General features: G+C 40.9%; 1 protein-coding gene across 5 annotated transcripts in view; it reads right to left on the bottom strand.

Annotated features, from left to right (window-relative positions):
• LOC126470195 (synaptoporin-like) overlaps nt 1–12,215 on the bottom strand; it is a 106,961-nt gene extending 94,746 nt beyond the window's left edge. For 2 of the 5 annotated variants that reach the window (XM_050097855.1, XM_050097856.1), the window contains exon 1: nt 12,079–12,108. In XM_050097855.1, coding sequence (XP_049953812.1) covers nt 12,079–12,093 — 15 coding nt within the window. In that variant the 5' untranslated portion in view covers nt 12,094–12,108. Of the gene's footprint in view, nt 1–12,078 lie in introns of all 5 variants that reach the window. The other 3 variants (XM_050097859.1, XM_050097857.1, XM_050097858.1) reach the window with 3 other exon arrangements.
• Between the last annotated feature and the right edge of the window lie 276,143 nt (nt 12,216–288,358).

The raw sequence follows: 288,358 nt of genomic DNA, 5'->3' as shown, positions 1-288,358 counted from the left end.
CAGGAGCTGTTTCAGGGCAATGTGCAAAGGCACTGAGGAACTCCCATTCTGTAAATGGGGCATTATAAGATTCACTGTGGTGTGTAGTGAATGAGAGGACTTTCCCTGCCAGCTGCCATTTGAGAGTGCAAAAGTCTGGGGGGGGGGGGGGGGGGGTAATTCTCCGATACAGAGGCTCGAGCAAAGTGCTCGGCAATTGCATTTGCATCAGTAGATAACACGTCATTTGTAGTAACACCTGTTGAGGTCTGGTACCCGAAAAGACGTTTGATCTTTGCCCAGAATTGGGAAGGTGATGTATAGCACCCAATGGTCGAGACTTATCTCTCCCAACATTCCTGCTTCCGTTGTTTGGTAAATTGGCGAACACGGGCACAGAGCCATTTAACGCCTACGAGGTGCTCCAGTAAAGGGTGACTCTTATGCCCCTGTAGAGCTCACTGACGCTCCTTAATTGCTTCAGCAACTTCCATTGACCACCAAGGGACTGCCTTAAGCTGGGGCCACCCTAAAGAGCAGGTGATTGTGTTTTCTGCCGCAGAAACAATTGTTGTTGTCATCTGCTCAACCATCATACTGATGTTACCATGTGGAGGAGATTCAATGGTAAAAGCAGAGATGAAAGTTTCCCAGTCCACCTTGTTTAAAGCCCGTCTGGGCAGGCGATTGTGGGCCTGACACCGGGGCAGTGACAGGAAGATGGGGAAGTGGTCACTACCACACAGGTCGTCATGTGCACTACAGCAGATAGATGGGAGAAGTCCTGGGCTGCAAATTGATAAATCAATGGCCAATTAACCACCGTGAGCCACACTGAAATGTGTGGCGGCCCCAGTATTTAAGAGGCAGAGGTCGAATTGAGACAGTAAAGTTTCGACATCTCTGCCTCGGCCAGTAAGCACGGTGCCACCCCACAAGGGGTTATGGGTGTTAAAATATCCCAAAAGTAAGAAAGTTTTAAGGAGTTGATCAATCAGTGCAGTTAATACATTCAGGGGTACTGCACCACCTGGAGGAAAATACACATTGCAGACAGTTATTTCCTGTGTCGTCATTATGACAGCCACAGCTTCAAGAGGGGTTTGAAGGGGCACAGTTTCACTACAGACCAAGTTTAGGACAAACACAAACTTCACCTCACACTCAATTATAATGACTACGGGTCCTGTAATATCCCTTATAGCCATGGACGCAGGGGTCCGCATTGCGAGGAACCAAGTTTCCTGGAGGGCAATGCAGATAGCAGGTGTAAAGCTTAACAGTTGCTGTAGCTCAGCCAGATTGTGGAAAAAACTGCCGCAATCCACTGGAGGATGACATCATCGTGACACTCTGAAGGCATGGAACATGCAATGAGGCAGTTTATGCCTCAGGGTCACCTGCTGCCACCTGAGGGTCTGGTGAGATCTAGGTCCTCAGCAGACGCCAGAATCTTCACCCCATCCTCAAACACAGAGCTTGTAGGTAGTGGTGGTGGTGTGGGTGCCACTGCAATTTCCTTGGTCTTAGGGGTCTTCCTTTTGGATTTCTCTCGCCACTCCTTGGGTCTCCCTGCCTGGAAGGACTTTAATGGCTCAGTCTCCAGGACTGAGGATGAGCGTGAAGCCCTATGACCAGCCACTTTTGAGTTCTTCAGCCACTGGCGGGTGTCATCTTTCCCACCAGCAGAAACCTAGGAAGGGAGTGACCCAAGGGACCCCTTCCTAGCGAGAGAAGACTTACACTTCTCTGGCTTAGAAGTGAGGACGGACGTCCACAATGGTTGCGGCAGGGGGGGGGGGGGGGGAGTTGCTCCTGATGTAGGGAAATGACCCCCACCCTCAAGGGGGCAGGTATAGTGTTCCGGCTCAGAGGTGACAGGGGCTGGCGGAGCTGATGGTGTCAGAACTGTTGTAGCGGCAGCATAAGGCAATGTCATACGTACAGGATGCAGACATTCAAATTTTCTCTTAGCCTCAGTGTAGGTCAGTCAGTCCACGGTCTTGTACTCCATGATTTTTCTTTCTTTCTAGAGAATCCTGCAGTCTGGCGAGCAAGGCAAATGGTGCTCTCCACAGTTGACACATATGGGAGGTGGGGCACATGGAGTATTGGGATGTGGTGGGCATCCGCAATCTCAACGTGTAACGCTGGAAGTACAGCAGGAAGACATATGGCCAAACTTCCAGCACTTAAATCACCGCATCAGGGGAGGGACGTAGGACTTTACATCACAGCGGTAGACCATCATCTTTACCTTCTTGGGCAATGTACCACCTTCTAAGGCCAAGATGAAGGCACCGGTGGAAACCTGATTATTCCTCAGACACTGGTGTACACGCCGGACGAAATGTACATCTCATCATTCTAAATTGGCACACAGCTCATCGTCAGACTGCAAAAGAAGGTCTCTGTGAAATATGATACCCTGGCCCTTATTTAAGCTCTTATGTGGTGTGATGGCTACAGAAACATCCTCCAGCTTGTCTGGACAATCCCTCCAACTCCTCAAACTTTTCCTCTAAATGCTGAACAAAAAAACTGAGGCTTCATCATCATGAAAGATTCCCTATAAGCTCTTTAACATACAAGGTACCGGGGCGAACAAGATCCGCTGCCATCCTTAACCTGACGTTCCTCCCATGGTGTGGCCACGGAGGGGAATGATTTGAGGTCGTCCTTCAGTTTGTTGAATTGAGCTCGTGAACACTTTGAGACTGCTCGTGTTTCACCACCAGCAAGAGATGATGGACTATGCTTCATCGCGTATCATCTGCCCTAATGCCACCCACTCCAACCAGGGGCCCTCCCCAGAGGCACCACCCAGTAGCAGCAGCAACAGCAGCAGCAGCAGCAGCAGCAAAGGCCACCTGGCAGGATGGCCATTGACGGGAGTCCTGATACCCCAGGGGGATGGGCATCTATTGACATATGTGAGGAGTAAACAGTGCAAGAATCAGCAGAGTGAGCCCCGTGTGGTCAGGGGGCTATTACCAACAGGGTACATGGCAGCCCCACTGTAACGGACTGGCTACCGTGCTGGATATCAGGTGCAAAGAAGTCCATGGTCATCATCGACACAGAAAGCGATACTGCATAGTGCATGGTGGAAAATGCACCCAGGAAGGTGTCCACACCCAAGAGATGGAGAATGAGAGGGACTGAAATGTGATGACAAGAAAGTGGGCTACAGATCTCAATTCACAATGGACACAATGCACCCTTCCCGAATTGGCTTGCCCTTTGGAAAAATTGCTAAATATGGAGGTCAAACCCTACAGGGGACCATCACATAAAGGCCGAAATGTGAGACTCCTTTTTGTCACCTCTTACGACAGGCAGGAATACCTCTGGCCTATTCTTACCCCCAGACCCGCAGAGGGAGATTATCCAGTTTCGCCATATTCTATCCACAGTTGCGCTGTGCTCTCATAAGCATCACGCCATTTCCCAAACCCTCACAGAAATTTCCTTCCTCCGGAACAGCAATGTGCAGTGACATGTAGGTTGCAAGATGTCTCATGAAGGAAGTGGTTATACTTTAAGCAAGTACAGGCACGTATCTCAGGTTTAATCATGTAATATTATTAACTACTACAGGATGAATTTATACACTTGCAGGCATTACTGCACTCGTCTGCCTGTGCACACAGTGATTGCTCCCTCCTATACACCATAATGTTTAACATATTATTTTACAAGGAAATCACTCCAGAATTACATTCCCAGTTCAGATGATGTGATGCAAGATCATTGTTCGCAAAATCCATATAGATTCGTATTTTGAGATTTTCATTTTCCAGAAGCATTATTTTAAATGAGTACAAAATGTTTTCAACAGATTCATCTCGGCTATATATACTTACAATTATGCACATCTGTCCAACAACCACACTTGGGGGGGGGGGGGGGGGTGAGAAGCGGAGGGAGGGAGAATGTGTGTGTGTGTGTGTGGGGGGGGGGGGGGGAGGGGGGTGGCGGCAGGCGGGCGCGTGCGCACGGGGAAGTGTCCAGTCACCTCTCCTCAGTTTAGCAAGTTTAAAGGAATTTTCTGTTTTGCAGCCACTTCCTATTCTTTGTCATTTCAACATTCATGCAACGACAAGGTCAGAACCATAGCATGATTTTTTTACTCCAGTGAAAATTTTTGGAGGTCTAACTGATTATTTCAGCCTAACCTACATCATCATTTCAGTGACAGAATCATTAATGAATGATTTTATGAAAACTTTTCCACCTACACTGTTTTTGAATTTATTTATTCACAGTTGCGTTTCAAAATTAGTATGTTTAATAACATTCTAGGTGAATAGTTCAGTGCATCAACACAGATTTATTGTACACTAAATGTGCTCCTGATTTATGATTGAATGGAGGTGTTCGTTTGTAACGAGAAGCTTGATAGTGGTTATGGGTTGTTGCATCTGATTACAATGTCACAATACACTGAAGATGGTCTGTTTATGACAAGGTGGTTGTATAATAAATTTATTGATACAGTTCTGTGCAACCACTGATTTTTTAACAGTGGAAGTATGTTGTCATTTCTGAACTCTTGTGAGACTATGTACCCCAAGTATGTGGAAGAATGATTAGTTTACAGAGCCCACCTAAAACCAAAACATCTTAGAATTTTTCCTTAGATCAGTAGGCCCAAAATTTACATCATAATTTACCAAATACTTCTCACATTCTTCTAGTTAGGCTTATTTTGACTTCATTTAGGATTTGCTTGTAAGTCAGGAAGATAAGAAATGCAATGATCTTCCACCTTTTACAAAGGATCTATCTTATCTTTTTCCTCATACAACTGAGAGAAACTACAGAAAACCTTATCTGGATGGTTGGACAGGCATTTTAATACTGTCTAGCAGCTGCAACACCGCATCTCCTTGCATCATACATATTTATCAACTAGGCTTTGACTGAATCAAAAATCTGTGTGACTTACCTTACATCAAAATTGCAAAAATTTTGAACACTGCAGTTTAATCCCGATTGTGTATCCTCATCCCACATAACTTTGCACAGCATATTTCTGTCTGAACTGTGCTGCACATATTTTCTCTAATTTCATGGGTCAGTTGAACTCACCAATACCAGATGTCTGCTTTAGGTCTTTATGTAATATATGTGTGGAGTAATACATGGGCAAATGAAGAACACTAAAGTTTAGTATGTAGAAGAGGGACAGCAATGTCATACTCAAGGCTCCAATTGACCCAATTCACTGCTAGCTCCATCTACACATCAATCATCTTATCAACAATATATAACAATTTACTACATGTAGTGCGGAATATACAAGGCAGATTATGCACTATGTTTCAGCAGAATGTAAATTCCTTTCCATTCTTATAGAATAAAAGTAAATTATTACTGCCAGTTATGGATAAACTGAGTCTGAACACAAGACATTTCATTTCATAATAATGATTAATGAAATTAAGATACCAGCTTTGAACCAATCAGACTAGCAAATTCACTGTTTTTTTTTCAAATGTAAATGCAATGTTCCTGCTCACCTTATTAAAGGAGTATCTTACTCATATACAAAAAGTGATCCATAAACACTTTTGTTCATTCAGCAATCAAGACTAGTGGCCCGAGTTCAAACAAGGAAAAAAGCACTATCACCTTCAGCACAGCACTCCATTGCCGTAACAGCATATAAACTAAAGTATTTGTCACATTACATTAACTGAAGCCTTCGGTACCACTTCAACTCTCACCTAGATTGTCACCTTTCAATTTAACCTACCCCTCTAACTGCATTACAGGACAGTGAGTCACCCAAACAAAGAGTGTCCATCTGTTACTTTAACTGCCTTCTCAAAAAGCATATATTAAAAAATTGTACATATTCTTCACTAATTACCTAAGTAGGGAAGTGGGACTGTCACGGGTACACACTCTAAAAAATTTCAAAAATTCACATAAGGAAATGACATTTTTATAAAATTTATGGCTTTAAGCAGATAAAACACACACACACACACACACACACACACACACACACACACACACACATTCAAACTTAATGTTAACACATAAACATTCCAAATGTCACGGAAATACGGAAGCATCCGATCCCACCCGTCTGCTTTGACCCATGACGTCACAAATATGGCGGAAACAAAAACGAACACACACACTTTCCACAAGAAGCCTAATGACACTAACGGGACAAGCGCGGGAAATGTGGTGTTTTGGGTGGGGGGGCAAACTAAATATAAACAAATTTAGACGCCTTGCGTAGCTACAACGTGTAAGTGAAGACAGCCATGCATGAATACCCACCCACCTCCCCAGGGGTCGTAACCCCTGCAACCCATAGAAGATAAAGATGCTTCAGTAACTGATTAGTGTTTTTTGTCTTTTTTAAAAAAAATCTCACGGGATAGAACGAACAGATCAGAAAGATAAATATAATAAACTAAAACAGAAATTCGAGAAAACAGATAATTAAAATAAGTAATAAGTGTTTTTAAATTAAAAAAAAAATAAGAATGAACAGGTCAGAAAAGTAAATAAAATAAGATAAAACAGAACTGGAGACAGCCACACTCAAACCAAACTCCGCGCCGTCATGACGTCACACACGACAACACCCTTACGTCACGGGTCAAAGCCGACGCGTTGGATCGGACGCTTCTGTCGACCCAATGTCACTAGGAAAACCTGATTTAAACAGTGTTTTAAGACTGAACTTCTAGTTAAATGCATCTTTTGTTTTTATAGTTTCATTCCAGTAATCTGATATATTCTTCCTGTTGGTGTTTACCTTGCAAAGAATATCATTAATAGAAAACTACATATCATCTGATTTTATAGGATACGTACAAGGTAGTGATGGGCCAGCTGGGTAAAGGAAAGTAACTTTAACTTCATCAAGATCTTTATCTTGTGTTAAAATATAAGCTAACCACCATTTCTTGTCACACACAGCAGTAACATATCCACGAACGTCTTTCGAAGTCAGTCTTTCCGGACATTTTGTAACTGTTTCATCAGTATATTGTTTTGTGTCTGATAAAGTCTTTGCCAATATTTTTTACGTACTTGACGCAGTTGGTATAAAAGCATGCGGCATGTATGTACCTTTTTTTGGGAAACAAGTGACTGAAGTGCTCTTCCAGGAATCTCTCAATTTCAATGCACTCTATGTTGAAAATAATTTCGCTTTTAATCACTGAATTAGCTTTTTTCGAAAACAGTAGATTCCTATGGTATTGTGCTCTAGACAGTTACAAATTATGACATAACCCATGTGCTCTGTTCTGTTCTGTTCTCTCCTTTGTAATACTCTACAAAGGCGTGCACTGTTGCATGATCACTAGTCAGTTTTTCAGAAAATAATTCAATTAAAACCAATGAGGTCTTCTACATCATTTCTAAGTTGCACCTGTCTACTGAAACCCACTACCAAAAAGTGATATTTTCAACCACATTATCATCAAATGCACTTTGTAGTGTTCTTTTTATTGAGTCACTTCCTGGACAAGAACTACAGTTTCCCATAATGCATTGGAATGATGCTGGGATGCGCAGAGGCCTATTCTCCATTGGTCACGATACCAAGCTTAGTTTGACATTTTTGTTTGTTTCATTTTAGGGTGCAAAAACACCTGGGGTTATAGGTACCCAAGTCAAAACTATTGAATAGTAACAGAGGAGTTATGAAATGGCAACATGTCAGTCCCAATTACCTTAAGAGAAGACAATTATAAACAGGGATGTGGGCTAAAGTCTGAAATACACCACAGAGGATTGGATGCCCAGGATTAAAAATTAATTGGTATTCGCCATATTGCTATGATAGATAAAAAGTAAAATGTGGTCGACAACCCACGCGTCGCTCACTAAAACTGCCGATAACTCAGACGACAAACACAAGCAGGAACATAGCAAGCAAGCACTCTGTCATCAGGCCACAAGTGGCCCATCGGGACCATCAGACCACCGTGTCATCTTCAGCTGAAGATGCGGATAGGAGGGGCGTGTGGCCAGCACATCGCTCCAGTTGTTAGATGGATTTCTTTGACTAGAGCTGCTACTATTCAGTCGAGTAGCTCCTCAATTGGCATCAAGAGGCTGAGTGCACCCCGAAAAATGGCAACATCGGATGGCGGCCCAGATGGTCACCCATTCAAGTTCCGGCCACACCCAACAGTGCTTTACTCTGGTGATCTGATGGGAACTGGTGTATCCATTATGGCAAGGCCGTTGCAAGTGGGAACATAAACAGTTTAAAAAATGGGGATTCCGTCAGGCAATGGTGGACAGTTAAACCTTGGACACAATGTGCGCAAAATGGTGAGGGAGCGCCACTTACAAATGATGACGGCTAAACAGGCAGTACCCTGTATGAAACCTAGTTAAAATGACCTCCTCCCAGCAGGAGAGCTGACAAGAGGTTGTCCTAGCTGCTGGGAGAGGCTTAATAAATCTGGAGCTTATTCCCATGAAGGGAGGACCAATGACGATGCCAAAGTGACACTACCTCCTGACAGACAACACATATCACTGGAAGGAATATAGGAACTAGTGGGCTGAGGTACGAGGACTGCAGCCTTGGCAGCAGCTTCAGCAGCCTCGTTTGCTAGCAGACCAATATGGCCAGGATACCCACATATACAGCACTGTGGATCCATCAAGATTAAGTGATAGTTTTCCTGGACCCATTGCATTAAGGGACGGGCAGTGTACAGCACACAGAAACTTTGAAAGGTGCTGAGAGAGTCTCAGCAGAGGACACAATTGAAAAGCCTGTGTCACCAGATGTACTCCGTGGCCTGATACAAGGTGACGAGCTCGGCTGTAAGTTTGACATTTTGATGTGTGGTGCAATCAAATATTGACTGCATTCCACTATGACCAGCTAAAATGCAGTTTTGGACACAGTTCTGCAAATTTAGAAAACCCGATCTTCACAGCTGGAAATTTAGCTTTCAAACTTTTATACGCTTCTTTTAAATTACGCAAAACATGTCTTTTGGACATTACTGTTATGTCTCAGTCTTCCCCATTGACAGTTACGCAGTCTTTCTTTCCTTGTATTACTCTGCTTATTTCATAATCCTCATAAAATAATTATGCACTGTTTGCACAACTTCTTGTGACAAATTCTTTCCCAGCTTTTGATCAGGACTTTGACATACCTCTTCTCTTCAAAAGCTTTTTTTTCCCCAGCGTACCATGTAGTTGGGAGCACTGGATTCATGCATTATCTTCCTAATATCCCAAGACTCAGGCAAATGAGTTAGTAGCATTAGTTTCTTTTACCTACTACTTGAACAAAAACTAGCTTTCAGGTTATCTATTACAGAATGTTCCATTGATTCACATTCTCTTTCTGAGGGATCCTCTGCATTAGCAAAATACTGTCTCAAATGCTAACTCAATGGTTTTCAATTTTTTGGTGGAATAATGCTTCACCTAAAGTTTTATACTACATGCAGGAGACACTCCTAAATCCTGAAGAGATGTATTTTCTGTCTCCAGAACTTGTTGCATTATCATCATATAAAGATTTACTACAATCATCATGTTCTTGAATATTTTTCAACGAACCAATCTGCTTCCTATAATTATCACAAATTTTTGATATCTTTGGGATGAGATCAGGAAACAAATCACATCTATTCACGCACATTTCATAGTGCCTTTATGCTTTTCACTGAATGATTCTTTTTTATTTTTATTTTTTAATGATTGCAACATTGTAGTGTCCAATATCTGTCTTCCTGAGTCATTGTCTAATACCACCTACAAGTAAAATTTGTATGTGTTTCTGTACAGAAGCTAAGAAAAAATACTGAAGCAAAGAGTAATGACTTAGATAATTTTGTTCGCTAACCAACACATTACAAAACGGTAACAAAGCTTTTGTCACCACATTAATCACCAAAAATAGTCACATCCACGGTCATTAAATCAGCATGAAGATGACAGGTTTAACGCAACTGAATCATAAAAGCTCCAGACTCCACAGTTACAGGTGACTTTACTCTAAGCTGGCATAGCAGAGCTTAGGCAGCTACAATAATAGCAGTTAGCTATTTATGACTGTTGGAGTTAACAACTGGAATTCTACCACAGTTTGTTCTTTTTACATACAGTAATGCAAGTCTTAATCACAGTTACAAATTACAATTGTATTAAAAAACCCAGTTTTAGTACTTCTGATAAAATAATCACTCATCACAGTCACTAGTGGCATTTTAAACATATTACAAATAATTTTATGAAAAAGTGTAAATTTATTTACTGGTAGGCTAAATTATGTAAATGTCCACTTGAACCTACAAATTTTACAAAAACGTTATTTAAAGAAATGCGCATTTTTAAAATTTTATGAAAGTGTGAAGCAATGACAGTCCCATTTTCATACTTAGAGACTTGGTTAACAATAATGTGAAGCATTACATACAATATTCTGAAAATATTTGAAGATGCAAGTTTTGAGAAAATAAAAATCCATCTCAAACCCATACTGTATTTATCACAGGAGAGCTCATCCCACCATTTCAGTTTAAATAGAGTTCCTGCAGCAATTTCACGTTATTGGGGTTTCTTCTTTTAACAACTTTACAGAGACTTATTTTCAAAAATGGGTCAACAGATTTTAATAAACTTAAGTATTTCTCTTAATCTATATGTAGGCTTGCTTTGGGTCAAGTTTCAACAAAACCTGAGACGGCAAATTAAAATTCATGTTAAAAGTGTGTGTATTTGAAATGGAATGACCCTATGACACTAATTGGCATAAGGCTAACTATAACATTTTGCATGTTAATTTAATTTTCATAATCAAATATAACTGAGTTCTTTAAAGAAACCAGAATGGTCTTTCTAGCCAGATTAAAGTACAACAACCCTGTCCCTACTGTATGTGCAATGTTGTGCTGATCATACACAAACTCCATCAAATATCTTGTTTCAGAATTCAGTGGCCCTTGTTAATTAATTTCTTATAGTTAACAGTAGAATGATTGATGCACAGAATGCAACACTGAAGTCATATGAAGCTATATATGCAACTGCATTCACAGTGATCATTGTACATTAGTTGCTCAATTTATATTTGTACACAACGTCAAAATCAATGAAGGCGCCGAACAATCCAATTTTTGTCATTGCACCACAAAAACCATGGTCACATTTGTCACCTTAATAGACTTTTACTGGCTAATTCGAGCCTACACGTCACTCCTCATACAGTACCTAACTCAACAAAAGCTTAATAAAAGGCAAGTACCTGCGATTTTCAAAATAATGCAACTAACGGGCGAAAAATCAATTTTTTCCGCCAGTAAAACGTGACTTGTTATGGAACACAGATTGTTATATTGAATGTATATCCGAAGGCGGGCTTTTCCAGAACTATAGAGAGTATACTTTGTTGATAAAAGTATCAGAATAATATCTTGGAAGCAAACTATTATGGTGCAGTAAGTTTTTCCTTACTATACCATTGAATTCGTATATAAAACCATCATTTTACAACAATTGTAAGCACTTTTTCCCGACGTTTACTCTTTGATTTCTCCTAAGAGTGTGTTCAAATAAATAAGTCAACGAGCACAACAATCAAAACAGTGGTGAATTCAGATTTAATGGCGAATAGAAAGCCAATTACATGCCAATTTCAAGTGCGCAAAAAGGTAACAAACAATCGGATCAAAGCATTATTGAAATACATGTTAATATTTCTGATTTTACCAATAACTCTATTCACTTTTTCAACTGTTGTTCAACAAGCACCACGTTGGATTTAATTACATGTTTACGGTTGCAAACAGGCCATTATACATCGCATACACAGACATATACAATGCAAATAGATAGAGGAGTCCATGACATAGAACAACAATGCACCATTAACATAATTCAAGTCTTGGTAACTTACTATTTAACATACTGCGTATTGGACGAAATCCCGTTCACGGCCTACCACGCCCCCCTTTGCCGAAAATCATTACGGACCACAATCAGAATAAGCATCAGAACACAGAAGTACTGACAGACTTAAACACCCATGCCATCGACTACACAACAACGATATCAGGAACTGCACGTACTCCTATCAATAATTACCTGAGCAGAATCCATTTCGCTATCTTCTGTTACGTTCAACTACTCCAACAACCAACAGCCTCCAATACTCTACCAGTCTACCTAACGATTTTGGTACTGGCATATAGACACCAAAGATCAGCTTCGACAGATGTAACACTCAACCACAATGCTTGACATTCTCAGACGAGTGGTCTCCATACTCTATGGTGGTCTCCAACGATTACTTGCAAAATTATAGGCCGTTCCAGTGATCAATAATATTCCAATTAAATTTATTCATGCATAATTCGCACTACTGGACTATTAACATACCACAAGTACTTACAGAATCAAATCAAATCCTCTTATTTGTCTGAAGACAACATTGCTTTTGCATGAGACATCGTCTTGTATAAGTTATGTATATACAGATTATAATGTTACAACATAATATATTGTTACATACTGAATTTATATAAATGTCAATTTATACTTGTGTTTAAAAAGCTTATATCGCAGACTATTTCGTTCACATTAGAATTAAATTATTAAATCATTTACACTAATACACATGAGTTTCTCAACATTGTAGAAGGCCCTTCTTTTATCCATGATTCCATCACCATTTTAAATTTATTGTGTGGCAGTCCCTTAACACTTTTTGGTATCTTTTGCAGAAACACCACACAAATGTGTGCTAACTTATTTTTAGAATTGGATAGTCTAGTGAGGGGAATTCATCATGTTTCTGTTCATGGTTGGTTAGTTGATTTGGGCGGGAGGGGACCAAACAGCGAGGTCATCGGTCCCATAGGATTAGGAAAAAGATGGGGCTGGAAGTTGTCCATGCCCTTTTAAAGGAACCATCCCAGCATTTACCTGAAGCGATTTAGGGAAATCACAGAGAACCTAAATCAGGATGGCTGGACACGGGTTTGAACTGTCGTCCTCCTGAATGCGAGTCCAGTGTGCTAACGACTGCGTCACCTCGCTCGGTGCATTCTCTTGGACGTAGTCAAGAATTTGGAGTAGTATAATCCGGGAACAGTAAGTATTTTTATTTCGTGAAACATTATTTTGAAGAGGTTGTGTTTTGCAGACCAAAACTGCATGTGATTACTTTCATCTGCTGGAGGAAGGCATTCTTAGTGCCAACAGAGTTTCCCCAGAGTATTAGCCCAAAATTCAATAGTGCATGGAAAAATGCAAAATAGGCCATCAGGAGGCAGTCTTGATTGACACAGCTTTTTCATTTTCTTAGCGTGTACACTACTTTAGATAGTTTATTGCAAATCATTTCTGTCTGTATATTCTACATAACTTATTGTCTAGATGGATGCCTGAACTGACTCATCCATGAGATTATGCAAATCAGTATCAAGAATCCTGAGAGAGAAAAGTAAGTGTTCTGTTTGGTCATAACTTAGTATTCATCTATTATCCTTGAACCACCGACCTGCCTCTTTCATCAGGAGGTTATTCATTTGTATTTTGACCTTTTCATCTGTTTGAGATGTGGGGGTAGCGCTGTCATCTGCATACATCACTGCTTTACATGTCACAAGACTTGGCAGGCCATTAACTTCAGTGGTTGCTATGTGGTAGAATAAGGTTAGGCTTCTCTTTGTTTGACTTAGTATATGTTGGAGTTTTCTGGGGAATTCCGTTTGTGCCTTTTGGAATCCTACTAGGAATTATGTCAGAGGCAACAGTGTGGATCTCAGGCGTCTGTGCATTGCATGATAAACTGCTTCTGCCAGTGTTGCTGCTTCTATCCTTGCATCATTCAGGCTACCCCCTAGTGCATACAACAGGTTAACTATGGTCATTCTCCCATCCAATGCACTTCACCAAGGTTGAATTCTTCCCAAGTTGTTATTCATCGTCTCCACGTTGCCTTTTGTATACTGCACCAATTCTCATGCTATTAAGCACTTTCTGCATCACGTATTTCAACTGTTTAGTATGTCATCCAGATGCAGTGCTAGTGGTATCCTCTATTTTCCGTGTTTGTTCTACTGTTTTATCAAAGTTTTGTAAATATTCACTGTCTGCAGTGCCACATATGGTTTTCAGCAACTTCTGCATGCAGCTATCCTCTTTTCTTCCTGATTGACACTTGTGGTATTGTTTTGGTCAACTGGTTTAGTTGTGGTATCGATTCGATTTCTTATACGAAAGTCTTAGCTCGTGATACTCGATTTATATTTCATCAGAAACATTCACTTTCCACACTTCCTCGTGTAATTCCGTGAATACCTCCAGTAACCTGTACACCTCATTTCGCATTTGACACATGTCAAAGGTTAACCTTAATGTCCACTGATAACACATATGGTTTTCTGGTGAACAATAACCCAGAACCGAGTGGCTGCTTCTGAACTGTATTTGGTACTCCTTCCTTGATGAAATGAAGCATTACGAGGACTGCAATTCCTGTATGGTATTTGTGTGACTCTACACATCATAATTTTTCATTTAAACAGCACACCTTTACTCTAGCAACCAACATATGAACACATGGTGAACTTTACGGTCAAATGATACCTTAATGAACACAAAGACCAACTCACTAAGATATCTGAAAATTATGCTTCATAAATTACCACATGGATTATTGGAGAATGGAACTGCACAATCAGCTAATGCACTGTTTACACTTTAACATTCTGTGGGAAAACTACTACAGAACAAAAGCTAATTCAGAACAAAAATGGAAAATAAAAATGAGTCCATGAAATGTCTCCTAAACTCTTGATTGAATGAGAAAGATCGATCATCCTCTAAAATAAAACTTAAGTAACACCAATACTTTTGTCCATCTACTGGTGGATTGCATCAATCCACTAGTTATAATTGTGTAAAAACAGTTTCGAAATAATTCGATATTAAAAATTTAGATGAATATACAAGATTACATAATATACCTGACACTTTAATTTTAGCAGATATTTTCGAAAATTTTAGAAATACATGTATTAGATCTTGTAAACTCCATCCATATTGCTATTTTACAGATCCTAGTTTATTGTTAGGAGTCTATGTTAAAAATGACAACATTTGAATTACATGTACTAGACAATTATTATATGACTTTATTTCTTAAAAATATAATTTGACTGGAATTTCTCAAAACATTAAAAGATTTGCTAAACCAAATAATAAATATAGGTAAAATTTTGAGCCAGAAGAACAGTCAAAATATATTTCATATTTAGAGGCAACTAATTTATATGTTTGGCAAATGCCTCAATTTTTACTATTTAAAGATTTTAGTTGGTTAGAAACAAAATGCTTTAATTCTGGAAAAGTTCTTAAAATAGCAGACGAAAATAAATATGGCTACATATTAGAAGGTGATTTAGAATATCCACAAATTACATGATTTACATAAAGAATTACCTTTAGCACCAGAAGGAAGAATTAACTATTAACAATATTAAATAATAAAGAAAAATATTTTGTATGTTATAGAAATCCGAATCAATGTTTAAATAATGGTATAAATTAATGAAAATTCATAGAACCTTATCATTTGTTTGGCTGAAAAGATATATTCGTTTTAATACAGAAATAAGAAAAAATGCAGCTAGCAAAATTGAAAAAGATTTCTGTAAAGTTAATGAATAATTCAGAATTTGGAAAAACGATGGAAAATATAGGAATAGAGTATTAAAACCATAACAGATCGAAATAATATAAAAAATATCATTCAATACCGAATTATGAATATACTACTGTAATTGTAGAAAATCTTTTTGCAGTTTCTGTGAAAAAACAATTGTAAAATTCAATAAACTAATTGTTATTAGAATGAGTATTCTAGATACTTTGTAAATAAAAATGTATCATTTCCATTACAATGTTAAGAAACGAAAATATGATGAAATAATTGAATTATATTAAATGGATACAGGTTCGTTTAATTATGATACAAGAACTGTAGATTTTTATAAAAAATATGAAATCGATGATAAACGAATTTGATACAAGTGCTTATTAAAAAGGTAATATTTCTGGAGTTGAACAATTAAACAAGAAAGGTTTAGCAGAAATGAAAGATAAGAACTGTGGAAAAATGATGCTACAGCACAATACTTCAAGGTCGAAAATATATGCTTATAAAGTTGGTGCTAGAGTAGAGAAAAGTGAAATTAGTTTTGATCATTACAAAAACTGAACAGATAACAAAACAATATAGAAAAATGAATTTAATTAAATAATTTCAACCTGAATAGTGTACAGTTGAATGTAATAAAATTGTTTGAAGTTCTGATGATGCTAAACGTATTATATTACAAGATGGAGTTAATACATTACCATATGGTTATTATAAATTAAACTCAAATAAAGTAACATATGATAACTATGATTCGTAATGTGAATTAAACATTCCCATAGAAAATTAATGAAAACACTTAATGAAAAACACAATTTTTCAGTTTTTAATATTTTTCATTATATAGTAAACTTTGTTGCTTTTTCAGATATACTTTACAAACCAATTTCCCACAAAACATAAAACTTTTTGGTAATTCTTTTCTTTTTGTCATTGATTGTAGATACAGCTAGGGATATATTGAGAAAAAGATTTAATTCATTTTTTACAGCTTTTACAAGAAAATGTTTTTTTATTCCACTTCTTAATAATTCTTTTATATGTTCATTTCCATTTTCGCTATATTCCTTTTGTTTCTTTTTTATAAAATCAAAACATCCCATTTTTATATGTGTATACTTGTTTGTGATTTTTATATCCTTATGAATTTCTTTTCCTTGTTTGCACAGTGGACAAATCATTTTATTTTCACTTTGATTTATAGAGAAAAAAATTCTTAGAATTTTTTAAATAAATTTTATTAAACATGAATCCAGTAGGTTTCGGATCTAACAAATAACAAATTTATATATAACAATATAAAAGATTAAATAATATTTGGTGAAAAAATAATCCTTGGTTTTATGCAAATCAAGGTGCTGAGGTTTTAGGATATAAACATCCTCGAGATGATGTAAAACAACACGTTAAAGAAAAATATTACAAAATATTCAAAAATTTAAGTTCCAGTTTTCCTACACTATCTGAAAATATTCAACACGATACGAAATTTGTTAATCTATCAGGTTTAGATACGAACTCACAAATTACATTTGCAGAAAATTATCAAGATTTGGCTCATGAAAAAGTTTTACCATCTATTCAAAAACATAGTGAATATTAAACAACGAAAGATATAGTAGATTCCTATAAAAACAAAATGAATCATTTAAAATATTTACATAATATTAAGGAAAATTATGTAAACAACAAGATGAAACATATTCTAGAACTCTCGAAATTGTAGGTGAAAGAAGTCAACATATAACCAGTTTATTACCACATGTTGTTCTTTAATTAACTGCTGAAAATTTAAGACCTACTTATGTTATTTTAATTTGTTACAATAATAAATTTATTTACGATTATTAAGTTATTCAAACACAATTTACAATGTTGAAAACAAATAAATATGATCAGAAATAAACATCCAAACTGTGTACAATTTTTAGGAATAATAACAAATTCATTTAAATTTATATTAATCAAGGATATTAACTTTAAAAATTCTTTGTTGTCAGAATTACGTCAATATCTTGATTTACTGTTCACGAATTCAATTGTATGATCATATATATTCTTAGAACTTAAAATTGTATTTCCAACCATCACTAATAAACAAAATTCATTAAAACAAACAAGTTGATTCCATTAATTCAAATTATAAATTTTCAAATAATTCCTACATGAAATCGTTTGGGTTGATCTTTATTTGAATATCGAAATAGTCCTTATCTTCTTTAATAAACAATAAGCCGAATATATAGTATATTCAATAACAGACATGTTTAAATTTTTACTTACAAACTAAATGTAGATAGGTATGTTTGTATACCTATCTATATCTGTATCAATGTCTTTATACATATAAATATTTTTAAACATTATTTTATTTCTATAAGACATTTTATCTGTTAACCTAATTTGTCCTAAAATTCGCTCATAAAATCTTGCGACAATTATTGATAATTATAACCTTTTAACCAATCAACTTTATCTTGAAACTCACGAATAAAACCTTCAGACAATTCTTGACTGTATTCTACAATATTCCAATCTAATTTATGTTGTAATTATCTCATAAATTCTTCAGCTAATTTATGATACATTGAAATAGAATTCCAATTAACTTTTTTAAATGTCTTATAAAACCTTTAGATATTTTTTGACAGTTTGATAAAATATTCCAATCTATTTTACCTATCTATTGTATTAAAAAATCTTCAGGTAAGTCCTGATCACTGAAATTTCACTCCAGTTAACTTTATTTTGACATTCTCTAACAAAACGTTCAGCAATTTTTTACGAGGTAATATAACTACCAATTCCAATTTTTCCTGAAGTTCTCTCATAAAAACTTAATGCAATTCTTCATATATTGAAGCATCTTCCCAATCATTTCTGATAATTGTTGTTCACTTGAAATTTGTTTCCAATTAACTTTATCTTTAAATTGTGTAATAAAATCTTAAGATATTTCATAATAACATTATATTTCATCCTGCAGAAATCCATTAATGAATTGTTCTCTTTAAAAACGTCAACAATTCTATTTCTATATGTTCCAGTGTTGTTGGACACAAGACCTGTAATTCCTTAAAATGTAAAGCATAACTAATCATTGCAATAAGGTTTTTCATATTATGTTAGAAGAATCTTTTATTTAAGATAGTTTTGCTCTAGCATTTAGACTCTGAATTTCTTAAATAAAATATTTTCTAAAAGGATTCTATTTTACCTACCCAGCTACTATTTGAGAGATCAACATTTGGAAAATTCATTTTAATAGTTGTTGTTCACACAAATTTCCTTTTATTTCTTTGGCGTTCAAAATTTCCAAATTATATGTGATTGAATTAGGATTAGTAACTTCTTCAATTTCAAAAATTCTTTGTATCATTTTGCTAATTATCCTTTTTCTAAAATTCTTTTTAATTGACTTATTCTTACTTTATCAGCAAATTTATGTTTCACATTAGTACCTAACAAAGTTAACATAAACAATTTTTATTGTTTACACCTTTTAGTTAAATTTTTTATTGTCGAACATTTTGTGTTATTATATTCAATAACAAGCATTTATACTTTCCTTCAAAAGAAATTATTTTCAAAATTTTTCTTTTAAACTTCTATTAAATCGTTCAACAGATTCTTTTAATACATAAAAATGAATAACGATTAATATTACATTCCTTCACTAATTATTGATATTTTGTATTATAACATTCTTTATCATTATCTGTTTGCCAATTTTTTTGATTTTCTCAACTCTAATATTTTTTTAAGAGGTTCAACTCAATTTTCAAGCTGTTTTATCTTTAACAGGATTTGGACAAACAAATTTGGAAAAAAACCTGATAACAAATAATAAAAAATTATATGCTTTATTTATTTCTGATATTTTTTTTAAATGTACAGAATTAATTGTGAATAAATCATGTAGTTATAAAACACCTATTCTAAAAGAAAAAATTTTCTAAATTGGTTATGTAATTCATTATTACTTTCTTCACGAGAATTTGATGCATTACCTACAATTTTTTAAACAAATTTGCTGTTATAGTTTTACAAATTGAACACATACCTTCAATTCCGTGTTTTCCATTTTTAGTTGTTTCTCAATGAGCACTATGTGCTGCAGAAAGGTTTTTACTCTTCTAACAGTAGGTGTGATTATGAATCTCGGTTTATATAGAAAAAAATTAAGTTACTTCTTCAAAACTAATTAACCTTACTTTAAATGGAACAGTCTTAGCAGAATCTTTGATCATGACTGTCCATTTCCATAAAATAAATAATATTTAAATTATTTCACCAATTATGATTAACTTTAGATCAACTGGAACACTTTTTACGGACTCTTTTAATCTTATAGGTAGAAAATTTGATTTGTGTACTATTTTTGTTGATTGGATGTGACGAGTTGTTTTGTAAAGTTCTTCAAAAACACTCATAGAAAGATCAAAATCACCGATTGTTAAATCTCTTATTATATTTTTGATAAACACAACTATTGTTTCAGAATGAAATCATATTCAATGAAATTGTGGATTTTTGCTTGGCTCCAATTACAAAACTAAATTCTGTTATTTTGTTATCATATACTTTACTTTTAAGACTGGTTATTGCTTTTAAATATGGAGTTAAATTTACTTTTCATAAATAATATGAAGAAGTTTATCAGTTACCTTCTTTGTACACGCCGAATTCGATTAATTTTATTAAGTTGTTTGAAATCTATTTGACTGACATTTGTTCAACTGTATTATAATACTTGCATATTCAGCTTCAGTAACAAGATTCTTTAATTAATTGACTAACTATAAGTTGTTCACCTCATCTCTTTCATCAATTTGATCATTTAAATTTGCAATTCTTCTACCTTTAAAACTAATACAACCTCCAACTACTTTAAAATTCACTTTCAATTCTTTCTGATTGTTCAGTTTCATTATATATTTTTCAGTCTACTGGTGATTGGATATGGTTACTATTTGATTCTAACAATTGTAATTAGGGTTTTAGCTTTTTAAATTTGGTCGCTAAATCTTCTTGAATTTTTGGAGCTATTGTTGAGTGAATATTTTTATTTTTGATAGTAAACCTTTCATTTTGGTTGGAATCTTCAAATGTTGAAATTAATTCAGGAATAATTTTTGGTTCTAATGATTGTAAATCTTTTATTTTTACTAAATCGTTACTGAGTTTAGCATCTAAGTAATTTTTCAAAATGTCTGTTTATCAAATTTAAATATCACTAAAATTTTAACACCTGCATTCAATTTTAAAACAAATAAATGTAAAATATTGCAAATACATTCCTTAAAATATTGTATTATTTCGATGGTATAATAAAAATTATTTTCACCTACACCTATATATTAGCTGTTTTGGTATATTTTGTCGAAATCAATCAAAAACAAATTTAATAGTTTTATTGTTATAATTACAAATCCAATGAGTACCAACTTATTATTCCACATTCAAAATTTTTTTGTTTATCAAATAATTTTTAGTTGATTAACTAACGATTGTATGTTTAAATTATGTAATCAATTATTGTATTTTTATTATTTCATTGATTTCTCTTTACTTTCCATTGCTTGATAAGTCTTTCTCGTTTTTCTAATTCCTTTTCAACTTTCTTCTTGTGTTATAATGGTATTCGACTATATGCAGCTATTGAATTTGTACCAAAAGAAATTGGTCAGAATAATAATGGTAAAAAATCTACCGTTTCTTATTGTTTTATTTTTGTCATTAAAGTTTCAATAATATTTTTACAACAGCAAAACAAAATGTAATAAGAAAATTTTCACTAATTTATTCATCTTTTGTTCTTTTTTGTGCATCAGTTAAAATGGTTCAATACTATTACACCATGTATTATTTAATATAACTATAAATGACTTTGTTTTTGTTTTTACCATTCGGAAGTGTAGTGTAATCGATACAGGAATTATTCATTAGTGTAGATTAAAAATTAAACAAGAATTTTTGTAGAATCCCCATTTTGATCGACATTTAATCCAGGTCCTGTATTCGTTTTCCATACATTATTCCTCTACCTGCAGTTGCAATTAATTTTTCACCAAGTGAAGCATGTGAAGCGTACAGTCTCTTTTTTTGCAATGAATTGTAGTTTTTTTTTACCCTTATCTTTTTTTAAATTTGGTATTACCTCTGTAAGAAATATGTTCTTTGCAAGCTTAATCTAATGAATTAGTTCCTTCATTACCTCTACCTAATCTTTATTCTAATTTTGTTCCAGGGGCACAATAATTATAATAAGAATTTTGTAATCCATACGTCTATTTATACATTAATCTATTTACAAATTTTTTAACATATTGTTCACTTTTCCGAAATGTGGTGGTAAATTATTAAAAACTCAAATTAAATGACTTAATTTTGGATTGATAACAATAAATCGCTAAACTGATTTGTTACCATCTGTGTAATTCCAACTTTTCCATTTTTACAATTTTTATTTCCAGCTAATACTTCTCCATGGACTACTGTTAATCAGTCGATTAAATAATTCAATCAATCAATCATTCAGATACATTTGAGTGGCTTCTCTATATTATTTGTAATTAATGTTTATCTGTTTTTCATGTACATTTGAATTTAAATGTGATTGTAATTTTTTGGAAACATACAGTTTAACAATTTCTTTTATCAGATATTTATTTTTATTACCTTTACGTGATTTTATTTTATTTGAATAATTGTAAGAGTATAATGCTCTTGAATCAATCAGTATACTGCATAAGTTGCAAAACCAGAACTTATAAATATTAATTCATATCTGCCATAGTTATTTTTTTAGTTAATGTATTCATTAATCCATCTGTACTTTCATATGTTCTATCATCAATAGTTAATTTACCCCGTCGAATTCTACTGGGAATTTACCAACAAATTTATGTGTACCAATTGGTCTTAATCCAAAAAGTCTGTCTTCACTACTATTAATATATTATAACATCATTAAACATATTTATTATTTCTAACATTTGACGATATTTCTTTTGGAGGTATTCTTTTCCTCTCTTCTCCATAATTTGCTGAATGTATAATTTCTTTTATCACTATCATACAGTTTAATTGATGGATTAAAGTTAAATCCTTCTAAATTATGTTGATTAAAAGGAAGCATTTGTCTTGCAACTTCTGTGTGTTCTTCAGTTATTTTTAACACATTATAATCTAATCATTAATTCCTTGTTTAACTTGTTCAATAGCATTGATAACAGGTATATCGTCTTTTAAAAATTTTCATATTCTGTTGTTTTTTTCCATTTTTATATTATTCTTTTAATTCTTGTTTTATCTGTCTATGTCACCTAGCTCTTTTAACAACCTCTTAGTCGTTCTTTTACATTATACGAGGGCCGTTCATAAAGTAACGTCCGGTTGATTTAAAAAAATACACCAAGTTAAATAAAAATATTTTAATATATACATCTTACAACTATATCTTTGCACTATTTTTCTACATAGTCTCCATAGCGATTGAGGCACTTATCGTATCTCTTCACAAGCTTTGAAATTCCTTCTGCATAAAAATCACGCGCTTGTGCCTGGAGCCAGCCTGTGACCGCATCTTTGAGCTCTTCGTCATCATCAAACCGCTGTGACCCGAGCCATTTCTTCAAATGCATGAAGAGGTGATAATCACTTGGCGCCAGGTCTGAGCTGTAAGGTGGATGGTTGATAACGTCCCACTTGAAGGACTCAAGAAGGGCCGTTGTTCTTCGAGCAGAGTGAGGACGGGCGTTATCGTGCAAAAAAACGATACCGGAAGTCAGCATACCACGGCGTTTGTTCTGTATAGCCCGTCGTAACTTTTTTATTGTTTCACAGTACACGTCTTGATTAATGGTCGTACCACGTTCCATGAATTCAACCAACAACACCCCTTTGGCATCCCAAAACACCGTTGCCATCAGTTTTCTGGCAGAAAAATCTTGCGAGGCTTTTCTTGGTTTGGTAGGCGAATTTGAATGTGCCCACATCTTTGATTGTTCTTTTGTCTCAGGGTTCACGTACTTAATCCAGGTTTCGTCACCGGTCACGATTCTGTTTAACAATGGTTCTCCTTCGTCCTCATAACGTGACAGAAAGTCTAATGCAGAGGCCATTCTTTGAGGCCCCCTGCGGGTTCGGGGGTTAGAATAGGCCCGCGGTATTCCTGCCTGTCGTAAGAGGCGACTAAAAGGAGTCTCACATGTTTCGGCCTTATGTGATGGTCCCCTCTCGGGTTTGACCTCCATCTTTCTAAATTATTCCGAAGAGCGAGCCAATTGGGGAAGAGCGCCTTACATGGTGCACTGTATCCGTCGTGCAATTAGACCTTTAGCCGTCTTTCTCGTCGTTGCAATGGTGTCCCGCTCGTTTTCGATCTCTTGGGCGATTACCACGCTGCACTCTGCAGTGTTTCTTTTAACTGCGACGCCGACCTTGGCCGTTTTTGCACCTAAGATCCAGCACGGTAGCCAGTCCGTTGTGGTGGGGCCGCCATGTACCCTCTTGATTGTAGCCCCCTGACAACACAGGGATCGCTCTACTGATACCTGCGCCGTTAACTCCCCACGTATGCCAAGGAGTAGATGCCCATCGCCCTGGGGCATCGGGACTCCCGGCAATGGCCATCCTGCCAGGTGGCCTTTGCTGTGGCTGGGTGGCGCCCGTGGGGAGGGCCCTTGGTCGGAGTAGGTGGCATCAGGGCGGATGACCCGCAATGCAGCGTGGTACATCATCTCTCGCTGGCGGCCAGCCGTCAGCAGTCTCTAAGCGTTCCAAGGCTCACTTCAAGGCTAATGTGTATGACCCCAAATCGTTCCCCTCCATGGCCACACCATGGGAGGAACGGAGGGCTCTGACTGAGAGCGAAAGATACTCGCCCCGGTATCTCGTCTGTACCAGAGCTGACGGGGAATCTTTTCTATCCGTGAAGCCTCAGTTCTTTGTAGAGCATTTAGAGGACAAGTTTGGGGAGGTGGAGGGCTTGTCCAAGATGCGGTCCGGATCGGTGTTGATCAAAACGGCATCCTCCGCCCAGTCGCGGGCCTTGCTCGCTTGTACTAAGCTGGGGGATGTCTCTGTCACTATCACGCCCCATAAGAGTCTGAACATGGTCCAGGGCATTATCTTTCACAGGGATCTCCTTTTACAGTCCGACGACGAGCTGCGCGCCAACTTGGAGCGCCGAGGTGTCCATTTCGTCCGGCGCGTCCACCGGGGTCCGAGGGATCGTCAAGTTGCCACCGGTGCCTTCATCTTGGCCTTCGAGGGTGACACGTTACCTGAGAAGGTCAAGGTGATGGTGTACCGTTGTGATGTCAAGCCGTATATCCCTCCCCCGATGCGGTGCTTCAAGTGTTGGAAGTTCGGCCACATGTCTTCACGCTGTGCGTCTGACCTCGTCTGTCGCGATTGCGGTCGACCTTCCCATCCTGATCATCCCTGTGCGCCGCCTCCAATCTGTGTGAACTGTGGTGCGCACCATCCGCCTTGCTCGCCAGACTGTCCGATTCTGCAGAAGGAGCGGAAGATCATGGAAATAAAGACTCTCGACCGCCTGACGTACACTGAGGCGAAGCGGAAATATGATCGGCTTCATCCGGTGCGCATGACAGCTTCTTATGCCGCAACTGTCACTCCTTCTACAATTCCATCCGCTCCAGTCAGCTCTCAGAGTCGAAGTCCCACACCTACCCCCTTGATGGTGGGGGGCACTAAACCTCCTGTTGCTCCTGCTCCATCTACTTCAGGAGCAACACCCCCCCAACCATCGGGGACATCAGTCCCCCCTTCCCAGCCGGAGAAGCGTAAGGCTTCTTCGGCTCCTCTTGTAAGGAAGGGGTCCCTTGGGGACCTTCCTTCGCATGCTCCGACCGGTTCCAAAGCCGACGGCCGCAAGTGGCTCAAACAACCGCCAGTCCCTGGTCGTCGGGACACACGGTCATCGTCTGTCCCTGAGATTGACCCGGTGACGCCCTCCCAGCCTGAACCACCCAAGGCGCAGCGCGAGAAGCGGAAGAAGAAGAAACTCCCCAAGGCTACCGACGTTGCGGTGGCACCCATTCCACCGCTTCCTACAAGCTCTGCGTCTGAGGATGAGGTGGAGATTCTGGCGTCCGCTGAGGACATGGATCTCGCCAGTCCCTCGGCTGCAATAGATAGCTGTTTTCCAGGTGATGACTCAGTAGCAGCAGGGGCCCCGGAGGCGTAATCTGCCTCCCCAGTCCCTTCACGCCTTTCCCATCCATGGCTAATAACATCCTCCAGTGGAACTGCAGCGGTTTCTTCCACCATCTAGATGAGCTCCGCCACCTTATCAGCCGTCATCCTTTCCTTTGCATTGCTCTGCAGGAAACTTGGTTTCCAGCAATGCGAACCCCCGCCCTCCGTGGCTATCGGGGTTATTTTAAGAACCGGGCAGCTTATGCAAGGGTGTCTGGTGGCGTCTGCATATATGTCCTGAACTCTCTTCACAGCGAGTTTGTACCTCTACAAACAGCTTTAGAGGCTGTCGCTGTTCGGGTGTGGACGCCCCAGGCCATTACCGTCTGCAGTATTTACCTTCCACCTGATGGTGCTGTCACGCAGCCTGTCCTGGCTGCCCTGATAGCCCAACTGCCGCCACCTTTTTTGCTGCTGGGCGATTTCAATGCCCACAACCCTCTATGGGGTGGGATTGTTTCTGATGACCGCGGTCGGGCCGTGGAGCATGTGTTGGCTCAGCTCGACCTTAGCCTCTTGAACACCGGTGCTCCCACGCATTTCAGTGTGGCCCATGGCTCGTTCTCGGCCATCGATCTCTCTATTTGCAGCCCTGGACTTGTCCCATCCCTCCACTGGAGGGTGCATCCTGACCTGTGTGGTAGTGACCATTTTCCCATCTATTTGTCACTGCCCCAGTGTCATTCTTCTGGGCGCCTGCCCTGCTTGGCTCTCCACAGGGCTGACTGGCCAGCTTTTACTTCCGCTGCAACCATTGAGTCTCCCCCACAGGGTGACATTGACGAGGTGGTCCGTGCTTTAACCACGTCCATCATTTCAGCGACCGAGGCTTCCATCCCCCGTTCTTCTGGCCTCCCTCGGAGGAAGGCTGTCCCCTGGTGGTCGCCGGAGATTGCTGAGGCTATTCGCGACCGTAGGCGGGCTCTCCAGCGTCATAGGCGGCACCCGTCTCTGGAGACCCTCATCGCCTTTAAGAGGCTCCGTGCCTTCACCCGTCGTCTTATTGCACGGCGTAAGCAGGAGTGCTGGGAGAGGTACGTCTCATCCCTGGGCTCCCGTGTCTCCCCCTCTCTCGTGTGGTCCCGGATCCGGTGGATTTATGGATCCCAGACCCCTACGGGTGTCCCTGGGATCTCCCTGGCTGGCGCTGTCTGCATGGACGCTGCCGCCATTGCTGAACACCTCGCTGCGCACTTCGCTAAGAGCTCTGCGACTGCAACTTATCCCCCCGCCTTTCGCTCTTTCAAGGAGCGAGCCGAGCGGACGCCGTTCTCATTCCACACGCGTCGTTCTGAAACATACAATGCTCCTTTCAGCGAGAGGGAATTCCTCGCCGCCCTCGCCGATTGCCCTGATACGGCACCAGGCCCAGACTGCATCCATGCGCAGATGCTGAAGCATCTCTCCAGGGACTGCCAGACACACATTCTCGCGATATTTAATCGCATTTGGAGCGAAGGCGTGTTCCCGTCGCAATGGCGGGAGGGTGTTATTGTCCCCATCTTGAAACCCAGTGCGGACCCACTGGCGGTGGACAGCTATCGTCCCATTACCCTCACAAACGTTTTGTGCAAATTGCTCGAACATATGGTGGGGCGGCGTTTGTGTTGGGTCCTTGAGTCGCGCGGTCTCCTCGCTCCATCCCAGGGTGGCTTCCGTCGGGGCCGGTCTGCAGTGGACAATCTGGTGCGGCTGGAATCTGCTGTCTGTACGGCCTTTGCCCGACGTCAGCATCTCGTTGCTGTATTTTTCGATCTGCGGAAGGCGTATGACACCACATGGAGGCATCACATCCTCGCCACGTTGCATGAGTGGGGTCTTCGTGGTCGGCTCCCGGATTTTCTTCAAAGCTTTCTATTGCGCCGCTCTTTCCGGGTGCAAGTCGGTGCCACCTCAAGTTCCTCTTATATACAGGAAAATGGGGTCCCGCAGGGCTCGGTGTTGGGCGTCTCGTTATTTCTAGTGGCCATTAATGGTCTGGCTGCAGCAGTGGGGTCGTCGGTGTCTCCTTCTTTGTATGCCGACGACTTCTGCATCTCATTTAGCTCCACGACTATGGGAGTCGCCGAACGCAGGCTGCAAGTCGCCATTCGCAAGGCAGCATCATGGGCTCTGGCTCATGGTTTTCAGTTCTCTGCTGCCAAGACTCGGGTTATGCACTTCTGCAGGCGTCTGACGGTCCACCCTCATCCTGCACTTTACCTCGATGGCCACCTGCTTGAAGTGGTGGACACTTGCCGCTTCTTGGGACTCGTGTTTGATGCCCGGCTCACATGGGTTCCTCATGTTACTCAGCTGAAGCAAAAATGCTGGCGGCACCTCAACGCCCTCCGCTGCCTTAGCCACACGTCTTGGGGTGCAGATCGCTGCACGCTGCTGCGGTTGTACAGAGCCCTTGTGCAGTCCCGGCTTGATTATGGGAGCCTGGCCTATGGGTCTGCGTCCCCCTCAGTGTTGAAGTTGTTAGACCCCATACACCACTGTGGGGTTAGGCTTGCCACTGGCGCTTTTCGCACCAGCCCCGTGGATAGTCTACTGGTGGAGGCCGGGGTTCCCCCGCTGCGGATTCGCCGCCATCGTCTGCTCGCCGACTATGCTGTCCACGTTCATTGCTCGCCAGATCATCCCAATCGTCGCCTGCTTTTCCCTGCTATGGTCCTCCATCTGCCCGAACGGCGACCTAGGTCTGGACTTTCCGTAGCTGTCCGTGTCCAGTCCCTGCTGTCAGAACTGGGGTCATTCCCTCGTCTGCCTCCCTTCCGGGTCCGTACACCTACGCCTCCCTGGTGTTTGTGCCGGCCGTCCGTCCGTCTGGATTTGGCACAGGGACCTAAGGACTCGGTTCCGCCTGTGGCCCTCCGTCGCCGTTTTCTTGCGCTCCTCGAATCATTTCCGGGCTGTGAGCCTGTCTACACGGATGGTTCCCTGGTTGATGGTCGCACTGCCTACGCTTTTGCTCACGCTGCCCATGTTGAGCAACGCTCCTTGCCGGCTAGCTGCAGTATTTTTACTGCAGAGCTGGTGGCCATCTTGCGCGCTCTTGAGCATATGCGTTTCTGCTCAGGTAGGTCCATCGTCATCTGCAGTGACTCCCTGAGCAGCCTTCAGGCCATCGACCGCTGCTATCCCTCCTCTCCTTTGGTGTCCTCTATTCAGGAGTCTGTTTCCGCCATTGCCCGTTCTGGTCGTTCGGTGGTCTTGGTTTGGACGCCAGGTCACGTTGGCATCCCGGGGAACGAACGTGCAGACAGGCTGGCCAAAGGGGCGATCGACGCCCCGGCTTTGGAGATCGGCCTTACGGCTCGCGACCAGCAGCTGGTGTTGCGCCGTAAGCTGATTGGGATGTGGGCTGCTGAGTGGCGTGGCATGACAGCCCCGAATAAACTGCGGGCTGTCAAGGGGACGACCGATGTGTGGCGTTCCTCCCTGCAGGCTTCTCGCAGGGACTCAGTAGTCCTGTGTCGGCTGCGCATCGGCCATACATACCTGACGCACAGCCATCTGTTGCGTCAGGAGGATCCCCCCTTGTGTCGGTGTGGGTCCCGGCTGACGGTCGGCCAGATTTTGCTGGAGTGTCCTCGACTGCGCACACTCCGGCAATCTTTTAATCTCCCGGGCACTTTGGCTTTGGTTTTATCCGACGATGCCTCCATGGCTGACAATGTTTTACATTTTCTCCGTGCTAGTCCTTTTTATGGTTCGATTTAGGGAGGTCCTGCGCCTTTCCCTTTCTGTGTCTTTTGTCCTTGTGTCTGTTGCTGTTCTGGTGTGCCGTCAGATGGTTGACTCTTTCCCTTTTTTTCTCGTGGTCAGTCGACCAGTCTCCGGCCATCCTCCTTTCTTCTGTTTCTTTCTGTCTGGTGTTCCTCTGTCCTGTTCTTGTCTGTAGTGTTTGTTGCTGCATTTGTGTTCTTTTAGGGCCTGGGGGGACGTCTCCTCCCCCTTTGGTTTTTATCTGCTCCGTAGATTTTCGGCTCGCGTGATTTTGGAATGGGGGACTGATGACCTCCGCTGTTTAGTCCCCCTTAAACATCCCAACAACCACCACCATTCTTTGAGTTTTGTGGTGGTCGGTAAGAATTTTGGGCACCCATCGAGCACAGAACTTACGGTAACCCAATCTTGCTGTCACTATCTCGTACAAGAGAGTCTTAGAAATCTGTGGAAAACCAGTAGACAACTCCGACATTGAGAAACGTCGATTTTCACGAACTTTTGCATCAACTGTCTGAACGAGTTCGGCAGTCACCAATGATGGTCTACCACTCCTATCTTCATCATGAACGTTTTCTCTTCCATTTATTGTGGAAGATTGTGTAACTGATTGATTGATTTTAACACTGAAGCTAAAACAGCTTAGGTCTGACTTGCCACTACCTGCACTGAAACTAGGTTTATTGTGCTGTATCGCTCCCTGTATATCTAGTAAAGCCAACCAGTTCCCTTAAATAGTGCAAGGAGTCCCTCTACCAGTTTTTTGTTAGACACAATTTCTTCAGGTCTAGTTGTCCCGAAGATTCTGTATCTTTTACCCTCCAATGCCATACATTCGAAGATTAGGTGTGATGCAGTTTCTTCACCCTCATCACAGATCCTACATTTAGGGTCCTCTTCTGTTATACCCATTGTGTGTAGGTGTTTTTTGAAATTCCCATGGCCGGGCATGAGTCCAGTCATGAGTTCGATCTCTTTTCCTGTTCAATCCCAGGATTACAGAATTTCTTTTAAAACATGGCTTGGACATCATTACCTTACCATGTTTATGTTAATGGAGCTTATCCTCCTACATGCTGTTTCCTAAGCCAGTTCTGTAGTTCTAATTTCATCATAGCCTTGGTGATTCTCAGGACAGGTTCTGGTCCAATAAATAGAGTTGTTGGCCCCATCCTAGCCAATATATCGGCTTGTTCATTGCCACAGATCCCTGAGTGGTCAGGGACCCACACTAGGTTTACCCTATTCCTTCCTCCTTGTTCCACCAGAGCCCTGTGGCAACCTGCAACAATCTTAGATCTTTTTAAAGGAGATGCCAATGATTTCAGGGCCACCTGGCTGTCTGAATAGATGTAGATGCTACGGTCATTGTAGCACCTACGTATATTCTCCTCCACACATGCCCTGATTGCAGTAATTTCAGCTTGGAATACAGAGGCCAGTTTTCCTAGAGGGATGATGCTCTCCAGTCTTGGCTGAACCCTGTACACCCCTGCTCCAATGCCTTGGTCTGTTTTCGACCCATCGGTGAAGTAAACGATGTCCCCTGCACAGTGTCGAACTGTTTTTTTCCCACTGCTCCCTACTTCCAATTATTATGTTGTAAGGCTTGTCGAAGCAGTTGTGAGTTATTATATAGTCGGCAGGCATGTCCCCAGCGATTCCTCTATTTACCTAACTCACTATGTTAGTGTGTGATTCTGGATATCCGAATGAGACTCAGTTTTTGCCAGTTTTAAGTCTGTGTGCCCCAGCTACTGCCTCCATCTTGAACCAAAGGTGAAGTGGAGGCATATCCATCATGGCTTCCTTTCCAGCGGTTGGTGTACCGCTAATTCCGCCCGTCATGGCTAAGCACGCCAATCTCTGAACCTTAGCAAGCTCCTTAGCAGAAACCTTCTGTACTACGTCCTTCCACCACATTACGGCCCCATAGGAAATCCTAGGTCTAACCACTGTAGTGTATATCCCGTGCATACCCCTGGGGCTTAGGCCCCAGTTTTTGGCAAAAGCCCTCCTAGTACTCACTAGGGTACTTTTTGCCTTGGAGTAGATGCTCTTAATGTGAGAGGTCCAAGTTAGCGTCTCATCTAAGGTTACCCCCAGGATATTTCACTATCCCCTTCACAGGTAGAGTTTCATTGAAGAGCTTTAGAGTCCAACTTGAGTGTTGAAAATATCTGTTTGTAAATGGCACCACAACAGTCTTCTTAGGATTAACTCTCAGATCCTGTTTAATGCAACATTTTTGCACAATGTCCAATCCTCCTTGTGCCATATTCCTAACTGTGTCAGTGAATTTGCCAAGTATTACTATGACAAGGTCATCTGTGTATCCTTGGCAGAAGTATTGCCTAAAATTTAGTTCCTCAATGAGTTCGTTCACCCTAGATTCCACAATAGAGGAGACAAAACTCCTCCTTGTGGGCAGCCTCTGGTGGAGTTAATTACCATCTTTCCGTTCATCATGGTAGCCTCTGCCTTCCTTCCACTAAGCATGGCCCTGGTCCACCTACATATAGTGGTCCCCAGATCATGCACCTCTGTTGCTCTTACCATGGAATCAAAGGTCGTGTTACTCAAGGCCCCCTCGATATCCAGGAAGATGTAAAGGGCTATTTCTTGGAAGTGAAGTGCTTTTCCCACCTTCCCAAAGAGTTGGTAGAGATTTGTCTCACATAATTTACCTGGTCGGTATGCATGTTGGTTCGAGTGTAGAGGGACCCTACTTAGCCTTCTCTCCTCAGCATATACATTAAACAGTTTTTCCAATGTTTTGAGAATGAAGGAGGACAGACTGATTGGTCTCATATCCTTGGCCTTGGTATGATCAATTTTCCCTTGCTTTGGAATGAAGACGACCTTCACTGCCTTCCAAGTATTGGGAATGATTCCTACTGCTAGGCTAACCCTGAACAGCCTGCATAGGACTCTTATGAGCTTTCCTCCTGCCAGTTGCAGGAGAGCTGGAAAAATTCCATCTGGGCCAGGTGACTTGAACGGTTGTAATGTTCCCACCGCCCACTGGAGTTTATTAAAGTTCACACACTCCTGGGCCGATTCCCAGTCCTCTCTTTGAGTGCCTGTGAACCGTTGTCTCTCTGGGGTCACATATTGGTCTGTGTTGTCTGGTTGAGCATATTGAGGAAAGTGAGTTTTGAGGAGCAGTTCCAGCATCTCATGTGCTGTCGACCAGAAACACTTCTCATGTCCCGTGCTGCTCAGAGGAAAGTACCTTACACATCTTCCCAAGCTCTTTTATGGTCCTTTTGGATCGACTGGAAGCTGGTTGGTACCACGAAGCATGTACCATTGTTACCTTTCATCTTACTAGCGCTAGTATCCAAGCAGTTGTGGCTCACAGCAGAATGAAGGTTATGAACTCTCATGCTAATTCCAAAGCCACAAAATACATTGAAAACCCTTCATCATTCAGGGAAGAGGACCATACAGGTAGCATTTGCCATAACAAATGAAAGACATTTCTTGCATATAGGATGAAGTTTGATCCGCCAATAGCTGGAACTTTGACTTAATGAAACTTTTATATAGTTCGTCCAGCAAATAGGGCGGCCAATCTCCATGCCTACAAAATTGTTAACTTGTCTGCAGTCTAATACCAATCCGATCAACCCATCCTTTTTCGAAATTCAGAGGAGCTAGTTCCTGTATGTACAGTCTTAGACAATAAAACTGACCGCCGGCCGGCCGCCACAGAGACTAAGTCCGAGTCATTCACTTAAGGTGGCCAATAAAACTGACCGCCCCTAACAACTCTTAAGTCCGGCCATATGCGCAATCTGGCAACACTGTAAGATGCGGAAGTGTTAGGAGGAAGTGTTGCATACTTCCGAGACGTTGTCGGAGTATGTGAGCCCGTGGTCTAGTGGCAAGTGTCTTGTGTTCTAAACTTATAGTCGCCTGTTCGCGTCCAAATGAATTTTTTTTTTTTTACCACAGTCGGTCTAAAGTTATGAGTCTGACTGAACATCGAAGATAATTCGCTTAACATTCTACCCACCAGTAATACCCAGTATTCCAGAAAAAATTCCGCAGGACAGTTCATGGTTGCGCCGCGATCATAACAGCTTACGCTCGAGCGTTTCCTCGCGCTGCAGCGGCTACCGACCACCGGCCAGACGCCACCCGCCGCCTGAAGTCCAGCGCCGCCCAGGTGAACGCGGCGCCACGCTGTCAGTGTATGTATCAACTGTCATTTTCGAATTTGAAGCTCTAGTTATCATCTTGCAGTTAAGCATTGGATTTAGCATACTAGAAAATCATGAACTACAGTTAAGCATTGCAAAATTGAGTCGCAAGTGGAAATAGGTGTCACATCTGCAACACAACGTTTACTTTTGGTATAACAGAGGGGTGAATGCAGAGGAGGCAGCTAGAAAGATTTGAATTGTGTGTGGAGCGAGTGCTTTTGGGAAAAATACGCCAGAAAAAGATATTCTTGTTTCAACAAAGATCGTTCTGGCATGAATGATTTTCCACATTATGGAAGTCTCGACTACTGATATATGTGATAGATTACCATTTTACCATCATACGACATTTGCATTCAACAGGCAAAGTTCAGAAGTCTGGTGTAGGAGTACTGCATGTTCTAATTCGAAACAACAAAAATCAACGGAGTGACTATTATTGAACGTCATCAGGTCGCTCATTGAGCATTCGTATGCAGTACTGTTACTGGTGACGTGTTATGGTGCCTTTATCGTTAACTTCCTAAGAAGAAATGAAAGGCTGAGCCCCTCCAAAAGACATAACCTCGAGCAAAGAGTAGTGTGAACATAATATTTTACATCTGATAGCTCCAAAAGTGTGCTACGAATTCTGCCCCAAGGGCTGTGTGCAACACAGCTGGAATTTGTTGCCAACAACTGAGACACCTTTCGGTCTCAGCGTAAGAAAATCGACCAACACAACTACGAAAGCAGCTTGCACCTGGTAGCCAAACATGTTTCTTGGGAACAGGCTACTTCCTAAAGTGGGAAGACATTCTTTTGTGGTTGAATTGTTGGCAAATGTCAGTCAGACGTGTGCCGTTGGTCTAAGCGTTTCGCTGTGTTGAATTAGTACCAATGATTTTTCTACAGGTTTTTGCTGTCCCAAATAGAGAGTTGAAGTCTCCCATTAGTATTTTCACGTCATCTTGGTGAATTTTGCTCATAGTATTTTCGAGTGTGTTCCACAATTTTTCGACATTTTCGGTGTTTTCCTTATTTTCGATGTTGGTGGGTGCATGTGCATTTATGAGTGTATATTTTTTATAGGGGCTCTGAATGAGCATAGTCATAACTCGATTGTTGATGGGTGTGATTTCTTCGACGTGGTTGTTGACAGATCTTCTGTGTTCGACAAATGCAATGCCGAAGATTGGTGCGCCTTTCGCTACCTTTTGTTGTACTTTGCTCTTGAAGATGCCATGGTTTCCGTAATGCAAGTTTTAATTGTCAATTAATCGTGGTTCTTGATGAGCAAGGATGAGAATTTTTTGGCGGACGATTTCTTTTGTGAGATTATTTAGGTTTCTTGTTTGGATCAATGTATCGATGTTTAGTTTTCAAATGAATGTTTTCTGCTTGTAGGGAAATTTACCAGAGATCTTCGAAATTCTCTGCCGTGCTAACCTGGACTCCCCAGAGTGCGAAAATCCTACTGCCGCCTATCGGTGGCCAGGTTGTGTACCACCTGGGGCAAAGTTACCTTTGCTTGCATAGTTCATGTTTTCTTGTGTTTCATTGGTTTGGCCTGGGTGATACCGGGACCAGACAGGACCAGAGGGTGTTGAAGCCTTTGGAAGCAAATATTTTCAGCCAAGCTCATTGAGATAACAGACGGTGACCAGAGTAGCGGTGATTTTCACTCAGATGTGTCTGGATTTTGGGTTCAACGGATTGAGTAGCCGTTCAGGATTGTGTTAGTATTTGGTTCACCCCAAGTATTTGATTTCCTCGGTACCACCCATATAGGGGAGGGTTTCCCCTATCGGCCACACGGGATTTTTGTTATTATTATTGTCATTATGTCATCAGCAAATCTGATATGGAGTATCTTCCCACCACTGAAATAGATGTGTATTGTTCGATTCAATATTTCCATCAGATAAATATGGGTTATAATTACGTTACATTGCTGCTAGTCGACATATTTCTCACTTTTTCTTAGACAGTTGCTAGCTGTTACTCCATCATAGGAATTAATGTGCGCAGCATTGTTGCAATACAGACGTTCAAATTATCCGATTTCTGTAATTTCATTTCGATACAAGATCGTCCTAATCGGATTCAGCCAGTCAGTCTTAATTTGGATATCCGACTACGACTCTCATCATATGATAGACTGGGTGAACCACATTCTTAATCGGACTGTTGAATCCAGATCACTTATCTATGACAGGCAATGAACTCTTAAACACTGTGGAAAATAATAATCCAATGTGCTTATTACAAATACGTTATTTAAATAAAAATATATGAACTAACGAGATAACAGATTATTTACAGGAGCAGAGACCCATCCATCATAGCAGAGCAGTGCGAGATTGGTTTCAGGGCCAAGAGAGGATAAAGCTGTTGCCGTTTGTTCCACGATCACCGAACATCAACCAGATAGAGAATATGTGGGCAGAGGTAACAAGGTCATTGCCATGTGTCCCTACAAATGCGAGCGACCTTTGGACGAATATAGAATACGTATGGTGGGAAGTAAACCATCACGCTACACTGTCGACGACTTCATGAAATCAATTCCCCTACGCCCTCGAGAAATCTTACATAATGATCGTGGGTCGGTTGGTTACTAAAAGTATACTCGTCCACAAAACCCATGTGGACAATTATATGATAATCGGTCAAGCTTTGCTTTGTCGCAGGTCTTTAGCATACAGCAAGTCCATTTACTTTCAGTCCCCTCCTTACAATTCTTGCAATGCAAGGTGATTGAAAAATCTCATCCACTCGACGCCAACTGAGGAACTGACTGGTGCATGTTTTGTTCAACACACAGTAGTTGTCACCCTCACTCGAATCAATGACTGTTTGTGTGTGTGTGTGTGTGTGCTTTCGTGTTCACGCACAATCTGAATCAATACTATTAACATTAGAGAGACAACCAACAATAAATATTGCATCAAATATGACTGTAAAGTATTTTAATGCCATGGGAAGTTACAAACTGAATTTTTACCCATCCCACGTCCTGCATATTACGTTAAGTAAGATGTATTAACTCCATAGTATCGCTAGCAGAGACAGTGCGCTCTTGTTGTCGAGGCTCGCGACAAGTGCAGCGATTAGCAGTGCCCAACGCCGCCGCGATTTGTTTATGTTGGCTGAGCGTGGACCCTGCAGCAGAGGAAAAAAATGGTTCAAATGGCTCTGAGCACTATGGGACTTAACATCTGTGGTCATCAGTCCCCTAGAACTTAGAACTACTTAAACCTGACTAACCTAAGGACGTCACACACATCCATGCCCGAGGCAGGATTCGAACCTGCGACCGTAGCAGTCGCGCGGTTCTAGACTGAGCGCCTAGAACCGCTAGACCACCGCGGCCGGCCTGCAGCAGACGCTTTGCCATAAACAGAAGGAAATCACCTTGGCTCTGACTGCAGTGAGCGGATATCACTGCCTGCGTGTTCTTATAGTAACCAACGTGAGACTCTACTCACAGGTGCCATGGAGCAATTGCAACGGGTATCATGTCATTAGTCATCGGAATATTAACCAGTGATGAAATGTCCACTTTATCTGAATCCCAAGAAAATAGGAACCTTCTCACAAAGGAATGTGAGATGATATCAAAATTTATCCAACATATAAAAATTAATTGCAAGGCTTTCATGTATGCAGTAATAGCACACAAAGAAATATTATGTCTTGGAAGTGTATATTTCATTTCCAATTCTCATATTAACGGCCTTGTTTTAATATGAAGTGAGAAAATAAACACGAAAAACTAAAGTTCCTGAGAGGCATATAAGTCATTTCGTCTTCTCATATCACAACTTTTGTTTTAGTATGAAGTAAAAAAATAAACAGTTTAGAGTTCTGAAGCATAATATGACACCAGATTCTTATCGTAGGCGCTATCGGAAACGCCAAAAGCAGGGAGCTGTCCATTCTTTTGTCCAACAGTCTGTTTCCTTTCATGTATTACTCCCGTTAGGAGATTCTTATTTAAGGACTTGTGGGCATCAAGTTCTTCAGCAGAACAAGCCTTATGTTATTGTGCTAATTACGGTATGGAAAAAATGCAACAAAGACGAGTTCCGCTAGAGCAGTGAGGATATTTGCACATGTGTGTATTCAGCAATGACTGCCAGCTGCCACAACGCTTCACAGAATCCTTGCGGCAGGCAACACAACTGTGCGTGCACATCAGACTTCATTCAGTGAGACGTCAGGAGATGGATGAAAACGTCAAATTAACGTCGCTTTCCGAGTCGTATTCAATCCAGAATGAGGTGTTATTAAGGTAGTTGAGCGTTCTAGCAATTACACTTTTATGATTCCCATATGAGTATTTCGATAGCCAAAAGAATCCGTTAGTGTGAAACTATCGGGAACTGCATTATATCAAACTGCAAGAACTTGAGACAATACGTGGACTCTTCTCTTCGCAGGGTAACCTATTACTGTTATTTAGCATTCTCTCCGTCCTAGTCGTAATGCAAATGGAACTTCAGAGGCGCTTTCCGCTATTCTTGACAAACATCAGCAACCTGTAATCACTGAGAGTCACAACCGCGTGATGATAATGGTTCAGGTTGTCAGTAGTTGTGGTCATGTTATGCTGTCAAACTGCTTGCAGTAACGTTAATGGTGGCGCACATAATTTAGCGCTGACTACCTACTTAAGTAAAGATAGTGTTGTGGCGTCGTCGCTTGTCTTTATTTGGCCTCAGCTTGAGTAATCCGATTTAACGAACATAGTACTCCAATCGCGGGCTCCTGATACAGTATGACTGCAGAGATTATCGTGTGGATATTACATTAATTCTGCAATGAAATGCTTAACAAATCTTACCCTCAGCTATGCAGCTGGAATGACTCATTACACAGGTACTCCATGTAGCACTTGGTTAAGTGATCAGTTCGCTGCAATCCTGCTTGTACTGTTCGTAAATACTCGTATACTTCAGAAATGTTTCAAATGGCTCTGAGCGCTATGGGACTTAACTTCTGAGGTTATCAGTCCGCTAGAACTTAGAACTACTTAAACCTAACTAGCCTAAGGACCTCAGACACATCAATGTCCGAGACAGGATTCGAACCTGCGACCGTAGCGGTCCCGCGGTTCCAGACTGTAGCGCCTGGAACCGCTCCGCCACCCCGGGCGGCATACTTGTATACTGACCATTCGTTATTTGAGTAAATATGAACTACAATCTGATTCGCATATATATGACATTGGCTAGCGTTGGCACAAAGTAATCACTAAGGATTGGATGCCGTTGAAGTCCTGTTACATTGATGGCAAGACAAATGTTCGCAAATCACCTCTATTGCCTCAAAAAACAATTGCATCTTAAATATCGAAGGACCGACGACCACACTGTCACAGCGCGTTGAAATACAGCAACGACGGCAGATGAAAATTTGTGACCGACTGGGCTTCGAACCCAGACCTCCTGCTTACTAGATAGACGTTCTGATCAGTGGACTATTTTTTTTTTTTTTTTTTAATGTTTGATAAGACTTTCTGCACCAGGTAGGCGGAGGAAAAGAGGGCAGGGGTCGAAGATCCGAGGCCTGGCCACAATGCCTCTCCCATACCTGGCACTGAGCAGCTGCATTATTCCCATGTATTCCATGTTTGCACCCGTATATTCTTTTAAATTGTAGAACAAAATTGTAGTAGTAATTTAGGTAAAATAAATTACAGATTGCCGCCTCCAATGGCGTGCGTTCCTTGTAGAACATAACTTATAACAATGGAAAGGGTGACGGAAAAATACATAACAAACATTCATTCAGAAATATATTCACATTTTAATTTATTATGCGCTGGATGCATATGAGGTCTGTAAGGAAGCCATATATTTTTCAACAAATAAGAGAAATTTCGGAGCCGGTGGGGTTTTTCCAAATTAGAACAGTTCTGATTTTAGATCCAACGTAAAAGAATATTCCAGGAATAAAAAAAGTGAAAGAATAGTATTCCTCTTCTAATGAATAAAACTGCCCACCTCTTTGTAGCTCACATAAAGCAATAGATAAAAAATTTAAAACCATTCCTTATATTTGTTATTCTTCTTCAGCTTAAAATGTTCTACTGTAACATAGAACATGTACTCTACTAAGTTCTAATTTTGTTTGTTATGACGTAAAACACAAACTGTCCCAGAAGCCACGAATAACTGTTACTCTTTGCGGACGGGTAACATTTCCAATCGGGTTGTAAAGCTTCAGTTATCGGTATTTGACTTTCTGCGGTTCTATTGACAGTGCTAATTTCTTCCTAGCCCAGTTCCAAATTCTGATTCTATTTTCACATGAGAAGATGTGCGCTACAGTTTCTACAAGCCGTCATTCGTCGCCGTATGTAGATGGTCTCGATTTGATTTTCCATAATCGTTCCGCTGTGGGTATGGTTTCGTTTACAAAGTCGCACCATACGGCACTTACTCTAGTTGGTATAATTTTATTGTTGATATTTTTTCAGACGCTCCTCCAGTTTTTTGTAGGTTAAGTTACCGGAATTGGTTTGTGAAGACGATGTCTGGTAATATAATCATAAACGGTTCTAGCCGGCCGAAGTGGCCGTGCGGTTAAAGGCGCTGCAGTCTGGAACCGCAAGACCGCTACGGTCGAATCCTGCCTCGGGCATGGATGTTTGTGATGTCCTTAGGTTAGTTAGGTTTAACTAGTTCTAAGTTCTAGGTGACTAATGACCTCAGCAGTTGAGTCCCATAGTGCTCAGAGCCATTTGAACCATTTGAACCATAAACGGTTCTAGTGTTGGTTTGTGCTCGTGGAAGTCTTATACAGCTCCAATCGCCATAGTACTTTCGGACGTAATCTAGGCTGGCGAGTTACGTTAACAGGTGCGTTCCTATCCCCAGGATCTAACGAGAGGAACAGAAGTTTCGTGATGCTTGTCTTAGTGGCGTGTGTTAGTTTAAAAGCACGTCTTTAATTCCAAGTCCTCCGTTTTGCCTCTGCAAAGTCGCCGTGTCGAAGGATACTTTGATGATATTTTGTTTCCACACATACCAAGAGGCTACAGCTTATATTTTTATGTGCAGTGACCTGCTGTATCGGTAAGACTGCTCCGATGTAATATATTTTTCTAAGTATGTATGTGTTTATAATCTGAACTTTGTGCAGTCGGTCTAACGATCGCATGTCATGGTCCTTCAACAAGGTTCTGATGACATTAAGTTTCCGCTCCCAATTGTTCGTGGCCATGCGCTTGGGATTCGCCCTTAACTACAATCCGAGTTGGAGTCTTTCTTCAGTTACATCTAACCAGTGCGCACCTATTGCACTATTGTAAGAACCGAGATGCAGTATTTTGGTATTAAAATTTTGTAAATCCGGGTTCGAATCTGGTCAGGCACAAATTTTCATCTGACGCTGTTGTTCTATTTTAATGCCCATGAGAGCCTGGACATCTGTCCTTCAATCTTTAATTGATTAAGAAATCTGTCTATTTCGATTCGTAGTGTCTGTTCTTTCGGAAATGTCCTAAGAACAGACAGACACACACACACACACACACACACACACACAAACACACACACACACACACACACACATTTATATCATAAGTGCTATTCGGAAAACGTTTGGCAACTCAGTGATAGTGCCAGACTGGAGCTGCATCAATCTACTCATTTCACTAGATATTGTTGTAATTTTCTGAACAATTCCTGTTTAATAAGTGACAGCGACAGTGTCTCTCATCGTTTACTTTGTCGGAAACCTGCTTCTTTCTGCCCTAGGCTATACTATAGCAATGAGTGATTGCTCACATTCTTGATACCTCACTGGACGTGCTACTGCAACTGTAGCCAAAGATTCAAATCCACTGGAAAAGTATGTTTCAAGTCAGATGGTTTTGCTCCTCCCCTACTATCATTGAAAACGATCACAGCGAAATTAAGTATAGGTATTCTATGAAACCCTTGAGTTCATACTGCGGTGCTGTGAAGGTGAAAAATTAGCTTTCACAGTTATCAGATGACATATGGAATTTGTCAGATTCCACTAATTATGATTGCATCATTAACTGTTGGTTTACAGGCGCTTTTCTGCCGCTTATTGTAACTGTTATTTGTATGTTAGAGCTGGAAGAATAGAAACATCAAATTTTGGCCATATGGAATGTTCGAATTCACCTTAAGTCTTCACGTTTCGAGCAAAGGCAGAATATCCGTCAGGAAAGCTGACAACAATAAGCCAGGCCATGCCTGTCTTCTGGTGGATGTACCAATGACAGTGATCTCAATAATAATATTGTACAGCAAAGAGGCATTGCCAACTCAACCACTGGAGAAGCTCCAAAATTGTGAATCGCGTCTGGTGAATACGCTTTCAAGGTTTCGATCCGATTAAGACAGTAAAACACAAATAATTGTCGCAGTTATTAATATATGACATTTAGTTTGCATTCAGTGCATCGATTTATTACAAGTAATTGCACTGTAACCTCTAAACCTAGTTACAGAAATGCAAATAAGACTCATGGGCATATAATGAGGATCTTGCGGCCCTTGCCACCCGCAACTTTGAGATGAAGCTATAGTCACTTCCGAGGTCACTCACAGAACACATCAGCTGGTATCCTTCCTGGCACTATAACTGAAACTTGGCAACAGCGCAGAATATGTTTGGCAACTCTGTGACCGACGAGTTACTTCCTTGATGGCGCAGAACTATCCTGCTAAATTCACTTGATATTATGGTGTCATTTCAATTGAATACTGTAAGTGATTTTCTCTTGAGACGTGACATAAGGATATCAGTTAATGCTTTTGAGTCAACGAAAGTGGTTCCACACGGGAAATACAACTACTCTCGTCTCTTATGTTGCGATTTATTTGCCATAGCTGCTACTGAGCCAGTAAGTACGTCAAAGACCCCACACCTGTTCGCTAGCTCCTAGGTATCCCAGTCTGCTTTCGGCCGGTGAGCGGCGAGGACGTCTTGTTTACGTCCCGTCCGCAGAGTCGCGAGCGCGCGAAGTTTGTTTACTTCCTCGCCGCAGCTAATACTCGCGTCCGTTAACACTGAGTCGCCATGGCTCATTCCTACAGAAAAGCTACCATCAAGATCAGCTTCCAGCCCGACTACGGACGACCACGAGCCTTTGAAGTCGAACGATTCATCCGTGACGAAGTTCAAATACCAACACAGCACATCATCGGTATCCACCTATCCATCACAAGTAGCGTCGTTTACGTCAGGATGGTCGATGACGAGTTATGTCACGCAGTTGTGAACAGATGCGCGAACACTCTCAAGTTCAAACACTCCGATGGTCACATCGGAGAGGTTACTGTTGACCATGCTGGACTAGGATTACGCACACTAAGAGTCTTCGAACTCCCTTTCGAAGTAGCACCGGACGTCGTTACCTCAGATTTCCGCCCTTATGGGACGGTAATTAGCCACGTGGCCGAAAAATGGAACACCTTCGAAACGTACCAGGTCCTCAACGGCGTCTGACAAGTGAAAATTGAATTAAAGAAACATGTGCCGTCCTACTTAGTCATAGGTGGCTGTCGAGCAATAGTAATGTACGACGGACAACCTCGTACTTGTTCTGGTTGCGGCCAGGAGGGTCATGTGCGCTCGGCGTGTATTCAACGTCGGGTTACACAACTTCCATTGCATGACACGACACCACCTCCTACGCTCACGGCCATCCCCCTCAATTACGCAGAGGTGACACGATCGACCGTCATGACAGACGACAACCCCCCCGGAAGACAGGAACCGTTAGAATGCGCACCGTCGCCGGTCCTGGATTGACCAACACCATTACGGTGTCTGCAGAGGTTGAAGAACGCCGCCCATTGACTCCACATGAAGATTCGGACGAGAGAATAGAACTCGACGCTAGGGTTGTACCGACCTCTGCCTTTCTACCTGAGGGGGATGCTATATGGGAACCACAAACTCTTTCGGACACAGAAACCCTCGTCCGCAAACAAAGGTCACCGAGAAAACATAAAAAGCGACGTCGCACACCCTCAGACGATTGCTTCCAGCGGACGTCTTCTCCAGTTGACGACCGGACGGGCGACGAAACGACGAGGAAAATGGATGACACGAGATCGCCCTCACCTGTCACTTTGTCTGATTTTGACAAACCCGATTCCACTCTCTCGGACAAATGGATGGCCAGCACAGCGCCCGCCGTTGGTACACAACCGGAAACAACTGCGGATTCACCCTTAGTCACTCAGCCCACAAGTGTTCTACCGCAGCCACCGTTAACTTAGAGACCTTGGGCGGATGACATTGAAGACGATTCTACGCCTGCTGTGGTGGATGAGGAGAGAGTTCTCTCCTCCCACACCTCGGCCCCTCCCGAGTAGCAACAGATGACGGCGCAGACGCGGCCAGCAGATCACAGGCCCCACCTTTTACGGCGACACTGACGGTGGCCCCCACCGCAGGAGGCGATGTACAGACCTATCGCTTAACGACCATCAACATTAACACCATTCGGACATGTACGAAGTTGTCGCTGCTCCAAGACATGCTCAATGCAGCAGACGTTGACATTGTCTTTCTCCAAGAAGTCTTCGTCGCCGATTTCCCGGGTATGTATGGTTATACGGCTCATGTGTCCCACGCCTCGCCAACTAACAGTGGAGTCGCAATTCTCCTCAGAGAGGGCCTCGAGGCGGACGAAGTCCGATATCTCACCGACGCTAGAGGAATGGCCGTAACGGTGCAAGGCGTCCAGTTTATCAATGTGTACGCCCCTTCGGGAACGAATCGCCGTCGTGACCGATCGCTCTTCTTCTCAGAAGGAATAGCACCGCTTTTTCAGGGCAGGCACGATGACTTGATATTAGGGAGCGATTTCAATTGCACCCAAGCACCTAAAGATCAGCTGCCACACCATTCACCGTGCCCCGAACTTGGGACACTCATCGGGGATCTCCAGCTGGTAGATACATGGGAACATGTCCGAGGAAATAGACCGGGATACATTCATTTCACGAGTCACTCGTCTAGTCACATCGATAGGATTTACGTTTCTCATTCTCTAGCGGCAATGGTGAGTGACGCGGAGGTGTGGCCAGTAGCCTTTTCTGATCACGAGGCCTATATATGTGCCATCACCCTTCGTCGCCAACGGGTGTGGCGCAGCCGACATCCCTGGAAATTAAACTTTACTCATCTCGCTTCTCCGGATTGTCGACGCGCCATCGAAGACACGTGGAGTTTGTGCATCCGCCGCCTCCCAACGTATCCTACATCGATTAGTTGGTGGTTAACCTGCGTCAAGCCGGCCCTACGGCGAACCTTTATTACGTATGGTCGTGAGACTGCTGCTTGGAAGCGGCAGACCCTTGATTTTTATTTCACCGTCCTTCGCGAATGCGCCTCCTTGCCACCCACACCGGAACGACAGTTGACAGTTCAGCGTGCGAAAGCACAGATCGTAGCCCATATGCGCCGACACCTCGAAGGGACGATCGTCTGAGTGCGAACACAAGACAGACTCGCAACGGAACGACCCACCATGTACCACGTCATCCGAGAACGTACACGGCGAAGACGGACGCTGATACATGCCATCACCACTGAGGACGGCCGTCATCACACCACACAACGCGATATTGCTGCAGCCTTCTTCGACCATTACGCACGACTTTATTCTGCTCAATGTTCCGACCTGACGACGGTGATAGCAGTCTCACAAATGGTTTACGGCATTGTCCCACAGGATTTACAAACTGAATTATTGAACGACATTACGGAAGACCAAGTTATCGACGCCATCGGTAAAGGAGCGGCGAATAAGTCTCCTGGCCCCGACGGGCTCCCTGTGGAGTTTTATAGAACTTTCCAGTATTTACTGGCTCCCAAGTTAACAGACATCTGTCGGGAACCTATGTCCCCCGCGGTGCCGCTCCCTGCGACCTTCGTAGAAGGAATAATTATACCGGTTCACAAACCTAAAGGTGGGGCTCGAATACAAGATTACCGCCTGCTAACACTCGTCAACTGCGACATGAAGATATTCACCAGACTATTAGCAAACCATCTACGACCGGCCCTACCTTACGTCATCTCGCCAGATCAGACTTCACTAGGGGGTTATCAACAACATCCACACAGCACTGTGTCGATACCGTGACTTAATAGCCCTAGCCAGGGCACGCCGCATCCCGGGAGTGCTGGCATCACTAGATTTTAGCCAAGCTTTTGATCGAGTGGATCACGCGTGCCTGACGTCCGTTCTCCAGCACATGCAGTACGCACAGCAATTCACAAACGTCGTGATGCGCCTCCTCCGAGGGGTGACTTCCAAAGTGCTCGTTAACGGGCGTCTCTCGCAGTCCCTCCCGATTTTCCGCTCCGTGCGTCAAGGCTGCCCCTTGTCGACGTTACTATATGCTCTGGCACTGGAACCGCTCCTCTGTGGCCCCCGTCAACGCCTCACCGGTCTTACCCTACGTGACGTCACATTTCGCTGTACAGCATATGCAAACGACCTGGTTCTCGTGTTCCGCAATCGCGACAATGTCAACAGAGCACTAGAATGGATTACCACGTACGGTGTGGCTTCCAGCAGCTGTCTCAACGTCGCCAAATCGGTCGCCATGGCCATAGGAGACGGGTTGACCCCAGTGTGTGTCGAACCCCTACAGCTTTGTGGCACTATCAAATATCTCGGAATAGAGTTTTACGACGACATACGGCACACTGCGGCTCTTAACTACCGCCGCTTATCACAACAAATTCGGGTCCAGATCTTCAACCTTCGTCTGCGGACCCTCGACATTCTGCAAAGTACACACTTCGTCAATGTTTACCTCGTATCGCGCCTTCCACACATAGCGCGTGTTCTTCCAATACCGTTACTGATAGCTCGACGTCTATTAGCGGCATTCGGAGCCTACGTCAGTACAGACATGCTCTTCAAAGTCAGTTATGAGTCACTGACCCTTCCCCCAGAAAGGGGAGGTCTTGGTCTAGTCCATGTCCACGACAGAGCTGTGGCCCTGTATGTCAGCTCACACATCAAGCTGTGGCGCCACCACCCGGAAAGTTTGACAGGTTTGCTGTTGGAGTCCTTAGCTCCGCCCTCCCTTATGCCCCCACTGACGACGCAAGACATACCCCCACCCTTCTACTACTTCGGGAACTTTTACATTGAACACAGCTATGTCCGTATCGCAGTACCACCGACGAAACAGGCGTCGGCGCGGGATATATATCATGTCCTACAGCAGAGGCGCCCACCAAACATCGTGGAGACCAAAAGCCCTCAGGTTAATTGGAAGGTGGTGTGGAAGACGATTCACGCTGTTCCACTGGACACAGCCGTCCAATCAACATGGTACATCACAGTCAATGGTAAACAGATCACCCGATCACGCCTCCACAAGATAAACATGGCGGAATCGCCTCTCTGCGTAGACTGTGGGATACCAGACATGGACGAACACCGTCTCACATGTGGCGTGGCAGAAGACGTATGGTGCTTGGTGCGGCAAATTTTGTCGTATTTTCTACGAGTGACTCCGGAACACATTACACCTCGGTTTCTACTATTTCCGGATCAACAGTATTTTCCGCGCGCCAAGACCAACGCTGTCACGTGGATCTGTGCGCATGCGGTACACTACTTATTTCACGATGGACCTAAAAATGTATTCGACTTTTGGAACAACCTACAAGAACGTCATTGCAAGATCGTGCGGAACCCAAAATACAGACAGTATTTTTCTAATTACTTAGGGAGTGCTCTACGCGACCCTCCACGCAGCTGGATCATCAACAGGTAGGAGAAGACACCCATTGAGTGAGCTGACAAGACTAAGTTCGATTCTCGGTGGAATAACATGATATACGTGAAGACGTACCTGGATGATGAAGCGTAAGGAGAGTAGCGACACACCCTTCTGCATCCTGTATGAAGCACTTTTTTTTTTCTTTCTCCCCATATACATTACCTCGGTGTAGGAATGTGCCGAGATACTGTTTTCTTTTTCTCAGAGCACGATGCGGTGCTAGATACATTTATTTTTGTTGTGGTATAAAGTAAAACCACATTAAAAGTGTATTAAAAACAATAAATAAAAAAAACCGTGGTAGGGGCAGCGCGTACAAGCTTTTTTTGTGTATTATTTCATGGAGCTGCGAATTCCCAGAAAAAATTTTTAAAAAAATTTAAAAAAAGTAAAAAAATAAAAAAGGTAACGTGCTTGACTGTCAGATGCACGCTGCCTTTGTTCGCCTTTCGAGACTCGCTGAATGCAAGATTTTTAATTCTTTTGTAGCAGAACTACAAGCAGGCAGCTACAAATTCAATGAGGGAATGGTAAGACAACGCTCTAGCAAAATTCATCTTGCTACTTTTAGTAACCCTTAGTGTCAAAGCGAAAAACCTTACGGTACTGCCAAATTCATAATGCCACTTTTATTTTCTGCCGACATACTTTTTTGTTGTTGTGAATACGTAATTTTATCTATGAACTGCCACATTTTCATAATACTTACGAAGCAAATCATGTGAGGTAACACTTCACTAACTTTTCGGGAAGGTGGAAAAAGCACTACCCTTTCTGGATGCTCTCTGTATCTTCCTGGATGTCGAGGGGGTTCTAGTAATACGACCTTCGAGTAAATGGTTAGAGATGAAGAACCTAGTGGTGAATGAACTCATAGATGAGCTGAATGCAAGAGACTACTCTTGAAAAGAATAAGTAGACGATTTATTCACAGTAAGACTTGGAAAATTTGATAGTATTGTTAAACCTATGTGCACTGAACATTGTGAAAAAGTATTTAAAGACAAGCCGCACAAAAATTGGTGTTGTATTATTTATGGGGAAGAATTTCCAGCGCATATACTGAAAAATTATGTTTCTCGATGAAACTTTAGAGAGGATTGTAGTGTATCTACAGGTAGCCCTGGATGGAAAACTACACTCCTGGAAATGGAAAAAAGAACACATTGACACCGGTGTGTCAGACCCACCATACTTGCTCCGGACACTGCGAGAGGGCTGTACAAGCAATGATCACACGCACGGCACAGCGGACACACCAGGAACCGCGGTGTTGGCCGTCGAATGGCGCTAGCTGCGCAGCATTTGTGCACCGCCGCCGTCAGTGTCAGCCAGTTTGCCGTGGCATACGGAGCTCCATCGCAGTCTTTAACACTGGTAGCATGCCGCGACAGCGTGGACGTGAACCGTATGTGCAGTTGACGGACTTTGAGCGAGGGCGTATAGTGGGCATGCGGGAGGCCGGGTGGACGTACCGCCGAATTGCTCAACACGTGGGGCGTGAGGTCTCCACAGTACATCGATGTTGTCGCCAGTGGTCGGCGGAAGGTGCACGTGCCCGTCGACCTGGGACCGGACCGCAGCGACGCACGGATGCACGCCAAGATCGTAGGATCCTACGCAGTGCCGTAGGGGACCGCACCGCCACTTCCCAGCAAATTAGGGACACTGTTGATCCTGGGGTATCGGCGAGGACCATTCGCAACCGTCTCCATGAAGCTGGGCTACGGTCCCGCACACCGTTAGGCCGTCTTCCGCTCACGCCCCAACATCGTGCAGCCCGCCTCCAGTGGTGTCGCGACAGGCGTGAATGGAGGGACGAATGGAGACGTGTCGTCTTCAGCGATGAGAGTCGCTTCTGCCTTGGTGCCAATGATGGTCGTATGCGTGTTTGGCGCCGTGCAGGTGAGCGCCACAATCAGGACTGCATACGACCGAGGCACACAGGGCCAACACTCGGCATCATGGTGTGGGGAGCGATCTCCTACACTGGCCGTACACCACTGGTGATCGTCGAGGGGACATTGAATAGTGCACGGTACATCCAAACCGTCATCGAACCCATCGTTCTATCATTCCTAGACCGACAAGGGAACTTGCTGTTCCAACAGGACAATGCACGTCCGCATGTATCCCGTGCCACCCAACGTGCTCTAGAAGGTGTAAGTCAACTACCCTGGCCAGCAAGATCTCCGGATCTGTCCCCCATTGAGCATGTTTGGGACTGGATGAAGCGTCGTCTCACGCGGTCTGCACGTCCAGCACGAACGCTGGTCCAACTGAGGCGCCAGGTGGAAATGGCATGGCAAGCCGTTCCACAGGACTACATCCAGCATCTCTACGATCGTCTCCATGGGAGAATAGCAGCCTGCATTGCTGCGAAAGGTGGCTATACACTGTACTAGTGCCGACATTGTGCATGCTCTGTTGCCTGTGTCTATGTGCCTGTGGTTCTGTCAGTGTGATCATGTGATGTATCTGACCCCAGGAATGTGTCAATAAAGTTTCCCCTTCCTGGGACAATGAATTCACGGTGTTCTTATTTCAATTTCCAGGAGTGTATTATGAACACCTCACACAAAGAATATATTCTGAAACGTCCCCTTAGAAAAATTATACATGACTGTGTTTAAATTGACACACAATATTTTTAGCGCAACGCAATCTGACTTTCAAAAATCCCTACAAAAGAATGGCCCTGACTAACATTAACATATACCTTTCACAAATCACTTACCTCACCAAAAATCTTCGTTATTCGAACTACTGCAATACAGCGAGCGCCACTACTGCCAGCTAAATAAAAGATTCAAACTACTGAAGGCACTAACTACTAACAGGCATAGGTAGCAAATGAAAGATTTTGATAGAGAACAAACAATGTATTTACCTCAATAGTGTTCAAAAGTCATAATGTATATAGCAGTTCATGACATCCAGTCTTACAAATTTCAAAACTCCGCCATCTCTCTCCCCACATCCACCACTGCTGGCGGCTCACCTCCAACTGCGCAACGCTACGCGCTGTTAACAGCCAACTGCCCAACACTACAATAGCAGACAACAATGCAAACTAGCCACAGATTGCACACAGCACAGCCAGTGATTTTCATACAGAGCGTTACGTGGCGTTACCAATAAGAAAACCTAAACAGCCTAGTTACATAGCCCCCATGCTCCCCACAAAAAAATTTACAAATTGTTTTGGGCAGTGGCCAATAATGATTTGATAAAATTTTTCATAATTACAATAACAAAGATATCAAATGCACACACTTATTGATACAATGTTGGTCAAAAGCTAAAATTTTCTCACAGTCCATAAAGACAGTCCTGATCATTCATCACAGTAAAATTGCAGTGTTTTTCTCAAAGTCTGAGCAGTGAAAGAAAATGCACACGGAAATAATGGATTTCCATGCAGTCTTGAAGAAGTAGTGTTGTCCTTCCAACGGAAAGACAGTGCTGACTCTCCACATGCAGACAGGTAATGGGCCACAACAGAGCAAACCCACAGCAGAGTCATTCGAAGTTTTGAAGAATATTGGTAGGTAGGTCGTCACTCAGTAGACCCACTGTAGTCCTGGTAGAGATTGTGGTATTGGTGGGCCACCAGAGGTGCAGACCCACTGTAGTCCTGGTAGAGATTGTGGTATTGGTGGGCCACCAGAGGTGCAGACCCACTGCAGTCCTTGTAGAAATAATGGTACTGTCGAGTCAGCAAAGGTGTAGACCCACTGTATTCCTTGTGGAAATAATGGTATTGGTGGGTCATCAAAGATGCAGACCCACTGTAGTCCTTGTAGAGATGGCCAGCAGCCATCTGTTGTGACTGTGCAGGTGCAAAATCACCATTGAAGAGTCTTGCGGATAGTATAGCAAGTCCCTAACCACCACTTGTGCACTCAGAAAGTTTTTGGAATTGTCCTTAGAACCAGCAGTGCTGTTATCCAGTCCCTTGCTGAATTATTAACACACGTGCAAACGCTAACAGTCCCTACTTCTCACATATTGTCCATATACTATGACCAACAGAGACTGTGTACGGTGAAATGGAACTTCCAAGTTAATAATATGATGAACTGGTGTCAATTACAATTTTATAACATAAGAATACAATTACAAAGGTACAAAATACGTCATTAAAGAACATAACAATATAGATAACATTTGTAGTACAGGCTTTACAAAAGAATCGAAATAACATATGCATCGGTATTACAGGAATTATGACATGAGTACATACATAAAAGATCAAAATAACTTTCGAAACATCAACTTCACACATGAGCATTAAAACAGAACAGAATAAATAGTGTCTAAACATCTTTACAAAGAAAATAACATATCAGAAAAATTCTACAACATAACTCTTATTAGCTAAACACATTAAGACAGGAAAAACACAAATTCACATAGTGTAATAACACAAAAATACGGGACAGGGTTTGTTTTCAGTGTGACATTTGGTACTGCAGTCCACCCCAGAACTTCATTCCATATATCTTTCCTCTTATTTCAACATTTGTTTCCACCAAAAAAATTCTATCCAAGCATGCTTTCTGTATTTATAAGTTCACACATTTCTTACCTCATTATTTATTTTCCATTATCTTACCTCATCATTTATTTCCAAGAAAATCCTACCTAAACCTGTTGTCCCTAAACCCTACTTTTTTGGTTCATATCCTCTTTCAAAATACTTTTTTTGGCCAAACCGTTTTCTTATAGCTTCTCAATGCATTTCTTCCAATTCATCACAACTTGTTCTCTTATATGGCCTACCCCATCTTAAGCTAACTTAAATCTACTGAGTTCAGATGCTAAACTAAGGGACAAGGCAATGCAGCAGCACAAAACAATTAACAAAAACAGCAATGACAAAAAAATGGAAATTGGCAAAGCAAGCAGCAGCAAATGCAACAACTTATATCTAAACATGACAAAGCTCAAACAGAAAAAATATTACAGTAAAAATGGCCATGTTTAATACCTATGTCACATCTTAACACTAGGGTGATACATCACAATTTATTCTACAAAAGAAATTACCAAGTACTTGAAAAGAAAATTCTGTATGCAATTCCTGTGAAGGGAAATGCCTTTCTGTGCTCCTTCGTTTTTTTGAAGTACATCATAAAGTTATTCTTTACTGGGTCTGTAGGCATAAAATATTTATATTAGTACATCTATAAAATTTTGTATTAACCAATGCTGCAGGGCAGCTAGAAACTAGATATTAAACAAATTGAGCAATCTCTCAACTAGAAAGACAATAGATGTAAAAATGTTTCTCATCATTTCATTAGGCATTTTAGTAAATATCATAAATTAAGAGCTCCACAGTGTAATCATATGTTTTCAAGTTTGAGCGTATCGTATTTGTGATGCTTTCGACAAAGAAATGTCAATAGCCAGGATAATGGCTTCTTCTTTTTTTTCTACATGTGCCTCTGAAAAGGCACACACTAATGGCTTTTTTTCCAGGCATCTGACATAGCTGGCCGCTCAAGACGCATTACGTCAAGGTCACTTGGCTTTCTTACCGAAATATTTACGACACCAGTTTGCACTACAGTGACAGTCTCATATAAAAAATTTCACAGGTCGAGAATTTGCGTTGAAAATGTGTAGAAACAAAACCCTGTGAATATAACAGTGTGCATAAAGTTTTCGTCGGCATTGTGATACATTCACGCATTTCCACACATTTCATAACTCTTAAAGTACGACTCTTGCTTTCCAACATCCTTTTCGACAAATCAGAGTCCCTAACCACTACTCATTACTCCTTACCTTATTACACATATACATAAAAAAAAATTCGTCGACACTTCTTCAATATTTCATCTTAATAAATACGGAGCATAATCAAATTCCTCATATAACATCAGCTTATTGATCATAAACATATGTCAACAGCATAATACACATCGTCGTCGTAAAAATAACATCATAACACCTCAGTCAAATCTCAAAAACGTCGTAGCTTTCTGCAATAATGTCAAAATCTAAAAAGAATTCTCTGCTCATTTCAATAGTGGCATCTACCTCAAATGTACTTTAAAATCATGCTCCCTTACCAAATACACCATTCAAAGCTCTCATAGTATCACAATGGTTCTGAAAAAATATGAACAGTTCACAAAGTACAGACAAAATACAATTTCATAAGTGTGAAGTTATCCAGCTGTGTAATTGCGTAAACATCTGTCACTGATGTAGTAAAAAAAAATTTGTTTCTCTGTTAAATAATCAGATAGCTGTCTAATTCTGTGTTAGAGAAACATGGTACCGATGTGTAAAGTTGTATAAGCAAATACCATATTAGCTAGGGCTCCTTGTGCTTGCCAAACACATGGTACACAATGTAGGCGTGAACCCCCTTGAGGATTAATGTAATTATACCCTCAGGTGTTACAGATTACAGCAATGAAATGAAATGTATCACGGAAAACCTTTGTATCATTGTACTTCAAATATCTTTAAAAATAAATGTTTTAAGTACAAAATTAATCACTCAAATAAGTGTACTGTAGCGCTAAACTGTGAGTCTTGTTGTAAGATAATCTCTGTGGAAGTGTCGTAGTTATCGTCCTCCGAAAGCTAAGTTCTGCAGAAGTCAATGTACTTACCTCATGATACACAAAAGTGAAATGCTTTGCGTATAGATATCTTAGTTATTACGCTTATTGCCGTGATGAAGAAAGTACTGTGCTGTAACGTATTGTTGTCATACGAAAAAGGCTGTCTCCTTGTAGCTATACGACAAAAGTTACTACTAAAACATGTTTTACTTTACAGAAGAATTCAGAAAAACTATGCAGATATAAAATAGATACACCGCAAAAGCAACATTGTAAATTGTCATTCATTAGTAGCGTCGTGATAAAATCGTGTAGCTGTCACATAAACTAACCACTGTGTCTTCTGGTATCTCACAGAAAGTACTCTAAATCCAGAATGTATTTTCAAGTAAACCAAAATGTTGCATTAAAATCTCATTAGCAGTACCAGTACATGTTCTAAGTATGTCAGCCTTATAGTCGTTACGTAATCGTGCAACTAACAAGCAAGAATGTACACACACAATAACCCTGTGCCGTCTGTTCACTACAACAATGCACTCGTAAATACTGTCTAAATATGTTCCCTAGGTTCTAGACTGGATAGTGAACTTCAAAACAGTGTTGCATGTTAACAGTTTCTAAGTCTGACAAGACATACTAATAACGTGAAGTGAAAAACTTTATGGCAAAGACTAAGTTATAAAGCAGATTATCTTTCAATAAACGGTTTTACATGTGAAATGTGGTGTAAACCTTTACTCTTCCTAGTACACAGAGTTTCAACTTGAACACAATTATCATACGGTATACGTCGGTAAAGAATACTGGAATTTTTCTCAATGTTAGCGTCTATGTTATTTTTCTCTGAGCCAGCCGGCGCACATGGCTGCCTGCGGTGCGAGTCATTGTCTGCTATCTCTTTGTTGGCGTGCGTCGTTATTGGGATTAAGAGACCTAACTTCTACAAATTCACCTTGACGAGAAGACCCTGCCCTGTTTGAAGCTCGCCAGTTCTGATGCAATTCAGGTCTGTCGTTACGATTATATCGTCTGTCATCATGTCGGTAGATTCCATAGTTTCTTTCTTGCCGGTCACGTGGTGGGGAATTTCTTCCTGAATTGTAACTGCGTGCTGAACTGTTGCGTCTGAAGTTATTCTGTCTCCCTTGATAATAATTGTTTTTGTTCCCATATTGTCTGTTTCTATGGTAATCTCTGTCATATTCCTTACTACGGAAATGCGATCTTTCTCTGTAACTATTATTACTCTGCCAGTGGTTGTCATATGGGTGGTGTCTGTTTTGGTCACGATTAGCGTTGTAAGAATAGACTTGTCGTGTTCAGTTATTGTTTCTTTCATCGCGGAATCGCGACGGATGTGTCCTGTAATTGTTGTGTTCCTGTTTTCGCGTTCCGCGATTGTCAGTGTCAATTTCTAATTCTTGTAAGAGTCCCTGAAAAGCTTCAATGTCGTCTTTGCAACGTCCTGCCAAAATAATATGTCGCAAATGTTCAGGTAATTTGATTAAGCAAATGTGGATGAGTTCTGAGGGGCTGTATGGGTTTGACAGGTACTGATTCTTGTGCAACATGTCTTCAAAAATATTTCACAAGACTGGGAAATTCAGATTGTTCGAAATGTTTCATCATTATGATGCTATGTTTTACTTGGTCTTGTGTAGCTTGAGACCATTACGCTGAGAGGAAGGCATGATAAAATTCTCCTTCACTGTGACAATCGTGAATGACCGGTCACATTCTTACAGCTGGTTCATTCTCTAAGTAGCCACACATAAATTCTAATCTGTGCTGCAATGACCAGTTGGGAAGAAAACAATGAGAGAATTGATGAAGCCATGCTTGTGGATGAATGTCGTTGTCAGAATTCTTAAATGTTTTGAGTTTAATTGTAGTAATGAACAGCTTATAGTCAAAATCATCAAGTCGGCGAGTCGCACATCGCTCATTGTTACTTCGTTTCGGCGGTTCCATCTCAAAATCCAATGCGCCTTGCCAGTTTCTTTCATAATTTCCGAAGTGTCCTGTGTTATTATTTTGTGGTTGTTCCGTATTTCTATGTCCCTCTTCCCGTACTGGAGCGCGAGTGTCCTCTGAAATATGTAATTCTTGTATTACTTGTGCCAACTGATCTTGTACTTCCCGGATTTCTCTTTTGTACTGTGTATTGATTTGATTTTGATTTTGTTTGAATTTTCTAATTTGTTCATACTCTTCAGTGTCCGTGAAGGCTACAGGTCTTGTGTCATTCAGATCATCATCTACCTTTGTAGATAAGTTAGTGAACTGATCTGAAAGTTCTGCTACTTTATCCGATAGTGAAATTATTTCCTCAGTGTGTTTTCCTGAACCAAGTTTCAGAGTGTCCATTTGTGTTGAAATCGTATCTACTGTGTCATTTAAGTTTTCCTGAGTTTTTGCAAGTTGCGTAACCGAATCGGTAGATGCAACTGAGTCAATTTTAGCTTGCAAGGTTTCGTGATTTTCATGAACAATAGTTTGCAGTTCTTTTATGGCTGCTTCGTGATTCTGTAATGCATTTTCATGACGCGAAAAAATAGGTTGGAAATGCTCACAAATTTGTGTTTTTACGTCATTACAGAATTTTAGACATTTCGATTCAATGTTATGTAACTCAGTAGTTAAATCTTCACGTGTTTGTTCAAGTGTGGTGTCTAACTTCTGAATATTTTGTTCCATTGTGTCTAACTTTTGAAGATTTTGTTCCATTGTGTCTAACTGTTCCTGTGTTTGTCTCTGGAGTTGTTCCATTGTGTCTAACTTTTGAAGATTTTGTCCCATTTGTTTCTGATTTTGTTCAAGCGTTGTGTCTAACTTTTGTAGCCTTTGTCCCATTTGTTGCATTAACTGTAATAACAGTACACTGGTGTCTGAAACATGTTCCTCAGTGCTATTCGGCAGTGCATTTGAACCGGCAATATTCGCATTTTGAAAAGCAGAAAATGTGTCTTGATTTATTTGAGAAAACGGTGAGGACGCAAAACCTGAATCTATAGTATTTGCAAGATTGTGTCCTGTCATTTCAGAATCCTGAGGCGAGCTGTTGCCGACCGATCGATCGATAATGCTTCCCTGTTCACTAATTGATTCACTGCCTACACCATTATTTGCAGCCCGCTCCATTTCCCTATGCACAATTACCAAATTACTACTTTGAACATTAGTTAATTCATTACATGGTGGTGCTAACACACTGCTTTCGTCCTCACTGTCATTTATCAGTTTACTTTGGCGCCTAGTATTACGTTTTTCACACGCCATTATTGTCACAATATTTCACACGACAACACAGAAAAACACAATTTGAAGAGCAAAAATAAGAGAACACATTAACACAGCACTGAAAATAATATCTAGTTAATTGCAAGCGCAGCTGCGAAATACTTGGTGCAAATTTACATGCGTGCCACACCTGTTTGACTCTACAACAACGAAAGACCGCAACTACAAAGGAGATTCTCTCTACAATTACGCGCTAGCAATAAACAAAATCTATACTAATTACACAAACTACAAGAAAAAATCAGAAGATTCCAGTGAGGTATCCTCGGCTAAGGGTCAACATATGAAACGTCCCCTTAGAAAAATTATACATGACTGTGTTTAAACTGACACACAATATTTTTAACGCAACGCAATCTGACTTTCAAAAATCCCTACAAAAGAATAGCCCTGACTAACATTAACCTATACCTTTCACAAATCACTTACCTCACCAAAAATCTTCGTTACTCGAACTACTACAATACAGCGAGCGCCACTACTGCCAGCTAAATGAAAGATTCAAACTACTGAAGGCACTAACTACTAATAGGCATTGGTAGCAAATGAAAGATTTTGATAGAGAACAAACAATGTATTTACCTCAATAGTGTTCAAAAGTCATTATGTATATAGCAGTTCATGTCACCCAGTCTTGCAAATTTCAAAACTCCACCATCTCTCTCCCCACATCCACCACTGCTGGCGGCTCACCTCCAACTGCGCAACGCTATGCGCTATGGCAGACAACAATGCGAACTAGCCACAGACTGCACACAGCACAGCCAGTGATTTTCATACAGAGCGCATACAGAGCAATAAGAAAACCTAAACAGCCTACTTACAATTCCACTGCGAAAGATAATCTTATAAGCACTAGAAGCTCCTGTAGGGTAAACTGGGGTCTAAACCCAGTACCAATGACAATTTATTGTCATATAATAAGAACAAAGTCGAATAGAAGGTGGCTGCTAGGGAGTCTGGCAAAGTGCAGAGACTGGCCTGCTTTCACAAACAGACAGAATTAGCAGGACATCCACTCTTGGGATGGATATTAGGCTAGACATGCCCGCCTTACACCTGTGGCTTAAAATGGAGGCCGCAGTAAGGACATAAAGGCTAAAAATTGTAAATAACTGGATATAGTTAGAATATACGGAATCCCAAATCAGTATGGCGATGGCTGGGGAAATGCCGACTAACTATACAATAACTTCTGGCTGTTTCAATAAACCTTGCCATGTAACAGTTGGAAGCAGGGAGCAGTGGAAGAACGAACCACTGCACCGTTCAGGAGACATAATATAGTGGTTTACTGACAGGTCGAAAACAGATGAAAGTACCGAGTCTGGTGTACTGCCTAGAATCTCCTTAGGGAAGATGGCCACAGTATTACACGGTATCTTCTATCAGCATGTGCACGGAGGAGAATTAGAGTAGACCCTACGAAAATCGTAGCATCTACTTTTATTCAGACAGCCAAGCAGCTCTGAAATCTCTATCAGCCCCTGCGACCGAAGGTCGTTGCAGAATGCCATGAAGCATTTTCTTTCGGACATGTCCAAAAGAACAGACACCACACATGTATCCATATACAGAGCGTTTCAGGAGGAATATTAGATATTTTAGCAGGTGGTAGTACAGACGAATTGCATAAAAAAATTCCATATAAATGCGTCCACTTTTTACTGTGTACAGAGATACAGCTGTTAGTACGTAACCCTAACAAACTCAAAGCAAAGGCAACGAGGACATTCAAAGTTGATTTTCAAAAATTCCCCCACCAACTTCAATGCACATTTGACTTCTCTTGATAACACCACGTGTAGGTCGTCTTTGCGTTCTTTTACGAGGGCTGCACTATTCAAAATCCGAACGATCAAATCGGCTCTTGGGTTTACTTTTTTTTTGTATACTTCGCCTTTAACCATCCCCGCAGGCAAAAATCGAAAGAGATAAGGTCGGGGGACCTTGAAGGCCAAGAAAAGTGCCCATATCTAATGATCCATCTTCCAGGAAATTTTAGGTTTGGACAATGTGTCACCTGACGACTAGAATGTGCAGGAGCCCCGTCATGCTGGAGGAACATATTCATTCTTGTAGCCAAATAAGCCTCTTCCAATGACGCTGGAAGCTAATTTTCAAGGAAGTGTAGACAACTTGGTCCTGTAAGGACCAACATACGAAACGAAAATGCATTGAACCCAGCTATCTGTATGTTCAATAAAAATTGGACGCATGTTATATGTCATTATTTCAACAATTTGTCTATACTACCATCTCCTAGAATATTTACTATTCCTCCTGAAACATTCTGTATAATTATTTGGGTCTCCACGGGTCATCGAAAGTTTTCAGTGCTAGACGCACGACATCGTCCGACCCTCGCGGGAACACAGTGTGAACGCAAGCTAGTGGAACAATGGCGGAAGGTACCGCGCATGTGGTATGCGGCAAAAATCGGAATTCGCGTCTGACGAGGAGCGTGTGTAGATAGGCGCTGCAGAGAGGTTGACTGCTGTGTCATCATAGCGTCCACCATCGAAGGTTCGAATACTCCCTCCGGCATGGGTGTGTGTGTTGTCCATAGCGTAAGTTAGTTTAAGTTAGATTAAGTAATGTGTAAGCTTAGGGACCGACGACCTAAGCAGCTTGGTCTCATAAGTTCTTACCACAAATTTACAAAATTTTAATACCAAAATACTGCATCTCCGTTCTTACAATAGTGCAATAGATGCGCACTTGTTAGATGTAACTGAAGAGAGTCTCCAACTCCGACTGTGGTTGAGGGCGATTACCAGGCGCATGGCCACTAACAACTGGGAGCGGAATGTCATCCGAACCTTGTTGAAGGACCATGACAGGACCGGATCTTCGACCCCTGCCCTCTTTGCCTCCGCCTACCTGGTGCTGAAAGTCTTATCAAACATTAAAAAAAAAAAAAAAAATAGTCCACTGATCAGAACGTCTATCTAGTAAGCAGGAGGTCTGGGTTCGAAGCCCAGTCGGTCACAAATTTCCATCTGCCGTCGTTGCTGTATTTCAACGCGCTGTGACAGTGTGGTCGTCGGTCCTTCGATATTTAAGATGCAATTGTTTTTTGAGGCAATAGAGGTGATTTGCGAACATTTGTCTTGCCATCAATGTAACAGGACTTCAACGGCATCCAACCCTTAGTGATTACTTTGTGCCAACGCTAGCCAATGTCATATATATGCGAATCAGATTGTAGTTCATATTTACTCAAATAACGAATGGTCAGTATACAAGTATGCCGCCCGGGGTGGCGGAGCGGTTCCAGGCGCTACAGTCTGGAACCGCGCGACCGCTACGGTCGCAGGTTCGAATCCTGTCTCGGACACGGATGTGTCTGAGGTCCTTAGGCTAGTTAGGTTTAAGTAGTTCTAAGTTCTAGCGGACTGATAACCTCAGAAGTTAAGTCCCATAGCGCTCAGAGCCATTTGAAACATTTCTGAAGTATACGAGTATTTACGAACAGTACAAGCAGGATTGCAGCGAACTGATCACTTAACCAAGTGCAACATGGAGTACCTGTGTAATGAGTCATTCCAGCTGCATAGCTGAGGGTAAGATTTGTTAAGCATTTCATTGCAGAATTAATGTAATATCCACACGATAATCTCTGCAGTCACACTGTATTAGGAGCCCGCGATTGGAGTACTATGTTCGTTAAATCGGATTACTCAAGCTGAGGCCAAATAAAGACAAGCGACGACGCCACAACACTATCTTTACTTAAGTAGGTAGTCAGCGCTAAATTATGTGCGCCACCATAAACGTTACTGCAAGCAGTTTGACAGCATAACACGACCACAACTACTGACAACCTGAACTATTATCATCACGCAGTTGTGACTCTCAGTGATGACAGGTTGCTGATGTTTGTCAAGAATAGCGGAAAGCGCCTCTGAAGTTCCATTTGCATTACGACTAGGACGGAGAGAATGCTAAATAACAGTAATAGGTTACCCTGCGAAGAGAAGAGTCCACGTATTGTCTCAAGTTCTTGCAGTTTGATATAATGCAGTTCCCGATAGTTTCACACTAACGGATTCTTTTGGCTATCGAAATACTCATATGGGAATCATAAAAGTGTAATTGCTAGAACGCTCAACTACCTTAATAACACCTCATTCTGGATTGAATACGACTCGGAAAGCGACGTTAATTTGACGTTTTCATCCATCTCCTGACGTCTCACTGAATGAAGTCTGATGTGCACGCACAGTTGTGTTGCCTGCCGCAAGGATTCTATGAAGCGTTGTGGCAGCTGGCAGTCATTGCTGAATACACACATGTGCAAATATCCTCACTGCTCTAGCGGAACTCGTCTTTGTTGCATTTTTTCCATACCGTAATTAGCACAATAACATAAGGCTTGTTATGCTGAAGAACTTGATGCCCACAAGTCCTTAAATAAGAATCTCCTAGCGGTAGTAATACATGAAAGGAAACAGACTGTTGGACAAAAGAATGGACAGCTCCCTGCTTTTGGCGTTTCCGATAGCGCCTACGATAAGAATCTGGTGTCATATTATGCTTCAGAACTCTAAACTGTTTATTTTTTTACTTCATACTAAAACAAAAGTTGTGATATGAGAAGACGAAATGACTTATATGCCTCTCAGGAACTTTAGTTTTTCGTGTTTATTTTCTCACTTCATATTAAAACAAGGCCGTTAATATGAGAAAAGGAAATGAAATATACGCTTCCAAGACATAATATTTCTTTGTGTGCTATTACTGCATACATGAAAGCCTTGCAATTAATTTTTATATGTTGGATAAATTTTGATATCACCTCACATTCCTTTGTGAGAAGGTTCCTATTTTCTTGGGATTCAAATAAAGTGGACATTTCATCACTGGTTAATATTCCGATGACTAATAACATGATACCCGTTGCAATTGCTCCATGGCACCTGTGAGTAGAGTCTCACGTTGGTTACTATAAGAACACGCAGGCAGTGATATCCGCTCACTGCAGTCAGAGCCAAGGTGATTTCCTTCTGTTTATGGCACAGCGTCTGCTGCAGGCCGGCCGCGGTGGTCTAGCGGTTCTAGGCGCTCAGTCTGGAACCGCGCGACTGCTACGGTCGCAGGTTCGAATCCTGCCTCGGGCGTGGATGTGTGTGATGTCCTTAGGTTAGTCAGGTTTAAGTAGTTCTAAGTTCTAGGGGACTGATGACCACAGATGTTAAGTCCCATAGTGCTCAGAGCCATTTGAACCATTTTTTTCGTCTGCTGCAGGGTCCACGCTCAGCCAACATAAACAAATCGCGGTGGCGTTGGGCACTGCTAATCGCTGCACTTGTCGCGAGCCTCGACAACAAGAGCGCACTGTCTCTGCTTACGATACTATGGAGTTAATACATCTTACTTAACGTAATACGCAGGACGTGGGATGGGTAAAAATTCAGTTTGTAACTTCCCATTGCATTAAAATACTTTACAGTCATATTTGATGCAATATTTATTGTTGGTTGTCTCTCTAATGTTAATAGTATTGATTCAGATTGTGCGTGAACACGAAAGCACACACACACACACACACACACACACACACACAAACAGTCATTGATTCGAGTGAGGGTGACAACTACTGTGTGTTGAACAAAACATGCACCAGTCAGTTCCTCAGTTGGCGTCGAGTGGATGAGATTTTTCAATCACCTTGCATTGCAAGAATTGTAAGGAGGGGACTGAAAGTAAATGGACTTGCTGTATGCTAAAGACCTGCGACAAAGCAAAGCTTGACCGATTATCATATAATTGTCCACATGGGTTTTGTGGACGAGTATACTTTTAGTAACCAACCGACCCACGATCATTATGTAAGATTTCTCGAGGGCGTAGGGGAATTGATTTCATGAAGTCGTCGACAGTGTAGCGTGATGGTTTACTTCCCACCATACGTTTTCTATATTCGTCCAAAGGTCGCTCGCATTTGTAGGGACACATGGCAATGACCTTGTTACCTCTGCCCACATATTCTCTATCTGGTTGATGTTCGGTGATCGTGGAACAAACGGCAACAGCTTTATCCTCTCTTGGCCCTGAAACCAATCTCGCACTGCTCTGCTATGATGGATGGGTCTCTGCTCCTGTAAATAATCTGTTATCTCGTTAGTTCATATATTTTTATTTAAATAACGTATTTGTAATAAGCACATTGGATTATTATTTTCCACAGTGTTTAAGAGTTCATTGCCTGTCATAGATAAGTGATCTGGATTCAACAGTCCGATTAAGAATGTGGTTCACCCAGTCTATCATATGATGAGAGTCGTAGTCGGATATCCAAATTAAGACTGACTGGCTGAATCCGATTAGGACGATCTTGTATCGAAATGAAATTACAGAAATCGGATAATTTGAACGTCTGTATTGCAACAATGCTGCGCACATTAATTCCTATGATGGAGTAACAGCTAGCAACTGTCTAAGAAAAAGTGAGAAATATGTCGACTAGCAGCAATGTAACGTAATTATAACCCATATTTATCTGATGGAAATATTGAATCGAACAATACACATCTATTTCAGTGGTGGGAAGATACTCCATATCAGATTTGCTGATGACATAATGACAATAATAATAACAAAAATCCCGTGTGGCCGATAGGGGAAACCCTCCCCTATATGGGTGGTACCGAGGAAATCAAATACTTGGGGTGAACCAAATACTAACACAATCCTGAACGGCTACTCAATCCGTTGAACCCAAAATCCAGACACATCTGAGTGAAAATCACCGCTACTCTGGTCACCGTCTGTTATCTCAATGAGCTTGGCTGAAAATATTTGCTTCCAAAGGCTTCAACACCCTCTGGTCCTGTCTGGTCCCGGTATCACCCAGGCCAAACCAATGAAACACAAGAAAACATGAACTATGCAAGCAAAGGTAACTTTGCCCCAGGTGGTACACAACCTGGCCACCGATAGGCGGCAGTAGGATTTTCGCACTCTGGGGAGTCCAGGTTAGCACGGCAGAGAATATCGAAGATCTCTGGTAAATTTCCCTACAAGCAGAAAACATTCATTTGAAAACTAAACATCGATACATTGATCCAAACAAGAAACCTAAATAATCTCACAAAAGAAATCGTCCGCCAAAAAATTCTCATCCTTGCTCATCAAGAACCACGATTAATTGACAATTAAAACTTGCATTACGGAAACCATGGCATCTTCAGGAGCAAAGTACAACAAAAGGTAGCGAAAGGCGCACCAATCTTCGGCATTGCATTTGTCGAACACAGAAGATCTATCAACAACCACGTCGAAGAAATCACACCCATCAACAATCGAGTTATGACTATGCTCATTCAGAGCCCCTATAAAAAATATACACTCATAAATGCACATGCACCCACCAACATCGAAAATAAGGAAAACACCGAAAATGTCGAAAAATTGTGGAACACACTCGAAAATACTATGAGCAAAATTCACCAAGATGACGTGAAAATACTAATGGGAGACTTCAACTCTCTATTTGGGACAGCAAAAACCTGTAGAAAAATCATTGGTACTAATTCAACACACCGAAACGCTTAGACCAACGGCACACGTCTGACTGACATTTGCCAACAATTCAACCACAAAAGAATGTCTTCCCACTTTAGGAAGTAGCCTGTTCCCAAGAAACATGTTTGGCTACCAGGTGCAAGCTGCTTTCGTAGTTGTGTTGGTCGATTTTCTTACGCTGAGACCGAAAGGTGTCTCAGTTGTTGGCAACAAATTCCAGCTGTGTTGCACACAGCCCTTGGGGCAGAATTCGTAGCACACTTTTGGAGCTATCAGATGTAAAATATTATGTTCACACTACTCTTTGCTCGAGGTTATGTCTTTTGGAGGGGCTCAGCCTTTCATTTCTTCTTAGGAAGTTAACGATAAAGGCACCATAACACGTCACCAGTAACAGTACTGCATACGAATGCTCAATGAGCGACCTGATGACGTTCAATAATAGTCACTCCGTTGATTTTTGTTGTTTCGAATTAGAACATGCAGTACTCCTACACCAGACTTCTGAACTTTGCCTGTTGAATGCAAATGTCGTATGATGGTAAAATGGTAATCTATCACATATATCAGTAGTCGAGACTTCCATAATGTGGAAAATCATTCATGCCAGAACGATCTTTGTTGAAACAAGAATATCTTTTTCTGGCGTATTTTTCCCAAAAGCACTCGCTCCACACACAATTCAAATCTTTCTAGCTGCCTCCTCTGCATTCACCCCTCTGTTATACCAAAAGTAAACGTTGTGTTGCAGATGTGACACCTATTTCCACTTGCGACTCAATTTTGCAATGCTTAACTGTAGTTCATGATTTTCTAGTATGCTAAATCCAATGCTTAACTGCAAGATGATAACTAGAACTTCAAATTCGGAAATGACAGTTGATACATACACTGACAGCGTGGCGCCGCGTTCACCTGGGCGGCGCCGGACTTCAGGCGGCGGGTGGCGTCTGGCCGGTGGTCGGTAGCCGCTGCAGCGCGAGGAAACGCTCGAGCGTAAGCTGTTATGATCGCGGCGCAACCATGAACTGTCCTGCGGAATTTTTTCTGGAATACTGGGTATTACTGGTGGGTAGAATGTTAAGCGAATTATCTTCGATGTTCAGTCAGACTCATAACTTTAGACCGACTGTGGTAAAAAAAAAAAAAATTCATTTGGACGCGAACAGGCGACTATAAGTTTAGATCGCACGACACTTGCCACTTTTTTTTTTTTAGATCTCATTTTGTTCGCTTTTGTTCGTTGTGTCTGCTCGGGGCGGACGCCGTAAGATATCTTTTTTTTTTTTTTAATCTCATTTTGTTCGTTTTTTCGTTCGTTGTATCTGCTCTGTGCGGACGTCGAAAGACACCCGTTTCAGTTCGTTGTTGATCCATTGACTCAGTTTTTTTTTATTACAGAGGGCAGCTAGCCCTCTGACCGAACACGCTGAGCTACCGTGCCGGCTGCCACTAGACTACGGGCTCACATACTCCGATAACGTCTCGGAAGTAGACAACACTTCCTCCTAACACTTCCCCATCTTACAGTGTTGCCAGATTGCGCATATGGCCGGACTTAAGAGTTGTCAGGGGCGGTCAGTTTTATTGGCCACCTTAAGTGAATGACTCGGACTTAGTCTCTGTGGCGGCCGGCCGGCTGTCAGTTATATTGTCTAAGACTGTACTAACCACTGCTTCAATTATGCCTTGGCTCAACGTGTCCTGTACCTCAAAATGCTTGGTATTTTGATGAGACCCCCGTATGTGATTCTAGTATCACATTCAGATCATTCCTTTCACCTATTTCCTCTATGTGACACAATTTTTCGTTGATGATCTCCCACAGATCTTTTCTATTCACTCCTTTAATATGCTAAACAAATCCAGTTGCACATTCATTTAAGCAATCTTCTCTTTTTGATTACCCATCAGAAGGAATTAATAGACAAAGCAATTCACGTTCATGAAACTTCCTGGCAGATTAAAACTGTGTTCCGGACTGAGACTCGAACTCGGGACCTTTGACTTTCGCGGGCAAGTACTTTACCAACTGAGCTACCCAAGCACGACTCACACCCCGTCCTCACAGCTTTAGTTCTGCCAGTATCTCGTCTCCTACCTTCCAAACTTTACAGAAGCTCTCCTGCGAACCTTGCAGAACTAGCACTCCTGAAAGAAAGTATATTGCGGAGACATGGCTTAGTCACAGCCTGGAGGATGTTTCTAGAATGAGATTTTCACTCTGCAGCGGAGTGTGCGCTGATATGAAACTTCCTGGCAGATTAAAACTGTGTGCCGGACCGGGACTCGAACTCGCGACCTTTGCCTTTCGCAGGCAAGTGCTCTACCCACTGAGCTACCCTAGCACGGCTCATGCCCTGTCCTCACAGCTTTACTTCTGACAGTACCTCGTCGCACACTCCGCTGCAGAGTGAAAATCTCATTCTGGAATTCATGTTCATGTTTGTTACTGCTTATGCAGTCACTAAATTATAATTTTATATTCTGATTTCACAGATAGCAAGACAAACTTTACTTGCAGATCAATGTGTGTGAAATCTTGTGGGACTTAACTGCTAAGATCATCAGTCCTATGCAGATCAATGATTCCCTCATACTGACTCAGGGTGAGTGCTGGTACAACGAGAAAATTTGGATCCTTTATATTCAACTGGCACATGATTTCCATCCGTGACTGTTTTCTGACATCGATGCCGTTGGCTGATATCATCCTGATTATTTTGGCTGAGGCTGCCGACCTCAGACATCGCATTTCTAATCCGTTAGCGCATGCTTCAACTTTATTCCTCTGTACCAGCAATACTGACCAATCCCTTTTCTCCTGAGAGTGAAGGAAAACATTCTCTCTGATTACTGAGGCCTGACACCTGCTATCTAATATACATTGCACCACTATCTCTCTAGTATTTACATTTTCGATAAGGTATCGAACGACAGCTACCTATTCATACTTCTCTAATAAAATCTCTCTAATTTCTTCAAAATTTATGTATAGTCTCACTGTGTCATCTTGGCACTGTCCTTCGGTCTCACTGTTTCCACCGAGCGAGGTGGCGCAGTGGTTAGACACTGGACTCGCATTCGGGAGGACGACGGTTCAATCCCGCGTCCGGCCATCCTGATTTAGGTTTTCCGTGATTTCCCTAAATCGCTCCAGGCAAATGCCGGGATGGTTCCTTTCGAAGGGCACTGCCGACTTCCTTCCCCATCCTTCCCCAATCCGATGAGACCGATGACCTCGCAGTTTGGTCTCCTTCTCCAAAACCAACCAACCATCACTGTTTCTCCAGCCAGTCACTCTCTTTGACTACCATTTTCCCTGGATTGCGTTCATCGTTACGTAGGCCAGGTGAGTAGACCTCAATCAAACCATTTGGGGGACCACGATTTTCCATCAAAATGCCTACCATTGTTGTAATTTTGCCACCAGTTCTCAGCACCACATTCACAGGTTTTTTATAATCTATGGTCACATCAGTTACACAGGTAGAAAGGCTGTCAGTCTCCCCTTTCATAATTATGATCATTTCATGGTGCATCTGTTCTAACCTGTCCTTCATGGACACAGTCATGCACATTCCTACCATACCCTAGTTCCTGCAGTATACCGTGGTATGATTTTATATCCTGTATGTGACACCCTGTAATAATGATTTCAAAACGCAACCTGTTGTGCAGTTTTGTTAGACATGAGTTCTGGAGGGTCGTATGAAGCATCTAGATACTGGTTTATCTTCATTTATTCAAAAAACATGATGCAATCTTTGCAGTCAGTATTGTTATAACTAGTCATCATTACGTTGCTAAGTTTAGCGCAGTCCTGCATACCTTTTGGCCAAGATTAAGTGAGAAATATGCGATAAAATTCTTCATATAATGACACTAGTATATCATGAGCCTCCTCTGCACAGCAACCTCTTCGCATGAATGGCTATAGACAAATTCCATTTTTAGCAGTAGTCCCCAAAAGAGCGATAATACGTTTTCAATATTCTCAGTCCACTTAGATGGATATTGCTGATTAGTAAGGTCAGGAAAAATTGGATATTTTTTAAATGAAACCAAGTGTCACCTGCTATCGGCATTGCTTAACTCTTCATAACTTTCCTGGCGTCGGGCACTGTATTGGATGAAGGACCACCTACACTGCATAGCCTCTCTTTGAGGTTACACAGATCCTCATTTTTCTCACAGTAGGGATTATAACGTCTAAAGAGCAAAAACCAATCAATACCAGAACACAAGCCAGAGCATCAGCTGCACACATAATCAAGAGATCAACAACAAGAGGTTCTCCTAAACACACAAATGTCTAAGACCGTATATTTGCACGTGAAGCTGCTAAGCTATCACACATAACTGACTTGAGTCAGCAGCTGTCTTAACTTAGTGCCTCAGAAACCAGAGGATCTCTTCAGTACACACAGTGCAGGCACCCCCTGTTGATGGCCATCATATCCAAATTGTTCGATGCCAAGATCATTGGTCCTCCATCCTCCATTTCCATGACATTACCGGCAGATGTAGATGCCAAATCCCTCCCCCATTTAATGCCCACATGTAACTTAAACGTCTCGGCAGGGGAAAGGGAGAAACTGGAAGCACAGCCAGCTATTCCAAATACGACAACGGTTCTTCGCCATGTTCAACGGGCTATGGAGGCATCATTGGAGGGAGCGATTCAACCTCCATTAATCGCCCCCATCACAGTGTGGAAGAGGATTTCTGCTGTGATTTTAAGTCATTATCAGGGTGCAGGGGTGGTGAGCCCTGTTGCCCCATGTGCGGGGGGGGGGGGGGGACTGACAATATCTGTACAGGATAACGACCCAGATATGGCTCATGAGGTGGCAGCTATGGTCCTGGCGCGATTGTAATTGGTTTCTGTGTCTCGTGCACCTAACATCTCCAACTGCGACCTTGGAATGTTGCCGACCCCTGTTCTGGACTATTATCCCTTCTGTTCTTCCCAGTCAGTGCCTAAATGTGCAAACCCAAACCATCGTACCCTTCTAGAAATGCGAAATGGAGTGTACAAACAGGACTGCTGGGGGCGGGGGGAAGGACACAAGAAGTTCAACAATGTAAATATTGGGTCGTCGTCCACGCAGAAGCTCGGCCGGTGTACGCCCATTTACGTGATGGTGCAGACATTTTCATGCTAGACATCCGCCCCAGCAGCTGAAGGATACATGGACAGAGTGAGGGAGGAACTACCATGCGACACATCATCCTCCATTTTAAGCAACAACATTCCCTGGCGTACATTATGCCGCTCTTTCATACTGAAAGGGGTGTGAGTCCTTAGGAACCGGCCGGAGTGCCCGTGCGGTTCTAGGCGCTACAGTCTGGAGCCGAGCGAACGCTACGGTCTCAGGTTCGAATCCTGCCTCGGGCATGGATGTATGTGATGTCCTTAGGTTAGTTAGGTTTAATTAATTCTAAGTTCTAGGCGACTGATGACCTCAGAAGTTAAGTCGCATAGTGCTCAGAGCCATTTGAGTCAGTCCTTAGGAAGGTGCATGTCATCACTTCTATACTGCGATGCAACAGCAGCCAGTACCAGACTTTTTTTGGGATCAGAGGCAGAAAGGCAAGGAGCAGTGATTAAACAATGTTTTAACCGCAAAAACCTCACTGCCAAGCATCAGGCCACATACATTTCACACCTTTCTTATGAAGCTGATTGAGAGGTTGCGAGACCTCCGATGCCGATGCATTTGGTATGAATTTGTTATAGTAGTTTCCCCTGCCAAGGAACAAATGCAGATCCTTCAAATTCCAAGGGGTGGGTACGTTATCAATCGCCGTGACGTGGTCGTCGAGTGATTTAATGCCCTCCCTACTTCACATGTCCTAAATACTTGACACTGGGCGCAAAAATTTACCCTTTTCCAACTTACATTGCAGACCACTATCTTCCAATACCTGAGACACTGCCCGTAAGCTTTGTAGATGTTTTCCCCAGGTTGCAGCTGTGACAATTACATCACTCAGACAAGTTGCACACTTTTGGATATGGCGATGTTCTACATCTACATCGACATTTATGCTCCGCAAGCCACCCAACGGTGTGTGGCGGATGGCACTTTACGACAGGGGATCTCAAGTTGATTCCGTATTTCTAGATTTCCGGAAAGCTTTTGACACCGTTCCTCACAAGCGACTTCTAATCAAGCTGCGGGTCTATGGGGTATCGTCTCAGTTGTGCGACTGGATTCGTGATTTCCTGTCAGGAAGGTCGCAGTTCGTAGTAATAGACGGCAAATCATCGAGTAAAACTGAAGTGATATCAGGTATTCCCCAGGGAAGCGTCCTGGGACCTCTGCTGTTTCTGATCTATATAAATGACCTGCGTGACAATCTGAGCAGTTCTCTTAGGTTGTTCGCAGATGATGCTGTAATTTACCGTCTAGTAAGGTCATCCGAAGACCATTATCAGTTGCAAAGCGATTTAGAAAAGATTGCTGTATGGTGTGGCAGGTGGCAGTTGACGCTAAATAACGAAAAGTGTGAGGTGATCCACATGAGTTCCAAAAGAAGTCCGTTGGAATTCGATTACTCGATAAACAGTACCATTCTCAAGGCTGTAAATTCAACTAAGTACATGGGTGTTAAAATTACGAACAACTTCAGTTGGAAAGACCACATAGATAATATTATGGGGAAAGCGAGCCAAAGGTTGCGTTTCATTGGCAGGACACTTAGGTAGGAATGATCATCAAAATAAAATAAGAGAAATCAGAGCTCGAACAGAAAGGTTTAGGTGTTCGTTTTTCCCGCGCGCTGTTCGGGAGTGGAATGGTAGGGAGATAGTATGATTGTGGTACGATGAACCCTCTGCCAAGCACTTAAATGTGAATTGCGGAGTAATCATGTAGATGTAGATGATGTAGATGCCACTGTCATTACCCCCTTTCCTGTTCCAGTCGCGTATGGTTCGCGGGAAGAACGACTGCCGGAAAGCCTCCGTGAGCGCTCGAATCTCTCTAATTTTACATTCGTGATCTCCTCGGGTGGTATAAGTAGGGGGAAGCAATATATTCGATACCTCATCCAGAAACGCACCCTCTAGAAACCTGGACAGCAAGCTACACCGCGATGCAGAGCGCCTCTCTTGCAGAGTGTGCCGCTTGAGTTTGCTAAACACCTCCGTAACGCTGTCACGCTTTCCAAATAACCCTGTGATGAAACGCGCCGCTCTTCTCAGGATCTTCTCTATCTCCCATGTCAATCCGATCTGGTGCGGATCCCACACTGATGAGCAATACTCAAGTATAGGTCGAACGAGTGTTTTGTAAGCCACCTCCTTTGTTGATGGACTACATATTCTAAGGACTCTCCCAATGATTCTCAACCTGGCACCCGCCTTACCAACAATTAATTTTAGATGATCATTCCACTTCAAATTGTTCCGCACGCATACTCCCAGATATTTTACAGAAGTAAGTGCTACCAGTGTTTGTTCCGCTATCATATAATCATACAATAAAGGATCCTTCTTTCTATGCATTCGCAATACACTACATTTGCCTATGTTAAGAGTCAGTTGCCACTCCCTGCATCAAGTGCCTATACGCTATAGATCTTCCTGCATTTCGCTGCAGTTTTCTAATGCTGCAACTTCTCTGTATACTACAGCATCATCTGCGAAAGCCGCATGGAACTTCCGACACTATCTACTAGGTCATTTATATATATTGTGAAAAGCAATGGTCCCATAACACTCCCCTGTGGCACGCCAGAGGTTACTTTAACGTCTGTAGACGTTTCTCCATTGAGAACAACATGCTGTGTTCTGTTTACTAAAAACTCTTCAATCCAGCCACACAGCTGGTCTGATATTCCGTAGGCTCTTACTTTGCCTATCAGGTGACAGTGCGGAACTGTATCGAACGCCTTCCGGAAGTCAAGGAAAATGGCATCTACCTAGGAGCCTGTATCTAATATTTTCTGGGTCTCATGAACAAATAAAATGAGTTTCCGGAATACATGTTGATTCCTACAGAGTAGATTCTGGGTTTCCAGAAATGACATGATACTCGAGCAAAAAACATGTTAAAAAATTCTACAACAGATCGATGTCAGAGATATAGGTCTATAGTTTTGCTCATCTGTTCGACGACCCTTCCTGAAGACTGGGACTACCTGTGCTCTTTTCCAATCATTTGGAACCTTCCGTTCCTCTAGAGACTTGCGGTACACGGCTGTTAGAAGGGGGGCAAGTTCTTTCGCGTACTCTGTGTAGAATCGAACTGGTATCCCGTCAGGTCCAGTGGACTTTCCTCTGTTGAGTGATTTCAGTTGCTTTTCTATTCCTTGGACACTTATTTCGATGTCAGCCATTTTTCCGTTTGTGCGAGGATTTAGAGAAGGAACTGCAGTGCGGTCTTCCTCTGTGAAACAGCTCTGGGAAAAAGTGTTTAGTATTTCAGCTTTACGCTGGTCATCCTCTGTTTCAATGCCATCATCATCCCAGAGTGTCTGGATAGGGCTGTTTCGAGCCACTTACTGATGTAACGTAAGACCATAACTTCCTAGGATTTTCTGTCAAGTCGGTACATAGAATTTTACTTTCGAATTCAATGAACGCTTCACGCATAGCCCTCCTTACGCTAACATTGACTTCGTTTAGCTTCTGTTTGTCTGAGAGTTTTTGGCTGCGTTTAAACTTGCAGTGAAGCTGTCTTTTCTTTCGCAGTAGTTTCCTAACCTTGTTGTTGAAACACGGTGGGTTTTTCCCGTCCCTCACAGTTTTACTCGGCACGTACCTGTCTAAAACGCATTTTACGATTGCCTTGAACTTTTTCCATAAACACTCAATATTGTCAGTGTCAGAACAGAAATTTTCGTTTTGATCTGTTAGGTAGTCTGAAATCTGCCTTACTACTCTATTACTCTTGCTAAACAGATACACCTTCCTCCCATTTTTTTATATTCCTATTTATTCCATATTCAGGGATGCTGCAACGGCCTTATGATGACTGACTCCCTGTTCTGCGCTTACAGAGTCGAAAAGTTCGGGTCTGTTTGTTATCAGTAAGTCCAAGATGTTATCTCCACGAGTCGGTTCTCTGTTTAATTGCTCGAGGTAATTTTCGGATAGTGCACTCAGTATAATGTCACTCGATGCTCTGTCCCTACCATCTGTCCTAAACATCTGAGTGTCCCAGTCTATACCTGGTAAATTGAAATCTCCACCTAAGACTATAACATGCTGAGAAAATTTATGTGAAATGTATTCCAGATTTTCTCTCAGTTGTTCTGCCACTAATGCTGCTGAGTCGGGAGGTCGATAAAAGGAGACAATTATTAACCTAGCTCGGTTGTTGAGTGTAACCTCCACCCATAATAATTCACAGGAACTATCCACTTCTACTTCACTACAGGATAAACTACTACTAACAGCGACAAACACGCCACCACCGGTTGCATGCAATCTATCATTTCTAAACACCGTCTGTGCTTTTGTAAAAATTTCGGCAGAATTTATCTCTGGCTTCAGCCAGCTTTCTGTACCTATAACGATTTCAGCTTCGGTGCTTTCTGTCACCGCTTGAAGTTCCGCAGCTTCTACAGTTTACAATTACAACACCGATTGCTGCTTGGTCCCCGCCTGACTTTGCCCCACACCCTTTGAGGCTGTTGCCCTTTCTGTACTTGCCCGAGGCCATCTAACCTGAAAAACCGCCCATTCCACGCCACACAACCCCTGCTACCCGTGTAGCCGCCTGCTGTGTGTAGTGGACTCCTGACCCATCCAGCGGAACCCGAAACCCCACCACCCTATGGCGCAAGTCGAGGAATCTGCAGCCCACACGGTCGCAGAACCGTCTCAGCCTCTGATTCAGACCCTCCACTCGGCTCTGTACCAAAGGTCCGCAGTCAGTCCTGTCGACGATGCTGCAGATGGTGAGCTCTGCTTTCATCCCACTAGCGAGACTGGCAGTCTGCAACAAATCAGATAGCCGCCAAAAGCCAGAGAGGATTTCCTCCGATCCATAGCGACACACATCATTGGTGCCGACATGAGCGACCACCTGCAGATGGGTGCACCCTGTACCCTTCATGGCATCCTGAAGGACTTTTTCCACATCTTGAATGACTCCTCCCGGTATGCACACGGAATGCACATTGGTTTTCTTCCCCTCTCTTGCTGCCATATCCCTAAGTGGCCCCATTACGCGCCTGACGTTGGAGCTCCCAACCACCCGTAAGCCCACCCTCTGTGACTGCCCAGATCTTGCAGACTGAGGGGCAACCTCTGGAACAGGACAAGCAGCCATGTCCGGCCGAAGATCAGTATCAGCCGGAGACAGAGCCTGAAACCGGTTCCTCAGACAAACTGGAGAGGCCTTCTGTTCAGCCCTCCAGAATGTCTTTGGCCCCCTGCCACACCTTGAGATGACCTCCAACTCTACCACGGGTGAGAGGTCAGCCTCAATGTGGGCAGTATCCTGGGCAGCCACAGCTGTAGTCCGATTGAGGAATGCCTGGGACGAACTGGCCGTCCCCGACAAACCCCCATCCAGACCCCCACAGTGATGCCCATTGGCAACAGCCTCAAGCTGTGTGACCGAAGCCAACACTGCCTGAAGCTGTGAGCGAAGGGATGCCAACTCAGCCTGCATCCGAACACAGCAGTCGCAGTCCCCATCCATGCTAAATACTGTTGTGCACAGAATGTCTGAACTAATCTACAGAGAGCACAAATAATTCGACACAAAATTTAAACGGTTATTAAAATACAAGAATGCCTAGTAAATTCAGCAATGCTGCTACTTGGGCCTTGCTGACACACTACTCGGCGGCAGAAGGAGACTACGCGATTTTACACTATTCTGGTACTAAAACGGGATATTACAACTCTCAAATACTATAATACGCCGGAAATTTATGAATTAAACGATGCAAGTACCCAAAAACACACAAAGAAATTAAGAATTAAACTATGTAACAAATTAACAAATAAGTGAGCTAAGAGTATACGACTTGCTGCTGGCAGCTGCTTATCCATCGGCGGCAGGGAGCACCCTGGCTATGACCAACTAACACTGGCCGTTCAAAACAAAAACAGAAGACAGACAACTCCGCGAATTCTGTTCAATAAAACGCTGAAAAATTCACGGGGCTGACGGAACACCTGGTAAACTTGTAGAGACCAGGCAGCGTATTAACTGACTGATCATCAAGTGGTAATTGGAGACAAGCGTTCCACAAATAGTGTCCCCTAACCAATCTCACCAAAAACGCCTCAGTGCGAAGGACTGGATAAGCTTCCCCTTCACTCTGGGCATTAGTTACGGATTTAAAATCGCTAGAAAGTCGAATTACCCCAGGGGTTTTTCTAACCACAATTAGCAGCGTTGTTCACTGACTCACTTCTACAGGCGAAAAACCCCTAAGTCCTGGATTCTGTCTAAATTCGCTTTAACGACATATCTTATGGCAAATGGCAAAGATCGAACACGGCGAAACGACAGGGACACTGGTGGTTTAAACTTAATGTGAGCAAAAACATCTCTTGCTTTACCCAACGTTGGCTCAAACTACTGTTTATGGAACTGCAAAAGCCAATCAAGGTACTGAAAAGGAATGACTGGAGACAGTAAATTAATGTGATCAACAACTTGGAAACAAATGCTGTAAAAGCGTCCAGCCCAATAGTATTCTACGAGGTAGACTCGACCGCTAATAATGTTACATGTCACTCCACACTTTTGTGTTTTACTGCCGCAACCAGTTGATTCGTCAACAAAATTCGTTGACGACTATAGGAAACCACTGTTTTGGTAACCGTTTGCAGCAGGGGCCACCCAGTTCCAGATACATAGCCACACTGATCACCGAGACCACAGCCACATTATCCAGTTGCAAGTCACTTAAGTATCCCAAAATAAACTGCAAGACAAGCTTATGGGCCGTCTGGCAGATGTGTGATCCTGGTGCAGAAGGTGCGTTAATAGTGAGGTCAACATTGCGTAGCACTGGCAGCAGCTTATCTGACCCCAGCAGTTGCACTTGAAACTTTCGCCTTCATTTAAATGTGAAGATTTCCGTCACTTGTGCCAAGTGTGTCAACTGGAGCAAACCCTAGAACCTAAGGAACCAATCAACGCCGAGAGAGAACTGCCGTTACTGTCTGTCACAGTGGACCAAGAATTGTGACGACCACTGCACCGTTTGCGAGAAAGTCGGCCCGGCGGCGGGGAAAATTGATTTCTAGCATCCGACGTATTAAGATACTTAATAGACCGATTGTTAAGAACAAAAGGTGATCCAGGCACGCCAGACCCCAGGGAACGAGACCCTACTGTGTCATCTGACGACGTACTATGCGAAGAATTACAGTTCACTTCTGCTTCGTGGCACTCATCAACAAAAGCTTCCTGAGCCCCCGCAGACCACCCATATGACCGTACCACTGTACCACATCAGCTAGAGAAGGGATAGACGAGTCTAAGGCCTTCTCTTGAAATGAATCGAATAATTACATAACGGGTAACGAAATCTGCGTAAGAGATGACATACTGACCGCAATCAAACTGGCAACTTCGAGACAAACCTTGTAACTCGGCTATCAATTCTGCGTACAACTCATTAACCTGCTTTCATCGCTGATATAACTTACGTTGTGCTGCCACAACATGCGATTTACGCTCAAAATGTGCAGTCAGCGCTGTACACAACTCATCAAATTTCAGCGAAGTGGGGTCCATGTGCGGATAAACCAAATTATAAAAAAAGGAACTTGAAGAGAGGAGGAGTGCACTCATATCTACAGGGTCAACCAATTTTTTTACCTTGCAGTAGATGAAGAAACGTCTTATGCAGTTGTTCCACCTTTGTGTACCTATGTCAAAAGGTCCAAAAGCTGGAGGGACGCCAGAGTTGTGACTCTTGTTGCTGCGGTTGTTCTCGAGATGGCAACAGCTGCAGAAGCTCGGCATGTTGTGGCTGTGGTTGCTGCTGCTGTTGCAACTGCAGCTGCTGCTGCTACACATCGAAAAAGCAGTTTTCCACGACGATGCAACCTGATCAATATACATGTGAGTCAGCCACTTTTCAATCCTTGCCGCACCAAGTCGTCAACACTGAGAATTATGATGTCCAAAGACCAATAACCAATCGAGACCATAACAAAAGTCAAAACGTCAACCACACGTGTAATCAAGAGATCAACAGGAAGAGATTCTCCTAAAGATGCCAACCTCAGTAGTAGGGCAAAGCTGGTGCCACCCCATTTTGCACTGTTGCGAAATTTATTCAAGATGTCAGATCCAAGATTGTGGCCACAGATGAGGCAACGTTGCATTGATGTCATGGTGGGAACTTCAAATTGTGGCGGGAAAGTAGGTCAATCTGGCTACCTCCACTAACCTAACACCATCCCCTCCCCCCCCCCCCATCTGATCCCCTCCCCAACACAGAGAAATTGTAAATATAAGGTTTATATTACATATCACTTTATAAATTCGATTTTCTTGTGATGATCATCTCGCCCTGTGTAGGCTCTGTTAAAAGATCACGTCAAAACGAAAAAACACCTGATTAACGCCTTCTCACTTTCGAACTGTCTCTTACAGTAAACAAACGTCTCATCACAAATGAGGTCTCTCAAGGTAAAATCACAGAGAAGTTGTAAACATCACTGATAGGTTAATTTGATCAGGAGAGCCCCTTTGCATGCCGAGTAATTTTTTTCCTGCAGTGAGATTACACTCGCCAGGTAACTGTTCCAGACACTTCCCTTACGTCTCTGGAAGCTTCCAACAGGCTAGGTAAACACCCCCTCTGATACCAAAATGGGTGATAACCATTGTCTAGTAGCTTAAGAAGAATGGATCAGCGGAACAAGTTGGTATTTTCTGAACCCCACATGCAAAAGCGCGCAAAATCCTTGGCCATCAGACCAGCATCAACGTGATCTGCATGCTCAGACCAGCATTCATCGGTAGATTGGGTGGAATGCTGCACTTGTATTGCCTGCTTGGGTAAAATGGCACGTTGAGGGCATAGAGGTCAAATAAACCATTGTCATGATGCAGTTGCTCTCATTCTGCCTTCGTCAGTTCCCCTTGTGTTGTTGGTAGTGGGTTTTTGTGCCCTTTTTGTTGGGAAAAAATGAAGTGTACAATTTCCAGCGACAGTATCAGCAGCAGTAGCAGCACCTAATGGTTTCTCCAGGATAGCCACGCATGTAAGATAAATGTTCTAATCATCCATTGAACCTCTGTGCCCAGTAATTTTAGTTCCTTCACAGCATTTGTTTAGGTCATAGTTGGTAGAGGCATACTCCGTACTACTGAGCTTTTGAGTGGTTCGCAGCTGTAATTTTAGTTTATGATGAATTTTTATTACATAGCTGGTATTACAGTCCTTCATTTTTTCTTGTTGTTGTAGCCTTCATCCCTGAGGTGTTGGCGGTCTAGATCGACAGCTTGAGGCTGAGAGACTATTGCAGCAGCAGCCTCGAGCAATAATAATCAGGTCGGCGCAGCAAGTACGTAAGTGCGTTTATATTTCATTAGATTTTTTTTTAACACGTGACTGTTGGAGAAAATATTTTTTTGTTCATTTAATGTACTGTGGTTCTAATGGTGAGGGCTGGGGAATGTATATACTGTACATTTATTTTTCGTAACAGGGTGCATAAAGTTGTCTGAAACATATTGTTTGCTTTTATAGGTGTTTCAGTGGACTAGGAAGGAGACGTAAGAGTATGTGTCGAGTCTGAGAGACAGGAGCGATCTATTTAGTCTTGTAAGTGGCAGAGTGCAGTTTTCAAATGCAGTGTTTCATATATAAATATTTTCAGTGAACTCGAGAATACGATTGATTACCAGTACGATTTTTTGTACATGTGTCTAATATTTTCAAGAAAGAATTACGTTCAGTATCTTATTGTTGTAGATAGACCTGCCAGGTTAGCCAAGAGAGCTAATGCACTGCCTCCTGGACTTGGGTTGGCTTGCAGGCCCTGGATCAAATCCGCCCAGCGGATTGACGACGAGGGCCAGTGTGCCAGACAGCCTGGATGTAGTTTTTAGGCGGTTTTCCACGTCCCACTAGGTGAATACTGGGCTGGTCCCCAAGCCCCACCTCAGTTACACCACTAGCAGACATTTGAAAACGTTCGCACTATTTTATGGCTTAAACTAGACGCCGACAGCTGGGATATACTAAATCCATCCCAGGGGCTCCAGGGTGGCGGCAGGAAGGGAATCCAGTCACTGTCTGACTCTAACATCACCAAATCCATAGTAACAAGGCCAACCCCACGTTGAAGTGAGACAAAAGCCAAAAGAAAATAGTGATCTTATTCTTAAAGATAGCATCAGAGAGGAAGATAAATGGCCCAAGGCGAGGGTGAAATGCCAGAGTGGGTGCATGAGATGGCGGCTGCTGCTGAGGCAGCTGAAAGGAAACACCATCTCGCCCTTTGGTAGGGGGTGGGTGGGAGATCTTCTGGACACCCTGACCGAACTACTCAGTCCTTGGATCCAGACTGGAAAAGGTGATTATAATGCAACCATTGTTGTTACAGAATATAATAATTATTATTCTGAAATGTAATTTGTTTACAGCATACATTTTTGAAAAAATCTTGAGCTTAGTTTTAGTTTAGTTACTCGTATGTTACAGAGACACTACAATTGCGACCAGCACCACAGCAGCTAGCTGTGGCACAAGTGCCTAGAGCAGTGGTTGTGTGGGAAGGAATGAAACATGTCTAAGCACTGCCGTGCAAAGCACCACTCATGGCTGTGCAAGAGGGTGTGGCATCAGCTGCGGCCACTGCTGCAGAGGTCCTCGCACCATCACATATGACCTGGCGTCCCTGGGTGGTTCAGTTGGAGGAAGAAGAAGAAGAAGAAGAAGAAGGAGGAGGAGGAGAAGGAGAAGAAAAAGAACAATAACGATCTCCCAACCCCCACGACTGGCGGCACTGAAGGCTCCATCATGCTGCAGCAGCATCGTTGGACACCACCACTGCAACAAGGGTGTTCCCACTGGGCCACACTGTCTCCACCTCATCCTACTCCGGCTTCGACTGTATGCCCTCATCAGCCCTGTTGGGCCTCTAAGGGTGTACCTCCGTGTCATGTAAATGGAACTCCTCAAAGTTGGCAATGACACATGGTATCCCACCATTAAATACAGTGTGGTGCTCTGCGTCGAATTATCGCTTCCTTCCCAAAGTTGAACTATAGCACCCCCGCCCCCCCCACCCGAAGTTGCCTCTCACAATGAAGAGACAAATCTTCAATATCTCTGTGGGTATAATGGCGTGATGTCGCAGAGCACATCAATCACTGAGTGGTTTCATAAATCCACCTTGAGTGCTATACTGGCCACGTTTTTTGAAATGGAAGTGACTTGTTCAGCTAAATTACTCAGCAGAATAAAACACCTGTATATAAAAAATTTAAGCCAAAAATGTTCAAAAAAGTTACAAACAGATAATGGAAAAGATTTAATGATAAAGACTTTCAGGAAATTATAAAAAAATATAAAATTAATCATCATTAAAAATTTCCTGAATTAAAAGTCTCTATTATGTACAGATTTAGTAGAACATCAGAAGAAAATGTGGAAAAAATTTAACTTACTAGGAAACTACAAATGGACAGTTTAACTTTCTAAATTAATTAACAAATATAATAATACATAACATTCTCGATAAAAATGAAGCCAAAAGATATAAACAAATTAAATTAAAAATATTATTGCAAACAGTTAAAACATCACATTTTTAGGGTACTAAGCCTAAATGTAAATTATGTGGTAAAAAGAACAAGTAAATTAAAAACAGTTTTTCAAAATGGATATGCAGCTAATTGGTTAACTGAAATTATCATAATTGTAAAAGGTATTTATTCCAATATAATCACTTACAAATAAAGAGATTTTAATTGAGAAGCTGTTAAAGAAATTTTTATGAGTAAGTAATACAAAAAACAAAAAATCCTTATGTATAACTTGTCAAAAATTTATAAAAAAGCATGCTAATAAAGTCTTTTTAAATAGCTTACTTCTGACAATTCTCATAAAAGCTTGGTACCTAAAAATAATGAAATCACATAATTTTCTAATAAATTTTAATCCATATAAATAAACAAAATGGAGAACTACAAGTTTTATTCTTTTCCAGTAAATGGGAAAATTAAACATGTTTTAAATATTCACAGTAAGGATGTAGATTTTAATATAAATTTTCTCAATGGCTGCATACATCCTAATCATGGTCAATAACACATGAATTTTGGAAATTGTTTGAACTCATGGATCAGATTACTCTACATATGATAGAAAATCTTATAAAAATCAGTTGATAATTATGTTGCACAATTATTTGGTTTTCTAAGTATAAAGAAAGGAAATTATATTTTATTGCTGATAGAACATCGTTTTATTATTTCGTCAGTTTTATTATACAAAACGTCTCTCTCTGATAAAATTTACATTGAGGGACATATGCTTAATAATGGTAACATAAAATGCAAGGAAAATGAAGTACTTGATCCATTAGAAATATTTGGTATTTTTTATAGATAAAAAAATATGTTGAAGGAAATTCAACTGCCAGTTTTTCTTCGAGTTCTAGTGCTGTAGATGTTATTCTTAGATATGGTAATGAAAATAAACCTGGAAATGGAAGAAAAGATACATTACCAAATAAAGGAAAGACCATTATTGGAAATTTTGAAATTAATGAACATATTGTTAAATATATCCTTATAATGAACTTGAATTGGGACAAGAAAGAATAAAAGATCTTAAAATACCAATATCTTTTCTTTGAATTAGAAACTATATAAATCACAAGATTAAGTAATAAAGTAATTTCAAAGTAGATATAACAAATCATCTTAATTCGTCAGCAGTTAGTACGCTTTGTATTATTTTTGTTGATTTTCTAACAAAAAGAAAAATAATAAATTAGTTGTGTCATTATTATTTGATAATGTTAAATTACAGAACATTTTTTATTAAAAACTGGAAAAAATGAAAATTCTCGTCAAGAAATATGGAATTTATATCCACCAAATAATTTTTAAACGTATATATTTCATTCCATGAAACTGAAACTAGTAACACAATTAAAACTAGATTTAATGTAAATCGAAACAGTTTCATTATAAATGTGACTGAAAGATAAAAATAATAACACCAAGAACGACTATGAAATTATGTGCTACTTTTAATGGTAAAATTCCTGAGGGTACTTAACCTATATAATTTTTTATGGCAAAAAATTTTAACTTACAACATTGAAACAGAATATTTATTGAGAAGTTTTCGCCGGCCGCAGTGGTCTAGTGGTTCTAGGCGCGCAGTCCGGAACCGCGGGACTGATAGGGTCGCAGGTTCGAATCCTGCCTCGGGCATGGATGTGTGTGATGTCATTAGGTTAGTTAGGTTTAAATAGTTCTAAGTTCTAGGGGACTGATGACCACAGAAGTTAAGTCCCGTAGTGCTCAGAGCCATTTGAACCATTTTTGAGAAATTTTCATTGATATTTCTTTGTAAATTATAAAATTTAAAATTCTCCACCATATCTCTTGCTATCATAGAAAAAATATTCCGATTCAGATTCTTCCCTTACTGAATGGGAAACTTTTCAAAATAATGTGTAAGCAAATATAATATTTTTTTATGTTTTGGTAACTTGTAAAATTCGTAATTCTTTTCTATATCTGTTCGCTCATAATAATAATAATAATAATAATAATAATAATAATAATAATAATAATAATAGTAATAAACCCTGTGGAGGCCCGAGAAAAGAATAGGCCTCCAGTATGTTCTGCTAGTCGTAAAAGGCGACGAAAAGAACAAACCACTAATAGGGCTAACACCCTTTTTAGTGTGATTAGTTAGTTGTTCAGGACAGAACTAATGAAGCCTCAGACAAGTGCTGTCATGGTCGGGGACGACGCTTGACCCCTATGCCCGTCGACTATGGTAACGACACTGCTAGCCACACGGAAAATGATTTAAATCCAAGTAGAGGTGTTTTGCAGGATATGCTTCCTGCAACTGCTCTAGAAGGAAATCAAAGAGAGAGGATGAGATGGTCAGATGAAGTTAACAGACACCTCATGTTCTGTTATTACCAAGCAACAAACTTAGGAACCAACACAACTGGATACAGATCACAAGTATACACAACATTTATTACTAGATACCCAGAATTAAAATTTTTAACAGAACAATGACTAGCTGATCAGATCTGTGTAATAATGGAAAATAACAGTATACCGCAGTCAGTATTAGAAAACATCAAACAACAAGTACAACAAATACTGGAACAAAATAATGTGCAATCAGAAGAAGAAGAAAATACAGTAATGGACTCAAACATCCCAGAGCAAACAAACAAAGAACACCACGCATCAATAAAATAATCAGAGGAAAACGAAATCTTAAGACAGTCTCCAGAACAAGCACAAATAGAACATGAAGTGACACACATGTTAGATATAGAAGAAAAATTTCAGCTTACATATATAAAATACAAAGACACAAATACAGACACTAGACCATTCTTGCATAGACCACCAAATAACCCACAAGTCGAAACAACAATAACGACTATCAACACAATCATACACAACAAAATGAATGAAAACACAACTATGGAAGAGTTACAACTACTGGTTTATATAGGAGCACTCACTACACTAAATATACACACTAGGCAGAGATCAGAACAAACCAACACAGAGAAGAAACCCACAAAACCAGCATGAAAAAACATGCTACAGATCGGAATAGAAAAACTGAGAAGAGACATCGGACACCTAACACAATTTATAAGAAATGAAATATCAGACAAAAAACCAAAAAGGTTAGGTAAAATCTCACCAGAAGAAGCGATAGAGCAATTAGATAAAAAGAAGCAGTAATGACTTAGAAGATATAAAAAAAGTGAAAATAGAAGGAAACGAAACCAAACATTCAACACAAACCAAATGAAATTTTATCAGACAATAGATAACACACACATTAAAATAGACAACCCACCAAACATAACAGACATTGAACACTTCTGGAGCAACATATGGTCAAACCCAGTACAACATAACAGGCATGCACGGTGGATACAAGCAGAAACAGACACATACAAGAAGATACCACAAATGGCAGAAGTGATAATTTTGCAACATGAAGTCACCTGAGCAATTAATTCTATGCACAATTGGAAAGCCCCTGGAAAAGATAATATAGCAAATTTCTGTCTAAAGAAGTTCACCTCAACACATTCACATGTAACTAAAGTATTTAACAGTTACATTGCAGACCTGTACACATTCCCTGATACACTTACACATGGAATAACTTATCTGAAACCTAAAGATCAAGCAGACACAGCAAACCCAGCTAAATATCGCCCCATAACATGCCTACCAACAATATACAAAATATTAACTTCAGTCATTACACAGAAATTAATGACACATACAACACAGAAAAAAATTATAAATGAAGAACAAAAAGGCTGTTGCAAAGGAGCATGAGGATGTAAAGAGCAACTGATAATAGATGCAGAGGTGACATATCAAGCTAAAACCAAACAAAGGTCGCTACACTATGCATACATTGATTACCGAAAAGCTCTTGATAGTGTACGCCACTCATGGTTACTACAAATATTGGAAATATACAAAGTAGATCCTAAATTGATACAGTTCCTAAACATAGTAATGAAAAATTGTAAAACCACACTTAATATCCAAATAAATTCAAATAATATTACATCACAACCAATACATATTGAGCTTGGAATATACCAAGGAGACTCATTAAGTCCTTTCTGGTTCTGCCTTGCTCTGAACCCACTATCCAACATGCTAAATAGTACAAATAATGGATACAATATTACTGGAACATACCAACACAAAATCACACATTTGCTGTACATGGGTGATCTAAAACTACTGGCAGCAACAAATCAACAACTCAACCAATTACTAAAGATAACAGAAATATTCAGCAATGATATAAATATGGCTTTTGGAACAGACAAATGTAAGAAAAATAGCATAGTCGAGGAAAAAAACACTAAACAAGAAGATTACATAGTGGATAACCACAGCGACTGCATAGAAGCAATGGAAAAAACAGATGAATATAAATATCTAGGACACAGACAAAAAATAGGAATAGATAATACAAATATTAAAGAAGAACTAAAAGAAAAATATACACAAAGACTAACAAAAATACTGAAAACAGAATTGGCAGCAAGAAACAAGACAAAGGTTTTAAATACCTATGCTATACCAATATTGACCTACTCTTTGAAGTAGTGAAATGGAGTAACACAGACCTAGAAGCACTCAATACACTTACATGATCACAATGCCACAAATATAGAATACATCACATACATTCAGCAACAGAAAGATTCACATTAAGCAGAAAGGGAGGAGGAAGGGGATTTATCGACACAAAAAACCTACATTATGGACAGGTAGAAAATTTAAGAAAATTCTTTATAGAATGAGCAGAAACTAGCAAAATACACAAAGCAATCACTCATATTAATACATCGGTTACACCATTGCAATCTCATAACCACTTCTACAACACTTTAGATCACATAACATCAACAGATACAAAGAAAGTAAATTGGAAAAAGAAAACACTACATGGCAAGCACCCGTATCACCTAACACAGCCACACATCGGTCAAGATGCATCCAACACATCGCTAACAAAAGGCAATATATACAGTGAGATGGAAGGATTCATGATTGCAATACTGGATCAAACAATAAATGCCAGATATTGCAGCAAGCGTATTATTAAAGATCCCAATACCACAACAGATAAATGCAGACTTTGCAAACCACAAATAGAAACAGTAGATCACATCACAAGTGGATGTACAATAATAGCAAATACAGAATATCCCAGAAGACAAGACAATGTAGCAAAAATAATACATCAACAACTTGCCATACAACATAAACTAATAAAACAACACGTTCCCACATACAAGTAAGCACCACAAAATGTACTGGAGAGTGATGAATACAAATTATACCGGAACAGAACCATTATAACAGATAAAACAACATGACATAACAAACCTGACATCATACTCACCAATAAAAAGAAGAAATTAACACAACTAATCGAAATATCCATACCCAATACAACAAATATACGGAAGAAAACACATCCAACTGGCTGAGGAAGTCAAAAACATGTGGCATCAGGATAGAGTTGACATCATACCAATTATACTATCAACTACAGGAGTCATACCACACAATATCCACCAGTACATTAACGCAATACAGCTACATCCAAACATATGTATACAACTACTGAAATCTGTAATTATTGATACATGTTCAATTACCCGAAAGTTCCTAAATGCAATGTAACGTGTACCATACAGTTAAAAGGAAGTCACTCTTGATCAAGTTCTGTGTCACTTTTCATTTTTTACCAGACATGACATCTGAGACAGGAAAGAGAAATAATAATAATAATAATAATAATCTGCGATATTTCTTGCACAGAGAGTTTGGTTTATTCATTTCTCTCAAAATATCTGCCTTTCTTTTCTTATAATAATTACATTTGTGTTAAAGAGACAATTTCTTTTTTTTGTTCTCAAACATCTGTATCTGTTTTCCCATTATTGTAAAATACCCATAAATAATGTTCTTAACAATAAACTCATATAAAATTATCAGTTTCATCATTATGTTTTTCACTTCTCATTATTCTATATATAAAGATGGATTAAAACAATATTTGCAAATATCACATTTAACTTGTTTCCCTCTTGGTTTTCTGTTTCTTCAACAAAAATATTTTCGTCAAATTTAGGTTCACTCCACATATTAGTCACACTTTATGTGTCATAATTTATTAGATATTAAGAAATGGAAAAGCGAGTAAATACAAGATTCCTTATTAAAATTTAAAAGGTATAATTTTTATTAGATTTTTGAAAATGTAACAGATAAAAATTGCTAGATTTTAAAAAGTGAAAAATGAAAAGAGGATTTTTAAAAATAAAAATTTCAGATATTTAAAAAAAGGTTTCATATAAAACTTTATTTTTTGTGTGAGAAATTTTGTTATATTTTTATCGGTTAAAAATGTGTAAGTATCTAATTTTTTGTTATGTTTGTTCATTAAATTTGGTTAATTGCTATTTCTTGGTTTGAAGATGGTTGTACGGAATAAATTTTTAGCTGTAGTAGGTGGAAATTGAGGGCTCACCCCTATTGGGCTGTTGGCCCCAGTTTCCATCTACTACCTAGCAACTGAATTATTTCTTACACTCCCTGACTTACACTACTAGACAGGAACTGAAAAGTTATGAGTGAGCCAGAGTGCAATGCCACTCGGCACTTGTAGATGAAAACTGGGTCACTGCCACAACCCTAGGACAGGCTCACTATTTTCAGGTACTATTGGCGATTTATTCGGCCTTTTAGTTCACTTAAAAAAATAAATTTAACCGAATTTCGTGAACAAAACTAAATAAGAATGATGTAATTATAAATGTCATAAAAATATGAAAATGATTTTTAAATGAGTAAGTTTACAATATTTAATAATAAAAATGAAAAGATAGAAAATCAGTTGATAATAAATTTTTAATTGCGCAAAAAATTTAAAAACGTACACACATAAATCTTATGATTTTCGAGAGTAAATTATTATATTATTATTATAATTATAATTATTAACTATTATACATAAACTTATCAAATATTTCTGCTCTATGAGCAAAGGGGATCGATGCCCCATTTGTTGTTCTGTAGGCCTACTGTGTTTTAGTCATTTTCGCCTGTTACCACCTTAAAAATACAATAAATTCTTTATCTAACAAATTAGTGTCCACAAATCTAGTACTTAAATATTTTCAACCTATATAAATTCGTCTTTTCCCTTTCAAAAAATCTAATAAGTTGTTTTCATCATAAACAACTCCTAAGTTAAATAAGTCTTTCTGAGCTCAGACTTCAAAGATATAGCAAAAGAAAAAATTTAAGAGGATATTACAAATTAAGAAAAACTAAACTAATTGATTTTATAATTTAACACATTTCATTTGTAGAAGAATTAAAATGCAAAACTGGAAACAACTACCTTATTCTAATACTGAAAATAGGGATGAATTTTTAAAAATGATGAAGCTGAACTTTTAACATAAATATTTCATTTTTCGACTCATACACAACTGCACACTCAAGAAATAGAGAAACAGTTAATCAATATTAAGTTGGTAATGCATTTGAAGATTATGCACTATAAATATCTAAAATAATATAAACTCATTTGAACTTTCTTAAATCAAATGGATCCAAAAAATAAGAAACTCATTAAAGTAGTTAAAGAAAATCTAAAATCAAATAATTGATTGAAAGTAATATTTATATTTGATTGTGAGTATTGAAAGCAGAAAAACGTTACAGAATTTGAGCATCATGGTCAAAATTACTGGTGAATAACATACATATAAAAATTAAGAATGGGGAACAAAATACTTTAACAAAAATGTCCAATTTTCAAGTTTGTAGCAATGGTAGGACATTAAATAGAATTATTGGGATACATTTGGCAATTAATAAATAGCAGTTTCCAGTAAGAGGATAATTTTGTATTATACCAGACGAAAAATGAAAAAAAAAACAAGCTTAAATTAATGTTCAAAATATTGATCAAAGATATTTTATATGGTCTATATTTTAAGCACTAAATCCTTAAGACAGAAATCAACGAAAAAATCTCAGTAGAACTTGTAATTATAAAAATTTGTTATATAGCTTGAAGAAAAACTACCTAATATTTCAAAAACTGAGACTAAAATTAATGTACTTATTATTGTTTATTGATATCAATTATACCTACTGAAAATAATGAAATCTAAAGAATCTTATTAATTTATTTATTTCAAACAAGAAATTAATTCACACTATAGTTGGATAGTGATTTATCTAGACTTGTTTCAACTCAGATATCAAATCATAAAGAATTAAAATGTGTGTGTGATTTATCTTTATTATATTTTAATAATAATTAAAAATTAGAAAGACACTCAAAAATTATTTAATTAGTAATCTATTAAAAGAAGAACTACCAGAAAAATATGAAAACATAAAATATAAAATTGTAAGAGTACACTAAAATTTTCTTTTTTTCTTTATGTAGTTTGAAAGTTTGATAATAGAATTAGTTAAGAAATATCCAGATCTAACAGCTGATGCTATTTCTAATAGATATTAATTAGAAGATGTTTATGTAATCTCAGCAACAAATTAATAAATCAAAGTTAATTAAAAAATAAACTTTCTCATTTCGTGCATATCTATATTCACCCAGTCTTTGTAAACAATTCGACTTTCTTTGTTTTCCCACATGCACACATTTATCTTGAGGGGTACGCTGAAGAACAACATAAAACACAATTTTTCATTATCACAGTTCCAGTTGAATAACTTTGAGATCTCTGGTCTTCTTTCAAACATCCCTTTTGCTCCACCTACTAGAAATTATGTCATTAGGAGCTGTAGCTGTTATTTCAATCCCATTCTGGGAAAAAATAAGTCACACTAAACAGAATTTACACTAAACTGCTCTTCTTCATCTTCGTAATGAAATTCTTCAAAATAAAGCTCCAAACTCCCTTTTGGAGAAAATTTTCGATATTGAATTTATGAAGAAGTTTTACCATCAACTTCTGAAAATGGAAAATATGAGATCAGAAAAGTAGTAGTATGGTGATATAAAGGTCACATAGAACTTATAGAAAAAATGAAAATCATGTAAAAGAACTGAATAGAATTAACGATAATTATATACATGAATCTGATGACAAGTTTGATAGAGGTATAGAGATATTAACACACAAAAACAATGTAATCAAAGAAATATCTCCATGTGTTGTAGAACAATCCAATAATGAAGATTCAAGGCCTATACTTGTCGTGTTAAGACTATATGATGATAATTTTACAAAATACAAAATACAAAATCAAATAGGGGTAATGCAGGAGTAGGTTTAATAATGAATAGGAAAATAGTAATGCGGGTAAGCTACTATAAACAGCATAGTGAACGCATTATTGTGGCCAAGATAGACACAAAGCCCATGCCTACTACAGTAGTACAAGTTTATATGCCAACTAGCTCTGCAGATGACGAAGAAATTGATGAAATGTATGACGAGATAAAAGAAATTATTCAGGCAGTGAAGGGAGACGAAAATTTAATAGTCATGGGTGACTGGAATTCGTCAGTAGGAAAAGGGAGAGAAGGAAACATAGTAGGTGAATATGGATTGGGGGGAAGAAATGAAAGAGGAAGCCGCCTTGTAGAATTTTGCACAGAGCATAATTTAATCATAGCTAACACTTGGTTCAAGAATCATAAAAGAAGGTTGTATACCTGGAAGAATCCTGGAGATACTAAAAGGTATCAGATAGATTATATAATGGTAAGACAGAGATTTAGGAACCAAGTTTTAAATTGTAAGACATTTCCAGGGGCAGATGTGGACTCTGACCACAATCTATTGGTTATGAACTGTAAATTAAAACTGAAGAAACTGCAAAAAGGTGGGAATTTAAGGAGATGGGACCTGGATAAACTGAAAGAACCAGAGGTTGTAGAGAGTTTCAGGGAGAGCATAAGGGAACAATTGACAGGAATGGGGGAAAGAAATACAGTAGAAGAAGAATGGGTAGCTCTGAGGGATGAAGTAGTGAAGGCAGCAGACGATCAAGTAGGTAAAAAGACGAAGGCTAATAGAAACCCTTGGGTAACAGAAGAAATATTGAATTTAATTGATGAAAGGGGAAATATAAAAATGCAGTAAATGAAGCAGGCAAAAAGGAATACAAACGTCTCAAAAATGAGATCGACAGGAAGTGCAAAATGGCTAAGCAGGGATGGCTAGAGGACAAATGTAAGGATGTAGAGGCTTGTCTCACTAGGGGTAAGATAGATACTGCCTACAGGAAAATTAAAGAGACCTTCGGAGAGAAGAGAACCACTTGTATGAATATCAAGAGCTCAGATGGCAACCCAGTTCTAAGCAAAGAAGGGAAGGCAGAAAGGTGGAAGGAGTATATAGAGGGTTTATACAAGGGCGATGTACTTGAGGACAATATTATGGAAATGGAAGAGGATGTAGATCAAGATGCAATGGGAGATACGATACTGCGTGAAGAGTTTGACAGAGCACTGAAAGACCTGAGTCGAAACAAGGCCCCGGGAGTAGACAACATTCCATTAGAACTACTGACTGCCTTGGGAGAGCCAGTCATGACAAAACTCTACCATCTGGTGAGCAAGATGTATGAGACAGGCGAAATACCCTCAGACTTCAAGAAGAATATAATAATTCCAATCCCAAAGAAAGCAGGTGTTGACAGATGTGAAAATTACCGAACTATCAGTTTAATAAGTCACAGCTGCAAAGTACTAACGCGAATTCTTTACAGACGAATGGAAAAACTGGTAGAAGCGGATCTCGGGGAAGATCAGTTTGGATTCCGTAGAAATGTTGTAACACGTGAGGCAATACTAACCTTACGACTTATCTTAGAAGAAAGATTAAGAAAAGGCAAACCTACGTTTTTAGCATTTGTAGACTTAGAGAAAGCTTTTGACAACGTTAATTGGAATACTCTCTTTCAAATTCTGAAGGTAGCAGGGGTAAAATACAAGGAGCGAAAGGCTATTTACAATTTGTACAGAAACCAGATGGCAGTTATAAGAGTCGAGGGCCATGAAAGGGAAGCAGTGGTTGGGAAAGGAGTGAGACAGGGTTGTAGCGCCTCCCCGATGTTATTCAATCTGTATATTGAGCAAGCAGTAAAGGAAACAAAAGAAAAATTCGGAGTAGGTATTAAAATTCATGGAGAAGAAGTAAAAACTTTGAGGTTCGCCGATGACATTGTAATTCTGTCAGAGACAGCAAATGATTTGGAAGAGCAGTTGAACGGAATGGACAGTGTCTTGAAAGGAGGATATAAGATGAACATCAACAAAAGCAAAACGAGGATAATGGAATGTAGTCAAATTAAATTGGGTGATGCTGAGGGGATTAGATTAGGAAATGAGACACTTAAAGTAGTAAAGGAGTTTTGCTATTTAGGGAGTAAAATAACTGATGATGGTCGAAGTGGAGAAGATATAAAATGTAGACTGGCAATGGCAAGGAAAGCGTTTCTGAAGAAGAGAAATTTGTTAACATCGAGTATAGATTTAAGTGTCAGGAAGTCGTTTCTGAAAGTATTTGTATGGAGTGTAGCCATGTATGGAGGTGAAACATGGACGATAACCAGTTTGGACAAGATGAGAATAGAAGCTTTCGAAATGTGGTGCTACAGAAGAATGCTGAAGATAAGGTGGGTAGATCACATAACTAATGAGGAGGTATTGAATAGGATTGGGGAGAAGAGAAGTTTGTGGCACAACTTGACTAGTAGAAGGGATCGGTTGGTAGGACATGTTTTCAGGCCTCAAGGGATCACAAATTTAGCATTGGAGGGCAGTGTGGAGGGTAAAAATCGTAGAGGGAGACCAAGAGATCAATACACTAAGCAGATTCAGAAGGATGTAGGTTGCAGTAGGTACTGGGAGACGAAGAAGCTTGCGCAGGATAGAGTAGCATGGAGAGCTGCATCAAACCAGTCTCAGGACTGAAGACCACAACAACAACAACAACAACATACATGAATCTGATGACAAGTTTGATAGAGGTATAGAGATATTAACACAGAAAAACAATGTAATCAAAGAAATATCTCCATGTGTTGTAAAACAACCCAATAATGAAGATTCAAGGCCTATACTTCTCGTGTTAAGATTATATGATGATAATTTTACATATACAAAGAAAAAGACTAGTAAAACAATTCAACGAAATTAGAAATAGACATCCAATTAAGAAGATATGTTTACACATGTTTATTATCAAAATTCAAAGAACTGATATCACAGAATTAAAGAAAATCCAAGAACTTTATGTCATCACAGTTATATTAATATAACATAATTTATTTTAATAGGTTAGAGACATCAGAGCAGTTTTTCCATAATACAGTAAATCGAGATCTACATGATATTCACTTTCAATTTTAATATTAGTCTCTTTTTAAAAAAATTAATTTTAATATCAAACAATGGAAAATCCAGAATGGAATGTTACAATATTATGAGAAGGAAAGTTGCTGCTCACCATATAGTGGAGATGCTGAGTTGCTGACAGACACAACGAAAAGCCTCTCAAATTTATATCTTTCAGCCATTAAGGTCTTCCACGACAGTAGACAGACATACGTTGGCGCGCGCATAGACACACACACACACACACACACACACACACACACACACACACACACACACACACACACATACACATGCACAAGCAAAAGCAACTCACACACATGGCTTTGTCTGAGGCAACTAAATCCACACTGCTTTAATGGCTGAAACTATATTTGTGAGAATCATTTTACTATCAGTCATAGAAGAAAGTCTGATTTACTTGACAGCTGTCAGCTTTCAAAAACTTAATTTTATAAAAATTTTTATATTTATTTCTAAATTTGCTGTTACAGCAGCACCATTAAAATCTATTAAACTATTATTTTCATGAGTAATATATATATATATATATATATATATATATATATATATATATATAGCATATATATATATATATATATGTCTAAATCTTAATTCTTATATGATGAATTGGTAGAAATAAAGAATATTTTGGTTCACAAATTATAGAAACACGAAATTGTAAATTAGGTAAAAAAATCAATAACATTAGTTTCTTGATGAAACTATTTATCTTTTTCTGCAAAGATCACACACCAGAAAAGTTAAAATTTATATTTATTAATTCAGAGGTATAATTTTTTGCAAACTGTGAGTAATAGTTTTTTTCTTAGCTTCAATATTATAATTATTAAGGACTGAAACATCTATTATACTATCTTTTATATCCACATATATTCTATCATTGTCCTCAATAATAACTTTATTTACAATTTTATCTTCCTTAATGTATATATATCTAATGTTCTTGTGAAAAGAGCAAATTTTTAGAACTTTTTAAACTATATCAACCAATGGGAATATTATAGTTTCTCCATCACATTACAATGTTTTACTTTTTGAAGTAATAGTTGAATATAAAGCTGAATGAAAAAAATACAGCATAATTTTTATAACTTTCTGTCATAGAAACAGTATTCTTTCTTTTTCACAACTGGTGAATTACTTTTTATCCATAATAAGCAGCTAATTTAATATTAGTAAGTATTATTTATTTAAATTAAAAGTTATTGGAAATCAAAACTTAGAATTCCAGAAAAGAAATCAAAAAATAATCATGGGAAGCTCATACCTAATTCTACTTGATGTTCTATAACAGGACGAAGTGGATGTGGTAAAAGAAAACTAAAGATTGATAATGAGATTTTAGCTACATGATGGCTAAACTGGGTTAACATTAATGAGTTATATATTTATTCAAATGTTTAGAGCAAACAAAATATCAAAAGATTTGTTAAAATATGTCAGTTAAAAACACAGACAGTATCTAAAGCTAGTTACTTTTATTGATAATAATGATGAATTTGAAGATAATTCAGTTGTTATACTTCATGATTTCGTTCTTGAAGATAAGGACATAATTAAAGAACATTTTAATAAAGGAAAACATGAAGGAATAGATGGTTCTTATTTAGATTTTCAAACATACCAAAATGATTAATTAGAGACAATCTAAATTTATAAAATATGTTTAGACAAGTTGATACAAATATAAATAATATATACAATGAGCTTGTTCGTGGCAGTTTAAAATGTGCTGACTTTAAAGAAATGTCTAATAAATGTTGTAATAATGAAAAATCTGGATTTATTACAGTAGATATGTCGAGAAAAATTAATGAAGGAAAGTATCAAGAAGGAATCAATAATTTTTTTACAACATGAAACATAAAATTATAAGATTATATATTAAGTGAATCAGAAACACATAATGTATTAAAGTATTACGGCAAAGAGCATAAATATAGAAATGAAAGCTAAAAGATGAAAAATGTAATATTAAAAGAATGAACATAAGTGAAAGAATAACAGAATACGTTAACTGTTGTAAAGATGAAGATTTTGGATAAAGATCTGCTGGGTGATTTGCATTTTTTGTAAATTACCAGTAAAATCTGATGGAGATAAATTAACAGTTGGAGAAAGGACATATGCCAGTATAGATGGACTAATGACTCTCTTAACTAAAAAACAAGTTGATATGGAGGACATGGGTAAGAATTTTGATGTTGATTTATCAAATCATGCAGATGTATTATTTCATTCAAAACACTATGTCCTGAACATAAAATGCAGATAAAATAGATTGAAGTAGATTCATTAAATTTAATTCCATAAGATAAATTGTCAAAGTGCATTTATCATAATTGCCAGTGGATTTAGTCACATGTGTAGATGAGAAAATAGGTGAATGCTTATTAAAAATATACTTTAAAACCAGCTGAATGTATTGACATGAATATTGTTCTGTATTTAATTGAAAGATTAGCAGTAATCTATACAGAAAAATTAGGTGCATATGAGAATTGTTGTAATGAAAAGTTGGAAGAACAGAAATGTTAACAAATAAATTTAATGATTTTCTTGTTAACAATTTAAAAGGAATGCCTTACTTAGTTAAATTTTTGAAAATTTCTGTCATAGTTTTTGGATAGCATAAAAATGCGGTATAGGATAGAAAAATACTTTAATTAATAAGTTATCATTATAAATGCATCTTCCTGATTATAAGTACTATGGCCTAGGAAAAAAATTAGAAGAAAAATTAGTTACAGGTGATTAAGGAACAAATAAATTAGATGAAGCTTGCAAAAACCATGATATTTTCTATCGAGAAAATAAAGAATTCAAAAAGAGACATAAAGTACAAAGTATTACAGTTAGCTGTAATAGAAAGAATGCATATTGAAGACGCTTCATTAGGAGAAAAATTTGCAGAAACTGGTGTAAGAGGAATAATATTTGTTAAAAGAAAATTGGGTGTGGACCTCGATGAAAATAGTTTGGAATTATAAAGTATTTTAAATAAGATAATTTCATAAATTTTTAAATAAGCTAATCTTATAAATTTATAAATTTAGTTTAATTTTTTTCTTTATAAAATTTTAATGTATATAAATAAATAAGTTCAGCATTGATTACAAATTGCTACCTAGTGGCAAAACTAAAGCTAAAGGAATTTAAATACAACTAAATTATGAATAGTTACAAAGTATTCATAACTTTTTAAATGATGCTTAAAAGAAAAGACAAGATAAAAGACTGGCCGCAATTTACTCACAACAGTAGCCACTTCTTTTGTGAGAAAAATAATTGATCAACTCATAAAAAAACAACCGAATCTTGATTGACGAAACACAAAGGGGAATTTCTTCATTTAGTATAGGTTGCACTACATTATTCAGCTGCAGGTATTGTATTTACCAGAGGGGTAAGCACTATGGTTAAAGCAACAACAGATAAGGGAAAAGGTGATAAGGAATTAGAAGACCATAAAATCAATTAAACAACAGATATGCAGGGAACTGAAATGAAAAAACAACAAGAAAGTTTCCAAGAAATAATAATAATTTATTATAAACCATTGTGAAATTTTGACATAGAAAGGATATAAATATCTGTTAACTGTTATTGGTATGAGCTAAAAAATGTTTTTGCCATTAAAGATAAAACAGGTGCAAATGTAGCGCATGGTTTTGAAAAAAAATTGAGAGCTAAGATATTCAGGAAATTTACAAATAGTTAACAGTAAAGAGTTTTATAAAAAAGATTTTATAGAACTTATTGAAAATATAAATTTAATCACTACTCAAATATATACAACTAAAGGATTCTGTTGTTGAAAAATTTTGTAGAACACTGAAAGAAAAAATGAGGGTTGACTTAGTGATAAAGCTAGTTGATGATATAATAATTTAATACATTCAACAATAAAAATGAAGCTAAAAAAAGTTAATGAAAAAATTATAAAAAGTTTTCATTGCATAAAATAATAAACCAAAATTTAAAGCAAGAGGCAAAGTTCAAATCAGTAAACTGAAGTGAATTTTTGAAATAGACTACACAGCTAATTGGGCTACAGAAGTTTTTGTGGACATATTGTATCCCTTAGAGACCTGAATTTTTTCTGGAGGAAGGAAAATTTTTCTTTATGTGGTGACACTCATAGGTGACCTTCTTAGTGATTTTAGATGTGTGATTTATAGAAAAATGTGTACCCACTTTCAAAACATACTTAGTACACTTCATTTTATGTTCTAAAATAACTAATTACGAAATATTGTCTATTGTAATAAATTTTAAAATGATCATTCAATAATTGCAATACAAAATAATAATAATAATGTTCAATTGTGTGGTGGAATATAGCAAACCAGCCACATCTGTCTATTTTGTTGATCACGACCTGCTGCACAGTGCTACATTGTCTTGCTGACTTTTCAATAGTGATAACCAATAGTTGGCAACAGTTGTATGTGATGAGAATGTTGAACATTAAGAAATGTGTACCTCAGGTTTTTGTTATGAAAAAAATACTTTTGTTGCAAGACACAGTAAAAGTTAATGTACACAATTGTAGGCAGAGGATGTGGAACGGATATATTCAGATCCAATTACATGTAAATTACAAGACATAAGAGGAAATTTTTATGAACAAGCACTACAAAAAACAAAATTACCAGGTATATACATCTTGTAGAAAGTGGTATAAAAAAGAAAGATGTTGGAAGTTTCTGTTAAATGACTTGGTTTTAATAATTTTTGTAATAGTTAGGTGGCAAAAAATAATGTTACAATAATATAATTTTTTAGAAAAAAATAAGTTAAAAAGTTAATGCTTATATATTTTAATCTTTGTAAATTGACAAGAATGATAGCTATCTCTTTTAATCATTTCCAGTGCATGAGAAAAGTAAAAATTATTTAAATAATCCTAATAAAGATATTGAAATGAATGTAAATATTAGCGATGGCTACATCCTAATCATGTTCAGTTATATGTGAGTATTAAAATTTTTCAAGCTTATGGTTCACATAACCCTATATATTGTGGAAAATCGAATAAAAAAGCAGTTGATATCTATGTTGCAAAATTAGTTGAATTTGTAATTGTAAAAAGAAGGAAGTAATATTTTATGAAGAACAGACTATCCTTTTATTTCTTCATCAGTTTTACTAAATTTTAACCCATCTCTCTTTCTGATAAAAGTTACATGGAAGGACATACGTAATAATGGTAAAAAAAATACAAATATAATTCTTAATGTGGGAAGGATATTTAACTATATTTTTAGATGGTCTGTAAGTGCTGCAGACTGTGTACTGTCATAGGCTTATTATAATGAAGCTGGTATTGAAATAAAACATACTCTTTCAAAAGAAGGTAAAACTGATTTAGAAAACATGGAAATTAGAGTGCCTATTGTTAAATACAAACCTCAATGTTAACTTGAATTAGAGCAAGAATGATTAAAAACCCTGAAATACCAATATCTTTCTGTGAATTACAAACTATAGTAATCGCTGGACTGGGTATCAGAAATAAATTTGAGCTGGATATATCAAAAAATTATAATTTAGCAGTGTTTGATATAGCTTATTTTATTTTTGTTGTTTCTCAATTACTAAATATTTATTTAAAAATGAGTAAGAATGAAATTTTTCATCAAGAGATTTGGAATTAACACCCACAACAAAATAACTTTTTAGAGGGTAATGTTTTATTTCGTAATTTTATGTAACACAATTAAAAGAAGCTACTGATACAAAGCCATATGAATCTATTAGAAGTTTTCCTAATTATGTAATAAATATTACTCAACGGAAAGATATTGTAGCAACACAAAAAACTACTATGAAATTATGTGTTACTTTTAGTGACAAAATTCATAAAGATAATTTAGCTTATATGACTTTTTTTAAAAAAAGGAACTAAACTTACGATGCTCAGGATAGAATATTATCTGACAATTGTTAAAATATTCATATTTTATGATTATTGAGTAACAAACTAATAAAATACTATGAAAACATTAATGGATACTTTGCTTATTTCTGGTGAGTTATAATCATAAAGATGACATACTAACTGATCATGATTTAAGTGATAATACACCAATTTCTTTACACTTATAAAAAGGAGAGAATTTGACTTTTCTATTTCTTGTCAAAAATCTATAATTTCTTCATTGTCAAATTCCGATGTATAATCAGTACCAAAATTGTTTTTTTTTTATTTCTGAGATACTCAATTGTTAAAGATGGTTTAAGAGAAATATATTACATGTAACTTGTTTCCCTCTTGGTTTAATATTTGCTTAACAAAAATATTTTTGTCAAATTTAAATACACTCCATTCATTAGCAAATTTTATTTGTTTTAATTTTTGAGATAAATAGTTTATCAGGTTTTCTAAAACGAAAAAAGTGTTTCTATTTCTTAGGTTTATATTCTTACAAAAATGTTATGGAGTTTTTTTTAATGTTAATCTTAAAAATCTTAAAAAATTTTCATATGCAAGGTTTTAATTTTTTTGATTGAAATAAAAAAGATTTCAATGATTTTCGTATTCAGTTGAAATTTATAAGTTTTTCTGATTTTCGGATCATTTTCATATTTGTTTAACTTTGTATTTTAAGCAATTATTTATTTAGTTTTGTGCACGAAATTCGGTTAAATTTTTTATTTCAGTAAGAAGTGTGGAGGTATGGGGAAAAAGGATCACTAGTACTAGATGAAAATTCTGGTCACGTCCCAGGAATCAGGCTGAGGCCCTAATTTTCATCTACTCACAACACTGGACTGGGATCCATAGGTAGCAATGAAAATGGCCAGGAATAATATGCCCCAGGTTCCTATACCAACCTACACAACAGTTACTGGCCACGAATGCATCTTTGATCCAGCATAACTCTACCTAAAGTCTACACTAATGTTGGCTAAACAGCCAGTACCATCCAAAGTACCATTGCCTTTGAATCAAAGCATTTTGAAGCATCACATCCAGTCACACACACACTCTAGCAGATCAGAAAAGGGATGGGAAAAGGGACATATAAATATAGCATGGATACATAATAAACATAGTTAAAGGAGTATATAGACACATATAGGTGCATGAAACTTAAAACCCGAGTTGAAAAATTACAAAATCTGATTACTGAAATGCCCCTGTGACTGTCAAATGATATACTGTGCTATTAATCTTTCTCCCGAGTTTAAACCACAGACATGAGCAAGGACTGATCTTACAGTGGCAGGATATTTTCATTATTTTAGAAGAAAACATCAAAGAAACATTAAAATAACGTTTTAACAGAAAACAAAACCTGCACCAAGTATTCCATAGCCAAATTTTACCGTAGATTAACATATTATATTTATATGCTTTATTTAACTATCGTTTTGGATGAAATAGTGAACATAAGCCTCTTATGGACCAGCAAAGTATATTTATGCTCACTGTGTCAGAGATAGTAACATAATTTGATGGATGCTATGCTGATGGGGTTCATCATATGCTGAATTCAAGACAAAGTTAGAGCACAACACAGTCCAAGACTGTGCCCAACAAAAAAACCACAGAAAATACATCACATTAGAATGACACTGGATAAAGAAAATATAGCAAATCACATGATAAAATAATACAGAAAAGATGTCCATAAAGAAAATAAAACATTTTCATTACCTATTACGCAAGTTAAACACAAGAATACATGGATATTTTTAATTACAGCATGCAAGTGATGAATATCAAAGAATTCTTCTATTCATGGCACTAAATCATTTAGAAAATGCATTTAATGAAGTCATGTATCAGAAGTAGCCAAGAATACTCAAAATAATTCTGCCAGACATTTGAGAACAAATGCAATAAAAAATAGACAGACAAAACACCAATAGTCAGGTTAACATCACACACAGACAAAAACATTAATAAAAACAATCACAGATAATGAATTATCAGTCCTGCTGTAAGAAAAACACAGACTTTTTTCCATATTTGGTGCACTTTGTGCTACATGTGTCACACACACAAACACTGATGGCATTGGGACATGTTGGTGGACCTTCGTGGAGGTCCCATTGTGTGTGAAGGGATGACTCAATGTTGCAGCTGTCAGTGACCAAAGACTCTTCATCCGGGACACAAGCGATCTTTCTGGCTTTGACATTTCCCTGAAGAACCTTGACGTGGCTCAAGTTGACCACCCATAGCTTTGTAACCTCAGCTGCACTGCAGGACACGATGACACATACACATATATTATGCGGGACATGGCATCAGGTACTGGATGCTACCATATCAGAAATAGCACATTCATAAATATGGCACACTAATTCTCCAGTGCACCCAGTTGGAGTGCAGTGGGCATCTTCATCATCTTTTGTGACACCAAGCCAAATGTTACATTGCAACAATCAATTGGGTTGATGTGAGGACATTGCCTTGCCCCACTGACATCGCACTGTGGTGTGGCAGCCTCAGTGAGTTGTACACTGACAGGCATTGTAGGTGGCACTGTGAATGACACACCTTTGGGGTGAATCAGCCTTCCTATTCTTCCATTGACTCCATCTTTGACAGTGTCACTGTGCATGACTCACTGGCTGGAAGCCATGAACTCCTCTTGATACTGTTGTGTCAGGCACATGTCATGCCTGTTGCTTGTTGTGGTGTCATCATTGTGTGGAACAATGACAGCTACTGTGGATGTCATGCCCTCCAAGGTGCACCCCAGTCTTTATCTTCTTTCATTCACTCTGTCTTTGACAGCATCATGATACACAACTCACTGGATGGGAGTGGTACACGCCTCTTAACAGTGCTGCAGTAGATAGGTTGTGCATACGCACTGCCTATTATGTTTGGCAACTGCTGATGGTGGACGGTTACAAAACATATTTTGCTAGGAGAACAAAGTGAGTGACATCACTTCTTGCTAAGTTTTCTCTTCTTCCACAGGATGACCACAGCATTTACGAAAAGACTATGTAACATCAGAATAACCTTATTGTAAAGTGGTTTTTGTAATGCCACTTAGCCAGAAGATGAGGTATTCCCTCGAAACACGTTGCTAAATAAATAAGTAACACAATAGTTGACAAAGTTTGTGGCTGGTAGCGGTAATTTAAAAATACCTTTACATATAATGTTTTCACCTTAGATGTTCTACTCAATGGTCAAGATGAAAGAGAGCTTAGTACTCATTTACACACAGTAAGTGTCAGTCATTTAATTTATAGGCTAGTGAATAATTAATCAACTAAAATTAAAATGAACTGTGGGAAAAATCCCTCTCTGATTAACATTTAATCAAAATCGGTATATAGAGATTCTTGTATCAACCACATAAAAATAGAATAATGACAAATCAAATAGCAGTTGAGGGGGCTGAGAAGCAGATGGTGTTGAAGAATTGCAGACTGGAAAGCTGGGTGGATTGCATGAAATAACACCAGGATCGCAATTCATAAATATCTGAACATTTATTTTCTGGTTAAATTACACAAAAGATATCAACTGAAAATCGTAATCACAAGCAAATGCTGGTACCTGATGCTGATTACACAATACAACACGCACTTCATGAATTACACCTCAACACATGGGGCCTATGTAGGATAGGTAAAAGTAAGGATTTATAAAAGTGCATGCTCACAAACGTTTATAATAACATCCCATAGGGAAGAATAGAATCGATAAGGATATCTCTATACACCAAACTGATGTGCATTTGGAGGCGCAAGTAACTAGTCACAGACAAAAAATTCGCAACACCAAGAAAAAATTAATGTAGAGTAATGAAATTTCGAGATTACATTTTTCAAGGTAATACATTTAAGTGATTAGCACTACAAGATCACAGGTTAATGTAAGCACGTGATAAGCCATTGCAAATGTGAAATACTGGCACATTTATAACCTATGTAACCATCAGAATGTTGCATGTGTATGCATTGTGTTGTATAGGTGCCGGATGTCAGTTTGTGGGATGGAGTTCCAGGTGAATTTTGTTGTACAGGTGCTACAACGTCAGATTTTAGGATGGAGTTCCATGCCTGGTACACTTTTTTGGACAATACAGGGACGAGCAACGCTATTTGAGCATGACACTGGAGTTGTCGTCTGATGATGTCCCATATGTGCTTGATCGGAGACACATCTAGTATTTGTGCAGGCCAAGGCAACCTGTTGACACTCTTTAGAGCATGTCAGGCTGCAACAGCGGTATGTGAGCGGGAATTATCCTGTTGGAAAGCACCCCGTGGAATGTTGCTCATGAATGGCAGCTCAACAGTTTGAATCACTAGGCTCAACAGGTTGAATCACTATACTGATTCACAAATTTGCAGTCGGGATGCATGTGATAACCATGAGAGTACTCCTGCTGTCTTATGATATTGTAACCCAGACCAGCTGCACCTTTTTTAGACTGAAGTCAGCTGATAGGTATAAGCCGGCCAGAGTGACCGAGCAGTTAAAGGCGCTACAGTCTGGAACCGCATGACTGCTACGGTCGCAGGTTCGAATCCTGCCTCGGGCATGGATGTGTGTGATGTCCTTAGGTTAGTTAGGTTTAAGTAGTTCTAAGTTCTAGGGGACTTATGACCACAGTAGTTGAGTCCCATAGTGCTCAGAGCCAATTGAACCATTTGATAGGTATACCTGCTTAAAGGAAGTGCCTCTAACTAAGGGCTCACCTCCAGAGGAAGTAATGTTTCCAAGTAGAGAAGGAATTAGCATATTTCATCAAAATATAAGAGGTATTAGAGATAAAGTTAGTGAACTACTAATACATGTGAACTCTGGAATTATTAGTATATCAGAGCACCACTTAAATAATTTGATAATTCAGAGGCTTCCTTTACCAGGCTACAGATTAGCTGGCTGTTTCCCAAGGAGTTCCTTGTGGGCTGGGGGAGTGGCTCTGTACGTAAAAAACAGTATTTCATTTGAGTCCATAGACATATCATGACACTGCACAGATATTTGAAAGTTGTGCAGCATTAGTTGAATTTAGTGAAACTAAACTTATAATTGCTGTTGCTTATAGGTCGCCTAACTCCGACTTCAGAGCATTTTTGCTTAAGCTAGAGAGGGTTCTTGATTCACTTTGTAGGAAGTACCAGAAAGTAGTTATAAAAAATGGTTCAAATGGCTCTGAGCACTATGGGACTTAACATCCATTGTCATCAGCCCCTACAACTTAGTACTACTTAAATCTAACTAACCTAAGAACATCACCCAACACCCAGTCATCACGAGGCAGAGAAAATCCCTGACCCTGCCGGGAATCGAACCCGGGAATCCGGGCGTGGGAAGCGAGAACGCTACCGCACGACCATGAGCTGCAGACGAAAGTTGTTATATGTGGTGACTTCAATATTAATTTTGCATATGACTGTGCAAGAAAAAGTATGTTGATAGATCTGATGCAAACTGTGTTTTTTCCAACTAGGGTGCAGGGGAACAGTAGCACAGTCATAGACAATATTTTTATTCATTCTGTTAGTAAAAGGGTGAATGGTCTTTCAGACCATGGTGCACAAATTTTAACACTAAAAGATTTTTGTACTCAAACCAATGTCATATTTAATTACAAACTATGTAGGAAAGTTAATCCAACAGCAATAGAGAGTTTTTTAAAACTTGTCAAGGAACAAGAGAGGCAAGATGTTTATAGTGCCAATAATATAGATGATAAATACAATGCTTTCCATAACACATTTCACATGCTCTTTGAGAGTTGGTTTCCATTAGAATATTCTAAATGGGGTACTAACATTAATGGACAGCCTGGTTGGCTGACTAGTGGGATAAGGATATCGTGTAGAACAAAGTGGGAATTATATCAAAATGTTAGAAGTAGTCACAATCAAGCTACAGTAGCCCATTACAAACAGTATTGTAAGGTGCTTAAAAATGTTATTAGCAAGGCAAAAAGTACATTGTATGCAAATAGAACAGCTAATACACAGGATAAAATTAAAGCCATATGGTCAGTTGTGAAGGAAGTGTCTGGTCAGCAGCACAAGGTCGATGATATAAAGTTAGTTTGCAGTAATAATATTTCTCTTACTGATAAATCAGATATATTTACAGTATTTAACAATCATTTTCTGAGCATTGCTGGTGGATTAAATAAAAATTTAGTTTCTACAGGAAGTCATATAAATTTCTTAGCAAATGCCTCTCCGAGATTGGCGTCTGAAATACTCCTCTGTGATACAGACAAGAGGGAGATTGAGTCAATAATTATATCTGTGAAGACTATGGACTTTCATAATTATGATGGAGTGTCTAGCAGAAAGTACTGTGCTGCACATGTTAGCCCTGTATTTAGCCATATTTCTAATTTTTCCTTTAGAAATGGTCAGTTTCCTGAGTGATTAAAGCACTCAGTAGTAAAGCCGTTTTATAAAAAGGGATAATGTACATAATTTTAGACCTATTTATATGCCATTAGTGTTTGCAAAAGTTATCGAAAAGGCTGTATATGTAAGGATAATTGATCATTTCATATCGCATGATTTGTTATCAAATATACAGTTCGGCTATAGAAGTCGTTTGACAACTGAAAATGCTATATTCTCTTTTCTCTGTGAGGTACTGGATGGGCTAAACAAAAAGTTTCGAACGCTGAGCGTATTTTTTTATTTAGCAAAGGCATTTGACTGTGTTAATCTCACAATATTGCTCCAGAAGTTAGACCATTACGGAATAAGGGGAGTAGCTCACAATTGGTTCACCTCTTACTTTAGCAACAGGCAGCAAAAGGTCATTATTCACAATGTTGATAACGGCTGTGATGTGGGATCTGAGTGGGGTACTGTCAAGTGGGGGGTGCCCCAGGGATCAGTGTTGGGGCCACTCCTGTTCCTTATTTATATAAATGATATGCCCTCTAGTATTATGGGTAACTCTAAAATATATCTGTTTGCTGATGACAGTAGCTTGGTAGTAAAGGATGTTATGTGTAACATTGACTCAGTGTCAAGTAGTGCAGTACATGACCTCAGTTCATGGCTTGTAGAAAATAAACTAACGTTAAATCACAGTAAGACTCAGTTTTTACAGTTTCTAACACACAATTCAACAAAGCCTGGCGTTTTAATCTCACAGAATGGGCATATGATTAGTGAAACTGAACAGTTCAAGTTTCTAGGTGTTCAGATAGATAGTGAGCTGTCATGGAAAGCCCACATTCAGGATCATGTTCAAAGACTTAATACTGCCATTTTCACTATTCAAATGGTATCAGAAGTGAGTGATACTTCGACACGTAAATTAGTCTACTTCGCTTATTTTCATTCACTTATGTCATATGGTATTATGTTTTGGGGTGACTCTTCCCATTCTAGAAGGATATTTTTTGCTCAGAAACGGGTGGTTCAGACAATAAGTGGTGTGAGTTCATGAACCTCTTGTCGACCTCCGTTCATGAGTCTGGGTATTTTGACATTGGCCTCTCAATATGTATATTCCTTATTGTCATTTCTTGTTACCAATATTAGTTTATTTCGAAGAATAAGCAGCTTTAACTCGGTTAATACTCGAGAGAAATCAAACCTCCATTTGGATCGGACTTCCTTAACTCTTGTGCAAAAAGGTGTGCAGTATACTGCTGCATCCATTTTCAATAAGCTGCCACTTGAATTCAAAAATCTTAGCAGTAATCCACGCGCTTTCAAATCGAAACTGAAGAGTTTCCTCATGGGTCACTCCTTCTATTCTGTCAAGGAGTTCCTTGAAAAATTAAGCTGATTCTTATTGTACTGCTGATAGCGTTTACTTAAACTTATGGACTGACTTTTTTCAGGTTCATAAACATTTATTTTTATCTGTTATTACTTTTATGTTGTAAGTTCATGTACTGACACGTTCCATGACCTTGGAGATTTGCTCCTCAATTTGGTCCTATGGAACTTGACGTGTAAATAAAATAAATAAACCATAAGCCCACGTGTAGGTCCATTGTGTCTAACATGCAGACACGTTCGTTGCAGGTCCTCGACTAGCCTCCTTCTAACGAATGCATGCCCATCACCGGCACTGAGGCAGAACCAGCTTTCATCAGAAAACACAACAGACGTCAACCCCTGGCCTCCAATGCGTTCTCTGTTGACACCAATGGCAGTGGTTTGGGGCCAGTGGAATGCACGCTACAGGGCGCCTGGCTAGGCGCTGTCCTTGAAGTGAAGGATTTTTAACGGTTTGTTGTGTCACTTTGATGCGAGCTCTGTTCAGATTGCTGCTGCAGATGCGCTATGATGCGCCAGAGCAACATGCTGCACACAATGGTCTTTGCTCACGGTAGTGTCATGTGGCTGTCCACAGCCCCCTCTTCTTACGACCGTGCGTTCTCGTAACCACTGTTACCAGTAGTAATGTTCAATGGCTACATTCCAGCCAAGTCCTTCGGCAGTATCGCAGAAGCAACATCCAGCTTCTCGTAGCACTATTACATGACCCCATTTAAACTCAGTGAGGTGTTGACATTGGTGTCTTTGTAGCCTTAAAGGTATTCTTGACTAATACAACTCACCACATTGAGTCTCAAAGGTAATTAAGGCTAATGATTGCCAGAGCTTGTATTTAAAGCAAACCTGATTTGCATCATCATAGTGGCGTTACTAGCGCCACTCTTAGGCGGCTGCCGCGAAATTTGAATAGACATCAGATGCAGGACCACGTCAACCAACTTTCGTTTATGTCGCACAACTCCGTCTTAGTGCTGCGATTTTTTCCATCAGTGTAGTTTTACTGGTCGACTGCATGGTCACCAACGTACATGGAAACTCCCAACTTCAGAAATACAAAAAATATGGAAACATTCGGAACTAAATTAATTTGTCACACAATATAGAATCTATGTTAAACAATAAACTTGAATAAATGATTATGTTGAGTTGACAGCCCACCACATGTCATGAACACACATGGTCTAACTCAGAAAAGAACCACAGCGCAAAACAGAGAACTTGTGAAACACATTCGTATTAAATAAAATCACACTCGCACAGAAAATAATTAAAAAGGCTACAGCAAAAGAGGACAAATTAGCAGAGCTGAAGTCTCAGTACATGACATGAGAAGCACGTGGGTGCGATCAAAGAATCACAATCGCTACAAGAACGTTCCAAAGAACCTATGCCTATGAGCCAAAGCATTTTGATGCTTCACACCACAGTCTAACGCAACAGTCGCGACACACTGCTGGATAAGTTGCCGCTACACTAGCGCTCCCAGCGGCGGGAAAGGAGAACGTCAGATGCGTCGTAAGCATAATGATTGCTTTGCATCCCTTTTCTTCGTAATTTAAGAATTACTTGAATTATTTTTGGCCTCCAAGAGTTTGTGTACTATCAGAAGACATAGATGTTTCTAAAAATGATACTAAAGCAAGCACAAGTAGGAACAAAAATCATGAATCCAGTGTCAAGATACAACACATTCGTGAAGAAATACTTGTGACGTTGGATGGAACTATAGCTTACCACGTTGATATCAAAAGAATATAAACACACAGATTCACACGTAAGCAGCACAGATATGTACCTCTATGAGCAAAAGGGATCAATGCCCCATTTGTTGTTCTGTAGGCCTACTGTGTTTTAGTCATTGTCGCCTGTTGCCACATTGTATTATTCTGAGTGGGGCAAACAACTACCAGATGGTGGGAGAAGTATGCTGTGCACGTAAACGCCAAGTCCTCAAACACAATAACACTGTCAGGAGTGCTTTCATATGTTAAATTTGCAGTTAGAGACATTTCATCCAATGACATATTCACTAATTTATCAGTATCTGGGATGTCTAACAGTATGGGCACTGCATTCCACACAAGTTTATTTTAATTGCAATCATGAATTGGTTTGGTTCGAACTGTAGAGAACAATACTTAACATTATTATAAAGATAAACAGGGTCTTTTTTCATAACATCTTCTCATCTGTTATTTACTAGCCATTTTCTGCTGTAAAACGAAACATTAATCATTAACACACACGTAGTTTGCAAGCGAATCCTGATGATACAGTTTAGTAATATGATGGTGTATATACCTCTCAGGGTCTTTAGGAAACCTAAAGAAAGACAGATGTGGTGTCTTCTTCCAGTTGTTGCTGCAATTTAGTGCGTTACAGACGCTCCCGTTTTGTAAAACCCATTGCAGCAACCAAAATAAACAAATATTATTCGCTTTCACGATAGCGCCGAACTCAACAGTTTTACTTACTGGTCGCTTAGCGCTCAGCTGGCGCAGTATGCAACAAAATCGAGGCGAAGTGTTGCCATTAAGTTATACTGTGCTTCACACACATGCAGAGGCACACTCGCTCTTGCAGACGAGAGAAGCAGTACGAAAAAGAACACAGAAAGATAACATGACTATACAATCAAGATGATTATAGGATTGCATAACGTGAGGTGTCAGTTTAGGTGTTTAGCATATCTCTAAGACGCTTTAAAGCTTATCCCTGGTGACCTGCAGGGAAGGGTAGCTTCCCATAAGGTCATGCAAATTTAAGGAAAACAAAGGCACGCAAAGGAAACGTCTCATTGAAGGAAAACAACTAGGGGTGTGCAGTTTAGCATGAAAGTGAAACATATGGATATATCAATGAAGGGGCTTATCTAACTACAAAAAAAGAAACTAGCAGTCAGTATAATTATTTGGTTTATTACCATAAAACACCAAAAAATGAATTACCACTGAAATGAGTATGTAAACATTTAATAAGTGGACAAAAGGACTGTAATTTCAACATATAGTCTTGGCACAGGTAGATGGCCAAATCAAAGCATAACATGAAGGTACAAATCGCAAATACAGCTAATGAAGACAAAAATGGATGGTGGTTTGAAGAAATAATCTGGGAAAATAAGTACGAACATGAGTAAATCGGCAAACTCTAAATCTGTGAGTTCGAGACAGTAATATATTAATACATAAGTTTAACAAATTCATGTTTTCGTGGATTTCATCATGGTAAACCAATGATAGTCTGGCACAATGAAGAAGGCAGAAAATCTAAAATTTCTCCCATTCCATGACAGGCTCCTAGCCCTGGTGAACCAAAAGACTTGCAAGTAAACGCATTTGGAGGAATGCACATTCGACTGATGTAATTATTGTTAGCCTATGACAATCCCTGTCACAAGGATTAAACGAATTTTCTTTTATGGCATGGCTGAAGAAAACAGCCGATCCAACACTCTCCAAATTTAAGTGTTGCACCTGGCTTCAGGTGTTATCTTTCCGAAAAGGATTCCTTCTAATATCTCACAGAATGCAGTTTTATGGCATACAGGCTACCTTTGAGGCGGCTGCTGTGCGGAGATTGGACATAGCAAATTCTCTGTCCTCTACTTTACTGGGAGGGCTACTTTTAGTACCAAACAAGTTTATGACGCTCCAGTTCTTTTAAGTTAACTTCAGTGGCCCAAGCGAGCTAGAAAGTGCTCCCAAAGCTGCAGAAAATAATAGTCTCCCATCACCATAATAAAGAAAAGAAAGAGAAGAAGTAATTAGGTGTGAAATCACTGCAGTTATAATGCAGAGTTAAAAGAACACTATACTGACTATTGGGATGTGCATATCCATAAATATTTTTGAAATGTATGCATGTATGTATGTATGTACCCACACTGAGGTGACAGAAGTCATGGGACAGCGATGTGCACACATACAGATGGCCGTAGTATTGTGTACATAAAGTATAAAAGTGAAGTGCACTGGTGGAGCTGTCATTCGTATTCATGTGATTCATGTCAAAAGTTATCCGAAGTGCTTATGGCCACACGATGGGAATTAACAGGCTCTGAATGCGGAATGGTAGATGGCGCTGATGCATGGGACATTCAGTTTTGGAAATCGTTAGGGAATTCAATATTCCAAGATACACAGTGTCAAGAGGGTGCCGAGAATACCAAATTTCAGGCAGTACCTCTCACTACGGGCAATGCAGTGGCCAATGGACTACACTTAACCAACAGCAGCGGCGTTTGCGTTGCGTTATCAGTGCTAACAAATAAGCAACACAGCATGAAATAATAGCATAAATCATTGTGCGACGTACAACGAACGTATCCTCGAGAACAGTGCTGCAAAATTTGGCGTTAATCGGCTATGATAGTAGACAACTGGCGCGAGAGCATTTACTAACAGCACAACATTGTCTGCAGTGCCTCTCCTGGGCTAGTGACCATATTGGTTGGACCACAGAGACTGGAAAACTGGGGCGTGATCGGGTGAGTCCCGATTTCAGTTCGTAAGAGCCGAGTCTAGGGCTTGAGTGTGGCGCAGTCCACATGAAGGCGTGGGGTGAAGCTGTCAACAAGGCAATGAACTGGTGGTGGCCCCGTAATTGTGTGGGCTGTCTTTATCTGATATGGACTGGATCCTCTGGTCCATCTGAACCGATCATTGACTAGAAATGATGATCATCTATATGTACTTCATACTCCGCAAGATATCTAATGGTGTGTGGCAGAGGGTCTTTTCGTACCACTAACTGAGCCCTCCAACCATTTTCCACTCGCGAATAGCGCGTGGGATGAATGATTGTCGATAAGCTTCTGTATTGACTCTAATTTCTCAAATTTTCTCGTGGTTATTACGCGAGACGTATGTAGGGAAAGTAATATATTGTCCGACTCTTTCTAGAAACTGCTCTCTCGAAATTTGGATAGTAAACCTCTCCGTGATGTAACGTCTGCCAGTGGGTTTGCTGAACATCTCCATAATGCTCTCGCGCCGACTAAACGATCCTATAACGAAACGTGCCGCTCTTCGTTGGATCTTCTCTATCTCTTCTATCAGTCCCATTTTGGTAGGGATCCCCGATAGATTAGCAACACTTAAGAATGGGTCGAACAAGCGCCTTATAAGCCGCTCTCTTCGTGGATGAGTTACAGTTCCTTAAGATTCTTCCAATGAATCTGAGTATGGCATCTACTTTTTCCACTATTTGTTTTATATGATCATTCCACTTAAGATCGCTCCGTATAATTACTCCTAGATATTTTACGGCAGATATTGTTTCCAGCAGTTTGTCATCAATAGTGTAGCTATGGTTGGTTGGTTGGTTTGGGGAAGGAGACCAGACAGCGTGGTCATCGGTCTCATCGGATTAGGGAAGGATCGGGAAGGAAGTCGGCCGTGCCCTTTCAGAGGAACCATCCCGGCATTTGCCTGGAGTGATTTAGGGAAATCACGGAAAACCTAAATCAGGATGGCCGGACGCGGGATTGAACCGTCGTCCTCCCGAATGCGAGTCCAGTGTCTAACCACTGCGCCACCCCGCTCGGTAGTGTAGCTATGCATTAGTGGATTTCTTTTCCTATGTATGTGCAATATGTTGTATTTATTTACGTTCGAGGGTCAACTGGCAGAGCCTGCACCATTCATCAATTCTCTGAAGGTCATTCTGCAAATCGTTACTACCTTCTGGCGTTGCTATTTTGTTGTAGGCAACAGCATCATCTGCGAACAGCCTTAGGGAGCATCCGACGCTTTCTACTAGATCATATATATATATATATATATATATATATATATATATATATATATATCGTGAACCGTAACGGTCTTGTCATACATCCTTGGGGTATACCGGAATTACCTTTACATCTGTCGATTTTGTTCCTTTAAGAGCGACGGGGTGAGTTCTGTATGCAAGGAAGTCTTGAATCCAGTCACAAATCTGCTTCAATACTCGATAAGCTCGTACTTTTTTTCGCTAACCGGCAGTACGGGACGGTGTCAAATGCCTTCCTGAAGTCAAGGAACACGGCATCAACCTCAACACCATTGTCTACGGCACTGAGGAATTCATGGAGGGACAGACCGAGATGAGTTTCGCAGAATCCGTGTTTGCGGAATCCATGTTGATTCTTATAGAGGAGATTTTTATTCTCCGAGAACGTCGTAATTCTTGACCGTAAAATATGTTCCATAATTCTAAAACAGACTGACGTCAACGGTATAGATCTATGTGTGCGTCTGTCCTACGGCCCTTCTTAAAAACGGGAATGACCTACGCTGTCTTCCAGTCGCTAGGTACCCATCGTTGCTCAAGCGATATATGATAAATTAATGCTAGAAGGGGAGCAAGTTCTTTCGCATAATCTTTGTAGAATCTTATAGAAGTCTCATCTGGTCCTGACGCCTTTTCACTACTAAGCGATTGTAGTTGTTTTTCCGTTCCGCGATCGGTTATCTCAATATCTGCGGTTTTGGCGTTCGTACGACGACTGAAAAGAGGGACCGTGTTACGATCCTCCGCGGTGAATCGGTTTTGAAAGATCGAGTTCAGCTCTTCGGCCTTCTCTCTGTGGTCTTACGTTACGGCTACTTGGAGACCATTTGCAACAATTCATGGACTTCAAGTTCCCAAACAAGGATGAAATTTTTATGGATGATAGTGCGCCATGTCGGCAGACCAAAGTTGTTCGCGATTGGTTTGAAGAACATTCTTGACAATTCGAGTGAATGATTTGGCTGTCGGGGTAAGAACCACGTACCTATCAAAGAGGTGGGGACGGAGGGGGGGGGGGGGGGAGGGAGGAAGTGTAGGTCACGACGTGCGCATAGGCAGACCATTAGACCATATTCATTCAGTATTGATAGCACTTGTAACAAACTTTACACATAATTTCAAACCCTTACGAAACTTTATCTCGCCGATAATACCCACAAAATGTTGAAAGGAAAATTTTGTCGCATAGTATATTTTCGCTGTTCATGTAAAAATTCTGTCGGATCAGGTGTGCCATTTTAATTTATTACTTCTTTACTACTTACTGTATTCACGATACCTTTCTCAGACGCCATTCACATCTAACACTGAATGTACCAGCAAAATTATATCATTGCACGACACACTGTTCAGAAGATATGACGTCGTAATCACTGAGATGCTTAAAGAAATGCCACATCACTCATGACGTTTTAATTTGTTATTTCTTCACAATTAACTCTACTTGGAACCCATTTCTCAGTCAGTATCCACATAACTAACTCGTTGTACCTGCAAAATTATATCACTGAGTGACACATAGTTTAGGACACATAACGTCGTAAATTTTCAGCTGCGTGAAAACGAAACTTCGGGGCGAATTTCGATACAAATACATGTGAAATACGTGTACAATATGTGTGAAATATCTTAAATGTACGTGAAATAAATGTGACATGAGCACATGCATTCAAAGCCAAAGGAAAAAAGCTCCTCCTAAAATGCTGGATTGAGTTCAACCAAGTTGGGTACACATATTATGTACTATCTGGAAAGAAATAATTTGAGAGGTAAGAACCAGTAACTTCCTATTGGGGTGAGGGTGATAAGTTGGAGAGAGAATGGGCAAATGGGAGATGGACAGAGAGAGAGAGTGGAAGGGCAAATGGATTGCGAGAGGGGTAAGGAGGAGATGGACAGAGAGATGAGGAGGACGAGATGGATGGAGAGAGAGGGTGGAGCAGATGGACAAAGAGAAAGGGGTGGAGGGGGCGAGCTTAGAGTGATCATAGAGGTATATGGACACAGAAAGGAAAGCAGAGGAGATGGACAGTGACAGGAGGAGGAAGAGATGGTCAAAAAGAGAGGAAGGAGGAAATGGGCAGAGATAGGGGAAGAAGGAAATAGAGGAAGGGAAGAGGAGAGGATGGGCAGACAGAGGGGAGATAAGAAGATGGTCAGCGACAGAAAAGCGCAAGAGGTGAGACAGACGAAGGGGCAGGAGGAGATAGAAAGAGAGAGGGACAGTAGCAGACAGCCAGGGAGTGGGATTTGAAGTAGGTGCACAGAGATAGACAGTGGAGGTGTCAGAGAGAGGGGAGGGAGTAGGAGATGGACAGAGAGAGGGGTAAGCAGAGGGTGGAGTGGTAGAAGATCAGAATAAATACATAGGTGGGCGACGCTGGGCACTCAGCTGGTCACAGTATAAAATAGATTGAGTGACAGCTTGAGCAAAAACTGCCAGGTAACAATAAGCACTTTAGGTCAATGAAACATAGCCGGCCAGAGTGGCTGAGCGCTTCTAGGCGCTTCAGTCCGGAACTGCGCCGCTGTTAAGGTCGCAGGTTCGAATCCTCCCTCGGGTCATGGATGTGTGTGATGTCCTTAGGTTAGTTAGGTTTAAGTAGTTCTAAGTCTAGCGGCCTGATGACCTCAGATGTTAAGTCCCATAGTGCTTAGAGCCATTTGAACCATTTTTGAAACATAATACATAATTTGAAAAATTACGGTATCTGAATACTGAAATACTGCTGTGGCTGCCAAATGAAGCACTCTCCCGTTCATCTTTCTTTACAGTTTAAAGCAAAGATGCACCGAAAATCGGAGGTGCTAAAAAAACATCGAAAAATCGAAGTCAGCGCAACAGAGCCAATGGAAGAGGCCTCCTGGAGACGTCTCAGTAGCTAGCATATTGTCAATACTGATAGAAATTACGGGTTAAGCCTAAGTTTAGATACCTGTACCACACTTTGCAAGGCGCAGCGGGACATCAAATTAAATATTTCCACATCTGAATTGTCTGTATTACTTATCAATGTACACATGACCCTTGTATTGGCACTAGTGAAATAAATTGCAGGTTAGTCGATGAGTGTGGTTAGATCTTTGTTCTACGCATTAAGGGGGGGCGTTGATGAAATTGACCAAAAATGTCAATTTTCTATTTATTTTTTATTTGTTAGTACAATTCATGGACAATAAGTTCCCAAAGTTGAATGTTGAAATCGCATCCGAAGTGACTGAAAATTAATTAAAAGTGTGATGTGGCCTGCCTGCATGCCCACATTTTGAAGCAGTATTTCAATACCAGCTCAGTGAACAACGATTCTGTGTATTACTTTCAACCAAACGTGTGCGGGATACATCTAGAAGGCTGTGATACATACTCTTTAGTTTTTATAGATCATCTTTGGCCGATCCTGCTCTTCTCAAAAAGTGTGTTCATGGCAAAACCCAAAATTCAAATGAGTCTCTAAATTCGCTCATATGGAAACGATTCCCTGAAAACACATTTGCATCCGCTACAGTTGTCAGAATTGCAACTTATGATGCAGTTATTGTATTTAATGATGGGAACGTCGGGAGGATGAAGGTATTAGAAAGAATGGGCCTCAAGATAGGAAATTTTACTCAAGACATTCTGAGAAAAATAGATTTTCAGTGCGTCCCTGCAGCTGAAAAGTCAGTTGAAGACCTGGTAAAGGAAAGAAGACAAACAACAAGAAACGAGAAGAGAAGCCTTGAAGGGAAAGACAACCCAGAGTACAAATGTGGTGCCTTCTGAAGAAGTGACATAAAGAAAAAAAGTTTGGTTTAACTTTATATTGTGTTCCTTGAAAAGTTTATTTTTTAAAGTTTATGTACCTTTTCCTCAGATTCTATGAATGCTAGAATTATGAAATTTTGTACACATATTTCTGTAAACCTAATAAATGTTGTCTCAAGAAAAAATTTTGGAATTCTGACTGCAAGATGAGAATTTTGCATGAATTTAAAATTGTACTTGTGGAATTATAAATAAAAAATTATGACAGTTCTTCTGTTTGACCTATTCCAAAAACCTCATGAGAGAAGCTTACAACATATAAAGAGATGAAACACAGAAATTTTTGTAGAAATCTCTAGAATACTTTCTGAGATAAAGGAACATACATTATTTTTTGAAAATAAAACTTCAAATTTCATTCAAAATAGTTGAATATATATAATCAAAGGATTTTATATGTAAATGTGTTACTTTCATGTAAAGCATCATACAAAATTTCATTGCCATATCTCCAAAACCGTGGATTTGGTGCATTTTTGAAATAGTGTGTGTTTTTCATCAATGTCCCCCCTTATATTTATCAAAATACAGAATTTTTTTCTATATCATTACAAAACACACATGGGAACTATTGCTGATATAACTTACAACAAAGTGCACTTATTGATGAGAAAAGTTTGACTGTTGTACCAAAGAAAACAAAGTTATTGTCATGTCTAAATTTGTCAAAAATTCGCCTTAAATTAACTAAACCTGATATCAAAGTCAACCAAACATTATAGTGACCCCCATGCTATGACACTAATATTACAGGGTTATTACAAATGATTGAAGCGATTTCACAGCTCTACAATAACTTTATTATTTGAGATATTTTCACAATGCTTTGCACACACATACAAAAACTCAAAAAGTTTTTGTAGGCATTCACAAATGTTCGATATGTGCCCCTTTAGTGATTCGGCAGACATCAAGCCGATAATCATGTTCCTCCCACACTCGGCGCAGCATGTCCCCATCAATGAGTTCGAAAGCATTGTTGATGCGAGCTCGCAGTTCTGGCACATTTCTTGGTAGAGGAGGTTTAAACACTGAATCTTTCACATAACCCCACAGAAAGAAATCGCATGGGGTTAAGTCGGGAGAGCGTGGAGGCCATGACATGAATTGCTGATCATGATCTCCACCACGACCGATCCATCGGTTTTCCAATCTCCTGTTTAAGAAATGCTGAACATCATGATGGAAGTGCGGTGGAGCACCATCCTGTTGAAAGATGAAGTCGGCGCTGTCGGTCTCCAGTTGTGGCATGAGCCAATTTTCCAGCATGTCCAGATACACGTGTCCTGTAACGTTTTTTTCGCAGAAGAAAAAGGGGCCATAAACTTTAAACCGTGAGATTGCACAAAACGCATTAACTTTTGGTGAATTGCGAATTTGCTGCACGAATGCGTGAGGATTCTCTACCGCCCAGATTCGCACATTGTGTCTGTTCACTTCACCATTAAGAAAAAATGTTGCTTCATCACTGAAACCAAGTTTCGCACTGAACGCATTCTCTTCCATGAGCTGTTGCAACCTCGCCGAAAATTCAAAGCGTTTGACTTTGTCATCGGGTGTCAGGGCTTGTAGCAATTGTAAACAGTAAGGCTTCTGCTTTAGCCTTTTCCGTAAGATTTTCCAAACCGTCGGCTGTGGTACGTTTAGCTCCCTGCTTGCTTTATTCGTCGACTTCCGCGGGCTACGCGTGAAACTTGCCCGCACGCGTTCAACCGTTTCTTCGCTCACTGCAGGCCGACCCGTTCATTTCCCCTTACAGAGGCATCCAGAAGCTTTGAACTGCGCATACCATCGCCGAATGGAGTTAGCAGTTGGTGGATCTTTCTTGAACTTCGTCCTGAAGTGTCGTTGCACTGTTATGACTGACTGATGTGAGTGCATTTCAAGCACGACATAAGCTTTCTCGGCTCCTGTCGCCATTTTGTCTCACTGCGCTCTCGAGCGCTCTGGCGCCAGAAACCTGAAGTGCGGCTTCAGCCGAACAAAAGTTCATGAGTTTTTCTACGTATCTGTAGCGTGTCGTGACCGTATGTCAATGAATGGAGCTACAGTGAATTTATGAAATCGCTTCAATCATTTGTAGTAGCTCTGTACTTTGCACTATAAAACTTATGTCATCTTCTGCTGATAATATTAACTTATGCAGTCACACAGTGGAAATTGCCTGATACTTCAATGAAACAGCATACCAAATAGTTGTAATAGACATTTGTCCTAATAAGAGATGAGGGTTGAAATGCTTTTAACTACCCACTTTCAGAAACAGAGTGAAATAGTACAGTAATCTCATACTAGGTTACAGTTTACAGGATGGTAAATTTAGAGGGTGGCCACCATTACACCAGATACTGTTGGATGGGACAATGAAGAACAGTTTGTAACATGGGGCGATAGTGATCGGTTTACAGGATGGGCCAGTGATGGTCAGTTTAAAACACAGAATACAAAAATTATAACTGATAGCTCCACACATGACCATGTTACAGAAAAATTGTAACAGATTACCCCATAGATTGCCAATGTTAAACAAAATTATAACGAAACCCTCCCTTATATCGCTGAATAAGCAAACTGAGACTCGTTCTGAAAAGTTGTGACTTCTTCCAACAAACTAACATCAGACTGAGATTTGTCTATTCTAGCAAGAGAAGACTTGCTGCAAGAAACAAAATACCTAGTCAGCATGTCTTTGTGCCACCTGTTCGACTGCAGTCTGGAAACGCACTTGTCCCCAAATGCTTCCATAAGCATTCCAAAAGTTTCCAGTGGCGTCATGTGGAGCTTCACATAAAACTTTATCACATAGTGTCGCGCTAACATTTTCATCGTCGTAAGTTCGACGCGACCACTATGCAGAGGTTCATGCAAGAAACCATCCTAACGCTCCAAGAGCACAGAGGCAATTGAGTGATCTTCTGCTGGAAAGCTGAGTCCCCCCCCCCCAACCCCCCACCCTCCCCAAATGGTCCAACTAATCTGTGATGTACAGTTGCACCATAAAAAAGCGGCGCATTGCTTTCTGGACATACCCTGTCCATACATATATTAGCATGACCTCCTTTACAGCACACACATGTATCCTCTAAATCTTTACCCTTCCTCCTCTCCCCAAGCATATGATGTTAGGGAGTTGATGCTCAGATGTGCTTCTTGGAACAAGTATTGACTTGCTGACATCGACAAGTCTCAAACTGCTGACTGATCACATTTGGATCAAGTCACATCTTATCCAAACAAGTCTCAATTTGTTTAATCAGCAACGTATGGGGCAATGTGTAACAATTTTTCTGTAATATGGAGCAATTTATTGCAAATGTTGCATCCATTGTTGTAAACTGGCCGTCACTGCCCTACCTTGTAACCTGACCATCATTGTAAAGCTCTGTAAAATGAAAATATTTTCCTCATTCAACAGTATCTGGGATAATCATGGTCATAATGTAAACTGTCCATCATTGCCGCCAGGGTAATGGTGGTCAAACTGTAAACTGAACATCATTATCCCTATGCTGTAAATTGGCCATCATTGCCCAACCACGTAAACTGACCTTCATTGCCACAGGGGAATTGGTGTTCACATTGCAGACTGACTGTCATTACGCCATCCTGTAAACTGACTATCTTTGCCCCACACAACAGCATCTAGGGTCATGGTGATCAGCCTGTAAAGTGAATATCATTGCCTCAGCTTAATGGTGATAATCCTGTAAATTGATAATCATTACCCTACCCTGTAAAATGACCAGCATTTTCCCCAAAAAAATGGTTCAAATGGCTCTGAGCACTATGGGACTTAACAGCTATGGTCATCAGTCCCCTAGAAGTTAGAACTACTTAAACCTAACTAACCTATGGACATCACACAACACCCAGTCATCGCGAGGCAGCATTTTCCCACCCAACAATATCTGGGGTAATGATAATCCCACTGTAAACTAAGTATCGTTACCAAGGAGTAACGGTAATCACCCTTTCAATTGACCATCACAACCCTACCCTTTAAACTAAACATAATTGCCTCAGGGGTAATGGTGATCACCCTGCAAACTCTACGTTCTTTTACTACCCTGTAAACTGACCATGATTGCGCCACCCAGACCACTGAGAAAAGTTGTAGTCACCTTGTAAATTGACTATCTATTCTCCACTGTAACATGATAATGTATGGGGTAATTAGTTTCAATTTTGCTATAACATGGCGATGTACAGGGCAATTTGTTACAATTTTGCTGTGAAACAATATTGTACAGAGCAATTTGCTGCAATATTGATATAACATGTTGATGTATGGTTCAGTTTCCTACAGTTTTACTGTAAAATTGGTAAGTTTTTAGTTTTTTCCTATAACATCGTGTTTTATGAAGCAGTTTGTCATAATTTGTCGGCCACATAGTAATTTATGGAACAAAGCGTCTTGCAGTATCCATCGTGAGATAGTAGATGATAACACAGATGTTGTTATGAAAGATAAAGTTAGTACTCTAGCTAGGAGTCGCTACAATGATTGAGTGATTTACAAAACGGGTAACTGAGAGTATAGCAACCCTTATGTTTTACCTGTACAAATGTGTGTTATTATTGTTCAGTAAGCTATTTAATTGAAATGTCATGACGGTTCCAGTGTGTGACAGCATAAGTTAGCATTATCAGCAGAAGATGAAAAACGTTTTGTGGTGCAAAATAATGCTAGTACTTTAGCATGGGGATCACTATAATGTTTAGCTGATTTTTATATCAGTTTTAGTCGAATTAAGATGAGTTTTTTTACAAATTTAGATGTGGAAATAACATAGTTAACTTTGGTGCACATATCAAAATATTCTCATCAACACATGCACCTTAGCTCTCGGTTATATCAGCAGTAGTGCCCATGTGTGTTTTGTAACGTCACAGAACAATGTTTTGTGTATTTTGATGAATTTAACTCATAGTACAAAGATCGAATTACACTTATCAGTAGCCTGAAATGTATTTCAGTAGTGGCTTAAGAGAACCACATGTATTTTGAAAAGTAATACAGACAATTTGGATGTGGACATTCTTAATTTGAGGGTCGATTGTGCCTTGCAAAGTGTGACACAGATATCGAAATATAGTCAAAAAGTGTAGCTTAACCTGTAAGTTAAATCATTATTGTTAATCAGTATTATTAATCTTATAGAACGATTAAGTTATGACAGTCGTGCCATGTGTGATTTGTACTCTAAATCTGACATATTTTGAAAAATACTATTATTTTGATGCAAAGATCGAATTTTCGTTATGAAAAGATTGTATTTTCAAGATAGCGACCTTTCATCACTGCGTGTGAAGCTGGGTATTATTTGTCTTTGGCCAAGGTTACATTCGTATTCCATGTATTCTGAAGGTCTTCTTGTGTGTTACGAAAACACATAGTTTTAGTGATACATCGGAATAAAGATCTCGTCAAAACGCCTTCCTTCCTCCCTGAAATAATGCTGGGCCAGTTCGTGTGTCTTTAGTCATGTTGTGTCTTTTCTTCTCGTATTTTTTAACATTACGATTTCAGCTTACAATTATTCGATAGTTGACTGTAGAAATACATTTTGCAAAAGCACTGGAGGGCCTTGGAAATTTAGTTCCAATCAATAAATGACACAGTCTTCCTCAAAAGTTTGTTTTTGTCCATAACGTCAAGTATTCATTAACTAAACGTAATAAAAAGTAATATTAGCTTGTCAGTACCGTCGATTACATTTTTGCAGTGTAAAACGTGATGCATTATATTCTTCCCCAATAATATAACAGAAATACTGTAAGTTATCCCGCCTACATATTTTGATGAACATTTTAAACGTGAAAATAGCGTTGTGACGTTTGACATAAACAGAATGAAATTTTCACTCTGCAGCGGAGTATGCACTGATAAGAAACTTCCTGGCATATTAGAACTATGTGCCGGATCGAGACTCGAACTCGGGACCGTTTCCTTTGGCGGGCAACTGCTCTACCAACTTTATAATTATTATTATTATCATTATTATTTTGCTCTGACCACTTTTTTTTCAAAGTGGGACCACCTCCGGCACCCTTAAAAAGTATTTATTGATATTAAAAGAAAATAGAGAGAAACATTCCATTGCTAACTGTGCAAGTGTTAGTTCTTCCTGGTTCGCATACTCGCGTAGTATTCCGTAGCAGGTCACTTAACTTGGTCGGTTCCACAACGACAGCACAGCCGCTCATCTTTGCGCACCCGACACGCCCCAAGTACATGGTGGGTGCGCAAAAACCGTTCCTGGGAAATTTGTATACCAGTCCTTGTACTTTTTGAGCCGTAACAGTTTTGTGTGGCCATCTTGCAAGAGACGAGTGTCTCTATGTATGTAATGTACCATCATACCTGTGATCCACGCTACTGCGTTCGTCTTACGACGCGCAAAATGTTTTTCCTCTGGAAAAAATACTATGTCGGAAGATATTGCTGTATATATATTGCGCCGCATGAACGCTGTTATCTTCCTTGCTAGAATCGAGACAGCCAACGCCCGCCGCAGACCAGCCGGTGGTCGTCCGTATCCAGCATGGCGCATTGCTGACACACGGGAGCAGCCGCCAAATGTATTGCGTTCATTTGTCATTCGTTGGGTATTTCTGGTTCACTACAATGTAACATGTTGACCTAACTGTGGTGGTGGTGTACCGTGCGCCACACCACGTGCCAATTAACGGCAGGATGTTTCCGTTCCATCCTGTTCCGGGCGATCTGTCGAAGAAGCAGATGCTACACGTTCTTCGATTCGACTGTCGGGACGCCGGTAAATGCTTTCGCACGTAACTGTGTTCAACGATGAACGTGCGCACATAGATTAACAGGGGTGATATATGGCCGACACTGACCGAGGGAAGATGCGAAGTTGATACTAGTTCTTCGATAATCGTCCCCGTAAGCGAGTGATTCCTCTTACGCCACCGTTTTAGCATAGTATTAATATACATGGCACGCGCCTTCTCGTGCACGCTCACTGAACCAACGCCCCCTTCTCACGCTTGGAGGGTAAACATGTTGTACTGTACCTTAAGGACCTGTCGCACGCTTACATAGTATCCAAAACCCCCCTGAATCCTCATAGACATCTTGCGCATCAATGGGAGAAGGATTGTCAGGTGGCATATCATGGGAGCGAGATAAAGGTCGACGATTGACACTCGCTGCAGCATATCCATCGACCGTAGGGTCGTACTGCGGACTGACGTGCGGACACTAAGCTACAGCAGTCGGTAGTTGTCCACAGTCGTTCCCGCCGTCTTCTTATGAAAGGTCATACCCAAACATCGGAGGGTTTGCACCACAAGTAAGAGTCCTTCCGTTCCTGTTTCTAGGCTACGCCCCACACGCATGAATTGTGATTTTCGGAAGTTGACCTCGCTAACAGCTGCCATCCCATACGTCTGTAGCCAATCCAGTGCTGATAGAGTCTCCCCCTCATTCCGGACGAGGAACATAGTGTCATCCGCGTATGCTCTACATGTGAATGATAGATGCCGCAGGGAGATCCCGGTAAGGCGGCAGCGAAGGCCTGCGAGGTATGGTTCTAAGGCGATCGCATATAGGAGGATCGACAAGGGGTAACCCTGTCTGACTGATCTTAGGATCTTAAAATACTCAGTTCTCCCTCCGCTGATCACCATCGCTGATATGGCGCCGTGCAACAGCCGCATCACTGCAGTGGTCAATAAAGGCGAGACACCCATCATATTCTTCCCCGACGCGAGGTACACATGATCCACTCGGTCAAAAGCATGATCAAAATCTACAGCAACCAGTGCCATCCAGAGACGGCACGCAGCCGCGAGGGCGACAACATCATGATAGTCTCCCACGGTTTTGTAGATATTACTGATGCCGCCAAGACAAGTCTGACCGGTATGCATTCGATCCGCAGCGACGTTTTGATACGCCTCAACAGCATGCGCATAAATATCTTGTAGTCACTATTAAGGAGGTCTTTTGCCACCATGTGGCTTGGGTATCGGGATCATGAGCCCATCCATGAATTTTATAGGAACCGGTACTTCTTGCCGCAGAAGTCCATTAAACATGCACAACCCCATCGATGTCATAATGGTCACAAAAGCACAATAAAGTTCCAACGGGAATCCGTATGGACCTGGGGATGTGTTGGAGGCAACTCGTGTAATCGCTTCCTCCAGCTCCTCACACGTAATTTCTGATAACACGTCCGCTTCCCTGTTCACACGCGTCGCGTTTGGGATCTCTTCCAGGAGGTTCCCCAGCTCCCTCTGACCCTCCCCGTCGCTCGCATAGAATCTGCTAAAATGATCCGTGAGCGCCTGCGCTATGCTCCTTTGTGCTGAAAAACGACGGCCATCGCCAAGATCGATCTCATGAATTAACATCCTTCGTCTTCTTCTTCTGTCCTTTATCACATAATGCATCGAAGGAACGTCGTTGAGTAGGTAATCCTGCGACGACACTCTTATCATGGTACCCGCCATCCTTAGCGTCGCAAATTGTACCAGCTTCGCCTTGACTCGGTGGACGGACGTCTGGGATTCTGGAGTAGGTGGTTGAGCAAACAGTTCCCAGAGGACCGTAAAGTAAAAGTCAGTGGTCGAGCGGTGCCATCGAGAAACCTCCGTAAAGCTGGCTTCGCCCACTCGATCCACCACTGTAGGACAGAACGGTAAGCTTTTCGTCGACGGAGACAGCCTTGCCACGCGTCCTCCAACATGCGTCGGTATTCTGCGTCACGCAAGTGGGAGACGTTCATCTTCCAATTACCCCTCCGTCTCCATACCTGCTGTCTAGCAAGAGTATCCGTACAGATGTATGCCTCATCGTCTATAAACGCGGTCAGACAGATTTCTGCGTCCACCGTCGACATCGCTATCGCCCTTGAAACGTAGATCCGATCCAAAAAGCTTGCGGAGTGGCTCGTAACAAATGCATATCCTGGTTGGCTTTGATACTTTAGGTCCCATGTATCCACTAATTCCATCCCGTTGACCAGCTCCAGAAGTTCTTGGCTGGGAGTGTAGTTAGGATGTTGGTCCCTTCTCTCGAGCACACAGTTAAAATCTGCGCCGAGTATGCAAGTATCGTATCGTTTCCGGAACAACGGTGTAACCTGAGGGGAGTAAAAATCTGCTCTGCCTCTTCTCTTATCCGAGCCTTACGGTGTGTACATATTGATCAAATGTATTCCACCTATGGTCACGTCCGTACCACGGGCAGCAGGCAAATACTCTACTTCGTCTGAACGTATCCCTTACTTCAATAGTTCCGCACTACCAACGCCTCTCTCGTCACACGGAGAACAGTAAATATCGTAACCATAAAGGTCCGAGGGGGGAAGCACCCGAACTTCCTGTAACAGCGCTGTGTCCGATTCGGCAGCCTTTGTCATGTCACTGATCATCTTGATTTTTACCGGTGGCCCAATGCTATTGATGTTAACAGACCCTAACTGATAAGCATGTTGCATGGCTGTCAACGTAGAAAGGGCACCTTACGGTAGCTAATCCTTCCTTACACAGACTGCTTTCTTTTTAACGTCCCCTGCCGTCTCTTCAAATGGTCTGCCGTTATTCCGTGCACTCTTCCGGTCTTACACCGGGAGAGTGTGTGGGAGCAGTTCCTCCAGCATCATCTGTCCCCACAGGGATGGGTCGTCTGACCAGTCCCCTAGCAGCCCACCGTTGTCGTGCATTGTAGGCGCCGTAGCCTTCTCAGTAGCCTGTTGCCGTCGATCGAATTCTTTCGCTGTTTCTGGAGCATCGTCATCGGAAGGTCGCGTCGCCGTTCCGCTGACCACCCCTGCATCCACGCTAGGCAGTTCTTCTGTATCCATGGTCGTCTGCTCTGTACCCCCAAACGCCTCAGCATTGTCTGCTGGATCTGGTTGGTCGTTCTCCACCGTGAGACGGCGCTTCTTGCAGCGTTCTGGTGATATTTGCCGAGCCTCGGAATCAGAGGTGAGCATGGCCTCTGGATGTTCGTGGGGGATATCGGAATCATGCGCCGTCGAATTATCGACGTCTGTAAGTGCCTTATCTGAAGGGGCAGCAAGCGGCACCGAATAGAGGGCAACGTCGTCCTCCCGTGGCTCGCCACGATCTGCCTCTGTACGTTCCGGTACGTTTCTGTCGCGCGGCCTACGTCATCGCGTAATGCGGCGACATAGGTCATGGGGGGCATAGCCAGATGCGGTGTGAGTGGTGGATCATCCCGTGGCAGCTGTAACAACCCTCGTTGACTACACTCTGAACGTACGTGTCCCTCCTTCCCACACCCAGAGCACGTCCTTGGTTGTCCGTCGTAGATGACAATCGCCCTACAACCAGCGATGTGCACGTATGACGGAACATGTTTTCGGAGTTCGATCCATATTTGTCTGACGCCATTGAGGGCAGCATACGTTTTGAAACTCGCCCATTTTTCAGCCACATGGGGTAGGACTGTTCCGTAAGGACGCAGGGCATCTGTCACTAGTTCTGGCACTTCGAATGGAAGCTCAAAGGCCGGCCGGAGTGGCCGCGCGGTTAAAGGCGCTTCAGTCTGGAACCGCACGACCGCTACGGTCGCAGGTTCGAATCCTGCCTCGGGCATGGATGTGTGTGATGTCCTTAGGTTAGTTAGGTTTAAGTAGTTCTAAGTTCTAGGGGACTTATGACCCCAGCAGTTGAGTCCCATAGTGCTCAGAGCCATTTGAACCATTTTTTGGAAGCTCAAAGACGCGGATCGTTCGTAGCCCCATACCGGCATGTTCAACTGTAACCGCACCAACATTCCCGTGCTAATGACAGAATGACAGAAACGAAGTCCTTGTCGGTGTCGGAGTAGTAATTCATCACATGCCGCTTCATTGATGAGCTTGACATAGACCACGCTGCTGACTATAGATACAGTAAGTGTATTCCAACTAGAACGTCAGGTTCGATTTTTACCTCGTCTCTTAAATAACGTTCTATCTCGTAAGCCTTCGGTCGAGCATATTCATTAACAAAACTAAATTTCAGTGTCAATTTGCGGAACGACAAGGCCACAATTCGTTCTATGTATTGCCGCGGCGCACCGCTATACACTTAACGTAAACACCTCTCGAGTACACGTGCAGCAGGGACGTAAACACCGTCCGAACCGCTGCGCCGCTGAAGGCTGACTAAAATGTGATGCATTGTATTCTTCTCCAATAATATAACAGAAATGCTGTAAGTTATCTCGTCTGCATATTTCGATGGACATTTTATTGTGAAAATAACGTTGTGACTTTTGACATAAACATGGTGTTTGTTCAGAATGAAATTTTCACTCTGCAGCGGAGTGTGCACTGATATGAAACTTCCTGGCAGATTAAAACTGTGTGGCCGATCGAGACTCGAACTCAGGACCTTTGCCTTTCGCGGGTAACTGCTCCACCAACTCTTTTTTTAAAATCTCATTTTGGTCTACATTGTTCGTTGTATTTGTTTGGGGCGGACGTCCCACGACACCCGTTCAGGTTCTTCGTTGATCCCTTCACTCAGTTTTTTTCATTTATTTATTACAGAGGGCTGCTAAGCCTCTGACTGTACACGCTGAGCTGCCGTGCTGGCATACCAACTGAGCTACCCAAGCACGACTCACGACCTGTCCTCACAGCTTTAATTCCGCTAGTACCTCGTCTCGTGCAAAGGTCCCGAGCTCGAGTGTCAGTCCGGCACACAGTTTTAATCTGCCAAAAAGTTTCGTGGTGTGTGTTGTTATCTATTTGATCCCCCCCCCCCTTCCAAGTGGTGTTTTTTCGGGTTTGTATTTGTCTACACTCTCATTTAGACCTATAGGCGTAGGATGAAATTTCAACTGCTGCTTAGCGTGCCATGTACTTTGTGCAGTTATAGAAGAATTTTAGCGTGGAATTAGCAATGTGTCAATTAATTTGATAATTCAAAGTCATGATTTAAGCATCACACATTAACTGCATTCTTCCACTAGCTGACAGTAAATCTGATTGTCAAGTTGTTTTTGTGCTCGGCTGATTAGCATAGTATTTTAACCAACATCTGTTTTGTCTGATTATAGGCTTGGTCAGATTCGCTTTGGTACACTGCTTCCTTTAGACCTAAAAATTGAATGTCAACTGCCTGCTTGGGAGGTAAATTTTTAGCCACATTTGTTTTGCTACAGTTTTGATGTGCAGATAGAATGGGGGCAATTAATATGAGAGCCCAAAACCATATTTTATTCATTAGTTTACCCAGGTATGTGTGTGTGTCTTTTTTTTCTTTTTACTGAATTTCTGTTTCTCTCTTCGTCTCTTTTTTTGTCCCTTGCTGTCAACGAAGCTTATATACTTTAAATAATAAAATGCTGTTAAGTTGCTCCACTTACATAATTTCTGAAAAATGCTTGTGAACATGGTGCCAAAGGTTCAGATCGTTTAAATACTTTTGATGATTGCGTAGATGGCTAGTCTAGAGCTACAGTACATTGAGACTGGCTGTATCGCTTTAATGGCTAGTAAGAGGGTGTGTCTTGTGAGATTGCAGGGGGGGGGGGGGGGGCTCACGATTGCATTCGTGTGTGTGTGTATTCCAAAGAAACCGACGATCAGTATTGCATTTCTGTTGTATTACGTATGCAGGGCGACCATCCTAAGGCGCATTTTCTCGGATGTTCCGGTAAAAAAATTGCTATTTCGTTTATGCTTGTAACCTCCCCCCTCACTTATCGACCTTAAAGACAGTGAAAAATTAAACCGCGTGTACCTAATGGAAATTTGGGAAAAGCAATCGTCACCGAAGTTAATCTATCGGTAAAGAGGGAGGAAAGGGTTACATCTTAATGAAAGGAAAAATGCAAATGAAACTGGTGGAAATTAATTTTGAAAAGGGATAAAGTTAATAAAGAAAGTAAATGTGCGGCCGTTACGTTAACAATTAACTAGCGGTAATTAGATATTTGAGATTTGGAGGAAATCACGGTCGCCAGTCCTAAGGACAATTATTATAGTAACTGAAAAAGTAAGGTTATTACACATATAATTAGCACTAGAAGCGTGGCAACTGAAGGTTGACACGTGTAGTGTGAAAACTGAAAGTTTGTCAGAAGTAATAAATTTCGCTTCACTCTGACTTAATTTAGCAGAAGAATTAATAAAACCAGAAAACTGAAAGTTAATTTAGTGACTGAAATTAATAAGAAGCTTTCTTTCTTAAGCACATCGAAATCCAGTAAAATACGGTTAGTCTTGGACTACCTCAACAATCATTTCAAAAGCAACTTGACTCTACGCAATTTAGAAACAAGAGATTTAACTTTGAACTTGAATTAAATGATTCTGAACAATTAACAATAGTAAAATTTAGTACGTACCAAGCTGAGCTGCAGTCACAGGTAAGCTAAAATATGCTAACAAAACTCGCACTCTTAATTTGTGCTCGTGTAACCTAAATATTGTAGCCAGCTGAACTTTGAAATTAAAGCAGTGAAATCGAATGATGCTGGCGTTTGAATTTCAACGACCCTCGGGCTCATTTCGGAAAAGGAAGGGACCCTGCTTGGCAATGCAATTGGGACAATGAGCAACAAAGGTTCATGCTAAGTTGCTTTAATTTTGCGAGGCAAATGGAACAATTTGAAAAGCTGAGGTCTGCCATACAGTTCTGAAACTTTACGTGCTTTTAGTCTTCCTTGTTGGTTGATTGAAGGTTTGAAGCCGTCGATCGAGGAGGTGGCGACAGTCACTCATTGTCGGCCGTCGCTGTTGCAGAAGCTGGGTGTTGGCGCGCCTTCTTCTCGACACGGTCACCAGGCGAAACGGGCTCTTGATGTGCGCCAGCTAATGCTTCCCGTCCGCGACACCATGTCAGAAACTATCATCGCGAGTCGAGCGCAATTACATGCTGCCAAACCCCGAAAGCGCGGCAACTCGCGGGAGCGTCACACAACACCTGCTCCACTCGCTACTCCCGCCAGACTCTCACTGCCCGCGCTCCACGCGGCAGAGTTCACACTACCAAAGATCCTACACACTTTGAGTCTTCACACGACCTATCGATGTAATCGTTCGATAGCAGTTTTCCCTAGGCAAGACCCAGCGTAAAAATACAAATAATATTTACGAAACAAACCAATTATACATCGACATAAGTGCATAAATATAAATATATCCAAACAGTAAAGCAATTACAATATATAAAGAGACAGAAATGTCATATCTTGAGGTAACAAAACAAGGAAAAAAATAATAGTACAATAGATGGAAATAGGAGGATATGCATTTCCGGCGTTACATGCTCTGTGTAGCTTGATTCAGCCTGAACCGTAGCAAGTTACTGCGAGTTGTCATATTGCATTGAAAGCGTAGGTTGCGTGGAGCCGGGAGGAGAGCAGATTTCAGTTCTCACCCTGGCACAGCTGACGCTGGCTACTGGGGCGAGCGAGCCCTCTACTTTCTTAACGCTGGGTGCAATACGTTACACATACTCTCTCTGAATCTGAAGAAATACGATTAAATATTCATCGATTTTTTCCCATACTTAGTGTACCAAATTCTATGGATAACACTACCATTTTGTTAAAATTTCAAATCAATAACTTCAATACAGGAAATTTGTGGGAAGTTCTATGGGACCAACTGCTGAGGTCATGAGGTCATCGGACAACACACACACCCATGTCCAACCTCCGACGGGGGGGGAGGGGGGGGCGCACGAACCGTGGCAAGGCGCCTGAGACCGCACGGCTAACCCGCGCGGTTAACTTCAATACATTCGGAGATACAAATTTTTACCTGAAACACATAATAACCGCGCTGGCATTGTGAAACCGTTTTAGGGTTAAGTCCCATAGTTCAAATTGCTCTGAGCACTATGGGACTCAACTGCTGTGGTCATAAGTCCCCTAGAACTTAGAACTACTTAAACCTAACTAACCTAAGGACATCACACACATCCATGCCCGAGGCAGGATTCGAACCTGCGACCGTAGCGGTCGTGCGGTTCCAGACTGTAGCGCCTAAGTCCCATAGTCCTCGGAGCCATATAGGGACTGTAATGTATTCATCTATAGTATCAATTGAAACTACAACCAAGAGGATATGTTCATATTATCTAATTTTCTACAGTTTTCTTTAGTTTCGTTACCACAGACTTCTGACGTAATGGCTCAAATGGCTCTGAGCAGTATGGGACTTAACTGCTGAGGTCATCCGTCCCCTAGAACTTAGAACTACTTAAACCTAACTAACCTATGGACATCACACACATCCATATCCGAGGCAGGATTCGAACCTGCGACCGTAGCGGTCGCCCGGTTCCGGACTGTAGCGCCTAGAACCGCTTGGGCACTCCGGCTGGCTCTGACGTAATTAAAAGTACTTTGGAAGAGTATTATTACGTTGTGTTTTGGTTGTGTCAGTGTTTTGGAGAGGGTGAGAGAGTGAATGGAGGACATACATAGAGTGAGAATGTGATATTTTATTAAAACTATGTTAATGTATGCGTAAGAAAGTTGTTGAGCCATAGGGGAATTTGTGACGTATGTCCGAGTGAGCTTGATTGTGTGAAAGGCAACCAGAAGAGCCGTTGAATATTAAATTTATTAGTAATTTAATTTGTGGAAACGAATTGTATTTAGTTTTCATTAAATTTTATTTAGTTTCGGAATTGAGAGATTTCTAGCCTAAATTACTTGTGGTAATCTGATTGGCTGACACTAGAAACACCCCGAGTATAGAAGTGCTCGAGATGGTCTGATGGGTTGCTTACCATATTAGCCATTAAGGATTCAGCACTTCAGCGCGTCTGAGTAAGACTTGGTGACTCAGATCTTTGAGTAGAGAGAGTCGCCCGGGAGCCGTCTTCTGGTAAGCCTGGCTGATCAAATTTGTACCAAAATGAAGAAATTCGCTTGGTTGATCGGTTCTCGTGTCATTGGTGAGAAGCAAGTACAGTGTTGAGCATTTTGTGAAAGTTTGAGTTTTGTGAGTGGTTTATTTTAGGAGATATTCGCGTGTGAACATTTCTTGTCGTACATAAACTCCGTGTGGAGTGCTTCGTGCAAATTACGAGACATTATAGCAAGCACTTCTTTACAAGAAGTCCACTGAACGGCTGAATGTGTTAACTCGGGATTAGCCGAGCAGTCTAGGGCGCTGCAGTCATGGACTGTGCGGCTGGTCCCAGCGGAGGTTCGAGTCCTCCCTCGGGCATGGGTGTGTGTGTTTGTCCTTAGGATAATTTAGGTTACGTAGTGTGTAAGCTTAGGGACTGATGGCCTTAGCAGTTAATTCCCATAAGATTTCACACACATTTGAACATTTTTTGTGTTAACTCGCAAGCAGTCGTGGGTGAGTGACAGTTTAGGCCTTTCAAAATATCGGGTCGGACTAAATACCTTCTGCCTGCATTGAGGTTGACGGACATCATTTTGAGCATTTATTGTATTAACGTGGTATTTACAGGTAATCACGCTGTAACAGCATGCGTTCTCAGAAATGATAAGTTCACAAAGGTACATGTAACACATTGAAACAACCGAAATAAAATATTCGAACGTTCCTACGTTCTGTATTTTATTTTAAAAAAACTACCTGTTACCAACTGTTCGTCTAAAATTGTGAGCCATATGTTTGTGACTATTACAAACCGAAAAAAGTGGTCCAACTAAAACATTCATATTTCTTTACTTACTGCACGAATATGTAATAAAAATGGGGTTTCCGATTTTAAAAAAACACAGTTGATACCCGTTTGACCTATGACAGCGCTATCTAGCGGGCCAACCACAGCGCCATTTGATTTCCCCCTTCAAGCCAGACAAGTTTCGTTCTTTGTAGTTTTTTCGTTTGACGCTTATTTCGTGAGATATTTGGCTCGGTCACGATCAATGGACCACCCTGTATAGCGGAGGGCACTTATGATACCATTAATTGATGCCAGCTTCCGTACTGCAGTCACGAATGGCTCGTGAGAAGAATGATTGTCGGTAAGCCTCCGTATTAGTTCTAATTTCTCGAATTTTCTCGTCGTGATCATTTCACATTATGTATGTGGGAGGAAGTAATATGTTGTCCGACTGTTACTGGAATGTGCTCTTTCAAAATTTCAATAGTAAACATCTCCGTGTTGCACAACGCCTCTGTTGTAACGTCTGCCACTGGAGTTTGTCGAGCGTCTTTGTAACGCTCTCGTGCCAACTAAACAAACCCGTGACCAAACGCGCCACTCTTCGCTGGATCTTCTCTATCTCTTCTATCAGTTCCATTTGGTAAGAATTCCAGACTGATGAACAATACTCAAATACTCAAGAGACGCGCGGGGTAGCCGCGCGATTTGAGGCGCCTTGCCACGGTTCGCGCGGCTGCACCCGTCGGAGGTTCGAGTCCTCTCTCGGGCATGGGTGTATTTGTTGTTCATAGCGTAAGTTAGTTTAAGTTATATTAAGTAGTGTGTAAGCGTAGGGATCGATGACTTCAGCAGGTCTGTCCCGTAGAACTTACCACAAATTCCCAATTTCGAATACTCAAGAATCAGTCCAACAAACGCCTTGTACGCCACTTTCTTCATGGATGAGATACATTTCCTTAAGATACTTCCTATGAATCTGAGTCTGTAATCTGCTTTACCTCCGATGTCTCGTATGCGGTCATTTCACTTTAGGTCGCTCTGGGTAGTTACTCCTAGATGTTTTACGGAAGATGCTATTTCCAGCAATTTATTATCAATTTTGGTAGTTGTATAGCAGTGGATTTCTTTTCCTACATATGCGCAATATGTTACATTTATTTACGTTCAGGAACAACTGGGAGATGTTACACCATTTATGAATCCTCTCGAGGTTATGGCTCTGAGCACTATGGGACTTAACTTATGAGGTCATCAGTCCCCTAGAACTTAGAACTATTTAAAGCTAACTAACCTCAAGGACACACGCATCCATGCCCGAGGCAGGATTCGAACCTACGACGTAGCGGTCGCGCGGTTCCAGACTGTAGCGCCTAGAACCGCTCGGCTATTACGCAAATCGATACCGTTTTCTAGCATTGCTACTTTCTTATAGACAACCGCATCACCTACGAACAGTCTTAAAGAGCTTCAGATACTTTTTACTAGATATGTTATGTACACTGTGAACGTTAACGGTCCTATCATACTTCTTAAGTGTACTCCGGAAACTACATTTACGTCTTTCAATATAGTTCCGTTACGAGCGACGTGTTGAATTCTATCTGCAAGAAAGTCTTGAATCCAGTCTCAAGTCTGGTCCGATACTCTGTAAGTCTGCACTTTTTTCTTCACTAAACGGCAGTGCGGAACGGTGTCAAATGCCTTGCTGAAGGCAAGGAACACGGTACCAACCTGAGCGCCGTCGTCTACAGCGCTATGGATCTCATGAAGGAATAAATCGAGATGAGTTTCGCCGAATTCGTGCTAATTTTTATAGAGGCTAATTTTCGCTCACCAAAAAACGTTAATATTCTTGAGCATAAAATATGTTCCATACTTCTACAATGGATTGATGTCAACTTTATACGCCTGTAATTATGTACATGTATCCTATGAGCGTTCGTGAAAACGGGAATGACCTTCGCTTTTATCCAGTCGCTAGGTACACTTCGTTGCTCCAGCTATCTACGATTAACTGTTGCTAGAAGGGGAGCGCGTTATTTCATATGAACTTTGTAGAATATTACGTCATCTCATCTATTCCTCTAGCCTTTCTACTACTAAGAGATTGTAGATGCTTTTCTATTCCGCGATCGGTTATCTCAGTGTCTGTCATTTCGACGTTTGTACGATGATCGAAAGGAGCGACCGTATTACGATCGTCCACAATGAAACTACACTCGAAGAAAGAAAAAAGTAATTAAACGGTGTACCACGAAGATTCAAATGGTTCAAATGGTTCAAATGGCTCTGAGCCCTATGGGACTTAACATCTGAGGTCATCAGTCCCCCAGAACTTAGAGCTACTTAAACCTAACTAACCTAAGGACATCACACACATCCATGCCCGAGGCAGGATTCTAACCTGCGACCGTATCGGTCACGCTGTTCCAGACTGAAGCGCCTAGAACCGCTCGGCCACACCGGCCGGCAGCACCACGAAGAAATTATCCGGATGAGACAGAAACTACTAGATGTGATGCATATGTACAGAAAAACAAATGATTACAATTTCACAAAAATTGGCTGCTTTATTCAAGAGATAGAGCTTTACAAATTAGGAAGTCGATAATACGTTGCTCCATCTCTGGCCCTGATCCAGGCAGCTACTCAACTTGGCATGGATTGATAGAGTTGTTTGATGTCCTCCTGAGGGATATCGTGGCAAAATCTGTCCAATTGGCGAGTTACTTCGACAAAATCCCGAGCTGGTTGGAAGGCCCTGTCCATAACGCCCCAAATGCTCTCAGCTGGGGAGAGATATGAAGACCTTGCTGGTCACATTAGTGCTTCGCAAACACGAAGACAAGCAGTAGAAACTCTAGTCGTGTGTGGGTGGGCATTATCTTGGTGAAATGTAAGCCCAAGGTGGCTTGCCAGAAGAGCAACAAAACAGGACGTAGACTATCCTCGAGGCCGGCCGGAGTGGCCAAGTGGTTCTAGGCGCTACAGTGTGGAACCGCGCGACCGCTACGGTCGCAGGTTCGAATCCTGCCTCGGGCATGGATGTGTGTGATGTCCTTAGGTTAGTTAGGTTTAAGTAGTTCTAAGTTCTAGGGGACTGATGACCTCAGCAGTTAAATCCCGTAGTGCTCAGAGCCATTTGAACCATTTGAACTATTCTCGACGCACCGTTGTGCTGTAAGAGTGCCGTGGATGACAACGAAAGGGGTCTTGTATGAAAAGAAATGGCATCCAAGACCATTACTTCCATCACTCCTGGTTGTCGGGCCATATGCCGGTAGACAGTCAGGTTGGTATCTCAGTGCTGTCAGGGGTGTCTCCAGACAAGTCTTCGGCCTGGGATCTCATTGACTAGAGTAGAATTGTTTTCAGTGATAGTCCCGCTTCGAACTGAGTCCGATGACCAGCTATTAAATCTCGTTAGGCTCTTCCCATCCCTCAAGAAATAGCTCGTAACTTACTTGTCTAAGACATATTGAACGATGGTTTTTAACTGTTTCCATTTGTGTTCCACATCTTCGTTTTCAGGACTGAATATTTATTGGGACGTCTGCGATACTCCGCAACTTGTGTCCTGGTACTTTTGCTAGGCGAAAATTTTTTCCTGATTTTCTTAATACTCCTTGTAGTACCTATAATCATAGTTGCTATCACAGCTTTATGATCGCTGATTCGTTCCTCTGAGTTAACTGATTCGGTAAGTTCACGTCTGTTTGTTCCTAGGAGGTCTACGACTTTACCTTCACTAGTTGGTTCTTTGATTATCTGCTCGAAGTAATTTTCGAACAAGACATTCAGAATAATGTCACTCGAATCCCTGTCCCTGACACCAGTTTTGATAGCATGACTCTCCCATTCTATACATGGCAAGTTGATGTCATCCCCTATTACACTGGCATTATCAGGAAAGTCGTTAACGATACTCTGTAAGTTCTCTATGAAGCTCTCCACTATCGTAGCTCGTGACCTAGGCAGTCTATAAAAGCATCCGGTTACCATTTTTGATCGACATTTCATGCTTAACTTCATCCAGATTAAGTCAGATTCGGAATGCGTGTTCACCTCTCTATATATTTTTGAATTCTTTACTGGAATAAGTACTATTTGCTACGGTCCCTTCGTGGTGTGAAACCTTTAAGCTTCTAAGTCAATGCACTCAAAAGAAGGGACCATTTATGTTACATAAAATGTGTCTCGCAAATTCACTCATTAAAACCTATAGACGAAGTCAGCAAATACCTATCGTTCCTGGTCGGCTATCGATAAAGTACGCACTTTGAAACTGATTGTTCGTGGTATAGAATCTTGGTCGAGTCTACACTATTCGTCTTAACCTAGCTTTCACCTCTCAACGATGTGAGAAGTCGCCAGAAACAATACGTCGTTCGGATTCCGCGTTGAACTGTAGATCACCTTTCCCCAGCCGGATAACTGATGTAGGTTAGGGACCCTTAAGTCGCCGATGTGGTGGCCAATAGAAAGGCTTGGACCAGGCCAGGCCTCACGAAATTGTTATTATTATCTACATTCACCATTAAGTTTGTACGGAACCCTTAGTGCGCGGGTCCTACTCACACTTGCCCGTTTATATATATATATATATATTATATCCACATTGCCGGCCGGGGTGGCCGAGCGGTTCTAGGCACTACAGTCTGGAGCGCGCGACGGCTACGGTCGCAGATTCGAATCCTACCTCGGGCATGGATGTGTGCGATGTCCTTTGGTTAGTTAGGTTTAAGTTCTAGGGGACTGATGACCTCAGAAGTTAAGTCCCATAGTGCTCAGAGCCATTTGAACCGTTTTCATATCCAGATTTATTTAATATTTGTTTATTTGTGCATTTATTTATCACGCTCTCTCTTACATCTAACCAGACTTCCTCAGTGAGTAAAAAATTACAATTTACGTGATACATGAACGATATACACTGAAGGGTCAAAGAAACTGGTATAGACATGCGTATTCAAATACAGAGATACGTAAACAGGCAGAATATGGCGTTGCGGTAAGCAACGCCTATATAAGACAACAAGGGTCTGGCGCAGTTGTTAGATCGGTTGGCGGTGCTACAATGGCAGGCTATCAAGATTTAAGTGAGTTTGTACGTGGTGTTATATAGTCGGCGCACGAGCGATGGGACACAGCATCTCCGAGATAGCGATGAAGTGAGGATTTTTCCGTACGACCATTTCACGAATGTACCGTGAATATCAGAAAGGCGGTAAAACATCAAGTCTCCAACATCTCTGCGGCCGGAAAAAGATCCTGCAAGAACGGGACCAGGGACGGCTGAAGAGAATCGTTCAACGTGAGAGAAGTGCAACCCTTCAGCACATTGCTGCAGATTTCAATGTTGGGCCATCAACAGTTGTCAGCGTGCGAACCATTCAACGAAACATCATCGATATGGACTTTCGGAGCCGAAGGCCCTCTCGTGTACCCTAGATGACTGCGCGCCTGGGCCCGTCAGCACCGACATTGGACTGTTGATGATTGGAAACATGTTGCCTGGTTGGACGAGTCTCGTTTGAAATTGTATCGAGCGGATGGACGTGCACGGGTATGGAGACAACCTCATGAATCCGTGGACCCTGCATGTCAGTAGGGGACTGTTCAAGCTGGTAGAGGTTCTGTAATGGTGTGGAGCGTATGCAGTTGGTGTGATATGGGTGCCCTGATAAGTCTAGATGCGACTCTGACAGGGAACACGTGCGTAAACATCCTGTCTGATCACCTGCATCCATTCGTGTCCATTGTGCATTCCGACGGACTTGGGAAACTCCAGCAGGGCAGTGTCGAACACGTCCAGAATTGCTACGGCGTGGTTCCAGGAACACTCTTCTGAGTTTAAACACTTTAGCTGGCTGGCTTCCCAGACTTGAACATTATTGAGCGTATCTGGGATACCTTGCAACGTGCTGTTCAGAAGAGATCTCCACCTCGTCGTACTCTTACGGATTTATGGACAGCCCTGCAGGATTCGTGGTATCAGTTCGCTCCAGCACTACTTCAAACATTAGCCGAGTCTATGCGACGTCGTTTTGCGACACTTCTGCGTGCTCGCGGGGGCCCTACACGATATTAGGCAAGTGTACCAGTTACTTTGGCTGTTCAGTCTTTAATGATAATAAATTTAAGAAATTTCAATGTTATTAATATCATGCAATTTCCTGATTACGTTACTGTAGAATGTGTATAGCCTCGCCTAACAGTACAGTGTTTAATCAATGTGGAGAAGAAGTTGACTGGTCAGAGAAAGAACGAGGAATAGTAGGATAAGATTAGCAGATGAGATAGGAAGAAGTAAACAGAAATAGAAAGGGAGCAGAAAAGCACGCAGCGGTAAACTATTCTGATGACGAAGGATAATGATGAAGCTTTAATCTCCTGTTGAATGCTGAGTGGATTTTGGTAAAACGCAGGTTACTGCGTAATTTGTTCTAAAGTCGTATGCTTGAAATGGAGAAGGAGATGGAGAAAGATTAAGTATTGTGCAAGTGTACAGACGAGATGCTGGACTTATCCGATCTGGTATTACAGTTGAGGAAAGGTTACAGGTACGAGGGAGCGCTGAAAAGTAATGCCTCTTAATTTTTATGTGAAAACCCGTAATGTTTTTTAACTAACACAAAATTTAATAACATTCTACATCTTTATTCTTAATGTCTACATATTTACTTCCAAACATGGTCACTCCGGTGACGACGCCGGCCGGAGTGGCCGTGCGGTTCTAGGCGCTACAGTCTGGAACCGAGCGACCGCTACGGTCGTAGGTTCGAATCCTGCCTCGGGCATGGATGTGTGTGATGTTCTTAGGTTAGTTAGGTTTAATTAATTCTAAGTTCTAGGCGACTGATGACCTCAGAAGTTAAGTCGCATAGTGGTCAGAGCCATTTGAACCATTTGAGCCACTCCGGCGACGAACACATTTCTCCCAACGAGAGACCAGTTTTTGACATCGTCACTATAAAATGATTTGAGTTGGTTGACGGAGCCACAACGTCTCGTCAGAATGCACCACTTCATTCTGAATAAGGGCAATCCTCTAAGCTGTTCTTTAAGTTTTGGAAGATTTAGCAGCACATGTGTGTTGCCTGGCATTGTCATGCTGAAAGAGAGAGTGCTTCATATGTGGATGAACTCTTCAAATTTGTGTTTTCGATTTTCTGAGGGCCTCGTGGTATCTTGCAGAGTTTATGGCGGTGCCTTTAGGCATGAACTCCAAATGCACCTCACCTTTAATATCCCAGAGCACTCTGAGCATGACTTTGCCAGCAGTTGGCATGGTCTTGAACTATTTTGGCGTAGGTGATCTTTTGTTTTTGGGGTCAAAATGGTGAACCCAGCTTTCATCACCAGTCAAATTGTTGCTAGGGAAATCACCACCCTCACCCCGAAAACACAAAATAAATTGTTGACAAATGTCTACTCTCCTCTGTTTCATTTCATGAGTGAGCATTCGAGGCACTCACTGTGCATACAGTTCTATGTACCACAGTCTGCAATGATGGCCTTTACGCACTCTCATTATACTCCACATTAACCTGAGAGCTGTGTTTGTGTTATACGACGATATTCTCTCATGAGTTCATCAACTCGATTCCGATGAGCCTCGTCGGTTGCAGTACGCGCTCGTCCATTTTGAGCTGTGTAACCCACATGAAGGTTAGCGCCACCGTTTCCTTCATTACGAGCACGAACAACCCAATGTCGCACATTACTGAGTCGATACAATCATTACCGTATTCAGTTTTCATTCTTCTATGGATTTCAATTGGCAGCACGTTTTCCGCGGTTAGAAACTCGATTACAACACGCTGATTCGAAAGTACTGACAAACTTACGTTACACCCAACCATGTAACAAGCTACAGTATAATTCGAAACCCCCTCTAATGGCAGAGGGTTGCAACGTGCATCAGTCAAGTGGGAAAGTCGACCGAGTAATATGCATGTCGTATAATACCTCAACCGATATTGAGGACAGAATAAAAAATTCGGTGACATTATTTTTGAGCACACCCTCGTATTTGATATGTGAGGAGAGCTATTTAGAACACCAGTGACTAAGAAACCGATGAAGTAAACAGAGCATGTGAACATCACTCTGCCTATCCTGTCGTATATAGCCTGAGTATAGGAAGAACTGATATGATCAAGCAACGGAATGTTACATACATATTTTACGCAAACGTTTATCGCTAGCTCGAGTCGTCAGGAGTTTTCGCTGTTTATGCTGTTTTGAACTACACCACTGTGGTAAATATTTGCCAAGCCTCTCAGACTACGTACGTGGAAGTGTTTCTGAGTTTATTTTCACCAATAATTGTTTACTGCCCACAATTAGAGGAATTTCTGGTATATTCTCAACCGTTTAAACTACACACATCAAAAAAGTTTTGCATCACCTCGGTTCCGAGAGTTCCGGAACCGGTGCAGAAAATTGGAATAGAGATCAACATAAACATCATTTTCGCCTTTTTATTGCTCATAAAAACCACACATTGCATGTTGTATCACCGTACAGCGAGACCTTCAGAGGTGGTGGTCCAGACTGCTGTACATACCGCTACTTCTAATACCCAGTAGCACGTCCTCTTGCTTTGATGCATGCCTGTATTCGTCGTGGCATACTATCCACAAGTTCATAAAGGCCCTGTTGGTCCAGATTGTCCCACTCCTCAACGGCGATTCGGCGTAGATCCCTCAGAGTGGTTGGTGGTCACGTCGTCCATAACCAACCCTTTTCAATCTATCCCATGCATGTTCAATAGGACTCATGTATGGAGAACATGCTGGCCACTCTAGTCGAGCGATGTCGTTGTCTTGAAGGAAGTCATTCACAAGATGTGCACGATGGGGGCGCGAATTGTCGTCCATGAAGACGAATGCGTCACCAATATGCTGCCGATATGGTTGCACTATCGGTCGGAGGATGGCATTCGCGTATCGTACAACCGTTACGGCACCTTCCATGACCACCAGCGGCGCACGTCGACCCCACATAATGCCACCCCAAAACAGCAGAGAACCCCCACCTTGCGGCACTCTCTGGACAGTGTGTCTAAGGCGTTCAGCCTGACCGGATTGCCTCCAAACATGTCTCCGACGATTGTCTGGTTAAAGGCATATGCGACACTCATCGGTGAAGAGAACGTGATGCCAATCTTGAGCAGTCCATTCGGCATGTTCTTGGGCCCATCTGTACCACGCTGCATGGTGTCGTGGTTGCAAAGATGGACCTCGCCGTGGACGTCGGGAGTGAAGTTGCGCAATAGGCTGCATGATGCGCAACTTCACTCCCGATGTCCATGGCGAGGTCCATCTTTGCAACCACGACACAATGCAGCGCGTTACAGATTGGCCTAACAAGCATTATTCAACATGGTGGCGTGGCTGTCAGGGTTCCTCCGAGCTATAATCCGTAGGTAGCGCTCAACCTGTCATCCACTGCAGTAGTAGCCCTTGGACGCCCTGAGCGAGGTATTTCATCGACAGTTCCTGTCTCTCTGCATCTCCTCCTTGTCCGAACAAGATCACTCTGGTTCACTCCGAGACGCCTGGACACTTCCCTTGTTGAGAGCCATTCCTGGCACAAAGTAACAACGTGGACGCGATCGAACCGCGGTATTGACCATCTAGGCATGGTTGAACTACAGACAACACGAGCCGTGTTCCTCCTTCCTAGTGGAATGACTAGAACTGGTCGGCTGTCGGACCCCCTCCGTCTAATAGTCGCTGCTCATGCATGGTTGTTTACATCTTTGGGCGGGTTTAGTGACATCCCTGAACAGTCAAAGAGGCTGTGTCTGTGATACAATATCCACAGTCAACGTCTACCTCCAGGAGTTCTGGGAACCGGGTTGATGCGAAACTTTTTTTTTATGTGTGTATATTAGTCTCTAAATAGTAGGGACATTTCTCATAAAGATTCAGATTCACTTCTTCGAATGGGAGAGATTGGATCACGCAGCCTACAACCCGATCTTGCCCCATCGGACTTTCATCTGTTCCCTGCACTGGAAACTGCACTCTCGGGATGTCACTTCTAAACCAGTGCGGAGGTGGAGCAGGCTCTGTGATGATTCTTTGCATCGCAAAGCACCGAGTTTTACCAGAGTGGTTTCTTCAAACTGACTCCACACTGCGACAAATGTCTCAATGTCGATGACGACTATGTGGAAAATAGTGCGAGGTGTATAGTTCATGATATCATGGTGTATTTGTTTTTGGCAATAAAGTTTCTGTTTGAAAAATATGACGAAACTTACTTTCGGACGTCCCTCGTACATTTGTTTGATCGATAAAGACTGCATATATGTCATCATACTGGTGTCATTTGCAGAAAACCTGCGGTGTTATTCTCTTAATGATGTAATAATTTTTCTGCACCTGTAGTGCCATAAACGAAGTACTGTTTGATCCTCTAGAATCAAATTGCAGTTTTGTAAAAATGTTATCTTAGCAGACAAGGAAAGCCTATAGACAAACTGATTCTAAATTCTGATATGCAGTTGTTTCAGTGTCACAACCACAAACGAAATAGAAATATGACTTAAAAGATGAAAAATATAAAAAGAAATAATGCAGAAAATTGAAAAAACTATTAAATGAAGCGTGGAATATAACGTGATGATAAGATTTAAATTCACTCTGGCGCAGCACAAACGAATATATGCTCTCATAACAGCGTAATACACTGAACATGCTCTGTAATTATTATACATACGAAAAAAGAAATGACAAGACAATTCTTGCAACAACGGAGTGGCACAGAAACAGATGAAGCAACTGCAATTTCTTTTCGTCATGTAATGGGCGTGTTCGCTATGAAACGTCGATATTACTTCGCACCTGCCTGACACAGATTGGGTGAGATAGTTGATAAATGTCTGAGGAACGTTTTGATATTCCACAAGAAGAACACACATCAGTTCTAGAACATTCATTGCTGGTGTTGACCAAACCACAACATGTCTTCGATCCGAATCTACATCTACATCTACGTGATTACTCTGATATTCACAATAAAGTGCCTGGCAGAGAGATCAATGAACGACCTTCAAGCTGTATATCGTTCCACTCTCGAACGCGCTGTGGCCGAGCGGTTCTTCTACATCTACATCTACATCTACATGACTAATCTGCAATTCACATTTAAGTGCTTGGCAGAGGGTTCATCGAACCACAATCATACTATCTCTCTACCATTCCACTCCCAAACAGCGCGGGGGAAAAACGAACACCTAAACATTTCTGTTCGAGCTCTGATTTCTCTTATTTTATTTTGATGATCATTCCTACCTATGTAGGTTGGGCTCAACAAAATATTTTCGCATTCGGAAGAGAAAGTTGGTGACTGAAATTTCGTAAATAGATCTCGCCGCGACGAAAAACGGCTTTGCTTTAATGATTTCCATCCCAATTCGCGTATCATATCTGCCACACTCTCTCCCCTATTACGTGATAATACAAAACGAGCTGCCCTTTTTTGCACCCTTTCGATGTCCTCGGTCAATCCCACCTGGTAAGGATCCCACACCGCGCAGCAGTATTCTAACAGAGGACGAACGAGTGTAGTGTAAGCTGTCTCTATAGTGGACTTGTTGCGTCTTCTAAGTGTCCTGCCAATGAAACGCAACCTTTGGCTCGCCTTCCCCACAATATTATCTATGTGGTCTTTCCAACTGAAGTTGTTCGTAATTTTAACACCCAGGTACTTAGTTGAATTGACAGCCTTGAGAATTGTACTGTTTATCGAGTAATCGAATTCCAACGGATTTCTTTTGGAACTCATGTGGATCACCTCACACTTTTCGTTATTTAGCGTCAACTGCCACCTGCCACACCATACAGCAATTTTTTCTAAATCGCTTTGCAATTGATACTGGTCTTCGGATGACCTTACTAGACGGTAAATTACAGCATCATCTGCGAACAACCTAAGAGAACTGCTCAGATTGTCACCCAGGTCATTTATATAGATCAGGAACAGCAGAAGTCCCAGGATGCTTACCGAGCGAGGTGGCGCAGTGGTTAGCACACTGGACTCGCATTCGGGAGGACGGCGGTTCAATCCCGTCTCCGGCCATCCTGATTTAGGTTTTCCGTGATTTCCCTAAATCGTTTCAGGCAAATGCCGGGATGGTTCCTTTGAAAGGGCACGGCCGATTTCCTTCCCATTCCTTCCCTAACCCGAGCTTGCGCTCCGTCTCTAATGACCTCGTTGTCGACGGGACGTTAAACACAAACCACCACCACCACCCAGGATGCTTCCCTGGGGAACACCTGATATCACTTCAGATTTACTCGATGATTTGCCGTCTATTACTACGAACTGTGACCTTCCTGACAGGAAATCACGAATCCAGTCGCACAACTGAGACGATACCCCATACGCCCGCAGCTTGATTAGAAGTCGCTTGTGAGTAACGGTGTCAAAAGCTTTCTGGAAATCTAGAAACACGGAATCAACTTGAGATCCCCTGTCGATAACGGCCATTACTTCGTGCGAATAAAGAGCTAGCTGCGTTGCACAAGAACGATGTTTTCTGAAACCATGCTGATTACGTATTTAAAAAAAAATGGTTCAAATGGCTCTGAGCTCTATGGGACTTAAATGCTGACGTCATCAGTCCCCTAGAACTTAGAACTACTGAAACCTAACTAACCTAAGGACATCACACGCATCCATGCCCGAGGCAGGATTCGAACCTGCGACCGTAGCGGTTGCGTGGTTCCAGACTGTAGCGCCTTGAACCGCTCGGCCACTCTGGCCGGTTCTGCGCTTCAGTCCGGAACCGCGCTGCTGCTGCGGTCGCAGGCTCGAATCCTGCCTCGGTCATGGATGTGTATGATGTCCTTAGGTTAGTTAGGTTTAAGGAGTTCTAAGTCTAGGGGACTGATGAGCTCAGGTGTCAAGTCCCATAGTGCTTAGAGCCATTTGACGCTTTTGAACTCGCGAACGGCGCGCAGGAAAAGTAAGCACTTAAATTTTTCTGTGAGGGCCCTTCAGATTTGTGTAGCTTATCACGAATCGAAATGTAGCGGATTTCTTTTAGTACTCTTGTGAATAACTTCACACTTTTCTTTATTCAGGGTCAATTGCCACTTTTCGCACCATACAGATATCGTATCTAAATCATTTTGCAATTCGTTTTGGTCATCTGATGGCTTTACAATACGGTAAATGACAGCATCATCTGCAAACAGAAAGGGCTGCTCAGATTGTCTCCTATGACGTTAATATAGATCAGGAACAATAGAAGGTCTATAACACTTGCCTGGGGAACGCCGGATATTTCTTCTGTTTTACTCGATGACTTTCCGTCTATTACGCAGACATGTGCGATAGAATTCAAGTCCAGCGAGCACGTTGCACGTTGGCTTCAGCTTTCGTGTGATCACATCACCTTGTATCGTGTCTCACGCCAAACCAGTCATATAGAGACGGCATTATCTTCAATCAAATGTAGAGACTTTTCAAAGACGACAACAGCCTGGAGGGAAAAACCTCAGTGACTTCCGTTCCAATAACAATGAGCCTTCAAAGGATCTATCTGGATGAAAAAAAAAATGGCTCTGAGCACTATGGGACTTAACTTCTAAGGTCATCAGTCCCCTAGAACTTAGAACTACTTAAACCTAACTAACCTAAGGACATCACACACATCCATGCCCGTGGCAGGATTCGAACCTGCGACCGTAGTGGTCGCGGGGTTCCAGACTGTAGCGCCTAGAACCGCTCGGCCACTCTGGCCGGCTCTATCTGGATGACTTGGATATCTTACGTCCACCAATGCAGATTCTTGGTCGCAACATCTGTCTGCCTCATTGATAGTGGGATATTTGGAACCGAAATATGGCGTTTGTTAGCGTTCTTGGTTCTGGCTAGATATACAAGATTTCCAAGGAGGAGTAATGGTCAGTATTTATGGATATGAGAATAACGATCTCTAGAGGGAAAAATGCATACCTTAAGAGCTATGAGCTCTTCTTCATCTTCGATACTGTGAAACAAATCTCTTCTACTGGAAGCTCTTTGCTTTCCGTATTTTGAGAGATGGTAGTATGGACCAAAATAAGAAAAAATGTCCAGTAAACATGGTCTCTAAAGTGCGTACCTTAGGAGAGACGAGCTCTTGTTCAGTAGAAAAGATGTGTTTCATAGTGGCGAAATGGACAAGTGCTCATAACTCTTGTTGTGGTTGTCTACAGTCCTGAGACTGGTTTGATGCAGCTCTCCATGCTACTCTATCCTGTGCAAGCTTCTTCATCTCCCAGTACTTACTGCAACCTACATCCTTCTGAATCTGCTTAGTATATTCATCTCTTGGTCTCCCTCTACGATTTTTACCCTCCACGCTGCCCTCCAATGCTAAATTTGTGATCCCTTGATGCCGCAGAACATGTCCTACCAACCGGTCCCTTCTTCTAGTCAAGTTGTGCCACAAACTCTTCTTCTCCCCGATTCTATTCAATACCTCCTGATTAGTTACGTGATCTACCCATCTAATCTTCAGCATTCTTCTGTAGCACCACATTTCGAAAGCTCCTATTCTCTTCTTGTCCAAACTATTTATCGTCCATGTTTCACTTCCATACATGGCTACACTCCATACAAATACTTTCAGAAACGACTTCCTGACACTTAAATCTATACTCGATGTTAACAAATTTCTCTTCTTTAGAAACGCTTTCCTTGCCATTGCCAGTATACATTTTATATCCTCTCTACTTCGACCATCATCAGTTATTTTGCTCCCCAAATAGCAAAACTCCTTTACTACTTTAAGTGTCTCATTTCCTAATCTAATTCCCTCAGCATCACCCGACTTAATTCGACTACATTCCATTATCCTCGTTTTGCTTTTGGTGATGTTCATCTTATATCCTCCTTTCAAGACACTGTCCATTCCGTTCAACTGCTCTTCCAAGTCCTTTGCAGTCTCTGACAGAATTACAATGTCATCGGCGAACCTCAACGTTTTTATTTCTTCTCCATGGTCTTTAATACCTACTCCGAATTTTTCTTTTGTTTTCTTTACTGCTTGCTCAATATACAGATTGAATAACATCGGGGACAGGCTACGACCCTGTCTCACTCCCTTCCCAACCGCTGCTTCCCTTTCATGCCCCTCGACTCTTATAACTGCCATCTGGTTTCTGTACAAATTGTAAATAGCCTTTCGCTCCCTGTATTTTACACATGCCACCTTTAGAATTTGAAAGAGAGTATTCCAGTCAACATTGTCAAAAGCTTTCTCTAAGTCCACAAATGCTAGAAATGTAGGTTTGCCTTTCCTTAATGTATTTTCTAAAATAAGTCGTAGGGTCAGTATTGCCTCACGTGTTCCGACATTTCTGCGGAATCCAAACTGATCTTTGCCGAGGTCGGCTTCTACCAGTTTTTCCATTCGTCTGTAAAGGATTCGCGTTAGTATTTTGCAGCTGTGATTTATTAAACTGATAGTTCGGTAATTTTCACATCTGTTAACACCTGCTTTCTTTGGGATTGGAATTATTATATTCTTCTTGAAATCTGAGGCTATTTCGCCTGTCTCATACATTTTGCTCACCAGATGGGAGAGTTTTGTCAGAACTGGCTCTCCCAAGGCCGTCAGTAGTTCCAATGGAATGTTGTCTACTCCCGGGGCCTTGTTTCGACTTACGTCTTTCAGTGCTCTGTCAAACTCTTCACGCAGTATCGTATCTCCCATTGCATCTTGATCTACATCCTCTTCCATTTCCATAATATTGTCCTCAAGTACATCGCCCTTGTATAGACCCTCTATATACTCCTTCCACCTTTCTGCTTTCCCTTCTTTGCTTAGAACTGTGTTTCCATCTGAGCTCTTGATATTCAGACAAGTAGCTCTCTCTTCTCCAAAGGTCTCTTTAATTTTCCTGTAGGCAGTATCTATCTTACCCCTGGTGAGATAAGCCTCTACATCCTTACATTTGTCCTCTAGCCATCCCTGATTGGCCATTTTGCACTTCCTGTCGATCTCATTTTTGAGACGTTTGTATTCCCTTTTGCATGCTTCATTTACTGCGTTTTTATATTTTCTCCTTTCGTCAATTAAATTCAATATTTCTTCTGTTACCCAAGGATTTCTACCAGCGCTCGTCTTTTTACCTACTTGATCCTCTGCTGCCTTCACTACTTCATCCCTCAGAGCTACCCATTCTTCTTCTACTGTATTTCTTTCCCCCATTCCTGTCAATTGTTCCCTTATGCTCTCCCTGAAACTCTGTACAACCTCTGGTTCTTTCAGTTTATCCGGGTCCCATATCCTTAAATTCCCACCTTTTTGCAGTTTCTTCAGTTTTAATCTACAGTTCATAACCAATAGATTGTGGTCAGAGTCCACATCTGCCCCTGGAAATGTCTTGCAATTTAAAACCTGGTTCCTAAATCTCTGTCTTACCATTATATAATCTATCTGATACCTTCTAGTATCTCCAGGGTTCTCCCATGTATACAACCTTCTTTTATGATTCTTGAACCAAGTTCATAACTCTTAAGGCATACATTTCAGAATGTTGTCCGCTAACAGATAGTGTAGTGACATAACTAAGAGAGCGCCATCTCTGTCTAACCTTCAACAGCTGTGTTGTACAAATGTGTGAAGCAAGCAAGCAACAATGCAACTAAGAGCCGGCCGCGGTGGCCGAGTGGTTCTGGCGCTTCAGTCGGGAATCGCGCGACTGGTACGGTCGCAGGTTCGAATCCTGCCTCGGGTATGGATGTGTGTGATGTCCTTAGGTTAGTTCGGTTTTAGTAGTTCTAAATTTTAGGGGACTGATGGCCTCAGATGTTAAGTCCCATAGTGCTCAGAGCCATTTGAACCATTTTTTTGCAACGAAGACGCACTCATAGTTCGCACAGCCAACTGAGCGAGTTTGAAAGGGGTCGAATTGTGTCCTTCAGAGTGGCAGGAATTGCCACACAAGCTGGACATGATGAGTCAGTTGTGCAACGATGCTGGTAACAGTGTTCACGTGAACATTCTCACAGCCGGAGATGAGGTTCTGGACATCCACGCAGTCACAGGTGCCATCCAGGATCGTCATACTGTAGTGGCAGTCGTGGCTGATCATGCAGCTACCACAGCAGAGATAAGAGGTTTAGTGAGCCCAAACGTGTCAGCATGAACTGCTGTGAATCGGTTATTAGCAGTGATTCAAAAAATGGTTCAAATGGTTCTGATCACTATGAGACTTAACATCTGAGGTCATCAGTCCCCTAGAACTTAGAACTACATAACCTAACTAACCTAAGGACATCACACACATCCATGCCCGAGGCAGGATTCGAACCTGCGACCGAAGCGGTAGCGCGGTTCCAGACTGAAGCGCCTAGAACCACTCGGTCACCGCGGCCGGCTATTAGCAGTGGGACTATGGGCTCGCACACCTCTTTCATTCAGCCACAGCATCGACGTTCAGGGCTCGACTGGTGCCGTCAGAGGATCAGTTGGAAGATGGCATGGCGCGCCGTTGTCTTCAGCGATGAAAGAGGATTCTGTTTGCCCACAAGTGATGGCCATTTGCGCCTACGACGTAGACCTGGTGAGAGCTGTCTCGTAGAGTGCATTCGTCCAAGACACACTGGCTCCATTCCAGGCCTTATAGTCTGGGGTGCGATAAGCTACAACGCTCGTTCACCTTTGCTGGTGTTTCTGGATGGGACACTAACCAGTGCTCAGTACGTGCAGAATGTTGTTAGATCCATTCTTTTTCCGCTCTTGCAACAGGAAGGTGATGTGTTGGTCCTATAGGGTAATGCTCACCCACACACTGCCCGTGAAACTCAACGTGCTCTGCAAGATGTGCAGCAACTTCCCTGGCCAGCACGACCTCCGGATTGATCTCCAATCGAGCACGTGTGGGATATGATGGGACGGGAAATGACTCGTCCTACTCGTCATCCAACAACTTTTACAGATCTAAGCGAGCAGGTAGAGCAGGCGTGGCATAATGTATTCCAGGACAGTATTCGCCATTTGTACGATCGACCGGATGCATTGCCACCCATGGAGGTGACACCACGTATTAATATGGGTGTTTTAGGATGGGTCGATACCTAGTGTCTCAGAACCGCTTGTGCTATTGATCCGTAAATGTAATCATTTCATGTACTTCATATGCACTGTTGCAGCAATAAACCTTGAATGAATTGGAAACCTGTAAAAGGGTGTACTTTTTTTCCGGTGGCGAATGTAGATGCTACGTTAGTAAAGACGACTGCAGATAGGTTTCAGTAATATTCTGTGTCCCATGTTTGCAAGACTCGCTACCGATGAGATGCGTTCTATCGCCATAACATACGACTTGCGACCGAGGCGTAACAACGCACACAGGACGGAGTTCATCGTGGACGACCATCCACTGAACTCCTTCGAATACCTTGTATTGTTTGAAAGTGAATCCAAATTTGTAAAATTACACTTTGAAACAGTCGAACGGTATTTGGCGCGTCAAAATGTGACAGACTAACTTTGATCCTACTCATGACTTATCATATCAGTGTTCCCAGAAAAGTCACATTATTGAGACGTTGCATTATTGTTACTCACATCGTTAACTCTTCCCTCTCTGCTAGAGACGGAGTGATTTATGTGCCAGCTTGATGTGTATAGGAGAGCAGAATGGCTGGTTTCCGCTTAGTATAATTATACTTATCGGTTTTACTGCAAGCTGTACCAGAACAGAATTTTCCTACAGGTATGACAGAATACGTAGACTGACTCCTAATGTTCAGTAAGAGTACTGATAAGATTTGAACCTGCGTATAGCGCCATGAAATTATTTTAATCAATAACTAATTTGACAAACTTGACCTAGAACAAATTGCACCTCGTCTCGCCGTGTCGACTTTTCCGACTAGTCTTGACATGGGCCCGAAAAGACATCAGTAGATGGGGAATCCACGTTCAGCTACTAAAGTTCGTTAGGCACACACAGCTTACGGTTACTATCTGGAGAAACTTCCAAGCAGTTTCCGGCAGTAAAGTAGATGCGATCAACAGAATTGAGATTAGATGACGCACATGGACCATGTAAGCATCCTCGTATCCAAGAAGACTTCACTCTGACTGTAAGCGGGAGATATGAGGTTATGTGTTGCCTTACGGAAGGGGCAGATCTCAATTAATGTTCTATATACATGAGGTGCTGCTAAGTTCCTGTGCCGTTCGCCTGTAAAGAACGGTTGTAGATGCTCCCGTGGTTCCATTTTCACATATGCCAATATTCTCATTGTAATGATAATACCTTTGACGGGAAATGAACCATGCTCACTCCCACTCAGGCACTGGCATTTATCAACGGGTAATTCAATTCATCAGTCCAAGCGGTGCAAGCGGCCGTAATCGAAGCCTCAAATGTCAGCCGTTTGTATTCTGTTGGACAAGCTAAATTTGTGCTCCGTTGTGCCGTGCTGTTAGCAGATCTACAAATTTGGAGGGAATTTTTCGTATCCTGTAGCGAGGTGATTGCTCTATGTGTCAGCCACACGTCGTTGACTATGACGAACATTCTGGTCGACACGGCATCAAATCGGGGTGCTCATGACACATTTTTGTCAAAGCAATTACTAGATAGCCTATTACTTGACCTCTTTCAAGTATCGTGTTCTCACTGCTTCTGCCATTATGAAATGAACTGATTTCTCGTATCTGATCGTTTTGTGGGTCTTCCATCACTGTTGTTTTCCCCGTTGAAGTAATTAATTTTCTGAGGTGACAGAAGCACTATAATTGTAACATGGCAGCTAACATCACTTAACATCAGTATGTATGTAGTGGATGCCAGCATGTGTAGTCAGAATTTTATATGCGGGTGGAGATCTGTTCAAGAGCTTCAAATAGTAATAATTAATTTGTGGTAAGTTCTATAGGACCAAACTGCTGAGGTCATTGGTACCTAGGCTTACACACTACTTAACCTTAAACTAACTTACGCTAAGAACAACACACACACCCATGCCCAAGGGAGGACTCGAACCTCAGACGGGGGAGCCGTGCGAACCGTAGCAAGGCGCCATAGACCGCACGGCTATCCCGCGCGGCAAGAGCTTCAAATAACTGAGTCGGAAGTAGTATCGACAACACCTAAATTACAGGTTATAAGGAAGTTTGCTGCAGTACTGCAATGTACCAGGATAAAAGAAAAGGGAAAGCTGCTTACATCAAACATTTCAGATTAATAAAACGGTGATATGATTGGGCTATCTCATCAAATAAACACACTAGTCTGCTAAGTCCGGAGCTAACATTTTATGAATGAAAAATATATTTGTGGTCAATACATAGTTATGGGACAAGATAAGACTAAGATACTAAATTAAAAAACTGTGTTACTCACCTAAATTTTAGGATATGTTTAAAGTGAATATCACTTACGCTAGAAAATAGCTGTAATGTTTGAAGCACTCAGAAAACTGAATATGTAACACCTCAAAATTGTGAAAATAGTGTCACTGGATTGTGAAAGTATAGGTAGTTGCCGAGTGCAGACACAGTACTACATAGACAAAAATGTATCGCCGTATTGTTGTGATGAAATAAACTCTTATTTGATAGTCCTTCACATGGAGCAGTCACAACTGTGCAAGTCCATTTTGAAAAATGAAGAAAACCGCCGAACTGTTGCTTAATCAACAGTGTTTTATTGGGTACAAGACCAGTTTCGGAACAATTACAGTTCCACCATCTGGTGTAAACTGCAATAGTAAACATATTCTGTTGGACACGAAAGGGAGAGGATCCTCAAGTCTGAAATGTCAGATAAGGAACAATGCAGCTAAAATTTCAAAATTAAAACAAATTAAAAGAGAGAGAACAGGATGTTACTTACTAATAAAATCACTCAACCATCTGAGGTCATCCTCACCCCAATATTGTCATGGAGTCAAAGGTTCCATTTCAAAAGAATGAAAGGAACCTAAAACAATCCGAAAAAACAGACATCACGACCGGAAGCCAAAAGTTACCAAAATAATAAAACATGAAAATTGCGATACAAATGGTATAGGAGTGGGGGAGAAATCAGATACTGCGTGAAATTACTTACAGAAATTCCATAACAGCCGTTCCCCGTGCTGCGCGACCGGGAACAGAAGCAAGAAACCTATGTAATAGTAAATAATAGCCGTGAGTACTGAAGCCACACTCGATCCAAGCGCAGGAGCGGTAAGAAACAGGCATGAGATTGGTGAACTGGCTGAAGTGGAAAAGCGTGAAGTAACAGCACAAAGGAGACAGAACCATTACAACGTTAAGAGAGGGGAGGACCTGTACATAAAAAAAAACAAAGGAAAAATATTACGTTACATTGATACCTTAATCTGCCTGGATAATGTCATAATCAATTAAAATATTTTCGTGATACATGTGTGTTCGTTCATTAATTGTTTCGAGAGGATGGGAACGAAGACTTCTTAAGATTTCAATTTCTTCAAGAACATTCAATATCCGACCTTTCTCTGCAGTGTGTAAGACAGTTAAGTTATCGCTAACCTGCTTGCTACAGCTGACGCGTGTTGTCTATCAAATGCATTGTCAGAGCTGAATCTCGTTTAAAAATTTCGGCCTGTCTGGCCATTGTATCCGCTCTTATACAAATGGCTTTTATCGCACTCAATACGATACAGTCCGGGATAGGATAAAGAGCCCTTTTTGGAGACTTCGCACTCCTTCATCTACTGCCCAACTTTTTGGGTATGAAAAATGCCGGCGCTATGTTGGTCGACATCAGCTTTTTCCAATCCTCTCCGATACGTTTCCATGATATGGAATCTTATAACCTTGTTCTTTTTCTTTTTCTCTCCAGCCTTCAGAGTGATTCTCTTCCATGCTCCATGCTTCCTCACGCTTCGCTAGTACTTTCTTATTCAGTTTCTCAGTCATGTATCTAATAAAAGATTCTGGATTACGCAACTTTTCTGCGGTTTTCTTCACTATTCGGTAGTGTAGGGTATATTAGCATACTACAACATGTTCCAAACACGTTGCAGACAAAAATGACTAAAAACCTATAGAAATTATTTTTAGTCCTCGAAGACATGCTGACACAGCGTTACACAGCTTTCTTCAAGCAGATGCTACCACCTGCTGGGAACAATGCAAAAACGACAACATCTGATGCGCTGAAAGCACATTGTGTACAGGGCTGAGGGGGCTAAGCTAGATATCTATTCGCTTCTTTCAGTGCTTCATTATTAAGCGTAATAATACTACTTGATTATCATTGCCGTGTGTTAGGGCCATTTGAAGTGGAACCAGTCAACGTACACAGAGTGAGAATTGTTGCACTTCATTCGAGGAAAAGACCAGATTGCCACTGGTTTTGGTATTTGCTCTCTTGATGAGGTTTACAGCACGAAGCGCTACTGAGTCGAGCGTTAAAACCTAGGCAGGGAAGGCAAACTACTATGCGCTCGGATTTAATTTCCCATTTGGCTATTTACGAGTGGATTGTGTGGTTCCCTTCAGCCACTCCATGTGAAGCTATTATGCTTTTGTTAACATGCTTTGGTCTTCCCTTCCCCTAAACCCATTTTCTTATTTCAAATGAACTAGCATTTCGACTCTAATAGTGTCGTCACTCGTCTGTGGAAAAGCACACTACTGGCAATTAAAATTGCTACACCAAGAAGAAACGCAGATGATAAACGGGTATTCATTGGACAAATATATTATACTAGAACTAACATGTGATTAAATTTTCATGCAATTTGGGGGCATAGATCCTGAGAAATCAGTACCCAGAACAACCACCACTGGCCGTAATAACGGCCTTGATACGCCTGAGCATTGAGTCAAACAGAGCTTGGATGGCGTGTATAGGTACAGCTGCCCACGCAGCTTCAACACGATATCACAGTTCATCAAGAGTAGTGACTGGCGTATTGTAACGAGCCAGTTCAGAAATGGCTCTGAGCACTATGGGACTCAATTTCTGAGGTCATTAGTCCCCTAGAACTTAGAACTAGTTAAACCTAACTAACCTAAGGACATCACAAACATCCATGCCCGAGGCAGGATTCGAACCTGCGACCGTAGCGGTCTTGCGGTTCCAGACTGCAGCGCCTTTAACCGCACGGCCACTTCGGCCGGCGACGAACCAGTTGCTCGGCCACCATTGACCAGACGTCTTCAATTGGCGAGATATCTGGAGAATGTGCTGGTCAGGGCAGCAGTCGCACATTTTCTGTATCCATAAAGGCCCGTAGAGGACCTGCAACATGCGGTCGTGCATTATCCTGCTAAAATGTAGGGTTTCGCAGGGATCGAATGAAGCGTAGAGCCACGGGTCGTAACACATCTGAAATGCAACGTCCACTGTTCGAAGTGCCGTCAATGCGAACAAGAGGTGACCGAGACGTGTAACCAGTGGCACCCCATACCATCACGCCGGGTGATACGCCAGTATGGCGATGACGAATACACGCTTCCAATGTGCGTTCACCGCGATGTCGCCAAACACGGATGCGGCCATCATGATGCTGTAAACAGAACCTAGATTCATCCAAAAAAATGACGTTTTGCCATTCGTGCACCCAGGTTCGTCGTTGAGTACACCATCGCAGGCGCTCCTGTCTGTGATGCAGCGTCAAGGGTAACCGCAGCCATGGTCTCCGAGCTGATAGTCCATGCTGCTGCAATCGTCGTCGAACTGTTCGTGCAGATGGTTGTTGTCTTGCAAACGTCCCCATCTGTTGACTTAGGGACAGAGACGTGGTTGCACGATCCGTTACAGCCATGCAGATAAGACGCCTGTGATCTCGACTGCTAGTGATACGAGGCCGTTGGGATCCAGCACGGCGTTCCGTATTACCCTCCCGAACCCACCGATTCCATATTCTGCTAATAGTCCTTGGATCTCGACCAACACGAGCAGCAATGACGCGATACGATAAACCGCAATCGCGGTAGGCTACAATCCGACTTTTATCAAAGTCGGAAACGTGATGGTACGCATTTCTCCTCCTTACAAGAGGAATCACAACAACGTTTCACCAGGCAACGCCGGTCAACTGCTGTTTGTGTATGAGAAATCGGTTGGAAACTTTCCTCATATCAGCACGTTGTAGGTGTTGCCATCGGCGCCAACCTTGTTTGAATGCTCTGAAAAGCTAATCATTTGCATATCACAGCATCTTCTTCCTGTCGGTTAAATTTCGCGCCAGTAGCACGTCGTAATCATGGTGTAACAATTTTAATGGCCAGTAGTGTATATTCTAATGATTCGTCCTCCTGTCGATCTCTACAGCTTATATCGGTTCTTAAAAGCCCGTGACCAGTCAATCACTGTCAAATCAATTTATCGCGAACGTAGCAAGCATTATCTGAAGCGTAACTGACGTTTGGTTACAGCCTATTCGAGAGGCAATGCTGTGTCCTCCTTGCTGCAAAAGCCGGCCGAAGTGGCCTAGCGGTTCTAGGCGCTACAGTCTGGAACCGCGAGATCGCTACGGTCGCAGGTTCGAATCCTGCCTCGGGCATGGATGTGTGTGACGTCCTTAGGTTAGTTAGGTTTAAGTAGTTCTAAGTTCTAGGGGACCGATGACCTCAGCAGTTAAGTCCCATAGTGCTCAGAGCCATTTGAACCTTGCTGCAAAACTCATTCTGCATTTTGAAGCCACTTATTCTTCCCTTTATTTGATTAACTAAGTAAATCAGTGCTCATAACTAAACTCTTTTCTTTTCAGAATGAGATTTTCACTCTGCAGCGGAGTGTGCGCTGATATGAAACTTCCTGGCAGATTAAAACTGTGTGCCCGACCGAGACTCGAACTCGGGATCTTTGCCTTTCGCGGGAAAGTGCACTACCGACTTCTTTTTTTTTTTAATCCCATTTTGTTCGTTTTCGTTCGTTGTATCTGCTCGGGGCGGACGTCGCAAGACACCAATTTCAGTTCGTCGTTGTTCCATTAACTCAGTTTTTTTTATTACAAAGGGCAGCTAACCCTCTGACCGAACGCTCTGAGTTACCGTGCCGGCAACCAACTGAGCAACCGAAGCACGACTCACGCCCCGACCTCACAGCTTTACTTCTGCCAGTATCTCGTCTCCTGTGAGGTCCGGGCGTGAGTCGTGCTTCGGTTGCTCAGTTGGTTTCGGTCAGAGGGTTAGTAGCCCTCTGTGATAAAAAAACTGGGCTAACCGATCACCAACGAACTTAAACGGATGTCTTACGACGTCCGCCCTGAACAGATGAAACGAATAAAATGAGATTTAAAAAAAAAAAAAAAGTTGGTAGAGCACTTGCCCGCGAAAGGCAAAGGTCCCGAGTTCGAGTCTCGGTCGGGCACACTGTTTTAATCTGCCAGGAAGTCTCTTTTCTTTTCCTTCGTAATTAGAGTTTAATTGGCAGCAAACCCAAGAGATCATACAAATATTGACAAATCCTTTAACTGCCTTCGCAGTCAGTTGCAATGAGAACCTTGTAGCACATTTTTCAAATAGAAGCGGAAATGTAGGTTGTGGGACGGATTTTTTAAAATTTTGACAAATTGCTGAAAAACACATTCTGCCGTATTCGTACCCATCTTCATAAATCCACATATCTTTACCAATCCATGTTTTCTCCAGTCAAGACAATTCAGCATCCTATGTACAAGAGAAATACAGAACAACGAAATTAAAGAAATATACTAAAGTGATAAAATTAATCAATAACACCTATTCCTAGAGAGATGAAGATTCTGGTTGTAGGTACAGCATATTTGTGTGAAATACAGATCTCGTTGGTTCAGTTTCCGAATGTATGATCTAATGTTTTATATTCGCGAGGAGAGACTGTACTCTCGTGTCTGTTACAGAACGTCCCCACGGGACGGCGGAGCTTCTGTCTGGAGACCGGAAGCTACCGCGTTTGCGATGCGTTCCGTGGCTACCAAGCTTACGTCCGGCGGCAGTAGTGATTGTTTCTATGCATGACAAAGCACGTACTTTTTGAGTTATAATTAATATCGCAAGAGGAAATGCAAAGTTTTTCCAAATACTTTTGGAAATCGTAATCGCTGTTAGATGTTGCACAGACTATTCGTTTTTTAATTCCATATAGTGTAACAGAATCTGTACTCCACGCTACCACAAATGCCTACGTTAGATGACACCTCTGCACGCATCAGTACTTCGCAAGAAGATGGAACGAAAGACTTTTACCAAACTGTCTTGGACACTGTACAAAATGACAAGCTTAGAAACCCTAGATACTTTCATAACAATTGTTGTGCTTGTTAGGCCTCTCTGGTGAATCTCAGAGAAACTAACCTGTTTCCATTCACTTATTATAGCTATACGGGGATTTGTTTATTTCTTCAACATTTTCATGCTGTTTATAAAGATTTCCATCCCACAGCGTTTGACATATTTCTAAGTCACGATATCCTTTAAATATCATCAGAGCACGACGTTTCCACCTTGAGTGCCCACTGCAATATTCTATGTTTGCGGTACATATTATTTTCAAGATTCTTGGTATACAGCTCATTAGCTTTCTGCTGGTACGTGGGTGGGACGCACTGATTTATGTAAAAACTGTCACCACAGTTTATTATGTCAAACTCAAGTAGACCGGAAGAAATGTAATATGAGCTTTTTGATTTAGGAAAGCTATACTGCACTTGGGAAAATTATTCAACAAATCATAATAAAGATTGGTCCAGCTTTTAGCTTGTATCGGTTTCGATGCCAGTTAAGAGTAACGTCAGAGAATAAAGCAATATATGAAAGCTTGACAATGCGTTTTGTACATCAAAGCAGTTCTGTTCTTGTGTTGGAATTTTATGTACTGTTTGGCGAAAGTTGTAAGGACACCACTCTATCTGTGTATCATCATACGTTACTTTACTACTTCTTCACACGTATTGGGCTTAGGTCTATTGCGACTAATTCTATCCTTCAGCATTGCAATATAAATATTATAGAGGTGTGTGGTGGCCAGAAAATGGGACAGTCATTAAATTCAGTATAGCCCGAGGTACAAAGAGAAAAGAAAGGAACTGATATGGTCGGTGCACTGCCAGAAAAACTGAGGCGGTATGCTCTAAGGAAATTTTCTACTTCCGTATTAAGTTAAGATGCGACAGCGACCTAATATACTGTGGATACACAACGTCAGGAGACAAGGAGAACAAACCTGGGGACGTAAAGCTTTTGTTCACGATCTGTGAAAAAATCAGGAAAGCACTCGGCCCCATAGTCGAGGTCACTAACGCACACAAGTGTAGTAGCGCTCGGCCCAGAAATATACCACGCATCGTGGTTGTGGTGAACGAAGATTTTATCGGCTGCATTTGGTCGGTAGGGGATGGAGAGGAGGTGACATAAAGTTTCTCATCACCAAATTACCTGCAAATATTATGATCAAGGCGACAAACCTCTCTGTAGTGTCTCATAAAGTTGAGGAGTGGTCCTAGAACTATTGCATCTGTTCCAGAACCAAATTTAACCTAGACATATATACTTCCCGAAAGGCCACCAGTTCCATTCTCAAGCCGATTGTACCTTCTCTAAATATTAAGTCCGAGCTTGAGACTTGATATTTTAAACATACCTCGGAACTGAATGACAGTGCAATATTACACCGACGTTACAGAAGTCATGGGATACCTCCTAATATCGTGTCGGACCTGCTTTTGCCGGGCGTAGTGCAGCAGATCGACGTGGCAGGGACTCTACAAGTCGTTGGAAGTCTCCTGCGGGAATGATAAGCCATGCTGTCTTTATAGCCGTCTGTAACAGCGAAAGTGTTGCCGGTGCAGGATTTTATTCACGAACTGACCTCTCGATTATGTCCCATAAATTCCGATGAATTTCATGTCGGGCGACATGGGTGGCCAAATCATACCCACGAATTGTCCAGAATATTCTTCATACCAATCGCGAACAATTATCTCCCAGTGACATGTCACATTGTCCCATACATGAATGGCTGCAGACGGCCTCCATGTAGCCGAACATAGCTACACAGTCAGTGATCGGTTGGTTCATTTGAACCAGAGGACTCAATCCATTCCACGTACAGACAGCCCACATCATTATGGAGCCACCACTAGCTTGACACCGTGGATCTCGGAATAATGAATTCCCTAATTATTTCCGAAATGGAATGTTCCACGAATCTAGCTCCAGTGCATCGCTGACAACCAGGGTCAATGACTTCGTGGGGTCTGCGTCACAGTCGAAACCTACCATCAGTTCTTACCAACTGAAATCTGGACTCGTCTGACCAGGCCACCGTTTTCCAGTCGTCTTGAGTCCAACGGATATGGTCATGAGACCAGGAGAGGCGCTGCAGCTGTTGTCATGATGTTAAAAAAGGCACTCGCGTAGGTCGTCTGCTGCCACAGCCCATTAACGCCAAATTTCGACGCACTGTCGTAACGGATACGTACGTCGTGCGTTCCACATCGATTTCTGCGATTATTCCACGAAGCGTTGCTTGTCTGTTAGCAGTGACAACTCTACACAAACGCTGCTGCTCTCGGTCGTTAAGTGAAGGCCGTCGGCCACAGCGTTGCCCGTGGTGAGAGGTAATGCCAGAAAATTTGGTATTCTTGGCACACTCTTGACACTGTGGATCTCGGAGTAATGAATTCCCTAATGATTTCCGAAACGCAATGCTTCACGCGTCTAGCTCACAAATACCACTCCGCGTTCAAAGTCTGTTAATTCCCGTCGTGCGGCCGTAATCACGTGGGAAACCATTTCACATGGATCATCTAAGTACAAAACACAGCTCCGCCAATCCGCTGCCCTTTTATATCTTGTGTACCTGATACGACCGACATCTATACATGTGCATATAGCTACCCGATGACTTTTGTCGCCTCAGTGTAACTCGATTTCTTGTCTGGTGTTTTGCGTAGGATGCTTTGTTTACCACTGTCATTTCACGATGTGTCAGAGACTTGAAACTTCCAACATAGTTCAGACGTGGATAAGAATGCAGTTTTAACTCGCTTTCTTGTCCGGTGTGAGACGGGAGGTACTTCGCGTACGAATGCCAATGGTTCAAATGGCTCTGAGCACTATGGGACTTAACTTCTAAGGTCATCAGTCCCCTAGAACTTAGAACTACTTAAACCTAACTAACCTAAGGACATCACACACATCCATGCCCGAGGCAGGATTCGAACCTGCGACCGTAGCGGCCACGCGGTTCCAGACTGTAGCGCCTTTAACCGCTTGGCCACACCGGCTGGCGTACGAATGACATTTCCCCCTTTTAATGCTCCAGTTGTGAATGGTTCGTGGAAGGACGATTGCTGGTTAGTAGTCGTGTCAGCTCGAGTATCTCTAATTTTTTTCCTTCATGGTCTTTTCGCGAGATGTACGTTCAAGGAAGCAATATATTGGTTGAGCAGGTAAACAGAAACTGAAATAAGCCCGAAATTTACCATTTGTCTCTGTTATAAGCTCATCAAAATACTTGAAATCGACTGAAAAATGTCGCGCACACAAGACACAAAAGCAGAAAATAATTGTTTACTTAAAATGAATTTTTAATGTGCTATGTTTTTAAAACCGGAATGAAGGTATAAAATAATTTCCTTTAGACCCATAACAGATTCTTAACTCTATTCACATTGTCCTGAAAATTTTTGATTGTGGATTTTTTATAGCTACAGTCCGCCTCCGTAGCGCAGCGGTTGTGTTACCGCCTACCACGCAAGGGGACCTGGGTTCGATTCTGAGCAGGGGACTGAGTGTTGTGTCTTTCATCATCAATGACACGCAAGTCGCCGAAGTGGCGCCAACTAAAAAGACTTACAATACGGCGGCCGAACCCCGAAGGGGATATTCCGGCCAATAAATGCCATACAATCATTTCATTTTGATATCTATGAAAATACTTGTAACATTTATAACGAGAAACGTGGGGCGCATGCAGTACATAACTGATGCACGAGTAATTCACCTCCTTACTATTAACTACGGCAAGTACCTCATGTTTTTCGTTTTAAATCTTACAAGTATTTTCATGGTTATTAAAAATTCACAGAAGAAATAGATAGGTGTGTGACATATGAAAATTTGACTCGCTCCGGGGAGCTTGTAAGGATATCGTACGTGGTAGGGCGACCGCTCACGATAAACGAGAAATCCGCGTCGAGTCCTGGTCCGGGGCAAATGTTCATATGTCGCTTTGGGTAGTAAATCTATACCTGTTACAGTTAAGTTGAATTTCAAGAATAAGTTTCAGTAATAGGAACTGTAGTTCGTCATCAAATACAAAAGTATAAAAACTACATTTCAGTTTGATTTTCAGAGTTCCTTCCATTTTGAATAAAATGAATGAAGATATTTGAAAAGTCCCTAATCGAATGTCGACCTCTGCGTTTTAAACCACAAAGGACTGTAGTTAGAAGAGAGAGATAAAGCCTAACGGACGAGTGGGAGAGTGCCACCATTACCCTGTGTCCTCCAGAAGCTTAAAATAACTCAAGGGCGACAGTTGTCACACTATACAGCAGTTGCACTGCGAAGCACTTCCCTGTATCAGATGCACGTCACAGTGGGAATATTGAAGGACAAGATAATTTTAGCTGTTAAAACATTCATGTCTTAGGTATGTCATTTGTTTAGACCGGTTATGATGTTGTTCTTTTAAGCTGCGGATATTCTCATGGTGTTACCGGCAAAATAATTGTTTCGTAGTAGAAACACTCATCATCGATACTTGTAACAACTGAGATGCTAACTGACTGATCATCAGAGAAATCTGAAAGAGCTATTACATACGATCGGTATTCGTTGTAACTATGTGACGTAAACACATGTCCATCAAAGAATCCACAAATGATAGTAGGAAATAATGCACATTTCAGTCACGAAATCCGTGTTATAAAGCAACTGAATCACTGGGTAAGCATCATTAGGCACACATTTAGTCGACACTGGGCTAGCATTCGATTCCCCGTTTGGGAATACTGGATTACGTCTTTCATAGTTTTCATAAATCGCTTAACACAAATGTTGGTGTGGTTCCTTTGAAAACGGAAGGGTAATCCTTATCTCTTCTTGTCTAATTCAAGCTTATACGCCACCTATAATAGCTGCTTCATCGAAGGGACGTTCAACGATTGATCGTAATATTGGGAACAACTGATGTGGCAGCGACTTCGATCCCGTCCCTCGCGCTGTTTACGTCACCGTGATCCTTTATAAATCCACAAATAAGAAAGTAGTGGCACGTCAAATGAGCTGAATGTGCAGGCGACAGTGAACGAATTCTGTCGTACAGCCCCATGTGATAAATCAAGTGGTTAGAAATAGCATTATTTAACCAGGTCGGTACAAAGTTATGGCAGAAGTAAGGCGTTTCATCCTGTTGCCAAAGTTTCCTGGTTCACCTAACAACTAAAGAACGAGTCGTAGTTATACCCTATTCACAAAAGCAATTGCAGTTACACTTTTTTCATCGAAGAAGAGTGGCGCATAAACTCGTCATCAGGACATGATACTAGACAAAAAAATCAATATCTCTTTGAATACCAAGCCAAAGGATGTTGAAACACAATCACTACACAGACACCCACGTCACTTATCTCTGTCATCTTCACAGATAACCGCGATAATAATAATAATTCCGTGTGGCTCAATGGCCTCGATATCACCAGCAATGATGTTATCTTTAATAACATCCACGTAAGTATTGCTGTTCACGTCTCTGACACCTACCCCTCCTTGATGTAGCTTACTGTTAATTGCTTTGTAATAAAATAACTGTTAATGTCAAGCAAGCTCTCTCACTCTTAAATACTCTGCCTGGCAAAAAGTGAAGCACCCAGAAGACACAGTCACATCTCAATGTAACTTCATACACGAAAACTCCATCGCCGGAGATTTAAATGATCAAAGTTGCAATTCTCTGTGTTAGCAGGCCTGGTAGGGTGTATAAAGGGCTTGAAAAGCGTCAGATGTTGAGTGATCACTGTGAATGATACGGAGATGCCGCGTGCTAGTGCGAGACAGCATTATCAGCACGTGACAGAATTTGGAAGGAACCTCATTGTGGTCTCCATTTGGCCGGCTGGTTGAATAGTGCATACAATATCCAGATTTGTGGACATTCGGAAGTGACAGAGGCCCAATGTTGGAATGCTTAGGAACGTAACGCCAGACAAACGCTTTGTTAAGGTTTCGGTCGACCACGACGCGGTCCTCTTATTAGACTTCCTTTCTCCAGTGCTAGGTAGCACATCGGGCAACAATGTTCCTCCAGCGAACTCGATTAGCTGCGAGTTTTTCACTTCCTCCAAATTCACGTCAACGCACTGAAGATCCTTTGCAAAAGTTCGTTACGAGGTCTTCTTCTACTTCTGTATTCATCTGTTGATTTCCACAACAGTGCTAATTCGGGGATTCTTCTATCTTTCATGCGTACATCACTCAACGCAAGCTTCAGACTTCTTTCAGAAGACCACTTTTTCTCAGCACTTCATCATTTGAAACGCGGTCGCCATAACTGATCTTCAAAATTCACCTCCAAGCATCAATCGTGGAGCGCATTGAGCTTGTGTGCTGATTCTGCTAACATTTTCCAGCTCTCACGTGCCTATTGGCCATCGGCAGGACCACAGACGAGAATAGACGAATCTTTGTGGACATAATTATAGAGTCTGATTGCCATATGGATCGCATTCGTTGGAAGAGTGCAGAAGCTTTCCCAATTCTGTAAGCGATATCTGCATCTACGTATGTGTTATTAAAGATAAGGTTATCGAGATACGGAAATCGGTCAATATCTTGTAGTACCTTCTGTTGCACTATAACTTGAGCAGATATAATCGTATTTCCACTTCTTATGCACATAGTTTTCGTTCTATCGCTATTTATTTTTAGCTCTACAGAGCTGGCCATTCCATCCAGCTTGGTAGTCATGTGGTGTTTCTCTCAGAAGGACGATTTGATCAGCAAAATCCAGATTCGTAAGTTTTGAGCGCTCATTCAAACCTATGCCCAAGTCGGAGTCGTCCATAGATTTTCTCATTATGAAGTCTAATATGAAAAGAAATGGTGACAAAGTGTATCCCTGTCTGACGCCAGTCAGAGTAGTAAAGAAAGGGTTTTTTTCATCTTCTGTCCTTATACATCAACTCGAATACAGATACAAATCTCTGAAAACGACGAGTGAGTTGATCAGGACTTCCATATAGGCTTACAATATTCCACAATGATCCTCGATGTTTTTAAATTATAGAAGTTTAGGTGTAGTGGACAGTTGAACACTAAGCCTTATTCTGTTACGTTTCGCAGAACAAATATTTGTTCGGAGCAGGTTCTCACTTCGAAAGCCAGCCTGTTTCTCGCGTAGTCGACAGTCTGCTGCTTCTTGATTCCTTTTTAGAAGAACGAAGCAAAAGACTTTGCCTAGCACTTAGAGAGGCGTGATACCTCTCCATTTTGTATATTCGGCTAAATTTCCTGTCTTCACTAGTTTAACAATGATACTGCGCCTCCAGTCTTGTGGAACTTGCCTTTTTTGCCAAAAGGTGGGACCTCCATGTTGCAGAATTTCAGCTGAGATTTCATCCAAACCAGCTGTTTTAACATTTTTAATTTCTTTAGTTGCTGCGCACTCCTGTGCATCGGTAACATCACCAGTTTTTATCATCAGCTCTTGCATTCTGATTCATTTTCGGGGATATAATCACTAAGTAGGTTGGGCTGGTTTGAAGTACTCAACCTATCGGGCAGTTTATTCATCTTCTGTGATCAGAAGTTTGTCATATGAGTCCTTCATGGGGCCATTTGAAGAACTATAGAATCTAGCAAGTTCTCGAAGATACGGTATAATGTCCTGGGATCATTTGGAGAGGCAGCATTTTGCGCCTTTCTACTTTTCCATTCAAACCACTATTTTTAGTCTGCTCTACAGCTACTTTTGACTACGCGATCTAACTTGGCACTTAATCATGTAGCTATCGGAAACTCTTATTGATTTTTAGCTTGTTCATACTGTTGTTCTATGATCTTTCTTTCGCATTGAATCCATTGCTCTTTCTGTGTCCCTCTCCGCCGTCCAATTGTCTCTTCAGCATATGTACTCACTCACAAAATCCTGGAATTTAAACCATTGTGTTTCGACCTCATCAGGTAGGTTTAGAAGTATTTGGTATCGATTTTGAAGGCTGATTACGAATAAATTTTCTACTTCTTTGTCTTATAGTAAGAACAAGTGATTCAGTATGTAGGTGATTTGAGGGTATACCAGCACTGGGTTAACGATATTCGCGTTCGAAAGGGCTCGAGATTTCCCGATGCGTTGCAGCGTTCGAGACACTATCGAAACTGTTCGAACAATTACGTGACATTTGACTCGCGCGGCGCGTGTGCAAGTAATACGCGTAAATCTACGAACTAGCCACCACAACAAGCTATGGCTCTGTTTAAAATTTTACACTTAATTGAAAATCAGAAGGATATAGCATTAAATATTACCACTGCACAAACAGCTGTTGTATGAGCAAATTTGCGTGTTCTCATAAATACTGGTGTGTTTTTATGTATAAACATTTGTACTGGCTTTTAAGTAAATGCAACAGACGAAGGCGAAAGTCTTGGACTCCAAAAGAATTACTGGACTGATCCCAGTACAATATTTCATTTGTTTATGAGAGACTAATGATTTAAGAAGAGGGTTGCAAAATAGCATTTCAATCCCAGTTTGCATATTATAAGGTAACAGATAAAAACACTACACATCAGCCTGAAAACAAGATGGCAACGTTGAGATGAAACAAGAAAGAAAATTAATCCAGAATTAAATGCCTGACAAACTAAATATACAGGGTGAGTCACTATCTATTGCCACCAAGAATAACTCCGAAAGTATGATAGGAGCTGAAAAGTTTGTAGGACAAAAGTTGTATAGGACAACGGGGGCCATAATATGACGTTGGTGTTTTGTTGCTAGGTGGGGTCGCTTCATAGACATGAAGGTCAAATTTGTTTTTTTGAATGGGATGCTATAGTTTGGTATTTATTTTCTGATAGCGGCTATCGAGACGAATCCAATGATGTGTAACAGTAAGCTCTTTGAAGGTCGACGAAGGTCAAAAAGGTGGCATGAACGTCCATTTACAGAAGGTGTTCGAAGTGATGACCATTGGTATCAACGAAGTGCTGCAATCTTCTTGTCATGGATTGTGTGGTATTCCTTATCACATCGGCACTTATCGAAGCACATGCTCTGACAATTCGCTCTCGCATATCTTCAGGTGTAGTTGGAACGTCTTTATAAACAATGTCTTTTATGAATCCCCACAAGAAAAAATCCAGAAGCGTCAAGTCTGTTGAACGAGCCGGCCACGACACATCTCCTCTGCGTCCAGTCCAACGATTTGGGAATTGTCTCTGTAACTCATTTCTAGCCATCAGCGAAAAATGTGCCGGACACTCATCGTGTTGATAACACATTCTGTTCCTTGTTCCTAAAGGTAGCAGACTTAATGTTTCTTGCAGGAATGTGGTGTACTTCCTACCATTAAGATTTCTTTCGTTTAAATAGGCGCCTGAAATTCTGTCCTCCAGAATCCCACCATACATTCACCGACCACGGTTTATAGAGTGCAACTTGCCCCAGCCAACATGGATTTTCAGCAGCCCAATAATGCATGTTATGCAAATTAACATTTCCATGGTTCGTGAATGTAGCCTCGTCAGTAAATAAAATCAAATTAATAAATGTGTCATCCCTCTGAATCTGAAGTTGAGCCCATCGGCAGAATTCAATGCGACGCATACAATCCGTACCATTTAATTGTTGGTGGAGACTGATGTGGTAAGGATGATATTTATGGCGATGCAGAACACGAAAAACACTGCTCTGGCTCATGCCAGATTCATTTGCGATTTGACGCGAACTAACACAAGGACCTCGAATCACAGTGGCAAGAGTACCAATTTCCGTTTCCTCGTTTGTAACTTTCCTTTGCCGAATATGTTTCCGATGCGTTAGATGTCCAGTTGTTCTCAATTTATCATACACATATTTAAATGTACGACGTGTTGGTGAGTACGTTGAGGAAATCTCTAGCTCTCACTGAATTTCGTTGGCATTCTCCGTAAATGAGAAGCATATCGACTTGTTCTTCGAAGGAATATATCATTCATATTCGCTTGATTCGACGATACTAGTCTTACCGTCCCTATTAGTGTTGTATTGCGAAACCGTCGAATGGTGTTTGTATGTCAATGGCACAATAGACGGATACGCCGTATTCGGCGAATATTTACTATTTGCACGATATACGAGAGAGAATTGTCAGAGCATGTGCTTCGATAAGTGCCGAAGTGATAAGGAATACCTCTCAATCCATGATAAGAAGATTGCAGCACTGTATTGATACCTGTGGTCATCACTTCGAACACCTTCTGTATATGGACGTTCATGCCACCTTTGTGACCTTCGTTGACCTTCAAAGACCTTACTGTTACACATCATTGGATTCGTCTCGATAGCCGCTATCTGAAAATAAGTGCCAAACTATAGCATCCCATTAAAAAAAAAAAAAAAAAACAAAGTTGACCTTCATATCTCTGACGCGACCCCATATAGCAACAAAAAAACCAGCGTCATATTCTGGCCTCCGTTGTCCAATCCAACATTAGTCCCACAAATTTTTCAGCTACTATTATACTTTCGTAGTTATTCTTGAGGACAATAGTTACTCACCCTGTATAGTGGTAAACTGACTGTAGCTGATATCGTGAGAATAAATTGCAGTGGCAAAAGCCGTCTTGGGGATAGTAGCATCAGAGGTCACTAGCTCGCAGGACGAGCGAAAGCTCGACGGTTGGACAGAATCTTAATGGCAGTCTTTTATTTTTTTATTAGTTGCCATTGTTAAACATGATTTGCACCCTACAAGATATTTTAGTCAGTGTTTCACGGTTATTTTTATAATTTAAATCTACAGTGAATTAACAGTTATTTTTGTTATTAATGTCTAGAATGAATTAAAATCGCTAACACTCAAACCTCCAGATGTCAAACAGTCAGCTCGGTACCAAATGTTGTATATTGACAGAGTATCAACCCAAACTCGTTTATAGTTTGTGCTACGTGTTGTCTTCCAAGAGAACGTGCGTAAACGACAAGTAACAGCCGACCTATGAAGCACAGTAAAAGCCTAACCGTAAGGGATTGTCTTATAGACCTCACGTGAGGAAGACGGTAAAGCGCTAGTTTGACGGACCAAGGGTCATGGGTTGGAATCATGATCGTGCCAGAGAAACTGTTATGTGGGAGATGTTCCTGAGATGTAAAAGGACTGTTTGGAGTTTAGAGATATTCACAGAATTAACATAAACATTGGGAACAAAAGAATAAGGAAACAATTGCATCACATGTATGGTTCAAATGGCTCTGAGCACTATGGGACTTAACATGTATGGTCATCAGTCCCCTAGAACTTAAAACTACTTAAACCTAACTAACCTAAGGACAGCACACAACACCCACCCATCACGAGGCAGAGAAAATCCCTGACCCCGCCGGGAATTGAACCTGGGAACCCGGGCGTGGGAAGCGAGAACGCTACCGCACGACCACGAGATGCGGACCACATGTATGGAAGTAATAAGAACAATCATTATTATTAGCATTAATACTTCCGCAAGTATGATGCAGTTGTTTCTTTATTCTTCGGTTCCGACTGCTTGTGTTAACTGTGCGGAACTACAAATGTATTTTATAGGTCTGCTTCTTTTAGACACTTATAGCGATAGCGGACTGCCAGTAGGTCATTGCTGTAAACTCCGAACAGTGCTTTGACATGTTAGGAATCTTGCCCCATATACTACCTACAGTACAAAAACTGACACGACCAGGACTCGGTTCTGTGACCCGTGGCCCGACAAACAAATACTCTACCCATTGTTCCACGGGAACTCTACACGTGAGGTGCTCAGTTATGCTTTTCCTGTGCTCCGTGGGTTAGGTATTACCTACTGCATACTGTCTACTCACTTTCTCTTGGACGGCAACACATACAACAGTGGAAATTAGTATAAATGCGCGGATATTTGTAGGAAAATTAACATTGTCGGCTGGAATAGTTGTGCACAGTGTATATGCAATAGTATGGGATCCGGTATACTGACAAATGCAGTCAAATGTTATCGCATTTGATGTCAGCAGTACAGTTCATAACAAGATATCAAAGATTCAGGTAGTAGAGGATGGAACTTAGTATAAAGGCAAACGTCTCTTTGGAAACTTAAAGTGCGTGCGTATGTGGCTGCTGCAGATAGGAAACAGACGCTATTAGTAACAGTGCATGTTGTCATACGTCACGATTGTAACAATGCCACATGGGAAACAATTATCATAAAAAGAAAAATCAAAAATTGGTGGCTACGTGGAAATGGAGCTCTTTAATCGTCAAATCGCCAAGAAGTTGAAATGTTCAAGTACAGTGATTGGTAATTTCGCTAGATTGGGCGCCCGATGTGGACGAAAATTATTTGAAGCATCGAAACGGTTCCTTTTGCGCTCAGCAACGGATACAAATAGTTATTCTTCTCAACTTGTTCCTGATTTACAGTTGTCAGTAACTGCCAGATGTGTATGACAAATTTTGTGTAAAGACAAAGATCTTGCATTCAAGAAACGACTGCAGAAACCTTCTCTAACATACAAACTTAAACAAGCTAGATTGGGGTTTGTTGTAAAACATATGTAACGGACATCAGAATGCGATAAAGTGAGCTTTAGTAATGGGAAGAAGTTTTATTTAGATGGGCTGGATGGATGTCAGTACTATTGGCTTCATCTGAGAACAGAGCAGCAGGTAAGAATGAGCAGAAGTTTTGATGGTCGTGATTTGGGCAGCCTTTTGCGCTAAAAGTAAATGGTTCAAATGGCCCTAAGCACTATGGGACTTAACTTCTAAGGTCATCAGTCCCCTAGAACTTAGAACTACTTAAATCTAACTAACCTAAGGACATCACACACATCCATGCCCGAGGCAGGATTCGAACCTGCGACCGTAGCGGTCGCGCGGTTCCAAACTGTAGCGCCTAGAACCGCTCGGCCACCTCGGCCGGCCTAAAAGTAAATCACGTATTGCTTGGCTGAACACTACAGTGAACCCTAACATACACAGTAAGATGATAGAGATAGAACTGATTAAAATGTATGAGGGTGTAAGGAACGGAAGTTTAATGTTTCAAAAAGGTTGTGCCTCAATGCATGTTTCTGCTACAACCAAAAAGTGGTTTGAAGACATCGATGTCTTGCACTGGCCTGCACCTAGCCCGGATATGGGGAAAACTTGCAAGGCGTGTTTATCGCAGTGGAAGACAATTTGAGGCTGTATGTGAGCTGAAAAGAGCGATACGAGAAGAGTGGCCGACAATTTCACTGCACTGCAAATCCTAACAAAATCAATGCCGAAGACAATTTTTGAGGTAATTAGGAAGAACAGAGGCTGGATAGAGTACTAACAACGCAATAACACAACAGGACAGTGAGTACCTCTATACCAATTTCCACCAAGGAAATGCAAACGCCTTATTTTTTTTAAGGAAATACAAACCTCTTATTTTGTTATTCGTGTTCTGAAAGAAGTTATGTAATTCCGTCATGATGGTTTATGTCTGACATGTATCTACTACTTTCGTAATAAATTCGATATAGTGTGCTACAGACATTTTAATATTACTGCCGTAGGAACTCTGCCTTTATACTGATTTGCACTACTGTAGCGTGAACTATATCAGAGTTTGGATTGCTACTCTGTCACTATACAACGTTTGATACCGATATGACTGTCTGACATCTGGAGATTTCGATGTAAGACAGCTCATGAAGGTAGTATGAAGACCAATCATTAGATTGCCGGCCGATAGAGAGATCGAACAGAACACAAAATTTTCCGACAGTGACGTAAACTGATCGAACAGTTCGAGTCGTGTTGAAACACATCCTTGGGGTATACAGGATACGAAATTTAGTACACAGAGCTGCCGTCTTTGACAGCAACTTGGCTGGGCGTTGAGTCGAACTGAGCTTGGCTAACAGATATTTGTGAAATATGGCAATGTCTGTTTTTTACAGCTGTCCGAAGGAACTTTGAATTGAAATACACAGACACTGTTAAATACAGACATTATTCTGCTATATTTCATGCCAAAGTAAGGCATTCTGACGCGTAAAAGCAATGTGTCTGCCTGTTCGGGAACCACATGATTTGTATGCCAGCACTATAAGATGTAGACACCAGGACATATGGAAGTTTTTATCTGGGCGTGAGTCGGCACGGGTAGCCGAAGCGGTTAAGGCTACCGCTCGCGTAAAACGTGACTTCCGGGTTCGAGCCCCTGTCAGGCACAAATTTTCATTTGTTACCAGTAAATCGTATAGCCTATGTACAATCGCATTCGCAATTTGTGAACGCATTTCATAAGATATGGGTACGTCAGTTCATGCTGCTCCAGCCTTATGCCAGAGTATGCCAGTAGTCTCTCGGCAGATGTTTCCAGAGAGTAAGAGATATAGAGGAGGTGCTGGTGCCCAGCGTAGTGCACCAACTCAAAGTGGCATGGACTCAACTAGCCGTTGGAAGTCCCCTGTAGAAATAATGAGCCATGCTGCCTCAATTGTTGTTGTTGTTGTTGTTGTTGTCTTCAGTCCTGAGACTGATTTGATGCAGCTCTCCATGCTACTCTATCCTGTGCAAGCTTCTTCATCTCCCAGTACTTACTGCAACCTACACCCTTCTGAATCTGCTTAGTGTATTCATCTCTTGGTCTCCCTCTACGATTTTTACCCTCCACGCTGCCCTCCAATGCTAAATTTGTGATCCCTTGATGCCTCAGAACATGTCCTACCAACCGGTCCCTTCTTCTTGTCAAGTTGTGCCACAAACTCCTCTTCTCCCGAATACCTCTTCAATACCTCCTCATTAGTTATGTGATCTACCCATCTAATCTTCAGCATTCTTCTGTAGCACCACATTTCGAACGCTTCTATTTTCTTCTTGTCCAAACTATTTATCGTCCATGTTTCACTTCCATACATGGCTACACTCCATAGAAATACTTTCAGAAACGACTTCCTGACTCTTAAATCTATACTCGATGACCTCTCGATTATGTCCCATAAATGTTCAATGGGACTCGTGCTGGGCGATATGGGTGGCCGAACCACTCGCTCGAACTGCCCAGAATGTTCTTCAAACCAGTCGCGAACAGTTGTGGCCCACTGACATGGTGCACCGTCATCCATAAAAATTCCATCGTTATTTGTGAACATAGCGTCCGTGAATGGCTGCATATGGTCTCCAAGTAGCCGAACATCCAAAGTCCATCCTATGTAAACACAGCCAACGCCGTTATGGAGCCACCAACAGCTTGCACAGTGCCTTGCTTACAACTTGGGTCCATGGCTTCCTGGGGTCTGTCATCTGACTACGCCACTGTTTTTCAGTCGTCTAGGATCCAATCGACATGGTTACGAGCCCAGGAGAGGTGCTGTGCTGCAGGCGATGTCGTGCTGTTAACAAAGGCACTCGCGTCGGTTGTCTGCTGCCACTAACACCAAATTTCGCCGCACTCTCCTAATGGATACTTTCGTCGTACTTCCCACATTTATTTCCGCGGCTGTCCACGCAGTGTTGCTAGTCTGTTAATACTGACATCTCTATGCAAACGTCGCTTCTCTCGGTCTTTAAGTGAAGGCCGTCCGTGGTGAGAGGGTAATGCCTGAAATGTGGTATTCGGCACGCTCTTGACACTGTGGCTCTCGGAGTACTGAACTCCCTGCCGATTTCCGAAATGTAATTTCCCATGTGCCTAGCTCCAACCACCATTCCGCGTTCAAAGTCTGTCAAATCCCGTCTTGCGGGCATAACCACCGTGAGTACACGATAGTACCGCTGTCTGTGTATGTGCATATTGCTTTCCCATGTCACTTCAATGTACAGGCCTGCAGTAAACGGAGCAAGATGGGAGTGATCTATGTGGGTTACTGGTGAGAATACAGAATAGTATGCTCAAATAACACAGTATTTTACAGATAATTATTGTACATATACATATATAATGGTACATATTGGTATTGGTCAGTTCCACATAAACTGACTTTACCTGTCCAAGCAGTTCTACTAAACACGCCAGGCGGCGCCAGTAGACGGCCTAACCGTGTAGAGGTATGTTGTTTACAGTTCTGTTCAGTTGTCGTTCCATTTGTATGAAGATAGGACACGCCGCGAAAGAAAGTAGTACACGCAGCGAAAGTAACTGAAAATGCCTGCAATGTGTCAGATTCCTTAAGATTCACTTTGCACCAAGAAGGCAACTGTGTGACAAATTTCAAAGAAATTGAAGATTTTAATCAGAAGAACTGTTGAGATGATTCACCGGCATCGAAATACAGGCTCCTATGATGATCGTCGTCGCTCAGAATCACACAGGAAAATATCAGAATGCCAGGAAAGGTAATGGTAGTGACCAGCAAGAGTAACAGATTCAAAACTGTCCGTGAGTTTAGTGCTGAGCTAAACTCAACTAAGGATACACAAGTGAGGCTGTGAGACGGCGCCTGGCAGGAAACAACATGCAGGGTTATGTAGCGGCAGGAAAACCATGGTTGCACCCTGTTAACAAGGAGGAAAGGCTTAGATGGATGGATTACGACACACCAACACTGGACAGCAGGGGACTGGAAAGAGTCTTATTCACTGATGAATCCTAGTTCGAAATATTTGGAAGTAAACGCCGTCAATTCGTACGCCTTTTTCTCATGAACTGTTGAATCTTCATGTATAATTCCAACTGTGAAGCATGGAGGGGCTTCTGTGATTGTGGGGGCATATTTTGTGGAGGGAATAAAACCGGTTATTTGTTATAAGTGGTTAGAAAAATGAACCAAAAGCATTATCATGCCTTTCTTCAGCGACGTGCTAACACATCTGGTTTGCGTCTGATTGGGAAAGGGTTTGTCATGCAGCAATACAACGACCCGAAACTCATCCTGCTTGTCTCAGGACTATATTACAGCTCTAGAAGTTCAGAAAATTTTGGAAAACAAGTAATGGCCTTCTCAGTCCCTTGACTGTAACCCAGTCGAGTAGCTATGGGATGAGTTGTACAGGAGGATCCAAAACGGGAAATTGTGAGCAGGACATATTTGTGGAAAGTCCTGCAGCAAGATTGGAGACTAATTCCAACTGCAACCCTGGCAAAATTGACCCATCGTATGCCGAGAGTGTACAAGGCAGTGAGTAAAGCAAAGGATGGCTATTTTAAGGACTCTAAAATATAATAGTTGCATTTACCTATGTATTGTTTGAGCTTAATAAACATTTAAAAAACAATGAAATCCAATTCTGTAATTTATTGCCTTTTCATTGCCTATAATCACTTGGTGTTTCAAAACTTGTGTAGCACAGAGTATGCTGCATGCAGTCTTCATGATGTTTCAATTTTGGTAGCCAGCAGTGTAAGTAAAAAAATAATCGTACAAACGATATAACCCAAACAGAATTTCGATTGCAGAACAGAAAATGAGGAAACGGTCTTTCTTTTTCAGAATGTACTCGTTTCCGCCACCTGTAAAAGAAGATAGGATGCTGTGTGGAGGGCCGCCGGTACTGAAAGCCCACTTGCCGCGTTTATTCGGCGCACACTGTGTTCTGAATGGTAGACGTGCCAGGCGGGGCTCGCGGACGACACGACACACTTGCGCACCTGCGTGACACCAGCGGCACGCATCAGCGCGCGAGCTTCGCCGTGCACTACTCGTCAACGACCGCCACTCGCCTCTGCTCTTACTTATACCTTGTGGACACAACATATCTCATTCACCGCATAATCATACAAAGGGAGCAATTGTTTCCAGCAGTGTGCCTGGGGTGTGAGAGGCTAACAAGGAAAAGTATCGAAACAGAAACGACTAAAACCGAATAAAATGATTTTAAAATACGGTTATTCCATCGCTCTTGCTCATTTATCAGTAAAACTGTGCATCTGTACACAACAGATGTTTGAATGTTGACGAATCTAAATACACTACTGGCCATTAAAATTGCTAAACCAAGAAGAAATGCAGATGATAAGCAGGTGTTCATTGGACAAATATATTATACTAGAACTGACATGTGATTACAGTTTCATTCAATTTGGGTGCATAGATCCTGAGAAATCAGTACCCAGAACAACCGTCTCTGGCCGTAATAACGGCCGTGATACGCCTGGGCATTGAGTCAAACAGAGCTTGGAAGGCATGTACAGGTACAGCTGCCCATGCAGCTTCAACACGATACCACAGTCCATCAGTAGTAGTGACTGGCGTATTGTGACGAGCCAGTTGCTCGGCCACCATTGACCAGACGTTTTCAATTGGTGAGAGATCTGAAGAATGTGCTGGCCAGGACAGCAGTCGAACTTTTTCTGTATCCAGAAAGGCCCGTACAGGACCTGCAACATGCGGTCGTGCATTATCCTGCTGAAATGTAGGGTTTCGCAGGGATCGAATGAAGGGTAGAGCCACGGGTCGTAACACATCTGAAATGTAACGTCCACTGTTCAAATTGCCGTCAATGCGAACAACAGGTGACCGAGACGTGTAACTAATGGCACCCAATACCATCACGCCGGGTGATACGCCAGTATGGCGATGACGAATACACGCTTCCAATGTGCGTTCACCGCGATGTCGCCAAACACGGATGCGACCATCGTGATGCTGTAAACAGAACCTGGATTCATCCGAAAAAATGACGTTTTGCCATTCGTGCACCCAGGTTCGTCGTTGAGTACACCATCGCAGGCGCTCCTGTCTGTGATGTTGCGTCAAAGGTAACCGCAGCCATAGTCTCGGAGCTGATAGTCCATGCTGCTGCAAACTTTATCGAACTGTTCGTGCAGATGGTTGTTGTCTTGCAAACGTCCCCATCTATTGACTCAGGGATCGAGACGTGGCTGAACGATCCGTTACAGCCATGCGGATAAGACACCTGTCATCACGACTGCTAGTGATACGAGGTCGTTGGGATCCAGCACGGCGTTCCGTATTACCCTCCTGGACCCACTGATTCCATATTCTGCTAACAGTCATTGGATCTCGAGCAACGCGAGCAGCAATGTCGCGATACGATAAACCGCAATCGCGATAGGCTACAATCCGACCTTTATCAAAGTCGGAAACGTGATGGTACGGATTTCTCCTCTTAACACAAGGCATCACAACAACGTTTCACCAGGCAACGCCGGTCAACTGCTGTTTGTGTATGAGAAATCGGTTGGAAACTTTCCTCATGTCAGCACGTTGTAGGCGTCGCCACCGGAGCCAACCTTATGTGAATACTCTGACAAGCTAATAATTTGCATATCACAGCATCTTCTTCCTGTCGGTTAAATTTCGCGTCTGTAGCACGTCACCTTCGTGGTGTAGCAATTTTAATGGCCAGTAGTGTACATTCTGAAGGGGAAAAACGACGAACACCAAGGAATTACCCGAATGGGACCGAAATTGGCAGAAGTGACATACACGTACAGATTGGGTTGGGTTGTTTTGGGGGAGGAGACCAGACAGCGAGGTCATCGATCTCATCGGATTAGGAAAGGACGGAGAAGGAAGTCGGCCGTGCCCTTTCGAAGGAACCATCCTGGCATTTGCTTGGAGCGATTTAGGGAAATTACGGAAAACCTAAATCAGGATGGCCGGACATGGGATTGAACCGTCGCCCTCCCGAATGACACGCACAGTCTAACACTTGATTACAATTTCAGGGAAATTGAATGATTTATTCAAGAGAAAGAGCTTCACAAACTGAGAAAGTTCAAATGGTTCAAATGGCTCTAAGCATTTTGGGACTTACCATCTGGGGTCATCAGTCCCCTGGACTTAGAATTGCTTAAACATAACTAACCTAAGAACATTACACACAGCCATGCCCGAGGCAGGATTCGAACCTGCGACCGTAGCAGCAGCGCAGTTCCGGACTGAAGCGCCTAGAACCGCTCGGCCACAGCGGCCGGCAGCTGAGTAAGTCAATAACGCTTTGGTCCATCTCTGACCCTGATGCAAGGAGTTATTAGGCTTGGCACTGATTGAGGGAGTTGATGTCCTTGGGGGATATCATGCCGAATTATGTCCAACTGGCGCCTTATCGTCAAAATCCCGAGGTGGTTGGAAGACCCAGCCCATAACGCTCCAAAAGTTCTGAATTGGGGAGAGATCTGGTGAAGTTGTTGGCCAAGGTAGGGTTTGGAAAGCACAAAGACTAGCAACAGAAACTCTCGTCGAGTGTGAGCGACCATTATTTATCTGAAGCACTCCCGGGTTCCCGGGTTCGTTTCCCGGCGGGGTGAGGGATTTCCTCTGCCTCATGATGACTGGGTGTTGTGTGATGTCCTTAGGTTAGTTAGGTTTAAGTAGTTCTAAGTTCTAGGAGACTGATGACCATAGATGTTAAGTCCCATAGTGCTCAGAGCCATTTGAACCATTTTTTAAATCTGAAGTGTAAGATCAGGATGGCTTACTATGAAGACCAACAAAATGGAGTGTAGAATATCGTCGACGTACCGCTGTGCTATAACGGTACCGCGAATGACACCCATAGAGCTCCCGTAGGAAATAAAATGGCTCCCCAGACCATCACTCCTGGTTGTCCTGCCGCATGGCGGGTGAAAGGTGCCATTGCCGTCGGGGAAGACATCGGGCGTGAAGGAATGCAGGTGGTCAGAAATAAAGTTCACATAGTCCACAGCTGGCACGGTGGCTTCTATTACTACCTCAGGTCCCAAGGAAGTACAGGTGAACGTCTCCCAAAGCATTATACTGCCCCACCGAACTGCATCAGTAGCGCGGCGCAAGATCGTCTGGACGATGGCGAATCCAGGCGCGACCGTCAACTTGGTGTAATAAGAAACGTGATTCGTCCAAGCAGGCGACATCTTTCCATAGATCAACAGACCAGTCTCGATGATCCTGTGTCCACTGCAATTGTAACTGACGATTTCATTGGATCAGTAAGGGAACCCATAGGCGTCCTCTGCTGCAGAGTTCCATGTTCGACAATGTACACTGAATGGTGTGTTCTGATACATTTGTGCCCTGGAACAATATTGTACCCTGTCGTCAGATCTGCGCTGATTGCCGCCTTTTCTGCTACACGGAGCGGATAGCTGTCCGACCACCACATTCCGTGTTGAAGAGTGGACGTCCAGCACCTCGTCGCCTTCTTCTGGTTTCACCGTCCTTCCACCACTTTACGTAGACGCTGACAGCACTAATAAGCGAACGGTTGGCCATCTTTGCATTTCCGAGATGCGCGTTCACAGATAGTGGGCCATGACAATAAGCCATTCGTCAAGTTCGCTTCTACAATGAGGTGACAAAAGTTATCGAATAGCGATATGCACATCTATAGATGGCGGTAGTATCGCATACGCAAGTTATAAAACGGCAGTGCAATGGCGGGTCTGTCGTTTGTACTCAGGTGATTCATGTGAAAAGTTTTGTTCAAATGTGTGTGAAATCTTATGGGACTTAACTGCTAAGGTCATCAGTCCCTAAGCTTACACACTACTTAACCTAAAGTATCCTAAGGACAAACACACACACCCATGCCCGAGGGAGGACTCGAACCTCCGCCGGGACCAGCCGCAGAGTCCATGACTGCAGCGCCTTAGACCGCTCGGCTACTCCTGCGCGGCGTGAAAAGTTTTCCAACGTGATTATTGCAGGACGACGGGAATTAACATACTTTGAACGCGGAGTGGAAGTTGGATCTAAGCGCATGGGACATTCCATTTCGGAAAACGTTAGGGAATTCAGTATTCCGAGATCCACAATGTCAAGAATGTGCCGAGAACATCTGATTTCAGACATTACCGCTCACCACGTACCGCTCACCTCGCCGAGGGCAGCGGCGTTAGCGTAGAGTTGTCACGTCTAACAGATGAGCGACACTGCGTGAAATAATCGCAGGAAACAATGTGAGACGTACGACGAACGTATCCGTTAGGACAGTGCGCGAAATCTGGCGTTATTGGGCTATGGCTGGAGGCGACCGACGCGAGTGCCTTTGCTGACAACACGATATCGCCTGTAGCGCCTCTCCTGGGATTGTGACCATATCGGTTGGACAATAAACGACCGTGGCCTGGTCAGATGAATCCCGATTTCAGCTCTTGAGAGCTGATGATAGGGTTTGAGTGTGACGCAGACTCCACGAAGCCACAGGCTTCAGTTGCCAACAAGGCAATGTGCAAGCTGGTGCTGGCGCCATAATGGTGTAGTCTGTGTTTTCATGAAATGGACTGGGTTCTCTGGTCCAACTGAACTGATCATGCACTGGAAATGGCTATATTCGGTTACTTGGAGAAGCCATTCATAGGCTTCATGTTCCCAAAACACGATGGAATATTTGTGGATGACAATGTGACATGTCATTGGGCCAGAACTGTTCACGATTGGTTTGGAGAACATTCTGGACAGTTTGAGCGAATGGTCTGGCCACCCGTATCACCAGAAATTAATCCCATCGAACATTTATAGGACATAATCAAAAGGTCAGTTAGTGTTGTCACTTTGAATGGTTTAAATGGCTCTAAGTACTATGGGACTTAATATCTGAGGTCCTCAGTCCCCTAGACGTAGAACTACTTAAACCTAACCAACCTAAGGACATCACACATCCATGCCCGAGGCAGGATTCGAAACTGCGACCGTAGCAGCAGCGCGGTTCCGGACTGAAGCGCCTAGAACCGCTCGGCCACAGAGGCCGGCTGCCACTTTGAGTTCCTGCCCGACGCCGAGCAAAAGAAGGTACGGCACGATATTAGGAAGTACCCCATGACTTTTGTCACCTCAGTGTATCTGTAAGTTTCCCCATTTGCAGTCCATATCGTCACTAGAATGATTCCCAATTCATCTCTACCCTGCTTACATACGTACCTAGTCACAGGTCCGCAACAACAATTCAATCTGGCACTGGGCAAATGATCATAATGTTTTGGCTCATCAGTGTAGAACATCACATGCAAATCTTCCCTGTTTCATAAAATAAAGTTGCAGTGTCATCGTACGTTTTTCTCTTATTCGTCATCGTAGAGCAAATGTGCAATTTAAATGTAGTTATTAAAACACAGTGGAGTAGAACAGCTCGTGGCAATGATATGAATAATGTGATCACTGTGGCTTTTTATACTGCACTAGTGCGTTCGGATACACTGAACATAACGTAGGATGTCCACATATTTCCCTGCTCATGTATCCATACTGTTCAGTTCAGCAGTGTTTTAATCTTCTGATAGCATCGGTTTAAGATTGCTGTTAGAGACTATCGTGCTTTTAATATTTATTCACTTCGTGTCTTCGGCTACCTAGAACTTACAGTCAGCGAACTTCTGTGTGTAGTTTACACTCTCGCGTTTTCTAGGTCCGCCTGATGCCTGGAAGTTATCTACACTACGCACTGAATGATAAGTTCTTACTAACCGTTAGTTTATTATAGATTAAATGTGTTGTAGCGCTTTAGTTTACTGCTGGAGTAAAATCATTTGAGGTAAATATGAATGTTGTCTCACGTTAATTAGTATGGGAGAAACTTGTAAAGATTGTGGGAGGAAAAATTAGAAATTTGTGGTAAGAGCCTATGGGACCTAACTGCTGAGGTCATCGGTTCCTAGACTTACACGCTACTTAATATAACTTAAACTAACTTACTCTAAGAACAACCCACACACCCATGCCAAAGGGAGGACTCGAACTCCGACGGGTAGAGCCGCGCGAACCGTGACAAGGTGCCCCAGACAGCGCGGCTACCCGGCGCTGCTTTCAATAAGGTGAACGCAGCTAGTACGTGAATAAAGATGCAGATGAGGCTTTTCGATGGAGTTGTAGATTATGCAATCAAGAAAAGAAAATCGTGAAACCGGAAATAAAGATTTGTGGCCTTCGGGCAGAATTAGAAACTGAGTATTTTGAATCTGATAGGCTGAAGGGGGAAAGAGACAATGGAAGGTGGGAGAAGGCGACAGGTATTAGGCAAAAGGAGTAAATCTCAGAAATCAGATTTCAAACTCCGGTTAGCAATCAGTTTGACTTGTTACCTGAAGAAGCATAACAGCCTCAACCAGGTTTTGAGCTAAGTAGAGCAAAGCCGACTCATAGGAACGACTTTAAGGCTAGGTCGGTGGAAAAGTCACGTAGAAAGAAAACAATCTTGATGCCAAATAGCAATCACGGGAGAGATGTTGGCCAAATGCTACAGAAAAAGCTGGACGTAGAATACCAGATCCCAAGCATCGTGAAATATAGTTCCAAGCTTAGCCAGGAGACAGAGAACATAATGGCCTTGTGCAGAGATTTTGATGAAGAGGATAAGGAAGGGAGGAGCAGGAAACAGCCCGGCTAGAAACTAGGAATATAGCATTAAAGGTGGCCTCGTAGAAACAGAAGTAGCAACAGCACACACTCGTATGAGGTTTGTGGTGGTTTTACAGCACCATGACCAGTCCTGGGTTAACACAGCTTTTAGGTGTGTTGACAAAGAGCTGAGCGGATTGCTTTTTATTGAAACACAGTTTCATATCTGTGCCGTGGCTGTTGCTGCAATTGCGAGATGGGGATACACAAATCATGGTCTGAAGAGGAGTGAGAAGGAAAGATTAGTTGAGCATCTTCCAGAATGTGTAAGGGCGGCCACAAGCACACAAGAAAAAAATATCCCTGTGATTGCTGGAGCCAAAGGGGCTCATTTTTTAGATTTGAGTCAGGTTACGCTGAGATAGTATTGAAAGAAATTATGACAGAAGGAGGACCATAATATACATAACAGTTTTCAGAAAAATAAAATTAATTTGTTTCATCAGAACATTAGAAAGTTGAAAGACAAAATAGACGTGCTTCTTGCATGCCTATAAGACCTGGAAAATTCTGAAATGATAGATGTTCTGTGCCTCTCTCAAAGCCACCTAACAACAGGAATGGAGAAGTTAAATTCAAGGATTATAGACTAGCTTTATTTTCGTGTAGAGTTAACACGTAAAATAGAGGAGTTACAACGTAAGTAAAAGTTGCACACAAAGTCAAAAATATTGAAACAAACTGTTTTCGTGTTGATCAGAACCGAAGAGCATGTCCTTGCTAGTTGTTACTGCAGAGCACTTTTCTTTTAATTGTAATAGTCTACAGATGTCTTCTAGGAAACTTTCAGCTATTTATGAGAAATCTAGATGCATTATTGAGCAACCTGTCAAACAAGAACAATAGTTAGTAGTTTGTGGGAGTGTTCAATGTAGGTATCTTAAATATACCAGCAGGAAAAATGAACTAGATCATTATTTAGATGTTTCAGTCTAGTTTCAGTAGTTAATTTTCCAACTCATGTGCAGCAAGATAATAGGACTCTTACTGATAACATTTTTACAGACAGTGCTCAGGTTGAAACAACTAATGCGCAACTGTTAATTGACTATCTGAGCATGAGGCCCAGTTAAGGGGAATAAACAATATGGTACCTTACATCGCTGAGCCAGAATACATTGCTTTAAGAGTAACTTAAAAGAGGTGGTATGGGATTGGGTATATATGGAAATAGATGCTAATGTAAAACATCAATATTTGAAACCTGTTTTCCTGAAAGTTACCCAGAAGATCCATTAAAAAAAAAGTAAGTGGAGGATAACTAAGGGAATTAAAATCTCATGTAAGAAGAAGAGGGAAATTTAAACAAAGGCCAGAGTACGGTAAGTCAAGATCTGACGTAACTGGTTTACTACAAAAAATACTGTAGTCTTTTAAGAAAAGTCGGTAAAATGTGCAGAAGTACGCACATCCTGACAGAAAAAAATCTTCTTCTTTTGCTGGTGCTTTTGTCCCGTGGTTTCGCAGGGTCGGCATGGTTAGGGTCGTATTTGGCAAGGTTCATTTAAGGGGTGGCTGAATGCCCTTCCTGTCGCCACCCCATACCACCTGGGACGGAATTGGTGTATCCCTGCTGTCTGCATCTAGTGTAATCCATAGAAGAGTACAAACGTGTTCAGATGTCTGCGAGTCGTGTAATTGAGGTGGAACAAGGGGACCAGCCCTATATTCACCTATTGGGATGTGGAAAACCGTCTAAAATCCACATCCAGGCTGGCCAGCACACCAGCTTTCGTCAGTAATCCGCTGGGCGGATTCGAACCTGGGCTGGTGCGCCTGCCCGAGCCCAGGAAGCAGCGCATTAGCACTCTCAGCTAACCTGGCAGGTGTCCTGACAGTAATAAATAATGAAGATAATAGGATAAAAAGTATATGGGATATTGTCAAGTGGGAGACAGGAGACTCCAGTCAGAGTGTAAGTGTAACTGGGCCATGTTGACAGGCACGGGACTTCACTGCCCATCGCAGGATTTAAACGTGGATTCTCTGCTGGGCATGAAGAAGAGGATGGTAGGGATGCGTCCATGGATGGCTCCTGACGGCAGAATAACAACAGTTATTGGTCAACTGCAATACGTTGGTTGTGGGTCCTCTGCGCGAGGTTTTTCCCGCTTGTAATATTCAGGGCGGCGGAAGCTCAAACTTGATGTCTGCTGCGGCGACTGTAGCTGCGTTGGTGCACATGGAATCCGCTGCTTTGGCAGCGGCCCTACTGCCTTGCTGGGTCGTACTGCGGCGGCTGGAACCATGCACTACCACGGGCCTGTGTTGAGATCGCCTTTGGGGGGGAGGGAGGAGAGGGGGGGGCGTGACGTGGCGGTGGCGATGCGACAGGTCAGTGCCCTGTCTCAGTAACCATTCACGGCTGTGAATGTCTGGCGTTTGCGGGCCAGGGTCCTCGGCTCCAGCCCCGGTCACGGTGTTTCTGGAGGCCGCGTCCCAGGATGATGGCGACAGTGCGGTATCACAATGCACCCCAAGCGATGACTCCCGTGACAGACGGCTGCCTGTTGTTGGTGTCCGACGACAGTTAGAACGGCGACGTCACTCTGGCGCCTCCTAGGCGACGACCTGCATTGTGACTGTGACTATTACTATGCCTGCGGGAGACAGTGACGACCTCGAACTGGTTGCGACGCTAAGTGACACGGGCTCTGCGTCGCTCCAACGGCTCACAACGGATAAACGATGACGAGCTGGCTGCCGGTCCTTAAATACGGCTTTCTGCCGCTAATGTCTATGATTCTTCTCCCTAGTGGATCGGTGGGATATTCTAGTGTTGCTCGGCTGGTGTAACTGACCTGATTACCGCCATCAATTTCGACACCCAGGCGTACGGAGAGCTGCTTCTTGTCACGTCCTCCGTTGGCCTATGACACAGCGTTCTTCTTCGTGTTTTAACTCGGTGCTGCGCCGACCCACTCACATCACGGTATCATATGACTGAACTGTGCAATAGACTGTAACACACATACAACTTTTGGTTTCCAGTATTCCTTCACGTCTTAACTAACTTCATTACTGTAAAACTCCTACCTTTAACTGACTTAATCACTCTAATCATTCGATCCTCTACACAAGACTCCATAAAAATTAAATTGAATGACAATATTGTGATTGATATTAAAAAGTTGTGAGTACTTTTAACAATCGCTTTCTAAATGTAGTGGCAAAATAGGATTGAAGGGTTCAGCTGAAAATGCAAAGGAATATATTTGCAACGTCATTCCACAAAACTTCAAGTAGCTAGAACTAGCACCAACATCCTTCTCTGAAATTAACAGAATTATAAAAATGCTAAAAACTGAGATGTTGATGGAATTTCAAACAGAATTCTGAAAAGTTGTTCCAACTTAAATAAGTAATGTCCTTAGTGATATATGTAATGCATTACTGGCACAGGGAATTTTTCGAGAGAGGTTAAAATATGCCATACTTAAGACAGGTGACAAGACAGACTTAAACAGTTATTATCCATTTTTCTTACTGACATATTTTTCCAAAATATTCGAAAAAGTAATGAACTCAAGAGTAGTAATCACAGAGTTTGGATTCCAGAAGGGTTGCTCGTCTGAGAATGCTAATTATACATTCACTGATCAAGTAGTACAGGACTTAAATAACAAAATATCATTAGTTGGTATTTTCGTGGTATTCCCAAGGCGTTTGATTGTGTAGATCCTGTTACTCTCTTAGAAAAACTCGATTTTTGCGCAACTGATGGTGTTATACGCTGCTGGTTTGAATCATACTTAAAAAACAGGATGCAAAAAGTTGTGTTGCATAATTAAAACCATGTTTCAAGATAGAAAATTTTAGTGACTATCCAGGAATTACAAACTGAGTGCCACAGGGTTTAATTTTGAACCACTCCTATTTCTTATTCAGGATGTCTCTCTTAAGAGTCCTCAGACGCATTTTCCCTGGTGTTTCGGCAGATATTTGCACTTTCGGTTTTGCGTTCCATAGCTGGAGTCAGCCCAAAGAAATACTTCTCATCACACCTTTCATGTGACACTAAGCGTCAAAAGAAATCGTCGGTTTGTTTCCTATTAAAAGGAAAATTATTGTTAAATCAGAATTTTACGTGGCCATTCGATAGAGAGTCGCAAATTAGTCTAGTCCGAGATTCCTTTTATCGGTATGTATTACCATGGACAGTTAAACACGAAGAATAAACAGCAAACCAGCACCAACCCAGTAGAGCGGCATGCTTGGCGGTTGTAGTCAGCGCGGGCCAGTGCAGTGCTGTTACTGCTGGAGTACTTGTTATTCTTTGAGTTTTACTGTCCCTGTTAAGACATATAGATAAAACAAATATCGTACTAGACTAATCTGGGATTGCTCTATCGAATGGGCACGTAAAAATCTGCTTTAAAAATAATATTGTTTGTGACGGGAAACAAAACGATGTTCTCCGTCCACACTGGGTATCACATGAAAGGCGTGAAAAGACGTTACGGCGCTATTTGTTTGGGGTGCCTCCAGCTACACAATGCAAAAACTAAATTTGATAATATCTGCTGAAATACCAGAGAAAATGCTCCTGACGACCCTGGGGAGAGACACCCTGTATATGTGAATTATCTTCCACTTAACATTGAACAAGCAGAATTGGAACTTTTTGGAGACGATACTAGTGTTATAATAAATCCCATTAGAGAGAAAGCAAAAGAAGAGATTGTACATAATATTTTCGAAAGAATTATAAAGTGGTTCTCTGTAAGTGGTCTCTCACTAAATTAAAAAAAAGCACTATATTCAGTTCTGTACAACAGATAGAGTCATACCTACAATTGGTGTGACAAATGAGCAGGAGTCAGTAGATAGAGCAGAATGCCCTAAATTTTTGGTAGTGCGTATTCATGAAAACTTGAACTGGAAGGAGCATATTACTGAGCTTCTCAAACAATTAGGCTCATCTCCTATTGTTCTTCGTATAATTGCTAATCTTGGAAACAAACGAATAAACCCTTTATGTTTTGCATATATCCTCTCAATAATATCTTATGGAATAAATTTCCGGAGTAACTCATGACTTAGAAAGAATGTATTGGTTGCACAATAGCGAGCAGTAAGAGTAGTATGTGGTGTTCACTCATGGACGTCATGTAGCTACCTCTTCAAGGAGCTAGGCATTTCAACTGCGTCATCGTAATATATACATTCGCCAATGTAATTAGTAATAAATTATTCATTACAATTTGAGAAGAACGGTGATGCCTATAACTACAACATTAGAGCAAAAAAGACCTTTATTACCCATTACTAAAGCCGTCAGTCAGAAAGGAGTTAAAGATGCAGCAACAAAAGTTTTTGATCATATGCTCAATACCACAAAAGGTCTGACAGGTAACAAAGCAAATTTTAAATCTAACTTAAAATCATTTCTCCCAGGCAACTCGTTCTACTCCCTTGACGAATGTATACATAAAAAAACCTTGCTTTCAAGTGTGGTTGCAAGAGTAGGGCTAAAAATAATAATGGTTAATTTATTTTAAGACTTATCAAGTACACATGTTCTGTAAATTGACTCGTTCCACATCATTTCGATAAAAGAATCGTTCTAATGATATATGGAAAATGATGACGAATAATGGGAGAACTTACGATAATACAGCAACTTCTGTTTTGGGAAGTACTAGATGTGTTAAGCTATATCGTTTCAAGCAAATGCGTAGCGTTTTGACAAACAGTACCTTATTTATAACACTTCATAACTGAGTATTATAGGGTTCTGTATGTTGAAACAACATACACTGATGAGCTAAAGCATTATGATAACATGTTTAGTACTACGTTGGTTCATCTTTGGAACGCAATAGAGCAGCGATTTGTGAACTTGCAGACATCGATTTTAAACAATTGTAGAGTTTTACAGGTAAAAGACCTGATGGATCATAGAACAGACGCATCTCCATATTTTAATATCAGTTTTATTTAGTTTTTCGTCATACTTCCGTTATAGATGATTACATTTTCTGATTACTTCTCCAGAAAAGAGTAGTTACTTCTAATGTTTAAGCTCCAGCATACATTAGTGGTTGATGGCTGACCTGTTTCAAGGCATCTGGCGATTCTACCCTCAAAAACAGGGTAGATACAGTGTTTTCGTGGCACTGTATTGTGAAATTCACCAAAAGACAGTCCGTCCACAGCGAAAGTTCAGATACGACAGAATTATTGTGAATATAATGCACAGTCTTCCCTTATCTTTGAATAATATACTTGCTGAAGGCAAGCATTACACCTTACCGATACACGGTTCAAACTTTTAGGGGAATCATGACAGTCATTTACAGTGACAGCTCACTTCTTCTTTCTATGGGCGTTCCTTTCGCTTTTATGTGTAACCCTTGAACTATAGTTCGTAGGTGGTCTTCTCGTCTGTGCACTATCTGTATGAAGCCACTTTACTCGATTATATCCTCATTCTATGACCCTAGCAAGATGGACCGTTGTTATATATAATACAATCGCGGTCCTATCTATACAAGCGTTTGTTAGCAAACATCAGCTATCGGCATCCTTGTTAATCGTTGGCTGCTTTTGGGTGAACTTTCTAGATGCCGCAGTTTTTCCTTTACTGCTAGCTCAATGTACATTGGGGACAGGCTACGACCCTGTCTCAGTTCCTTCTTAATCACTGCTTCCCTTTCATGGTCCTTTACTCTTATAATTGTTGTCTGGTTTCTGTAAATAGCCTTTCGGTCCCTGTAGTTTACCCCTGTCACCAACAGAATTTCAAAGAAAGTATTCCGGTCAACATTGTCAAACGATTTCTCTAAGTTTCCAAATGCTATAAACGCAGGTTTGCTTTTCCTTAACCCATCTTCCAAGAGAATTCATAGGGTCAGCACACTGGACTCGCATTCAGGAGGACGATGGTTCAAATCCGTGTCCGGCCGTCCTGATTTAGGTTTTTAGTAATTTCCCTTAAGCGCTTCAGGCAAATGCTGGGATGGTTCCTTTGAGAGTGCACGGCCGCCTTCCTTCCCCGTCCTTCGCTGATCCGATAGGACCAATGAACTCGCTGTCCCCAAATCAACCAACCAACCAATCTATCTTGGCTACGATGATGCGTTCACTATGCTCTTCATAGTGGCTTACAGCGTCCGTATTTGCTTACTTACTATTAAATCTACTCATGCATTACCCCTATCTGATTTTGTACTTATAACCCTGTATTCGCCTGACAGCAAGTCGCGTTCCACCTGCCACTAAACTTCACTAATTCCCCCTATATCTAATTTTAACCCATCCATTACTCATTTAAAATTTTCTAACGTACTTGCCCAATTAATGGATCTAAAATTCCACACTCCGATACGTGGAACGCCAGTTTTGTTTCTCCTGAGATCCGGCCGGAGATCCGAATGGGGTATCATTTTACCTCCAGAAAATTTTACTCAAGAGGATTCCATCATCATTATTTAACTGTACAGCAGAGCTGCATATCTTCGGGAAAATTTATGGATGGAATCTCCCCTTGCTTTCAGCTGTTCGCAGTACCAGCATATCAAGGCCGTTTTGATTGATGTTACAAGACGATGGTAAGGATATCTGTATCGCTGAGGCACACAAGCCTTCCCACCAGCGGCAAGGTCTACGGTTCATGGGTGGGGTGGGGTGGGGGCGGTGAAGGGGGGAGAAACTAGTTCATTCTGTATATACCCATTCACTAATGAGTCATGGAATCTTTTTTTTTGGGGGGGGGGGGGGAACTCAAAATGCAGTTGTGATATTTTCAAAATACAAAAATGTGTTATAAGAATCATATTTGGTGTTAATTCTAGAAGATGCTTCAGAGGCACCCTTAGGAACGGTGAAATGTGGTATTTTGACCACTGTTTCGCAATACATATACTCGGTAAAGTTCTGTACCATTAACAACATACCTCTTTCCACACAAACTAGTGAAAACCGTGAATGTAACACAAGGTCCAAAAGCAAAATCTATAAAAGCTTCAATGGATTAACATTAGTATAGAAATGAGTCAGATACATGGGTACAATGTATTCAGAAGTTTGCCAGAGCATATTAAATGTCTTGTAGGTAATGTGGTGGAATTTAAGGCTGACTAAAAGTATTCTCTGGTGTGCAAATCCTTCTACTCCATTAAGACTATCTTCACGGAAACTCTAAAAATTAATGTTTGACTTTGTTTTATATTAGTAATGTAATGTTATTTCGTTGTTTTACACTAAGATGAAATGTACATGTTAATCTCCGTGGAAATTAAAATAGTTGGAGTGTATTGACTAGGGAAAAGGAATGGAAAGGGAAGCCGCCTGATAGAGTTTTGCACAAAGCATAATTTAATCATTGCTAGCTGTCGATTGAAGAATCATGAAAGTTGGATACGTGGGAGAGAGCTAGAGGTGCGAAAAGATTTCAGATAGATTACATAATGATAAGAAGGAGATTTAGAAATTAGATTTTAGAATACACCACTTTTCCAAGGGCACGTGAAGTCTCTGACTATAATTTATTGATCATGAAATGCAGATCGAAACTGAAGAAATTGCAGAAAGGTAGGAAACTAAAGAAACGGGACCGGATAAACAGAAAGACTCAGAGACCGTTGAGGGTTTCAAAGGGAGCATTGCCCGCCCCGATAGCTGAGTGGTCGGCGTGACGGATTGCCGTCCTACGGGCCCGGCTTCGATTCCCGGCTGGGTCGGTGATTTTCTCCGCTCAGGGACTGGGCGTTGTGTTGTCTTCACCATCAGTTCATCCCCATCCGGCGCGCAGGTCGCCCAATGTGGCGTCGAATGTAATGAGACCTGCACTAAGGCAGCCGGACCTGTCCCGCAAGGGGCCTCCCGGCCAATGACGCCAAACGCACATTTCCATTTTCATTTCCAAGGGAGCATTAGGAAACGATTGACTCAAACACAGGAAAGGAAAAGAACCTCCGTACGACGAGTGGTGGACATTTCGAAAAGACTGTGATGTGATTGCAAAGACTGCTTGCAGAAGACTAGGTTAATTCTGCACGCTGACACTGTGAGAACTGCACAGCATACAGGGTCATCTTTTAGCAGTTTCCTGAGCTATTACGAAACTTTTGTATAACTTTTGAATAAAATTCTTACAGCTTTCACAATAAACATTCCTTTTGTTGTTAGTTTTCGAGATACTCACTTTTGAAATTAGGGACTCCTTCTCTGGACTCCCTGTACATTTTGGTATAATTGATAAACGACACCTCAGTGTCGATTTTAAAGGGTAATGAGCTTTTACGTCGCTCAGACACACTGTATAACATTAGAAAACAGAGTGCCACCATTTCATCTTACGTCTAGAATTATGTTTTTCTTATGACTTGTCTGGCAACACGTACCTCAAAAAAGAGAAACTAAACAAGTCTCTGGGCGATCTACTAGTCAGATAACTTCAAAATTCATCCTTTCGTCGGTTCTGGGCCCTACAGTCTGGAACCGCGCGACCGCTACGGTCGCAGGTTCGAATCCTGCCTCGGGCATGGATGTGTGTGACGTCCTTAGGTTAGTTAGGTTTAAGTAGTTCTAAGTTCTAGGAGACTGATGACCTCAGAAGTTAAGTCTCATAGAGCTCAGAGCCACTTGAGCCAATCATCCTTTCGTCATATTATTTGCTGAAATTAATGGGACCAGTTCTGGAGCGACGATTGTAGCCTCGTTTCCAGCAGTATCCCTTAAAGCACACAAAGCCATACATAAATCAAGAGTTCCCAGATCGTAAAATTCAGTTTCTCTGTCGATAGCTTGCTAACGTACCAGAAGGTGTGCAGTGTATTCACATTGTGTGTCACATGTATCTGTGGTGACAACAGCACTGCAGTTTGAACAAAGACCGACGCATTATCGCACGATCGACTCTGCCTAACCAGCTGTAAACAACACCAGTCTCCCTTACAGCCAAGCCAGCCAGCTGATGAAGTACACAGATAGGCAGACTTCTTGTGATGCAGTCTCGACAGAGTGAAATGCTTTGTAGGGCTAGCAGTCCAACAACAGGCCTTGTGGATCATCCCAAACACCACATAACCATCAAAAATCGCTGATATTTCAGTCACGGATCTCTACTTCAATATACAAATCACATAGCAGTTGCAACCGCATGCCTCCCTGTAAATGAGAATTCTTAAACCTCAGTAATAATAATAATAACAATAATAATAATATCGTTGAAAGAGTAGAGGTCATGAAGTCGAAGTTCACAGTATTTTGGTCTAAATCACGGCACTTCCTGCATATTTCATACTAGCTTCTTACCCACGACTTCGCTCGCGCATGTGTGTCATATATATTGCACACGTATATGTATGATTCCATGCTGTTTTGCACCATACGAATCCAGAGAGGATGTTAAATTTATTGTGGTATTTAACCGTGTTGTATGATTTTAGGTCCAAAATACGTTGACAGAAGTAGTAGCTCACTGTACTGCTCATTCTCGCAACCTGGTTGACACGCTGAACAGCACGTATAAGAGACAAATTGAACTTCATACTTACGAAGTATTGCAAGTAGACTAAATAAAGGAAAGAAATATCAACATGTTTTAGAACGTTTTTACATACGACTCCCTACTCATCCTGGGTATCTTATTCCCATAGCAGTTTTATACAAGAAATGAGTCATGTATATAGCAAATTCGGTCGAAATTACTCCTGGCGTTCTTGAGTTGTGCCTTTCTTACCCCTTTTCACCTCCACCCTTACCGGTAGTGGTGCTAGGGGAGCTTACTGTTACACTAATGTTTTTCCAAGCTGCAAGTAATAGGCCTACGTGCTGTGCCCAGTTTGGTGGAAACTGCTTCACGCGTTAGATAGCTGTGTTCTCATATGACTGTATTTGCACCGCTCGCCCCGCCCCCCCTCCCCCCTCCCCTCTCACACAAACATATCTAGGGGCGAAATGTCATAAGGACTGCCATCAATGAGCGTAGCGACCCCCAAAAGTGTGGTTCCATACTATTATTGATCGTTAGCGAATATTTTTACATAACACGGCTTATTATCCTCACACCCGCCCCTAGATATGGTAGGCAGGGCTATGTTACCCAAATAATGTTTTTATACAAAAAATTCAAATAATGGATCGTGTATATACAAAATTTGGTTGAAGCTGCTCCCGACATTCCTGAGTTATGGTTCTATGTCACCCCATTTTCACACCCAGCCCCACACCTGCGGATTGTAGATGGTTCTTATTCACACATTGTATCTTTCCAGATAGTATATGATATGTGTACCAAGTTTGGTTGAAATCGATCCAGTGGACATGTGGAACATACGTACATACATTTTTAATATACAGGGTGATAGCGTGATGATGTTACAGACTTTCAGGAAGGTGAAAAGTAGTAAATGTACCTATTTGAGATAAGGAACGCTGATCCATAAACGACCGAGTCGAAAGCTCAAAGCAAAAATCTTTTCCATATTTCTCACAGTGGAATACATGTACCGCTACCATTGTTGCTAAGATTATAGGGTAGGCAACTGTCACGGATGGTAGCACGTACCGTAATAGATGTCTATTAAACATGGCCTCTGAAGTGCATACCGTAAAAGCTACGAGCACTAATTCATCTTGGATACTGTGGAACACATCTCTTATATTGCAGGTTATCTGGTTTCCGTATTTGAGAGGACATAGTATGGACCAAAACTAGAAAAAATGGCCGGTAAATATAGGCTCTAAAATGCATACCTTAAGAACTATGGGCACTTGTTCAGTAGAAGAGATTTATTTCACAGTAGCAAAAATGAACAAGGGCTCATAGCTCTTAAGGTATGCTTTTTAGAGCCATTTTTATTGGACTTTTTTCTTCTTTTGGTCCGTTCTACCACCTCTAAAAGTTGCCTACTCTACAATCTTACCAACAACAGTACCGGCGCGTCCAATTCCACTGTAAGAGTTATCAGAATGATTTTAGCTTATAACTTTCGACACGATCGTCTCCGGAACAGGGTCTTTTACCTCCAATTGATACATGTACCCTTCTCCATCTCCCTGAAAGTTCGTAACATCATTACGGAATAACTCTGTACATTGATAAGCACCTCATATTCTGAACGATGGATGAATACGTGTCACTAACCCTTTCTTCACAAGTATCGATTAGAATTATCAACTTTTAGAAATAGCCAGAAGCTTTTCTCAAAGTGAACATCACTTAGTAACCGTAGGAAAGAATCCTATACGTGTACCTTGCCATTTTGGTAGGGGATGTGGAGAGGATAAATACGGTTCTGGGTCCCAAATTAAGATTGTCAGAGTCAGAGGAGCAGAAGCGAGAGTCAGGTTGCATCTCGCTTCCATACGGTGTGGCCGACAAGGGAAAGGGAGCCGTATTTTTTTGCTTCACACGCTTTTGGTGAACACCTAACTTTCCAAATATTCGAAGTTCAAATTATAAACTGACTGGTCTGTACGATGGTATATACTGCTACAGTGTAACTACCGGTTATTACAGAAATCAAAATAAAAAGGAGAAGGGTTTAGCAGTTGTACAGCGACTTTATTAAACCGCTCTCTCTGATGACTTCATATTTCACATTAATTATTTTAACTAACAGAGTAGTCATTTATCATGGTGAAAATATAACGTAACGTGATTTATAACACAAAATGGAACACAGTTCTTTATTGATGTGGCATTTGCCTCAGTGAACAAAGTTGGAAAATAATTTTTATACAACAATAATCACATGCATTAGAGAAGCTACATGTTTATAAATAAATTTGACTGTTTTAACCTGGGACATACTTAAAGTCGTTACTATGGTGAAATGTGAATTTTAGCTACAGTGTTGATTAGAGAACTTTCCAGCAGCGAATGTCTGCTTCATTTTGTGTAAATCTGTTATTATCGCTATGGGAACGCTGGTGGTGGGCTGAGACGACGAATCTCTCGGCAACTCCGGGTGGGAGCTGCCAGTGAAACCTAACCGATGTTCCATCAATCAGGAACGTAAACTCAGACTTTCGTCTTCCCTCATGGAGGAGTCTTCAAAGTTAGATAAACACTTCATTAAATCTGTGTATGTTCTCTTTATCTGTTCATGCTTAGTGTTCCCCATTAAGCCTTCACGGAGAAGTTGTGTCACCACTACGTAGGCTTGAGTCGAAGCTTGGGTAATCAGTCGTCCCACAACAGTGGGCGCGGTTTGCGGTGTGTCACCCATTAGGGCTTTCGTGGCAGCCAGGATTTGGTGATTAGTGCTTCATGTCTAGACCATCGCAAAAGTCTGCACCCAGTGGTACAGCAGTGCAGTAAACGAAAGAAGATTAAGAAAAAAATCGTGTAGTCGCAATTTTTTGCACAGTGCTAGGACGGAGTATCATGAACAACATACTACAAATCCTGACCGGTGAGGTGTAAGCTTTGGGGTGAAATGAAGGGGGGAGGGGGGAGTTTAAAGGTCACTTCATTATGGTTTTCTGGAATAACTAAAAAACCGATGCTCCTAGCAAAAATGTTTTCCAGTACGAAATTAAACTACATTAAATTTCTTACAATAAAGGCCTGATTTATTTTTCTCTAGGATTAACAGTTTCAGCCTTGCAGGGGATGGAGAAATCACAAGTTGTTAAAATATTGTTCTAAAGGTGTAAATTTAATGGGTATCTTTAAATGACATGGATTAAAAACAAATATTAAATCTGTGCACCACTTCTAACCGCAGAAGAGCCGTATTAAGAGATAAATTGTGTTCTGGGAGTGTAACAGGGTGAAGGGGGTACATGGGTGGTAGAAGCGTGAGGGGAGGTAGATCAGCACATTGTGTTCATTCACTTCCCTTCTTCACACGACTGCAAATTTACGATCCTCAAGTGATTTCCCACTACACGTATTTTACACAAAAGTCCACTAACAACTGGAAATAAAAAAATTTCACTACGGAAACACGTGCTCGGTGAAGTTATTTTGTCTTTTCACATAAGAAGACTAGACAGGAAATGCTGGGGAGGTATAGTCTCTCTGTAAACTGAAAATCGAGCAGCGCTCATACTGGAGTAAGTTGCCTTCCCGGGAAGAATTTTACAGTTGCCGTACAGAATGACTAAAAATCAATTTCCTTTCTAGCAGTGTAGAACAGTATGCAGAGATTTACGCACATCCTGTCCATATGTGTTACTTGCGTCAGCGTTGTTAGCAACACATATCTGTATTCCACGTGGTGTTGACACATTTTGTGATAAATAAACACCCCCTGGATTTGTTCACGCACTCCATTGCTAGTGTTTCATAAGGCGCGCTGTGGAGGGTTGGTACAACTTTGTGATATACTCTGTAGTTGTTTACTGTCGCATAGTGGGCTGGGTAGTATGGGGAATCATCTGCTCGATCTTTGAATTGCAGAACTGTGAAGGAGAGAAGTACATGAACAAAAACTGGCCACCTACTTTCCCTCGCGCTTCTAGCACACACATCCACTCCCCCCCCCCCCCCTCCACCCAATCACCTTCTTACACTTCCGGATTGTCTTTGACGCACTTCATTTAAAGGTAAACATTAATTTTATACCATTAAAACAACATTTTTAATAATGTGCTATTTTTCTATCTCCAGCAACGGTGAAACTGTTACTCCTAGACAAAAAATGAATAGGACCTTTATTGTAGGAAATTTAGTTTAATTTTGTACTGGGAAACATTTTCACTAGAAGCAGCGGTTTTCTAGTTATTCGAGAAAAACAAGAAAAACTAACTTTTTAACGCCCATCCACCCTAGAGCTCATACCCCACGGCTCAGCACTTCCAGTACGTTGCCCAGGTCACTTCCACCTAGCATTGTGCAAAAATTTGCGACTATACGTTCTTTTCCCTGATCGACCTTTTCTGATCTGGGCCACTGGGTGCAGTACAGAAGCTAAGAACACTGACTTTTTAGTTTAAGATTTGGAGAGGTATATATTTGTGGGCTTCTAGAAAATTTTGCGGTATGTAAGCAACTGCAGTTGTTTTCTAATTGATTCACACAGATAGTAATTCCCCGTTTAGTTTCGTCCTCTTTGTCGATTCAAAGTGGCAAAAGCTGAAATAAAAAATAGCTGTACTATTTCCAAGATGCAAAAATTAAACACTAAAGTGCAGTTAGATACCGACGGATAATATTTTGATATTACAGTAAAATAAATAATTTGAAATATGATAATCTATTACTGAAAGAAATTAAAGAACGATATCACGAAACCACCGAAAGCTGGTGTAAAGTGTATTTTTTCGCGAACAACCAGACTAGGTCGAGCGACCATCTTCAAGACACGGACTAACATTAAATCAGGTTAAAAGAAGGTTCCTTGGCGTCAAATGCATAATTATTAGCATTTGGTGGATCTGTCACCTACACATGCATCAGTTATCTTTCCTATTAGTCACTAACTACACAAAACGAAATTTCCATTGCGCTGTGCAATAGACTGTCGATTTATGTAGTTAATAACTAACAGGAAAGTGTATAATATACTGGATGCATGTGTAAATGACAGATGCTGCATCTGATAATAATTATGTTTTCGGCGCCAAAGAACCTTCTTTAATTTAATGTAATGTTCGGTCTTCAAATAATGAAACTGTGCGGCAATGCTTATAAAATGTTCAAGGAAAGAAGATCAGGGTTTAACGTCCCGTCGACGAATGGATCACAGGCTCGGATTGCTTTCTTAAGGAGGAGGAAGGAAATCGGCCGTGCTCTTTCAAAGGAAATTGCCTGGAGTGATTTACGGAAATTACTTCTAACTAAGAACGAACAATGTATTCACAACTGTTTGTATTTAGAAACTAAGTCAGGAATATGTGCTTGTGGGCGGACGCGGATTTCAACCGTCGGCCTCCCAAATGCGAGCTCAGTGTGCTAAGCAATGTACTACCTCGCTCGGTAGCACTGCTTACAGAAACTGTTGAAAGTAAACGGAAGGTAACCACGAGAAGGGCTAAATGCTTTGTATACTCGTATAAGCGGCCTGCTGTGCATGACGTATTTACGTAGTGAGAAAGTTAAATGTAACTGCTCTCATTGTTCAGTCAAAACTTTTGTGTATATTTCTTTACTTAACAGAAACAAGAAGAAACTATATTTACAACTCTTTGTATTTAGAAGCCAAGTTAGAAATGTGTGCTTATTAAAAGCTTACATGTACGACTGCATCATATGGTTACGAGCTATGCTATCACTGTGACACGAGATAAGAGAGAGCCGCCTACGCTAAATGCCAGAGAGAAAGCAGAGTCTCAGTAGGCTTGGAGAAGTAAATACTGTCCAACAGTTAGGCATATTAGGAAAAAAGAGGCAATGGTAAAAAGAAAACTCAAGTAATTAGTTTAAATGGCGGTCTAAATTCAGTCGGGAACGGAAATTACACAGTTTGCGTAAGAAGTGCTCTCTGCTTCAGATATACATGTGATTCGGAGAAAACAGAAGCAGTCGATTAGGCCCGTAAAATGCCAGCCGTTTTGTACTCTCGTAGTGCGCATAACGGTGTCTCTTGGTGAAACTCACAACGCAACGTAATCATACAATGACGTCAGTTCATCACTTAGATACTTGAAGTCTTTGACGCATGTCACTCACAGACTCAGCCTTAAAAGGCTCGAATGTGCCACATTGTGTCAATACAAAATTTTGAAGATGGTTTCGTGGCACGAGAAATGCCAAGCCAGTGTAAGGTCGACCAAGAGCTCAAATAGAACCGATACCCGGCCTATTACATGACAAATTCCAACGATGAATGCAACAAATTTTCTGTAGTGCTTACGGTTGCCTCATGAACTGCACTTTCTTCAGGCGTTTTTTATCGAAGGCAGTTTGCTCGGTTGTCAGGCAGAGTGGCGCCCGATAACAGCACTGCAGAGACGGGCACGTTTATACGGAGTCAGCAACATCGAGATTGGAAGATGCATTAGTAGATGTCTATACTGTTTACAGATAAATTATTTGGCAGAATAACTATTATTGGAGATTGATCTGTGTGGAAAGTAACATTCGACAGAACCACATAAATTTCATTGGAAGAGACCGGTTTGTTCAGCCGCCTGGCAAGGGAAACTCCACATTGCACTCCCCTCAGGTTTAATGGTAAGATGGCCCTGTGGATAGCCCGTCAGAAACTGAACAACGGTCAAGCATGAAAACATGAAGTAAGTGTACTGAACTGTGAAAAAAGGAAGCAAAATAAAAAATTGAACCGTCCGAGATTAAGATAACCATAATCGAGCTAATTCGAAGAGCAACCGAGTGGTGTGGTTATGTGACCACGGAGTTGGACTGCAAAGTGGGAACTTCCTGCCCAAATCTCCCTGGTGCCCCAAATTTTTCACAAAATTATGGATTCTCCGACCGGTAATTGATCTGTCTCTTCTCTTTCTACAGTCTTGGCAATTGTCATACTACAGGTTGGTTATAGAATATGAGTCATATGGTAAGAGAATATTACGGGCGCAAGTAAATGTACTGAACAGTGAGAGCAAACGAGATACCGCATAGACCTGTCACAGAAACGAAACAACAAATAAGTGGGTGTGAACTATGTTACAGCAAAGGTACGTCTGGAGGCTCATCGCCTTGTAATCACCGGATTCCATTGTCGATTACTGGTGAAAACACACAAGATCTTGTATAAAAACCTGCTAGTGGTCCGGACCCACTGTAAACAGTAGGTCAGATGCAAGATAACTGCTCTGTGCTGTGTTGGCGGAATCAATTTTCGTTTTAGGTCCGTTTCTTACACCTGTCTATTGTAAACGGACGTGACATCACGACATAGACACAGATTTGAATACAGCAATCTGATATGTCAGTGACCGGATGGACAGTTCATAATTTTGTGAAAAAGAAAATGGACACAAGGCAGATTTCAACAGGGGTCTCCAGCTTCGTAGTCTTACACCGTGGCCGCCAAATGACGACGCCGTCGTTCTTCCACATCGCTCGATGTTGCATAATATGTTGAGCTTGGACCGTTCGGTGTTCCTATTTTGTTTCTTTTTTCACATTTCAGCACACTTTCTTCCTATTTTCATGTTTGATCTGTCTTCAGTTTTTGATGGGCTACCAAACTTTGTGAGTAGCCGAGGTCGCTAACGCACAGTGGAGTAGTAGCAAAACAATAGCTGTGAGAACTATGGGACTTAACATCTGAGGTCATCAGTCCCCTAGAACTTAGAACTACTTAAACCTAACTAACCTAATGACAGCACACACATCTATGCTTGGTGCAGGATTCGAACCTGCGACCGTAACAGTCGGGCGATTCCGCACTGAAGCGCCTAGAACCGCTCGGTCACAGCGGCCGGCCGAGTAGTAGCACTTGACTCACAGTTAGCCGGTTCGAATGCTGCGACGTAAAAAAATAAAAGAAAAAGGATTGCCAAAATGTGGCTGCCAAGAGGCCGAAGGGTGACGGTTCCTGATCACATGTCTATAAGGCAAAATTCGTGAATTATTTTCAAAAATATACGTAGTGTCTCGCGTACTGAGGGGATGTGCCTCTACTGATGACGACCTGTCCGTCAGATTGGGACACTGAATTCGGGAGCCTCCACTGGTGCTGCCCAAGGGATGTAACCTATAGACGAGCACCGAATTTCACCACCTCATTTCTCTCTCTCATTCCCAAAAACAACACAAAACAAGCACTACAACTACACACTCATTCATCGCAGCATGTACACTTACGACGCGACACATTTTGTGAAGTAAAAGTGCCAACGAGCGCGAAGAAATAACACCTGGTGCGGGTCTCTCAGCCAACACTGCCAAGTGACTTTACTTTTCCAATTTGGCTTTGGTAGGGGTATGGTATGGGGAAGCATCGTGTTGGATACATGGACAGAGGCTTCACGTCTTCGTTGGTTTTCGGAGTAATACAGGAATGAAGACTGGTTCATCAACCAACTATACGAGTTTTAGTTTGTCCAGACATCTTCTTCAAGAACGATAATGCTTCCCCCCCCCCCCCCCCCCCAAGTCTGTTTTGGTGGCTGTTTGTAAATGAAAATACCTACCATATGAAATTGCAGAGAGCTCACCGGATCAGGATTTGATAGCACTTGTCCGCTTGCACCATAAGCTCTTTCAGACATTCCCACAGATCTTGTCACGAATGAAATCGACTGTGAGTGAAGCTTTTGAGCCACATGATAGGAGACACAGAGCACAACATCTCACTCGCGAAATTGTGTGTGGCCACTATGGAAATCAGACGTCTCATTAACTGTTTTATTTTGTGGAAGAGATTTTATGGTTATGTTATTTTTTAATGTTAAACTTCTATATTATAGTTCTTCTTGTGGTGTCACCGCCAGACACCACACTTGCTAGGTGGTAGCTTTAAATCGGCCGCGGTCCATTAGTACATGTCGGACCCGCGTGTCGCCACTGTCAGGGATCGCAGACCGAGCACCACCACAAGGCAGGTCTCGAGAGACTGACTAGCACTCGCCCCAGTTGTACGGACGACTTTGCTAGCGACTACACTGACGAAGCCTCGCTCCTTTGCCGAGCAGATAGTTAGAATAGCCTTCAGCTAAGTCCATGGCTACGACCTAGCAAGGCGCCATTAGTAACATTGCATGTATCTAAAGAGTCTCACTTGTATCGCCACAATCTCCAGATGTACCAAAAGGATGGATTAATGTTAAGTATTCCAGAAGCTACGTACCTTTCTTTATAGCATTCATTACGTATCCTGTTTCAGACCTCACGCCATCCTGCTTTAGCTTAGCGCGTGCCTTTCGGCTTCCTCTCATTGTGTCTAGGCTGTCTTGTCTAGACACAACACTTCTAATAGCATGTTGGAGTATTTTTCGAAAATCAAAAAGTTTTTCATTGTGCTTCACTTCTTGAATTTGGTATCTGAATCCTAATAATTACATCTGTTGAAGAGTTTCTCAAAAGTAGCAACAACAACTTCGGAGCGGAATTTTTCCGAACCCTAGTTTTGGCTAATAGAGAAAACGTGATGCAGACTGTAAAAACTCTTGATTTCAAGCTCTCTTTTAAAAATCTTGAGCCTTACTGAATAACCTTGGAACAAATCTATCGGCTCAGAAAAAGAACAATCAAATGAGGCGAAATGTAGTTTCTGACCTATTTATTTCCCCATTCAAGATCTCTTAGCAACAAATTGCATACAACGTTTGAAAGTACTCTCTCGGAAGAGAGAAGCTTATTTCCAGAAACAGACTGAATACTTACACCCATTCACTCAAGTGGATGAGTACACCAAGATCATAAACTCTGGGAAAGCATGTGGGTTTGATGGCATATATAACGAACTTCCACTGAATACTTCTTTTCGTGCTAAGTAGTGACTGGCAGTAGTCTTCAGCAACACTGTGAAGACTGGACGCAATCCTAAAGAGCTAGAGGAATCCGAAATAATTGAAATTCGTGAATAATTGAAAACAGAAAGATAGAGCAGAAAAAATAGCCCTGGAGCTCGCATTAGTTTTTGCTGTAAACTGCTAAAAAGGGTTATACTGAATCGAAGTCACAGGAAAATTGTGGAACAGGTCCCAATATTACAAGCTGAGTTTGGAACAGGCCGCACCTGTACAGATCAAGTCCTCAGTTTCACAATTTTATCCAAGCAGGCTTTCATGAAAGCTTGATAACGTTAATAGTGTTTCTTGTTTAACTGCAGCTCACGATGCCTGTAGCACTCTAACCAGGCCTAGTGTCCTGCGAAAGCTGTGTGATACTGTATGAGAACGAACACTTACAACGCTCCGCTACTCTGCTCTGCATTGAGACTAGTGTGCAGCAGGACAGAATATTTTGCTAACGTGTGGTTTTACAGTACCCACACTAGCACACTCGACATCCAACACATCATAACAACGTGCATGACCATAGTCTGTTCTAAAAGTACACTTTCTTACTGGCTTCAACCTCTGAGTCATATCTGCACTCCTGATTCAGGAGCCCGGAAACACTGTTACTTGAGTATCAGAAGGCACTGGATAACATTAGACGTCCCATTCATAGGCTAAAATCCGGACAATAAAAGTTGTAGTATTGCTTCTTGATGAAGGAGTTCATAAATTTTTGGCAAGGTTGGAAAAATCAGCCAACCAGTTGCGCAACAAAGGTTTATTAGAACTGTTAGCTTCGATAATTATAAAATTATCTTCTTCAGAAGGAGAATCTAACGTCTAGAATTTACAGATTGGTTACAAAAGGCTGAAGTAAAATATAAATAGCAAAAGCAGATAAAATACTATAAGCCAAGAGTACACACTTAATTGCGACGTATTGAGTTGAAAAGGTGTATTAGAATAAAGCCGTTGGGTTCTTGTCAAGTAAAAATTCACCTCAAAAACAATAAAAGAACAAGTCATGGCAAGCATACTACATCAGTGTGAACCTCACGGATAAAACTTGCCAAATAACTAACGTAACAGGTTCTTAAGTTAGGGTAACTTCCATATAGAGGACACTGCATGTTTGTGCATAAGAAAAGTGCAAATATGCATGCTGAGTGGCTTAAAAAAACGAATTGATAAACAAAATTTGCACATGATTATTTGCGAAAAATCATGCTGAGTAGCATACATGTAATAATTGACAAAATGTGTGTTTATCGAACACTATAAGCCTACATTCAACAGTGAAATCTAGTACATAATCAAAGTTATTTAAAATCCCTTGTCTTAAAAGTCATTATAAAAGAAAAAACATAGTGTAATTTCAACAACTACAGGCACAATGGATAAATCTGCCTTCTCTTGCAACATAGATTGTTGCTTTCAGTAGATAAAGTGTAGTAGTCAATAAATTTTAAATTCTCATTAAAGTTCTAATGGTGTAAAATAAAAACATGACTTCTTAAAATAGTTGTGAATATTGGATTTCATTCTTGTGATCTGGCAACTGGACTTCATTCAAAACATCTAGTGCTGGATAAGTGACATAAGGAAGTATGTTTGAGGAAAATGAAATCCTCGACACAGCACATACAGCCAGCAGACAGCAGTTATGTGGCTCTGAGTAAAGGCTTAAAGCCGTTGAGGAATTTCTTATTTCTAAGCTGCAGCTGTTTATTCAAGATAAAACCATTCCTGTTAGCTAAATGGTCAACAATCTCTAGTTCCTCCAATAAATCCAACTTACAACTTTTCCGTTCCTTATGCAAAATCATAGCTTCTTCTAGATTTCTTGGAGAGTGCACAGAATTTAACAAATGGTCTACGAAGGTCCAGTTATAGTTGTTATTATCTCCCCTGCCCAGGAAGTGGTCTTTATTCCTTACTTTGAACGTCCTTTGAACAGACAACATTTTTTAAACACGTGAGTTGCTAAAACGATCTTTTACCCCAAACGTGGGCTCTAGATTTTTCTGTAGACTATTATTGGTGTAGAATGTGGCCTTACAGCCATATTTTTTAGTTAAGAGGCAGCTGATCTTATGTGAATATTACCCAAAAAATGGCCGCAGCTCTTAGTCTCGTGGTAGCGTTCTCGCTTCCCGAGCACAGGGTCCCGGGTTCGATTCCCAGCGGGGTCAGGGATTTTTCCTGCCTCGAGATGATTTGGTGTTATTGTGTCATTCATCCCCATTACGGTTGTAGGAAGGCAATGGCAAACCACCTCCACTAGGACTTAGCCTAGTAAGGCGTTGGCCCCCTACACTCTGTAAAGAGCTATGGGACTCATCATCATCATCACCCAAAAAATGTACTGAAGTAAACTTTTCGTTTTCCCATTTTTCCTTCCTTCAATGAGTACCAAGACTTAAAAATTTTTTAGTCGTTTTACTACTTAGGGTCTGGTCCACTGTAACAAACTCATAGCCGAGATTACTTGCAGTCATTTTGATCATATTAATTTCTCTCTGTAGGCAGTGAGGGCAAAGTGGTGTAATCTAAATATGGTTTATTGCTGATTTGAATAAAGGTCCTTTATGGGCCTATGGGTGGAAAGAGTGTGCTGGAATAATGTTGTCTAAGTCGGTCAGTTTTTACTAGCATCATATCACTATAGTAAAATACTTTATGTACCAGATGGCATTGTTAAACATAGGCTTATAGTGTTCAATAAACTGGCACTATTATTATCTGTTGACATAATTTAATAGTCATAGGTGACTGGAACTCGATGGTAGGAAAAGGAAGAGATGGAAATGTAGAAGGTGAATATGGAATGGGAGTAAGGAATGAAAGAGGAAGCTGCCTGGTAGAATTTTGCACAGAGCATAACTTAATCATAGAATTTGTTCAAGAATCATAAAAGAAGTTTGTATGCTTGGAAGAAGCCTGGAGACAGTGGAAGGTCTCAGATAGATTATATAATCGTAAGACAGATATTCAGGAACCAGGTTGTAAAGGGTAAGACATTTCCAGGGGCAGATGTTGTCTCTGACCACAATCTATTGGTTATGAACTGTAAATTAAAACTGAAGAAACTGCAAAAAGGTGAGAATTTGAGAAGATGGGACCTGGATAAACTGAAAGAACCAGAGGTTGTAGAGAGCTTCAGGGAGAACATTAGGGAACGATTGACAAGAAAGGGGGGAAAGAAATACAGTAGAAGAAGAATGGGTAGCTTTGAGAGATGAAATAGTGAAGGTAGCAGAGGATCAAGTAGGTAAAAAGACGAGGGCTAATAGAAATCCTTGGGTAACAGAAGAGATATTGAATTTAATTGATGATAGGAGAAAATATAAAAATGCAGTAAATGAAGCAGGCATAAAGGAATACAAACGTCTCAAAAATGAGATCAACAGGAAGTGCAAAATCGTTAAGCAGGGATGGCTAGAGGACAAATGTAAGGATGTAGATGAAGCGCCTCTACATCCTTACATTTGAAGCATTACATTTATTAATTATTGATGTTTTTATCTTAAATAGTTTGTAGCAAAATGTGATCTGAAAGTTACTTCATTCCATAAAGAAGCTGTTAAAAAAGCTAAACAATAAGAAAAATAATTAAAGAATCAAAAGAATAGTAAAGAAATGGAAGAAACAGCTGGGAACAGAATATGAGAAATATAGAGGATCAACCTGTTACTGATGGTATTGAAGAAGACAAAAAAGGAATCGAAAGTTTAGGTGATAATATATTAAAAACTACTGAGTAAAATAGGGAATCCGATAAAGAAATATTCCTTGTCATCATCAAGATCTAGAAAAATTCGAAGATAAACCAGCAATTGAAGAATTTGGTTATACATTTAATGAATTATATAAACAAGATGCATTAAATAAATATGAAGAAGAGACCAAAAATCTAAATTAACAAAATGTTAATAAAATAAATATAGATGAAAGAATGTTGAAATATATTCATTATAGTGAAGATAAGGTTTGTGTACTAAGACCTGTTGGTATGTTTAAATATATTGCTAATTCACCACGAAAATTTGATGATATAAGTTAATTATTGGTGAAAGACAATATTAAGTTCCAAATGAATTAATGATTCTCTTAACTAAAAGCATATTACTATAGATCATATAAATACAAAGTCTGATTATATCAATCTATCAAATTATGCAAATATATTTTTGATTCAGGAGCTCTATATTTCGATAGGAATCCAAATAAAATGAAGTCAAGTAGAGGTATTTATACAAATGTTGAAGTTTATTTTCCAAAATTAATACATTGAAGCACAGATTATTCAGAAAGTGAGAAGGCATGCAAAGGATTAATAAAATAAAATAGAGAAAAACCAGCCTAAAATGTTTTTGATGGATGATGTTAGAAATTTAATTGGCTGATTAGCTGTAATTCACAGTGAAGGATCGTCTAGAAATAAGAATTGTATGTATGGTATTCTGCCTTACAGCAGGTCTTGTCATGGGTTAAGCCCCTTCCACTTTTGTCTGTCCATAGCCAGTCTTTTCATTTCTGAATATTTGCCTCCTTTGATATTGTCCAGATTTGACATCTTCTTTTTTCTCTTCCCCTTTTTCCCTCCACCATTCCTTCTATTCCTTCCTTTAATAAACAGTCTCTCCTCAAACAATGTAAACCCCAGTTCTGTTTTCTCTTTCTGATGACTTTCAGATGTTTCCTTCTTCTCCAGCTCTTCTTAATACTTCCTCATTCCTTACTCGGTCTTCCCATTTCACTTTTTCCATTCTTCTCCATATCCACATCTCTAGAATTACCATACTGAAAAATTTTGTATATAAAAAATATTAACTAGTAAATTAAAGGATTTTGTCTTTAATAACTCAAAAATTATACCTTATGTAATTACATTTTTAAACAATTTGCTGAATGTATTTTGGAAAAATGAAAACTATGGAAAGGGTTAATTATTACATTAACCAACAAATTACCATTCGAAATGCACCTAGCAGGCTATAGTTGTTGTGCTCCAGGAAAAAAATTAGAAGAAAGATTAATGAGAGGAGATCAAGGTATGAGCAAGTTAGATAAAGCATGTAAGAACCATGATATTTCCTGTAGAGATCATAAAGATTGAGAATCCAGACATAAAGTGATAAACAGCTTCAAAAACCCGCAAAAGATAGAATGTATCATCAAGATGCGTCATTTGGTGAGCAGTTACCTGCAACAACAGTTAGAGGAATAATGTACAGAAAAAGAAAATTAGAAATGGGATTAGAAATAGATGGTCATGGTTGGGAATTATAATTGATTTTTATTATTTTTTTGAATCTATGTAAATGAATAACTTCAGCATTTTTTATTCTGTGCTGTTGAGTGGCAAAATTGAATCTAAAGCAATTAAAATGTTACTCACCAATGTTCAACTACATAGTATTGATAATTTTTTAACTGATGCTCAAGAAAGGAAAACTGATAAGAAATCTGGTGGAAATCTGTTCATAGCATTAGTTATACTTTTATGAAAACAATTATAGAATATTTAACTGAAAAGGACCAAGTACTAAGTGTAAAAAATATAGTGGAGGGCTTTTCACCAATTTTTATTAGTAGCATGTAAGGTGACTATAATTTCGCACCTTACTAGCACTGATCTATATACTTTGCCATGATTTACAATGGGAAGTAGGTATCATTTGATAGTTTGTACATCATATATATGAATATTTAAAGAAGACTGACATTGTCACTTACACCTTGTAAATAGTTATTAGCGCTTATTGTATGAAAGGCGACAGATTGTGTTTGTTATCAAAACAGCGTAATGAAGGATTGCCTATACTAGTAGAGGTTGGAATGCCAGTGGAAATGAAACAGCAGGCATAACTCAAGCCCTGGGTGGAAAAGCTCACACAGGTGTGTTGGTCCTGCTTAACACAGGAAGTAGCCAAGACGGATGGTCGGGGCACCTGAGCACAATACAGCAGCAGCCAGCTGGTATTGTAGTGGGGCCAGAAGGATAACTGGATAATACTTCGGAAACTCTGAAAATCTTGGACACAGCAGAGAGGAACGAGGAAGCATTACCTCGAAAATCACGCAGTCTGGGTTGTTTCCGAGGATTTTTACCCTGAGAAGCATATCACTGTATGTATTCCTAATTAACGAGGATAGGTATTTCCTCGCAAACATTCTGTACTAGACGACAAAGGACTAGAATATAGTTGGTTGGCGTTTGGAAGAATCTGTAGAGAGGGAGAATATTCCGTGGTTTCGATAATCTGATTCGCCTTCTGCAGTTACGAGGGGGGGAGCTAAGTTTTGCTGGGAAGCCAGTGGTAGAGAGTGCCCGTGTTTGACAGTCGCTCAGAATTAGCTTTCGTTAGTACAGACGGACTTGCTCTCAGGAGATTTTATAGTTAGAAGGGTTAGGTACTGTATTGTTGCGAACTTATACGATTCTGGATTTCGCCTCTGGATAGGGAGTCGACGTTCAGTACACAGCATTCAACGATGGAGAGCACTTCTTCTGTCTATACTCATGTAGAGACGTTATCTGAATTCCGTCCTTGGAGCCGGGAGTTCGCGTTTCTTGTCTGTAGAACACAGAGAGGAGAACATAGTATTAGATTATACTAGAGAACCGCCTTCTGCCGTCCTACTATTCAGAAGAGTTTTTTGTGTGGCTGGAGTTCTTCCATCGTTGCAGACGTGCATGAGAACCATCACTCCAATGTACCAAACGCAGTACATACAGCAATATTGCTAGTTGCTTTGGCTTATTACGGCTATAAAGCTGAACAGCTGTGATCACATAAGTTTTATTACCACTGAGGTTGCACACCACAGTAATCATCTTTGAAAGTAATGTCTTCTAGTGTTTGGTTTGTAAATGATTATAAGCAGAAACAACATTTATCAATTAGTAGTTACTATTTCCCTTAAATCATTCATTTATGTTTAGGTTGTAATTTATATGTTAAAGAGCAAGAAGGAGGAACTAATATCACAACTAAGAGATCCTAAGATATGCTTCAGGGGCTACTAAGACAGGGCCAATTCAGTACTTTCGGTTGTGCACATTCATTTTATACCCACATGGAGTAGCATCATGGAAGTGTTAGGAGCTATCAGTTCGTTAGCTGGCAGTGCTGCAGCTATCACTAAAGCAGTTTGTGACAAACCAAAAATAGACACATCAATAGGAGGACAAGAAAGACATAAATTAGCTGAATACATGAGTATTTTGACACAGTATATTAACTATGTCACTAAAACACATCTTAATGAAAAAATTAATCAGCTTCATAGTGATAGTTATGTAATATAACACATTTTAATGAAGAGAGTAAACAGATAATGAGAAGTCCGAGCAAGAGGTCTTGTTGATGTACAAGAAAGAAAGGTACATAATAAACAATAACTAAATTTTCATTTATGACAGGAACTGAGCAACAAATATATAATTTCGAAAATGATTTTACACTGACAAAATTATTGTTCTTGGTAAATATATAAACAAAAATCTAACATTTAATAATTTTGATATTACATAAAAATTTTATGATAATCTACATGAAATAAATAATAATGATCAGTCACTAAATGTATGTAAATGACATTTTCTTGCTGTAAGATTGGACATCGAGAAAGTTCATCAAAGAACAGCACTTCTGTATTGTCACAAAATAAGGGAGAGAGTTTCATAGACACAATATAGGACTTGGGATGGACACCATTGTAAAAAGGGCAGTGTTTGTTGCGGTGGAATCTTCTCGCGAAATTTCAATCACCAACTTTCTCCTCCAAATGAAAAATATTTTGTTGATGCCAACATACATAGGGAGAAACGATCATTGTAAAATAAGGTAAATCAGAGCTTGCACCGAAAGATATGTGTGTTCGTTTTTTGAGTGTACTGTTTAAGAGTGGAATGATAAAGAACTATTGTAAAGATGGTTCGATGATCCATCTGCTGGGCAGTTAAGTGTGATTTGCAGAGTATCCATGTAGATGTAGATGTAAAAGATACAAATAATATTATACCAGTAGATGTAAAAATAATTTTATTTGGTGGTACAGCTATTTGTTGTTTTTTGTTGTTATTCTATTTGTAATTTATTTTCAAAATTTATTGTAAGTTGTTGACATTTATATTCTCATGTATATTAATATAAAATTGAGAAAATTGTTTTTCTTTAGTCAAGTAGTATTTTATTACTTTGGTACATTCTTTTGATTTGAACTTTATTACTGATTCTGTAAATTATTAAATGTTAAGAAATCTGTTTCTTTTGTGCAATGTTATTTGGTTTTAAGGATTTAATTTAGTTTTGAAAATGTTCATAATCTAAAGCAAGTATTTCATTTTACTTTATCCAATGAATGGAATATTATTTCCTTTAAAAATTTAATTTAGTGTTGCTTGTTTTGTTTAAAATTTTCAGGAATCTAATTTTTGAACTCTGTAATACTGTATAAAATTATGAAATATTCCTGGATATAAACAATTTTTTTGTTTAAACAATTAATTCATAATTATTATCCTTAATGAAGTGGTACACATTTAACATATTTGATGTTTAAGATTGGAATGCTTCATTTATTACAAAAAAATTTTTATTTGTCTTGTTGTTATGGTAAAATTTAACTATATAACATAATTCACTGATAAATATAGATGGTTTTGCCTTTCCTTTTAATATATCCAAACTGCAAAAGTTTAAATTTTCTAAAATAATCTTTATCCAAATCTCTTGATTTTATTGGTTCCCTTTCATAAATATTTTACAGATACCACTGAAAGTTTTAACTCACTCAATATTATACTTTACTTACATAAACATGTTGTTTGTGTGGAAATAATATTCACAAATGATAAAAGAACTGCAATAAAATATTTAAATAAATTTGGTGATTTGAATATATCAGATAATTTCAATAGTATTGTGAGTGGTTATATGCTCACAGAAGCATTAATGTCATTTCAGTTAACATTCACCCATTAAGTAAATTGTGAGGTTAGTGCAAATACTTTAAATTTACAAATACGCAAAGATGTCAAAGATTCATTTGACAGATATTGTACAAGTATATGTAGATGGAATAAAAAATTTATAAAATGGCATTATAAAGGATCAAATAATACAGTATCATAAGTGCCAGAAGCAACACGTAAATTATAGGAAAAATATAATGATACCAAATTCAATCAATAAGACCAATATTTTAATTACAATTAAAATATGTGTACGTAAGTATGAAACTGAGAAAATCATTCTGTGTACAAGACAATTAGATGGAAAAGGTATTGTGTTTTCCAAATATTAATAATAATACAGTACAAATACATTCGAATCAACGGTACTTGGATACTGATATTGATATATGAAAAAATAAAATAAATCTATTTGAAGCATTAGGGCATGGATCTGGTGACTTGTTAGGTTTACAATGTATAGATGTTTTTGTATCAACAATATACCCATATTACAATGGAACAAGTTTAAATTTATCTCAAGATGGTGTGGTTGATATATCAAAATTCATATAGTAAAATATCAGTTCTACCAACACAGTCATCTGCACCAAAAATGAGATTAGTTATCTCATCTACATCAGGTGAACCAGTTGAAGCATTATGTCAGATAAAGAATTCTATAAATTTTTTATCTGAAGTGGATGTGAATGTTTGATGATAAAAAATTTAATACACTGTTAACTGTTGATATTACACACACACACACACACACACACACACACACACACACACACATGGATATATATAATGACAAACTTACAATCGTTTCATTTAATCTCAGTATATTCAAAATCGATATCTAGTACAGAATTATGTCAAAATTTTAAATTAAATGATGTAGTCAACATATACTCATGTTGAACACTTTTATTTTTAATGAGTTTTTATATGCAGAGGTGGATGAATATAATTTAAAATATAAATTTGTGTAGCTATAAGTAGAGATTTTCTGAACCGCCTGCAGCAAACTTGCTTGATCCACATATATTTTTGGTTGCATTGAAGCTAAAAAATAAAAATAACAACAAAAAATTAAAATCACATATGCATTGAAAACTAATTTTATACTTTTCTGTAGTTATAAGGTGAAATTATCAGATTCTGCAAAAAATGGAATTTAGGTTTCAGACATATAATTATGCAATTAACAACGAAAGAGATTTGTTTAAAGGTTATAAAAATGGGAAAAATTATATCATGAATTTATGAATATCAAGCTAAAGGATCAGGCAGGATTCTAGATCACATTATTGGACTGCAGCTAGTAATTTATAAATATATTGCATTAACATTTTCATCTTACTTCAAATTACCAGAAGAAAACAAGAAATAAAATAGGTTGTATGTCTATAGACTGAAGAGGCAAGTGAAAATTTGTACCAAGGCCAGGAATCCGACCATGGTCTCCTAGGAAGGTTCATTACCCACTAAGCCACCTAGGCACAGCAGCTCATGCAACTGCAGAAATTACCCTGGCACACCTCCCTCCTCAAACCAAATTATCACTGCCACTCCAGTCTACTTTATATTCTGCCTTACACACAAACAAAACTGCCAAAGGTCTCCATGGTCTGGAATAATATCTCAGCATCGAACGTAAATGCAATATCCAGCTTGAAATCGAGGAGCAGGTACATACACAAATGAAATGACACATTTTCAGAGACATCACTGATCTCATATAGATATGTTTTAATGTATGTAGACTGAAGCAGCGAGTGAATATCTGTGCTGAGGCCAGGTGTCGAAACTGGCTCTCCTGCTTACTAGGCAGGTCCGTTAGCCACTAAACCACCTTGGCACAGTGGTTCACACAACTGCACAGATTACCCTGGCATGCCTCTCTCCTCTTTTGCTGGATAGAATTCATTTGTAAGTTTTAAAAATTATCAATATTCAATTAAAGTTTCTTTTGTTATTCACACTGATTTTGAGAGATTACTTTTAAAATGGATATTTGTCAGCATGATTCATAAAAATCATATACAATGAAAAAAATGAACCAAGTGGCTATTATTGTTTGGTTAAATATATCAATGGACATTATAAAAATCCAATTTTATATAGAGGACCGAAGTGTCATAAAAATTTATTGACTGTATATAAAAAGAAACTAAAGGAATTGGTAACTTATATTTTGTAACTGAAGAAATGAAACCACTAAGATCTGAATAATAATCAAATCATGATAAATCAGAATCATGTAGATTGTCTTCATGTCACTGTCCAAAAAGAAACAAAACAGTTTGCCATAATGATCACTCATCCCAAACATATATAGATCTATTATGTAGTGATTGTAATTTACAAGTAAAACATCCAAGTTGCGCAGGAATTTATTTACATAATGTTTCAGATATGGTGTTTGTTTGTCCATAAAAGAAATTAAAAAGAAATAGGTTTAATGATTAACAAAGAAAACTGATTATTATTTTTGGGAAAGCACAGAAAATTAGCAAATGATATTTATTGAGGTATTTAAATTTATGACTTTTTCACTTGATAAATTATCATCAAATTTGAGAAAAGATCCAATGACAAACACTAGAGAATTTTTTCTATGAAGTCTAGTTAACACTAGAAGTACCATGTGGGTAATTTTTGACCCATGAGGATGTTTCGAGTGCCCTACTCCCCTCCTCATTCATCGCAGAACCAAACGCTCCTGTGACTTTTCATCATTGATGGGGTTGTACAGCTCACCAAAATTTCATCAACCTAGACCACATAGAAATATGAAAAATTTATCTGTTGTACCAATAGTACCATATGTGTCATTTTCGACCCACATGCATTTTAACGCAATTTGATGTCAGTGACACTTTTTCCCAGACTCTATATAATTTCTGGACGTGCCACGACGTTATTCTCGAGATGATGGATTATATTAAGACACTTTGGACCAAAAAGAACATGAAATATGAAGAATTCGAAGATTTGGTCATACATTATATAAACGCGGCTTTCTGTATTATATGGAGTGGTGACATGCAGACATATAGAGTAACATATTATACATTTGTGAAGCCCCCCACCACACCCCCAAACACCACCTACACTGCTGTTTGGGGCACTGTAGTTCTCTTTTATGCCAGCAGATGTCAGACCCGTGGCCCTTAGGAATGTTTCGACTGACAACATCTTCATCTCCCTGAAACTGGCAGATGAACTGAAACAGAAATTAACAAATTTGACACTCTTTGGAGGTCACTCAAAGAGGTCCCTTCTGTGGTGTGGAGACCACACATTGTGTGCAACATACTTACAAGTCAGGTGGCAATATTCCCACAGCAAGTGAAAAAGAAAAAACGAATCCTGATTCTGAGTAACATGCATGCTGGATGTCAGATGAATGAGAATAGTGAGAGGAAACTTGCAGAAACTGTGAAATTTTATAATGAAACTGAGGGTAGAATCGATATAGTTGATCAAATGGCCAGTCTTACAGTGTTCGAACCCGCACCCGTCAATGGCCTGTCCATGTCTTTTACAATATTCTTGACCTTGCCATGATCAATGCTCACGCAATTTTTAAGTTACTTACCTCAAAGAAAATTTCATGTTGAGACTTTATCCTCAGAGTTGCAGATGAGCTTGCTGTCCCCTACAGACTGCAGAGAGGAGCCAGTCTCCCCTTACAGGCACCCAATACTGGTGCTTTCCAATATGGAAATAGAAGGTGGTCTCAAATTCAGGTCTCCTGCAAACAACAAAACAACAAAGGGAAATGAAACATCAGATGTATGCTTCAAGTGCAACAAGTATGTGTGCAGAAGGTGTCAAGCTTGGACTCTAGTTGAATGTCTGAAATATGAGCCCTTCTCAGCTTAGGCAATTCCATCAAGTCTTTGTTCTTAAATATTTCCACCTATTTATAATTATTGATTGATTCAAACAATGGAAAGTTCAGGATGAAATGTACAATATAATGGAAAGGATAGTTGCTAGTTGGTACTCACCACATAGCGGAGATGCTGAGTCGCAGAAAGACACAATAAAAAGACTGTTGGAAAGGTTGCTTTCAGCTAACAAGGCCCTCTTCAAAAATAGACAACACACACACACACACACACACACACACACACACACACACACACACACACTCACACACACACTCACCCAAACATAACTCACACATGACCACTGTATCTGGCAGTTGCAGCCAGACTGCCAGAGACTGTGATCATGTGTGTGTGAGTTGCGTTTGCGTGAGTGTGTTCATATATGTGTGTTGTCTATTTTTGGCAAAGGGGTTGTTGACTGAAAACTAACTTTCTGACAGTCTTTTTATTGTGCCTTTCTGTGACTCAGTATCTCCACTATATGATGAGTGGTAACTATCCTTTTCATTACAATTATGGACTAAAACTATTGTTCTTATATTTTAGTTCCTTGATTGTAATAAGCAAGAAAACACACAGAGCGTTTTAGTCACATGCTACATTTTGGAATCTTTCACAAATACTTTGTACTTCGCTTATTTGCTATAAAAGTAAAAATACTGTTAGTTCTCATATAAACAATGCGTTGATTCTGTTTCAGTCTTTTTATGAAGTACTGCTAATTTTACAGACCAAATTATCCTTTGGTTACACTATAGAACCTTCCTGAACGTATTGTCAACATGGCGCCACTGAAAACACCACCAAAATACGAATAAAACGATGGTTTCCTACCGTGGGTCAAAAATGACTCACATGGTACCAGTGGTGCAGCGTGAGGGGAGACTTTGAGACTTAGGCTCCCCTGTATTCCTGCTTAAAAAAGATGCAATAGTAATTCATAACAAAAATATAAACAACTTTCTACTAAGAGCTCTAAATGTGCAAAGACATCAGTTTTGACACCCGCGCCGCACCCTCAGTATTGGTGTATTTGCTTGTTTGAGACTCGACTGCTCCCAGTCTCTGCCTCCCTTCCCTTACCTGGCTGTGTGCTCCTGAGCGTTAGTGGCATTCTCGGCTCCCCTCCACCTCCCATCTTCCACGAAGGCCTGTACGCTACCCTTGCTAGCAGGTATCGAGACTAGTCTCTGCCGCTTCTGTGCTGGCTTTTAACATGCAAGTGAAAAGTCGCGCGGTTTGTGTTCATAGTCATTCTTATGTGATTTTAGTGCACATTTTCGATGTGTCGCCAATATGAGTGAGCCAGCAACTGAACACTTAATAGAATTTTTTATTAAAAATGCCTTTTTCTACGTTAAAAAAAAGTGGGAATTGAAGGACAAACGACCTACTCCTATACTCTGTGTGGTTTTAAGTGAAGCCAAACAAAAACGCACTTTTCAGACAGACTGATACGAAAAGTATATTTGGCTGACTGCGAATGCAGTTAATAACAGATTATATTGTTATACATGCCTTCTGTTTGGTGGTGAAAAGGAATGGTGCAATGAGGGAATTTATACGATAAAGAACTTTGACAGCAAAGCACAAAAACATCAGATATCAAAACGTCACCTGCAGAACAAGGAATCATTCCAGTTATTGGGCAAAAGTGGAATTGAGCACGCCCTTTCTGAAGCCGCTCGTCTGACAGAAACCAAATACAACGAACAAGTTGCATCCAACAGGAGAGTATTGGCTCATCTTATTCAGACAATTATATTTATTTGTAAACAAGAACTAGCCTTTTGCGGCCATCGAAAAGACGAATCCTCTAGCAACAAGGGTAACACTGGCAGTTAATGAGAAAATAAAATCAGAAATTCAGGACTGCAATTTCATTTCGATTCAGGCTGATGAAACATTAGACGTGTCATGCAAGAGTCAAATGATTACAATATTGAGGTATGCAGACAAAATTGAGGAAATATTCGTGGGATTTTACGATGTTTCTGGAGATAAAACTGCTGAAGGTTTGTCAAACATTATTCATGCAGCATTGAAAGAATGGAATGTGGAAGGAAAAGTGGTTAGTCAAACATATGCTGGCGCTTCAGTAATGGCGGGCAGAGAAAGAGGACTACAACAGTTGGTGAAACAGTTCTGTCTCTATGTGCTGTCTATTCATTTGCACACCGCCTGAATTTGGTACTGTTACATGCTTCCAAAATCTTATGACAAATACGCAAATGTGTAAGTGATCGTACTACATTCCATTCGTTTTTCAGCAAATCATTAAAACTAACTGTACTGCTAACTAGAAAGGATTAAAGGATTTAATCTGCCACATACAAGCAACACTCGCTGAAACTTTCATTCCAGGCAGTTTCAACATCTAGTCATTTCTCAGAGTTATATAGTGTCTTTAATTAGTATAGTTGATGATACAGACTCTCAATGGGACCCAGAATCTTTGAGCTGTGCTGTGGGAATGAAACGACGAATGGATGATCCTACGTTTGTTTACTTGCTTTGCTTCTACTGAGGGTGCTTTGTTTATGTTGATCATCTCTTTAATGTTCTTCAGTCAAAGTCTGTCGGTATAACTGCTTGCCACGACGAAATAAGAACTGTTTTGAGAAACTTATGACAATTAAGAACAGAAACATTCGTTGATGAATGCATTAAATGCAGCTTGTGTTTGAACGGCAACTTATCATTGTGACAGTCAAAACACATCTCTCAGGGCACTAACTTACGAGATACTGGATTTGCAAATTGTTTGAAATGAAAGAAGATTTAAAGACTTTATCCCAAATTCAGTTTGTTGAACTTTTGAACGAAAAGTGTTTCCCAAACTATCAAAAAGAATTCCCAAAGCTGAAACTGCTTCAGTTATTAGAACAGTACCATTTTTATGAACAAGAGCAACTTGAGAGTGAACTGTGTAACATACACGCTGATGAGAAAAATACACTTATTTCCAAGAATCCTCTTAAAGTACATTGTCAACAATGATTTAAACTCTGTTTATGAAGAAACAACGAAGTTCCTGCTTTTGGTTTTGATCCTACCCGCAATCATAGCAAGCATAGAACGAAGCATGAGTACTCTTAAACGAGTGAAGAATTGTTTAAGAAATTCATTGTCTAAAACCCAGCTGTCGTGTTTGAGCACGTTAGCAATTGACAGGCGCATTGCACTTGTGTACAAGCAAATATAAGTGCTTCTTCTCTTGCTGCTGGAGTTCTACAAATTTGTCATCGTTTCTTGAACAAGTTAGTTACTATTATTATTATTATTATTATTAATATTATTAGTGGCGGTGGTAGTGGTAGTGATAGTAGTAGTAGTAGTAGTAGTAGTAGTAGTAGTAGTAGTAGTTGTTGTTGTTTTATTTGATGAATTTTGTTTGATTTGTTTAAATTATTGTTTATTGTACTATTTTGTTTCCTTATAATAACTGTAGAGTCTCCCCAACCTTTACAACCACGCTATGCCACTGCATGGTATTACAAGGGATACGGCAAAGACCATTACTTCAGGTGTTAATTTAGTAGTTAAAAAAGGTGTTACCGTTATGACTACATAGATAGTGGGAAATTTGAAGAAATGGATCTCCTATCAAAAAAATTTCTATAATAAATTAAATGAATGTGATATTAGCAACCAAGATTATAACATGCAAATTAAATGAACTTTAGCCATAGATAAAACACAGCCCACATGTTTGTATGTAAACATAGTGTATTTCACGAGTGCACATCATAATAGTGTAATATGGAGCTATACATGATATATGGACGTGAAACTGACCATAAGTGTGTAACTAAGTGGCAAAACTATCATCACAACATAACTGTAATAATGGTGCTTCATCTTTTTTGATTTCCAACAGTACAAACATGTAAATGAATGTATAAACACCTGAAGATGGGTGCAAGCCTGAAAACGGTCGTGTGACGAATAAACAACCTTTTATTGTGACTGGTAGCTGATATTTTTCTACAACCCCAACAAGCAAATTGCCTTAAGAAAAATTTAATATAAGAAATCTTGGTGAATGTTATAATTTATGTCTCGAAACTGATGTTTTGTTATTATCTAATGTTTCTGAAAATTTTAGAAAAACTAGTATACAAACTTATGATTTAGATCCATCTTTGTACTGTACAGCACCTGCTTCAGCTTGGGTATTTGACATTAAAAACATCAAAAATTAAATTACAATTACTAGTTGATTATGATATGATATTAATGGTGTAAAAATGTATTGCAGGCAGATACCTCAATGTTGAAACAGATATGTCAAGGCAAATAACAAATATATGAAAGATTATAATTCAAATAAGAAATCAAATTATTTAAGATTTTAGATACAAATACTTCTTATATCTGGCCTATTATTCGGTTCTTACCATATGGAGTTTTTGAGTGGGCAAATAATTTAAAATACTGATATGATGAAAATTGATGATAAATCAGAATCAGAATAATTTTTGAAGTGCATTTAAAATATGAAAAAACGTAATAATTTACAACTCATTACTGAAAATAAAATTGTGTTTGGGATTAAAGAAATATGCTATTAGCAACACTGAATGACAAACATAATTAGATAGTTTACTACAGAAATCTTTAAAAAATAACTATCTTTAGGAATGAAGATAGCAAACATGTGAAAAGTTTTAAAATTTAAACAACTGTCTGGTTAAAGAAGTACACAGATTTAAATACAGAAATGATTCATAAAGCAAAAAATAATTTTGAAAAAAGCTCATAAATAACTTTCTACTTGGAAAGTAGAAAGTTATTTCTCACTTCTTTTCTTCTCACTTCTCATTTCTACTTCTCACTAGGGGTAAGATAGATACTGCCTACAGGAAAATTAAAGAGACCTTTGGAGAGAAGAGAACCACTTGTATGAATATCAAGAGCTCAGATGGCAACCCAGTTCTAAGCAAAGAAGGGAAGGCAGAAAGGTGGAAGGAGTATATAGAGGGTTTATACAAGGGCGATGTACTTGAGGACAATATTATGGAAATGGAAGAGGATGTAGATGAAGATGAAATGGGTGATACGATACTGCGTGAAGAGTTTGACAGAGCACTGAAAGACCTAAGTCGAAACAAGGCTCCGGGAGTAGACAACATTCCATTAGAACTACTGACGACCTTGGGAGAGCCAGTCCTGACAAAACCCTACCATCTGGTGAGCAAGATGTATGAGACAGGTGAAATACCCTCAGACTTCAAGAAGAATATAATAATTCCAATCCCAAAGAAAGCAGGTGTAGACAGATGTGAAAATTACCGAACTATTAGTTTAATAATTCACAGCTGCAAAATACTAACGCGAATCCTTTACAGACGAATGGAAAAACTGATAGAAGCGGACTTCGGGGAAGATCAGTTTGGATTCCGTAGAAATGTTGGAACACATGAGGCAATACTAACCTTATGACTTATCTTAGAAGAAAGATTAAGAAAAGGCAAACCTACGTTTCTAGCATTTGTAGACTTAGAGAAAGCTTTTGACAATGTTGACTGGAATACTCTCTTTCACATTCTAAAGGTGGCAGGGGTAAAATACAGGGAGCGAAAGGCTATTTACAATCTGTACAGAAACCAGATGGCAGTTATAAGAGTCGAGGGGCATGAAAGGGAAGCAGTGGTTGGGAAAGGAGTGAGAGAGGGTTGTAGCCTCTTCCCGATGTTATTCAATCTGTATATTGAGAAAGCAGTAAAGGAAACAAAAGAAAAATTCGGAGTAGGTACTAAAACACATGGAGAAGAAGTAAAAACTTTGAGGTTCGCCGATGACATTGTAATTCTGTCAGAGACAGCAAAGGACTTGGAAGAGCAGTTGAACGGAATGGACAGTGTCTTGAAAGGAGGATATAAGATGAACATCAATAAAAGCAAAACGAGGATAATGGAATGTAGTCAAGTTAAATCGGGTGATGCTGAGGGAATTAGATTAGGAAATGAGACACTTAAAGTAGTAAAGGAGTTTTGCTGTTTAGCGAGTAAAATAACTGATGATGGTCGAAGTAGAGAGGATATAAAATGTAGGCTGGCAATGGCAAGGAAATCGTTTCTGAAGAAGAGAAATTTGTTAACATCGAGTATAGATTTAAGTGTCAGGAAGTCGTTTCTGAAAGTATTTGTATGGAGTGTAGCCATGTATGGAAGTGAAATATGGACAATAACTAGTATGGACAAGAAGAGAATAGAAGCTTTCGAAATGTGGTGCTACAGAAGACTGCTGAAGATAAGGTGGGTAGATCACATAACTAATCAGGAGGTATTGAATAGGACTGGGGAGAAGAGAAGTTTGTGGCACAACTTGACTAGAAGAAGGGATCGGTTGGTAGGACATGTTTTGAGGCATCAAGGGATCACAAATTTAGCATTGAAGGGTAGCGTGGAGGGTAAGAATCGTAGAGGGAGGCCAAGAGATGAATACACTAAGCAGATTCAGAAGGATGTAGGTTGCAGTAGGTACTGGGAGATGAAGAAGCTTGCACAGGATAGAGTAGCATGGAGAGCTGCATCAAACCAATCTGAGGACTGAAGACCACAACAACAAACAACTTGGAAAAAGGGTAAGAGTGGATCTGAAATAAAATTTCAGTCGCAGTAAAGTCTGAAAAGCTTATAGGAAAATCAAATTTTAAGGGAAGAACACTATTTAATGATAACATTGTTGCAATACACATAACTGATATGTCAAACGAAATGCATTACGGAATTATGAAACTGACAGTCACATTTTTAACATAGAAACAGATAATTTTTATGAAGGTATGAAGAAAATCCTTGATAAAATTGATACAAGTGATTATCCAAAAGACATGAAGAAAATTTTTGATAAATTTGATACAAGTGACTACCAAAAACTTTACTTTGCAACACTCTGCAAGTAAGTAAAAAAGGATTACAGAGACTGAAAGTTGAATGTAATGGAAAAATAATGGAAGACTTTTGTTGTTTGAGATAAAAAACCTGTGCTTATAAAACTGGTGATGTTGTTAAGAGGAAATCAAAAGGAGTTAGTAAATATATTATAAAAACTAAAATAAATTCACAAGGTTATAACGATTGCTTGTTTAACAATATTAAACAGTACAGAACACTTAATTTGATTTGAATTAGTGAACATTTAATTTATTCCATTGAAATTAGTGGAAAAAGATTAGGGCATTGTGATAATAAATGATAATATATAACCATGTAATTTCAAATTTCGAATTGTAAGTTAATTAGCTGTAAAAACTTACATTACATATATTTTTAATTTAAAACATTCAACTTTCATATTTGTATGTTATTCATTAAAAATAGATCTACTATAAGTTCGTCAATTACTGTGCTATATTTTCTACCATTACAATCCTCTTTAAAATCATAACATCAAAAAAATTTGAAAAAACTGTCTCATCATGATTGTCAATCTATAATGTGCATGTAATAATTAACATTTTCACAATATGTTGCATATATTATCTTTACCAAATAATGCCTTTAATGTTTCTTTAAAAAATATTCAATGAAAACATTTTCTAAATCTCCCAAAATTTTGAAAAGACCCATTTACATTAAAAATATATATTTGTAATATAAGAATTTAAAAGAAATAATGACTGAGAGAAATTAAATAATTATTTCTTGTTTACTGTTTTTTTCCTTTCCTTGCCAACATATTCAACCCACAAAAGTGAAAACATGGAAATTATTTGAATCTTCTATATGTGATTTTGTGCTTGAAATATTTTTGATGCCTTTTTTAAAATATTAATTTGGGTAGATGTAGTTTGTAGGTTCTGATTCACTGTTCACAGAAATAAAGTAACTATCATACTTCAGCTAAATATCATGGAAACTGATTTAAATTTTGACAAAATAACAAGGAAATGACTGGTCATAAAAAAATTAGAAGAAATTCGAAAAATGAGTGAAAATACTCGGAAAAATGATGGAATATTCGAAAAATATGTAAATATGATGAAAACGGGTGAAACAACTGGTAATTTTATTTGGTGGCCTAAGATAACTTTTTGTTGTAATTTTCCGAAAAAAATGTTTTCCTCATAATTTAGATAATTTTCGTGATATTCAGCTGAAATAAAAGATTTTTTAAATCTTATGATAAGTGAGTCAGAACACACAAAAATCACATCTACTCACAACCTTCTTTATCCTTTAACTGACAAAGAGGAAACAGCATGTGCCGTTCTCCAATTTCCCAGAAACTTCACTTAGTGGAAGACGAGCCAAAACACCTGAACATGTGTATCTCGCTATTTTTTAAATGCTCGACCATTTCTGAGAAAATGAGAGTCAAAAATTTTGAGATACCTTATGTGCCTTATAGGAAGAAGCAAGTTCAACTAAAATGCTGGCATAGTAGCTAGTATCACAGTTTCACACTTTTGCACCCCATGTTGTACACCCAATGACTATTTTTATTTTTGGTTTTTATATATCTATCCTTGTCTCTACAAAATTACTTCACAAATGTTTCCCAACTTATACCAAAATAACATTGTCCTTATTCATCCACTAATTTTATGCCTACTGAATGAATTTATAAATAAGAAAGAAATAAATGCATGAAAAAATTACTTGAAATTTTTATCAGTGAAATTCCTGTAGTGTATTTTAATTCGTTATCATTTGCAAGTGCAAGTGGTAAACTGATCTGTTAAGTGTGGATTGTTGAAAAATTATTGCCAACATGTGAATTCCTCAGCAATATCAATAACATTTGTTTCCCAAGTAAGATTTGTGGCAAACCTGCCCTTGCACAATGCTTGTGGTGTTCAGAATTATTATACCTCAAATGTTTCTGTGATTGGTAGCATCCTATCTTCCTGTAGAATAAGTGTAAGAATAAAATATAAGAATTAATGTAAGAATGAAATATGAGACTTTTTGAAAAACTATAACACATATATTATGTAATAAACATATGACACTTATTGTGAAGACCAGTTGTGATTTTCCAAATAACATGGTGCCCTTCTATCCCCTATTTGTGTAGTAACCTTCTACAGAGATGGGTAGAAAAATGAAAGAAATATAACAAAATATTTTAGAAACAATAACCAGGTTCTCAGAAACGGTCTAGTATCTATCGATAAGCCAAGACATTTATTTCGACTTTTCCACTGTGCAAAGTTTCTGAGAAACTGGGTTATGGCATTTGTCATATTCTCATCACAAGTGCAGTTCTCGGTTTTCATATTCAAGAAGATTATGTCTAGCCCAGTAAAAGATGGTGAAAACAATCAGCTTTCAAGATCACAATTAATAAAATAGTCTGGGCTCATATTTCATGGTCGAATTGGTTTCACATTACAACCCAAGGGTTTTTCTTTGTTTGCAGAGGGCTTTGTCAATGGGATTGTAGATTCTTTGAGTGTCTGAATCACATCCTGGCTGACTGCATATTTGTGGAAGCGCATTTCTGCAAAGTCATTCATGTTCATCAGTGGTACTTATTTGTAGCAAATAATGTGAAATTAAATGAAGTGGTTGTGATACAAATATTTGATGAGTAAGATGAGAATGAAATTTAAAATATTTAATATATGTTAAACATTTACATCACAACTAGTATAAAGAAACTGTGCAAGAGAATAATAACCTGAATATAAAGTTAGTAATTACTCATTTTCCAAATTTCCATTCTATTGAAAGAATGTCTACATGCTCCATTTGGAAGCATGCTGCTGTCTATCTTTATTCAGAGCTTCAAAAGTCTGGCTCAATTGAGGTCAACTTAATTCCAAAATCTTCTTAAACACTGTTTCTATATTTATTCTCAATGCACGATGACTAAGAAAATCCACTTTCACACATGTAAGTAGTAAACATTGGTGTGGTTTTCCTTCCTTTGCAAATCTGAGACTAAACAAGAACAAGGTTTTTACCTGTTTAGTATCAATGTTAACAAAATTTATCGTGTGTTTGGATTCTTTTATACAAAACACAGATTTCCTCTGAAAAAAGTAAATTGGTTCACTAACTACTTTAGAGTGTTTAGAACATTGATGATGTTCGAATAAAGAAGACCCCATACTTTGATTTGAAGGCATTTCTAAGCATATAACACATTGGGAAATTGGGTTGTCACTGGTTTCTATATTGGTCTTTATTGTAAAGCCAAGTTGTAAGTAGCTTTCATCATACTTGCGGTTAGGTGTTGTTTTTAGTTTTTTAACTCTATTCTTAGAGGTGGAATGAGCTTCCTGGCTCAAAAATCGCTTCTTGATTAACTTAAAACACGATCACATATAAGTCACACAATCAATTTAAAGTTCACTTCACAATTATAGTAGTTAAGAATCAGCTCGTTGTAATATGCACACTCCAGCTACAGATGCAAGCTTTCTTCGTGTCATGATGGGATTTAACGTAACACCCAACAAAATAGCAGTAACGACAATAAATGACTCCCTGGTTGTCTGTAGCACAAAAAGGGGTGCACAATGTTGCAACAAAAATTTTTAATCACTAACCCACTGATACAAAATGTCTGACAGGCTGAAAAGTAAAATTGGAAAACTAACTGATAAAGTTTGTCCATGACAGTCCCTCTATTCCATAGAAGAATTTCTATTACTGTAATGTGTAAAAATGACTATCTCACATTTGTATGTCTCTTTTCTTTTTGGAATAATAAATAAATAAAAAGATCTTAGAAATGTTCAGAATGGAATTGTATGTAGAAATGAATTTGCGACGTGAGTATAAAATGACTCGTTCCACATTACTACGATCTGTTGCTCAAAATGATCAATGGGACGTGTAACTAACTAAATGCGTAACGACTACTGCAACGCCACACACTGGAACATCGCAGAAGCTGGTAGCACTTGCAAAGCGGCACGAACACTTTCGAATAACCACCGAGAAGACCCAATAAAAATAGAGCCAACGTCAAAACAACATGAGTCATTCTCAGCCAAGGCAACGAAAACTATATTGAAGGGAGGGGATGGGCGGGCGGTACAATCCAACATTCCTGCGGCGCTGCGGTAAATCTGTTTTCTTTTACATTATGCAGAGGGCTCTTTCATCATTTAGTTTTCTCACGATCATTTTATTTATAATCTATCAGTATGTGTCTTGTTTACTCGTATGCATACCACCTGAAATATCCTTGCGTACCAACAGTGGTACGCGTACCATCGTCTGGGAACTGCTGGATCTGGTGGCCTAGCCGTAAAGAGCGGCTCGCCTAGAAACCGGCAGGTCGCGGGATCAAATGTCGATCGGACCAGGCCACTGATCCACACTAAATTATTGTTATACATACTTAAGTTTGTATGGATCCCTCAGAGCGCGAGTGCTGCTCGCACTTGTCCGTTTTATCCTTTTTTCCTTCTTAATTTTGAGGGCCATTTTACAGTTGTGCTACCTAATCTACTGCTGGACCATCAGCAGAGCAACAGTAACACAAAAGCTGTGCTTGGAGCCAGCTGTCCGCCGACAAACTCGATGTGAATAACTGATGGACTATATACCAAATGTTAACAAAATTTATCATGTGTTTGGATTCTTTTTACCAAAAGCGGCCTCCGCGTTATCGTGTGAACCGTCGTGGACGGTAAAACAGAACATGAGTGCGTGCGTAGCAAGCTTGAAAGCAGACTACGGAGGCGATGTGAACTGACGCGGAACGAAACGCCGGGCCGAACTTACTGAGCAGCCGGTAAGACTTGACTGCATGTCACGTCGACAGTAATTGGCCTTGCGCCGTGACAGCGTGACAGCGACGACTCCACGTTGCGTCGGCATACAGCAGCATTCATCTCTTTGTGTCACTAAGAATTCCGTTGGTGGTGACTAACGGTAATAAAATTTGTACCTTCCATCTGAACAAACAGGTACGAACTGCTTTAAATGACAAATGTACTGCAGCTGGGACAAGTATTCACGATTCGAGCACTTAAGAATACATTTCATGTACTTTTACGAGACCTGTAATAATAAGTACACTAAAATTCGTGCAAATTGCAACACGAATGACGAGTTGTCAAAACCGAATTTTGTACGCTGGATTAGGTTCATACCTGTACACAAGTTTGGCGAAGCAGGGCTTCTCAAGCTGGGGAGAGGGGGGGGGGGGAGTGAATTCCGCCAGCGTTGTGTAATTGTAAGCTCAGGGCACGCTTCAGTGTTCTCTGTGCCGTGCGACAGCGTCCCAAGGTAAGAAGGTGTTGACTTAACTAAATGTGGAAAAATGTAAGTTAATGCGGATGAGTAGCAGGAACAAACCTGTAATGTTCGAATACAGTATTGCTAGTGTCCTGTTTGACACAGTCAAGTCGTTTAAATATCTGGGCGTAACGTTGCAAACCGATATGAGATGGAATGAGCATGCGAGAACTATGTTACGGAAGGAGAATGATCGACTTCAGTTTATTGGGGGAATTTTAGGAAAGAGTAGTTCACCTGTAAAGGAGACCGCATTTAGGATGCAGGTGCGACCTGTTATTGAGTACTGCTCGAGTGTCTGAGATCCGTACCAGGTCGGATTGAAGGAAGACATCAAAGCAACTTAGAGGAGGGCTGCTAGAATTGTTACCGGTAGGTCCGAACAACATGTAAGTGTTACGGAGATGCTTCGGGAACTCAAATGGGGATCGCAGGAGGGAAGACGACGTTCTTTTCGAGAATCACTGGTGAGAAAACTTAGAGAACCGGAATTTGAAGCTGACTGCCGAACGATTCTACTGTCACCAGTAACGCGTGCGCACCACGAACATAAGATAGGAGAAATTTATGCTCATAAGGAGACATACAGAACTCGTTTTTCCCTCGCTCTATTTGCGAGTGGAAGATGAAAGAAAATGACCAGCAGTAGTACAGCGTACCCTCCACCACATACCGTACAGTGATTTGCGGACAGTCTATGTAGATTTAGATGTAGATGTAGACGTTACTGTTGTGACCAAGCGAAACTACTTTTGCCCGGCGACAACTGTGGATTTTTTGATTCCTCTGGAAGAAGAATCATCAAACTAGAACAGATGAAATATTAGTTCACTTTATTACGTAACTGAATAAAAGATTTACTTAACTTTGATACATTTATTTGCCACAGGAGAACTGGATAATTTACAGTTGTCATGGACTACTAAAGCATCACTTGATGCACTAATTAACAAACTGTTCTATTCAGGTACAATGTTCACCATGAACAATACTAGAAGTTCATCTGAAGCTTTAACTATTCGTTCGCCCTACACTATGATGCTGGCTGCTGTTGCTGAGGTCTCGAACTGCGTGAGCTCTTGCATGTGCAACACTATATTGAACTCAGTGCGAGGGTGCTGTGGTATTGGGGAAGAGGCGTGGTCGTAAGGAGCGCCTCCTATACATCGATGCAAATAGCCCTCGCTAATGTCTATGGTATCACTTCGTGTTGCACCGCGATCTCTGCTGGATAATACCACAGTTACATCCTTCTACGAAGAAAACCTCAACCTCAAGGCGAGCTCTGCACAGATGGGGTGAATGGCTGTTAGGGTGAAACCGGTAGTTAGCAGGCAACCTCTGGGGACAGGCTTCACGCCATTTCTTTTGGTCTACCCTAGGAATGTGAAGAACTGCCTGGATAGAAATTAAATTTAAATAGCTTTTCCTGGGACCCAAATGAAACCTGTAGACCAACCTTCAAATATTTATGTAGCGGTTCAGTTGCGGCGCTGGACAGTATTATCAGCTAACAACCTATTAAGAAAACCGTCCCCCCCCCCCCCCCTCCTATGAACCATAGACCTTGCCGTTGGTGGAGAGGCTTGCATGCCTCAGCGATACAGATAGCCGTACCGTAGGTGCAACCACAACGGATGGTTATCTGTTGAGAGGCCAGACAAACGTGTGGTTCCTGAAGAGGGGCAGCAGCCTTTTCATTAGTTGCAGGGGCAACAGTCTGGATGATTGACTGATCTGGCCTTGTAACACTAACCAAAATGGCCTTGCTATGTTGGTACTGTGAACGGCTGAAAGCAAGGGGAAACTACAGCCGTAATTTTTCCCGAGGGCATGCAGCTTTACTGTATGGTTAAATGACGATGGCGTCCTCTTGGGTAAAATATTCCAGAGGTAAAATAGTCACCCATTCGGATCTCCGGGCGGGGACTACTCAAGGCGACGTCGTTATCAGGAGAAAGAAAACTGGCGTTCTACGGATCGGAGCTTGCAATGTGAGATCCCTTAATCGGGCAGGTAGGTTAGAAAATTTAAAAAGCGAAATGGATAGGTTAAAGTTAGATATAGTGGGAATTAGCGAAGTTCGGTGGCAGGAGGAACAAGACTTTTGGTCAGTTGAATACAGGGTTATAAATACAAAATCAAATAGGGGTAATGCAGGAGTAAGTTTAATAACAAATAAAAAAATAGGAGTGAGGATAAGCTACTACAAACAGCATAGTGAACACATTATTGTGGCCAAGATAGACACGAAGCCCACGCCTACTACAGTAGTACAAGTTTATATACCAATTAGCTCTGCAGATGACGAAGAAATTGAAGAAATGTATGATGAGATAAAAGAAATTATTCAGATAGTGAAGGGAGACGAAAATTTAATAGTCATGGATGACTGGAATTCGATAGTAGAAAAAAGAAGAGAAGGAAACGTAGTAGGTGAATATGGAATGGGGTTAGGGAATGAAAGAGGAAGCCGCCTGGTAGAATTTTGCACAGAGCATAACTTAATCATAGCTAACACTTGGTTAAAGAATCATAAAAGAAGGTTGTATACATGGAAAAAGCGTACAGATACTGACAGGTATCAGATAGATTATATAATTGTAAGACGGAGATTTAGGAACCAGGTTTTAAATTGTAAGACATTTCCAGGGGCAGATGTGGACTCTGACCACACCTATTGGTTATGAACTGTAGATTAAAACTAAAGAAGCTGCAAAAACGTGGGAATTTAAGGAGATGGGACCTGGATAAACTGACTAAACCAGAGGTTGTACAGAGTCTCAGGGAGAGCATAAGGGAACAATTGACAGGAATGGGGGAAAGAAATACAGAAGGAGAAGAATGGGTAGCTGTGAGGGATGAAGTAGTGAAGGCAACAGAGGGTCAAGTAGGTAAAAAGACGAGGGCTAATAAGGAGAAAATATAAAAATGCAGTAAATAAAGCAGGCAAAAAGGAATACAAACGTCTCAAAAATGAGATCGACAGGAAGTGCAAAATGGCTAAGCAGGCATGGCTAGATGACAAATGTAAGGATGTAGAGGCTTATCTCACTAGGGGTAAGATAGATACTGCCTACAGGAAAATTAAAGAGACCTTTGGAGAAAAGAGAACCACTTGTATGAGTATCAAGAGCTCAGATGGAAACCCAGTTATAAGCAAAGAAGGGAAAGCAGAAATGTGGAAGGAGTATATAGAGGGTCTATACAAGGGTGAGATACTTGAGGGCAATATTATGGAAATGTAAGAGGATGTAGATGAAGATGAAATGGGAGATATGATACTGCGTGAAGAGTTTGACAGAGCAGTGAAAGACCCATGTCGAAACAACGCCCCGGGAGTAGACAATATTAGAACTACTGACAGCCTTGGGAGAGCCAGTCCTGACAAAACTCTACCATCTGGTGAGCAAAATGTATGAGACAAGCGAAATACCCTCAGACTTCAAGAAGAATATAATAATTCCAATCCCAAAGAAAGCAGGTGTTGACAGATGTGAAAATTATCGAACTATCAGTTTAATAAGTTACAGCTGCAAAATACTAACACGAATTCTTTACAGACGAATGGAAAAACTGGTAGAAGCCGACCTCGGAGAAGATCAGTTTGGATTCCGTAGAAATATAGGAACACGTGAAGCAATACTGACCCTACGACTTATCTTAGAAGCTAGATTAAGAAAAGGCGAACCTACGTTTCTAGCATTTGTAGATTTATAGAAATCTTTTGACAATGTCGACTGGCATACTCTCTTTCAAATTCTGAAGGTGGCAGGGGTAAAATACAGGGAGCGAAAGGCTATTTACAATTTGTACAGAAACCAGATGTCAGTTATAAGAGTCGAGAGACATGAAGGGGAAGCAGTGGTTGGGAATGGAGTGAGACAGGGTTGTAGCCTCTTCCCGATGTTATTCAATCTGTATATTGAGCAAGCAATAAAGGAAACAAAAGAAGAATTCGGAGTAGGAATTAAAATCCATGGAGAAGAAATAAAAACTTTGAGGTCCGCCGATGGCATTGTAATTCTGTCAGAGACACCAAAGCACTCAGAAAAGCAGTTGGGCGGAATGGACAATGTCTTCAAAGGAGGATATAAGATGAACATCAACAAAAGCAAAACGAGGATAATGGACTGTTGTCGAGTTAAATCGGGTAATGCTGAGGGAATTAGATTAGGGAATGAGACACTTAAACTAGTAAGGGAGATTTGCTATTTGGGGAGCAAAATAACAGATGATGGTCGAAGTAGAGAGGATTTAAAATGTAGACTGGCAATGGAAAGGAAAGCGTTTTAGAAGAAGAGAAATTTTTTAACATCGAGTATAGATTTAAGTGTCAGGAAGTCGTTTCTGAGAGTATTTGTATGGAGTGTAGCCATGTATGGAATTGAAACGTGGACGATACATAGTTTAGACAAGAAGAGAATAGAAGCTTTCGAAATGTGGTGCTACAGAAGAATGCTGAAGATAGGATGGGTAGATCACATAACTAATAAGGAGGTATTGAACAGAATTGGAGAGAAGAGAAATTTATGGCACAACTTTACAAGAAGAAGGGATCGGTTGGTAGGGCATATTCTGAGGCATCAAGGGATCACCAATGTAGTACTGGAGGGCAGCATTGAGGGTAAAAATCGTAGACCATGAGATGAATACACTAAACAGATTCAGAAGGATGTAGTTGCAGTAGGTATTGGGTGATGAAGAAGCTTGCACAGGATAGAGTAGCACGGAGAGCTGCATCAAACCAGTCTCAGGACTGAAGACCACAACAACAACAACAACAACATACTTCCAGTACTAGCTCTTCTGTCCATATAAAATTCAGTATCATCTACAATATTCGCTGTATTTAATACTTCATTTGCAATAAAGTATTTACTAGGTTTTTTGTATGAATAATTTTTTTAAGCTTTTTAACTGTAGTGACCATCAGGAAATTCTATTGTTTCTCCATCAGAACACAATTTATTAGTTTTTGATGTGACATTTGGAGTTAAAATTTTTTGCAACAATACCAACGATTGAAACATTTTTATAACTATCTCTTATAGGTAGAGTTAATTTTACCTTGAGATTTGAATTTTGAATTACCACTAATTGAAATAATCGATTCATTTATTAGAAATAAATTATTACTAATGAAATGAAAACATACTACGATCCATAAGTAAGAATTCAAGAGAAGAAATCAAAAAAGGAAATGTGGTAAATTTTTACCTAATTCAATTCAGTGTGAGGTAATTGGACCAAGTAGATGTGGAAAGCAACATTAGTGATAGAAATTATATTTTGTTCTCCAGGATGGCCAAACAGTGATAAAAGCCAATCATTTACATTTGTATTCTAACAGTTAAGACCAATCAAAAATCAGGAATTTAAAATATTTGTAAGAGAGTTAAAGAGAATATTTTTTCTTTTATTGAAAATAACGATGAAATTGTATTACTGGATGAATGTGAAGATAATTCAGTTGTTTTATTTGTTGATTTAATTCTCAGAAACAGATTCAGAAGGATGTAGCCTGCAGTACATACTGGCAGATGAAGTAGCTTGCACAGGATAGAGTAGCATGGAGAGCTGCATCAAACCAGTCTCGGGACTGGAGACCAGAACAACAACAGCAAGAGAACCTTGGAAGGTACTCCTCCGGATAAAGAGTGTATTAGACTAGAAACTAATAACAAAACACATCAATGTGTTAAAATGTTTTTACAACTATTAAAAGAAAAAATAAGTTTTAAGGAAATTATTTCTTAAGTATTCTTAAGGGTTTACAGGAACTGGTTATGACACTCATAACGACGGAACTTTTCTGTGGCAGGATCTTCTTAAGAAATTTTAATCAGCAATTTTCTTCTCCGACGTGGAAATTATTTTGTCGGCGAGTACATACATAGGGAGAAATGATCATCATGACAAAGTAAGAGAACTCAGAGCTCAGAAAGATTCAAGTGTTCGTTTTTCCTGCGCGCTGTTCGAGAGTGGAACGGTAGAGAACTATCTTGAAGGTGGTTCGATAGACCTTCTGCCAGGCACTTAATTCTGAATTGCGAAGTAATGATCTAGATGCTGATGTAGATGCTAAAACACTACTGCACCACGGGACCATAGAGGGTATCCCAGGAAACACCACCCCTATGCGCAGGAATATGACAAGAATGATCATTCGAAGCAAAAATGTCTAGTAAACATGGTCTCTAAAGTACTTTCTTAAGAGCTATGAGGGCTTCTTCATTTTCGATGCCGTGAAACAAATCTATTGTACTGCAAGCTCTTTGCTCTCCATGTATTGGGATGAGGTAGTACAGACCAAAACAAGAAAAAATAGTGAAAATGGGACCTAAAATAATTTTTTCGTATTTTGGTCCGTAATACCATCTCAAAAAATATGAGAAGCGGAGAGCTTGCAGTATAAGAGATTTGTTTCACAGTATCGAAGATGTAGAAGTGATCATAGCTCAGGTATGCGTTTTAGAGCCAATGTTTAATAGACTTTGTTTTAGATGCTCGTTCTTGGCATATCCCTGAATACTGACCATTCCTCCTGGGACATCCTGTATGTGCCACTAAAAAGATGTCTGTATTGTAGAAATGGCGGCAGGTTGGGTCACTGTCCTTGTCAGAGACATCTATCACTCATTGTCGATGTCACTGTTTATTTTTGTTACAAAAGTTTCTATTGTACATTTTCTTAAAAACAACTCGTGTTATTTGAAATTCCGATAGCAGCAACCTGTGTCGAAATTTTGTGTGTTTTAAACATCGAAAATGCTGTTTATATTTTGTTAATAGTATAAATTCATTCAAAACAAAGTAGTTACTAGTTCAGTAGGGTCTGCATTTGCCATAAAATTTCAATTCAATGTTTCTAAATTGTATTTATGAACAAACAGCCATTAAATAAGAGATATAAACTCAGTACATTTAATGAAGACAAACACTCTGAAATATCAGGTATTGAATTAACAGTGCTTGAAGTCACCAAGAAATTAATCATTTGTGTGTATATCAATCACCTAGTGGTATGTGGACACTTTTCTACATAAATTAACAGAAGGTCTAGATAAAGATCTTACAAAATAACTTTTTGTGGGCATATAAACATAAACGCAAATCTCACAGATGAAACTAGTAACACCCTCAGAAACATCTTTCAAAGGTTTGGCATTTCCCTGTTGGTCACCAGTGCCACAAGGTTAACTACAGCGATAACGCCAATCATGTGGCTACAAATTTGGACAGGGAAAAGAGGACGTACTTGTAAAAATGTTTGATTTTTAGACTATTTCTGCCAAAAACATCAAAATCTAGTTTGGTTATGTTCTGGCGTAACCACAAGCGTCGGAACGAAGATGAAGAACGCAAGAGAAGAGAAGGTGGTGAAACGACGTCGGCCACAGTGCGCTGATTAGGATCGCACCACGACAGGAGCGGCCTCTACAAAACGAGAATATAACCGCCGCTCCTGACAGCCTTGGCCGCTTAGTATTCGCTCAATATTCGGACAGTATTCGGACAGGCCTAGCATAGAGTGCTGTGGTAGCAGTTATTAGTGATCCACAAACTGTGTGTCAAACTTGCATGAACTTTGTATATAGCAAAGGACTCGGATTTATTGCATGTCGCCTATCGCTTGCGACATCATTGTAAAATCCAACTAACTATTGTCAATCTTCTTATTTGTAATAAAAACTGTTAAAGTTATTTGCTTGAATTGTTGTATAGCATTCCGAATACGCAGCATCCTTTAGGCACCTAGTACGAGACGAGTGGGCAAGGGTTAAAGTCCCTAAGCTGGAAGCATACAAAATACTTTCATGATAAGTTAAAATGCAAGACTTTTCAAGAGAACTAGCAAATCGAATTTGGTATGAAGTATGTAGAGAAACCACCATAAATTCGAAACTCTCTCGGTTCTTAACAGCATTTACACTGAACTTTGAAAAGACATTTCCAGAAGGATCCACATCAATAATGTATCACAATAAAAACAGCAGGTGGTAGGAAGTCCTCCCAGACTATATGATTCTTACTCTCACGAAAAGAGTCGTAATGCGCCATAGTTCATTATCTACTACCACAGGTACAATAATATTTATAGGGAATTCCTGACTACTGCAAAAAGTAATTTTCTGGTAAAATAATGCACAATGCAGAGAAGAAATGCAAAGCTACCTGGAATGCCATTAAAGAGGAAGCACGAGAAGACAAACGAAAGCATAACAACATACTGACAGGGGAGGGATATAAAGTAATAAGCGTAGATATATTTTTTAACAAAATAAGAGAAGTTCCAAATAAATATTTTACATAATGCTTTAGGTGGGGATATAAACATAATCACATATATCAGAGACCAACCTGCAAATTAATTACCACCTATATTTCCAAATAAAGCAGAGAAATTCCTACAAAAATTTCAGAAAACAAATATAACACTTGCAGATAATTATGTCCTAGTTACAATGATGTTGTTACCAACAATAGAACAAGAAGATAGTGAAATTGCACAAAATCTAAAAAAGAGGCAGCAGACGTAGATGAATCACGAAACTAGCCATAAGAATTTAAAAAACTACGTTCAGGAACATAATAAACGAGTCATTCACATAAGGGAACTTTCCAGATTGTTTAAAACGGACGTTAGTTTTGTCTCTGCTAGTGAAAAGTGGTACAGCAGACACAGAAAACTACAGGCCAATTTCCCTGCTGTCATCTCTCTCAAAAATAATGGAATTAGTGAATTACATGAATAAATACGACATTCTAGGTACATTGCAAAAATGATTACTTGATCCTGTTGAGATGGATGGGTGCGTCACAGGCATATTCTTAGATCTTTCTAAGTCTTTTGATACTGTTGATGATGAGATTCTATTAAATTAGGAATAAGAGGCATAGCACACTTAGATGACAGAGTACAAGGAACAGAATCATTACAAGTCTCAAGTAAGGGTTTAATGAATAATTTATCAGGACCAAAAATACATTAATATAGGAGTTCCCCCAAGTAGAATATTAGGACCAAAACTGTTCCTAATATACATAAATTACTTTCTTAACAGTATCAGTCTCTTCGCTTATGATAGCATTATTATGGTCACTAAGAAAACAAAAGAACTCCTTACATAGAAACCAAATGAAACACTGAAAGAAGTTTTCTTTTGGTCTGCATACAATAAAGTGACACTGAACGTAAAGAAAAGAGATGTTATGGATTTCAGTTTGAAGAGGCAAAATAACGTTGTTAAATCAAATGTAAATGGCACCAATATATACTGTGTAAAATACACGGAATTTCTATGATTGAGTATTGACTCTCAACTGAGGTGGTGAGAACACAAAAAGATACTGGCAAACAGGATGTCATCACCATATTATGCGCTTTGAGTCCCGTCATCAATGTCTAACAGTCAGTGTCTTTGAACTATGTACTTTTCATATGTACACACAATTCTTAGCTATTGAACAAAAGCACAAAATATGAACACAGCTTTCAAATACAGGAAAGAACCTTAGCAAAAATAGCCAAAAGTACACTACTGGCCATTAAAATTGCTACACCATGAAGAAATGCTGATGATAAACGGGTATTCATTGGACAAATATATTATACTAGAACTCACATTGGAGTACATTTTCACGCAATTTGGGTGCATAGATCCTGAGAAAACAGTACTCAGAACAACCACCACTGGCCGTGATAACGGCCTTGATACGCCTAGGCATTGAGTCAAAAAGAGCTTGGACGGCGTGTACAGGTACAGCTGCCCATGCAGCTTCAGCACGGTACCACAGTCCACCAAGAGTAGTGACTGGCGTATTGTGACGAGCCAGTTGCTCGGCCACCATTGACCAGACGTTTTCAATTGGTGGGAGATCTGGAGAATGTGCTGGCCAGGGCAGCAGTCGAACATTTTCTGTACCCAGAGAGTCGTGCATTATCCTGCTGAAATGTAGGGTTTCGCAGGGATCTAATGAAGGGTAGAGCCACGGGTCGTAACACATCTGAAATGTAACGTCCACTGTTCAAAGTGCCGTCAATGCGAACAAGAGGTGACCGAGACGTGTAACTAAAGGCACCCCATACCATCACGCCGGGTGATACGCCACTATAATGATGACGAATACACGCTTCCAATGTGCGTTCTCCGCGATGTCGCCAAACACGGATGCGACCATCATGATGCTGTAAACAAAACCTGGATTCATCCGAAAAAAATGACGTTTTGCTATTCGTGCACCCAGGTTCGTCGCTGAGTACACCATCGCAGGCGCCCCTGTCTGTGATGCAGCGTCAAGGGTAACCGCAGCCATGGTCTCCGAGCTGATAGTCCATGCTGCTGCAAACGTCGTCGAACTGCTCGTGCAAATGATTGTTGTCTTGCAAACGTCCCCATCTGTTGACTTAAGGATCGAGACGTGGCTGCACAATCAGTTCCAGCCATGCGGATAAGATGCCTGTCATCTCAACTGCTAGTGGTACGAGGCCGTTGGGATCCAGCACGGCGTTCCGTGTTACCTTCCTAAACCCACCGATTCCATATTCTGCTAACAGTCATTGGATCTCGACCAATGCGAGCAGCAGTGTCGCGATACGATAAACCGCAATCGCGATAGGCTACAATCCGACCTTTATCAAAGTCGGAAACGTGATGGTACGCATTTCTCCTCCTTACACGAGGCATCGCAACAATGTTTCACCAGGCAACGCCGGTCAACTGCTGGTTGTGTAGAGAAATCGGTTGGAAACTTTCCTTATGTCAGCACGTTGTAGGTGTCGCCACCGGCGCCAACCTTGTGTGAATGCTCTGAAAAGCTAATCATTTGCATATCACATTCTTCCTGTCGGTTAAATTTCGCGTCTGTAGCACGTCATCTTCGTGGTGTAGCAATTGTTAATGGCCAGTAGTGTAGTAAACAGTCTTACTGTAAAGATCTGTTCAAAACATAGGCGATTTTAACTACACAAAGTGAACAAATTTATCAATTAGTCATGAACATAAAAACATAATCTTGCTAATATCTGTCCTGCAGAATATGTAAAGGCTTTCACATTCAGAAATCTTAAGCGGATTTTGATTGTTTGCGAGAAGATTGTGTTATGTCTCGTGTAAGTAGGAGAAATGCCGACCTGAATGAGTCGGAATTTGACAGCGGCAGACCGCGACGGAGGTTTATAGTTCACCGTTTGCTGCTCACGGTGGTCGGTATGCCACAACTTAATGTCCTACGAACGTGAAATCAGTGGTTTCGGGAGGGTCACACCCAACTCTATGCTGGATCTCATTCTCCCCCTCCCCCCCTACCCCAAGTCTAATATTGCCCGAGAGGTTAAACATAATGTTGGCTGGGTAGTGCGGGATCAAACAAGTGCGTCACGGACCTTGAGTTAATAATGTGGGGCCAAATCATCCACAAATTTAATCATTTATTCTTCCTGCTCTACCGTGTGCGAAGAATAACTAAAAATTCATAAATTGTTATCCATCTTCGTGTTACAAAATGGCTCTGAGCACTATGGGACTTAACATCTGTGGTCATCAGTCCCCTAGAACTTAGAACTACTTAAACCTAACCAAACTAATGACATCACACACATCCATGCCCGAGGCAGGATTCGAACCTGCGACCGTAGCAGTCGCGCGGTCTTCGTGTTACAGTTTGAATGGTTAGCAATGTATTAAAATGCCTTAAAGTCTCTAACTCCATAGTGTTATTATACACCTTCAACAGTAAAAGTACTAGGCACAGCACACTTTACTTTGGAAGCAGTAACTATCCGATTACGTCGATAACCCGACAATTTCGTTCCTACAGTTTCATACACTGAAAGAAAAGAAAAAAAAAAGCTGCTGTGCATGGCGTGGATACTCTGCTGGCCCATGGAATTTATAAAGCAGAATAAATAAGGAGGAAATAAATCCAGACATCACATGATCTCCCGATTTTCATACAAGAGATCTACGTTAAGGGTGACGTATACCGCGTTCGTCTACAAGACGCGATCTGCTGGCCGCTCAGAGTGCATGCCGCTCGTGTGACTCATGTGACCTCTGTCCATAGAAGGTGAGCCGTCTTATTAAGCCTGGCTAGCCTCGTGCCCGACCCTACAGCTGCGGGGTGTCACTGAAAGACTGCCACCAAGTACGCAACTCCGTCAAGTACTGTATACCACGAAACGACACAACGCTTCACGTTCATCTTTCTTTATCCCAGTCATCTGTAGCGATGTCAAACGTGTGATGTCGCATGGACACCGTAGATTCCACTGTTCGCAGAAGGAAACTGTGTTCCTATAAGAGCCCATGACGTAACTGGGCAATATGAAGTGCTACTGTGTTATTGTTATTTTTGTGATAGTGTCATTTTTTTGTTGATTCTGTGCGGTCCCAGAGGATATTATTATGCTATGAAAGAATTGTCACAATCACCGGAGGTATCGGTTTTCGATATTCATGAAGCACGCCATTCAAGCCTATCGGAACTGTAGCTCTCCCAGCGGATGACATAAACATAGTGAAAAATAGACATATGCACTATTTGCACTTGGATAACACTTCTTCGCTATTTTACATAAATCTGTGAACTATTCTTCAGATTAAATTTGCAGCAAGTTTAAATGGAAACGAAAAAGGTTAGTGACAAACCTTAGATTTTCAAATCTAAGTTAAAAGGCTTTCTCGTGGCACCCACCTTTTTTTTTTAAAGTACAGCATTCTCGGAATATGAGGGGGCCCTTCGTCGTGATGTGTAACTAACATATAGGCTTTTTTGTGTTGGGAATTGAAAACCCACGAAGTCAAGATCGCACATGAAATCTTCTTTATTTTAATTGATTACTAGTTTCGGCTAACAATCTAGCCACCTTCAGATCTAAGATCTAAACCAGATTTTTCCCCGTGCTAGCAAAATACAACATCTTACAGAATTGTACATAATATTATAGCACAAATTAATTAAAGAATACACACCATAAAACATTCTTGATTAGTGTCGGTGCCATTACAGCTTCACACATCGTTAAAATCTTTCTTAAAAGGCTGACATCCTTACAAGGCATAACCAAAAACAGCTTTTTATCGTTCATGGCCAGTGTAATTGAACGATGGTCTTAAAACTGAAAATATACATCAGTATAGATAAGAGGCAGTGAAAATACAACAATATTTGAATAAAAATACTATTCTTTTGACACGTGCTTTCTCACACTTTTACATGCTTTTCAGTTTAATAATCTGTTGTTATTAACATTAATACCACAATGAAGCAAAATTTTACTGTCATTAGGTCCACGTCAACTGCGGCCCATAATGTTGCTTGCTAGCAATGTTCCTTATAATTTTGTTCGTTGTGTAGACATGTATCAAAAATAAAAATATTTTGAGACAGTGGCTAAGACCTGCAATTCATTGTAAAGTATCAGTACGATAAAAGTGTTAGATAACATTACATCGTTTGGTTTATATAACGTCAGCAAATTCCTGTCATCTAGTTATTATCGTTAAAATACTGTTGGTTTAACTATAAGGCGAGCTGTGTTGATTTCAACTATTTAATTTTGATTACATGTACATCTTGTTCCTTTTATTAGAACATGTAGATTTTCTGTAACTTATACAGCCAGTTTATAACGCCACCTAGCGGTCTTCACGTCAAGCAACGTGTCAAAACGTAATGGCCATCAGTCCTCATTTTGCTACAGTACTGGCCATAAACGTGCATACTGTGTACAAGCCGAATGTTGTGTTTCTTGAACGTTGTAATGGGCCTCAGCTGCCATACCATACCACGTCATAGCAACATATGTATGATGATCTACGTTACGAAATGATGTAAATACAGATTGTGTAAATTATTAAATTGTAACGGCATAACGCCTTTGGGTAGACGATATCTTTTACTTTTAGCCCTTTTATTGGATACTTCTTTATGCAAATGTTTTTTCATTGCCTCTTATCTACATTAATGTATATTTTCAATTTCATGACCATCGTTCAGTGACATTGGCCTCGGACGATGAAAACTTGTTTCTAATAATGTCATCTATGGATGTTGCCGTTCTAAGAAAGGTTTTAACGAGTTGGAAGGCGTAATGGCACCAACATTAATCAAGAATGTTTTATGGTATGTATTCTATAAGTAAATCGTGTATATACTCTTGAAACCCGCTTCAATATTATGTGCATTTCTGTTAGCTGTTGTTTGTTGCTAACACGGAAAATATCTGAAAATCTTTTTTTGTATCTTAGATCTGTAAGTGGCTAGATAGTTAGCCGAAACTGGTAATCAATCCAAATAAAGATTTCGTCTGCGATTTTGGCTTGGTGGGTTTTCTATCCCTAAGATAGAAATTTACAACAGATGGCGTATCTCCTGGTTGGCAATGTCAACAATCTTGATAACGAATGGGCAAGCTTTTCAAGATTTTTAATCAGGTTTGTAAGATATCTTTGTGTAGTGAATAATTCCATGACCAATAAGCATCTGCTCAAATGGACCATCGGAATGTACTAGAAAATAAAGAACCGACGACTTGTAGCAGGAAGTAAAGAATACAAGACAATGTTTGCAGAATAACCGAACAGGAGTAGGGAAACGAAATGAACTCTGCCGCAACTTGCTGAACATGTACAACTGTACGTAACTAGTGTGGCGGGAATAATCTAGTCACGTTCAGAGATGTGCCTTTTCTAACCTTTTTTTCTGAACGTACAGGAAAAACTCAGGAACAGTAACGTGAAAACTGTAATAGATCTGTTACTCGAATACATAGAGTGGAAGCATCGGGTGTCTCTGGTTCCCGACCTTGTTGTTTAGATTAACTGTTGCTCTGATTATGCCTGAGTGTGGTTCAACGTAGTTATCCCCGCAATCTGCGAGACAGGCAAACTGATACATCGTTCTCACACAAATATAATCTTAATAATTTCTTACAACACTCAAGATAAACTGCGTGCAGGAGAGGGACACGGGTCTTTCAAGGCGATCGAGGACAACATAATCGGACGTCAAACATTTCATTGTCATCTGACAAGTTTTCATTTTCTTGGAAAAATCGGAGAAAAGCTAATCTGAAGAGAGGGAAGTAGTTTCTGTATCAGAACGTGTGAAATGTGACATTTGGTGAGCCCAGTTCTTTGAGTGTGAAAAGAACTGTGGCCAGTATTTGTATCAGGCAGCCGACGCTTACCTCAGAGGCCGCGGCCGTTGACCACTTACTCCTAAGTAACCTCTCCTCGTCAGTCGCTGATGTAGGTCATAAGGTCACCCGCTCGCGCTCCTCTCGCCTGCAACTTATCTCCGGCATGAATGACGAATTCGTATCAGAAAGATATGACTGAGGAGGATAGTGTGCTGTGACTGAAGAGTACTTTATAAACGGTTTTATTCTAATTGACGTCAGTTCTGTTCAACACAGCTACGAGTATTACTGGGTTCATTTCCAACTGTCTGAGTTCTAATTGGACCGTTGACCTCCGGCGCTGCTGATAGTCGATACGTGCATTTATGTTCCATATTATTGGCAATTAGGTCAAAATTTTTCTTTACGATTCTTGCTTAATCTGTTACAGAATTTCTGCTACATGATTTAAACTTATCGAAGATCTGTAATGGAACATGCATTGCTGAAACCTTGCTTCAGGCAAATTTGGAACGTTTGTCCCTTAGTAAAAGAATAAGGATTATTAAATATCCAGATTAAGAGATAGCACGTATAGGTAGTACAGGAATTTGCACACGTATTTGATGTATGACGTTATCAAGAATTTGCAAATCTCAAACAAAGACATGATGATTACCCAACAAAAATATAGGCGAATTTCAAATTGATGATAACGCTATCTCGTATCCGCATCATCAGAAGATTTTAAACGCTGTGAAGTACGCAAAGGAGGAAATGTTGACACAGGCCACTAGCTAATTCGAGTAAAACTAAACCAAAAACCCCAAAAATTCAGCAAAAGTATATCGGTAGTTCTTAAATTTTATACTAGCAAAATTCAATCCGTTATCAGCAAATGAACTCGACAAAATGCAAGCACAAAATTGGAAACAAATCAAAAATAAGCTTATAAAAATATCCCAAAATCAAATTCTTTTATGAATTATGATCAAGCAATAAAGTCTCAACACAAGACATTCAAAAACGGAGCTGTAACAGATCAGAAAAAAACACAAGATATATTCCTGGTATGTAGAAAAGAAGCTTCAAAATTAGAGAAACAAGAAGATAATATGAAACGCTCAACTCCGTGAAATCGAAGAAAGGATTTAAAAAATGCAGATGTTTTAATAAACTTTTAAATTTCTCTGAGCGCATGGAAAAATTTCTACCAGATATTCCCTAAAAACCAGTCCAGATTCAGTAGTGAAGAAAAAACTGCTAGACAAATTAAAAGCCCAAGAAATATCAAAGCATCTGGCTATGGCGTAACTGTTGCAGAGCTCCTGAGATCAACTGACCCAAAAACCTTAAAAGAAATTACAATGATCATGCAAAACATTTGGCAAACTAAGAAAGTTCAGGATGACTGAAACACTGCATTAATAACAATAACAATAATAATAATCACACATAATAATAGTAATAGTAACAGCACTAATAATTGTTATTATTAAATATACAATATAAATCTTGGCGTTTCGGGTAATCGGTAAAAATCTGTCTGCCTGTATTTCATTGAACATAATCTGTCAGTCCTAGTCGTGTGATGCGGAAGTACATATTTTAGTGGTTAGAATTATTAGATTTGCCTAATGAATTAAATTTTTTTGTACAACACATTGAGAATATCACACATGCAAACAATACTATATATTAAATTTCAAGCGGCTCCGCAGCTAACTACAATGCCTGACAAAGAACATGAAGCACCCATAAGGGGAGGAAAAACGAAATGAAACTTCACATGTTGAGAGGGCATGTGATACTGTTTCAGAGTTATTTCAGAGTATGGCAGTATGATCCCTCTTACCAGTACGATGTTGCACACACTCTAGCCAGGATGCTTGCCCTGATTCGGTTGGGAGGGGTATCATAAGGCCCTCGTATTATCTCCTGAGGCAGTCTGGGCTACAACTGTTGTTCTTGATATTCTGGATACTGGCACTGGGACGGAGTTGACGTCCGAGATGGTCACACACTAGATGTATCGGGGGCAGATCTGGGCATCCTACTGCCTACAGGAGTACCTCAATATCATGTAGACAGTTCATAGTCACATGTGTCATGCGTGGAGCAACAATGTCCAGTTAAAAAATGGCACCACGATAGTGTCACATGAAAGGTCACACATGAGTATTCAGGATGTCCATGGCGTAACAATGGGCCATCACACTTCCATCAGTCATTGTCAACCGTAACATGAAGTCTCATCTGATGGCTCCTCACACCATAATACTAGGAGTAGCACCGCTGCAGGTGTCCAAAACATTGAAAGAATGGGACATTTCCCATCGCTGAACACATGCAAAGTCTTTCATCAGAAATCCGTGCTTTCCGGTGCACAATGCGGTGATCCTCCCCTTTGGTGGTCAGACGTGGTCGACTGGAACCTTGACGACGAGTATTCCTACCCTCACCATCCCGTCCACTCCAACATCGGGCCACTGTCAAGTCCAATTGCCCCACCAATCTGGATATCTCATGATTCGACCAGCCAGTCAAATGGAGAACTGCAACGATACCGTTTCAAACTCTGCCACGTGTTGACAAGGCTGTCTTACAGGAGTATACAGCATCTTCGTGTGCTTCATAGTGATCAATCTGCATCAGACGCAGTTCACGCTCCGTATATACTCTTACCAGACCTTATAACAATGAACACATTCAACACTAATGCACTTTGGTGGCCATTCTATCTGTGACAGAGAATTGCAACTGTAATCATTTGTTTACCCGATGGAGTGTACATGTACAAAGGGACATTGATATCCAGCAAAGTCTTCCGGGTGCTTCACCTTTTTTGTGAGGCAGTGTATTTTAGTCCAGTTTGATTTTATCGGAGATATTTTACACAATGGTTAGAACTTTGAAAATATTTGGAGTAACAAAGTTCTTTGGAGAAGTTTATTTTTTCACGACGCATAGTCACAGACGCAGCTATATTGAATTCACAGGAAGTATGATAAACACCACCTCCAGACACAAATATTCGCGATTTATCATTTCGGTTCTCTGTACTTGCCTGGCTCCAGTGGATCTATCATCAGGAGTGAATTGCTTTATGCACAATTGTCCTTCCTCTTGAGGAAACTGAAGGTGCGGAAAGAGATGTTGAAGGGAAAATTACGTTGTATTGCTGTTTAACATAAGGAACTGCAATTCATCACAGCTCATCACAACACATGACTTCATTTACGGCGCACATATTTATTTATCTACGTAAGTAACCAACGATGTGCGAACTGCGTACTGGAATACACCAAAGTGGGAATATTATTGACTGAAGACGACGTTTATTATGTTTACTGTGTCTTATGTAACGCAAATTTCTGAGGCAGACAAAAGACTGCAAACACTCACTTCGAATTTTCGGTTCTGAGACGATACACTACTAAAGCTGTGGCCAAAAAGAACGCGAATCGCCGACGTTTACCTAATTTATCTGCCATTAGCTGTATTTTCTCTAAGTATTTTTGTCATTCTAGCCTTAATTTTATATCTATGCAGTTGGGAAAATTACATCTATTTCATTTAAATTACAGTACAATAACATTTTTTCCCCTTTCTAGTTTTTGCGCAGTGGCACAGAAGGTGAGAACTCTTACGTATCTTTTACTAAAATCGGAGACAGTCGCCCAGAGTGAAATAAGAAGCAAATACAGACAACGCTGAAAATTATGAAAATTCTATCCGTTAATATGCTTTCCTATACATTTTCATATCACCATAATTCCAAGCAAGTTTCTGTGCGCTGCTACATTATTATTTATCATTATGCATTTAGTTGTAAGAATTAGATTAATGTAGAAATTTTGAGACCTCTATGTCTGATCAGCTACACCACTGTATACTGTGAAAACTTTGTAGCTGCTGTTAAAACTTTATGACTTTTCAAATATCCGTTTTCAATTTTCCCTTTAACTTGTCTTGCAGATTTTTGTACTTCCGAAGTTTCAATATTGATACATTTTTGTAATGAGAACTTTCTGAATATGTCACATCCTTGTAACATGGAGATGTACTCCTAGTTTCATGACTCTGAAGCCAAAGGGATGCCCTAAATTCTTTAAGTTCGATATTAAAACCATTATAAGAATTTCAGCACGGGAGAAGTAGACTTTTTTAAAAATATATTAGTGTCGCTAATTCGATGATTGTTTCCAGTTGTCAAGGTGTTTACAAACGATGTTAGTCAGTCTATAAGATACACTGGAGAAAGTAACGAGTAGGAAACTAAAGTTCATAACGTGTAGGCTTTTACGGCCGACGTCTTCATTAATTAAAGCTTCCGGGGCTAAGAGGCCGTGGTCGAACTGCCGTTTCGTTGCCAACTGTAGGGGGCATCATCCGAGGTGAGCCAATGACTGGTTGCTTGGCTGTAGAGGTCCCGTTTATATAAAGCGCATAGAGGGCGCAATGACTTGTCAGGTTCCCTCGACAGTAGAACTATCTCTGACAAACGTCATTACTCTCGATAAAAGGTAATCGATTGTAACGTCGTTGGTACAAAGTCGACCGTTATATCTTATCTAACTTTAATCCTTCTTCTTTTCTGTTAAAATTATTGTGGTGTTTATAGAGCTCCATGGCTTCCCTGTACATTCATGCATAATAATGCGATGTCTTAGCTAGCACGCTAGTCTCACTAAATTTAATTTCATGATCACCGTCTTCAAAAACATATTCCATTACAGCCGATTTACCGGTGTGTCCCAGACGATAGGTCCTTTTGTGAAACTTCCTGGCAGATTAAAACTGTGTGCCAGACCGAGACTCGAACTCGGGACCTTTGCCTTTCGCGGACAAGTGCAACTGAGCTACCCAAGCATGACTCGCGACCCGTCCTCACAGCTTTAATTCCGCCAGTACCTCGTTTCCTACCTTCCAAACTTCACAGAAGCTCTCCTGCGAACCTTGCAGAACTAGCACTCCTGGAAGAAAGGATATTGCGGAGACATGGCTTAGCCACAGCCTGGGGGATGTTTCTAGAATGAATTTCATTCTAGGTCCTTTTGTGTTCATTTAGGCAGGTACTAACACTTCTTTCGCTGTTCCAATGTAAACTTTCCCACAACTACATGAAATTTTATACCCCCCAGGGGTTGCAAAAGGGTGCAGTGCGTCTTTCACCGATCATAAACGTTCACTGATTTTCTTGGAGGGTCTAAAGATTGTTTCAACTCGAAACTTGGCCAGAACTGTGACAATACGGACCGTAATACTTTGGATAAATGGAAGAAGAACTTTCCCAGCCGACGGTTGTTGTTCTTGAGTGTTTTCGGACACTTTTCTTCTGGGGTGGAGTGTTCGCTCTATCTCATTATCAGCGTAACCATTTTTCTTAAAAGCTGTTCGGAAATGATTTAATTCTTCTTGCAAATAAACTGTCTCACATATTTTACTATCCCTGTCCACCAATGTTTTAATGACAATTCTCTTCTGCCTGGGATGATGATTCGAATCTTTATAGAGGTACCAAGCAGTATGTGTATCTTTCCTATATACCTTAAGATCTAAAGACCCATTTACCCGTTCAATTCCTGAAACAATCAAAAAATTAACTTGTCCATTACTCTCTGTCTCCATTGTAAATTGGATCATTGGATTAATACTATTTAAATGCACCAAGAAGCAATTCAATTCCTCTTCACCGTGATTGCGTATCATAAAAGTGTCATCCGCTACCGATACCACTTCAGAGGATTTTTATTGTCTGATTGCAGCGCCTGCTTTTCAAAAAATCCCATAAGGAGATTAGCAACAGCTGGACTTAGAGGGCTCCCCATTGCCACTCCTTCAGTTTGTTCACAGAATTCATTATTATACTAAAAATAAGTTGGGGACAGGCAATGTCGAACAAAGCTACTATATCACTGGGAAATATATCAGGTACATAAGAAAGAGCCTCGTTAATTGGAACCTTGGTGAACAGAGATACCACATCAAAACTGACAAGGATATCAATTTTTCGATAAAGTGCATAGAATTTTTAATATGATGATAAGTTTTTTCGATACACTGTTGTACCAAGGAGGCGAGATATCTAGCCAACTCCTGAGTAGGGGATCCAATAACATTAACTATCGGTCTCAATGGGACATTGGGCTTATGAACCTTAGGTAGCCCATATAGTCTAGGAGGATAACCTTCCGTTTTGTAAAGATATTTTTTATCCTCTGTAGCAATGAAAACTTTTTTATTCAACGGTTGGTAGCCGTTAACACTTTCGTTGTAGGATTCTTTTTCAACTTTTTATAAGTGGCTGGATCCAAGTGGTCACTGATCTTCCTGTGGTAGTCTTCACTCTTGAACACAACTGTAGTATTATCCTTATCAGCAGTAAGTAGGTGATATTTTTGATAGCATTAATCTCTCATAACGCCTTCATTTCTCCTTGAAACAAATTACTGCTCGGTGTCTTAGTTTTACGTAGTATCCTGGCTGTTTCCATCCTAGCTTCATCAGCAGAATGTGATGGTAACAGACAAATGCCCGCCTCTATATTACCTACAATATCCTCCCTGGGAACCCTCAGTGGAGTAATTGCAAAATTTCCTCCTTTCGAGAGAACAGAAATTTCTTTCTTAGATAAATCTTTTCCGCACAAAATTAATAACCGCACGGGAATTGTCTGTAACCGGTTTTCCTGTCTACCCTACTGTAAATTATCCAACTACTTCTTCTGCGTATTAGAATACACATCTGCACTAAGTTCCACAAATTTAAATGTTAGCCTATCTACTTTTTTCCAAGCAATCTGTAATGGCCTTCAAGGGTTCTTCCTTAAGCGGACAGAAAAAAGTGGCATGCCCAAATAGTATGCAACGAATTTCACGTAACGTAGACGTCTCGAAACAACTACGTTTCTCAGTCGAACAATTCACTTTCGTTAAAAGCACTTGCTAATATATGCAGACAGAAATTTTGGATAAATAGCTGAGAAATCTAATGCCCAAGTATGCTCAAAAAGCAAAAATTCCTCTTTGCTTCCCCGTAAATATCAAAGAACGAGGCAAAGCTATGCTGTGAAAATATACTTCCGCTTTATATTTAGCACACTGACTGGCTATTTGTGCGAAAATGACACTGAAAATATTAACCTGTATTACATAACTTTTCGTCTTTTCGCTAGCTGTAAATAATGTTGGAAAAGATACTTCGTTCCATTGAAAAACCATAGTTACTTCAGTATCTCGAGAGACAGAAGAGTTATGTCTGTTAACCTTACAGCATAATAAGCAAACGATTTCATGTTATCACTCGCCAAAGCTTCAGCTATTTATTTCAAATCGTTTATGAAATATTTGGCGTCATCGCGTTAGTTGGGACACCACATTTGGTGTCAGTCATCATTTATGCAGTACGATATCACTTGGTTTAATACTGCAGAAGTATTTTTCATGAGGACTGCTCTAGTGTCTAGGACATCTCACGTGAAACACAAAGGAGTGATTTCGCGACGCGCAAGACAAGACACGCAACCGATGCTGCCGTGGCCTTGGCGACACTCAGCAGCTCTCTGTTCCTACAGAACCGCTACACTGCAACGGAAAACTTGCCATTGAGCTGCCGAGTTCAGAATAAAAGCACAAGTTCATCTTCCTATGAAGGACACATTAGTTTTTTACGCATTCTAAAATGATGAAATGAACAACAAACGTTATATTTTTGTGCATAAAGTCAGTGGGACAAGACATTCAGTATAGCTATAAATGACGTTGCAACAAGAGTTCCTATCAGTTGCTAAGAAAAGGTGAACATCTTTATGCAGCGTACTGTCAGAAAGCATAGAACAAATGTGCAGCCCGTATGCACTGTTTCTGTTTTGTCGTTTTCATCCTTTTTTTTTATTACGTTTCCACAGTTTTCTGTCCAGGTTTTAAACGAGTCAAAACCAGATTTCGTCGAAACAGGAGTACACCAAGTCTCAATATGTGCTCACGCTCAGAACAATGAAATGTGGGTGAAATAAAAAAATTTTGTGGAAGATTTACTGATATTTTATAGGCTTTTATACATTTTTCATAGATTAAAAATGAAGAAATTGCAAAATGGAGGAAATTAGGAAGATGGTAGAAAGAACGAGAGGTTGCTGAGAGTTTCAGAGGGAGCATTAGCAACAATTGATTAGTAAAGGGGAATGGGTAGATTTAGGAGATGAAATATTGAAGTATCAAATAGGTAAAAAGACAAGACCTAGTAGAAATCCTCGCATAACACAGGAGATATTTAATTTAATTGACAAAAGGAGAAAAACATAAAAATGCAGCAAATGACGCATGTGGAAGGGAATACAGACGTCTAAAAATGAGATTGACAGCAAATGCAAAATGGCTAAGCAGGAACGGGCAGAGGACAAATAAAAATGATTTAGAAGCATATTTCACTAGGGGAAAAACAGATACCGCGTACTGGAAATTTAAAGAGACTTTTGGAAGAAAGAGAAGCAGCTGTATGAATATCAAGTGCTCAGACTGAAAACCAGTACTAAGTAAAGAACGGAAAGCTGAAAGGTGGAAGGAGTATATAGAAGGTCTATACACAGGAGATGACCTTGAAGGCAATATTATAGAAATGGGAGAGAACGTAGAGAAGGATGAGATGGGAGATGTAATACTGCGAGAAGAATTTGACAAAGCACTGAAAGACCCAAGTCGAGACAAGGCCCGTGGAGTAGACGACATTACGTCAAAACTATGAGACAGGCGAAATCCCCTCAGACTTCAAGAAGAAAGTAATAATTCTAATTCTGAAGAAAGCCGTTACTGACAGATGTTAAAAATCATCAAACCATAAGTTTAACATGTCATGGTTGCAAAATACTAACATGAATTCTGTACAGATGAGTGGAAAAACTGGTGGAAGCCGACCTCAGAGAAGATCAATTTGGATTACTGAGAAATTTAGGAAAACGCGAGGCAATACTGACCGTATCACTTATCGTAGAGGATAGGTTGAGGAAAGACAAACCTACTTTTGTAGACTTAGGAAAGCTTTGGAAAATGCTGACTGGAATACTCTCTTTGAAATTCTGAAGGTAGAAGGCGTAAAATACAGGGAGCGAAAGACTATTTACAACTTGTACAGAAACCAGACGGCAGTTATAAGAGTTGAGGGGCATGAAAGGTGGGCATTGGTTGAAAAGGAAGTGAGACAGGCTTGTAGCCTATTAGCCTATGCCCAATTTTATTCGACCTGTACATTAAGCAAGCAGTAAATGGAACTAAAGAAAAATTTAGAGTAGGAATTAAAGTTCAAGGAGAAGAAATAAAAAAAACTTGAGGTTTGCCGATGACACTGTATTTCCGTCAGAGATGCCGAAGGACTTCGAAGGGCAGTTGAACGCAAAGGACAGTGCCTTGAAAGGAGGAAATAAGATGAACATCAGTAAAAGCAAGACAAGAACAATGAAATGTTGTCGAACTAATTAGCTGATGCTAAGGGAATTAGATTAGGAAACGAGACACTTAAAGTAGTATATAGGTTTTGCTATTTGGGAAGCAAAATAACTGATGATGACTAAAGTAGAGAGGATATAAAAAGTAAACTGGCAATGGCAAGAAAAGGGTTTCTGCAGAAGATAAATTTGTTAACATCCAATTCAGACTTTAGTGTTAGGAAGCCTTTTCTGAAGGTGTATGTCTGGACTGTAGCCATGAATGGAAGTGAAACATGGACGACAAACAGTTTAGACAAGAAGAGAATAGAAACTTTTTAAATGTGGTGCTACAGAAGAATGCTGAAGATTAGATGGGTAAACCACGTAACTAATGAAGAGGTATTGTATAGAACTGGGGAAAAGAGAAATTTGTAGCTCAACTTTACTAGAAGAAGGGGTCGGTTGGTAGGACACATTCTGAGGCATCAAGAGATCACCAACTTAGCACTGGACGGAAACGTGGAAGGTAAAAACCATAGAGGGAGACCAAAAGATGAATACAGTAAGTAGATTCAGAAGAATGTAAATTGCCATAGTTACTGGGAGATGAAGAGTCTTACACAAACTCAAAACTACAACAAACATACATTTTTCAAATTTTACAAGTATTTTCTTACCTCATACAGTCTATATTGCGTTTCAACAGCTTAACCACGTTGAAGATGGTAATTATAAATAAATTTAAGACGATTACGAATATTAAATAATTAATATTTCGACTGTTTTCCGTAAAAGTAGCACCCAAACATTAGAAACCTTTGAAGTTATACGTGTCTCATCATGTTGACAATTTCTTACTTCGCTTCATGTTTAAGGATGAATAACACGAATTTCACAAATTCTACTAGGCTTGTTAAATCATTGTCATGTACACAAGAGTTTTTACAATACAATGGCCTAATAGATATCAGCAGAAAATATAGAGCTGGTGTGGATTTCACATTTAAATGGAAATATTTACATCAGTGTACTAGTAACTACAGCATATAGTCACTTTAAACAGCATTAACGTCATTACCTATTTTCAATAGCGAAATTCATCATCGTATAGCATACAGTATTGTGCAATCACGTGAATCTAAATGTAGAGGCGAGTCAGCATTTAACTTATGGCGATAACTAAACGTTTAAGTCCTCGTTTCCGTGCTTGTAGTTCAAGAGATGCAAGGATAGTTGAAAACTTAATGATTATTCAGTAATTTCGTCCAGGCGCGGTTAACTTACTAATATTGAAAGCGTTTCTAAAGAAGAGAAATTTGTTAACATCGAGTATAGATTTAAGGGTCAGGAAGTCGTTTCTGAAAGTATTTGTATGGAGTGTATCCGTGTATGGAAGTGAAACATGGACGATAAGTAGCTTGGACAAAAAGAGAATAGAAGCTTTCGAAATGTGGTGCTACCAAAGAATGTTGAAGATTAGATGGGTAGATCACATAACTAATGAGGAGGTACTGAATATAAATGGGGAGAAGAGAAATTTGTGGCACAACTTGACAAGAAGAAGGGATCCGTTGGTAGGACATATTCTGAGGCATCAAGGGATCACCAATTTAGTATTGGAGGGCAGCGTGGAGGGTAAAAATCGTATACGGCGACCAAGAGATGAATATACTAAACAGATTCAGAAGGATGTATGTTGCAGTAGGTTCTGGGAGATGAAGAAGCTTGCACAGGATAGTGTAGCAGGGAGAGCTGCATCAAATCAGTCTCTGCACTGAAGACCACAACGACAACATTGTCCTCCCCAGAGGTTACTTGTGAACGCTGTCTAGCGTAAAGGTAAACAGGTGTGAATAAGAATGTACTCTATTTTATGATGAGCTTCACTGTTCTGAACCGCTAATAGCGTGAATAAATAATTTTTAAAGTTACTACTTGCTGCAATTGTCCGCCTCTTTGGCTGAGTAGTCAGCACGACTAATTGCCATGCGGGGGCTCACGTTGGATTCCCGGTACTGCCAGGGATTTATCCTCGGCGGGAAGATTGGAAGAGAGGTCCACTCAACCTCGTGATGGCAGTTGAGGAGCTACTTGACCGAGTAGTAGCGGCAGCAGCCCTGCTAACGCGACAACGGCCCTGCATACCGCTTTTCGATGACGCCACCGACTGAAGATAACACAGCGATCGGTTCGACCTAGTCGTCCCATGTGTGGCCAGACCTGTAGTACTTTCCTTTTTTGCTATATTTACTCCTTAATTGGTGTATTTACTACAGTCAAGGAGTAAGTGTAGACCAGTTATGGCTCAAATTCAAAGATGCAGTATCGGCAGCAATAGATTCATACCGCATAAGTTAATAAGAGACGGGACTGATTCACCATGGTACACAAAACACGCCAGAACACTGTTGCAGACGCAACGAAAAAAGCATGCCAAATTCAGAAGAACACAAAATCCCCAAGACTGGCTAAGTTTCACGGAAGCTCTAAATTTAGTGCGGACGTCAAAGCGAGATGCTTTTAATAGTTTCCACAATGAAACATTGCCTCAAAATATGGTAGAAAACCCAAAGAGATTCTAATCGTATGTAAAGTACACCAGTGGCAAAAAACAGTATTACCGTCATTGCGCGATAGCGATGGAAATGTTACCGATGATGGTGCCACTAAAGCGGAGTTAATAAATACAGTTTTCCGTAATTCCTTCACTAAAGAAGACGAAGTAAATATTTCAGAATTCAAAACCAGAACAGCTGCTAGCATGAGTGACATAAAAGTAGATATCTTAGGTGTTGCGAAACAACTGAAATCACTTAAAAAAGGCAAGTCTTCCGGTCCACATAGTATACCAATCAGGTTCCTTTCAGAGTATGCAGACACAATAGTGCCTAGTCACACCTATATTCAACAGAGGAAATAGGAGTAACGCATTGAATTACAGACCCATGTCACTGACCTCAATTTGCAGCGGGATTTGGAGCGAGTACTCTACTCGAACATAAAGAATCACCTTGAAGAATATGACTTACTGATACATAACCAACACGGAGTCAGAAAATATCGTTCTTGTGTTCTCTTTATTCCCATAAAGTAATGAGTGCTGTCGACAAGGGATCTCAGATCGATTCCATATTCCTAGATTTCCAGAAGGCTTTTGATACCGTTCCCCACAAGCGACTATTAATCAAATTGCGTGCATAGGGAGAATCGTCTCAGTTGTGTGCCTGGATTTGTGATTTCCTCTCAGAGAGGTCACAGTTGGCAGTGATTGACAGTAAATCATCGAGTAGAACAGAAGTGATATCTGGCGTTCCGCAAGGTAGTGTCATAGGCCATCTGCTGTTCCTGATTTACATAAATGATCTATGTGATAATCTGAGCAGCCCCCTTAGATTGTTTGCAGATGACGCTGTTATTTACCGTCTAGTAAAATCATCAGGCGATCAATTCCAATCACAAAATGATCTAGAGAGAATTTCTGTATGGTGCGAAAAGTGGCAATTGGCACTAAACAAAGAAAAGTACGAGGTCATCCACATGGGTACTAAAAGAAATCCGAAAAATTTTGGGTATATGATAAATCTCACAAATCTAAAGGCTGTCAATTCAACTAAATACCTAGGTATTACAATTACTAGCGACTTAAATTGGAAAGACCACATAGATAATATTGTGGGGAAGACGAAACGAAGACTGTGCTTTTTTGGCAGTACACTTAGAAGATGCAACAGATCCACTAAAGAAACAGCCTACATTACACTTGTCCGTGCTTTGCTGGAATATTGCTGCGCGGTATGAGATTCTTACCAGGTAGGATTGACGTAGGACATCGAAAAACTGCAAAGAAGGGCAGCTTGTTTCATGTTATCGTGCAATAGGGGTGAGAGTGTCACTGATATGATTCGCGAGTTGGGATGGCAGTCACTGAAACAAAAGCGTTTTTATTTGCGGCGAGATCTATTTGCGGAATTTCTATCACGAACTTTCATTTCAGAATGCGAAAACATTTTGATGGCACCCACCTACGTAGGGAGAAATTATCATCAGAATAAAATAAGAGAAATCAGAGCTCGAACGGAAAGATTTAGGTGTTCCTTTTTCCCACGCGCTATTCGAGAGCGGAATGGTAGAGTAGTAGTATGGCTCAAAATGGCTCTGAGCACTATGGGACTTAATTTCTGAGGTCATCAGTCCCCTAGAACTTAGAACTACTTAAACCTAACCAACCTAAGGACATCACACACATCCATGCCCGAGGCAGGATTCGAACCTGCGACCGTAGTGGTCGCGCGGTTCCAGACTGTAGCGCCTAGAACCGCTCGGCCACCCCGGCCGGCAGTAGTAGTATGAAAATGGTTCGATGAACCCTCTGCCAGGCACTTAAGTGTGAATTGCAGAGTAACCATGTACATGTAGATGTGCACTCGACAACGATTACTTAAAAATTAGAATTGTTTGTTTACGTGCGAGATAAACAAACCTACTCAGCCTTGCAAAGCAGCGTAGAGCCTTGGAATATTTTTCTTCATGGATGACTCAGCCAATATGTAAGAGTGAGCAAGTTCCAGTGACAGCACAACACATTTCTAGTCGTATTTGTTCGGTGTTTTTTTTTTCTTTTTTTTTTAAATATATTGCAGTAGGTGTACCATCCTACTGCAGCCACTTGGACATCAGATTTGAACTTGTCATTTGTATAAAGTGAAGCACCTGATGTGTGCTCATTTACGTAAATATCGATGCAGTTGTTGGCATGTACACAATATTGGTACGAGACACCTTACGGGTGTCATGTATTTGAAATTAATTCGTGTACTGTACTTCACGATTACTGTAGAAGTAATTGCATTTCATATTTAGCTTTGGAAATCATTTGTTTGCTTACTAGATCAAGTTGGCAAATAGTATGTTTATAATGAACTTATGGCTAATTATTTGAATCTATTTTCTGTAATGTTCTTTACTCACAATGAAAGTAGCGTCGATTATCGCTTTTTAAGATGGTTCTTTGATATTTAAATATCCACTTTAAAGTATCTCGGTTTGAGTTATGTAATTTCGACGCTACTGGAAATGGATGTTAAGCCCGATATCGATTTCCCAGTATTCTGAATAACTATTTACTTTGTGCGTCTTTAGTCGATCTATAATGAAAATTCCTTTTCGACTCCGATGATAGCTTTCTTTGAGTGGAGACTTTTAGTGCCACTTTTAAAATTATACGAGTGAGTGACACACACACGAATCATGTGGCGAATTACTTCTAAAACTTGCGATAAAAGTTAGAAATTCATTAGGGTAAACTGAATCTGAAAAAGTGCCTAACTGATTGCTGGACTAATAATGTGTAAGCTATTCTCTCAAGAATACGGTAAAATCTCCAATCTAAAGGATTATGCTGAAGTCGAGGCACAATACTGTCAGCTGGAAAAGAAAATAGTCCCAACTTACGTTTACTAGTATGCTCTTTTCAAAATATGCAACGCACTCAATTATAACATGTTGTACAGAGACTCATACGCCACAAACTTTTGGAGTCTCATTCCTCCAGAGTACGGTGCCATACATTAATCGAGAATCCCTTCTCGAAGATATATCATAGCGACTTCATTCCATAGGTTTCGTCGATGTGGGTTGCACCACAGCCAGGTAAGTGGTTCCGCTGACTGCAACTTATCTTCACTTACCACTAGCCAGACTGCAACTTATCTTCACTTACCACTAGCCAGTCTCCGTTCAACATTGCATCGCTCTTTGACTCAACAGCGAGATGACAGCCTGTAGGAGAGTGTCACGTTGTGTTACACCGTATTTTCTGCAGTCTTCTTTGGCTTCCTTGTTCATTTCTTTAATTCCTGCTTGTCACAAAAACCAGTGGAATGATAAGTATATTTCTACTGTTGCACGGGAAGAAGGTAATTCTAAAGATTTCTCGCTATTTGCAGGCAAGATTAGTTGCCGCGCTCATGCAGCACAAAAATGACTCGAATCAGATGAGAAAGCTTTCCTTCGAAGGCGCCTAATCTATTCCAGTGGCTTGTAGATCGTATATAATTACAGCAAATTTGTCAGAAAGTTCAAACTCGAAGGCTAGATGGGGGAAGGCTATTGCGTAGAGAAAGATGTCCTCTTGCTTTGAGCAGTCTGCAAAAAGTACGACATAAGATTGTTATCTAAAATATTATAAATAACAACCTAAAAAGTTACAATGAAGAAGAACACCGTCAAGGTCACTTGGTATGTTTTACTCGGGTAATCGGTTTAGCAGCCGCAGATTCATAAATATGATGAAAAGAAACGGGGGTACAATAGCACAAAGCTGATCGTAATGTGACATTAAAACGATGCAAACAGTATCAGTAAAACAATTAAAATATGACATCATGATGTAATTTATACTTTGTGGACTTTCCGCCACATTTTTGGTCCATATTACATTTTTATTTTACTGTAACACCATGGCTCTAATACTCTACGGATTTATTTTGCTTTTGTTTCATTTAATGTTACATCATTGAGCTTCTGTAAATGTGTTTGATTGAATAGATAACACAGAATTGTATACTACTTTCTTTGTACAAACTTTGATGTCATGGTTTGGTTCAATGCAAAGTAGTGTATCTTTCATTTATACTCTTTGTCCCATTTGGAGGGAACAAAACTTACTATATATAATTGTAATTTTGTGTGAATTATTTTTTGTAGAGATGTCAATATGGGTAAATGTTTTGTTTTATTTAATTCATTTGGTTGCTGTTATGTAAATTGCTGATCCTCACTTAGGGTTCTTAGTTAGTCTATATGTAAACGGTGTAGTGGTTCCCCTCGGGAACAGAACTGTGTAGCGCGCGCAAATTGTGGTTGGCCTACGTAGAAAAGGTGGAACTGATAGTCAGTCGGAGACGAGCTACGAGTCGGGGACGAGCCACCAGTCGGGGACGAGCTACGAGTCCGTGCACTGCCATGTAAAAGTGTGCATATTGTGCTGGTTCCGAGAGAGGCTTTTTCTGCTTCTTTCCAATGCCTCGGATGGATGGATATATAGCTGGAATTATTCTGGAATTTGTATCTATCATCGCCACCAAGAAATGACAGAGTCCAGCAATTCTGCCTGTAATTCCACCTACCAACATGCAGTTGCCACCACATTGCGCAATCATTGCAGCGTAATACTACACTCCTGGAAATTGAAATAAGAACACCGTGAATTCATCGTCCCAGGAAGGGGAAACTTTATTGACACATTCCTGGGGTCAGATACATCACATGATCACACTGACAGAACCACAGGCACATAGACACTGGCAACAGAGCATGCACAATGTCGGCACTAGTACAGTGTATATCCACCTTTCGCAGCAATGCAGGCTGCTATTCTCCCATGGAGACGATCCTAGAGATGCTGGATGTAGTCCTGTGGAACGGCTTGCCATGCCATTTCCACCTGGCGCCTCAGTTGGACCAACGTTCGTGCTGGACGTGCAGACCGCGTGAGACGACGCTTCATCCAGTCCCAAACATGCTCAATGGGGGACAGATCCGGAGATCTTGCTGGCCAGGGTAGTTGACTTACACCTTCTAGAGCACGTTGGGTGGCACGGGATACATGCGGACGTGCATTGTCCTGTTGGAACAGCAAGTTCCCTTGCCGGTCTAGGAATGGTAGAACGATGGGTTCGATGACGGTTTGGATGTACCGTTCACTATTCAGTGTCCCCTCGACGATCACCAGTGGTGTACGGCCAGTGTAGGAGATCGCTCCCCACACCATGATGCCGGGTGTTGGCCCTGTGTGCCTCGGTCGTATGCAGTCCTGATTGTGGCGCTCACCTGCACGGCGCCAAACACGCATACGACCATCATTGGCACCAAGGCAGAAGCGACTCTCATCGCTGAAGACGACACGTCTCCATTCGTCCCTCCATTCACGCCTGTCGCGACACCACTGGAGGCGGGCTGCACGATGTTGGAGCGTGAGCGGAAGACGGCCTAACGGTGTGCGGGACCGTAGCCCAGCTTCATGGAGACGGTTGCGAATGGTCCTCGCCGATACCCCAGGAGCAACAGTGTCCCTAATTTGCTGGGAAGTGGCGGTGCGGTCCCCAAGATCTTACGGTCTTGGTGTGCATCCGTGCGTTGCTGCGGTCCGGTCCCAGGTCGACGGGCACGTGCACCGTCCGCCGACCACTGGCGACAACATCGATGTACTGTGGAGACCTCACGCCCCACGTGTTGAGCAATTCGGCGGTACGTCCACCCGGCCTCCCGCATGCCCACTATACGCCCTCGCTCAAAGTCCGTCAACTGCACATACGGTTCACGTCCACGCTGTCGCGGCATGCTACCAGTGTTAAAGACTGCGATGGAGCTCCGTATGCCACGGCAAACTGGCTGACACTGACGGCGGCGGTGCACAAATGCTGCGCAGCTAGCGCCATTCGACGGCCAACACCGCGGTTCCTGGTGTGTCCGCTGTGCCGTGCGTGTGATCATTGCTTGTACAGCCCTCTCGCAGTGTCCGGAGCAAGTATGGTGGGTTTGACACACCGGTGTCAATGTGTTCTTTTTTCCATTTCCAGGAGTGTATAATGATGTACAGTGAAGGATCAGCTTAATGGATGTGCTAATGTGCTGAAATATAAGGTAATTTATATCTGAATTTATGTACCTACCTTGATTTTTCTCCTCATCAAAACACCTCTCAGGGTCCTCTCCATTTGAACTAAAGTGATTACCGAGTGTCCTTACTGAAAGTACATTAAAACCCAGTTTTCTAATTAATGCCTCTTGAACATAGTAAAGAGAAAGTCAAAGTTAATGTGGCAAGAGAGTGAGTTAAAGTTAATGATGCTTGCTGAAATAATATTCCTAGTAAAACTGCTTATTTATGTGTTGTTGCCAACTTAAAATTAAAATTTCTCAAGACTGAGGCTTATAAAGTTTTGCTTAGTAAATGATCACATTACTGCCTGTTGTTAATCGCAGAAAGTGAGTCAGTATCTTACTTAAATGTTAATTTTATGTCTCACGGTAGTAAAAGTGGAAAACTGCATAGTAGGAAATTATATGTTCATGATTACTAAGTGTTTGTCTCTCTTGTGTGCATATTAACAGTATAAAGACCACTCAGTTTGTGTAAGCCCTGAAAGTGATAGTGTTTTTCTGTACCTGTTATAATTTTACAAATAATTTGTGCTGCTCCAACTGTTAGTTTCACTCTTACCGTAAACATATGAGTGTGTCAGAGTTCATTGCACTCGCGTGTGGCCAAGTATAGGTTGTGTTTATCCATTAGAGTTACTAATAACTATCTTCTTGAACGAGAATGTTAATCATTCTCTTGCCTAGTTAGGCTGGCGACCGTTGTCTTTATCAATTAAACAGTGCAGACAGGCAAAATAATGTTTGTTACTTTTCGAATATTTACGTAATTCTGACTTTCATTTCCGATAAACCACCTCCGTTAGGTACAACACGGTCAACACAATAAAATTCCTCTCAGAGGGTAACACTGCTCTGTTGCTTTATACCATAATTGCTATAACAAAATAATTCTGTTTTGCAAACTGACTCCTACTTTAAGGTTATGGTATAGCAGTAGCAGACAAGGAAGTAATATAAGTTGCTTTTCCGTGACAGGACTAATTGTTCTGTTGGGACATCGTATGTGCTAAGCCAAACTTTGTATTTGATTGAATAAGCTACGTAAATACGCTGTTGTAGTGTTATATTACTCCTTCATGCTACCAGTCGGACAAGACCTTTCAGCAGCAGCGAGGTAGGGAGAGAGAACCGTGAGTTGAGTTTTGTAGCAGATGGTTTCAGAGCCGCGTGCTAGCGGTGACTCCCATCATGTTGGAGTACCGTATACACATCCTGGAATCACATTCTGAGCGTGGCGCGAAGCAGTACAGTGTTGTTAGTTAATATTTATTATCTGAACACTGCTATGGCCGCTGTGGCCGATCGGTTCTAGGCGCTTCAGTCCGGAACCGCGAGACTGCTACGGTCGCAGGTTCGAATCCTGCCTCGGGAATGGATGTGTGTGATGTCCTTAGGTTATTTAGGTTTAAGTAGTTCTAAGTTCTAGGGGACTGACGACCTCAGATGTTAAGTCCCATAGTGCTCAGAGCCATTTGAACCATTTATTTATTTATTTTTGGGTAGAAGATGGTGGACCAATCAGAAGCGTGCACTGAATAAGCAGGTGCCAATCTGCAACTCACTGCGAGACCTCTACCGATTATGAGCGAAGCAACACGCGTCTTGACGGTCATATGGAATAAGATGCCGATAATTATTCGTCGCAGTTAACAGTGCCTCGGAAAACGTTTGTGTGCAACAAGTAACTAGAAGTTTTATATGAGGTGTGAACAAATGCAACACGCGCTTTGCAGGGTGTAGTGTAACGAATTACCGAAAATCATTTACTGTGTTCAACAGTGCCCTGGTGAACGGTCGTGTGAAGCTTTGAACATCTTGTAATACTGCGGATCATTAGACTGTGCCCTATTGCGATCATCTGGACACAGTTACGCTCCGCGGAATTTGATTAAATGAACGGCATAATCAGACTCTTACTTCTGTTTGCTGATTACAACTAAGCGTCGACGAATGAAAATTAAGTGACATCCCATGTTTTGATATTTTTTTCATAGCCCTGGATTTTCTCTGATACTGCCACTTCAGCTTACCATAGTTCGTTGTTTGCACGTCGAATCCTACGCTTTTATGGAGGATAAGCCAATCGGAACGAGATCTGCGAGACAACTCAAAAATAAAAGACGCGAGGTAAGGAAACCAATGCAGTGATATTAGGAAAGTAAAAAGACATACACTCATATGCTGTAATATTGACAGACCCTGGCATTTCTCCATGGTGAATAGGGAATTTTATGAAATCCACCGTGTAACGGATAGGTAGACGAACATTTTAAAATAATCCACCGTCACCACCCAACTTGTTATTGGGGCTCAATTCGAAGTGGAACTCATCGCTGAAGACAACTGAGCTCCAGTCAATGAGATTCCAGGCCGAAGACGCGTGTGAACAGCGGTGGGATACCAACCTGACTGGCGCCCGCCATACACCCCGACAACCAGAAGTGATGGTCTGGCTTGCCATTTCTTTTCATAGCACTGCCGGCCGAAGTGGCCGTGCGGTTAAAGGCGCTGCAGTCTGGAACCGCAAGACCGCTACGGTCGCAGGTTCGAATCCTGCCTCGGGCATGGATGTTTCTGATGTCCTTAGGTTAGTTAGGTTTAACTAGTTCTAAGTTCTAGGGGACTAATGACCTCAGCAGTTGAGTCCCATAGTGCTCAGAGCCATTTGAACCATTTTCATAGCACTACCGCCTTGTTTGTCATCCGCCCTTCTATAAGGGCAAGAGGTAGGCCAACGTATTATTGACTTCCTCAATTTGTGACTCTCTTTGTCTTGTATAAATCATCCAAGTTTTCTCATATGGTAACTATTTCTCTGTACATGTACATCACATCTACCGACGTTTTCTTCTTTCGTGGTGATTTTTTTGTCTTAGAGCATATTATCAAGTGGACCTACACTGAGGTGACAAAAGACATGGGATACCTGCTTATATTGTGTCGAACCTCCTTTTGCCCTGCGAAGTGCAACAACCCGACGTGGTATAGACTCAACAAGTCGTTAGAAATTCCCTACAGGAATACTGAGCCATGCTGCCTCCGTAACCTTCCATAGTAGCGAAAGTGTTTCCGGTGGAGGATTTTGTGTAGGAACTGACCTCTCGATTATGTTCAATAAATGTTCGATGAGATTCGTGTTTAGCGATCTGGTTAGCCAAATCATTTGCTCTAATTGTCCACAATGTTCTTCAAGTCAATCGCGGACAGTTGTGGCCCAGTGAAAAATGGTTCAAATGGCTCTATGCACTATGGGACTTAACATCTGAGGTCATCAGTCCCCTAGACTTACAACTAATTAAACCTAACTAACCTAAGAACATCACACACATCCATGCCCGAGGCAAGATTCGAACCTGCGACCGTAGCAGCAGCGCGGTTCCGGACTGAAGCGCCGAGAACCGCTCGGCCACAACGGCCGGCTGTGGTCCAGTGACCTGGCGCATTGTCATCCACAAAAATACCATCTTGTTGGGGAACATGAAGTCCATGAATGGTTGCAAATGGTCTACGCCAGGGAATGACCAATTCAGTTTGCCCTGAGGACCCAGTCCTTTCCATATAAACACAGCCCACACCATTATAGACTCGCTTCCAGCTAGCACAGTGCTATTAGCTGAGAACCTGGGTCGATGGGTTCGTGGGACCTATGCCACACTCGAACCCTACCATCAGCTCGTACCAACTGAAATCGGGACTCATCTGACCAGACCACGGCTTCCCAATCGTGTAGGATCCAACCGATTACGGGTACGAGCCCAGGAGAGGCGCGGCAGACAATGTCGTGTTGTTAGCAAGGGCACTCGCGTCGGTCGTCTGCTACCATAGTCCATTGACGCCAAATTTCGCCATATTGTCCTAACGGATACGTTCGTCGTACGTCCCACTTTGATTTCCGCATTTATTTCAAGCAGCAGTGCTTGTCTGTTAGCATTGAAAATGTACGCAAACACTGCTGCTCTCGGTCGTTAAGTAAAGACATGAATCATCTGAGTACAAATGACAGTTCCACCAATGCACTGTCATTTTATATCTTGTGTATGCGATTCTACCGCCATCTGCCCCTCTCCAAAATAACATGTTAGCAAAATCATTTAGCGTTTCACACATTTTTATAAAATTTTCTCAGTTGACGTTCGGAGAATAAAGTAGTATGAAAACCAACTATATCGGAAGTACCCTACAGAATTAAAGCTATGTTTAATGCAGGATGTATTTCAGTTTCCCATCCACAGATTCCAGCTAGCAAAAGAAGGACATTTGTAGGCTGACCGTACGTGTTGCCAACAAAAAGTCGTGCAGGGTTTGAGAGTCCACATGTAGTACCGTAAAGTCTCAGAAAGCTGAAAAAAAAAAGAATGGAAGTGAAACACTCACCAGTGAGGAAACAAATTGACGAAGGGCCGGCTTTCCCGCACGTAGACGCAAACAACTGAAAGGAACGGTATTGCCCTCATATAAAGCCACCCATAGCCATAGTCCGCGGAACATTGTTCACAGTGGTAATGCTGAGTGAAATGCTGATAATGGTGAATGCACACTTCGATTTTATATCGTGTAAATTACAATATTGTCAAAGTTATGAGAATTTGTTCCAGTGATACACTATCCAGTCACAGTAATATGACTACCTGTCAAAAGCTTGAATAACCACAATTTGATGCACGGACCGCAGCGAGGTCGAGCCATGCCGACTAGAGGGCCACAGCCAGCTATGCTACTTTTCTCGGATGAGGGTGCATGGTATGAACAGCCCGATCGAGATGGTCCTACAGATTCTCAATTGGGTTTAATCTGGGTATTTAGGTGGCTAGGAGAGTACAGTAAACTCATCCTCGAGCTCTTCAAACCACGCACATACACTGCAAGCCTTGTGACAAGTTGCATTGTCCTGCTGATAAATGACATCGTGCTGAGGAAAAACACATGGCATGAAGGGTGGACACGATCCCCAAGGGTAGATGCATAGTTGTGTTGATCCATTGTGCCTTCTAGAACGACGAGATCATCCAGGGAATGGCACAAAAACATTCCGGAGACCGTAACAGTCCCACTTCCGGCCTTGACCCTTCCGACGATTGTTGGAAGATGTTGGCCATATGTCCAGCGAAGCATAAAACGTGATTCATCTGAAAAGGCCACCTTGCGCGATTCAGTAGACATATAGTTGCGGTACTGGCGTGCAAGTTCCAGCCTTCGTCGCCGACGAACAGCAGTCATCATGGGTGCATGAACCAGGCGCCTGCTTTGGAGGTCCGCACGCGACAACTTTCTCCGAACCGTTATTTAGGAGACAGAGTTGGTAGCCTCGTGGTTCATCTAGGCGGTCAGTTGTTGAACAGCTGCACGTCTATTTGCCCGTACATATCTCTGCAGTCGTCGTTCGCCCCTCTCATCTATGGCCCGTGGTGCACCATACTTGCCTCGACGCCAGTTTTGGATGATGCTATTCTCCACGCGCGGTATACTGTAACGACGGCGGCACGCGAACGGATCGCACACTTAGCCGTTACGGAAATGTTTCCATTCTTGGTCCGAGAGCCAATGATCATGCTCTTTCGGATGTTTGATAAATCGCCTCGTTCCCGCAATACCACAGCGACTGCAGTGTCGTCCGCGTTTCCCGACGCGCTTTATATACCCTCCAATGCTGTGACTGGCACCTGCCGTCTGTGACTGGTTATTACACGTTAACGTGGAACGTAGTCGGTGGTCACATTAAATCACTTGCATGACACAAGTACTTCCCAGATTTTCGAACGAATGGTTTTTAAATGCTGTATTTCTGGGAACTGCAATTTCTTGGAATTTTGGAAAAAGTGGTGTACTACGCAATGATGTAAACTAACTGTTATAATATTAAAGCTTTTTTTATATTTCATTATCATCATTAAAATCATAGGCACATGTGGCACGTTAAAACTGGGGGATGACAGCAAGGTATAATTATTGGGATGGTGGGGGAGAGTAGAGACCACAATTTCTTAATTGTGACACCTCCAAGACTGAATGCTGGATGCACGCCTGAGAGACCAACTTTGCGTCAAGCGGCATCTGGTACCTCTCGGAAATCTAGACTGTCACAGAACTAGTGATTCACTCTCACAACAGAGTTAGCGACCTTCGTCGAACTGCCAGCCTATTTGCATGAGGTGGAAAGTGCATCTCAGCTGTTTACAGGCCATTTAATAGCCGACCCGTAAATTTCTCATTTTTGATTGTCAGTAAGACTGTTTAACACGTTGCCTGCCGCACGCATAGTAACGAATGTTTCGCTGCTAGGCCACGGCGTCAAGTGTCGGGCTCTGCTGTGGCCGGCTGCGACCTCGAGCAGTCAGCGCGATAAATAACGAGAGGCCAAAGCTGTAGGACCGTTGTAGCATCAGCTGCCGGTGAAAAATGTAGCGTCCTGGCAATAATGGATTTCGTTTCCAAAAGAATCTATGTTTTTATGCACATTTATGTGACAACCGCCTCTCAGTACTGGCATATATTTTTCGTTATATTACCGAGACAGTCGACCCAGGTTTACGACCCTTGAATCATAAGCAGGAAGAACGGTAGTTCAAATCACCATCCTGTCACGTTGGTGTAGGTGTTCCGCGGTTTCCATTAGTAACTTAAAATTGATGAGAGCGTAATCGTTCAATGTGACAAGGTTCGTATATACTCATTGTTAAGCTGACATTGAGCTGCACTTCTAACGAACTACACCTTGATGGGACGATAACTCTCAAGCTACCTTCCTATACATACCACTGATTTTTCTCCTTACTGTTATTATCCTTATTTTCTCTGCTCAACAAGGTCCATCCGCCTCTTCCTGGTCTTCGCTTCCGTCTTATGCCTTGAGGTCTATAGCCAAGAATTTGTTTTGGAAGTTTGTTTTCATGCTTTCTATCTACATGTTTCTGTTTAGATCTACCTTCTTGTGCGTTGCATCAACTTGCGATCTATTTCTAATGTCTTCATTTCTGAAGCGATCTTTTTTGGTGTATCCTTTTATACTACGGAGAAATCTCATTTCCGCAACCTAGATCCTGCAGTATCCTTTTGTGTGGGAACTCAAGTTTCAATTCTTTAGAGCAAAGCAGGTACTGTCATGACTGTAAATCTTCATCTGTGTCCCGGTCGTGGCTTTGTTTGGTACCATATTTCTAATTGTTACACAGATTGCGTTAAATTCTAGGATATTTTTATCAGTTTTACTATCCAAATTTCGTCCGATGTAGCAGCCCCATATAAAGGATTACTTGTTATATTATTACATTATTTACTATAATTTTATATCTTATAGGCGGTTTTCCGTTGAATACCATATCCATCCTTCGATTTATTAGTGGAGATGTTCTCGTTATGCTGCTGACTAGTTAATCAAGGAAAAAGCTTTTGGATCAAACATCGAATGACTCATGCTTAACTTTTTCCGTTGCTTTTGGATCACCTGGTGCTTTGAAACAATTACGAGAAGCTGTACAATATGGGATAGTTATATCAATTAATTAATATCTGAAAGAATTTTTTGAAATACAAGAATTATCAAGCGTAGAACAAGAGCTTCGAATAGCAATACTGGTTTGCAGAAGTAGTCTCTAGCCTACTAAAGCGTGTGGTGCATTCCATGGAAGTAGTGTCAGAATTGTTTGAGCCGGTATTGAGTGATGAACTGCGCTCGTTCCATACGTAAATATGTCAAGTGCCACAAAGATGAAACAGGGAAATCGGATTCGTGTATGAACACATAAATGACAATGAGTTAGATAGTGGAACCCAGATGAGAAAATAGATTTCTCGTGGTGTGTTTATTCACGCTCATTGGGCTTTTCTCGCCGCAGGCTCTGGCAGCAGTTGGCGTGGCCGTGTGCCCGGTCCGACCCGTAAGACCTTGGCCTATTCCTCCGAGCAAAGTCCTCTATCGTGTGTGCCATCTAGAGGAAAATTATTATTGTTATTCGTGTGAGAGGTGGAGGAACCGTAGCAACATTCGGCGAAACATGTGTGAAATGCTGCTTTCAAACTAGACGCTATGCAGGCTCTGTGTCGAGTACATAATTATCATTTTGCTACTCGGATAAATGGTAATATTATAAATACTACAAAATCCGGCAAAAGATAGAACATGTATTTTTCATCTTCACCTACATATACACTCCAAAAGCCACTGTACAATGAATGACGCAAGGTGCTTTGTTCGAATATCCCCAGTCTGGTAGGAGCCCCAGCAGCGAGTACGCATAGCAGTACAACTCACAGCCGCTCGGGATTAGCCGAGCGGTCTCAGGTGCTGCAGTCATGGACTGTGTGGCTGGTCCCGGCGGAGGTTCGAGTCCTCCCTCGGGCATGGGTGTGTGTGTTCGTCCTTAAGATAATTTAGGGCAAGTAGTGTGTAAGCTTAGGGACTGATGACCTTAGCAGTTAAGTCCCATAAGATTTCACACACATTTGAACATTTTGACTACAACTCACAGCATCTGAAGGAGACGCCTGTGTCGGTCATCGGAATATTGTCCAGAAAATGGATACGACACGGCCGATCACCCTGAAGCTTACCATTAATCACGCCCAGAAAACCTGAGGGATCAAATGAAGAGTGGAAGTGTCAAACGTTATGAGTACCAAATCTTAAAATCTCAAATAATAATATATCTTTTTTGTACGTAACTTATTTGTATCCAAAGAATTGAGAAGGTTTTCTAATACCACAGAATGTCTGGTACCACTGCAAAAAATATGACACATTAGAAAATAAATAATTTATTAAGAACCTTCTACGTGCCACTCCAGGGCACTGTCTGGTTCTAGGTACCAATAAGAGAATTTTTGTTTCAGGTGTCATTAATACTGAGGTACAAAATTGTGATGATTCAGAAAAATAGAAGTAATGCTTTAATCAATAGAACTAATCAACAAAAACCATTTCTGATATCTTTTTAATTTTTTACAAGAAAATAACAAAATTAAATTCAAGAAAAAATCTCTCATTATTGACTTGTGTTTCTGACACGACCACATTCTTGGGATTAGATGTCGCAAAGTTTCCTGTAGAACTATCTGTGCTGTAGAGGAAGACATGACAACATCTTCAATACATCTTTCTGTTTTACAACTGATAAACATGGCTCGCCTTTCAGATGAAGTATGGCATGGCATGCATCACCCATGATATTTCCTCCTTTGAATATAATGACATTTTTTCATTCTTCCGTTTCAAAATAAGAATCTTTAATAGCAATCTGAGATGGATCATTATGAGACACTTCGGTCATACTAAATTTGAAGGTCTTAAACGCCTGCATTGACATCAGTATTTGAGCACCATTTTTAAAATCAAATAAGCCAGTTGTACACATGGGAATTATTTTCCACACAAATATTGTTTTGTCTGTTCATTTCTCCAACATTTTTCCTATTTTTTAAAATCCAGATTATCTCCTTCCATTACAAAAATGTGTTACTGATACACCTGCGTTCTGCTTACCACACACAGTGTACATCAAGTAAAAGGAGGTGGCCTTGACTCATGATACATAGAACTGCGGAGGGAAGCAATGCTGGCACAAAGACCATGCACCATCTAGTAATGAATGATTGAAGCATTTTGTCCTTGATTTGGCAGTTGGAACAAGTGTGGAGTCATGCAACAGAGTACCTAGAACACAACAGCACTGAAAACGCGTTTTGTGAAAAAATGAAACTTAGAAAGTTTGACTTTTCTACTCTTCTGATGTAATTCTTTCCTACTTACAAGTAATAATGTGAACTCTTTAGAATTATGGCGTGTATCTGTAAATCCAATAACTCGCTTTCCTATCTCTTACATATTTTCTCAGACTGCTTGCCTCGTGAGTACGTCAGATACGCTTAGTATAAGGGAGCTTCGATCCTACTGAGAGACAATGCCTCCGTTAGTCTCAAGTATTTGGAAACGCGAGCGAGATGAGAACACTGATATTTTCTGAAATCGCGTAACGCACAAGACGACCACTCCCTGACCGGGTGAAGGAGCGACCGCGTTGCGTTAGGAATTCCTTTCACCGTACCTTATGTGCCAGCGACACGCGCTTGGCCGCGTTCCCATTCAGGTCGTCTTCACCGTTCCACGCAACAAACGGAAGCTGTCGCCATCTAGCTGCGAGGTAAACGTAGCGCTCCGACTGGACGACAGTTCGATGAGCAGTTTATCGGTTCAAGCTGCCGGTTGCTGCACCAGTGCTACTGCGCTAGTTATGGTGTGGAATGATTTTAATTGCCTTGAAAATTTGTACACGACCAACTTATTCATTTCGATGAGTAAAACGTCTTCTGACAGCTAGATACATAACCGAAAACGTAACAGTCGAAACTCCCCATCGCACCTCCCTCAGATGTAATTGGAAAATGGCTCAGTGAACAGCCCGTCGAAAACTGAACACAGATCGAGAACGAAAAAAAGGAAGGAGGTGTACTGAAATGTGAAAAAAGAAGCAAAGTAAAAAACAGTGAATGGTCAATTTCAAGATGTGTCTCACCGAGGGAGTTACAATAATCACGGCGTCGTGGTTGTCTGGTCACTACATTGGACAGCAAAGCGGGAGGTCCGTGTTCAAATCTCCCTCATGCCCGTCTTTTTTTTTTTTTTTTTTTCAAAAAATTATGAACTTTCGATCCACTCGCTGACGTGTCTGTTCTCCTTTTGTAGTCCTGGCAATTGTTATACTATACATTATTATACAATATGAGTCATGTGGTAAGAATATATTACCATTGCAAGTAAATGTGATGAATAGTGAGAGCAGGCGAGACGCCGCATAGACGTCATACAGCAATGAAAACAACAAATAAACGCGTATGAAGTATGTTACAAACAACAAAGGAATTCAAGAATCAAAACTTCCAAAACAGAACGCAAGACTCGTAACATACGGTACTTTGTGTAGAACAAGTAAAAGGTACGTAAGTATGGTTTTATACTTATATGGATATGGTGTCTGTTCTTTCGGACATGTTCGAAAGAACAGACACCATATCCATATAAGTATTTAGTTCTGGTAATACCAGCCATGACCTTCTTCTTCTGTGCGGATGCACACACATTCCCCGAACTCTTACGGGACTTTGTAAGAATGTCTTCCAAGAGTAATGAGTGTGTTGGGGTGGAACACTACGAATGTAGTGTGTGGACATACAAGGTGAGAATGTGGGTCTCGCGGGAGGCGTTTGCGAGATAGTCCCTGCATTCGCGCTGTCTTCTGTGCCCTCGTTGGCTCAGCTGGATAGAACGTCTGCGATGTAAACAGGAGATCCCGGGTTCGAGTCCCGGTCGGTGCACACAGTTTCACCTGTTCCCGTTGATATATATCAACGCCCGTTAACAGCTGAAGGTATTAATATCATTCTCATTTCGTAAGCATGGTGGTCGCTTCCTTACACCGCGCTGTTGCAGACTGGCGTTACACCACAGCACAGATACAAATTAAAATATAGCGAACAGACACGTCAATCGCCGGACGGATAGTTCATAATTCTGTGTCATGATAAAGATTTGAACACTGATCCCTCCCTCCGCAGTCCAACATGACCACACAACCACGACACCACGGCTATTTAAATTCGATCGATATTGGACATTTTGAGCTTGGACAATTCAGTGTTTTCATTTTGCCTCTTTTTTCACAGTTCAGTACATCTTCTTCCTGTTTTCATACTTGATCTGTGTTTAGTTTTTGACGGCTATTCACTGGGCCGTCTTATCACTAAATCTGAGGGGGATGCGACGGGGAAATTCCCTTGTAAGTCTGTGCATCTAGTAACTACACAATTAGTCGGGAAAAAGTGTCATGACAGTGCGTAGTTAGGACTCTGGATTTACATTTTTGGCTTGAGCATTTGAGCTGTTGTTCATCCAGTTCTACTAAACTAAGTTACAAGAACAAACGTTAACAATGTAAAATATTGTTGTTCGCCGGGGCTCTCATTTATGCTAAAACTGATTTTCTTCCGTAGCTTACAGTACTGGCAGTGTGCCTTATGTATTTCTCTGAAAAATAGTTTCGCTCTAATTCAATAACGTACACAAAGGGCCATTGTTGAGAAGAGTTGGTAACTTCCTGCATTTCGCCGGATCTGTGTGTACACTTTGTATACAAAACTGTTAAATAAGGGCAAAAAATTCCGCACAGATGTAAATATTTGCGGAAAAGCGAAGAAACGTGATTCCTAATATACAGCAACGGATCAGAAATTCCAGTGACGCAGTGTTCTTATAAATGCTACAATAACAAATTTTTCTGATACTGCAGACATTGAACAGCTGATCTGGTGAGCATGGTTATTTAAACAAGAGCAGTTAATAATATCTGAAGAAAGGTAAACTATTGTAGCATGCTATAAAAGCAATGAATCAGGAATGCATGCATCAAATTTGCAGATGACACCGATGTACTTGTCAATAAGGAAAACGATAAGGTTTACTTCTTTTTCTGTCCATCCAGTCGTTGTCCTCAACTGTCCTAGAAACAGCTATGAAACCTTATCAACTATTCCTTTTAACTTTATACTTAATTCATTTTTCGAATGTTGGTTATACATTCTTTTAGTCTTATTACTATTAATTTTTGTGCCTACTTTCAAATTGACCCTGTTAAGTTCTTTCATTCGTTATTAAAGTTCATCTTCACTAGATGCAAACAGTACAATGGCAGCAACAAACCGAAGGGGGTGTACTTTGGTTCTATTAACTCGTAATCTTTCTTCCTATTCTCAACTCAATGTATCAAAATTCTGTAGCAAAAATAGCTGATGGTGCCTCATGGCCACAAGCCATTGTCTGAGTTCCGTCAGCCCATTGTTCCCAATATTATTTCACCTAGCCGGGATATTGACGTCCCAGGACATCACAGTTGTCGCAACAAGGCCGACGACGACACTACCCATTGTACACTAGCTTGTCTGGCGCCGTAGAATTTGGTGAGTCTCGTGGATAGCTCCAAATCACGGCGGAGTTACAATGTAGCGAGTGGACTAAAATATGTAAACATCAAAAACAGAATACATTACCATGCCTAATATTGCATATGAAAATCGTTCGCATGCAAAACAACGTCCAGTCGTCTCGGAATGGATAAAGACAGGTCCTGTACAGTTTTTAAGGGAATCTCTTACCGTTCCTCCTGCAAAATAGAGGCAGTTTCAGTTGAAGCTGATGGAAATGGCTAGCCATCACGCACCCTTATCTCCAAAGCAGAGCACAGAGGCTCAATATATTGAGATCCGATGACTGTGGTGGCCAGAGCAGATCAACAATTCATCCTAGTGTTCACAAGATGAGTCCTGGGCGATGCGATCTGTGTGAAAGGGTCCCTGTCGTCTTGAAACATAGCATCACCGTTGGGCAACAAATATTGTACAATGCGATTGACCTGATCAGCCAAAATTCCCACAAAACACTTGGCAGTAAATGGACCTTGCAGAGTAAGACCGAGGCCCATGGAATACTGCGATATGACTGCCCAAATTATCACAGAACCCCCGCCAAGGTTCAGTTTTGGCAGCAGACAGTCTGTATCGTAGGCTTGGGACGGCGTACGCCAGACGTAAACTCGGCCAGAAGTTGGAAACAGTGTGAAACAAGACTCAACCGACCAAAGTACTTTCATCCGTTGCTCCATAGCCCTGGTTTTTTGTCTTCGGTTCCACGTTTTCCTGTTACAGATATTTGCATCCCTGATGTATGGCTCTGGAATTCCAGCTCGCCCTGTAATTCACAGCTAATGAAGCTCCGTTCGTGTTGTTTTGGTGCTGACAGGGTTCGCGAGTATGACATTCAGTTCTGCAGTAACTTTTGCTGCAGTCGTCCTCTTATTTTTCGTCACAATCCTCTTCAATGACCGCCTGTCGTCATCACCCAACGGACGTCCGTGTTGTGACTTAGCGAATGATGTTTTTCCACTTTCCCTGTATGCCCTATAAATATTAGACACGATGCCTCTTGAAACACCCAACACGTCGGCTACCTTGGTTACTGAAGCATCCAACAAACAAGAACTAACAATTCGCTTACGTTCGAATTCATTTAGTTCCAAAATAATGCACTCACAACGACACAGAACAAGACTAACACTTGCAACGTATTGAGGGCATTGCAGATGGGCCATTCGTGGTCAAATACAGCAGGTCAACCTCCTTAGCTAGCATCTGCATTTATGTTCAAGCACCCATTTCTCGCGGTGTTCCCATATTTTTCTCCAATCCCTGTATGTCCACAGCTGTCGTGGCCCAAGAATGAGTGATTTTAAGTTTCAGACCCTGAGATCAAACCGAGTAGTTATCATGGCTGATCGCATTCCAGCAAAGCCCTTGGATCATTATTGTCATTTAGCAGTCAGTCTTTGTATGACTTGAAACCATTGTAGTTGACCTTGTTGTAGACAATGACTCACCTCGTTGTCTCCAGTGTTTATTGGTAAGCAACCTATCAATATTTGTTTCCAATAATGCTAACCATCAAGATCATCATCTTACGTTCACATAAATTCTAAAAGCTGCGCGACTTGAACCTTTTGTTTCGACGTTTGAATGTACCAAAGTCTGTTCCTTTAACAATTAATGAAAAAACTCTCTACACAGTTCTTGGTATAATAACGTTTACATACTTAGTATGTCCTATGTAATGGGGAAATCACATGTTTTTATACACCGTTCGGTACATCCGATCCAGATATTTAATGGATGAGAGAAGAGCATTTTGTTGAATGTTAGATGCTGCTAATATTTTATCTGCATCTACATTGAACCAATCATAAACGTTTAATATCGATCTGTTAAAGAGTTCTCAGCACAAGGAGTAGGATGTTGCGAAGATGGCCTATAGCCGCGAACCGCATTCCAAGGTTGCCGGCACGGCGTAATAATTTTACTTCCATAGACACGTTAACATCAGACAAAGGGACAAAACCACACTCAGGTGGAGGACTTTGTCTCACGTTAAACATATTTTCTACTATTTTTCTGAAACACTTCAGTGGGAATCTTAATAGGCAAACTATTCCTTTATCCTTTTTGAAGTAGTTCTTGTGTAACATTAAGAATCATATAGCCCTACTTAAAAATGAGGCACAGTTGCTACAGTGCCTCATTAAGGAAAAATTACGGTCATTAACGATGCTGTAAATTTGTTGTCTCTTTGAATATAGTAAATCTCCAAAAAGCTTGAATCTAGGAATAAGCACAGTGCTCAGCGTCTTAAGCAGTGAGAATAAAAAGTTAACAAACTTTAAATTCTTTACGTGTGAACTTCTTATTCAGAAAAATATATTGCAGTATAGAGCACGCAGACGGAAAAATTTCAGAAGTAAAGTTTGTTTTTTGGGGAGTAGGGACAAAAAATTTGACTAACGCGACTCAAGTGTATTCGCAAACCAATGATCGTTTCTAAAATTGCAGTGTGTTAAAATGTATACTGGAGGAGGAGGAGGCTAAATGCTGTTCAGCTATATGAGAGTACAAAGTCAGAAGTAACTGTTAGCGAGGTAATGTTTGCAAAAACTGCAGCATCCGGAAAGAACATCCCGAGTGGTTCCAAACCAAGAGGATGGTCAGAACACTGTTTGACATGTTATATCTGTCTGCAGCTCGTGACAATCACGTACTGTTTCATCGCTTGAGATAAAACAGGCTTACAGTACGTCATTTGAAATTTGCTGCCTACAGAATGATCTTGACGGTTCAGTTTGGATGCTCTCATCCTACTATAAAGTAATCATTTGCCAAGCAGTTGGTTGGTTTCCCAACTCCAAAACTAAAAGCGGCTACCTCGGTTGGCGACGGACGGACGAGACCTCGTAACATGTTATCCCAAACTATAATTGTATAAACAAATTCACTGCTTTGTGGAATACATATCCAGGCCAGTGATGCAACCGCGCGAGATATTTCAGTGTATTCGCAAACATACCGGCGAGCCCCACACACTCTGCTTCTGCCAGAGCTCGACTCACTTGCGTCGGCAAAACTCCCCACGTCACGTGCATGGATCCGCTATATAAAAAAAGAAGCAAATTTCTTTTTAAAAATTTAGTGCTGTGCTTGCATGCGTAGCACATAATTTATCATCAGTTAACGTTATCACTTAAAGCATTAACAACATACACATTAATTTAAAATACATTAACTTTTCACACGAGAAGTATCCCATGTACCGCGCAGTAGCGCTACACTATGTTATCAAAAGTATCCGGACACCTGGCTGAAAATGACTTAAAACTTCGTGGCGCCCTCCGTCGGTAACGCTGGAATTCAATATGGTGTTGGCCCACCCTTAGCCTTGATTACAGCTTCCACTCTCGCAGGCATAAGTTCAATCAGGTGCTGGCAGGTTTATTGGGGAATGACAGCCCATTCTTCAAGGAGTGCTGCACTGAGGACAGATATCGATGTCGGTCGGTGAGGCCTGGCACGAAGTCGGCGTTCCAAAACATCCCTAAGGTATTCTATAGGATTCAGGTCAGGACTCTGTGCAGGCCAGTCCTTACAGGGTTGTTTTTGTCCTGTAACCACTCAGCCACAGGTGCTCGATCATATTGAAAGATGCAATCGCCATCACCGAATTGCTCTTCAACAGTGGGAAGCAAGAAGGTGCTTAAATCATCAATGTAGACCTGTGCTGTGATAGTGCCGCGCAAAACAACATGAGGTGGAAGCCCCCTCCATGAAAAACATGACCACACCATAACACCACCGCCTCCGAATTTTACTATTGGCACTACACATGCTGGTAGATGACGTTCACCGGGCATTCGCCATACGCATACCCTTCCATTGGATCGCCACATTGTGTACAGTGATTCGTCACTCCACACAACGTTTTTATTCTCCTCAATCATCCAATGTTTACGCTCCTTACACCAAGCGAGGCGTCGTTTGGCACTTACCGGCGTGATATGTGGCTTATGAGAAGCTGCTCGACCATGAAATACAAGAATTCTCATCTCCCGCCTAACTGTCATAGTACTTGCAGTGGAACCTGATGCAGTTTGGAATTCCTGTGTGATGGTCTGGATAAATGTCCGCCTATTACACATAACGACTATCTTCAATTGACGGCGGTCTCTGTCAGTCAACAGACGAGGTCAGCCTGTACGCTTTTGTGCTGCACGTGTCCCTTTACGTTTCCACTTCACTATCACGTCGGAAACAGTGGACCAATGGATGTTTAATAGTGTGGAAATCTCGCGTACAGATGTATGACACAAGTGACACCAAATCACCTGACCACGTTCAAAGTCCGAGAGTTCTGCGGAGCGCCCCATTCTGCTGTCTCACGATGTCTAATGACCATTGAGGTCGGTGATATGGAGTACCTGGCAGTAAGTGGCAGCACAATGCACCTAATATGAAAAACGTATGTTTTTGGTGGTGTCTGGAGACTTTCGATCACATAGTGTATGTTGCAGAACAATATCTTTGATTAGGTCTGCATGAGTTGCCTGTGGAACAGCTTGCTACATGACAATTGTCCTCACTACGAGTGGTCGTTAAAATTCCAGCTATCCGCTTTTTAAACATAAGTTGTTATTAAGGTATATTTAATAAAAGTAATAGCACTGCCGTCATTTATATACACTGTACCTTTAAAAAGTAAATAATCCAGAATTATGCAGAACTGGAGTACTAGCTTAATTCTTAAGCAGTAATTATATTTTATAAGGTATATTATCAAATCTAGAGTGAAATGTATATTTAAAATGCTACTCTTAAAAAAAGTTAATATCTTTCTTCAAGAAGTCTTACTTGTATTATTCAAAGAGGATTGAGATGCATCACTTTACAGAAAAAACAATTCCAGAAAGCAACACGATTAGTAAATTCCTGGTGTTGGTCGATATCAGCATGTCTAGGGACTTACCAGCTTTTACAAGTGGTTTTCCGCACGCACAGAAACCTGCTTCTCGGCAACCCGGTTGGGAAGCTACCGTGATAAATATGCTCACCTTAACGTGAAGCGTCCGCAGCTCGTGGTCGCGCGGTAGCGTTCTCGCTTCCCGCGCCCGGGTTCCCGGGTTCGATTCCCGTCGGGGTCAGGGATTTTCTCTGCCTCGTGATGACTAGGTGTTGTGTGCTGTCCTTAGGTTAGTTAGGTTTAAGTAGTTCTAAGTTTCTAGTGGACTGATGACCATAGATGTTTAGTCCCATAGTGCTCAGAGCCATTTGAACCATTTAACGTGAAGCCTTGACAAACGGTATCGGCGATGACATCGCTAGTAAATGGCGCGCTTGACTTTGAAAGTAACCTATCTTTTAATCACAAACATGTAGAATGTTTATAGTAAGCGCTGTCTATTATGATCACATACATACGTGCGTGAAGTATCTTCGTTGTGCCGTATTGGATCTAATTATAGATATAGCTCTTCTGTTATAATGTACCAAAAATACTAGAGAACAGTTTACTTAATATCATACAGTAAGTAAATCTCATATCTGGTACGTAGACTCGGAACTAGGGTAGAGCATTACACAGTACTCATGAAAACGACAAACTGGATCCTTAGATATTCGTATATTGATTCATATGAAGTGTGATTTTAATCTGCCCACAGAGGCATTTTCATGGTCAGTGCAACCCAGAGAAAGTTAGTACTATAATATGTTACTGCAACCAGTCTGGAATGTTTTTTGGCTTTCTTGATTGGATATTTTCTACAATACACATCCGATGAGCATAATTTGAATCTCTTGAGAAAAATAATGATGCTGCTGCTTAGCTTTACGTAGAAATAAATGATGCGTAGATACTAATGGCCCACTGTATTCACTATCATACTATATTATATAGCACCATCATTTTTCATGTACTGGAGTTGTGATGGCGAGTATCCGAAACTATTGTTCTAGCAGTTTGTGAAAGGAATTAAATTTTTCTAAATAGAAAGTTTCCCATGGATTGTATAGGATGTGAATTTTCAGCACAGCAGATTCGTTCCACATACTAGCCCACAGCAGATATAATTTTCATCAAACACTGATAAGCCAAAACATTATGACCACTGCCCATCGCGACGTTGGATGCTGCCTGGTGGCGTTCGGTGCACGTGCCGTGGTAATAAAGGTATGTAAACGGAGCAAACACGTACGGGGGATCACTCTAGCGAAGATATGGACTGCAAATGAGAAAATACAGTGAGATAAGCGACTTAGCAAAGAGCTGATTTTTATTAAGCTCAGCCTGTGAACGAGTATCTCGAAAACGGTCGAATGCTCACATGCTACTGTCGTAGGCATCTATGGAAGGAGGTAGGAAGACAGTGAAATTACCACTAGACGCTAAATGGTTGGACGTCCACGTCTCTTCACAGAACGTGGGGTGCGGAAGCTTGTCTGGTCTGTAAAGTAAATGATCTGTGGCAATTCTGCGAAAGAGTACGGGGAGGAGGACTAGGCGGGGCGTCGCACCAAAGTACCCTTATCCAAGATGGCGGTGATGACGTCATCCAAGATAGCGGCAGTGACATCATCTGATGACGTCATACAATATGGCGGCTTTTGGCGGGAAGTTTGAATTTTGGTGGGAAGATAGGTCAGTTGGGCTACCTACACTAACCTCTCTCCTTCCCCAGAAAATGGCGGGAAGTTCAAATTCCATCAGGACAATGCGGCACACCTCTACTAACCTAAGAAAATGGGGGGGAGGGACTAGGTCACTTGGGCTACCTCCACTAATCTGTCATCCGACCGCCACCTCTTCATAGGGATTGGTGGGAAAATGACACAGCCTGCACTGGGCTGATGGAGAGAGGAAGAAGTGTACTGTACTTTTTTTGGGACTATTTATGGGTGGATTTTGAGAGGTAGTATATTTATCACAATGATACAGAACACACTCTCTGACATGCTGGGGGTCACGCCACACAGCCGACAGACCCTTAAACTACTCCTAAATTACCGAAATAACCCATATATAACGCTCTGCAGATGCGCTTGCTAATTGTAGACTGTCAAAATTACGCATTGCACAGCCTACAGACCTGCATACTACTCGTAAATAATGCAATACATTTATGTCCAGGGAGCCAAGCAACTCGTAAATGGTCAAAATAACAATCCATCTAAAAGACTCTGCAAGTATGCTTGCTAATCGTCAACTGTTGAAATCATGCACCAGTCTTTATTTAATCAATTTGAGGCACTACCGCCATCCAATGTGTTTGCCACGAGGTCCAGAGTCCAGCTGCCCTAGTACAGAGTACCACCATCAGAGGGTGCTGTCGTCCATTCGTTCCATGACGTAATCCAAGATGGCGGGGAAAATGGAGGGAAACAGTGTGTTCGCCATGAGGTCTGGGCCTAGTACACAGTACCGCCACACAGAGCGCTGTCATCCCTTTCATCTGTTCGACAGCTTTCTCTCTCATGATTCTAATGGGGCATGCATGACTTGTCTAGCCCATGCATGCACATAGTGATATCACAGATCGTGCTCTAGAAATCTGCTCCACCACTCGCGATTATAACAGGACATGCGTGATGTGTCTAGCCCGCATGCTCGCATAGTGAGGTCACAGATTGTGCAATAGAAATCTGCTCCACTGCTTGCGATTCTAACGCGACATGTGTGATGTGTCTATCCCATGCGCATGCATACTGATGTAGCCCATGCACGTGCATGTCACAGTATCTAGCTCGCACGTGCATACTGACATCACAGATCGTGCAATAGAAATCTGCTCCACCACTCACCAATTCTAATGGGACATGCTTGATGTGTCGCTGATGCATCACTGTATCTAACAAGATTCTCTATGTCATACTAAAGTCACATCGCTATGTAAAAATAAGAACCAAGTCGAACTCTTGGAAATTTTGTAGTGTCCCACAAATACTTAAAGTTCGCTCTCTTGATGTCTCATCTTGTCTGCACGGAAAAATTCTTGCCCTAACATGAGCTGATTACCAAAATAGCCCAGAATTTCATCTTTTCTGCTGTACACCAATCCTAAATACTAAAAAAAATATTCTCAATTTTATCATCTCAAGACTTTGTAAATGATTTGCTTCAGCGTTTACAAACCTAAGCTAAAAGTAAGAAACACTAGTCCTAATACCAGCAACCTAGAATTAATTGTATCTAGCATACACGTTCGAAAATCACTAATCTCGCAGAGCAAGATGCAATAAAAACACCTCCCTTCCTTCGTCAAGAATATATCGAAATGCATTCTCCTCAGATGAATTCGTAATATACACATATTGACTTCAGATTCAAAGGATGAATTCAATATCATACAATGTGTATTCCACAAAGCATCATCACTCATAGTAGGAATTCTTTTGCTGTAAATCCATAAATTATCACAGACTCAGTTCTCCTCGAGGTACTGGCAGCATCTGGCTAGTTCAGTTTTCAGTCACTAGGACTGCTAGTGAGCCCACCCAACCCCCCCCCCCCCTCCCCTCAAAATGTTCAACATCCATTCGTGCACGCTGAGATCACGTGATGCTATGTCGTCACAGCTATGTAAGGAATCACTCTCCAACCGTCTTTCTCACTCGTCCGCAGTTCGTCTCAGCGTTCGTTCGTGTGTGTGTGTGTGTGTGTGTGTGTGTGTGTGTGTGTGTGTGTCTGTGTTCACTAGTTCTTTTATCGCCACAAGATGAAGAGAGTTAACTCCAGCAACACCTCAGAGTGTAATGGGAAGAGACTTAGAGTCCAGGATATGAGATTGCCAAGTGAGTAAATAATTTCTATTTTCAGTCTAAATTTTCATGTTTATGTTAAATTCGCCTTATTTATTCTGTCTCCTTGTTATAATACAACTCGCGGATTTTGTCCTCGAGTGTGAGGAGAGAGAGGAGCGGGCTGGACTGCAACAGACTCTGGAAGTCCAGCCTCCTGTGTTCGGTGCACAGTCGGAATTGCCTTGTGAGTATAATTTTCATTGTAATTTCTTATTCTTCTATCTTAGCCATTCAGAATTTTTTCTTATTTAATACTCCTTTTTCTTTTCTAGATCACCTGAAGCAAATTTAAACTCAGTTGGAGGCAGATGTGAGCGCTGTTCCACGTAGCATTGCTGCTGCAGTAGATACTTGTTTTCAGCCCCCAGCTGTAGATAACCGACAACAGCACCCACGTAAATATACACAAAAATATGCATTCAAAAGAAATAAAATTATGTCTCATCCTGTTACAGGAACAACTCTACACGACTTGGATTTGCTGGACAGGCAGCTGAAGGCTGTTCATCAGCGTATGCAGGAACAGCCTCCAGCAAATAATGTGATGGCCAAGCAGCATACTTTTAAGTTTAAAAAAAAAAAGATTACCTATCTCTAATAGTAGTGATAGTAGTAGTAGTAGTAGTAGTAGTACAGAAAGTTTTTTTCTCTAATAAATCGGTTTATATATCTTGTTTGTTGTTGTTCTAGGCGAGGACCTACAAAATCGATCATATCTCTCTCTCTCCTTCATGATAATTACGATGATTTTTTTGAGGGTGCGATGGAGTCATCTGATGAATTGATTATGTCCTGGAGCCAGAGCGAAAAAGGTAATTACTCACTCAGATTATAACCATGTGATCGTTAGAATTCATTCTTTTACCGCGCCAAGAGCGGTAAACAATGTACTTAACTATTATTTATTTTATCTCTATTTGTTCTTCTACGGTGGTCGCGTCTCAACACGGCGTGACGCGCATGCCGTTGGCGGCTAAACCAGTCTCATTATCAAAGCGGCCTCCGGAAAGGCACGCCTTGCCTATAAGGGCGCCGCTAGTCGACGCGAGGGAACCGCCCACCGCAGCTGCCACGGCCGCCGCCCCGAGGCCCGCCCCCGAACCTGCACCGGTTCAAAATGGTTCAAATGGCTTTGAGCACTATGGGACTTAACTTCTGAGCTCATCAGTCCCCTAGAACTTAGAACTACTTAAACCTAACTAACCTAAGGACATCACACACATCCATGCCCGAGGCAGGATTCGAACCTGCGACCATAGCGGTCGCGCGGCTCCAGACTGTAGCGCCTAAAACCGCTCGGCCACCCCGACCGGCGAACCTGCACCGGCTCCCGCAGCTGCCACATCATCGCTCTGGCGTCCATGGGCCACCCTTTCGCAGCGGCTCGATTCAGCGGCGTCTCCTCCTGTGCCGTCACGTGAGGTACAGCGCATACCCATGTCCACCTATCCAACTCCATCAAAAAATGGTTCAAATGGCTCTGAGCACTATGGGACTTAACAGCTATGGTCATCAGTCCCCTAGAACTTGGAACTACTTAAACCTAACTAACCTAAGGACAGCACACAACACTCAGTCATCACGAGGCAGAGAAAATCCCCAACCCCGGCGGGAATCGAACCCGGGAACCCGGGCGTGGGAAGCGAGAACGCTACCGCACGACCACGAGCTGCGGACGCCAACTCCATCGAATAGTTCTTGTTATAAAATTAGTAATGGAGAAGATCCTGTGGCTAGTGGCAGTTCCCTCTCCCGTTCCTTTAGTGAAGGACATCAGGTCAGTGATACCGTACCGCAGTTAGAGTATTCGGTGATTACCGACGCCTTTGAGGAGCGAATCTCGGTCACCCCGTTGTAACTGCGGGGAAGAATCCGCAAATAGTGTGAATCAGACTATCGTTGAGATAAGAGTTCGTCGCAATGTTTCACTCGACTCGGATTGTGCTGAAGGGAAGTATGTCCACAGTCTGATCTGACTTGTAAAATTTACTTGGATCCTACTTCAAAACCTGCCCTTTCGTGAAACCCAGCAGGTGCCCTATTGAACCTTTCTGGTTAAAGTCAATCGTTGCATTTACAGTCCTTATTTCAGATTTAAGTGTATTGATGCTTGTACGTAGTTCAATACCTTTTCCAGACTGTTTTAAGACTTCGTTTAAATCGTCCATATCGTATGCACCCGGTTCTACTTCCACAATATCTTTTTCACCATTAATATCCAGATGCAGTTTGTTGTTAGTCACAGTGATATTTAGGAAGCTGTTGTACGCCTCCAGTCCAATCAATGCAATACTCCATTCACCAACACTCAAATCAATTGGCGGGAAGTAATTTGCACGCAATACAGTTGATCGTTCTTTTAACGTGAAAGCCTACAACATTGCATCTGAACCCCAACTGATGAAGGAATGTTTAAAGCTCCTCCTTATATAGCATGCTTCATCTTCTTTGTAAACGTCAAGAGAAACATGATGCACGGATACCCACAGAGGTATGTACACTACTGGCCATTAAAATTGCTACACCACGAAGCTACAGACGCGAAATTTAACCGACAGGAAGAAGTTGCTGTGATATGCAAATGAATAGCTTTTCAGAGCATTCACAGAAGGTCGGTGCCGGTGGCGACATCTACAACGTGCTGACATGAGGAAAGTTTCCAACCGATTTCTCATACACAAACAGCAGCTGCCCGGCGTTGCCCGGTGAAACGTTGTTGTGATGCCTCTTGTAAGGAGGAGAAATGCGTACCATCACGTTTACGACTTTGATAAAGGTCGGATTGTAGCCTATCGCGAGTGCGGTTTATCGTATCGCGACATACTGCTCACGTTGGTCGAGATCCAATTACTGTTAGCAGAATATGGAATCGGTGGGTTCAGGAGGGTAATACGGAACGCCGTGCTGGATCCCAACAGCCTCGTATCACTAGCAGTCCAGATGACAGCCATCTTATCCGCATGGCTGTAACGGATCGTGCAGCCACGTCTCGCTCCCTGAGTCAACAGATGGGGACGTTTGCAAGACAATAACCATCTGCACGAACAGTTCGACGACGTTTGCAGCAACATGGACTATCGGCTCGGAGACCATGGCTGCAGTTACCCTTGACGCTGCATCAAAGACGGGGGTGCCTGCGATTGTGTACTCAACGACGAACGTGGGTTCACGAATGGCAAAACGTCATTTTTTTCGGATGAATCCAGGTTCTGTTTACAGCACCATGATGGTCGCATCCGTGTTTGGCGACATCGCGGTGAACGCACATTGGAAGCGTGTATTCGTCATCGCCATACTGGCGTATCATCCGGCGTGATGGTATGGGGTGCCTTGGTTACACGTCTCACTCAGCTCTTCTTCGCATTGACGACACTTTGAACAGTGAGCGTTACATTTCAGATGTGTTACGACCCTTGGCTCTACCCTTCATTCGATCCCTGCGAAACCCTACATTTCAGCAGGATAATGCACGACCCCATGTTGCAGGTCCTGTACGGACCTTTCTGGATACAGAAAATGTTCGACTGCTGCCCTGGCCAGCACATTCT

This window comes from Schistocerca serialis, chromosome 3 (assembly GCF_023864345.2).
Source record: "Schistocerca serialis cubense isolate TAMUIC-IGC-003099 chromosome 3, iqSchSeri2.2, whole genome shotgun sequence".
NCBI lineage: Eukaryota > Metazoa > Arthropoda > Insecta > Orthoptera > Acrididae > Schistocerca > Schistocerca serialis.
This window is presented reverse-complemented; position numbering and strand designations above follow the sequence as displayed.